At 41.8% G+C, this 288,358-nt stretch overlaps 1 protein-coding gene and 1 pseudogene across 1 annotated transcript; both read left to right on the top strand.

The window, feature by feature from the left end:
* The first annotated feature begins 1,968 nt into the window (after positions 1 to 1,968).
* Positions 1,969 to 2,087, top strand: LOC145392019 (5S ribosomal RNA; annotated as a pseudogene).
* Positions 2,088 to 124,327: 122,240 nt separating this feature from the next.
* Positions 124,328 to 242,486, top strand: LOC145391909 (glutamate receptor 2-like). The gene is made up of 6 exons (XM_080266403.1): positions 124,328 to 124,619; positions 126,176 to 126,393; positions 239,738 to 239,915; positions 240,583 to 240,682; positions 241,007 to 241,136; positions 242,361 to 242,486. Exons 1-6 carry the CDS (start codon positions 124,328 to 124,330, stop codon positions 242,484 to 242,486), a joined length of 1,044 nt encoding a protein of 347 aa, XP_080122529.1.
* Positions 242,487 to 288,358: the final 45,872 nt, after the last annotated feature.

Raw genomic sequence — 288,358 nt, 5'->3', positions numbered from 1 at the left:
GTGTTTCTGTGTCTGTGTGGGAGTGTATGTGTGTGTTTCTATGTCTCTTCTTACCTAATTGTATCTTTACATGAATGAGTCAAGCTCGTACTGTCCCGTGTCTTAAACCATTTTCATCTTACATCTTAAATTTATGAATTGTTTTGGCACACACTGTTTCATTCGGTAGTGCATTCCACTGATCAATTGCCCTATTTGGGAAACTAAATTTCCTTACGTCTTTATCGCCTCTTTTTTTATGCAGGTTTTTGCAGTGTCCTCTTGTTGATGTTTCCCCATACGTTATATATTCATTTATGTCTATTTCCTCCTTCCCTGATATGCACATGTATAGCATGATCATGTCTCCTCTTTTCCTTCTCTCCTGTAGTGTTGGCAGATTCAGTTCTTCTAGTCTTTCTCCATAGCTTAGATCCCTTAAGCTTGATACCCATATTGTAGCGGCCCTTTGAACTTTTTCAATCTTATCTATGTTTCTTGAGATGAGGATTCCAGACTACTGATGCATACTCCAGGTCTGGTCTGATGAAAGACGTTATTATCTTCCTCAGCATGTCTTCATTTATGTATGTGAATGCTGTTCTCATATTTGCAAGCAGTATATACATGTTCCATACCTTCTCACTTACGTGGTCAGCCAGAGACAGTCTGTTATTGATAATCACACCCAAACCCTTCTCTCTTTATGATATGTGTAGGGTTTTACTTCCTAACTTATAATCCCAATCTGATCTTTTCTCACATTTACCAAACTTGATTACATGACATTTGTCCGCACTGAATTCCATTTGCCATGTATTACTCCATTCATGAAGTTTATTTAATTCTTCTTGTAGCCCTTGACAAGAGTCTGTGTTAGTAATTCTCCTTTGTATTTTTGCATCATCAGCAAACATATTTAAATAGCTTTCATTTCCACTGTCATTTATATACACTAAAAACATAATTGGCCCCAGCACTGAGCCCTGTGGATTTCCGCAAGTCACTTCCCTCCATGATGAGTAATTTCCCCTTAGTATTGTTCTCATTTCCCTTTTTCTGAGAAATTCTTGCATCCAACAGTACAGTTTGCCTCGGATTCCTCCTGGATGGTACAGTTCCCATAAAAGTCTTTGGTGCGATACTCTGTCAAATGTTTTAGATAGATACTGTCCACCCATCCTTCTTTTTTCTGTAATGTTTCTGCAACTCTGTCACAGTAGCTTAATAGATTAGTAACATGATTTTCCCTTTCTGAAACCAAATTGCCTTTCTGTTATCATACTGTGTTCTGGATGTTTACCGAAACTTTTCTTATCAGCTTTTCCAGTATCTTACTTACAACACTGGTTAGTGATACTGGTCGGCAGTTGAGTGGATTTTGTCTATTCCCTTTCTTGAATGAGGGAATAATGTTTGGTTTCTTCCAGATATCAGGTAGTTTACCTTGACCCAATTATTTCTTGAATATTAAAGATAATGGTCTACTTAATTCCTTTGCACATTCATGTAGCACCCAACATGAAATTTCGTCTGGACGATTTGCTTTTCCTTTGTCTAATTTACTGAACTCCTCCTGTATTTCTTTTTCTGATATTTGTATATCTGGTAATATGTTTGGGCATGAATGTACCATATAATCCCTCTCAAAATTATTTTCTTTTGTGAAAACTGATCGGAAATTCTTATTTAGTGCCTCGCAATTATCTTTCTCTTGTGTAGAGAGGATCCCTTCATCCGTAATGGATTGTATTTTATCTTTTACTTTGGTTTTGCTCCAGATATAGCTGTAAAATAACTTCGGTTGATCACTACATTTGTTTATGATGTCCTCCTCAAACTGTTTTTGGGCTTCTTTCCTTATTCTTGTGTTTTTTTTTTTTTTTCTTGCCTGTTTATATTTGTTCTAAGATGTTTAGTGGAGATGTATCTAGAGAAGGAAAGAAAGTGTATGCTGCCTTCAAAGACTTCGAGAAAGCTTATGACAGAATAGATAGGCAAGGTACGTTGAGTACACCGCTTCCCGTCCGATCAGCGAAGTTAAGCAACGTTGGGTCTGGTTAGTACTTGGATGGGTGACCGCCTGGGAACACCAGATGCTGTTGGCATCCCTACATGTCAAGTGGGGTTGGTGGAGGATTAGTGCCCCTCCCTGTAAAACAATTAACTCTAAGCCATTGGCCACCCCATCTGGGATACATGGCGTCTGGCAATGAATGAATGAATGATTAAGAATATATGCAGTGGATGGGAAATTGTTGAATGCTGTGAAGAGTATGCACTAAGGAGCTAGGGCTACGGTGCGAGTGGATGGTGAGCTGAGTGAGTTCTTTGATCTCAATGTGGGACTGAAACAGGGTTGTGTGATGTCTTCATGGCTGTTTAATATATACATGGATGGCGTTGTAAAGGAGGTGCAAGGTAGGGCAGTGGATGTGGGGGTGGCTCTAATGAATAAGGGTGAGATTTGGAAGATTCCGGTGTTCTGTTTGCTGATGATACAGTATTGTTGAGTGAAGATGAATGGGAGTTGCAAGGTTTGGTAAATGAATTTGGGACAGTGTGTAGGAGGAGGAAGCTGAAAGTTAATGTAAACAAAAGTAAAGTTATGGTGTTTGAGAGGAATGAAGTCACAGAATGTACAGTGAGGTTGGATGGTGAGGATATGGAGAATGTGAGTGCATTCAAGTACGTGGGTAGTGTGATGAGTAAGGATGGAACTTTGGGGGATGAAGTGCGTGAAAGGGTACAGCAGGGAAGGAAGGTTGTTGGTTCACTGAAAGCAGTGATGAGAAATAGAGAGGTGAGTATGGAAGTTAAGAAGTCACTGCATGATAGTATTGTGATCCCTTCCCTGACGTTTGATAGAGTGGCATGGACCTTGCAAGAAGGGAACAAGTCAAGAGTGAGAGCGGTGGAAATGAGTTACTTGAGAGGAGCATGTGGAGTGACATGGAGGGACAGGTTGACGAATGAAGAAGTGAAGGAACGTTGTGGGGTGGATGTGGATGTGGTTGAGAAGATTAGGAGAAATACACTGAGGTGGTTTGGACATGTGGAGAGAATGGAGAATGACTAAGAGGGTGTATGTAGGTGAGGTGGAGGGAGGGAGAGGGAGGGGTAGACCGAGGATGAGGTGGAGGGATGGAGTTGAGAGGTATATGCGGGGGGGGGGGTGAGTTGGGGGGAGGGTAGTCAAATGGTGGGTGACAGAGCGACTTGGAGCCGTTTTATCTGCGGCCACCCTTTGCGGGATTAGGGCGTCGGGCTATAGATAGATAGATTATATTTGTTATGTGCCCTCACACTATTTTGTCTTCTGTATCTATTCCACAACAAGTTTCTTTTTCTTTTGATTTTTTGCATTCTTTATTAAGCCATTTCTTTGTTTTCATTTCTGGTTCTTTGTGCTGAGGGATGTAATCTTGGACTCCTGTTTCATAAAGTTCACAGAATTTTCTATATCTAACATTTAAATCTTATCCTCTAAGCTCTTTTTCCCAATATTTTTCTAAGAAGTATTTCTTTAGGTAATGACAGTTGCCCTCTTTGTAGTTAAGGCTCCTTTTGTAACTTTCATTACTGTTAACTATGTCATATGCAATCCTGAAGTTGCAGTTTAATACTGAATGGTTGCTTTTGCCGATTGGAGGGTGATCCACAATATTGTCAATATTATTTTCTTGCCTAGTAAATATAAGATATAGTCCTCTTTTTCTGGTGCTTTCTTTTTCATGTCGCGTTAAGAAAAAATCCTGCACAAGGTCCAGGAGCTTTTGGTCCTAACAGCTTTCCTGGCTTTTTATATCTTGAGTATTCCAATTTATATTTGTACTGAAATATCCAGGAAGTATAATTCTTTCAGATTTCTCCTCCATTCTATGTAGTAATGCTCTTAAACTTTGAATTGTACTCTCTACCAGGTCATCATATTCGCCTTTTCCCCAAATGTTTGATCTGGGTGGCATGTATAAATTTGCCACAATTACATTTCCTTCAGACGTACTAATCTCTACGGCGATCAGTTCTGTCTCTGTAGGTACAGTCACGTTCTAAAGTCCTGTCCTGAGAGCGAACCTTGTAAACCCTGGAGCAGTGAATCTGAACCACCGATCATGAAGTCCCAGTTCTGGCAACAGTTGGTGGTCCGCGGTGTGAGCTGTAAGGAGGAAGGGTAGTGATGGTGGGGTGGGGGGGTAGGTGGGGGGGAGGTTGTTATTACCGAGTTAGCAGTGCGGTATAAATGTTAGGCATATTTCCTATAGATGTAAAACCAACACCAACATGTCACACGACTCGGGTGGTTACGTGCCACATGTGCTGTTATGTCACGCATATTCAGTTTCCTAATTCCAGTTGAAAATGGTGGTCAGTTACACTGTGACACAAACTACTCCTCAGCCCGGCCACCCTCCCTCTCCCACCGTGAATCGACTGATACGTAATATGGGTGGAATAGAAAACATTTCCTTTAGACTAGTTATCTATGCATAACAAATGGAAGTATAAAGGAAACCATGAGGGTGAGAAACCAGGTTGTTATAGCACGTCATTTGAAAAAAATAATATTAAAACATCGCATGGCAACAGTTTAGCTAGAGAGAGAGAGAGAGAGAGAGAGAGAGACCTGTATCTACTATAGATGAGAATAATAAATATCACCTGTGCAACATGTCTGATGCATTATTTGTCCCACCGTAATTTTTGTTTGGCACCATGCTAAAAGCTAGGAAACGGGCAGGTGGAAAAAAATATGTAGTGCATCGGCATGTATATGCCACCTACCCAAGGACTACGATGACATTTGGAGTTGCAAACATTTGCGCTTACCAAATACAAGCATATTAAACAGAGAAACAGCATCGTATTTCACGTCTCGCTTATATAATTATGGCAACGCACACTACATGGTTAGAGTAAGTTACACCGGCCGTCGGACACAGCATTCAGGACCAAACGGGTAAGGAGCGCGGTGGACTATTGTGGATACATCTCTCATTGCGACACCCTGACTAACTTAGTCCCTGTGTATACAGTATCATAATGCCCTAGATCACCACCGTGACGGTGTGAGCAGAGCCATTGCTAATATAGTTATAGATTGTTTAATATATGGTGACTGTACTCATAGCCTGTGTTATGACCGTTTTTGAGGTATCAATCGATAATATACAATAATATAAACGTGCGAACAGAAGACATACCGGCTAGCGTGACCCCCATGTGAAGACAATGCCATGTTTATGAATACACCACAGATTGCTTGTTAGCTTTTATTTTTTTTATTGTTTTGGTCAGGAACTAAAATGTGGTATTTTTACATGAGGAATCATTACTTTAGACAGTTTTGTGACTCTCGCTTTCTCTGGCTTTCTTCCGCAAATGACTGATTCACCGAAAACATCGCGAGAAAAAATTGGTGACAATAAGCATAATCGGTTTGATATTTTTGTCGCGTGTCACGAGTTAAGTGACATAGATCCTCGGTTCAGTGGCTTAGATGGGGTGTCCAGGGAGTGGTTATGGAATAGGTTAGGGTAGGATTCGTTTGGTCAGTTTCATTTGCCTACTTTAGCCCCCCAGTGTTGGATTGGTTAAACTTTCGAAGACAAATTATGTTCTTCGGATGGTCTTTGATGTTACTTGAATGTTTCTGACCTTAATTTCCATCGTAGATTTAGTGACACTTCCCCGCCAAACATCAAAAGCCATTGAAAAAACTTAATTTCGTCTTCGAAAGACATTTGTGACTGAAATGATTAATTCACCCATCAAAGTAAATGTAGTGTATCTACCTGGGTAACCGATCCACTGCAGTAATTACTCGCTGGGTTATAGAACGAACTCATTACAGCTTACAACACATGCCTCACAGTGACATATAGTGTGATAATTATTGCTATATCAGATACTATTATCCACCTGATGGTACTCGTTTTGTAATCCGGCCTGACATTCATGACCTGGCTATTTGTTTGATCACATTATAGTAAAGTTAGAAAAAGGCAAGTAACCCACGCCACTGCACCCGGTGGGTGGGTGTCGCGGGGGGTTGGACATACATTTACCAGACATAACCTGACCACCTAAAGTCCTAAACGTTAACAAGGACATGAACTCACATGACACAAGACACTAATAAGAAAATAAATAACCTCACACAATAAGTCTCTTCCGTGACCCTTCCTAATGTGATCAATACTCGTATGTTGGTTTACTGTACTAATTCATTCTGTCTATATTAGAGTCCTTTTTCAGTTTGGGTTTTTGTTTTTTCCGGTACCTTTTTTTTTTTTTTTTTTTTTTTTTTTCAATGTGGTGAGTGTTGTCTGGTAAGTTATTGTCCTGTAATTTTGTCTTTGTAGTGAGTTTTTGGCCGGTGTGATTTTGTTCTTTGTCATTTTTTTTTTTCGTTGAGTTTGTGCCCGTGGCCTATGCTTAACGCTGATGTGCGTTGGGGACGGGGTGTCAGGGATTTGTTGGTTGGGCAAATCAGGTGTGGTGATGAGGAGGGGGTTATGGGCACTTCCTGAGGGAGTAAGTGGACAGGGGCGACTGCTGCATCCCAAACAACAGGAGACGTGTCACTGGTATTACAACAGATAGCTCTAGTGCGAGGCATACCAGAGTATTTCCAACGGGAGCTGATTTTGCTAAATAGTGTGCGTAAGGCCCAGTGCCTTATATGTAACTGGATTCACCAGGCAGAGTGTTGTTCACACACAGACACACACACCTAGTGCCGTCAAAGAACGATAGGCTGTAAATGCGAAGACGAATACAGTTATATTTCGTTCACAGTAGATACAGGTATATCGCACCTTTACGATAGGATGGATATAGTTTAACCTATTAGTCACGTTTCATATCTCTGCGATAAAACATCCAATTTACTGCAGGTCAAATCTGATAAGATAAGCAAAGCACTGCCAGGGTCGTGTTTGTCAACAGATGTATCACTGCTATCGTTGTTCTCACCATGAACTATAAGGTTACCAAGTGTGGGTGGAAATGGCATCTTTATCTAAATCTATACATGTTCATACAGTCATTCCGCTTGGCCTAATATGGTCGTCAACACGCTAGTGGAAGTCTGGTGTGTGGAAGGGAACGGCCGTATGGAGGGAACATGAGTCCCGTCCTCGAAGTGGGGTGTGGAGGCATACAGATGAAGGCAAATAGTCAAGTGCATGATGGGTGTAGGTAAGCACGGGTGTACTGGAGAAAATGACTCACGAATGAACAATGAAAACATATTTGCCACTATTTAAAATACACCACCGTTTATTAGGGAACGGCAAATGGAACCTGACTCTGACCTCAAGCCATCTACCATCACCTACCCTTTCTTCTCCCAGCTGTCTTCTCATCATTCGCATAGCCCTCCCTTCCAGTGCTTTAGTGTAAACTATTTCCCATGTCTTAAATGTCGATGTGTCTCATGGGTGACGGCGAGGGGAGGCGGCACCACATTTTTCCGTGGGTGGACGTCATGCCTCATATACTGTATATATATCTATAACTTTCGAAAAATTTGACACTCAAGGTTTGCTGTCAGTACTGAGTATGATGTGTTGTATTTTACACATGACTGTAATAAAACTAAATATTCAGGTTAAGGAAAACGTGTAGAGGCCTGAGTGTTAACAACTGTCGGTGGTTTCTGTTATTAAATAGGTCAATGTAACTTCATACCTGACAAACACAGTGACTACAGACTTGTATGTTTGGAATGCTGATTTTTCATTGTCTTTAAAATTTGTTTATTTCGAACTGAACAGCCATTTTACTGTATTATAGGTGATAAGCACAGGTATAAATACTGCTTCACTCATGGCAACAGGTAGTGCAAATGCCCCCGATGTCATCACAACCAAGGGCAGAATTATTGGTATTTGGGAAGGAGGCTGGTTGCCATACCAAACAGCACATGAACTGGGTGTGAATACGCGAACTGTGAAGCGCTGGATTACCCGCTGGCAGGAAGATGGGTCACTTCGCATCCGACCCAGAAGTGGACGGCCCAGGGTTACTACAGACCAACAGGTTCAAGCAGTCTTACAGGTTGGCACGGAAGTAATGGATTATGTGAAATATAATTCTCTGATTTGCTAATACATTACCACCAGTAATAAGTAACCAAACTGCAATATTCCTAGTGACACACAGAAGACGGCTCTTATATCTTACATTAATCCATTCTCACCTACAGACAGGTAGATATAGACTAATAGACAGATCTGACAGATAAATGTCACCGTTACTTATAAGTTTAGTTTATCCTCCACTACAATTAACACACCAATGTAATTTCCGTTATATTCCCTTTAATAAAGATTTTTTGTAGCATAACCCGTCGATGCGTGTTCTGTTTTGGTTTCTTACTGTGACTGTGCCGTTAATGGCTCCCATTTCTTTTATCAGACTATCTTTAGACCTAAGGTCACCTATATCCGTACGGTTTCGTAAAAAGTGTAAAGCTTTTCATCATCTATCCCCATACAAACGGACATGATAATATGTATCGTTTTAGACACTCTCTCCGTAGCCTATACCTTACAGATCACGGGCTCTTACACTTTTCTTGCACATTGACCACTCGGAGTCATCCAGTGAGTATGTAAACTATTTCGAAAAACGAAACATTTATTCAAATGTAATGTGTCATTAATTACCATTTCAAGTATGTCGATACACGCATACTGAGATAAAGGTATAAGTAGATAGAAAATGTAGCATCGTCACATTACAGCTAGATCAATATAAACCAATAAGATTCACATCCAACACACAGGAACACCATATAATTCCATATGCGTGGACAGATGTTTGCTGTGTCATACAGATATGGGTTACAATTAGCAGCACCTTTTATGCGTTGTGTAACATGATTTATGTAATACCCGAAACCAACGTATACACAATGGGGTCATTACGGTAGGGTAGGCTGGTCACCATTTTCCCGGTGTTTGTATGTTTATAGTACAGCCATTTCAGTCACGTTGAATGTATTCTTTCCCCTCCTACGCCTTGTACTGCACCTCTTGCCCTGTTGTTTGTCCTCTATACACATTACTTTCTCTCCTCCGTGTCCTTGTCTTTGTAGTTACAACAGGTATTTTCACAAACGTGTCACATCATTATCCCCAACAATATGTCTACCACAGCAGATGTCATACTAGGCATGTACTGTATGCATTGCCTGACGTTATTTACACGTTCTCTCTGGCTGTTATATACTAATGGCATCTGCAGTAATAACTATCTACATCAGAATGCATACGGATAGCCCCAGTTCTGTTACACCAAAAAATAATAATAAAAATAATCGTGATGATGATCCTGATGATCATGATTATACTGTTTCTACCGCTTCTTCTTCTACTACTACTACTATTACGAATACTACTAATCATAATGAAGAACATGTCAATATTTTCCGCCAGCCTTTGCCTGTGTGTGTGTGTGTGTGTGTGTGTGTGTGTGTGTGTGTGTGTGTGTGTGTGTGTGTGTGTGTGTGTGTGTGTGTGTGTGTGTGCATTAGAGGGATATGTAGCACATGACTTTCGCAGTGTTGTAAAACTGTTCAGCAGTATCTACATTTTTCCACTCTTCAGTCCTTAAGGGGAGGTCGGATCCCACCCCTTACATATACAAGGTATTAAAACATTACATAAGGGAAGTTAGAAACACTTAAGGTAACTCAATATGTTGTAAAGCACAGTTTCAGGCACTGCTGTTAAACCGCATGGGTGTATGTGGGGGTAATGGCCCTACCAACCGTTAAACTCGCTACACATTGGTCAAGTACTGCAGATACGACATCGGCATAACAAAGTTGCTGAGTAAAATCTCATAATAAATGTATGTGTTGTTATACGCTGCTGGCCAGTTGTGGACGTTAAGGCCCTACTAATATTTACGTTAAGAATCACTGGGAAAATGAAGACCAATAGGACATGGGCACATAAGTGCAAAGTTGTAGACCAGGGTCTCATAATAAACGTATTCAACATACTGAGGCCCAGGGCCGTATCTGGTGTCAGGGCCACCAGTATTAATGGGTGAAAGTGGTTAGGGACAGAAACTACACAGCCAAATGTTATGGCATGGAATAACAGTAACGGTGGCAACGCATGGTCCATGTTTTACCCTAGGGGACGCTTTTTCTGTTGCCAGTACCATCCTCCGCACAACCTTATGTGGCTGTAAATGAGTGATGGACGGATAATTAATATGCCATCATTATATCACTGCACCGCTACACTTGCGGGCGTGGGTATGCAGTGGTCATAGCATTAGCAAACAAACTGCACATCTACTTTATTCTATGCATTCCTCTCTAACACGCCTTGTAGGTTATTCACAGGTACTTTGAACACAGTCATAGCCTAAAAAAAACATGCAATTTTATTGTTTCAGTACATATTAATAACGTTATTAAGAGACCCACCATGTATGACAAAATATTCGTATAAACGTTAATGTTCAGCGACAGAGGTTTGCAACTGGAGCTGCATTCGTTGTCATACATTGATAATTTGTGCGCTCTTTAGCTCAAGCTTTCAGTATACAGTTTAGCCAGATACTTAGTGAATCCTGTAATGGAGCTGCACACAAATCTGTGACATGTATAATAAACGACACATTAAATAATTTACATACCAGTAATATATGATACGAAAACTATACGTACTCTGGCCACTTTTAAAGGAAAGGGTGAAAACTCCGACTGGTAGGATATATAGAAACTCCAGCACATTATGAGAATATTAATTGCGTTTTGAATCTGTTCATTCTGGTAATTAAGGGTGATGGTGCGACGGTCGGATCTGTGGCGCGAGGCAGGCCGACGTTAATGTTGTTGGGGAAGGGGGATGGTAGGTTGGAATAACTTTAGCACCCGACGACACGCATATCTGCAGTGAACTAATTGGCATTATTAACATAAAATAATATCTTAATAATTCTTTCTTACGCCATGTGGTCTCATATTTCACAGGCCTGAGCCATGAATATTATACTTTTTCTCTTTAATGATAACAATATAGATAAACACTTTGCTAAACCTGTTCGAGATGGTGGCACTACGAAATTACTATGTCCGTATGTTATTTTTCTTTTTACTGCTTATGCGACTGTAAAGTGCATGATAATTAACTTTTGAACTGTATTAGGTAATGATGGGTGACTGACATCTACTGTACTGTATATGACTGGACCTATGTGAGTGGCTGAGTGACCCTCTCCATACCTCTCTCCCTCTTTATCTCACGCTACCACAGTTGTCTGACCTCTATTGGATACTTTCTAATAATCACTGTGTAACAGTACCTATATAACTGGTTCTCCAAAACATCCGCACCCACTACGTCTTTCTCGTAGCCGCCTCCTTCATCTACTGTATTGTCCTGTGACAATGTATGATACCGTGATGTCTTGTGTAACGTAGTGGGCAGAGGGTAAAGATGAACAAGCCGGTTTTGGAAAGGCAGCAACAGGGAGGAAAATTGTAACCTAACAAGGAAGCCCCACTGTTAGGGCTTGTTTACACAAAATTACCAAGTGTGATGGTCGAGCACACTAGAATATGCATCGTTTATTCTTTTTCACTGTCTCCGCTATTTAAAAATGATACTAATGACAAAATACGTGCAGCCAATATACAGTGCTCTGTCATTATCGGTCCCTCATGATTTAAGACATACTACAGTAAACATATTCCTATGTGCAATTCCGTTTCTGTGAGTTAAATTATTCCATAGTTCTAACTAATTACGTTTGCAGGATGGTGTTGATGTGAAACTACAAATCATTTAATAATGTACAGTGTTACATGTATATGAACACAATTATACATACTTTTATCATTATATCATAAATAAAATTTATATAAGATGGCCAAATCTAGTTTTAAAAATATTTAAAGAACCACCTTCCGGTAGTTAATGTCGCCAAGTTTTATACTTTATCCCGGGAATTCCCGAGATACAAGAGAATATCCGGGGATTTTTTACATCCTGAACATTGTCTGCCGCTAGGCGAGGGACGGTACCATAGATGTGGTTAGCCAGTTGATTAGAAAGTATAGTGGTTTTAGAATAGAAAAGTGCCATGTCGACTGGCTGACAATTAGTGGGGAAAATGTTTTGTATTATTACATATGATCACCATCCAATGTGAATATCATCACAGTGCACAGACAGAATACTGCTGCAATTGCACATACGGCCAGGCACACCACCAGCCCTGCTAAATGGCGCCGCCAAGCTTATATGGTGGCCCACCACTTCCACACATGGCGCCTCTTACATCAAACTCATTCGTGTATTACGCTGGCGTTAAATAGTTTACAGATAATAAGTCCTGTTGTCGTATCATAGTTAATGGTGAAGGAGGAAATGCCTCGTGACACCAGTCGTAAGTTGATGTAACGATTCAAGGGAATAACTGTCTGACCTCTATAAACACTGTCACATTTACTACTTAAAAGAAAGATAACACGTTTCTGTGGAACCTAGTCAAAACAGCCGTTTGTTAGCACTTCCATGCGATGCTATCACAACGTCAGGTTGCAAATGGATAGCACTGTATAACAAAAACAGATGATTAAACATGATTCAAGACAGAATAAAGAGACAAGACTCACAGCAGGAAACATCAATTATTCCCTCACGCACTAAAAACACAAGCGACTGGACTCTGACTCTCTCTCTCTCTCTCTCTCTCTAGCTAAACTGTTGTCATGCGATGTTTTAATATTATTTTTTTCAAATGACGTGCTATAACAACCTGGTTTCTCACCCTCATGGTTTCCTTTATACTTCCATTTGTTATGCATAGATAACTAGTCTAGAGGAAATGTTTTCTATTCCACCCATATTACGTATCAGTCGATTCACGGTGGGAGAGGGAGGGTGGCCGGGCTGAGGAGTAGTTTGTGTCACAGTGTAACTGACCACCATTTTCAACTGGAATTAGGAAACTGAATATGCGTGACATAACAGCACATGTGGCACGTAACCACCCGAGTCGTGTGACATGTTGGTGTTGGTTTTACATCTATAGGAAATATGCCTAACATTTATACCGCACTGCTAACTCGGTAATAACAACCTCCCCCCCACCTACCCCCCCACCCCACCATCACTACCCTTCCTCCTTACAGCTCACACCGCGGACCACCAACTGTTGCCAGAACTGGGACTTCATGATCGGTGGTTCAGATTCACTGCTCCAGGGTTTACAAGTTTCGCTCTCAGGACAGGACTTTACAACGTGACTATACATCTAGTTCTATTTCTTTGACTTGCAGATTTTTCTTTAATATTATAATTTCTCCTCCTTTTTTAAAGTTCCTATCTCTTCTCCATATATTGTATTCCCCTCGGTTTAGGGTATCGTTTGATATCCTTGATGTTAATTTTGTTTCAGTTAGACAAACAATATGTGGTTCCTTTTCTTTAATATAATCATTCATCTTTAGTAATTTAGATACCATTCCATCTACATTAGAGTACATCAACTTAATCATCTCCTTTACATGCTTGTCATGACTTGGGTCTATTACCTTCTACCTTTTTATTCCCTCCTTTTTATGTACCACCTTCGTACCTGCAATCCAATTACTTTGTAAAAATAATGTGTCTCTCTTCCTCTGACTTTCCCTCGTTCTTTGTTTTTGCCTCCTCCCTCTTCTCTTTTAGTAATTCCTCTTGAGTTAGGCATCTTTTTATCCATACATTTTTGAAGTCCTCTTTCTCCATAAGTTTGTTTGCATTTTTTAGTATTTCCTCCACAGTGTTTACACTCCGGAAGGCTACCTTCAGAGGCCTTGATTGATTTCTCTCATATTTCCCTAGCCTTTTGTTCCTCTATGGCATTACTACAGATATCCTCTGATACTTCCTTCAATATGCTCATTACGTTTGCCATCTCCATTTTGTCTCTCGAAATCTGTGTGTGTGTGTGTGTGTGTGTGTGTGTGTGTGTGTGTGTGTATTTCTGTTTGTGTGTGAGTGTAAGAGAATGTCTTTTGTTCCAGTATATAATTTTGTTTTGTTTAGCTACCATCATGAAGAAGTACTATATCAAAGGGAAACTGAGATCATGGCGCTCGCTCACTCGCTCATCACGTGCTTACAAACTGCACTTTACTTGTTCCTTAATCGTGGCAACATTCTTCCTTCAAGGCGACTGGGATGATGTGCAGTATCCCATTCACTAAGGAGTGGCTTTCACGTTGAAATATTCAGTCTGGTACACTGATCTTGCCGCAAAATTTAGTAACTTCTTTCCGAGGGAAGGACTCGACCATAGTCCGCGAGAAACGTGGCGAGGTTCCCTAGGTTTTGTAGCTAACGTCGCAAGTAAGTCAGCCTGTTCATTGCCGCAAATATGATAATGATCAGCCACCCAGATCAGCGTGAAGGACTTGTTGCATGAATGCAGTTTATTAATGATGCCATTCTGGATCTCATGGGAATACATGGTGCAAGAAGCAATTGCCTGAAGGGCTGACTGAGTGTCAATTGACTTGGAGCCATCGGTGTACAACTGGTGGTACCCAAAATGATGCCTGTTGATGTTAACAAACAAGTGGTTGACCTCCAGCTCCTGCACGTTGGTCTTCTGAGCTGGGTGCCATGATACATCAGCAATAACCCGCTGTGTCCCGGAGACGTGAATTCACATCCTCACATGATGTGCACTCATATCCCGGAGACGTGAATTAACGCGGCAACATTCCAAGGTCCCTAATTTGCACAATTTTCAATTTTCGCGAGTCTGGTTAGTACTTGGATGGGTGACCGCCTGGGAACACCAGATTCTGTTGGCATCCCTACGTGTCAAGTGGGGTTGGTGGAGGATTAGTGCCCCTCCCTGTAAAACAATTAACTCTAAGCCGTTGGCCACCCCGTTTGGGATACATGGCGTCTGGCAATGAATGAATGAATGATTTCGCGAGTGATTTTTGGCACTTATACATGGGACACCTTCCTCTATTCCTCTACAAGATGCCAAGCAGGGACAATGCCTTACACCACATAACCTCTCCCTCCCCCCTGCACGCCATTGTCTCGGCAATTCACCTGTTACCAGTGACCTGGCCAGTAAAGACATTCAGGGCCAGAGTGATTCCCCAATCGATGACAATGTGGAGGACAAAGTTTACATAGCATTAGAGGAAGAAACAAGTCAGAAATGATGATCAGGTAATGTGGGAAAAAAAGGTCATGAATGGTGATGAGTTAGTGAGTGAAACAATGCTTATAATGCCTATATTACTGTTTGAAAACCAATATACTCTTGTACTACATATAAATTCGTACCAAGTAAATAAATAAATACTGTTTATGAGTGGATAAAATAGTTACCCTCCCATAGGACTCGTTTTCTTTGGTGCCAGCCTGTTAGAAAACCCAGTCAGGTAAGGAGGTACTCGTACCTAGATCGAGTATTTTAAACCTCAGGTGAGCGATTTCTCTATGAATTTTCGATGTTTCTCACCAAAAACAGATGTTTGAGCCCCCTCAAAAAAAGGTCCAAAAATGTCGGGACTGGGGCATACCACTGCCCAGAAAACGTCGGGATGGGGCAGGTTAAAGATGGGTGTGTCCAAAGGCGCTATATTTTCAAGGACCAACTCGTCACTTTCATTGAGGTCAACACCAAATTCCTGAGTCAGTAAGTGGAGGCAAATGGCAAGTGATTGGTGAATTCCCCACAGAAGATGATGGTGCTGCAGGGGAATACAGGCCACATCCGATATCAGGTTTCCTAATGGTCTTAAGCTATACTACAAAAGCTGGCGATCACAACAAATACAGAGAAGAGGTACAGCCACCTTCACTTCCGTATGACCTGCTCACATACACCTCAGGACTGCAAGAAATATTCACAAGCCTATCTGCGACATATCCAACCTCATCAAAATGATATCAGATGCTGACCCATACACCTGTGAGCCATAGTCAAGCTTAGTTCTAATAAGGAACTTATATACTAATAATAAAGATTTTCTGTTGGCTCCCTAAGTAGTACCTGGTATGTACTTAGGGACATTTAATGGTTTATGAAAACGAACAATTAAATTGTTAACAAGATACTTAACCCCAAACACTGGGGTACTTTTAACACAGTCATCACCTCATTATAGGCAATTTCCTTGAAACTGCTGAAAAATGCTTGTTTTCAAACCTGAATAATTCGTAAACTATAGCATTTAGGAAACGAATTAACAACTCTTATTCTCAACAGCTCTTCCTCTTGCGAATGAAGGTATCCCCAGGTCCCTGGGTCGTTGCGTTGATGAGTAACGATGCGAGGAAGAGTACACATTTTCGGGAAAGAGCAGGACATGTTCGTCCGTCATCCCACGGCGGTGACTATGGCTTTGCTTTTAATGTGATAACTTTTCCACTACCAGATAAACTAGACACTGTTGCACCCACGGCATGCCTTATGTCACTATCACTGAGCCCTTTTCTAGAGTCCTTGGAAAGGGGCTTGGGAGGGGTTGATGATGCAATTGGCTACAGGCGGCGTGGATGGAATCAAGCAAATAGGAACCTGAAGATATCGTTATAGACCTGGCAAAATCATAAGACAGACTGACTTTCACCTGTTCACTGTGGAGGGACTCCCTCCCTGACCTTTGGTGCCGAGATGAACTGGCCACCAGTTCAAATGGTGGTGGGAAGACACTTGAGTGTTTACCGCGATCTGGCAGGCATGTAACACCCTGACTGTGACGTTTATAGATGTTACCCGAGGGATAGGGGTTAAAGTTAAACTCTGATACTGTACAATTACAAAAACTTCAACGAACTCTGAAATGGGACCGGTGCTTACCCAAAGTAAAATGCAAGTCAGGGATGGTACGGGTGGTTAAAACAACAGCAGTACACTTACGGATGGAAAATGTAAATCCTCACTGCAAGGCCCACTAGTGGACAGAATCAAGGGTGACTTGAATCTGACCAGCTGAAAATATTGCATTATGGGAACGAGTGCCCTTTTGCACAATCATCGGCATAGAGTAAGTTTTTATGATTCCTCAGGATGGGAGCTGATAACAGAATATTATTGATCCTAGTGCTAAAATAACATGAGAATATGCATCCTGTCCTGAGAAACCCTGTTATCTTCAGAAAAAAAAATCCGATGTTAAGCAATGTGGCAGTATGACAGAAAGCTCAGTCCCCCTAAAAAATGGAAATAAAATAGGCAGATTACCTATCAAACCATTAGCTTAGAGCTTCATTGGTATACCACATTGCCACTTTTTTTTATGTGCCCAACTCTGGGCAAAGGCTTCAGGGGTCGTCTCAAGGCCCAGTACTCCTCCTACAGACAACCACATGTCATAACTTTGGCGCTAACACCCGCCGTCCATAGTCAATACAAGCTAGGGCTGTTTCGAAAAGGACAGGTGTACTGATATTAGCAGGGGTGTTTTTACATGTCGGTGGGTCTTCTAGTAGATCAGTAATATCTGCTTTTATGAAATTCAAATCCTTAAACTTTTCCCTGTCCCAGCCGGGATTCGAACCCGGGTCCATTACGACTGCAGGAAGCCTCTCTACAAATTAAGCCACTGCCTCCCCCATAGGCTTTATGGATCTCCATAAACACCCCTGTCATAAAGTCTTTGTTAGCAAATGCCTCAGAAATGCAATGCTCTAAATTTGTTAAATAATTTAGTACTCTTATGATTTTAAGGAACCCACACTGTCAATCAGTTAATAATTTTTTTTACTCTGAAACAAAAGGCCTATTATTAACCATTTGCTCCAAAATTTTTGAGCACAAGAAATGAACACAATGGGAGGGAATGAAGTGGGATTTATAAGACGACCAGCCTGTTTGGGTATTGAAATGACGTCTGCAAAGTGCCATGAGTTTGGGAACGTTTGGGATGCCCAAAGCTCACTGTACAATGCTAACATCTTAATCAATTTGTCCTGGTTAAGTTGCTGGATCGTACCGTACGTGATGGTGTTTGGTGTCGTTACAGGATTTTAGGTCAAGGAGAAGTTCATCTATCGTAAATTCCTGGTTGTATGGGGAGTCTGAGTCTTCTGCGACAAAGTCTGTTATCTGTAGCTCAACCATGCGTTTATGATGTTCAAAACACTGGTCTTAATTGACTGAGCTACTTAGATGAGAGAAACTCCAGGCAAGGATGTCAGTTACGTCCACAGAATCGGCATAAATGAAATTGTCCACGTGTTGAGTGGTCAAAGGGAAATAATGGCATTTATTATGTCATACTTTAATAGTGGACCAGACTTTATTGAATGGGGGATATCAATTCACTGTGGACAAAAATAATGTCAGAAGTCACGTTTCGCCCGGCTGATTGTTCTCTTTGTCTCAGCCCGGCCTGTTTGTAAATCAATAAAGATTTCCTCCGGAGGACGTCTGTAAAAAAAATCTGGTATCTCCTATTGTGTTTCCTTAATGCTTGTCGGCAGTCCGGCGTGTACCAGTGAGCTCAATGCCTTGCATGAATTGGAGAAATCTTGAGAACAGCAGCCTCAGTCGTGTGCAAGGTGTAATCAGTAAAATTTTGGACTTTTACAACTATGGTCTCCCTAGATATAATTAAATCTGATCCTTTAAAAGGATCAGCAGTCTGCTATCTTAATGTTAAATTTTGGAAGTGGAGAGCTCAAAAAATAGTCACAAGTATAAGAAACATATATATGCAAATGATCATTTCCAAACGAGTTGACATAAGGATCCCACAAGAAATTTTGATGTATACCTGGGAAAGCCATATATAAGTCAGTGGCCGAAATATTACCAGTACAATCATTTACACGAGTTCGTCTACCGTCGTTCAGAAGACAGTTGTATTAGGTCAGCTACTTGTTCCCCATGACCGTCAGTTATCTAGCTACCCCATCGATAGTGATGAGCATTAAGGAAACGAGGTCCGTTTAAGAGGAGGTTCTCATGTACTTTGCTGAACACATTAATGTCCAGTGCCTCCAGAGAGGACAGTGTGAGACTTACACAGGTAACCTAAACAGGATTATCCTAATCGTAGAACAAATGATGAGTGTGACCCAGCCTGTAATCAGAGCATGTTATACTGAACAGATTCCCTGACAAATTGCACATGGAACAACTCATGGCATTAAAGGCTCAACTGCTAGTAAAATACAGCAGATCAGAGTAAAATACATATTACATGGTCGTTTTGTTTGGAAATGAGAATGACAATTTGTATTCCCTAATCTGTTGCCTTTGAGGATAAAGGAAAATAAAATACTACAAACCCATATCCTTTTTAACAGAGAAAACCATTTATTGGCTTTGGGGATGAAATTACAATGGGAAACTCCTTCAACACTCTCCTTGTTAGTTGCAATATCATTTGTGAATTAAATGGAGAAGACAGGTCAGAGCAAATGTCATCCGTGAGAACTCAAAATGGTGTGCTTTAATGTGAAAGGATGATATAATGATAGGAAGAATTGTAAGACAGGCAAGCTTTGGAAGAAAAACAAAGAAATGGATATATGATTTGGAAATAAAGTATGGAAGAAGTTCAAAGTAAAAAGACTGGAACATAACGGCAAGAAAAAAAAAAATGTTTTACTATTAATGAGCGAAGAACTACGAGACTGAATATACAAAGGAGAGTGTTAGATTCTCGTATTTTGCATTAAATGTAAAGTATTACGGGTTTGTGTCCGTATGTACTGCCCAGTCATTGTGAGGAGTGGAAAGGAGAGGAGGGAATATCTCAAGGCGAATTATGAAAGTGTGTGGGATGTTTTGAAGAAAGGGTGAAGAGTGAATACTGGAAGAGACTTTGATTTTAAATACTGAAGACAGAAGACTGGAAGAAATACTTGCGTATATTGATGCAGATGAGAGTGATGAACATATTATAGAGTTGGGTAAACTCATACAATAAGGTGGTTTTTCTTCTTCTTCTTCTTATTATTATTATTATTGTTATTATTATTATATGTGGGATGTTTTATAGTGTTTTTCAATATTCTTATCTTTTCTTCTAACCCCCTCACACTAGATGACACAATGTGAGTCATAAGCCTTGCAATCTGAAGAGTAACCGATGATGCAACGTGACACAACTTCCTTATAAATGGTCATAGAAAATTTTCCTGTGGATGGATTTGCATCAAATTTGGTTGAGTCAAAGCTGAGGGTAGCCACATCTAAGGGAATTATATGGCAACAGCCAGGAGCTTATCAGAGGGGCAAGCAGACTATGTTTAGCTCAGTATTTTCCCGACAGTCAAGCTCGAAGGGTGTGTGAGCGTGTGGCCGGGCATTTAAACCTGCATTTCCTCCTACCGCACTGTCCATACCTTACGTGTGTATAGTGATACTGTGTTATATATAGTGCAGTGTACTTGTGAAGAAAGCATATAAGTGTTTCTTATATATTTTCAGAGAAAGCCAGATTTGAAAATTCCTAACTAATTTATACCATTCCCTTCCTATTTTACACTAAACCTACACTGTCTTGCAAGGGCTTATCAGAGAAAGAATACATGACAACTGACACCACTGCCATCACTCCTATGACACCTGACACCACTGCCATCACTCCTATGACAACTGACACCACTGCCATCACTCCTATGACAACTGACACCACTGCCATCACTCCTATGACAACTGACACCACTGCCATCACTCCTATGACAACTGACACCACTGCCATCACTCTTATGACAACTGACACCACTGCCATCACTCCTATGACAACTGGCACCACTGCCATCACTCCAAGCATACACACACACACACACACACACACACACACACACACAAACACAGCCATCTCCCCTCAAGAAACACTACAACAATGCTAGAGGACGTGAGTAACCAGCTTATTTGTCTAGTTTTATACTATTGTATTGTAAGGTATAAAATGTGTGTTTCCTACATATTTCTCATAGGAAAAACATGGTGGATTTCATTGCTATTCTCTCAGTCATTATACTCGTAAAGTATAGGTCGCATCAAATTCTGAAGAAAGCTTGATCAAGCTGATGATTTCTTTTACATCCTTTTGTAAAGCAAAGTAACTTATGTATGAAAATAAGTGGGGAAAAGTTACGAAAGACAAACATACTCAGTCTAGAGGCCAGAGGGAAGTTGCTGCCACTGCACGCAACCGATCATAACTTTTCAAAAGTCATTTTCTCCACAACAATAAGGGTTATAACAATGTGAATTATATCATGGGCTTCTTTAACCTTTGGGCTACAAAACTGGAAAGAATTTATATACATGTCTGTTACAGTGTCACTAACAACATATGAAATAATATACAAATCAGATGTTTTCAAGCAATATTCATATTTTTTTTCGATTTCCTCAAAAACTATTGGACGTATCAACTTGAATCTATCACACATGAAAGATCATGAAATTGTGCATATAGACACGTCCTTTGCAACTGCGCGTCACGGAAAAAAATTTTCACGGTGATGTTGGAAAGTTATGAAAAGCTAGTTTTCATGTAAATTAGGTTTATTCAGGCTTCATTTCTGTACATTTATTCATCTGTTTTATGTTCTTTTTTTTTCTTCTCTGATAGTATAAACATCAACAAAGATGATGGGAAGCAATTTATAACAATACAAGCACTTTCCTAGGGTAAATTGGGCCATTGAAGTTTTTCCCTTGCTGCGCGAGCGGAGCCAGCCTGAGCGAGGTTTTGGTTCTGTGCATGGAATCAAAATTTGCTGAAAATTTACGGTGAGCGAGAGAGTTAACCCACCCCGTCCCAACCGGTTTTCCACCACTGACTCCCCCCAGTCCCTACTAATTTTAGATTTTTTTTTTTTCTTTGCTCAAACCTCCGCTTTTGGTGAGAAACATCGAAAATTCATAGAGAAATCGTTCACCTGAGCTTTAAAATATTGGATACAGTTAGCAGTTCCCTTTACCTTACTGAGTTTTCTATCAGGCTGGCTCCAAAGAAAACTAGTTCTATGGGAGGGTAACTATTCCACACCACTCATAAATGGTACTTGATTATTTATTTGGTACAAATTTATATGTAGTATGAGAGTATATTGGTTTTCACACAGTAATATAGGCAATATAAGCATTGTTTCACTCACCAAACACATCAACATACCTGACCTTTTTTGGCGACATTACCTGATCATTATTTCTGATTGTTTCTTGCTCTAATGCTACATAAACTTTGTCCTCCACATTGTCATCGATTGGGGAATCACTCTGGCCTTGAATTTCGTACCGTGGCACGACATGTCTTTATTGGCCAGGTCACTGGTAACAGTTGAATTGCCGAGACAATGGCGTGCGAGGGGGGGGGGTCATGTGGGGTAAGGAATTGTCCCTGCCTGGCATCTTGTAGAGGAAGGTTTCCCGTGTATAAATACCAAAAATCATGCACGAAATTTGAAAAACGTGCAAATGATGGACCTTGCAATTGCAGCATGTTCATATATGTCAACAGGAGTCACAGCAACAAAACGTGTGGACTTTTATACACGTCAACGAGAGTTGGCGGGTTAAAAAGTAGATGGCCATTACTCGAAGGTTGTTTAGCCAAGAGCCTTCAAACTTTGTCAGGTGAGTCATTGAGCCAAGTTCATTTGCAATACAAAGGTCTTAATTAGTTCCAGATGTCACCTAACTTTCCATGAAGGATTAAAGCTAGAGCCACCAAACTTGATGGACTTGTAAACTGTGATGACCTAAGGTGACAGGCACATGATCAATAACGTAGACTTCAAGGTCCCTTTAGAGCTCGGCTTCAAATAGTCAATGACATATGAAATAATATACAAATCAGATGTTATCAAGCAATATTCATATTTTTTTTCGATTTCCTCAAAAACTATTGGACGTATCAACTTGAATCTATCACACATGAAAGATCATGAAATTGTGCATATAGACACGTCCTTTGCAACTGCGCGTCACGGAAAAAAATTTTCACGGTGATGTTGGAAAGTTATGAAAAGCTAGTTTTCATGTAAATTAGGTTTATTCAGGCTTCATTTCTGTACATTTATTCATCTGTTTTATGTTCTTTTTTTTTCTTCTCTGATAGTATAAACATCAACAAAGATGATGGGAAGCAATTTATAACAATACAAGCACTTTCCTAGGGTAAATTGGGCCATTGAAGTTTTTCCCTTGCTGCTTGCTTGGCGGAGCCAGCCTGAGCGAGGTTTTGGTTCTGTGCATGGAATCAAAATTTGCTGAAAATTTACGGTGAGCGAGAGAGTTAACCCACCCCGTCCCAACCGGTTTTCCACCACTGACTCCCCCCAGTCCCTACTAATTTTAGATTTTTTTTCTTTGCTCAAACCTCCGCTTTTGGTGAGAAACATCGAAAATTCATAGAGAAATCGTTCACCTGAGCTTTAAAATATTGGATACAGTTAGCAGTTCCCTTTACCTTACTGAGTTTTCTATCAGGCTGGCTCCAAAGAAAACTAGTTCTATGGGAGGGTAACTATTCCACACCACTCATAAATGGTACTTGATTATTTATTTGGTACAAATTTATATGTAGTATGAGAGTATATTGGTTTTCACACAGTAATATAGGCAATATAAGCATTGTTTCACTCACCAAACACATCAACATACCTGACCTTTTTTGGCGACATTACCTGATCATTATTTCTGATTGTTTCTTGCTCTAATGCTACATAAACTTTGTCCTCCACATTGTCATCGATTGGGGAATCACTCTGGCCTTGAATTTCGTACCGTGGCACGACATGTCTTTATTGGCCAGGTCACTGGTAACAGTTGAATTGCCGAGACAATGGCGTGCGAGGGGGGGGGGGTCATGTGGGGTAAGGAATTGTCCCTGCCTGGCATCTTGTAGAGGAAGGTTTCCCGTGTATAAATACCAAAAATCATGCACGAAATTTGAAAAACGTGCAAATGATGGACCTTGCAATTGCAGCATGTTCATATATGTCAACAGGAGTCACAGCAACAAAACGTGTGGACTTTTATACACGTCAACGAGAGTTGGCGGGTTAAAAAGTAGATGGCCATTACTCGAAATTTGTTTAGCCAAGAGCCTTCAAACTTTGTCAGGTGAGTCATTGAGCCAAGTTCATTTGCAATACAAAGGTCTTAATTAGTTCCAGATGTCACCTAACTTTCCATGAAGGATTAAAGCTAGAGCCACCAAACTTGATGGACTTGTAAACTGTGATGACCTAAGGTGACAGGCACATGATCAATAACGTAGACTTCAAGGTCCCTTTAGAGCTCGGCTTCAAATAGTCAATGACTGCAAGAAATTTTTCTTCGTCAAAACTGACTTTGAGCTAGTTTAACCCCTAGGTGCCAGTCCACGTCATATGATGTGTTGGTAGAGGCCTACAGTCCACGACATACGACATTTTAATTTTTTGCCGGCGTGTTTGAACATCGTAGCATGCCATATGGACTCAGAGTATTGTCCCGGCATGGCTGGTGCGTGGGATCATGCTGGCTGGCCGGGGGATGGGGCGGGGGTGGGGGTGGGGGAGGGGTGGGAGGGCAGCCCAGTGGGGAGGAGGGCTGTGGTGGAGGGTGGTGGGAGGCCTCCATAGGGAGAGTGTGTCCCTGGAAGCAGCTGATACTGGTTCGGGGTAGGGGTAGGGGTCGGGAGGGGTGGGGTCGGGTGGGGTGGTGGGGATTGCTACTAAGGGGCCGTGAGGGGTGTGGGGGAGAGTGTGTGGGTGCTTGAGTACACTTGTACTGACCATAGCCAGCCTTTAGGGAGTGTCACATTGTCAAGAAGTACTAAAAACAGTGAAATAATGTTTAAATAGTGTGTAAATAATTGTGAATACCTAAAGAGACATTAGTTTGTTAGAAAATAAATATCATGGAAAACATAAAATAAGCCAGTTTTTATTACTTTATTGTGTTTTTTGGCTATTGTAGTTGTAATATTGTATTGATACGGCATTGTGAATTGGTAAGAGAAAGAAAGACACATTCAACACTTTTTTTGGCGTGAGATATCATCCTTCCTCTCTCCACCACCACACCATCGCGACCTTGAACACAGCCCAGCCGCCACACACCTGCTCCCTCACACCAGACCACCACCTCCAAATCGCCAACAGAGAGTAAGTACGCACTTTTTATGTGTTTTTTGTCATTTGTGATTGATTTGTAATTAAAAAATATATATTTCGGGGAAAATCGATTTTCCTGAAAATAACCCGGTTCTGGGACGTGGATGGCGAAACCCATGCCCGGCACCTAAGGGTTAAGGTTTTCTAGTCTTCATGCTATTATTATTCCTTCTTCTTAAAAAGTAGATGGCCATTACTCAGAGGCTATTTAGCCTAGCCTTCAAACTTCGTCAACTGAGTTCCCCAGCTAGCCAATTCATCTGGCAACATTGGAAGGAAATCAGTTAACTGAATCTCTGGATATTATCAGGAATATAGAAAACCATATGTTGGACACTAACTCAGAAACCCATTAAGCTGCAATGCTGAAATTTTTGTAGCATATGCCCCTTGCCAGGGAGCAGTTCTGAAATGAGTATGATCTTAAGTGGATGAATATCCTCCAAAATCACATATGGTCAATTATTGGGATTTTCCTGGATATTCCGAATGTCGCCTAATTTTCTATGAGAAAATAATCCTACAGCCACCAAACTCGGTGGACATGTAGATTGTGATGACCTAAGGTGACATGCACAACATCAGTGACCTTCACCTTGTCTGAGGTCAAAAACTGGGACTTCCTGCTATTATAGATATTGCCTAATTTTCCATGATACATTAGAGCTAGAGCCACCAAACTTGGTGGACTCAGACTATGATGACCTAATGTGACATGTACAAGATTAGTGACCCTGATCACACCTGGAGTCAAAAATTGAGACTTTTCCGGATATTCCAGATGTCACCTAATTTTCAATGAAAAATTAAATCCAGAGCCACCGAACTTGGTGGGGTTACAGGCTGTGATGGCCTAAGGTGACATGCACAAGATCAGTGACCTTGACCTCAAGGTCCCTTTATTGCTCGGCTTCAAGTAGGCAATGGTTGTGGGAACTTTTTTGTCCTTGGAGATTTTTATGGTGTCCTAATTATTATTATTATTATTATTATTTTAATCATCATCATCATTATAATAACAATAATAATAATAATAATTATTATTATTATTATTATTACTATTATTATTTTATTACTATTACTATTACAAGCATCTGATTCTTTGACTGAGCCAAGGGGACGTATACAGATGGGGATAGTTTAAGATAAATTTCATTAACCTTTTCATTTCTAAAATGAAGAAAAAAGAAATCATTGTAGCAAAGGGGTTCCACATGGACAGTTTTAAATTATGTGTCCAGAAATATACATCTGTGAGTGGAGAGAATGGCCAGCACTTACGATATATCCAGGAATTTCACTTGGCCGCAGATTTTCGTCCTTTTGCACCTTCTTTCGCAGAGATTAGTAGCAGAAAATTACAATATCACGGCCCTATTTTCTTTCTACAACACGTCTTTGTGACTAGCGCTATACTCAATACATATGTGAGTGGAGAGAATGGCCAGCATTTCCTGTATTTCTTTCACCTTAAGTAAGCCCTTGATTTATGTCCTTTTGCAGCTTATCCAGAATTGTAAAGTAACAAAGTAAATTTACTTGGGTACTTTATTCAAGTAACTTTTGTGGGTATCGACTTTTTAAAAACTACACATTTCTGTTACCACTTTTACTTCTACTTCTCTACAGTTTTCAAATACTTTGACAAGAATACATGTGGAAAAAGAAAAAAAGTATTCGCTATATTAAGTAATGGAGGACTGTAGTCACTGGACAATGACAGAACACAGAACAGTGCAAACACAGATAATAGCTAATCGCAGTAAGTTCTTCATGTTTGGACCTATATATATATATAAACTTTAATTTTTGTACCAGTCACCACACTTTCTTCCCGCAGTGACATTGCCATCACGTGTCTCTCGCTTCATCATTTTCTTCCTGACTCTTTTTCCCCCTCTAAGGATGGGGTAAAGTAGGGTCCACAAAGCATGAAAGAAGAATAAGACAGAGGGAGAACTAATGAGCAGCATCTTCAGCGAAATGGGCTACACACCCATTCATTTGCCATTGAAGCTACTGGAGCCCTGATTCTACCTCAAAGGCATAAAGATCGGCAATAAAAAAATAATAATAAAAATATAGATTCCCACTACCTATCAGGCAAGGTCAGTCCGACAACTCACTCAACTCTCGTCAATTCACTTACCTTGACTTCATACCTCGCTTTTTCACATGCTAATTTACCATATCGATCCACTATCTTTTTGGCCTAACGCTCGCACACAGATACCCATCTCATCATCCTACTTATATCTTTTCTTAGCCTACTATACCATCCGAATACACTCTCTCTAGCTCTACGCCATGATACTTCTTAACTCTACATCTTTCACTGATCACATCTTATACAGTAACTTATGCACTTCACATATGTTCCTCAATAACCCAGTTTCCACTGCTCTTTACTCATTACTTTTCTCTCTCATGGAAACTAAAATTTCAGACCAATATCTTAACGTTGGCACCCAATCAGCTTTATGTAATCCTCTGTTTAGTATGAAGGTCCTAAAACCACCACACTTTCATCATTGTGCTACTTAACTTTCCACTTTATTTGCTCATTTTCCTCTCTTTTCAGTTATTGTACCAAGGAAAATGCAGACTTCCTTGCCAGCTTAAGTCACCATTACATCACAGTGGGAATCAGCTCCTCCTCCGTGGCCGAAGGCTCGGAATATTCCGTGTACACCAGGCTGACGCCAGGGCCATTTTTTTAAGTTTCGAAAATTGATTTTTTTTCTTGCCATATTGAAGAGAAAATTCAGATGCACCTAACAGTGCAAATCCCAGCTTCCTAGACGTATTTTATTGCTTGCAATGGAGGGCGGAAGTTGCAGAAATATCGGCAACCGATATCGCCGCCCAGGGGCATGGCGCAACGCAATTGGGCAAGTGTTGTTGTTTTTTTTTACCTCCCAAAACAATGCGAATGGTGCTGAAAAGTTGTGCATATATGAGATATGATGATATCGAATGATTTCAGTACATAATCTGTTAGGAATGGCTGGAAAGAAAATTGTTATGAATACTTTTTCACCTTTTTTGATATAAAACACGTTTATGGTAGTTTCGAGTTATTTTTTAAGTTATCGTTGTGCCCATGCTTGGAAAACGGAGCGAAAGAGTTGAATTTTCGGTCCTAAATGAGAAAACTGCACGTCCTCCAAGGTTAGACTGCCACAGGAGAATAAAGTGGAGGGTCAGATCCGATTAGCAATGCGGGAGTTGAGTCGCAACTTCGAGCTCCCACACCACGAGCATGGCTAAAAATTTAATCGTAATGCAGTTTCAGAAGTCTAATTATTACGAATACAGATACAAAGCAGAAATAAATAAGTTTACAGACAGGGGAAAACGTATTTTTTCCGTAGTAACATGTTCATCTTTCTCTATCATTTTACGTTCTTTATCATTGTACCTTGTTATTTTCGCAATATATATTGCTGTCTCGTAAACGGGGTGGTTGTATGTGTTTTGCAAGGGAGGAAAAAGATTGTATTTTCTGTCTGGGTCGAGATAATGGGTGTAACTATGTGTTTTTAGGCATGGCCATGAGCGAAAAAATCATACATCAACTCGTCACGACAGCAGGTGGTGAACTGACAGATGATATGTGAGAGGGTGAAGTCAAGGTCAGTCTCATGTCCTAGATTTTCGTTCACTTCCCGAAGGTTTTCACAGTTTTCTACAAGTTGCGCTGCATCAAATGATCCAAACCATTACAACAAACCTGAGCAAATAGGTAAAGATACCAAGACAAAAATGTATTTTTCACTTATTATCATGTCTTTTTTGTATGTGCCTGTATTACTTCATAATCGTAAGCAGGTGGTTGTGTGTGTTTTGCAAGAGAGGACAAAGATGATATGTTCTGCCTGGGTCGAGATAATGGGTGTAGTTGTGCTTGCTTAGGCATGGCTAGGAGCGAAAAAATAGAAAATCCACTCATCACAGCAGCAGGCTTTGAACTGCTTGTTGAGGTGTATGGAAGTGTAGTGTAGGTCAGTGTGAAGACGTTCAGAACGTTCGTTCACTTCCCAAAAATTTTTGCAATGTTACATAGGCCGCGCTCAAACGACGCCTGCGGCCATTGATCAGCTAAACGTCATTCAACGCCGGCGGCCATGGAGGGATTAAACAGACATCACTTTTCTCTTATCAACAGTTATGAAAGCATGACAATCACAGACCTAAACAATTCTGCAACAGTCCAGAAACCTTGTGTTTATTACCAGCAAGCATCACTCATCTGCACGCATCAGATATTAGTTAATCTGTCATGTGCATTCACCTGCAGGAGTCATTACCCCCTTGCCATCCCGCTGTCACTCATGTAACAATGGTGCACCGCTCATGTGGGTAGGAGCCACACAGCAGAGATTTTTAGTAACAAGTATTGTGTTTTGCATTCCACAACACGAATGCTTTCTCCCCTCCCCCCTACAACCAGCTGGCACTCCAAAAAAGTGTATTCTCGGCTTATTTTCACCACTGAATCATAGTTATTTTGCCACAAAACCTACATATTCCTATTCGTCGATGTTTGTTCTACATGATAACAAAACAAAAAAAACTATGTGTACATTAGGGCAGTGTGAATAAACATTCTGGAACATTCATCTCACATCCCAACATCATAGCCCGAATGTTTCCTGCCATATCTCTAATATTATACCATCATTTGAAAGAGAATTTTATTAGCTTTCGAATGTGGCACTTGTCATTTTGATATGAGGTATGGTTTTCGAGTAACAGGCAAAGAAGTAAAAACTTTTTTTGCAAGACAACAGAGTTTTTAATAGGGGAGCTCTAGTGAAAAACTTTTCTCGGCAGTGTTATGTTTTTCTTTCATCATCTTGTGCATAAATTCATGGGCTTTCTCATGATATAATCAAATTTCTCCTATGTCTCATAGTTTCCAAGAAAAATGCAACAAATTACGGTGTACCCATGCCGTGTAGTGACTGTAGGGTGGTTTCCCGCTTCCCCCTAAGCTGCTGCATGTGTTTCACTATTTCCTTGCACAGTAGGCATTGCACACCATATTCACATGATTCACTGCCAATATTTTTATAGCTGAATACTCTCATTTGGTGCAGGGTAGAGGCAGTGTAGTTCTGGGGCCAGGGGTAGAAACAATAACACAATCTACATTGGCCCAATGGCTGATAACGGTCACAAACGCTTCACAAACACCTAATTCCCTATTGCAAACACCAAATCTAATCACAATAGTGCCCAAAAACTATACATAAGCACTATTGGTATTGTGAAATACTGTATGTCGCGCAGCCAGGACGGGGGTAATAGAGGAGTTTCAAAGGGACAAGGGACCTTGCACTACCTTCACCACTGACAGCTTGTGTGGTACTGAAAAACCTTTATGCACTGTCACGGGTATCAGGACTCACTGTTGTCAACTCATTACTTTTGATGTGAGCCAGGCATGCTATGATGCCTCCAAAAAATTACACAAATTGACTAAAAGCTTTTTTTTTGGTAATTTTTTTTTAATGGCTTTATGACGCTAAAAGTGTCACTGTGCATTTACAGGGAAAGACCCTAATGATGACAATGCATCATCGTGTAAGAAAGGATTAACATGGATCTCTATGAGAGTACGTGTGTAATGGGGTCTATAAATGCCCGTGTTGCCCAGGGGCAAAGTGGGGATCCTCTGTTTGGCTCAGTGGTAATGTCCAAGCATGTGAAGCGCAAGGGCCTGAGACTGAATCTCGGTCAGACCAGTGATTAATTTGTTAAGTTTCATTTTGGTTATTTCATTGGTTGGCAGCAGTGTGGGATGTGAGGCGAGGCTTGGTTAGCAATTTGATGTTGTTCCTTGGTTAGCTGGTAGCGTCCGTGTCCTTACATCCCGAGGATGAGCTGTTTGTTGTGGTCCACAGTTTCCTCAATGGTGGCCTCCAATGCTATGCTACCTCGTGTGTTCAAAACTCACAAAATTTATCAAGAAGGGGAGAAAAGAGGAGTGTAATGAGGTTTATAAATGCCTGGATTGCCCAGAGGCAAAATGGGGATCCTCTGTTTGACTCAATGGTACTGTGGGCGCATGTGGATCATAAAAGCCTAATATCGAATTTCGGTCAAACCAGTGATTAATTTGTTAATTTTCATTCGGTTATTACATATGGTGTTACATACAGTAAGGGAAGGGAGGCAGGGAGGGAGGAAAGACAGGAGAATGGGAATGCCAAAGTGAGAATGAAGCAGCAAAACAACTTGTGAACCACAAGGATACCAACACCCTACAATTTATGACTACTAAGGCCTTTTGAGACTTTAGGGCCTGGATGTCCCCATAAGCTCCTACTCTCCCCCCCCCCCCCGAGGCATGTGAGACAATGACCGAAGGGAGATGGGATGATATTATTACCCATAACAACTCAGTTGAAACGTGGGACAACTTCCCTCCCTTTCCCCTCACCCCTTTGTCTCCCATTCATGGTGCTTCGTTGCTTCACCATCTCCTCCATTCACCTTCCCATTCTCCTGACTTTCCCCCCTACTCTCTCTCCCTTCACTTACCTCATCCCTTCCATCACCCTACCTCTACCACATCTCCACTACTTTGTTCTTCAGAGGCAGCATTATACACTGTAACACCATATACCCTCCTAGAGATTCCATATTATATTCTGTCCTCTGTGGATCATTCAGCCACATCGTATTATGTTGATTTACCGTATTCAGGCATGAGAAAAAATCTCTGCTGTCTGCTTCCTACCCACACGAGTAGTGCGCCGTTGCCACATGACCGAGAGCAGGGAGGCAGGGGGCAACAAGGCTCTTGGAGCCAACTGTGCCATTCATCACCATCTCTCTCTCTCTCTCTCTCTCTCTCTCTCTCTCTCTCTCTCTCATGACTTATTCTTAAGTCTCAATACTCCTTGTGTGTGTGTGTGTGTGTGTGTGTGTGTGTGTGTGTGTGTGTGTGTGTTCTCATGACTTATTCTTACTTCTCAGTATGCTCTGTGTGTTTATATATATATATATATATATATATATATATATATATATATATATTTGTGTGTGTGTGTGTGTGTGTGTGTGTGTGTGTGTGTGTGCTCATGACTTATTCTTTTGTTTCAGTACCCCTTGCTGTGTGTGTGTGTGTGTGTGTGTGTGTGTGACATTCTTACTTCTCAATTCCCCTTGCTCTCTCTCTCTCCACACACAGACACACACACACACAGACACACACACACACACAGACACACACCTGTATTCTGTACAACCACGCAGACATCACACTTCTTGTCTCACTCCAGCACTGACATGAACCATTCAATGCTCACCATTCCTAACACAGGTGTCATCCCTGTCATCAAAACTCTTGGCAGCATTCACATGATATGTCAATGCCCCAAATACCTTACAGTCCTTTTCACAAGCTTTCTCTACTGTGTGTTTCATTTCACATACTAGTTCCGTACATTCCCTACCACTCCTAAAGCCACGCTCTTCATAATTCATCAGATATGCCGGTGCATTCATCACCTTCTCTCGCATGATTATTCCAGATGTCTTTCGTACAGCCATCTGCAGCCATACAGTGTGATATTATCCCACGTATTATTTTCACCGTTGTTTCTGTACCAAGGATAATTACAGCCTTCTTCCACTCTACAGGTGTACAATGGCGGTCATCCAATCTTCCCTACATATTTCCAACGAACTCTTCAATGTTCTCTTTTTACTCTCATCATACACATCATCAACATCTAATGCCTTCATATTTTTCAGCCTCTACACAGTATTCCCCACTTCTCAGTACGTCACATTTCCGGGGCCAATTAGCAAGTCTTTAGCTTGGAACTGACTGAGAAGTTAGTGGTTACTTTTTATTTTCTGTACTTGAGTACTTCATGAACAAAGCACTTTTATACATATACTCAGCGACGTTTGCTTCATGATACTTCGAATCTGACGACTGTGCAATAGTAAATATAATAAGATGTAATATAGGCAGCAGGATGGAGGTAGTGGATGCAATGAAGAAGGTCAAAATGAGGAAAGCCCCAGGAACTGATGGAGTGTGTGGTGAAATGCTGAAGTATAGGGGAGATTGACTGATTCAGTATAATTAAAATTTTCCGGCGCAACTGCGAGGGTCATATGCCGCCTGACAACAAGGTCAAAGACGCAGCAAATAAGGAGTGCATATTCAATATAAAGTTAATACCTGTTAGTAGAAATAAAACACTGAAAATAACAAAAGTACAAAATATCAATTACTTCTAAAAGTGTAAGAAGACCCGCCTCCTGAAGATAACTAAAAACATCAGTAATATCGCCGGAGGCCCCCCAAAGTATTGAGTACAGACAGTTGGCACCATCTGCCGCCTTATGCCTACAGATGAATCTCTGACGTAAGTCCTCCAGACTTGGACACTCGACCAGCAAGTGACGGGCAGTAAGGGGAACAAGGCAATCATCACAGTACGGTTGAGTCCCACCACTCATCAAGAATCCATGCATAAGCCAAGAGTGGCCAATGCGAAGCCTGGTAAGAGCTATTCTCCAATCGCCGAGGCATGGAGTGGAGAACCCTTGGCACAACCACTCTCTGAAAGATTTCCTTTAGTTTAATAAGGGCAACACCATCCCAGTGTCTCTGCCAACACATACGAATCGTGTACCTCAAGTATGGTGTTACATCAGAAGCAGGAAGTGGGTAGTCTGTTGGGGGCTGTTGAGAAGACGCAGCTTTAGCTACTCGTACAGTAATGTATCAGCCCTCTTGTTACCCACCACACCAACATGTGAAGGAATCCAACAGAAGCTCACATGACGGCCATGATGGCCAAGAAGAAAAAGCCACTCTAAATTTGATAAAACCAATAGATGGGATGCATTACAAGACTCCAGTGCAGAGAGAGCACTACGGGAGTCACTATAATCACAAAAACAGATTGGGGAAGAGTAAAAATTATTTTGAGAACATATTAAATCGCAGTCAATTCCGGCATATACAATGACGTAATACCAGGAAGGCTACCGCCCCTACTAAAGGTAGGGAAGATAGCACCAAACGCTACTCCAGTATCAGTCTTAGACCCGTCATTATAGACAGGGAAAGAACCCTCATGAGTGGAGGCATGTTTTATACAGAGAGACAGGGACACCTGAGAGCAAAGTGCGCCCTTTTTACGAACAACTGACCTACAAAATGTCATATATGAGGGAGTTGCCAAATACCCACCCCTGGGATTCCATGTGGACAAACTGCCAGTCTCCGAACTGAGAGGGCTAACACAACAGACTGGACCCTGTAACCAAAGGACTGTGGGAAACTAGGACGGGTGTCATAAACAGAAGATCAGGAATCTTGGGAGATGATGGCACAAGAAATTGAGTCTGGAATGCAGCGAAGACGATACCAATACCTCATCATCAACGACTGGCATCACAGATCCAAGGGGAGTATACCAGGATCCACCAACAAACTTGAAATCGGGGATGACCTGAATGCCCCGGTTGCCAGATGTACACCAACATGATGCACAGGATGTAACAACTGGAGACGGGCATCTGTTGCAGAGGAGTAGATCTCACATCCATATTCAAGTTTAGGAAGAAAATCTGACCTATGGAAGAGGATGAGGGTCTGACATTCAGCACCCCAAGAGGTACAGTCTGAGCCAAAACCCTCAAAAGACTCAAAGCTTAAAGACAAGCCGCCTTAACAAATAGAATATGAAGAACCCAGGTTAGTCGCCTATCAAAGAGAAGACCCAGAAACCGCGTCTCTTCCTCACAGGATATTCTCCAACCATAGAGATACCAATCAGGGTCTGGGAGAACCCCCCAGAGATGACAAAAATGCTTAGCCACTGTCTTTGTTAAAGAAAAACGGAAGCCACGAGACTGCGCAGTCAGAAATTCCATTGAGAGCCAGCTGCAACTTCCTCTCTACCAGAGACATTCTAGATGCGGTGAAGGAAATTGAGAGGTCAATGACATATAGTGAGCCTCGTACACAAGCAGGAAGTACACTGATATACTATTAATGGCTACAGCAAAGAGAGTAACACTAAGGATACTCATTTAAGGTACTCCAACTTCTATAAAAGGGCATTAGACAGCACTCCTCCCACTCGGACCCTTAAAAAACGAATAGATAAAAATAGGCAAGCCCCCACGAATACCAAATTAATGAAGTGAAAGTAAAATGCCACAACGCCAGGCAGTATCATATGCCTACTCCAGATCGAAGAAGACCGTGGCCTGGTGTTGGTTAGTGGAGAAAGCCTCACAGACAGAAGATTCCAAGGACAGTAGTGCATCAGAGGTAGATCGCAATATTCGAAAATCATATTGGGCAGGGGATAAGAAGTCACTTCTCTCCAAAAGCCACACAAGCCTAACATTGACCATCTTTTCCAGAACATTACATATACAAGAAGTCAGAGAAATTGGCCAATAATTCATTGCCTCTAGGTGGTCCTTACCTGGTTTGGGGATGGGGATAACCACAGCAACACCCAAACAAGCAGGAAACTCACCAGAACACCAGATCTTATTTAATAAAGAAAGCAAAAACGAAAAAGACTCATCAGACTGATGACAATAAAAGGCATAAGGAATATCATCACAACCAGGAGAGGAATCATGGCACTGCGACAGAGCCGCCTGCAGTTCAGAAGCAGAAAATGGAACATTGTAAGACTCTCTCCCAGAAAGGGCAAAACTGAGACCACGAGATTCTAGGCACCGATGGTGGCAAGCCGAAGGCGTATATGCATCCTTCTGTGACACACTGGCAAAATGATCAACAAGCAATTCTGCAACAGTGAAAGGATCAGCCACAGTTCAAACTACTGCAGATGAAACAGGAGGGGAGGGAACAATAAATTTTCCTGAAAATTTCCTTACCTGGTTCCACACCTGAGTGATGGAAGTCCTTGAGTTCATAGAGGAAACATAACCCTTCCAGGATGAACTCCTGACCTCCTTTAAAACCTACCTCATATGAGGTCGTGCCCTCTAATAAGCCACCAAATACTGAGGATCTCCACAATCATGACGAAGTCCAGAGAAGGTGACTGTACTCAGAGTACAGGATCCGTACTCAGAGTTCCACCAAGGAACCGGATGTTAAGGAATTTGACCCCTCGTTCTTGGAATAGATAAAAAGGCTGCTGAGTGTAGCAAGTCATTGAAATATGACACTGCCTCAGTAAGACAGCCAAACTCATTGACAGAAAGGGAAGTGGAACTTAACCCTTTAACCGCGGGCATTGTTTTGCCCTGACTGGCCTCTCCCGTGGGGGTTTCGACCAAAATGTAAACAAACTTTAAACCTTTATAACTGCACAGAATAAATCTAGAGCGAAAAATGAGGTACCATTAGAAAGTACTAACCTTCGGCTTTGCAATGATGTAGGTTTCATGATTTCGTTGACTATCACTGGATGGGCAGTGCCATTAGAAGTGAGCGATCTAAAATCACTATTTTTCGCTCACACACCATTACCTTCGCTCATACACCATTACCAAATGCCAACCTCATTCTGATAATAATACTATAAACATATATGAACACTGTACATACGATAAACACCCACTCTGTGTTCACTGAGGCAGGTAAAAGGCACTGTAATTACCCGCACTTCACTGCCACATCAGCGGTGTTGTAATCACTATTTTTCGCTCACACACCATTACCAAATGCCAACCTCATTCTGATAATAATACTATAAACATATATGAACACTGCACATACGATAAACACCCACTCTGTGTTCACTGAGGCAGGTAAAAGGCACTGTAATTGCCTGCACTTCACTGCCACATCAGCAGTGTTCTCACTCACACAGCTGGACAGATACTGATGCGTGTTTGGTCCGGGGTGGGGTGGGGGACCCAGGGGGTGGGAGGTGGGGCCCCAGGGGGGGGAGGAGGGAGGTGGGGGTCGGCTGGAGTGAAAGAACTTAATAGCTACTCTCCCTTGAAACAATTGGCGCACGGAAAAAACGCGGGGTATTCAAAATATTCACAAACATTCGAGAATGACACCTGCGGTTTGGTCCAGTTTTTGCAATGTCATTCTGGAATGACACCCGCGGTTAAAAGGTTAATTTCCTGAATCATGGTCAGTCAGCCTAACCCAGAAGCTAGCAAGGAAGACATGGCTGAGGTTCACCTGCACTAGCAGTTAAGAGTAGAGAAAAATTATCACTGCCATAAAGGTCTGGCAACACATCCCAGGTATAATCTAAAACAGCATCGGCTGAGCATAAGGACAAATCAACTGCAGTAAACGTTCTTGTCTGGCTATGGAAATAAGTCATTTTACTGGAGTTGAAAATGCCCAACTCCTGATCTTCCGCTAAAGTGGCCAGCATGACACCCCCAGGGTTGGCCTCACTGTTTCCCCATTGTGGAAGCTGACCATTTATATCTCCTAGTAACAGAAAGGGAGACGGAAGGCCATGAACACAGCATACCAGATCTGCCTTTTCAACAGTAGCACTAGGAGGAAGATAAAGACTGCAAACTGTATACTGCCGACTTAAAAACATCTGGACAGCAACAGCCTGCAGGGGAGTGAAGATGTCCAATCGACTGTATGGAATATCCTGATGAAGAAAGAGTGCTTCACCTCCATGATGACCTTGGCCTGGCACAGGATCAGAATAAAAGGCATGGTAGCCAGAAGCACTGGAAGGAACAGCATCGCCTACCATGGTCTCCTGGATGCACATGCATAGAGGAGTGAAATGAGAAACAAGATGACACAGTTCCTCATAGTTAGCACGTAAACCCCGACAATTCCACTGGATGATAGAACCCATAGTGAAGGGATGATGATGACTGAGTGCGGGATTGTACACCTCCTGACAAGCGAGAGGATTTGGATTGATGCTTAGGAAGACCCTCTGGAGGAGCCTGCCTAGCACAAGAAATCTGCATGCTATGTTGAACATCTGAAGGCAAACGTGAGGACGAGGAAGTAAGTTTTACAACACTCCTTCTTGGAGTGGCCATACCAGTTTGTTTGGAAGGGGGCTTGGGGGCCACCTTTGGAGATGTAAGATAGCCAGTCCCACCACCAGAATCCCCAGAAGCGGAAGTAGAGTCTAGAGGTCTCGAATCATTTGAGGAGGACATCCTATGCTTCAAATCTGAAGCACTAATAAGCTGTTCAACAACATCCTCAGGTGGGAACCAGGTCAAGGGTGAACCATCAGCTTCAGGTGCCACCTGGTTAGATCCCTCTGCCTCTTGGACAGAGGGAACAGAGAGGGGTCGACACACGGGTCAACAACAGAGATCTTAGGTGGCTGGTCTTCAGTCTCAGAGGACTCTGATGAACAACAGTGACGTTTGCCAGGTACAGATGGAGAGGCTCGGGCATAGTGGGTAAGACGAGAGAAGGAGTCCGGTCAACGTGGACATCTGCCACCATCACAGAAGTGTGCAAGCCGTCAGCCACCAAAGTGGGGTAGGAAACAGTTGGAGTAGCGGTCAGACAGACATAATTCTCACAAACACTACTAACCATGGGGACAGCATTCTGCAAATCACGAGTTGAAGAAGTGGGTACTGGAATGGGTCGAGGCTGCCTCTGTGATACAGGGCAGCTGGCAATCCAGAAAGGACAGAATCATAAGTAACTCTGGGCTGAAAGAAGAGAGTTTGGGCTCTCCTTTTTGCTTCAGGAAATGAAACCCTTTCACGTGTATGAATGGACTAAATTTCCTTTTCCAGGCAATATCTTGGGCAATTTTTAGAAGAAACAGCATGAAGACCTCCACAGTGATAGCATTCAAGGGGTCCTGTACAGTCGCTGGTATGGTTTGGTCTGCCACAGGAGACATAGACAGCAGGAAGGCCAGCCTGTGCACAATGGCAAAATCGGCTATCATGACCATACCCCTGACAGTGGAAACATCGTTTTGGGGCAGCACATATGGCTTAACAGGAAGTGACAGCCAAGCTAGTTTAACAGACGTAGGCAATATTAGCCTCTCAAATGTCAGGAACAAGGTCATTGTCAGTGTCAAGATACCCTCTATTTTCTTGTGCAGGCACTCAACAGTTACCACACTAGAAGACAGCAGTTCCTCCAACAACTGTGCCTCTGAGTATCGAAGGAGGTCATGGGAATAGATGACACCTTTACATCGATTAAAAGTTTTGTGAGGAACACAGATAACCGCTGCACAAGAGACAGAGGTCAAATTCAGTAATCGTGAGCTCTCTTCTGGAGAGGACACCTCAACAAGGAGGCTTCCATCCCCCTGGGAGCAGATTTTGGGTTCCCAACCACGGGCCGAAAAAATGGCACGGTGCAAATAAAAAATGTCAATATCTAGTACTGACCCAACCACAGTGGATTATAGTACCAGCTACTTGGCGTATGATGCCAGCACTGTTTCGTCTGGGGCCAACCCCAGAGCCACACTAACCTGACGGAAACGCCTCCCAGATCCAGCAGAACACTGGGGCAGAGGAGGATACTCCCCAGAGGCGTGAAGAAGAGTCTAAAGAATGGTCAGGGCCAGATGCAGCGTTGTCAACAGATTTAATAACATTTTCTTCCGTATACCAACAAATCAACTTCATTCCCCCACTCCTCCACCCACAGTGGAGCCCAATAAAGGGAGGTCTTATGCCAGGGACAGCACCATTGATGGCCCCAGAGGTAGCAGGAGAGTATACGCGGGTAACCACCGGGGGACCTGGGCAAGGGTGACTCCAGGACGATAGGAGCCACCAGGCCCTCTGGTGGCCACTTGACCCTAGCCAATGCATGACCAGCTGATTGACCTGGTTGGTCCCAACCAGGCCACCCATCTAGCCAGAATAAGAGACAAGAGAGGTGTATTGGTAGCTGCAGGGCGCATTGTGCAGCATCGCTCAACCCCCAGGACTCCCGTCTCCCAGCATTACAGAATGCCACACATGGCAAACACGTGGGGAAGCAACAGTCCCATCCTAGATGGCAGATGGACAGGGACTAACATCACCAGCAGACCTCCTCCACCAGTGATGCAGAGGGTGCTTGGTCCACGAGGCCAATAGATACCGAACCCTACAACGGTAGGCATGCCTCCAGAGTAGGTGGCACTGCCAGTCACTCTTCAATCCCTGCCACCGGGTCAAGGTGACTCCCCCCTCAGCGGGGGCATGGGAGAGAGATAGTAGTAGAATGGATATGGAGGATGTGAAGATTGGCCTGGGAGGAAGGTAGAGTCCTGGATGATTGAAAATCGGTTGTAATTATTGCCCTGTACAAAGGAAAGGGGGAAAAAGAAGTGTATGGTAATCATAGGGACATTTGTCTTCTTACTGTAATGGAAAAAGTATATGGTTGGACAGTTATTGATAGAGTTAGGAAAAATAAAAGAGGAATTAGCTGGAGTAGTAAAGGGAGGGTTAAGGAAGGGAATAAGTTGTGTATATCAGATATTCATCCTTAGGTCTTTAGTGGAAAAGTTTCTAGAGAAGGGAAAGATGTTGTATGCGGCCTTCATGGATTTGGAGAAAGCATGTAACAGGGTAGCTAGACAAGGAATGTGGATAATATTAAGCATATGTGGAATTAATGGGAAGTTGTTGAATGCCGTGAAGAGTAAGCATGAAGGTGCAATGCGTGTGTATAGTGAACTGAGTGATTGTTTTCTGTCTAACTGTTGGACTGAAATAGGGATGTGTCAGCTGTACATGGTTGTGCAATCTCTATATGGGTGGGGTTATAAAAGAGGTACAAGGCAGGGCAGTGGATGTTGGAGCGGCCCTAACGTGTGAGGGCAGCGCTTGGAAACTTCCTGTACTGTATTATTAAGTGAAGATGAAGGGGAACTGCGAGACTTATTGAATTAGTTTGAGAGAGTGTGCAAGAAACGGATTCGAAAGGTGAATGTAGGGAAGAGTAGAGTTCTGGTCTTCGAGAGAAATGAAGTCACTGATTGAACAATGAGGTTGGATGCTGAAATGAAAAATGTGAGTGTATTTAAGTACCAGGGTAGCGTGATGAGTAAGGATGGAAGCTTGGAGGATAAAGTGCTTGAAAGGGTGCAACAAGGAAGAAACGTTGTTGGTTCTTTGAAAGCAGTGATAAGAAATAGGGAAGTGATCATGAAAGTAAAAAGTTCGTTGCATGATATTGTGATACCAACTCTTACGCGTGGAAATGAAGCTTTGACCTTGCTGGAAGGACACAAGTCAAGAGTGAGAGCAGTGAAAATGAGTTATCTGAGAGGAGTGTGGAGTTACATGGAGAGATAGACTGACAAATGACGATGTGAAGGAGCATTATGATGTGGATGTGGATGGGGTAGAAAGCATTAGGAGGAATACAGTGATGTGGTTTGTCCATGTGGAGAGGATGGAGGGCAAGATACTAACGAGGAAAGTATATGTGAGTGAGGTGGAGAGGGGGAGATGGAGGGTGAGACCGAGGATGAAATGGAGGGATGGATTGGAGAGGCATATGGCAGAGGGGGATGTGAGCTTGGGGGAGGACAGTGAAATGGTGGGAGACATGGCGACATGGAGGCGATTTCCTTGTGGCCACCCTTGACAGTACTGAGGCGTCTAGCAAAAGACAGATAGACTAGCTTAAGTACCGAAGTTGGGTACCTTTGACAACTCTGCTTAATTCACATAAGAGTGGCAGAAAAAGACAATATAACATCCTTTCCACAGCACCTCCCCATGACTAGCACCAATCTATACATCTGAGTGGGAGAATTGGCCAGCAGGAGCTGTATTTCCTTCACTTGGCCCTAGATTTTCGGCCTCCTGTCGTTATTTCATATAGCTCAGTGGTAAAAAAAGACAATACCACGGCACTACATCCTTTCCACCGCGCTGCTTCGTGACTACTGTTAATTTTCTATTATAGTTCAGCATCCAAGTTAGAGAGACGGCAATTTTACGCCTAGTTAAAGTAAACAGCGTATAGTGGATCAAGACTGTGTGTAGAGGAATGTGGAGAAATAGTGTTGTTTACACTAGAAAGTTCTTCTGGCACACGGAAAAATGCGTTGGCTGAACTGCGTCATGTTGCATTCACCGTCAGCTGGTGTTATTATGTTGCATTCACTGACAGCTGGTATTATCTTGTTGAATTCGCTGTCAGCTGTTATTATTGTGTTGGATTAGCCGTCAGATGGTATTATCGTGTTGGATCGAATATCAGCTGATATAATCATGTTGGATTCAAAGTCAGTTGTTATTATCGTGTTGGATTCACCATCAGCTGGTATTATCGTGTTGGATTTACCTTCAGCAGGTATTATTGTGTTGGAATCGCCGTCAGCTGGTATTATCGTGTTGGATTTAACTTCAGATGGTATTTTCATGTTCGATTCACTGACGGCTGGTACAATTTTAACACTAGACCTCCTTTTGAGAAGGGGCAAAGATTTCCTTTAAGATGACTGTAACTGTGTACATAAGCAAGAATAATACTAAAAGCACTGATTTATTATCTCTTCTTTCACTGGCCCATGAAGACAGTGGGATTCTCAGGCTAATGTAGATTACTTGGTCCAGAAGCTGACGGTGAGGGCGACCAGTCGCTATCTCCAGGCTGAGATAATTTGAGGCAACAAGTTTGTACTACCGGTTATTTTATGCATGCTTTTCCTCACAGATAATACATTATCAGGGGCAGTGTGTACGTGCAGCTGCCATACGCCAGCCTTGGTGGTTACCAGGAGCGAGTCGCGTCTTGGAATTCAGTGTCTGGTTTAGTCAGCAAATCCTACCTCCCGTTGTTCCCTGAAAAGTTTAAAACGTAAGTGTATCAGACTAATTTTATAGGTAAATATACGCTTTATTTTAAGTAGAAGAAGCACCTTACCTGATCATTTCTTCTTCATGACAGTCTTTTATATTTTTCTGGTTTTTATCAGGGTGGTAAATGGACGTTTCATGTTAAATTTCTTTTCTTATTGTTTTTAGCTCTGTCCCTTCTGCAGTATCATCTGTTTCTCAAGGGTAATGGCGGTCACGTCGAACATACGTCCAGGCCGCTTTCTAGTACCTCTTCCTAACGTTACATTTTAACCTTACCTTATCTAACAAAACCTAACCTAACATATCCTAGCATTTTAACCTAACCTAACCAAGCAGTTCGTAGAAGTTCGCACTACAAACGTCAGTGAGGCATAAGGAACATGATGACAAAAATATGAAAATAAAAAGAAGTCAATAGAAAACATTTGTTTACCACCCTGAAAACAGTCAGAAAAATCCAGAAAACAAACTGGAATAATAGCAACTAACTTGATAAGGTCCTCCTGCCTAAAGTAAAACGTACTACTGATTTACGCAATACAGGGGAAAAAACGAATAACTTTTTTTTTTATGCGAGGAAGAAGGAACCAGACGCCATGAGCCCGCAATAACAGTTCCTTCCAACAGAAAAACAAAATACAATAGAGAGCCAAATTCAAGATCCGATCATTTCGAGATGCCTGGACACACTGCGTTTGAAAGACTGGAGATCATAGGCAGCAGGAAATACAGACAGAGGGAGACAGTTCCAAAGTTGACCTGTTGCATAAATGAAGGACTGGGAGTAACGGTTAACTCTTGCATTAGAGAGTTGAACAGAAGAGAGATGAGAGTTTGGTGCTAGACGGTGCTACGCACCCGTCATAGAGGTGGAGGAATGCATGCAGACAGTTCAGAGGAGCAGTGACCATTGAAGTAGCGATAGAAAAGAGATAAAGATGCAACTGTGCAGCGAAGATACAGAGTTTGAAGGGAGTCAGTAAGAGGAGGAGAGTCAATGAGACGAAAAGCCTTTGACTCCACCCTATTAAGAAGAGCTGTATGTGGGGAGCCTCCCCACACATGAGAGTTGTACTCCACACAGGGGCGGATAAAACCCCTGTATAGAGTCAACAATTATGCAGGGGTAAAGAAAGTACGGAGTCGGCTTAGCACATCCAGTCTCTTGGAAGCAGATTTTTACAAGAAGTGTAATATGATCTTTCCAAGATAAGTCCCGAGTAAATGAAACCCCAAGCATGTTCAAGGATGATGCAGGATTAAACAGAATATTATTAAACATTAGAGGGTATAACTGTGGAAGATTTAGTTGGGTTGATAGGTGTAAGAACTGAGTCTTAGATGCATTAAAAACAACCAGATTATTTTTACCCCAGTCAGTGATACGAGCCAAGTCAAACGTTAGGTGTGCCATAGCCTCATCCTTTGTTTGTTGAAGTAACTGCTGAGATGGGCTTTGCGGGAACCCAATGGAAAGGTGAAGGGTGGAGTCATCAACGTATGAGTGGATAGGGTTAGATGTACAGCTTAGAATGTCATTGATGAATAAAAGGAAGAGAGTTGGTGATAGGACAGAGCCCTGAGGAACACCGCTGTTGATAGATCTAGGAGAAGAAAGATGACCGTCTACAACAGCGGCTATAGAACGACCAGAAAGGAAGCTAGTGATGAAGGCACAGGTAGAAGGATAGAAACCGTAAGAGGGCAGTTTGTAAATTAAAGATTTATGCCAGACTCGATCGAGAGCCTTTGAGATGTCAAGTGCAATGGCAAAGCTTTCACCAAAGTCCCGAAAGGAGGATGACCACGAGTCTGAAAGGTAGGTGAGATGATCGGCAGTGAAGCGTCCCTGACGTAACCCGTACTGACGATCAGAAAGAAGATTGTGGTAAGAAAAGATGCCTTAAAATTTTTCTATTGAGAACTGACTCGAAAACTTTTGAAATACAGGACGTTAAAGCAATTGGACGATAGTTGGAGGGTTGGGAGTGGTCACCCTTCTTTGGGACTGGCTGAATGATAGCAAACTTCCAGCAAGAAGGAAAGGTACAAGTTGACAGACAAAGGCGAAGGAGTCTGCCTATGCAGGGTGTAAGCACAGAAGCACAGTTCTTGAGAACAACAGGAGGGACTCCATCAGGCCCATATGCCTTGTTAGTATTGAGGCCAGTGATGGTAGAAAATACATCAGCTGAAGAAATTTTAATGTCAGCCATGAGGAAATCAGAGGGGGGAAGTGATGGAGGAACAGCACCGGAATCGTCTAAGGTGGAATTGGAGGAGAAACTGTGTGTGAAGAGATCTGCTTTATCAATAGAAGAAATAGCTACAGAATCATCACAGTAGAAAAGAGGAGGGAAGGATGATGGGATAAAGTCGTTTGAAAGGTTTTTGGCAAGGTGCCAGAAGGAGCAGGAAGAATTCAAGTTGGAGAGTTGAGAGCTTTTAGTATGGGTGAAATTATTTTTAGCAGAGCAAAGAACAGACTTCGCACGATTCCGGGCAGAAACGTAAAGATGATGTGATTCAGGGGTGGGTTGGCTCCGGTATCTTTTGTATGCCCTCTCCTTGTTGCAGACAGCATTAGAACAAGCGTGATTAGAACAAACGTGATATGAGAAAGGAATGTATGCTTCCATGCCCGAGAGAATAACCTCCGTGATACTCAAGGCACACTCAGAGGGTTCCCGGCCATGGAAGCAATAATCATTCCAGGGAAAATCAAAGAAGTACTGCCTGAGGGCCTCCCAGTCTGTGGCTCCAAAATGCCACAGACAACGTATCCTTGGAGGGTCCACAATCTGTACCGGAGTGATAGGACAGGTTAAGGTGATGAGGTTGTGATCGGAGGAGCCCAAAGGAGAGAAAAGGTTAACAGTGTAAGCAGAAGGATTAGTTGTAAGGAAGAGGTCAAGTATGTTGGAGCTCTCTCCAAGGCGGTCTGGGATACGAGTAGGGTGCTGTACAAGCTGCTCTAGGTCATTAAGGATAGAAAAGATGTAGGCTTGTTCACAAGGTGGATCAGTGAAAGGAGAGGAGAGCCAAAGGTGGTGGTGAACATTGAAATCTCTTAGAATGGAGATTTCAGAGAAAGGAGAAATGGATAGAATGTGTTCCATCGTAGAAGTAAGATAGTCGAAGAATTTTTGATGGTCAGTAGAATTAGGGGATAAGTAAACAGCACAGATATATTTAGTCAGAGAATGACAGGAAAGCCGAAGCCAGAGTGTAGAGAATTCAGCAGAATCGAGTTCAGGAACACGAGAGCAAGACAAGTCGTTGCCTATATAGACACAACAGCCACCTTTGGCTTTGAAATGAGTATAGAGAAAATAGAAGGATACAGAAAAGGGTTTGCTGTCAGTTGCCTCAGATAGCTGAGTCTCAGTTAGAAAAAGAAAGTGAGGTGTAGAGGAGGAGAGGTGGTGCTCAACAGAGCGAAAGTTAGAGGAAAGGCCGCGAATGTTGCAGAAGTGAAGAAGAGAGTCAGACAGTGGTTCCAGGCATCTCGAGTCATCACCAGGAGAGGGGCGGAAGGTGGGGCCATTCATGGTCCCCCCCCAGGGGACTCCGAGGCTGGGTGATGAGACGCCATGATTTTTTTGGATATTGGTAAAGGAAGTGTAGTGTGTGCATGTAGTTTGGTGTAGATAGAGAAATTTGTGGTGGAGAGCACGCTGGCCTACTCACTATGTAACTGAGACACTGAAAAAGTTCAGTAAAGGGGGATGGTCAGGATCTAGTCATGAGGGCTGATGAAACGGGAGCTCCAGCACTCTCTGTCATCAGCTATCCGTCCATCTCGGGAGTACTGCCCTGCTCGACTGGTGCTACTTTGATCTATCATATTCATCTAACAAAGCACGATACTCAGTTTGGGAAGAACCATTGTATTGAGGAGGTTAGAAAGTATGTTTTAACACATTAATGGCCAGAGTTCCTGTGAGGGGAATTTTGCTGGACGGGTACTGAGCCTACCGCCCTCCGCCTGTCGGCTCATGGTCGTGAAGCTCATAGGTCCCTACCCCGGGGTTCCCTTCTTTATAAAATTTTGAAAATTCCCTGTTCTGTCCATTGTATTGGACGCTGGCCACTAATGGGTTAAGCATCCTATCCATATACAAATAGACAGCTATTCTATCTATCTATCTATTTATTGCCAGACGCCTCAATCCCGTTTGGGGTGGCCACAAACAAATCGCCTCCACGTCGCCCTGTCCCCCACCATTTCACTGCCCTGCTCCCAACTCACACCCCCCTCTCTTATATACCTCTCCACCACATCCCTCCATCTCATCCTCGGCCTCCCCCTCCTTCTTCCCCCCTCCACCTCACTCACATACACTCTCTTCGTCAGTCTTTCACCCTCCATCCTCTCCACATGGCCAAATCACCTCAGTGTGTTCCTCATAACGCTTCCTATCACATCCACATCCACACCACAACGATCCTTTATATCCTCATTCGTCAGCCTCTCTCTCCATGTGATTCCACAGGCTCCTCTTAAATAACTCATTTCCACTGCTCTCACTCTTGACTTGTGTCCTTCCAACAACATCCAAGCTTCACTTCCATACGTTAGAGTTGGTATCACAATACTGTCATGTAGTAACTTTTTCACTTCCATGCTCACTTCCCTGTTTCTTATCACTGCTTTCAAAGAACCAGCAACCTTTCTTCCCTGCTGTACCCTGTCGAGCACTTCACCCTCCAAACCTCCATCGTTACTCATCACACTACCCAAGTCCTTAAACGTACTCACATTTTCCAATTCCTCACCATCCAACCTCGCTGTACATTCACTGACTTGACCTCTCTCAATGACCATCACTTTACTCTTCCCTACATTCACCTTTAGATTCCGTTTCTTACACTAAAGGTGAATGTAGGGAAGAGTAAAGTGATGGTCTTTGAGAGAGGTGAAGTCAGCTATTCGTAGGTAGAAAAACATGCTATCCCTATTTTATTTTATCCACCTTAAGGTTAGATACAGCATCTATTAATACCCATAGGTGTTCTAAAGATGTCCATAAAAAAAAAAACAGGGCTTGCTTTCTTTCCAACTGAAGGCTTTGCCTGTTCACTCCGATGATGTATTTTTTTTTCTTTTTCCTCCATATGATAATGCTGAGATTGGAAGAACACCCTTGTACAGACAGAATTATTGGAGGCTCTAACCAAATCCTGTAGTACATAATTATAAAAAAGTCTCTGCTGGTGTGAACGTAATAGTAGGTAAGTAGGAGGCATTATGTGCCAACTAGTCCGGGCCCTGTTGTAGAGACTCGTATACATGTCTTAGGAAGAGGCTTTGACTGGTGTTTTGAGTAAAGGATACCGCCAGCTTCAAAACAGTATTATGTTGAATTGCTAGAATCATGGTATTAGTGAGAAAATGGTGGTTTTCAAAATGGCCACCACCAGGGTCTTCCAGGACTAAAGTCTTACAATTTCTAATAGAAATGTAGTACCTGGAAGACTATTAAGGGGTTTTCAGGCACGGCCGACACGATGGTGCCTATAGGAAATCAGTATGACCTTGCGTAGTGCCCGAAATCCAAGATGGATGCCATCCAGACTGTCCTCAAACGAAAAAGTTGTGTATCTTTTGAAAGAAACATCGTGACTGGATGATTTTTATGCTAATTATGAGGTTTTCAGGCACTGCCGACACGATAGTACCTTTACTGATTCAATATCACATTTGATACTCAAAATTCAAGATGGGCACTTTCAAATTCCGTAGCTAACAAGAAAGTTGTCAAATTTTCGATATAGCTGGAATATAGCAGTACTCTCTGGATATTACAATATCATTTTTTTTTTTTTTTTGTAAATGTCTGCTTGAACTCAGTTTTGGAAGGAAGTCATTACATATGTTCCTTCCATGGAATCATGATGGCATCAGATCTTCTCAACTCCTTGGCATGGGAGGCATTCTGGGAGTGGTTGGTGCAGAATGATCGTAATATCAATGACGAATTCACTGAACGTGTACACGAAGTACAGAGAGCCGTATGTGCAAAGGAAAGACCCACTGAGAAATTCGCAATACTATTCGACCAGTCATCAAGTCTCCATGAACAATTTGAGTGTTTTCCGGAAGAATGCTGTGCAAAATCGGTGTATCAGTACCAGAAAGTGTTTCAACAGATGGCTGCTACTATCAAGCATGCGGTTGCATTGGATCGAGAAGGAAATTTCCCTCTACACAAAGCTTCCGTGGAAGCTTCTCTGCCAATCTTGTACGAGAGCGATGCACCGGATATGAAGCTAGAACAATCCATCAACAGGGCATCAAAAAGTGATGGTGGCATTGTTGGCCAAACATGATGTCTGGGGGTCGTGATCGAGTGGCAATTCATTTTCACAAAATTCTCATCTCAGAGAACTTCAGGGATATTATGAATGATGTGTCGATGAATTATAGTGAATTGGAGAGGGTTCTTCATGAACTTACTGGACGCAAAGCTCATCAGCCGAATGAAAACTTTTCAAAGCTCCTGGGCTTTGTGTGAGAAAGGGGTAACCCTTACATCATCAAATCTCCTGCCTTCAAACTGCACAATCTAATCACTAAGCAACTGGCACTGGATGAATGGGCCGCCTGGCTGCTCCAAGTGCAGGTGAACGGGGATCAACTGGTAAGAGTATTCCGGAGAGAGAGGTTTGTTGACAAGACCAAAAAACTCTCGAAACTATCGAAGAGGAAATTATCTCAACAACAAACCATCCACTGATGTGAGTGCACCTTCAGCTGTGACATCGCAAATGATAGCAGTGGCTCAGTGCGACATCGAAATTGTGAAAAAGTAAGGCATGGAACTTTAATCTACCTATGCCCAAATCCTGCCTGTTTCATCTCTATTTGAAGGCGATCTTCCTTCCAAGACTGACAAAAGTGTGCTCATTGCAGACTTGGAGAAGAGATTAACAGGTGATGAGTTCCACTTTCCTGCCTTTAGATGCATCCGTTATACTGGACCTCATGTCGAAAATACATTCCTTTTCAAACTTGGCTTCATTTTGAACATTCGAAAATGCAATCAATTGTGTGCTATCAGAGGGCCACTCTATTTGTTCCAGGTCCAGCCTCTATAATTATCGTGTTTGGCAGCAACTTAGTGTCATCTGTTCAGGGTGGAGAAAGGCTACGTCTCGTCGGTGGAGTTAAATCAGTTGACCTCACTGAGCTCACTGCAGGTGTCCCAATACCCCAACAAATGAACAAGTTGTGGACCTCCTCAGTAAACAAAACTATACTACAGTGTCTCGTTCACGATCTCGTCTCGACTCCTGAGATGGTGAAGTTGAATGTTGTGCGTGGTGGATGCGTCACAGATGATGGTGTTGTGTCAGCAGAGTTTCTCCACTCTGGAAGGCCGTCCAACCAACCGCCTTCTTAAACTACAGAAGATATTGACATGCTGACATGTGATGTGGAAGAAGCCACTGACCAAACAGTGTTGCACTGTGCATGGGAGTTGGATCGTGGAAGTAGCCGGCTGCTAGTAGTTTCCAATGACACAGACACAGTAGCACGTCTGCTTCATTATGTTTAATATTTTCGAAAGTGAGGGCCCCCAAGAATTGTGGGTAGAGATCAGCACCGGTGAGCGACGGCGTCGTTATACCACTACACACTCTTGCAGATAAGCTGAGAGTAGGACTATCTAAAGTCATTGTGAAGGCACATATATTGACTGGAGGTGATGCAGTGAGTAAGATAGGTCCCAAATACGCCTATCTGTCGTGATCCACAGCATTACTTGGCTGATTTTGCAGTATGATACACTCACTGACGAGATCTTGATGAAAACTGAGGAGTATCTCGTTCGGGTGTGGGCTGGCATGAAGAGCAAACCCGAATCTCGAACATTCGACAAGCTCTGGGTGGAAGTCCAACTGCAAGCTCCAACACCAAATTCGTTGGAAGCCTTGCCACCAACTTCAAGCGCAATTCGTGGCCACATCAGTAGACCATATTACTATCTCTGTAAAGTTCTGTGCCTTCTTGATGTTACCCACCCTGCCACAGACTCTACCAAATACAGATGGGTGAAAGGGAATGACACACTACTATCTGAAAAATGCCTGAATCCATTACCCCAAACAATGCTAGTCGTTTGTAAGTGTGACTTGATGCGATGTTTGTGCAAAAAGGAGGGTGTCAAATGTGTAATTTTTTGTCGTAAACAGGATTCAGTTTGTCAAAATAAGTGAAAACGCCATCTTTCAGTCATGATTAAGTCATATGTTCGTGAAATGAGCTTCAAATGGTACTGTTATCTGTATGACTAGGAAATGTCTTTGAATAAATATTTTTCCATGCTTATGTTTTCATTACTTATTTGTGGCCATCTTGAATTTTAGGTATCAAATGTGGTTATATCGGATCACTAAAGGTACTCTCTCTTTGGCAGTGCCAGAAAACCTCATAATTAACATAAACATCATCCAGTCACGATGTTTCTTTCACAAGACACATGACTTTTTTGTTTGGGGAGGGTCTGGATGGTGGCCATCTTGGATTTCGGGTACTATGCAAGGTCATATTGATTTCCTATAGGTACCATCGTGTTGGCCGTGCCAGAAAACCCTTTAATAATCTTTCAGGTACTACATTTCCATTAGAAATTGTAAGCCTTTGTAGTCCTGAAAGACGCTGGTGGTGCCCATTTTGAAAACCACCATTTTCCCACTTATGCTATGATTCTAGCAATTCCATTTAGTACTGTTTTGAAGCTGGCAGTATCCTACTCAAATCCCCAGTCAAAGTCTCTTCCTAAGAAGATGTACAGTATACGACTCTCTACAGCAGGGACAGGATTAAGTAGACCATACGTCATCGGAGTTAAGGGCATTAAGCATACCACCGCCAGTCCAGAAACATATTATAGCGCATTTATTTCAACCTGACAAACATCTCTGACCTCTTTCACCTCGGTTGTTGGCGGCCATGTGCAGTCAGACTGAATGGTTAACTTGACATGTAACCAAGGAGACTTGCTCTTACTGCATAAATAGCACTCAGTGAATTTCATGCCAGCATGACGTAGTTCTCAAGTTGTAGGAGTGGCGCAGTCCAATTAGGTAAAGACAAACCATTCATAATCAAAGTCTTCTTCAAACCAGCCATAATCTCAGTCTTCCGCAAACCAACCATAATCTCAGTCTTTGTCTCTCTCCTCCCAGAATGCCACACAGGCCACATTTGCGGGTGTCCAACGTGGAGCTGCCCACATTTGTCCGATTGGTTGACGACCCTAACTCGCCTGGTGGGAAGCGGACCATTGTAGAAAATCCCATGCTGACCCTGATGGAGATCATCGCTGAGTACATCAACTTTACGTGGGTAAAATGTACTTGCACTCCTATTATAATCACGTAGTTCTCACTGTGCGATACATTTTCTGGACTGAGATACAAAATGCGCTTACGATCACCCATGTCGTAGGTCAGGTTTTGATTTGCAGGAAGGACAAGCAGGCTGTCGAATCTTATGTCCCCTTTCTTAGCTTTGTAACTAATTCTTTGTTACAAGGCGAAAATTACTGCATCTTATAACCATTTTTTTTTTTTTCAGGGAGTTAAGGAAAAGGAGTGCAAAAGCGCCCCTTGTGTAGTTCTTTTCATTAGAAAAAAAAAATCTAAATTACGACAGGGAATCGATGTTTACACTCAGTTAAGTTTGGAAACGAGCGGCTCGGCCCCACCCGGCCAGACCTGGCCTCACCGTCACATTAAGTAGAAGCCAATAACTTTACTCCTGTGTGAAGTAGTTAAAATTCTGCATGTGATACCTTCATTCAGTAAATTTTATCAGCTAAAATCTCACCCACTTAGATACAAGAACCCCTTAGAATCTCGAGTTTTCGAAGGGGGTGTTCACTATACTCGGTGAACTCCTTAATAAAGAAATCAAATTAAGAAAGATTTTCTGCCGTAACGCTGTGTTTTTGGCATTAACTCTTGCGATTAAATATCAGAGATTCCACCTATAATTTTATTTCAAGAGGGAAACTGTGATAACATGACGCTTCCTCGCTCATCAAGCGCACAGAAAGCGCACTTTACTGGTAAATATGGTTGAGGGTACAGGCCTAGTGTCTAATCGCGTCAGTATCAGATCTTTGCCTTACACTAAATATAGTCATGTGACTGTAGCAGGAACTAAACTGAACAAAAAAAAATCCTCATATAAGAGGGGTTAATATACACTTTTTTCTAATCAACAGTGCACACTTTTCTTTGACCGCTTGAACATGATCACCTCTTTTTTTAATTTTTCCCTTATTTATGCGTTCGACTATGGGCATATGCTTAATAACACGTTCCCTGAGACCCAGGAGTCCTCCTACTATCATACATCTCTACATGTCACCACTTCGGTGCTAACACATGCCAACCGTACTGAACGCATGCTACGGCTGTTTCATGGGGGACTGGTGTAGTAGTATTAGCGGGGATGTTTTTACATGTTGGCAGGTCTTATGCTGGATCAGTATAGTCTGCTTTAAACAATTCAGATAACATCTAGCCAACTTTATTCAGGATAACGCTCGTGACCCCAGAAGATGGTGCCTTTGGATCAAGGCTGCCAAATGGAACGTGGAACGGCATGATCGCTGCGTTGTTACATGAGGCAAGTAAACATCCAAGATCTCATTCAGTGTTTCATACGGTGAGGGAAAATAAATATCAGTAATTCAATGGGGGCTATCTGGCTCACAAGACCCTATCAGTTCTTTACCCATTCAAGATGCTGTAGTGAAACTATTTATCTATCTGCCTATATACCTAGGCTGCTTCCCTCAAGGAAGGGGAGGTAGCCGAGACAGGACGACACACTCCCAATTTACTCATCCACTCAAACACATTCATTCGCATCTTAGCCCCAAAGGGAAGAAGGGACAGATCCTCACCGCACCACACCGCACGAGGGTCAACTGCGCAGTGCAATCAGTGACATCCGCAGCAGGGCCCGACAGCAGGTTTACCCCTGCTGCATCATGATAGACCCATCCCATTACTTGCACCCGGCCTGATCAGCTGATCGGACAAAATGCGGGAGAATATCCCCTCAGGGCTGCGTCATCATTTATTCATTCACTATTTTCCTCCATTCATTTCTATCACGCACAGCCACTCTTCCTAGCTCAACAGACATCCCTGCATCCAATGCTCTTTTCACACTGTCCATCCATCGTATTCGTGGTCTTCCTCCCAACCTTACATCTCTCACATCAGATCTAGTTATCTGTTTTCACCAATCGCTCAGTATCCATTCTCTCCATATGCCTAAACCATCGCAACACCCTCTGCTCAACTCGATCAGGCATCCCCCGAACAACTCCAGTTCTCCTTCGCACTTCATCATTTCACACTCGATCCAAACGTGTCACTCCACACATACTCATCAGACACCTCATCTCCATTACATTCAAACTTTTCCTCTCTGCTACACCCATATTCTATGTTTCAGCCCCATATAACGCAGTTGGTACCACAGCACCCTCATACAGCTTTCTCTTTACAGCCATTTTAAGCGAACAACATCTAAACACTTTATTCATTCCTCCCAGCACCTTTCCTACTTCATTCATTCTAAACTTCACTTCTGCATCTATTCTTCCATCCACAGCAACAAGTGACCCTAAATACTTAAAACACTCTACCTCCTCAAGCAACTCACCATTCAAAACTATATTCATCCTCCTACCATCTACCAACCTTGTACAATTCATCACTTGTATTCTCATTTACTTTCAATTTCCTCCTTTCACACACCCTTCCAAACTCCTCTACCAACTGTCTCAATCTCTCCTCTGAATCAGTCACTAGTGCAGTATCATCCACAAACAGCAGCTGCTTCAGATTCCACTCTACCATCAACATTCACCAAACTCAGACCTCCACCTAAAACTCTTGCATTTACCTCCCTTATAACGCCATCCATATAAATATTAAACAACCAAGGCGACATCGCATATCTCTGCCACGGGAAACCAATCACTCACAGTATTTCCCACTCTTACACACGTTCTACTATTTACACAAAAACTTTTCACTCCATTTATTAATCTTCCATCAAGTCCATGCAATCTTAAAACAGTCCACAAAGACCCCCTATCAGTTCTATCATACGCTTTCTCTAAATCCATGAACGCCCAAAACACATCCTTACCTTTCGCTAAATCCTTTTCACACACCTGTCTCACAGCAAACACCTGATTCACGCATCCCTTCCCTCTCCTAAAGCCACACTGCTCATCACCAATCACTCCCTCCGTACCCTCTCTAATTCTCTTATTTAACACTCTACCATACACCTTACCTACAACACTCAACAGACTTACACCCCTAAAGCTAGTACATTCATACTTATCACCTTTACCCTTATACAACGGGACCACACAAGCACTTGCCCAGTCAATTGGCACCATACCTTGCACAGAGCACACATTCAACAATCTTACTAACCATTCCACAATAGTCGCTCCATCATCTTTCAGACGTTCCATAGCACACACATCCATACCTGGAGCTTTCCCTGCTTTCATCTCCTTTACTGCCTCCTACACTTCCTCCTTCATGATCAAAGAATCATTCAACTCTCCCAACACATTTATTCCTTGCACCCTTCCATCCGCCACAATCTCAGGCACCCTTTCCACCTCTACATTTAACAATCTTTCAAAATACTGCGCCCATCTCTTCCTTACTGCATTCTTATCATTTAACATCCTTCCATCCTCTGCTTTTACTCACTCCTCCTTCTCAGACTCTCCCATTCGCACCCTTTTGACCTGTTTGCAAAACATTTTCTTATTCTGCTGAAAATTCTCAGTCAACCGCCTACCCCACCTCTCATCTGCTCCCACTTTAGCATCACGCACAGCCCTTCTCGTCCTATTCCTCTTTTCCTTATACCTCCTTATACCTCTCATATGACATCTCATCCTTCCTGTGCAGCCACAGTTCATATGCACGTCTCTTCTCAGCCACAGCTATACGTACTTCCTCACACCACCATTCACTTCCTTTTCTTATACCACCACCCACTCGTCTCACATCACACACCTCTTCCGCATGCTCCACCACAGCATTCTTAAACAACTGCCATTCCTTTTCCACACTGCCATTTTCCTGATCTTTCACTGCGACCAATAATGGATTCTCTACACTGCCAAGTCGTGTAGTTCATCATCGAAGCAAGAACTTTTATGCCATGTTTTGGTTGTTGTTGGAAGCTTTGTTGGAGTAGATAAGAAACAGTTTATGATGACACTTATTATTCCAGTCTAACAGAGCATCTATCAACCTGCTCAGCACCAGACAATATAATCTCTTCTTTTGGGCAACGTCCTCACTCCAGCCACTGTACGGGCTAAGATCAAGTGTTACCAGATACTGTGGTTCAGAAGTGTACATTTCATTGGAAGAATTATACACGGATATTGAAGTTGTGTTTATTGTGAAGATGCTGAATATAGAATGGCAATGTATTAAGAATAATTCAATATACAACGGTATTACAATGGATATTATCAAATATTTGAAACCGAAATGACTTTATTAAGGAGTTCAGCATTAACTTCGTACTCGACATATAATGATAGGACACAGGAGTGAAACTGTAATTACTTCATGAACAAAATAAACATTAGCACCAATACATTGTACAGTGGTACTATACCGGCTGTTGTTAGACAAGCGAAATTACAATTACTTCACTTAGCAAACAAGCAGAAACACCATGTTTTAAATATGACAACCAGTCTTAAACTTCAATGTGAAGGCTGTGTCTGTTTCGTGCAAACAAGTTTTATCAATTTCAGAAGTACTGGACAGACATATTCGAAGGTCATGTTTCACATTAAGCTATGCTCGGCGTTTAGATTTCATGTTCAACAGCTCTGACAATCCTCGCTCACATAAGTAAGTACTAGAGAACATCAGAAAAGACCACCACAACACCAGCTACAGCAGAGTAAAGTTCATTATTTTAGACCAGAACTTGGTCAGAGAAAGTGTTTCAAATGCATCTTTGGAACAAAGTCATTCACCAACACTTGCAAATCTTATTGCATGCCATCTGGGAGAAGGTGGACATTAACGATGACTAGGTTTCTAATCAGGTTTTGATTTCAACTCGCTCAGTTCAGGGAGATAATACTGATACTCCATTCACAGGGAAGGAAGATGTGTAATTATAGGAGTAGTTGCAAGGAGAGTGAAAAGGTTACAAGAGGATGAGAAAAAGGCAGAGTATAAGAGAGAAGTGGAGGAACGATTGGGCAAATATGAATTGGAGCAGATGGGAGACGTGGAAGGTGTGTGTAGGATATTTACAGAAGAAATATGTGCAGCATGTGATGTGGTGTGTGGAAGGAAGAGAAGACGGAGGGGGGTGCAAGGAACAGCGTGGTGGACTGAAGAGGTGAGACAGGCTGTGGCACAAAAGAAGAAAGCATACAATGAATGGATGAGAAATAGGGGCGTGGAAGAAGTTGAGAGGCGGAAGAGAGAGTTATATGTAGAAAGAAAGAGAGAGGTGAAAAGATTAATAAGAGAGAGTAAGAAGAGAGTGGATGAGGAATTTGGAAGGAATTTGAGTGTAAAGTGGAGGGACTGTAAGAAAATGTTCTGGAAAGATGTGAAAAGAGTAAGACAGGGTGGAAGTGAAGTTAGCAGGGGAGTGAAAGATAAAAATGGTAGATTACTAGTGGAGAAGGGAGAAAAAGTGAGCAGATGGAGAGAGCACTTTAAGGAATTGTTGAACATAGAGGATGAAAGTAATGCGAGTATAAGTGGCTGGGGAATGGCTGGGAGAAGGAGGGAGGTGAGAAGAGAGGAAGAAATCAGTAGGATAGAAGTTGTGGAAGCAATGAAGAAAGTTAAATTGGGGAAAGCCCCAGGAATTGATGGAGTGTGTGGCGTAATGCTGAAGCATGGGGGAGAGATAGTAGTAGAATGGATGTGGAAGATGTGCAGATTAGCCTGGGAGGAAGGTAGAGTCCCGGAGGATTGGAAGTCAGGTATAATTATTCCCTTGTACAAAGGAAAAGGGGAAAAAGAAGTGTGTGGTAATCATAGAGCCATTTGTCTTCTTAGTATAATAGGAAAAGTGTATGGTAGGATACTTATTGACAGAGTTAGAGAAAGAACAGAGAAATTAGTTGGAGAAGAACAGGGAGGCTTTAGGAAGGGAAGAGGTTGTGTAGATCAGATATTCATTCTTAGATCTTTAGTGGAAAAGTTTCTAGAGAAGGGAAAGAAGTTGTATGCGGCTTTCATGGATTTGGAGACAGCATATGACAGGGTGGATAGACATGGATTGTAGAAAGTGTTAAAAATATATGGAGTAGATGGGAAGTTGTTGAATGCTGTGAAGAGTATGAACGATGGTGCGAAGGCTGCGGTGCGTGTGGATGGTGAACTAAGTGAATTTTTCTCTTTGAAAGTTGGGTTGAAACAGGGATGTGTCATGTCTCCATGGTTGTTCAATCTGTACATGGATGGGGTAATAAAAGAGGTACAAGGTAGGGTAGTGGATGTTGGAGTGGCCCTGGTGAGAGAGGATAGTGTTTGGAAACTCCCTGTACTGTTGTTTGCAGATGATACTGTGTTGTTGAAAGAAGAAGAAGGGGAGCTGCAAGGCTTGGTGGATGAATTTGGGAGAGTGTGTAAGAAACGGAATCTAAATGTGAATGTAGGGAAGAGTAAAGTGATGGTTTTTGAGAGAAGTGAAGTCAGTGAATGTACGGCGAGGTTGGATGATGAGGAATTGGAAAATGTGAGTACGTTTAAGTACTTGGGTAGTGTGATGAGTAAGGATGGAGGTTTGGAGGGTGAAGTGCTTGAAAGGGTACAGCAGGGAAGAAAGGTTGCTAGTTCTTTGAACGCAGTGATAAGAAACAGGAAAGTGAGCATGGAAGTGAAAAAGTTACTACATGACAGTATTGTGATACCAACACTAACGTATGGAAGTGAAGCTTGGACGTTGTTGGAAGGACACAAGTCAAGAGTGAGAGCAGTGGAAATGAGTTATTTAAGAGGAGCCTGTGGAGTCACATGGAGAGACAGGCTGACGAATGAGGATATAAAGGAGCGTTGTGGTGTGGATGTGGATGTGATAGGAAGCGTTATGAGGAACACACTGAGGTGGTTTGGCCATGTGGAGAGGATGGAGGGTGAAAGACTGACGAAGAGAGTGTATATGAGTGAGGTGGAGGGGGGAAAAGGGAGGGGGAAGCCGAGAATGAGATGGAGGGATGGGGTGGAGAGGTATATGAGGGAGAGGGGTGTGAGTTGGGAGCAGGACAGTGAAATGGTGGGGGACAGGGCGACTTGGAGGCGATTTGTTTGTGGCCACCTCAAACGGGATTGAGGCGTCTGGCAATAGATAGATAGAGAAGTTTCTTTTGCTTTTATGAAATATTTCTCTAAGGAGTTCAGTCATGTTAATAATTTTATCAATGGCCTTCCCTTTCCACAGTTCCAGCTTAATGTTGAATGATCTTAGTTTGTCCATAAAATCCGTCACTGTGGTAAAACGGTCTTGGAGGAATAAGTTTAACGAGTTTTGACGTAAGAAGATGTTCATTAAGTAGGCCAGCTTCTGGAGCCTCTGTTGTTTGACAGTTTCTTGGTGAACTCGGGGGACTTTGTGTTGTTGTCACGTTTGAAGAATTCAAGAAGCTCCTTTTTCAGTGACTCTACTCCTGATACCACATTCCCTCGTGACAAGTAGCTAACCTCAATGTGACAATTGTTCATCTGCTTCAGGCTCATCGGAAAGTAGGTGAAAGAGTCGGGTATTTCAGACGCTTGATAGTATTTACCATGTGCACATCAAGTTCTAATCTAAACTCTGGTGGGAGAGTTTTAGATACCTTGAGCATACAGTATATAGGAAGCAAACAACAAAAATGCCTTGTTTCAGGATTCGCTTCATTCACTCTTCCTCGAAATACCAATCGATGGCCATGCTTTGCTGATGCTTATATACCGGTATCTTATTCCAAGAAACACCTCCTGTCTCTAAGGACTTTGTGTCTACATGAAAAATGACCTCACTTTTAGTCGACACATAACAGAAAAAGAAATCCTTGAAATCTCCACCACTGATGTTTCGTACACACACCAGGAGTTGGGCACAAGCAGCCATTTAACTGGGTTGCAAATTTGACTAAAGATGCCTCTTTTAGTTCATCAATCACATGTTTGATACCTTCAGACATACCTAGTATTCGCCAATGAACAATATCATTTTAGAGGGGTCCTGACGTGGCTTTGTCCTTGGCATCACATTCAATAACACAACGGACCATAACAGTAAGGGACGATTTTCCGTAATGCTGAGCTTTTTTGTGTGTGTGTGTGTATTTCTTGGTGATACTATGTACGATGTACGTAACGCAGATTCATTTTGTTGACTGAACTGCCCCAAACGATCAAAGCGTGCCCACTTCAATCCTTCTTCCTTTTGCCTGAAGAAGGCGACATTCTTAATTTTCAGATTCAGATGACAACTATTGAAACGTCGCTTGAGAAAGCTTGGTTTCATGCACTCCAATGATTAAATTTTTTGCCATATAACACACTGTTGAAGTTCACACACGTTTTTGGCCACAGTACTGAATCCACAGTGAATGTAGCTTTCGTCATACTGACGTTTCTTCGCTGATGAGGCCATAATGGTATCTGGAATTGTAATAAAACCACTTGTAAACCAAAGCCATACATAAAGTCATTGACACTGACACGTAGTTGTCATATCACGACCGTCATTAGCCTGCAGAATCAAAACACCATCAAGCATTTATAATATCATCACCGTCGTTAGATCACACAGCAGAAGCACCTCCAGGCAGTCATAATGTCAAAACACGTAAGTCAAAACACCATCAGGAAGTCACATTATCAACACCGTCGTAAGATCACACTGTACAGACAACTTAAAGCATTCATCACAGAGTAAAAACAATTTCAGCCAGTTATAATAACAAAAGACCGAACACCATGAAGCAGTCATAATAACAAAAGACCAAATACCATCAGGCAGTCTTAATAACAAAAGACCAAACACCATCAACCAATCTATCCATTTATCTACTCCCAGACGCCTCAATCCCGTTCGGGGTGGCCACAAACAAATCGCCTCCACGTCGCCTTGTCCCCAGCCATTTCACTGCCCCGCTCCCAACTCACACACCCCTCTTTCATATACCTCTCCACCCCATCCCTCCATCTCATCCTCGGCCTCCCCTTCCCCCTTTCCCCCTCCACCTCACTCACATACTCTCTTCGTCAGTCTTTCACCCTCCATCTCATCCTCGGCCTCCCCCTCCCCCTATCCCCCTCCACCTCACTCACATACTCTCTTCGTCAGTCTTTCACCCTCCATCCTCTCCACATGGCCAAACCACCTCAGTGTATTCCTCCTAACTCTTCCTATCACATCCACATCCACACCACAACGCTCCTTTATATCCTCATTTGCCAGCCTGTCTCTCCATGTGACTCCACAGGCTCCTCTTAAATAACTCATTTCCACTGCTCTCACTCTTGTTTTGTGTCCTTCCAACAACGTCCAAGCTTCACTTCCATACGTTAGAGTTGGTATCACAATACTGTCATGTAGTAACATTTTCACTTCCATGGTCACTTCCCTGTTTCTTATCACTGCTTTCAAGGAACCAGCAACTTTTCTTCCCTGCTGTACCCTTTCAAGCACTTCACCCTCCAAACCTCCATCCTTACTTATCACACTACCCAAGTACTTAAATGTACTCACATTTTCCAATTCCTCACCATCCAACCTCGCCGTACATTCACTGACTTGACCTCTCTCAAAGACCATCACTTTACTCTTCCCTACATTCACCTTTAGACTCCGTTTCTTACACACTCTCCCAAACTCATCCACCACGCTTTGCAGCTCTCCTTCGTCTTCACTCAACAATTCAGTATCATCTGCAAACAACAGTACAGGGAGTTTCCAAACACTACCCTCTCTCACCAGGGCCACTCCAACATCCACTACCCTACCTTGTACCTCTTTTATTACCCCATCCATGTACAGATTGAACAACCATGGAAACATGACACATCCCTGTTTCAACCCAACCTACAAAGAGAAAAATTCACTCAGTTCACCATCCACACGCACTGCAGCCTTAGCACCATCATACATACTCTTCACAGCATTCAACAACTTCCCATCTACTCCATATATTCTTAATACTTTCCACAATCCTTGTCTATCCACCCTGTCATATGCTTTCTCCAAATCCATGAAAGCCGCATACAACTTCTTTCCCTTCTCTAGAAACTTTTCCACTAAAGATCTAAGAATGAATATCTGATCTACACAACCTCTTCCCTTCCTAAAGCCTCCCTGTTCTTCTCTAACTAATTTCTCTGTTCTTTCTCTAACTCTGTCAATAAGTATCCTGCCATACACTTTTCCTATTATACTAAGAAGACAGATGCCCCTATGATTACCACACACTTCTTTTTCCCCTTTTCCTTTGTACAAGGGAATAATTATACCTGACTTCCTATCCTCCGGGACTCTACCTTCCTCCCAGGCCAATCTGCACATTTTCCACATCCATTCTACTACTATCTCTCCCCCATACCTCAGCATTTCACCACACGCTCCATCAATTCCTGGGGCTTTCCCCAATTTAACTTTCTTCATTGCTTCCACAACTTCTATCCTACTGATTTCTTCCTCTCTTCTCACCTCCCTCCTTCTCCCTGCCGTTCCCCACTTATATTCCCAGCCACTTATACTCACATTACTTCCATCCTCTATGTTCAACAATTCCTTAAAGTGTTCTCTCCATCTGCTCACTTTTTCTCCCTTCTCCACTAGCAATCTACCATTTTTATCTTTCACTCCCCTGCTAACTTCACTTCCACCCTGTCTTACTCTTTTCACCTCTTTCCAGAACATTTTCTTACAGTCCATCCACTTAACACTCAAGTTCCTTCCAAATTCCTCATCCACTCTCTTCTTAATCTCTCTTACTAATCTTTTCACCTCTCTCTTTCAACATATAACTCTCTCTTCTGCTTCTCAACTTCTTCCACGCCCCTATTTCTCATCCATTCATTGTATGCTTTCTTCTTTTGTGCCACAGCCTGTCTCACTTCTTCATTCCACCACGCTGTTCCTTGCACACCCCTCCGTCTTCTCTTCATCCCACACACCACATCACTTGCTGCACGTATTTCTTCTGTAAATATCCTGCACACACCTTCCACGTCTCCCATCTGCTCCAGTTCATATTTGCCCAATCGTTCCTCCACTTCTCTCTTATACTCTGCCTTTTTCTCATCCTCTTGTAACCTTTCCACTCTACTTACAAATACTCCTTCTTCCCATCCCTCCCTTCTTCTATTTCTCCATCCTAATTGGATCTTAATTCTGGCCACCACCAAGTAGTGGTCAGTAAGTCCACTCCCCCAAGCTCTATAAGCTTTTGCATCCATTACACATTTTCGCATCCTTTCATCCACACATACATAATCAATTATTGCCTTCCTTTCATTCCCGTTCACCACCTACCCTTCTCATCACTCACCATGTATACCTGTGGATCATTTTGTGCCTGAAGAGGGTATTGGCTATCACCAACCCCCTCCCAGCACAAATGTCCACTAACGCACTGCCATTCTCATCTATCTCACCAGGCACACCCCACTCACCAACTCTTCCATCCACCTTCAGATTCCCTACTTTACCATTCATATCACCGATCAAAAACACTCTCTCATTCCTTCCAAACTTTTCCATGCACACTTCCACATTTGTCCAGAACTCTTCTCTCACTCTGCTTGCACGATCTTGTGTTGGCGCATACACACACACAATCGCCCCCATTTGTATTCCAACTTTCAATCATACCCACACAATCCTTGACCCAACTGATCCATACTCTCTTATGCTCCTCTTCCATTTTTTATGCACAACCAGTCTTAATAACAAAAGACCTAACACCATCAGCCAGTCATAATAAGAAGACCAAACACCATCGGGCAGTTATAATAACAAAAGACCAAACACCATCAGGTAGTTATAATAACAAAAGACCAAACACCATCAGCCAGTCATAATAACAAAAGACCAAACACCATCAGCCAGTCATAGTAACAAGAGACCAAACACCATCAGGTAGTTATAATAACAAAAGACCAAATACCATCAGCCAGTCATAGTAACAAAAGACCAAACACCATCAGCCAGTCATAATAACAAAAGATCAAACACCATCAGCCAGTCATAATAACAAAACCAAACACCATCAGCCAGTCATAATAACAAAAGACCAAACATCATCAGCCAGTCATAGTAACAAGAGACCAAACACCATCATGTAGACATAATAACAAAGACCAAACACCATCAGCCAGTCATAGCAACAAAAGACCAAACACCATCAGCCAGTCATAATAACAAAAGACCAAACACCATCAGCCAGTCATAATAACAAAAGACCAAACACCATCGGCCAGTCATAATAACAAAAGACCAAACACCATCAGCCAGTCATAACAACAAGACCAAACACCATCAGCCAGTCATAATAACAAAACCAAACACCATCAGCCAGTCATAATAACAAAACCAAACACCATCAGCCAGTCATAATAATAAAAGACCAAACACCATCAGCCAGTCATAACAACAAGACCAAACACCATCAGCCAGACATAATAACAAAGACCAAACACCATCAGCCAGTCATAATAATAAAAGACCAAACACCATCAGCCAGTCATAACAACAAGAACAAACACCATCAGGCAGTCATAATAACAAGACCAAACACCATCAGGCAGTCATGTTATGATCACCGTCATAAGATCACACATTAGTAACAACCCCAGGCAGTCAAATTAACCACCAACGTCAAAAGAAGAACCAGAACTTAGAGTGCGACACCTGCCAACACCAATAAAAATCAGAGAGCTGCTGATATGTATCCACACATACGATCACATTCATAAACACGATTTTTTTTTTAAGACGATGAGTGGATGAATGAAAAACAAAGGAAATAATAAAAAAAAAAAGGTCCATGTGCCTAAAGGCATCCTTCATTCATAAAATATTTATAACACCTGGATTTAAATAAAGGTGGATTAAATGTTTGTTGGAAGCAACTCCCAGGAAGTGAATTCCAGAGTAGTAGCTCTGTGGATAAATGAATTTCGATAAGCAGAGGTTCTGCATTCCGGAGGAGAGAGTGTGAGTTCATGGGCATTCCCGCTGCCCGAGTATTTCGGGAGAAAATGTGAATGGGAGGCGCAATTGAAGCAAGTTCGTCAGAGCACTTACGGTAAAAATATCAGTAAAATAATGCTTAAAATGCAACATCTCTATGTACTGATAATGGTGGAAGGTCTTGCTTAATGGCAGGATTATTGATTAATCTAATGGCTTCATTTTGAATTTTGTCCAACTGCCTCAATGCAACCGCTCCACATCCACTCCACAGTGGCGAACAGTACTCAATCTGAGAACGCACATTACTTTTGTATATTGTGGCCAACTGCTCGTCGGTGACGAATTCATGAACTCTGTATAGAAGTCCCAATTTTTTAGAAGCATTTTTAGCAAGGGATTTATTATCAGCTGTCCAGCTTAGGTTGGAGTTTAGTGTGACACCTAGGATATCAATTGTAGTGGATATGGGAATACTGACATCATTTAAAACTATGTGGGAGTCTGAGGGATTCTTTCTGTTGGAGAGAATGTATTTAGTTTTCTGAGCATTAAATGAGACTAGATTTGTTTGTCCCCACTTATAAATTTTAGAAAGGTCCTGGTTCGGAGAAAATGTTGTGTTTATTTGGAAATTTATAATATCAGATTGTGTAAAGGAGGTACTAAATGTGAATGAACTATGAAGTGTCGAGCCATCAGCATAAGAGTGACAGATAGAGGTTGTGAGTGACAGATAGGAGGTCATTTATGTGAATGAGAAAGAGGGTTGGGGCCAAAACTGATCCCTGAGTTATCCCAGCATTTATGGAATGGAATTGGGAAAAAATTCCATCTTCCATGACGCGTATTTTTCTATTATGAAGGTAAGAAGAAATTAGAAGAACTAGTGATGCAAGACCATAGTGTGACATCTCTCAGGTGCGGGTAAGGGGATGGGTCTATTATGATGTGGCAGGGATAAACCAGCTCTGCTGTCGGGCCCTGCTGCGGATGTCACTGATTGCACTGCGCAGTTGACCCTTGTGTGATGTGGTGCAGTGAGGATCTGTCCCTTCTCCCTTTTGGGGCTAAGATGCGAATGAATGGGTTTGAATGGATGAGTAAATGGGGAGTGTGTCGTCCTGTCTCGGCTACCTCCCTTTCCTTGGGGGAAGCAGCCTAGGTATATACATAGATAGATAGACCACACTGTGCCAAATGTTTCTGAAGCATCAAGTGCTATTGTGCATGTTTCACAATGTTGGTCTATTGATTTGTTAATCTGATGGATAAGAAGGCAAAGAATGTCTACAGTTGAACCTTCTTGTCTAAATCCGTACTGCCGATCACTGATTAATTTATTGATTTCTAGATGCTTGATTATTTGTTTCTTAGTGTCTCAAAAACTTAACCAAGAACGGAAGTTATAGCGATTGGTCTATGGTTTCATGGATCAGATGTGGCCCCCTTCTTAGGAACAAGATGGAAATATGCTTCATTCCAAGAGGCTGGAATACTTGAGGTACAGATGCATAAGCGGAAAAATTTTGCCAATACGAGAGCCAACGCTGGGGAGCAATTTTTAAGTAGTATTGAAGAAATTTCGTCTGGACCAGTAGCTTTGTCTACTGAGAGATTCTGTAATACAGCTTGTACGTATCTTGTGTGAATATTGAAAGAGGGTATTTGAGGGGAATCAAAATCAAGTACAGGAATATTGTGATTTTCTGTATTTAGGGTTGACTTTGTTGAAAAAATATCAACAAGAAGGTTGGCTTTTCCACACGGATCATTTACTAAATTTCCATCAGGGGACCGTAATGGTGGAATGGAAGTTAGATTTGAATGAATTAAGGGTAGACGAAAATATTTTATCATTTGGGTTGTTTACTATTTTGTTAGCTTGTCTACGAAGAAGATTTGATTCAGAAAGACTAATAATAGTTTTGGCATGGTTTCTGATAGTTTTATAATAGTTAAGGGCTTCTTTAGTTTTGGTCTTTGTATAAGTATTATAGGCTATTGTTTTATGTTTTGTTATTCTAGCACAGTTGTAGTCAAACCATTTAGGTGAATTACATTTTTTTATGTAACTATGATGGGGAATGAATGTTTCCATGCCGACTTTAATGAAATCCTGTATGTGGCCCAACGTGGAGTTTGCATCTTGACGGAAAGAGGAGGTCCCAGGAAAATCCATGAAAAAATTTTAGAGACCCTCCCAGTCTGCCCTGTCGTAGTGCCATTTAGTCACCACGACAGGCTCAGAGCAGGAGGGTGTGGTAGGTGTTGAACTTGTGGCTTGAATCAGACAATGATCCGAGGATCCGAGGGGGGACTTCACGTCGACATTATAATTATCTGAATTGGTTGTTAAAAACAAGTCCAATAGGTGAGGTTTTGATCAGGGTTGTCTGGTACATGGGTGGGTTGACTGACTAACTGGGTGAGATTAAATGAGTCTGCAAATAGCTCACATTCAAGACCAGAATCATCAGTTTTGGCTGAATAAGTGAGCCATTCAACAATATGGACATTAAAACCACCCATGATAGCAATTTCTGATGCAGTATTAATGTTGAGAATACTTAGTTGCGAAGAGGGAGAGTCAAATAAACTCGGCTTTGGAGGGGCATTAGGGGACCGTTAAACACAACAGAAATACTTAATTTTAACAAAAGAATTTGTTTATGGAATAGTCAAAATAATGACAATTAAATTCAGTAATCTCCTCCAGGGCAATTTCTGATTTAGCAAGGCAACATACGCCTCCTTTGGGTCTGAAATTTTGAATCAAAATATAACCAGGAAAATTAAATCTAGCTAAATAGGAGGTGGAGCTTACTAGAGTCTTTGTCAAAAATAGCAGATCTGGGGACTCAACCTGGAGGAAATTGTGAACAGAGTTGATGTTGGAGTGAAGTCCCCTAATACTGCAGGAGAAAATTTTACTGCACTGACTAGCAGTTCTGGGGCGCTGCAACACTGAAGGTGGCAGAGTCGCTTGATGACGACCGGGAGGGCCGTGTGCAGACGACCCAGCTTTGCCGGTAGTGGTCGCCCGAGAAACCACCGAACTAATTCCCGGTATAGCAGCAGCCATGGTTCTCTTTTTGGTTGTGGGGGGGAGCAGCGATGTGTTGTGGAATGTGTATGATATATAATGACAAGATCGGTGTTTTATGGAGAAAGGAGAGCTGCTTTAAGGCAATGTGTACTGGTATTCTGTTTTAGGAATGCTCTACATTGAGTGGCATGCCAAATGATTTCCTGTAAACCAGGAAATCATTGACAGCGCTGGGTGGTAACCTTATAACCAACCAACAAGTGTACCCTACATGACAATAAGTGGGTTGGCTGAGGGTTAGTGCCCCACCACGGGAAACAACTAACTAAAAATACGAACAAGAAGCCTTGGATCAGGACTGACCAACAGTTGATGACTAAGGACCAAATAAAAGACTTGGTACGGATTGGGACATGGAATGTAAGGGGTGCAAATGATGAGGTGAGAGACTGACCAGGTGCTTGAAAGTGCAAAAATGGATGTATATGGAATCACCGAGACTAAATGGAGAGGTGAGAGTGTGAGAAAATGGAAGTTTGGATGGGGTATATGCAAGGGAGTGTGTGAGAATTAGAGGGGAAAAAAAAAAGAGTGTGTATTGTTGTGTGCAAGAGATGGAAGGAGAATATAAGAGAATATGGACCAATTGGCTCAAGGATTGTGTGGGTAAGATTGAAAGTTGTACTACAAATGTGGGCGATTGTGTGTGTGTAAGTGCCAATTCAAGATCATGCAAGTAGAGTGAAGAAAGAGTTCTAGGCCAATGTGGAAGAGAGCATGGAAAAGTTTGAAAGAAATGAAAGAGTGTTTTTTTATTGGAAATACGAATGGAACAGTAAGGAATGTGAAGGTGGATGGAGTAGTTGGTGAGTAGGGTATGCCTGCAGAAGTGGATCAGGCAGTGCTCTAGTGGACATTTGTGCTGGGAGGGATTTGTGATAGCCAATACCCTCTTTCGACACAAAATAATCCACAGGTATTCGTAGGGAGTGATGAGAAGACTGGGCGGTGAACTGAATGAACGGGAGGCAATGAATGATTATATGTGTGTGAATGATAGAATGAGAGGTGTGTAATGGATGGAAGAGCATATAGAGGTTGGAGGAGTGGACTTTCTGATCATCACATGCTGGTATTGAAAGTCAAGGTTCAAATGAAAAGGACGAATAGAAGAAGGGAAGAACAGGAGGAAGTAGTTCATGCCAGGAGGGTAGAAAGGTTGCAAGAGGATGGAAAAAAGTCAGAATATAAGACAGACGTGGAGGAGCGATTGGGTAAATATGATTTGGAGCAAACGGTCAATGTGGAAGGTATTTGCAAGATATTCAAAAAAAAAAATCTGTGCAAAGAACAGCATGGAGTAATGAAGAGGTGAGACAGGTTGTGACATAAATGAAGAAAGCATGTAATGAGTGGATGAGAATCAGGGGGGAGGAGGAAGTTGAGAGATGGAAGAGAGAGTTATATGCAGATAGGAAGAGAGAAGTGAAAAGATCAATAAGAGAAAGCAAGAAGATAATGGATGAGGAATTTGGAAGGAATTTGAGTGTAAAGTGTAGGGAATGTAAGAAAATGTTCTGGAAAGAGATAAAGAGAGTTAAAGAGGGTGATAAAGAACTTAGTCGGGGAGTGAAGGACAAATATGGTGGATTGTTAGTGGAGAAGGGAGAATAAGTATGCAGATGGAGAGAACACTTTAGGGAACTGTTGAACATAGAAAATGAAAGTAGTGCGAGTATAAGTGGCTGGGGAATGGCTGGGAGAAGGAGGGATATGAGAGGAGACGAGGAAATCAGTAGGATAGAAGTTGTGGAGGTAATGAAGAAAGTCAAAATGGAGGAAGCCCCAGGAGTTGATGACGTGTGTGATGAAATGGTGAAGTATGGGGCAGAACCAGTAGTAGAATGATGTGGAAGATTTGTGGATTTGCCTGGGAGGAAGGTAGAATCCCGGAGGATTGGAGATCTGATATAACAATTCCCCTGTACAAAGGAAGTGGGGCAAAAAAAGTGTTTGGTAATCATAGGGGCATTTGTCTTCTTAGTGTCATAGGAAACGTATATGACACGATAGGCCTACTTATTAACAGAATTAGGGAAATAACAGAGAAATTAGTTGGAGAAGAACAGGGAGGTTTTATTAAGGGATGAGGTTCTGTAGATCATATATTCATTCTTAGGTCTTTAGTCGAAAAGTTTCTACAGAAGGGAGAGAAGGTGTATGCAGCCTTCTTGGATATGGAGAAAGCATTTGACAGGGTGGATAGGCAAGGAATATGGAAAGTATTAAGAATATATGGAGTAAATTAGAAGTTGTTGAATACCGTAAAGAGTATGTATGAGGGTGCTAAGGCTGCAGTGCGTGTGGACAGTGAATTGAGTGAATTTTTCTATTTGGAGGTTGGATTGAAACAGAGATGTGTCATGTCTCCATGGTTGTTCAGTCTGTATATGGATGGTGTTATAAAGAAGATACAAAGTATGGCAGTGGATTTTTTTTTTTTTTCTTTACGTGTCCGACTCTGGGCAAAGGCTCAGGGCCTATTTCTCGGGGGCAGTCACCTATCCCAAGGCCCAGTAGTTCTCCAACACCTCCACATGTCACCACTTCGGCGCTAACACCCACCGTCCATACTGAATACATGATAGGGCTGTCTCATACAGGACTGGTGTACTGGTATTAGCGGGGGTACTTTTACATGTCGGCGGGTCATCTGGTAGATCAGGAAAGTCTGCTTTTTAGGAAATTCAAATCCTTAAATTGTTCCCTGCCCCAGCCGGGATTCGATCCTGAGTCCATTAGGACTGAAGGCCGCCTCTCTACCGATTCAGCCACCGCCTCTAATGAGAGAGGGCAGTGTTTGCAAATTCCCTGTATTGTTGTCTGCAGATGATACTGTGTTAAGTGAAGACGTAGGGAAGCTGAATGAGTTTAGGAGTAGTATGTGTAAGAAACGGAATCTAAAGGTGATTGTAGAGAAGAGTAAAGTTACGGTCTTCGAGAGAAATGAAGTCTCTGAGTGTACAGTGAGGTTGGATGAGGAGGATATGGAAAATGTGAGTGCATTTAAGTACTTGGGTAATATGATGAGTAAAAATGGAAGTTTAGAGGGTGAAGTGCTTGAAAGGGTACAACAAGGAAGTGAGGTTGCTGGTTCTTTGAATGCAGTGATGATAAAAACAGGGAGGTGAACATGGAAGTAATAAAGTCGCTGAGAGACAGTATTGTGATACCATCTCTAACTTATGGAAGTGAAGCTTGGACCGTGTTGGAGGGACACAATTCTAGAGTGAGAGCAGTGGAAATGAGTTATTTGAGAGGAACATGTAGAGTCATATGGAGAGACAGACTGACAAATGAGGAGGTCAAGGAGCGTTGTGGTGTGGATGTGGATGCGATAGAAAGCGTTAGGAGAAATACATTGAGGTGGTTTGACCATAAGGATAGTATGGAAAGCGAAAGACTGACGAGGAGAGTGCATGTGAGTGAGGTGGAGGGTGGGAGAGCAAGGGGGAGGCCAAGGATGAGATGAAGGGATGGAGTGGGGAGGTATATGAGAGAGGGGAGTGTGAGCTGGGAGCAGGGTATTGAAATGGCAGTGGACCGTGTATACGGTATTATTTATCTATCTGTCCATGTGTTTATGTACACACACACACACACACACACACACACACACACACACACACACACACACACACACACACAAGTACCAAATTGCAAACCTTGTATGTACAGCGTAGTAATGAAGAAGCCTTGGCAAGATCCATATGTAACTTTTTCCATCAAGTATTGTTTCACTGTTTACGCTGAGCTTCAACAAAGTTGCCAGATGTCTTTCACCCCATGTTGTAGAGTCACTGTCCTCTTATTGCCACAGTCTACTGTCTTCTTCCTTATTATATGCAGCAAATAACTTCTTGTTTAGGCATCCAGTGAAAAAATTATTACTAGATAGAGAATTCAGTAACAAGTAGGTGCGGGCATTTCGCTCTTATTTCACCAGCGAGTGTACACTGTGTATGTACATAAACCCACACGGTCATCACACACACCACCAGTACACGTACACAGCATACCTCACTCTCAACTTGCTGCGGTTCGGTCTTCAATTCTTGTTTTTCTCTCTCTCCATTCCCACTCGCCCATTTATTATGAACATTTAATGATTCTGAGTAAGACTATTAGGCTGCATAACAGTGTCAAGGTAACAACACTCTTTCACAGAATCAGGCAAAACAATGACCGAAACACTCAATAAAAGTCAGGTTAACGTTTCTTCCGTCCATATCCAGTATCCTGATATCAGCAGTAAATTTCGGTATCGGTTCTGAATCGGAAGAATGCAAATATCAGCATTATATGGTTTCGGCAAATTGTATCGGTTACAGCTCTGCTGGTGATAGCAAAAATGAGAGAGAGAGACAGACAGACAGACAGACAGAGAAACTGTTAACCAACTCCACCTCCGCCTGTCATCAATTTACTGTTGTACTCAGTCGACGAAAACCCTCATCTACCATCTCGCCGTTCTTTGCCCGTCTTCAGTAATTTAACGTATCCCATATCTCTTCTTTAACGACTGAAAATGCTGCATAGTTCAACTGCACATCATCATCATCATCGCATCGCCATCACCACCCTACCTCTCTCGCCTCTGCCCTTCACCAATAACTTACTACATACACGACAACTTGTCATCATTACCATCAACATCACCATTTCCATATCCTCCAATCTCACTTTTTACTTTTTTTTTTTCTTTCTTGCTTTCTACGTTACTTTTTCGAACGTTATTATCATCACCATTACCGGGAACCTCTCATCATTTTAGGTCATATCATAGATGGCACTGGAAGATTCGCACAATGTTCTCAGCGATCTAGTTTGCTATAACATCTTACAATGCTCGTGTATACTGTCTGTATAGTTATTACCTCGACGGTATATGCATAAGTAAAATACAGACGATACTGAAATGTTATGTTCAGCATAAATCGCTAGACAAGAGGCGTTACGATATCTCCTGAGCTACTCAGCATATATCCTTTATCCAATCCATACTATGTTACCCTTTTACAGCCATTGTGTCATAAAAAAATCATCATTTGTAAATATCTGTTAATATCTTTTACCTATCATACCAGCTCTCTGTAAACATAACCTAATCAAGCCACTAAAGTGTAAATAAAATACCTCTGACCTGTCTCACCAGTTCTCCGTAAACAACAAGTAATCAAGACAAAATTATTTTATCTTCTTACTCAATAAACAAAATCACTTCTGCAAGCACCGCAAATGTGACCTTTTGTTCAGTGTTTCTCCACATTATAAGTATTAAGGCAGATACACAGCACTAGGCAATTTATGAACAAGTTTATGATGTGTGTGTGTGTGTGTGTGTGTGTGTGTGTGTGTGTGTGTGTGTGTGTGTGTGTGTGTTCTTTAACTTTGTTCTTGCTCTGCCCAAGTTCAAGAAAGATGGTGACGACGCATAGTTCAGAACAAAACCTTTTTTAATTTGTCCTGTATAATTGTGAAAAGACGTTTCTGAAATCAAGTAATAGTGGTGGTGGTGTTCATTGTAGTTACCGGTACTGTAGCTATAAAATGAATGTAACTGTTGAGAGTAAGAAGAAATTAGAAAACAGAATGAAGAAAGAGAGTACATTCGCCTTGGTGAAAGTATCCTACCACGGTCAAGGTCAGGTAAATCATCCTGGAAACGAATGTTTGTTTATTTCGGTAGGTGAAAACTACCCGGGAATGAAAGTTAGTCAATCACTCACCTTGGTCTCTCCTTCCTTTCGTCATTTGGCCAGTTGCTACTGTACAAGGTGGACGTGTGTGCTCTCGTGATTAAACATCTTCAGCCCGTGTAGATTTGGACGGGGGGGCGGGAGAGGTGTGGCTTGCGTGGCTATGGACAGGAGGATGTGGCCTAAAATTTGAGTGGGAGAGGGGGGAAGGTTGGGGGATTGCTTGCGGGCAGGGGGAGGAGGAAGAAGGAGGGGGATGGGGAAGGAGAGGAGTGAGGGGAGAGGGACGAAATCCTCAATAAAAGTCATGTTCAAATTTCTCCCGTCCATACCCGATATCCTGATATCGACACTAAATATCGCTATCGGCCTCTGCATCGGAAAAATGAAAAAATCGATACTATCTCGGTTTGGCAAAATGATATCGTTTGCAACACGAGAGAGAGAGAGAGAGAGAGAGAGAGAATGTTACTCGCATATGAAAGTTGGTCAAGGCCACTCACTGGAGCTTTCCCTCGGTCATTTACCCACCACCCACCGTAGAAGGTTGATGTGTGAGTTGAGCTTCCATGATTAAAACATCTTCAACCCGGCATAGATTTGGACAGGAGATATATGACCTAATAATGGGAAGGTGAGGGGGGGTGCCCAGTACAACCCCTGCCCCAGGACCACGCGTGCGTGGACCTGGACAGGGGGTTGAAGTTGGGGTTTGCCTGAAGGCATGCCCAGCCCTACGCAAAGGGGGCATGGGGTGGATGCCCATTACAAAGTGCCCAGCACTACGCGTGCGTAGTGCTGGGGGAGGCTTGAAGTGGGGTTTGCCTGAAGGCATGCCTAGTACTACCCAGGGGTGGGGGATGCCTATTACACAGTGCAGTACGCGTGCGTACTCCTGGGCTCCGTTGTACTACGGGCGACGTTTCGATTTTATGCATAAACCATTTTTAGACCTAAAAGAAGGAAAAAAAATAGGAAATAAAACCAGTATATAATTATCTTATCTTCAACTAAAAATAATAGAAAATAACAGGGAATTGAGTAAGTTACATGAAATAAAATAAATACAATTTACTAGTTAAAAACAGAGCAACTGTGTAGAGGAGCCGTGCGAGCCAAGAGATGGTCGTAGCTCAGGTGTGAGTTGAGACTCCGTCGCCAATATAACATATATATCATCACGCTGGTTTTGCTGGCCATCATTAGATTTCGCTTCCCACAGCACGAAAGTGTCGCTACTATATATATATATATAGATAGATAGATAGATAGATAGATAGATATATACCTAGGCTGCTTCCCCCAAGGAAAGGGAGGTAGCCGGGACAGGACGACACACTCCCCATTTACTCATCCATTCAAACACATTCATTCGCATCTTGGCCCCAAAGGGGAAAACGGACAGATCCTCACCGCACCACACCGCACAAGGGTCAACTGCGCAATGCAATCAGTGACCTCCGCAGCAGGGCTAGAAAGCAGAGCTGGTTTACCCCTGCCACATCATAACAGACTCATCCCCTTACCCGCACCTGACCTGAAATTGCTGATCAGACCAAATGCGGGAGAATATCCCCTCAGGGCTGCGTCATCACTTATTCATTCACAATTTCTCTCCATTTATTTCTGTCACGCACAGCCACTCTTCCTTGCTCAACAGACATCCCTCTCGCATCCAGCGCTCTCTTCACACTGTCCATCCATCCTATTCGTAGTCTTCCTCTCAGCCTTACACCTCTCACATCAGATCTAGTTATCTTTTTCACCAATCGCTCATTATCCATTCTCTCCATATGCCCAAACCATCGCAACACCCTCTGTTCAACTCTACCAGCCATCTCCCGAACAACTCCAGTTCTCCTTCGCACTTCATCATTCCGCACTCGATCCATACGCGTCACTCCACACATACTCCTCAGACACCTCATCTCCATTACATTCAAACTTTTCCTCACTGCTACACCCATATTCCATGTTTCAGCGCCATACAATGCAGTCGGTACCACAACACCCTCATACAGCCTTCTCTTTACATCCATTCTAAGCGAACGACATCTAAACACTTTTTTCATTCCTCCCAGCACCTTTCCTGCTTCATTTATTCTAAACTTCACTTCTGCATCTATTCTTCCATCCACAGCAACATGTGACCCTAGATATTTAAAACACTCTACCTCCTCAAGCAACTCGCCATTCAAAACTATATTCATCCCCCTACCATCTACCAACCTAGTACACTTCATCACTTTACTCTTATTCTCGTGTACTTTCAATTTCCTCCTTTCACACACCCTTCCAAACTCCTCTACCAACTGTCTCAATCTCTTCTCTGAATTAGCCACCAGTGCAGTATCATCTGCAAACAGCAGCTGCTTCAGATTCCACTCTCCACCATCAACATTCACCAGACTCAGACCTCCACCTAAAACTCTTGCATTCACCTCCCTTACAACACCATCCATGTAAATATTAAACAACCAAGGTGACATCACACATCCCTGTCGCAGCCCCACTCACAGGAAACCAATCACTCACAGCATTTCCCACTCTTACACACGCTCTACTATTTACATAAAAACTTTTCACCCCTTTTAATAACCTACCATCAAGTCCATACAATCTAAAAACAGTCCACATAGCCTCCCTATCAATTCTATCATACATTCATTCATTCATTCATTCATTGCCAGACGCCATGTATCCCAAACGGGGTGGCCAAGGGCTTAGAGTTAATTGTTTTACAGGGAGGGGCACTAATCCTCCATCAACCGCACTTGACACGTAGGGATGCCAACAGCATCTGGTGTTCCCAGGCGGTCACCCATCCAAGTACTAACCAGAACCTTTAGGTGGAGGTCTGTGTCTGGTGAATGTTGATGGTGGAGAGTGGAATCTGAAGCAGCTGCTGTTTGCACATGATACTGCACTGGTGGCTGATTCAGAGAAGAGATTGAGACAGTTGGTAGAGGAGTTTGGAAGGGTGTGTGAAAGGAGGAAATTGAAAGTACATGAGAAAAAGAGTAAAGTGATGAAGTGTACGAGGTTGGTAGATGGTAGGGGGATGAATATAGTTTTGAATGGCCAGTTGCTTGAGGAGGTAGAGTGTTTTAAATATCTAGGGTCACATGTTGCTGTGGATGGAAGAATAGATGCAGAAGTGAAGTTTAGAATAAATGAAGTAGGAAAGGTGCTGGGAGGAATGAAAAAAGTGTTTAGATGTCGTTCGCTTAGAATGGATGTAAAGAGAAGGCTGTATGAGGGTGTTGTGGTACCGACTGCATTGTATGGGGCTGAAACTTTCTCTAAATCCATAAATGCCCAAAACACATCCTTGCCTTTCGCTAAATACTTTTCACACACTTGTCTCACCGCAAACACCTGATCCACGCATCCCCTCCCTCTCCTAAAGCCACACTGCTCATCACCAGTCACTCCCTCTGTACCTTCTCTAACTCTCATAATTAACACTCTACCATACATCTTACCTACAACACTCAACAGACTTATACCCCTAAAGCTAGTATATTCATACTTATCACCCTTGCCTTTATACAACGGGACCACACAAGCACTTGCCTAGTCAACTGGCACCATACCTTTCACAAAGCACACATTCAACACTCTTACTAACCAGTCAACAATAGTCACTCCACCACCCTTCAGGCATTCCACAGCACACCGATCCATACCTGCAGCTTTCCCTGTTTTCATCTCCTTTACTGCCTTCTCCACTTCCTCCATCGTGATCAAAGAATCTTTCAACTCTCCCAACACATTTATTCCTTGCACCCTTCCATCCACCACAAGCTCAGCCACCCTTTCCTCCTCTACATTTAACAATCTTTCAAAATACTCTTCCCATCTCTTCCTTACTGCATCCATCTCAATTAACATCCTTCCATCCTTTGCTTTTACTCGTTCTTCCTTCCCAGACTCTCCCTTTCGCACCCTTTTCACCTCCTTCCAAAACATTTTCTTATTCTGTTGAAAATTCTCTGTCAGCTGCCTACCCCACCTCTCATCTGCTGCCACTTTAGCATCACACACAGCCCTTCTCGCCTTATTCCTCTTTTCCTTATACCTCTCATATGACATCTCATCCTTCCTCTGCAGCCACACTTCATATGCACGTCTCTTCTCAGCCACAGCCATACTTACTTCCTCGCACCACCATTCACTTCCTTTTCTTACACCACCACACACGTCTCACACCACACACCTCTTCTGCATGCCCCACCACAGCACTCTTAAATAACTGCCATTCCTCCCCCACACTGCCATTTTCTCGATCTTTCACTGCGTTCCACTCATCTTTCTATTTCTCCTGATACTCTATCTTTTTCTCTCTTTTATCCAACTCACTCACTTTCAAAACCTCCCTGCCACACCTAACCCTCCTAGCTCTCACCCATCTCTTACCTACTCTTAACTTTCCCTCCACCAGGTAGTGGTCAGACATACCTCCACCCTCCCCTCTCAGAACTCTCACATCCAACAATCTTCCTATTACATTCCTAGACAAAACCACATAGTCCATCAAAGCTCTATCAACAACCCTTCCACCCTCCTGTCTCACCCATGTATAATTATAAATATCTTTCTTCTCAAACAGCGTATTTCCAATCACCATCTCTCGCTCAACACACATCGCTATCATTCGCTCCCCATTTTCATTTCTTCCAGGCACACCATGCATACCAACTACACCTTCAACTGCTACATTTCCCACTCTAGCATTCAGATCTCCCATCATTACCACATTCACATTCGCTCCAAAACTCTGCAGACACTCATCAACATCATTCCGGAAAGACTCCCTCTCTTCTTCATCCCTTTCACTACCAGGCCCATATGCACTCACAAACACCCACAACTCATGTTCAAATATCGCCTTCACCCACATCAGTCTCGATGACACCTCCTTCCATTCAATCACACACTGCTGTACTTCCGGACTCACTAACAAGGCCACACCTTCTCTTGCCCTTCCTCTATCAACACCTGACAATCTTCCATTCACACTTCCAAACATAGACTCACCGTTCCCTTTCATCTTCGTTTCACTCAAAGCTAACACATCCAACTTTCTTTTCACAAACATTCTCCCAATCTCCTCCCTTTTAGCCTCAATCGTACTACATCCACGCACATTCATAGACCCAATCTTCAGGGTACGGGGATAACTCCATCCCCCATCCCTTTCTCTGGCCTGTCTCTTTTTAGGAACTAAAAAACAGAGGAGGGGGTCCCTAGTCCCCTCACCCTGCCCCTTTTAGTCGCCTTTTACGACACGCAGGGAATACGGTGGCAGTATTCTTCCTAACACAACCTGGCCGCAGAGTAGTAGTACCACCCCATAGTGCGGCCAGATTGTCCCCCCCCCCGCCACAGGGGGGGACAGTTTATATATATATATATATATATATATATATATATATATATATATATATATATGTAAACTTGGGAATAACCACAATTATTACTAAATTTCCGATAAAACAAAAACAGGATGCACCATTAACTCAGCTTATGACTGTGTTAAACTCCAAAAACACCTCGATATAGTGTCCAAATGGTCTAATAATTGGTAAATGGAATCTAACATGGGAAAGTGGAAAAGCTTAATGTGGATACAACCATCGGAGATATGAGGTACTACTTAAATAAAGAAATTAATCAATCGGAATGCGAGAGTTGTATCAGTCATGCTCAGTAAAGACCTTAAACCAAGACAACAGTGTACTAAAGCAAGAAATAAGCCAAATTGGGTTCTAGGTTGTACTTCTCAAAGCGTGAGAAATAAAATATTCAAAGCAACACTGCACTTTTATTTAACATTAGTAAGGCCACATTTAGATTATGCCGTGCAATTTTTGTGTCCGTAATACAGAACAGATATAAATTCGTTAGAGAATGTACAGAAATATGAAAAAAAAAAAAAAAAGATACTTGGTATTTGAAACCTTTCATATGAAGACAGATTATAAAAAAATAAAGCACACAAAATCTGCACTCACTAGAAAGCAGTAGAGTAAGGAGATACATAATCGATTTGTTGAAGTGAAGATTGGTAATAAAATGGGAGATAATAACAATGTATTACAAGTGACCATGCAGGGTAGCCCTAGAACTCATTGTTTCAGCCTAGATAAATACAGTTTTAGGGATGAGAAAGAAACTGGTTTGGCAATAGAGTAAAAGATGATTGGAATAACTTACCTAGTGATATAGTCACCGTCCCTTCCGTTTAGAGTTTGAAGCTTAGGTCAGATAAGCATATGAGAGGTAAGAGTTGGATATAAAGAAAATCACCTTGTCACTAAAAAGTTCTTGTTCCTTTTCAGGTTTTACTACGAGTCTCTTTTCTCTTTTCGTACTTTCCTATAAAATTTCCACGTCAGATTTCTAATACTGTGATGGTGTTCTTTCTCACCTTTTCCTATTGGTTTCAACGGGAGGGTTTGGTGGGCGGGGGAGAGCATTCTTCTTAGCCAAACTTTTCTTATTCAAGCAGTTTAGTCACACTTCTGTTAGAGCTGCTGAGCATGGGCCAATAAGACCTACTGCAGTCGTTCTTTCTTAATAATAAAATCAAGCTGTGTGTGTGTGTGTGTGTGTGTGTGTGTGTGTGTGTGTGTGTGTGTGTGTGTGTGTGTGTGTGTGTGTAAATAATAAAGTCAAGCTGTGTGGGTGGGTGGGTGGGTGGGTGTGGGCGTGTGTAAATAATAAAATCAAGCTGTGTGTGTGTGTGTGTGGGTGGGTGTGGGTGTGGGTGTGTGTGTGTGTGCGTTTGTTCATTTATTTAACGAGAACCGTAACAGATATCGACCTCACTCTTATTGCACTATGCCGGGGTCATGCCCGGAAGTGTCAGAAAAATGTGAAATAAATCTGTTGGCGATCGCATACGACACGATGGCACAAAGTTATCTGCGGAGTAGATTGTAGCACCAGTCGAGCAGGGCAGTACTCCCAAGGTGGATGGAAAGCTGATGACACGGAGAGCTGGAGCTCCCGTTTCATCAGCCCTCGGAACTAGGTCCCGACCATCCCCCTTTGCTGAACTTTTTCAGTGTCTCGGTAACACAGAGAGTAGGCCAGCATGCTCTCCAATACAAGTTTCTCAAACTATCAACACCAAACTACATGCACAGTACACACTACACTTCCTTTTCCAAAATTTAAAAAAAAAGCCATGGCAGCACTACACGTGGCCTCGGAGTTCCCAGGGGGGGGGGGCCATAAATGCCCCCACCTTCCGCCCCTCTCCCGGTGACGACTCGAGATGACTGGAACCAGTGTCTGACTCTCTTCTTCTTCATTTCTGCAACATTCGCGGCCTTTCCTCTAACTTTCGCTCTGTTGAGCGCCACCTCTCCTTCTCTAAACCCCACCTTCTTTTTCTAACTGAGACTCAGCTGCCTGAGGCAACTGACAGCAAACCCTTTTCTGTATCCTCCTACTTTCTCTATACTCATTTAAAAGCCAAAGGTGGATATTGCGTATATGTACGCAACGACCTATCTTGTTCTCGTGTTCCTGAACTCGATTCTTCTGAATTCTCTACACTCTGGCTTCGGCTTTCTTGTCATTCTCTGACTAAATATATCTGCGCTGTTTACTTATCTCCTAATTCTACTGACCATCAAAAATTCTTTGACTATCTTACTTCTACGATGGAACACATTCTATCCATTTCTCCTTTCTCTGAAATCTCCATTCTAGGAGATTTCAATGTTCACCACCACCTTTGGCTCTCCTCTCCTTTCACTGATCCACCTGGTGAACTAGCCTACACCTTTTCTATCCTTAATGACCTAGAGCAGCTTGTACAGCACCCTACCCGTATCCCTGACCGCCTTGGTGAGAGTTCTAACATACTTGACCTCTTCATTACTACTAATCCTTCTGCTTACACTGTTAATATTTTCTCTCTGTTGAGCTCCTCTGATCACAACCTTATCACCTTAACCTGTCCTGTCGCTCCGGTATGGCCTGTGGACCCTCCAAAGAATCAACGTCTCTGGCACTTTGGAACGGTGGATTGGGAGGCCCTCAGGCGGTACTTCTTTGATTTTCCATGGAATGATTATTGCTTTCATGGCCGGGAGCCATCTGGGCGTGCCTTGCGCATTATGGAGGTTATTCTCTCAGGCATGGAAGCATACATTACTTTCTCATATCCTCTGACTAATGCAAGAAAGCCTTGGTTTAATCATGCTTGTTCTAATGCTGTCCGCAACAAGGAGAGGGCCTATAACAGGTACTAGAGCCAACCCACCCCTGAATCACATCTTTTATACATTTCTGCCCGGAATCGTGCTAAGTCTGTTCTTCGCTCTGCTACAAATAATTTCATCCGTACTAAATGCTCTCAACTCTCCAACTGGAATTCTTCCCACTCCTTCTGGCACCTTGCCAAAAACCTTTCTAACAACTTTACCTGATCATCCTTCCATCCTCTTTTCTACTCTGATGGCTCTGTACTATTTCTTCTACTGATAAAGCAGATGTCTTCACTCAGACTTTTTCCTCCAATTCCACCTTAGACGATTCCGGTGTTGTTCCTCCATCACTTCCCCCCCTCTGACTCCCTCATGGCTGACATTAAAATTTCTTCAGCTGTTGTATTTTCTGCCATCACTGGCCTCAACACTAACAAGGCATATGGGCCTGATGGACTCCCTCCTGTTGTTCTGAAGAACTGTGCTTCTGTACTTACACCCTGCCTAGGCAAACTCTTTCGCCTTTGTCTATCACCTTATACCTTTCCTTCTTGCTGGAAGTTTGCTCTCATTCAGCCAGTCCCAAAGAAGGGTGAATATTCCCAACCCTCTAACTATCGTCCAATTGCTTTAACATCCTGTATCTCAAAAGTTCTCGAGTCTGTTCTTAATAGAATAATTTTAAAGCATATTTCCTATCACAACCTTCTTTCTGATCGTCAGTATGGGTTCCGTCAGGGACGCTCCACTGGCGATCTTCTCACCTACCTTTCAGACTCGTGGTCATCCTCCTTTCGGGACTTTGGCGAAAGCTTTGCCATTGCACTTGACATCTCAAAGGCTTTCGATCGAGTCTGCCATAAATCTTTAATTTCCAAACTGCTCCCTTACGGTTTCTATCCTTCTATCTGTGCCTTCATCTCTAGCTTCCTTTCTGGTCGTTCTATAGCCGCTGTTGTAGACGGCCATCGTTCTTCTTCTAGATCTATCAACAGTGGTGTTCCTCAGGGCTCTGTCCTATCACCAACTCTCTTCCTTTTATTCATCAATGACCTTCTAAGCTGTACATCTAACCCTATCCACTCATATGCTGATGACTCCATCCTTCACCTATGTATTCAGTTCCTGCAACGTCCATCTCAGCAGTTACTTCAACAAACAAGGGACGAGGCTATGGCACACCTAATGTCTGACTTGGCTCGTATCTCTGACTGGGGTAAAAATAATCTTGTTGTTTTTAATGCATCATAGACTTAGTTTTTACACCTATCAACCCAACAAAATATTCCGCAGGTATACCCACTAATGTTTAATAATATTCAGCTTAATCCTGCATCATCCTTGAACATGTTCGGGTTTCATTTACCCGGGACTTATCTTGGAAAGATCATATTACATCTCTTGTAAAATCTGCTTCGAAGAGATTAGGTGTGCTAAGCCGCCTCCATTCCTTCTTTACCCCTGAACAATTGTTGACTCTCTACAGGGGTTTTATCCGCCCCTGTGTGGTGTACAACTCTCATGTATTGGGAGGCTCCCTACATACAGCTCTTCTTAATAGGGTGGAGTCAAAGGTTTTTCGTCTCATTAACTTTCCTCCTCTTACTGATTCCCTTCAACCTCTGTCTCTCCGTTGCACTGTTGCATCTTTATCTCTTTTCTATCGCTACTTCAATGGTCACTGCTCCTCTGAACTGTCTGCATGCATTCCTCCACCTCTACAACGGTCACGTAGCACCCGTCTAGCAGCAAACTCTCATCCCTTCTCAGTCCAACTCTCTAATGCAAGAGTTAACCGTTACTCCCAGTCTTTCATTTATGCAACAGGTCAACTCTGGAACTGTCTCCCTCTGTCTGTATTTCCTGCTTCCTATGATCTCCAGTCTTTCAAACGCAGTGTGTCCAGATATCTCGAAATGATCGGATCTTGAATTTGGCTCTTTCTTGTATTTTGTTTCTCTCTTGGAAGGAACAATAATTGCGGGCTCGCGGCCTTTGGTTCCTTCTTCCTCGCTTAAAAAAAGAAAAAGACATCGCGATGCGCGAAAATATGCGATTTGTAAATTTTTGCAGTCATTCACAAGTATATATCTATCTATCTACCTATCTCTCTCTCTCTCTCTCTCTCTCTCTCTCTCTCTCTCTCTCTCTCTATATATATATATATATATATATATATATATATATATATATATATAAGAGTGAGAGCAGTGGAAATGAGTTATTTAAGAGGAGCCTGTGACGAATGAGGATATAAAGAAGCGTTGTGGTGTGGATGTGGATTTGATAGGAAGTGTTATGAGGAACACACTGAGGTGGTTTGGCCATGTGGAGAGAATGGAGGGTGAGAGACTGACGAAGAGAGTGTATGTGAGTGAGGTGGAGGGGGGGAAGAGGGAGGGGGAGGCCGAGGATGAGATGGAGGGATGGGGTGGAGAGGTATATGAGAGAGGGGGCTGTGAGTTAGGAGCAGGGCAGGGAAATGGCGGGGAACAGGGAGACGTGGAGGCGATTTGTTTGTGGCCACCCCAAATGGGATTGAGGCGTCTGGCAATAGATACATATATATATATATATATATATATATATATATATATATATATATATATATATATATATATACCTGTATAAAATAAACTATAGCACCAGTCAAACAGGGCAAGGCGAACAGGTAGGTACTGCTGAGGTGGATGGTAAGCTGGTGACAGGAAGAGCTGGAGCTCAGGTTTCACCAGCCCTCAGGACATGATTCTGACCATGTCCCTTTGCAAGGCTGAACATTTTCAGTGTTTTCGTTTACACAAACAGGAAATCACTATACTCTCTTAATCTGTGGACTACGAGCCACAGCTCAGGCTGGGTAGCATCACTTTGCAAGCCGCAGCTCAGGCTGTGCTGGTCGTGCTTCACTGCTAACTATTCCACTCCTACCAAAACTTACACATGTCGCTACATGAAGACGGAGAAAGTGATAGAGATTTTTTTCTATTCACCAGATGATGCCCTGGATGTTTATCTCCAAGTTTATGATAAACAAAAACAAAAAAAATTGTTTTTTGTTAATTTTTTAACTACTCCCCTTCATAAACTTATGCATGGCCCTACTCAAAGACAGAGAGAGAGAGAGATTTTTTCACCAGATGATGCCCTGGATGTTTATCTTCAAGTCTATAATAAACAAAAACTAAAAAAAAAAAAAATCTTCATTTTTGCGCACCACGGGGTGGGAAAAAAAGGGTAATTGCCTCTGCCTTCAACTGTCTACACCACACCAAATGCACATAAGATATCACCCCTTCTATTTCCATTCCCTTTAGCAATGGCCACTGCATTAATATCAGAAAACGAGGTGGTATCTCGGATTGCCACCACTAGCAAGGTAGGGCTGGCAGCACAGGGTCCTCCCGGTCGCCATCAAGCAACTGCAGCAATGACTTTCGCAAATTCCGTTTATGCTCATGAACGGAGAAGTGCAGGTGCGACACAATTCTTCACCAATATCCGTGGTCTCAGTACCAAATCGAATTCATTCATTTTTCCTACAATCTGTATCTCCTCTAGCCATGTTCCTCACACAACCCCAAATCTCACCCTCTACTGAAATTCCTCAATTTTGGTTTTACTGGTTACAATCTCCTCACAGACTTCCATAACAAGGGTGGCATCTGTTGTTATATCAAATTTGAATTTGCATCTGACACTGTTTAAACTTTCCTTCAACACTAATTTTGATTACTCTCTGTACAAACTAAATAATTTAAAAATTACCAAATACATCTGTGCAGTCTATTGCACCCCCACTGCTTCTTCAGAACCCAGTGTATTTGACTCCATATCTACACAACTGAGTAACCTTAACCTTACTTTAAGCACCAAAATTACCATTTTGGGTGATTTTAATGTACATAATGTTGAATGGTTATTGCATTCTGCCAGGACTGACGATACTGGTCTAGAGTGTGAGCTGTTTGCAGAATCTTTTAACCCTTCCGAGGCCATGGGTCCTGAATTTTCTGTGCACCCCTGGTCGATGCTTGGGTCATTTTCTGAAGTTTTGAACACTGATTTTTTTTTTTTTTTTTGGCATATTGAAGAGAAAGGTCAGATGCACCTAAGACTGCAAATCCCAGCTTCCTGGACCCATTCTGTGGCTTGCAATGGAACATGAAAGTTGCAGAAATATCTGAGAGGTGCTGCTGCATGGCAATGTCGCATGTATTGTTATCATTTTTTTACCCCCCAAAACTATGTGAATGGTGCTGAAAAGTTGCGTAAATATTAGATATGATGATATCGAATGATATGAGTACATAATATGATAAGATTGGTTCAAAAAAAATAATTATGAATATTTTTTCACCTTATTGATATAAAATACAGTATGTTTATGGTAATGTTGAGTTATTTTTTACATTATTGTTTTGCCCATGCTTGGAAGACAGAGTGAAAGAGTTGAATTTTTAGTCCTAAATGAGAAAATTGTCCGTCTCCCGAGGCTAGCCTCTCCCACGGGAGATGAAAGTGGAGGGTCAGATCCGATTAGCAATATGGAAGTTCAGTCGCAACTTGCAGCTCCCACACCACGTGCATGGCTAAAAATCAAAACTACGAAAAAGTCTAATTATTACGAATACAGAGACAAAGCAGAAATAAATATTTTTACAAACAGGGGAAAACATATTTTTTCTGTAATAACAAGTTCACCTTTCTTTTTCATTTTACCTTGTTATTTTCGCAATAAATGTTGCTGTCTCGTAAACAGGGTGGGTGGGTGTGTTTTGCAAGGGAGGAAAAAGATGATATTTTCTGTCTGGGTCGGGATAATTGGTGTAACTATGTGTGTTTAGGCATGGACACAAGCAAAAAATCGTACATCCACTCGTCACAGCAGCTGACTCCGAACTGCTTGATGGGGTGTATAGCAGTGTAGTGTAGGTCAGCCTGAAGACGTTCAGAACATTCGTTCACATCCCAGAAATTTTTGCAGTTTTTTATAGGCCGTGCTCAAATGACGCCTGTGGCCATTTATTGGCTAAACACCATTCGACGCCGGCAGCCACAGAGGGGTTATTCTCACACAGTTGGTAAGGCAGCCAACCAGAATAACAGATAATCCTGATGATAACACCCATCTCTTGGATCTATTCCTGACAAATAATCCGGATCTATACAGGATAGAAGTACTATCACCACTTGGATCCTCTGACCACAATCTCATCAAAGCCTCATTAGTCGGCTTCCCCAAACCTCCCCGTTCTGAACCCGTCAGGGTGACCCGAGGGCACTTTGATAGGGAAAACTGGGATGGATTTAGAAATTATCTTGCTGACATTCCATATCAGTCTTTCTTCTCTAGTGATATCAATTCTTTCCAGTCCCACATTAATAACTTAATACAAGCTGGTATGGAACAGTTCATAGCAAGTCGGCAGTTCACTAAAAGACTGAACTCTCCAAAATGGTTTGATAGCAATTGTGCCAGAGCAATGGCCCAAAAGTCATCAGCATATAACTCTTGTTTAAAAAACATCTGAATCACTGTCAATTTAAAATTGCTAGAAACCATGCAAAAGCTGAAAGAAATCTCGCCAAACGAAACTTTCTGCAAAATCAAGCATCAAAACTACTTAACATTCCTTATGACAATAAAATATTCTGGTCAGCTCTCCATCCATCCATCCATTGCCAGACGCCTCAATCCCGTTTGGGGTGGCCACAAACAAATCGCCTCCAAGTCGCCCTGTCCCCCGCCATTTCACTGCCCTGCTCCCAACTCACACCCCCCTCTCAATTCTTTCAATAATAACTTTAACAAGTCATCACCTATTCCCCCACTAAAATCTTCAGATGGCATCATTACAAACGACCTGCGTGGGAAAGCAAATATCCTTGCAAGTACATTTGCCAGAAATTCTACCATAGAGGAGTCAGAATGTCCTAGTACTAAAACATGACTCTCGCAGAATTATTCCACTTATAATACAGACTACATAAGTAAAATCCATCCTAGACAATTTACCAACCAAGAAAACTCCAGGCGCACATAGAATTCCTTCAATTGTTCTGAAGAAGTGCTCCCCAGAGCTTGCCTCTGTTCCAGCTAAAGTACTCAAATTATGCATACGTACTTCTTCATTCCCTAATTCATGGGAAGAAGCCAATATCCACCCAGTTCCAAAGAAAGGAAGTTCCTCTGACCCTTCTGATTACAAACCAATAGCTATCACGTATTCTCTTCGTAAAGTATTTGAAATTGTAATTAATATGCACATAGCTAAACACCTTGAATCCAACAACTTAATTAGGGATAGAGATTATGGTTTTCGCCACGAAAGATCCACCATTGACATACTCAATCTCATGACTCATACAATCCATCAATCAATTGATCAACATGGAGAAACTTATGCAGTAGTCCTTAATATTTCTAAAGCTTTCGACAGAGTGTGGCACCGTTCCCTGCTACCGTATCCAAACTCCCTTGCTATGGACTAACTTCTTTTGTTTTCTCTGCTTTCCTCATATCTCAGTGACAGAAAATTAAGAGTACAAGTAGATGATGTATATTCTAATTTCCACTCAGTTAATGCTAGTGTGCCACAAGGATCAGTTTTGTTGCCAGCCCTATTTCCAGTTCATATTAATGATGTCTCATCTGTCACCCACAATCCCATCCATTCATATGCAGATTACTCAACACTTCACATATCATTTATACTCAAACACTCATTTACAAAGTTTAAGATCTCTAACTCTCAACTCAATGCAGCCATCTCCATAAATCAAAACTTATCTAAGATCATTGAATGGGGACAAAATAACCTTGTCTCATTTAATGCTAGTAAAACCAAATATATATAATTTGCTAATAAACAGATATTGCCAGTTTCGAATATTACCTTCAATGGTACTAATATTTCCATCTCCAAAAGTACTGAAATTCTCGGTGTTTCACTTAACAGTGCCCTCAGTTAAACCTCTCATATTAGATCACTTGCTAAAACCGCCTCAAAGAAACACGGATTATTGTACAGTCCGTAACTTTTTCACTGATGAGCAGTTAGCTATAATTTATAAGAGTCATGTGTGCTCTCGGCTAGAATATTGCTCACCCCTGTGGAATGGATGTGGAAAGGTTGCATTAAACAACTAGACAAAATTCAGAGCAAAGCTGTTGGAATTATTAATAACCCTGCTATTATAAATAAACTACCTCCCCTACAAGCAAGAAGGAATGTTGCCTCCCTTGCATTATTATATAGAAACTTCTATAGCAAATGCTTAAAGTTGCGTCCATTTTGCCGCCTCTCCATGCCTTCCCTCGTGCTACACGGGCATCTGGTAGTGCTCATGACTAGCATGACACACAGCCATCATGCAGAACTTCTGCCTACCATAATTATTTAATTCACCGAACTGCGTCTCTCTGGAACTCGCCTCCCTGGAGTTGTTTCCCCCCAAACTTCAACCTACAGCTGTTCAAATCCAACTGTTACAGATTTTTTATGAATGGAGGAGGCCAGTAACCTGCCGTATGGATTATTCTCTGTATTAACTTGTTTCTCCTCCCTCTGTTCTCTCATTTAATACACACACACACACACACACACACACACACACACATATATATATATATATATATATATATATATATATATATATATATATATATAGGCCGAAAAAGAAGATTTGGATATAATTCTTGCATTATACAGTTGATTCGATCAGCAAATCAATAATTTCCCTGTTATGTACAAAGAATATTACAAGAACAAGGAAATATACAATAGTTTCAAGTGAAATACACATACCTTAGCTGATAAATTTCCCGCAACATATTCACCAAACCGTAGGAAGATAGTAGGCCTAAATGCCCGGATATGACGTAACCTTTGTGTCATTGTTATGGACGTGCACGTGGGGGGTGGGGTGCTTGAGCCCCTGCCTTTTTTTTTTTTTTTCATCATATCAAGTGTCCTTTTAATCAAAATAATAGAAAGAAAAGAGCCCTTTTTGTAAAAATCAGGGACTTTATGCTCGCACTGTATTTTAAATGCTTTTGCACTAATTCGCGCTATCTTATCGTAAACTCATGCTTATTATGTATTTTTGTATTCAAAAATACACACTGAGTTTTGAAATTTTAGCGTACAAATCAGTTTATGATGAATACCAGCCGTCGAGCTGAGTCTCCCCAAGATACTGTTACGTCCCCGTCCCATACTGCCACAGGCTCCTACTGCAGTCGATCACCTTAGGAAGGACGTTACCCAGTGAGTTGTTCTTCCTAGAGGCAGCCTTTCGGTGTACAGTACACATGATCAGCTCAGGCATCGTAAATAACACTGGCTTAAGTCCACTGGCTTAATTTTCCAAATAATTACACTTAAGTCTTTATACCTCACTATTTTCGCATTTACCGAAAGATACACAAACTGCAGTAACACTTCACTGTTTGCAGACAACACTTCACTATTTTCACAAATACAAACTGCACTGCAGACACTGAACTACACTCAAACTGAACTGAAACGGACTGAAACTGCTCTAGTCTCTCCCCCATCCTTATATAAGCTTCCTATATTCTAGAGTGTTCTACACTTCTCCACAGGTCTCGTGTAATCCCGAGAGAGCGCGGTTACAACAGTTACCAACTCGGAGACATGCAAAAACATGCCAGAGTTTTCTTACACTGCATAACACTCTAAATCATTTAGCATACTGCTTGATTGATTGATTGTATTAAACTCCGGCAGTGCAACTGCCAGGGTCATATGCCGCCGGGCAGCAAGGTCAAAGACGCAGCAGATAGAAAGTGCATATTCAAAATAAAGTTAGTATCTGTTAGTGGAAATAGAACACTGATAATAATAAAATATTATGTTACATCAATTACTTATAAAAATCGAAGGAGGCCCGCCTCCTGAAGAAAACTAAAAACGTCAGTAAAATCGCTAGAGGCTCCACAAAACATCGAAGAGAGGCAGTAGGCACCATCTGCCCCCTTATGCCTATGGAGGAATCTCTGATGTAGGTCCCCCAAACTCGGACATTCGACCAGCAAGTGATGGACAGTAAGGGGAACAAGGCAATCATCACTGTACAGTTGAGTCTCACCATTCATGAGGAACCCATGTGTAAGCCAAGAGTGCCCAATGCAAAGCCTAGCTAGAGCCACCTCCAAGCGCTGAGACATGGAAGGAAGAACCTTTGGCACAACCACTCTCTGAAAGATCTCTTTTAGGTTATTACGAGCAACACCATCCCAGTGTCTCTGCCAACATGTAAGAACTGTGAACTACAAGTCAGGTGTTACATCAGAAGCAGGAAGTGAGTAGTCGGTTGGGGGCTGTTGAGAAGACGCAGCTTTAACTAATGTACAGTCAGGGAAAGTTCCACATTACCCACTGTTCGGAGCATTGGTGGTCGACGTATAGTCACGAAGCAGCAGCCAGACCCACTTGTCTGGTAACTGTGAGTTGGAGGCAGGGTGGCCGGGGGTGGGAGGGTTTGGAGAGTTGCTCATGTCACAGTATCAATGCATGTTTGTTAAAAGTATGCTTCTATGCCTTCGTTTTGTAATGTTCGATAGGAACGATAGTTAGAGACCGATCTTATAATTAGGACTTCCCATGTCATTCTGTCTAAAGGAAAACGAAAAACATGTTAATCGCTCATATAGATTTTTTATAATTATTTATTTATTTATTATTATTATTATTATTATTTATTATTATTATTATTATTATTATTCTCTAAGTTCGAGATGAATAGTTACCAGAATAACACAGGAAATGTTTGCAGGCCACTGTTTATAGTCGGATAACAAAGGATAAATAAGTAAACAAATTTATAAGAATTTACATATAGATAGATAGATCGATAGATTGACTGATAGATAGATAATGTAGAGGTTTTGTTTTCGAATCAACATATAATAAAAATGTTATACCGTTACGAATGTCACTTGGGGAAACTTCTCATGTTAAAGTCGAGAGGAGCTGAAAGCATTTAAACCTCTGTCCGCACCCAGCAAACTTCCATAACTTTCCTGACAACACTACAGATATCTACGTGATCTTTTTCATAAAATGCTAGCATTATATTATCAACTATCCTTAATAAAGTACGGAAAACTCAAACACACAGTCCAGGTCATACATTGCTGACATACACGTGATTCCCAGTCACCAAACCCTCCTCTGCCCCCAATCCCGCGCCTCTCCCTCCTTCAAACTCACAGTTACCAGACACATGAGGTCTGGCTACCGCTTCACATCCACATGTCTCACACTAGTGCTTCAGGAGGTGGGTAATGCGGAACATTCCCAGACTGTACCTGTCCTCTCATTGCCCACCACACCAACATGTGCAGGAACCCAGCAGAAGTCCACATGGCAGCCACGATGGCCAAGAAGAAAAAGCCACTCTAAAATTGATAAAACCAATGGATGGGATGCATTAAAAGACTCCATTGCAGACAGAGCACTACGTGAATCACTAAAAATCACAAAAACGGATTGGAGGAGAGTAAAAATGATTGAGAGCATATAAAATCGCAGTCACTTCCACCAATTATACTATAGTAATACCAGGAAGGCTACCGCCCCTATTAAAGGCAGGGAAGATAACATCAAATCCTACTCCAGTATCAGTCTTAGACCCGTCAGTATAGACGGGGACAGAACCCTCATGAATGGAGGCATGTTCTAAAGAGAGAGAGAGGGAAACCTGAGAAGGAGGTGAGCCCTTTTTTTCAGCAACGGACCTACAAAATGTCACATGAGGGAGTAGCCAAGAACCCACCCTTGGGATCTGATGTGGACAAACTGCCAGTCTCGGAACAGAGAGGGCTAACATAACAAACTGAATCCTATAACCAAAGGGCTTCGGGAAAGTAGGACGGGTGTCATAAACAGAAGATTGTGAATTCTGGGATACTATGGCACAAGAAATTGAGTCTAGAATGCGGTGAAGACGATACCAACACCTAATCATCAACGACTAGCGTCGCAAATCCAAGGGAAGTACAAGAGCATCCACCAACAAACTTGAAATCGGGGATGACCTGAATGTCCCAGTTGCCAGACGTACACCAGTATGATGCACAGAATTTAACAATCAGAGACAGGCATCTGTTACAGAGGAGTAGACTTCACATCCATATTCAAGTTTAGGAAGAATAAGAGATCTATGCAAGAGGAGCAGGGTCTGACAGTCAGCACCCCAAGAGGTATGAGCCAAAACCCTCAAAAGACTCAAAGCTTTTAGACATGCTGCCTTAATAGAACAAATATGAGGAACCCAGGTTAGTCGTCTATCAAACAAAAGACCCAGAAACCGCGTCTCTTCCACACAGGCTATTTTCCAACCATACAGTTACAAGTCAGTGTCTGGGTGAACCCCTTGAAGATGAAAAAAATGTACAGCCACTGTCTTTGTTAAAGAAAAATGGAAACCGTGAGACTCTGTTCAGTCAGAAATTCTATTAAGAGCCAGCTGCAACTTCTTCTTTACCAGAGACATTCTAGATGCAGTGAAGGAAACTGAGAGGTCATCGACATATAGTGAGCCTCGTACACCATCTGGAAACACTGGTTATGCTGTTAATGGCTACAGCAGAGAGAGTAACACAAAGGATACTCCCCTGTGGTACTCCATCTTCTATAACGGGCATTAGAAATCACTCCTCCCACTCGGACCCTTAAAAAATAGATAAGAACTGCTGAATAAAAATAGGCAAGTGCCCACGAAGACAAAACTCATGAAGAGAAAGTAAAATGCCATGACGCCAGGCAGTGTATATGCCTTCTCCAGATCGAAGAAGACCATGACCTGATGTTGGTTAGTGAAGAAAGCCTCACAGACAGAAGATTCCAAGGACAGTAGTGAATCAGAGGTAAATCGCATTTTTTGAAAACCATACCGGGCAGGGGATAAGAAGTCACCTCTCTCCAAAAACCATACAAGCCTAACATTGACCATCTTTTCCAAAATTTTACATATACAAGACGTCAGAGATATAGGCTGATGATTTGTCGCCTGTAGGTGGTCCTTACCTGGTTTGGGGATGGGGATAACTACAGCAACACCCCTACAAGCCGAAAACTGACCAGAAAACCGGATCTTATTAAATAGTGAAAGCAAAAACGAGACTTATCAGACAGGTGACGTAAAAAGGCATAAGTAATATCATCATAACCAGGATAGGAATCATGGCACTGCGACAGAGCTGCCTGGAGTTCAGAAATAGAAAAGGAAACATTATAGGACTCTCTCCCAGAAGAGAACACCGACACCATCAGACTCTAGGCATTGAAGCTGACAAGTGAAAGATTAATCTGTATCCTTCTGTGACACACTGGTAAAATGATCAACAACTCTGTAAGAGTGAATGGATCAGCCACAGTTCCACCTGCTGTAGATTGAACAGGAGGGGAGGGAAGAGTAAATTTTCCTGAAATTTTCCTTACCCGGTTCCACACCTAAGTGAGGGAAGTCCTTGAGCTGATGGAGGAAACATAACCTTTCCAGGACGAATGCCTGGCCTCCTTTCAAACCCGCCTCATATGTTTGTAACCATTTGTAATAATATGTAGTATGTAGGTATAGCATGTAAGTATTGTAAGTATGATCCAAGTAGGGCACCACTGATCGCTTACTAATGTCTGGCCTGATTCAAATTTTCTGAACCATGAGTTTGAGGCCGCACCACTGCCTACCCGGTGAGAGTCGAGCAGTTAGCAACAGTCTGGGGATGGATAAGGGTGGTGTTCACATCTGCTGTGTGGAGATATAAAGCAGTGCTTAATATATTATCAGAAAATTACTCCGAGACTTTGAATTCACCTACGACTGACATCAAGGGGGATTAACATTCTTGACATTTGTGGGCGATCTTGGCTGTCCATTTTCCCACGCTGCTGTTCTTCCCACGACGACACACAGTCTATCTCCGCTCCAGCCTCCAGCCTCCAGCCCCTTTTGCAGTCTTGGTGTGGTTCTTCCATGGTTACGGAATCATCCTTGCAGCTTTGGTGTTATTTTGGGACTTTCCTCCACACCAACATCCCACCTACCACCACACCACCACAGCCACGTAAGCCTCCACCAGTACTCTCATTACCTGCCTTCGCCTGCCAGACCTGTGTGACCTTTACATTATCACACTGTATGGGGTTAGTTTTAGCCCCCACAAACTCCAACACAGACCCCACTCCAGGAAGTAGCCCCCAACCGCCGCCCGATGCAGTTACGTCATCGTCCCCCCACCTACCACACACATCGACGTCACCCAGGGAGTGTGGCCACTCACAACGAGCTATGGCACAGCCTCCTGCTCCAAACAGCTTCTTGTTCTGCCCAGTGGCTGCCGCCCAGTTACGTCACGAACATCTCCTCCCAATCAGCGCTGGCGGGGGGAGGAGCCACTACTGCACGAGAGCTTCACTCGACACCAACCTACCACATGGAACACATCTTACTAAAAGTTTTTCTATCTGCGTTTTCATGCATTCTCTCATCCCTTCACATTATCGATTCCTTTCTACAGAAATGGCGAGCTATCTCTATAGATTGTGATATTTTCATCATTTACTCTTATCCCTTCATTACTTTTTTCGCCCCTCATTTTTCATTCATTCAGAATTATTCGTTCTCTGACTCCTGCTTCATCTCATTTCTCCCAATTATACTCGTACTCAGCTGTAAATAACGCATTCATTTTCACTCATATTCATTGTATATAAATAATTTCTTCATATAAATATTTTCATTTATTCATCCATTTGTTCATTTATTTTCATTTACTTGCTTCCTATTCTATTAATTCCTTTTTTAAAAGGGTAAATCTCTGCCCTAGTTAATCTGATACAGAAAGAGATGATCCTGTGCGTGATGATAGCGTAATGTATCTTCGTAGTGGCAGATCTTATAGTATACAAACCGTAAGTTCCCTATCTGCTTCTACTACGACTACTCTTGTTACTCTTACCACACCTACTACTCGTGCCACCTATAATGACCCTACTACTCCTACCCTCAATCCAGATATATCGACGCCAGTTACTCTATCATCTTCCCCAACTGATTCTCTTGAAGTCATTCAGCCTTCTCCACGGCCTTTGTCCTTACCTTCTATTACACATTCACCAACACTAACCACAATACACACCACTAACCGCCACGACACTTCCTCCTCACACACCGTCTCAGTTTACTACTGTGCCTACTTCCTCAGCTTTGCAGTCTCACCCTATTCCTACGATGGTGAATCAGAACCCCCCACCTCCCCAGTCCATATACTTGGACGACGACAACCCAAATTTACAGGAGAGGATAGTACAGTTTCCATTTACGACTTCCTCAGAGAGGTCGAAAATGACATTCGTAATCGGCAAATCACAAGTGAACCCTTGAAAGTTTCTTATTTGATGGGTCAGCTACATCAAGGCAGGTCACTAACAGGAGCCGCTATTCGTGTGGAGCACTTTGAAGATTGCCAAACATTTGATGCCTGTTGCTAACAGTTAATTCAACTTTGTCAACATTCTAATGCTGCATCTCTTATAGGCTTGACAAACCTTCTTAAGCAAATAGAGGAGGGCATGAAGGTACAGTCACTCATAAAAGAAAAGACCCCCCCTGCTTTAGAGGCAATATAACTCGGGGTATTCAGTGTTGGTAACAGTGTATTTGACGTCAGCCATATGGGGGGATGAGGAGGGGTGTTTGAGAGGAGGGCGGAGTTAATCTGCACGAAACACTGCTTCAATCCACATTTCGAATCAAACATACATTATATCTGATTTGTTATGTTGTCCTTCACACGAAATTAACTTTATGCTACAAGAACAAAGAACTTTCAGGTGATAACACAATCCCATACCCGAAACATTTATGCATTAATGCCGCACACTTTCATAAATCCCTCCCTCTCATTCTCACCCTCACCCACTCTCACCTTACTCTCACCTTCACTCTCTCTCTCACTCTCACACTTTCAGCCTCACTCGCACTCTCACCCTAACTGTCACTGTCACTACCACTATCAACGTCACTCTCTCTCTCTCTCTCTCTCTCTCTCTCTCTCTCTCTCTCTGGTCCGTTTAGCCGACGAAGCACAGTACTGCCATCACACACATGATCACACATTAATGAGGTGTGTGGCCACCGCAGATGTGCAGTAAAACTGTCAATCATATAAAGATAAACCTGGTTCTTAATAAGATGATAAGGTATCACTTTAATCTATCCCAGACATTGTTTGAAACCAGATATTGGGAAGGGAGGATTAGAAGGCACGGAGTGGTTCGTGGCAACCATGTCTGTTATCAGATTCTAGGTTGTCGGATTCTGGGTTTTCAGATTCAAGGTTTTATTTATAATGGCAGGCTACCTTGGTTATAGATATACCATTATAATGTATAACCACATAATACTCAGTGTAATCTATAATTGTGTGTGTGTGTGTGTGTGTGTGTGTGTGTGTGTGTGTGTGTGTGTGTGTGTGTGTACTGGGGGGGGGGATTTCCGAGCCGTGGAGGAATGTTGAGGAATACAGGAATGCAGTATACTCTCGACTTAAGTCATCCCTTTTACTGTATTGGTAAAGTCGTTCATTCTTTATAATTAATAGTTCACTGTTCCGCATAGCATACTATATGGTGCAATTTATGGCTATATAACACTTGTCATAATTTTTATTTCATTATTTCCTCATAGTGTATTATTACTGGACTTGTGTATAAATAACCAAGTAATACCTACCATATAAAGAGTGCCACACACACACACACACACACACACACACACACACACACACACACACAATTATAGATTACACTGAGTATTATGTGGTTATACATTATAATGGTATATCTATAACCAAGGTAGCCTGCCATTATAAATAAAACCTTGAATCTGAAAACCCAGAATCTAACAACCTAGAATCTGATAACAGACATGGTTGCCACGAACCACTCCGTGCCTTCTAATCCTCCCTTCCCAATATCTGGTTTCAAACAATGTCTGGGATAGATTAAAGTGATACCTTATCAACTTATTAAGAACCAGGTTTATCTTTATATGACTGACAGTTTTACTGCACATCTGCGGTGGCCACACACCTCATTAATGTGTGATCATGTGTGTGATGGCAGTACTGTGCTTCGTCGGCTAAACGGACCAGAGAGAGAGAGAGAGAGAGTGACGTTGATAGTGGTAGTGACAGTGACAGTTAGGGTGAGAGTGCGAGTGAGGCTGAAAGTGTGAGAGTGTGAGAGAGAGTGAAGGTGAGAGTAAGGTAAGAGTGGGTGAGGGTGAGAATGAGAGGGTGAGATTTATGAAGGTGTGCGGCATTAATGCAAAAATTTTTCGGGTATGGGATTGTGTTATCACCTGAAAGTTCTTTGTTCTTGTAGCATAAAGTTAATTTCGTGTGAAGGACAACATAACAAATCAGATATAATGTATGTTTGACTAGAAATGTGAATTGAAGCAGTGTTTCGTGCAGATTAACTCCGCCCTCCTCTCAAACACCCCTCCTCATCCCCCCATATGGCTGACCTCAAATACACTGTTACCAACACTGAATACCCCGAGTTATATTGCCTCTAACGCAGGGGGGGTCTTTTCTTCTATGAGTGACTGTACCTCCCCAACATGCAAAGGTAACTGGGGCAGCCGCTACCATGAGGGCAACGAGTTCAGAGATGCGCCAATTGTTCCATTGTACTCAATGGGTAGCCGAAGTTAATGGAGAGCTTATGGTTTCACTAAACGATTTTGCAGATTTGCGGGGTTACTTTAGATTTGTTAATTGGATTACAGACCACCAAAAACAAATAGCACTACAACTTGGCTTTAACCCCAGAGACAAAAGAGTTAACATCTCAAAGGCCATAGTAGAAAGGTCGGGATCAGACTTCACTCGCCAGGCCAGTTCTCACACCTCAGCCTCTCACTCTGCGGGCAGTACTGCGAGAGTACTACACACCAACATTACTTCATCTGATTCCTCTCGCTCATGGCCAACTACAAAAACCAAACCTAGTAATCGGTCTCATTCACGCTACCGTTCACCATCTAGCGGTCGTGACAAATCTACGGTGCGACAAAGCAAACAATCCTCAATTGTAGGCTGGCACTGTGGTAATGTAGGTCATCGAGAGTCTAGTTGTCCACGCAAACAAAGACGATTTTGCTCACAGGAATGACAGCACACACCTTCGAGATCCCGTCGTCTTACATGCAAATATCACAAGAATAGCACAACTCACTCCACTGACAAGTGTTGTTACCTTAAGAGCAGTAAGTCAGGGGAAAAAGGAGCACTCAGATTGGAAAACGTAACCTAATAGCGAAAGATCCACCGGTGTCTGAAAATAAGGTAACAGAAAATCAACTCCCCATTCACCAGGTGGGACCCATAACATCTTTAGGCCAAGTCATTCTAGGATGGAGCTAAGGGGTACAAAGCTCTTTCTTTATGGACACCGGATCTGTGGTAAACCTGGTCTCAGATACCTCTCTATACAACATTAGGGAAACAACTAAAAGAGTCGGGCTCCTCAAACCACCTGACGTTCGCCTATGCGGCGTGGATGGCTCAGAATTTTAGGTCAAAGGAAAATCACACGAAGTCCAACTTGATAAAGCTTTAAGACCGTTTGATGTGGAATTTCACATCACCAATGATCTTAAATAGCCAGCAGATACTCTCCATTGGCTTCCGACAATGGCTTAACAAGCAATTACTCTCCTACTGGCCTCTCATAGCATAGATATCAATGGATTCCCGATATCTAGCATGGAATATCCACACCCGGTACTTTCCAAACAAACTCAATTATTCACTATCACGTGATTTCACCATTACTCGAGAGTAAACAGGCAAACCCACTGTTACCTGAACAACCAAATTCACTAACATCTAGTACTACACCCTCTGAACATTTACCAGTGGATGTACCCTCTGAGCATTCAACTGTGGATTGTATCAACCCCTCTAACAGTGGCACATTTGCCGACTCAGACACGTCTTATTTAACTACCTCACATAGTGTGAATGATGTTTTACAACACGCAGAGACAAGGCATGCAGTAACAAATCAGTGCACAATTTTGTTGCCGCACAAATTTACCAAGGTCTCTGTTCGTGTTGTGGTTGTGAAAGCAGGAGTGGATGTACTAACCTTACCTGAGACGTGTTGTGTAAATGGCTTAGCTTATGAGTCAGCATTGTGTATGGTGCTGGAGGATGGTTTATGATACTTGTACTTAGCCAGCACTACTAATGTCCCACTTAAGTTACGAACGGCAACACAGATTGGTGACTTCTTGATATACCCAGCGGCCGTACATGTGTGCGAAGATTTCCCACTCTGATGCAGATGTGGCTCAGTTACTCAGTCCACCGACATTCCATCTAATCTTGAATCTCATGTGAAACAGAGTGATTACCCAGAATAGAGAAGTCACTTAATCTCTTGCGAGACTATCATGAAGTCATAGCGCTACCCAGTGAAAATATGGGTAAGACGCACATAGTACAGTATCAGATTATGTTACAGACCAGAGCTCAGCCAGTATATATACCTGCCTACCATTTACCACACAGCCAATGTCAACAAGCTGATCGTCTTATTCTTTGACATGTTGGATAATGAGGTCACTGAACACACTGATAGTCCGTGGAACAGCCCACTATTTCTGGTTCCAAAGAAAGGCGGTGAGTTACGTCCGGTGATAGATTACAGACGCGTGAATGCACTAACTGTCCCGGACAGATTTCCAATTCCTGTACTCACTAATCTGCTGGAATCCTTAGGCAAAAACAATTGTGTTTTCTCCTCCCAAGATCTTTTGAGTGGCTACTGGCAAGTAGAAATAGAGGAATCATCTCGTCCTATCACTGCCTTCAGTACCCCATCCGGGCATTACCAATTCCGTAGACTTCCATTCGGTTTGGGAAATGCATCATCAGCGTTCATGTGGCATACAGTTTTTGCCGGCATGACTGGTCACTCAGTTTTTGCTTATCTAGACGATGTCATAATCGCTAGTCACTCGGTACAGGAACACTTAGAAAAATTGACTGAAGCGTTCACTAGGCTCAAACAAGCTGGACTTAAAATCAAACTATCGAAGTGTGACTTTCTACATAAGAAACTCCAATTCCTAGGACACGTTGTTGACGCTCATGGAATTCATACATCAGATGACGAGGTCAGAGCTGTAACAAAGATCCCTACTCCAACCAACACCGATGCAGTACGCAATTTCCTCGGTCTTAGTGGCTATTATCGCCGATTTATTAAAGGGTACGCCCAGATAGCAGCACCGTTAACAAAACTACTAAAGAAGGATGCATCTTTTGTCTGGGCTGATGAACAAGCAACCGCATTTACAACACTGAAAAATGCCCTAGCACAATACCCGGTTTTGGCATTCCCTGATTATTCAAAACCATTTCTTCTTTGTACTGATGCTTCTGGAGTAGGCCTAGGTGCCATTCTCATGCAAAATGACTCCGAAGGAAGGAAATGTGTCATTGCCTATGCCAGCCGTATGTTAAACTCCCCAGAAAAGAATTACAGTGTAACTCACTGGGAAGCTCTAGCCGTGGTCTGGTCTCTAAAACATTTCTGCGACATCATCTACAGTTATCCTGTTCACATCCAAACAGACTATTTTCATACCTGTTTCTGGGACATAACCTTACCGGTCGACTTGCATGTTGGGCAGTCACTGTGAATGACTGTAATCCGACATTTGAATATGTTCCTGGGAAGTCCAATGTCGTAGCCGATGCCCTCTCGCAGCATGTAGCCACAGTGTCAACCAGTTGCAATGTAAACTTGGCGTTCAGTTATGACACACTACATGGGTTCCAGTGTGTGGACCCTATATGGTCACAGGTCATATATTTTCTAGAGGCAGGCAATGATTCTTCCTTCCCAAAGTTACCAGTCCCTGTATCTGATTTCTTCCTCAACAATGAATTGCTCTATAAACACTCAGTACTGAAAGGTAACAACGTACCTCATCGCGAAGTTGAGCAACTAGTCATTCCAACAGACTTAATTCCTGCTGCCGTTCATTTAATCCACAACACCCTATACTGGCAGAGAAAGAAGCTTATGGCAAGCACGTCTATCATATTACTGGCCTACTATGCGAAAGGATATAGAAGTGCACTACGATGCATGTTTATCACTCGCCCATCATAAGGGGACAACCTGTTAACCTGCTCCTATATTGCAGTACCCAGTACCATCAAAGCCTTGGCAAACTGTCTCTCTTGATCTTCTGAAGCGCCTCGTACAGAATCTGGCTTCATCTATCTATTAGTGGTAGTCGATCATTTCTCTAGATTTATCTTAACTCTGTTGCGTGACAAAACTGCTAATGCAGTGGCACGTGCCTTTCTGTATTTAGTAATTTGCCCTTTCACAACACCAGAAGTAATTTTAACTGATAACGGGTCAGAGTTCAATAATTCAGTACTGGAAGAAGTTTCTCTTCGATACGGAATTAAGTTGCCCATCATCCAGCCTCGAATGGCCAAGTAGAGCACCAGAATAGGAAGATATTGGAGAGTCTGCATCACATAGTGGTAGATCAGACTTCCACTTGGGATGAGTGGATTCCGCAGGTAGCTACTTCAATTAATTCATCCATCAATAAGTCAATTGGTGAAACACCATTCTTTGTCATCTATGGCTTTGACAAAAGACTACCTTATTCATTGTTGCAATCCAAACCTGATCCAATCTACAACTACGATGACTATGTGCAAGTCCACTTGTCCAACTTCCAGAAAATTCATAAATACATTCAGGATAATCTGGCCCTTACAAATGAGGAGATGGTACGTAACCAACATGCCGCTGCCACAGATGTTACCATCCAAGCAAGTGACTTAGTTTTTGCCCTAGATCATGACAGCAATTCAAAACTAGATAATAAATTCTTGGGTCCCTTCCTTGTCGTATCTTGTAAAGGTAATAAATTCGAATTAAGTGATCCTTACAAGGCAGAGACAACATGGGAGCATGCAGATGATCTCAAACGTGCATCAGTGTGCATAGTCTTCCAGGAGCCACTGGGAGAGACCACATCTCCCTAACAAACTCTTACTCAACCTTCTTCCTCTTCTCAAAGTCCTTCTACTAACACCACTACTCAACCTTCCCCTACTGTTAATAACTATCGTGCCAAATTACATTCTGCCACTAAGTCTCTTGCATAACACTATCATCTCACACTCTCGTCACCATCTGCATTAACATCACCTATAACATCAACTCATTTTATAGGAAAGATGCTGTGTGTCTACGTGCTGGCAGTGCTGACTCTGGTCGGGTCTGGATCGGGTGAGGACGATGGTGCCGTACGGCCCGGGGCCTTGGTTGGCGCAGGAGGTGAGGTAATGGTGGTGAAGGATGTAGTCTCCTTGTGCCATGACCTAGAGCCACTGGCCGCTGTGGCCATTGCCCTGCCTGATTTTGCACGTCAGCTAGAGGACCTGCAGGGACTCCTGTCAGATATTAAAGATCAACATCCCACAGACACATTTTGGTACCCACTCTACCTTCCCATCTGGTGGAAGTTGGACTATATTCGTTATCAGTTCAACCATCTCCAAGATTCCTTCCCTATCCAAACGCCTGAGGGCCGCTCATGAGTGAAACGTGGACTCTTTGATCTTGGAGGAGAAATTCTGAGCGGATTATTTGGTGCAGCGACTGCCCATGACCTTTCTGGATTTAAGGAAGATTTGTTTCAATTAGCAAATGCTCTAGAGTCCCAGGAAAAGGTATTACGTGTTCAAAATTCTATGCTACAAGAGATCACACACCATTTAAATGATGTTACAAACATTTTAAATAATTTTACAGCAATTCTTAAGCACGAAAGTATCGAAGGTAAATAATGTATCAGAACTCATGTATGTCGAAATACATGTAGATAATTTCCAGGTTTCTCTGGACTCTCTTGTCCCCCAAGTTTCTAGACTAATTCGTATTTTAGACAATGCTGTCGATGGTCGTGTCACCCTAGATTTAGTACCTATCTCTAACCTTCGCTCTGCCTTGGAATGGGCTCACTCAACCTTCGCCTTGTCTCCTGTGATTTCATTTTCCTCTTTAGAACACTACTACCCAATCCTAGAGGCCACATTCCTTACTAAAGATATAATTGTTCATATCCCTTTTCTTTCTTCTATCACATTCGACCTCTTTCACATCGTTCCCTTTCCTTTCTGGTACAATAATTCCCTGGTATAAGCCTCTGTCTCTTCAGAGTACTTCCTCCTTTCCCAAGATTATCTCTATATTGCTTTCACCTCCCCAGTGACCTCGACAGATGTGCCTTTCTCGCACCCAACTCTCGAGTTTGTGCTGCATACCTCCTAACAATTTTTCCTGGCAGCGTTGCCCCTTGCGAATCTGCCTTAGCCCGTAACTTCTCAGTACAACCTGTCTGTACCTTTGTTCCGGTCCCCAAGCGCTGGTGAAGGCAGGAGCTGAAGAGTAAGATAGGATCCAGCAGCTGAGGAATCCACTAGGAGGACCATGACAGCCAAGGTTGTGGGGCAGGTCAAGTGGTTCCACATCTGGAAGGGCTATGGCTTCATCACACGCCGGGATGTGGGGGAGGATGTGTTTCTCCACCGCTCCTCCATCGTGGCCCCCAAACCCTGCCCACCCTGTGCCATCTGTTGCTGCTGGCGAGGAGGTAGAATTTGTTGTACGGGAGGATGCTAAGGGCCCCACAGCTGCCTTTGTCACCGGCCCTGCAAGCCAGGCAGTTCGGGGCTCGCCCCATGCCCTCCCCCGTCGTCGGCGGCGGCGGCGGCGGCCACCATCTGATGTTCCTGCCTCCTCTGCCTTTACCATCATCACCATGTGTGTGGAGGTTGCTAAGGCCTTTTCGGGGGGAGATATGGCGGTTTTTGCTCTGCGCCTGCCCGTCATTTTCCAGGCCAACGGGCTCCCTGCCATATCCATCCCAGAGTCTTTCTCTTCCACACCCATGGCACAGAGGAGGCCTGGGAGGGGAGCTCCTTGTCCTCGTCCTCTTCGTCATTACCGTCAGCCCTCTTCGACTCCCACCTCCTTAGTACCGCGGGTGCTGCAGCTGCAGCCTTCCACTCCGACGACGATTCAGTTGTCGGGGCGTGCTGTCTCCCACCAGTCTGCCTCTCAGCCCGTACCTGAGGGTCCCATGGAGGTTGGGGATGCTGAACCCTCGCCTCCACCTAAGGCTGCTCCTGACGCCCCTATATCTGAAGAGATGACTCCTGCTGTGCCTCCTCCATCATCAACGGACCAGGGAGCGAAGAGTGCCAGGTCCTCTAGTTCGGTCCGGCAACTCTCTTGGGGAGATTTTTCCTCCCTCCCCCCTCTTGGCCTCAAGATACTGGAGAACCAGCTGCTCCACTATGAAGACACAGCACCAGTGGAGTCTGGCGAGCGGGAGTTTTCCAAGGGGGACTACTGGCAAGCGTTGCTCTCCTTCACCGAGCTGCGCCGGGGGTCCCTCAAGACTGTTACCGACCCCGAGGAGTGTCGTATCCTTTCCTACACCCTCGGGGTCGTGCAGTCTAATCTCGCCGCAGGTTCCGACTCAGACTCAGACTCTGTTGCCTCTACGGTTTAGTCCCAGCCGTCACTTTTGCTGCCCATGCCTTCCTGCCCTACTGCTCCTGATTTTGTCTTCTGTGCTGTGGACTGTCTGGATAATGTGTTTCCATATATGTACAAGTGTGTATATGTATATATGTGCAGTGTATGACATCTTGGCTTATACAGTGTACAGTGTATGACATTTGGGCTTAATGGCCAACGTTCTGGCCGATAGCCATTAAATCGGAAAAAAAAAAAAAAAAAAACACATGCGCCAAGTGCACCATGCTCGTCTAAATCACATCCGTTACTTCTTTATTGTCTCAACTCCTGTCAGTCTTATTTGTCCAGGAACCCGTGTCTGCTCACTATCCACAGTTGGTTTGGATAAGACCCCTGATTATTGTACCGCAAAGTCTGAGTCTGTCATAGCCCATGCTACACATTATCACTTCGCACTTCGCTCCCACAAATATGACATCTTCAAACCTATTAATACTACCTTTCATCTCCCTAACAGAAATCTTTCCATTACACCAGAACCTACTTATGTAGAACTTTCTGAATCAGTCTAATTTCCTCATGAACCAGTTTTCTTCAGCCTTCAACCGCTCCTGGGTACATCCAGTCTTTGTATTTCCTCCAGTGGTATTTTGTCTTCTAGGTTTTCTTGCAACTGAATGTATCCTATACTGTTGTGTCAAGCGAATGGACAAAAGACTGCATGAAATCCGTGTAGTAACAAGGTTAGTGCAACAACTAAAAGACCTGGAAACTGGTAGTTCTAAGTAACACTCGTTATGATTGGTGAAGATGTGAAGACCATACTGACGAAAAAAAAAAAAAAAAAAAAAAAAGAGAGATCCCTGTGCAAAATTGAAAGTTCAGCTACTTGAAATAAAATGTAATAATATCCCTATTATTACTACACAGTGAGTCAAGGACATGAAAATTAGTGAAATACAAATGAGATAAGGGAAGTGAATATCTGAGCAGAATCAAACAGTGCCTTCTATGTAAGATAAACTGGAGTGTATAAAGTGGTGCATTCCGTTGCTCTATATCTCATAGAGGTATCATTGTGATTACTAGTACTTACCATTATATATATATATATATATATATATATATATATATATATATATATATATATATATATACACACACTAAGACATCCATTTGTAAATTTGACCAAACCTTTATATGTATGCTATCACTACACTGGTCATATTTTTTTTTATGCGAGAAAGAAGGAACCAAAGGCCATGAGCTCGCAATAACAGTTCCCTCCAAGAAAAAACAAAAACAAAATACAGTAAAGAGCCAAATTCAACACCCATTCATTTCGAGATGCCTGGACATACTGCGTTTGAACGACTGAATATCATAAGCAGCAGGAAATACAGACAGAGGGAGACAGTTCCAGAGTTGACCTGTTGCGTAAATGAAGGACTGGGAGTAACGGTTAACTCTTGCATTAGAGAGTTGGACAGAAAAGGAATGAGAGTTTGCTGCTAGACGGGTGCTACGCGCCCGTCATAGAGGTGGAGGAATGCATTCAGACAGTTCAGAGGAGCAGTGACCATTAAAGTAGCGATAGAAAAGAGATAAAGATGCAACAGTGCGGCGAAGAGACAGAGGTTGAAGGGAGTCAGTAAGAGGAGGAGAGTTAATGAGACGAAAAGCCTTTGACTCCACCTTATTGAGAAGAGCTGTATGTGGGGAGCGTCCCCACACATGAGAGTTATACTCCACACAGGGGCGGATAAAACCCCTGTATAGAGTCAACAATTGTGCAGGGGTAAAGAAAGAACAGAGTCGGCTTAGCACACCTAATCTCTTGGAAGCAGATTTTACAAGAGATGTAATATGATCTTTCCAAGATAAGTCCCGAGTAAATGAAACCCCAAGCATGTTCAAGGATGATGCAGGATTAAGCTGAATACTATTAAACATTAGTGGGTATACCCGTGGAAGATTTTGTCAGGTTGACAGGTGTAAGAACTGAGTCTTAGATGCATTAAAAACAACCAGATTATTTTTACCCCAGTCAGAGATACAAACCAAGTCAGACATTAGGTGTCCCATAGCCTCATCCCTTGTTTGTTGAAGTAACTGCTGAGATGGGCTTTGCGGGAACCGAATGGAAAGGTGAAGGGTGGAGTCATCAGCGTATGAGTGGATAGGGTTAGATGTACAGCTTAGAAGGTCATTGATGAATAAAAGGAAGAGAGTTGGTGATAGGACAGAGCCCTGAGGAATACCACTGTTGATAGATCTAGGAGAAGAACGATGGCAATCTAAAACAGCGGCTATAGAACGACCAGAAAGGAAGCTAGCGACGAAGGCACAGATAGAAGGATAGAAACCGTAAGATGGCAGTTTGTTAAATAAAAGATTTATGCCAGACTCGATCGAAAGCCTTTGAGATGTCAAGTGCAATGGCAAAGCTTTCGCCAAAGTCCCGAAAGAAGGACAACCAGGACTCTGAAAGGTAGGTGAGAAGATCGCCAGTGGAGCGTCCCTGACGGAACCGGTACTGACGATCAGAAAGAAGGTTGTGATAGGAAAGATGCCTTAAAATCTTTCTATTCAGAAATGACTCGAAAACTTGAAATACAGGACGTTAAAGCAATTGGACGATAGTTGGAGGGTTGGGAATGGTCACACTTCTCTGGGACTGGCTGAATGAGAGCAAACTTCCAGCAAGAAGGAAAGGTACAAGTTGACAGACAAAGGCGAAAGAGTTTGCCTAGGCAGGGTGTAAGCACAGAAGCACAATTCTTGAGAACAACAGGAGGGACTCCATCAGGCCCATATTCCTTGTTAGTATTGAGGCCAGTGATGGCAGAAAATACATCAGCTGAAGAAATTTTAATGTCAGCCATGAGGAAGTCAGAGGGGGGAAGTGATGGAGGAACAGCACCGGAATCGTCTAAGGTGGAATTGGAGAAAGCCTGTGCGAAGAGATCTGCTTTATCAGTAGAAGAAATAGCTACAGAACCATCAGAGTAGAAAAGAGGAGGGAAGGACGATGAGGTAAAGTTGTTAGAAAGGTTTTTGGCAAGGTGCCAAAAGGAGCGGGAAGAATTCGAGTTGGGGAGTTGAGAGCATTTGGTATGGATGAAATTTTTTTTAGCAGACCGAAGAACAGACTTAGCACGATTCCGGGCAGAAACGTAAAGATGATGTGATTCAGGGGTGGGTTGGCTCCTGTACCTTTTGTAGGCCCTCTCCTTGTTGCAGACAGCATTAGAACAAGCTTGATTAAACCAAGGCTTTCTTGCGTTAGAGAAAGGATACGAGAATGGAATGTATGCTTCCATGCCCGAGAGAATAACCTCCGTAATGCGCAAGGCACACTGAGATGGCTCCTGGCCATGGAAGCAATAATCATTCCAGGGAAAATCAAAGAAGTACTGCCTGAGGGCCTCCCAATCCGCGGCTCCAAAATGCCACAGACGACGTTTCCCTGGAGGGTCCAGAGGCCGCATTGGAGTGATAGGACAGGTTAAGGTGATATATACCTAGTTAATTCGTGGCCTATACCACGATAGTGCATAATTTACACTCTGCTTTTGCATTTATTAGTACTTATAGCCTTCCCTACCTTTCCAACATGGCTGTGTACTGTAAATATATTTCTCCCTTACTGCATCCAACTTCTTGCATTATATTATAATATCCCTTTTATTATTATACTCCCATGTAGTCCCCAGTTGACTGTATATTCTGTCCAGTTGCATTCTTGCCACATAATGACATAATGCCTCCACCGCTGTGTTAGGAGACACACTTTTTAACGAAAGAGAAAATTGTTTGTAACCATTTGTGATAATATGTAGTATGTAGGTATAGCATGTACGTATTGTGTGATCCAAGCAGGGCACCATTAATCGCTTACTAATGTCTGGCCTGATTCAAATTTTGCTGAACCATGAGTTTGAGGCTGCACCACCACCTAGCCAGTGAGAGTCGAGCAGTTAGCAACGGTCTGGGGATGGATAAGGGTGGTGTTCACATCTGCTGTGTGGAGATATAAGGCAGTGCTTGATATCTTATCAGTAAACTTCTCCAAGACTTTGAATTCACCTACGACTGACGTCAAGGGGGCTTAACATTCTTAACACATTATGAACTCGTGCCCTCTGATCGGCCACCAAATATTGAGGATCCCTACGATGACGACGAAGTCAAGAGAAGGCAATTCATTTGCCTTTCACTGCGGAACAGCAGTCAGAGTTCCAGCAAGGAACCGGACATTGACCCCTTGTTTTTGGAATAGATAATAGGGCTGCTGAGTGCAACATGTCAGTGAAAATTGACATTGCCTCAGTAAGACAGCCAAACTCATCAACAGAAAGGGCACTGAAAATTAATTCTGTGAAACGTGGCCAGTCAGCCTTATCCAGACGCCGGCGAAGAAAACGAGGCTCAAGTACACCTGCACTAGCAGTTAAAAGTAGAGGAAAATGGTCACTGGCATACAAGTCTGGCAACATATCCCAGTTATAATCTAAAACAGCATCAACTGAACATAGGACAAATCAACTGTAGTAATAGTTCCAGTCTGGCTATGGAAATAAGTCATGTTATTGGAGTTTAAAATGCCCAACTCCACAAAGAGGCCAGCATAACACCCTGAGGGTTGGTTTCACTGTTACCCCATAGTGGATGGTGACCATTCATATCTCCCAGTAACAGCAAGAGAGAGAAGGAAGGCCATGAACAAAGCATTCCAGATCCTCCCGTTCAACAGTAACACTAGGAGGAAGATAAAGGCTGCAAACTGTGTACTGCTAATGTAAAAACATCTGAACAGCAACAGCCTGCAGGGGCGTGGAGATATCCAGATGACTGTATGGAATATCCTGGTGAAAGAGGAGAGCAGCACCTCCATGACGACTTCGGCCCAGCACAGGATCAGAAAAAAAACGCATGGTAACCAGAAGGACTGGAAGGAAGAGCATCACCTACCATGGTCTCCTGGATGCACATGCACAGAGGACTGAATTGAGAAACAAGGTGACACAGTTCCTCATAGTTTACAAGTAAACCTCAACAATTCCACTGGATAATGGAGGGATGATGATTAAGTGTTGGACTGTACACCTCCTGACAAGCAAGTGGGTTTGGAATGATGCTTAGGAAGGCCCTTGGGAAGAGACTGCTCAGCACCAGGAACCTGCACCCTGTCGAACATCTGTAGGCAAACGTGAGGATGAGGAAGAGGAAAGTCTTACAACACTCTTCCTTCGAGGTGGAACAACACTCACTTGGCTTGGAACTGTTATGGTGCACAGTGTGTCGCCCAGCTGGAGATAACCTGGGGAAGAAGAAAAGGGCTGGACAATGGTCTTCTGTGGTGGAGCAAGATATAGCTTGGTAGGGGGACCACAAGCTCCCCTAGCCGGAGTAAAGCAGGCAGTACCACCTTGAGAAGGAGCATGATCGATAGCACCCCCCACAGTACTGGAACATAGGGCAAGGCCTCATGCAGCTGAACAGGCATACCAACGAGCTGTGTACCACCACTGTCTGGTGGTGGTTGGGCCATCAGCAAAATGGCAGCCTCAGCCTGCACTCACGCCGACCCCTGAGCATCCCGAGTAGGAGGAGTAGTGGACTCCACAGTAGAGATCTTTGGTAGTAGTGCTTCAACCTCTGAGGACTCTGAGGAGCCACGGCGATGCTTACCATACACAGGACAAAACAGGATGGGGGAGGAACTTCCAGAGGGGACACCCCATGAGACAGAAGGCACCTCCCTATTGGAAGCACAGCCGCTTTCGGGCTGCACCCCCTCAGTGGAAGCCCCCGGATGAAAAGGCAGGAAAGTAGAACCCTGAGAATTTGATGGGGTATTGTGTGATGGCAGTTGCACCCGCTGGGTACCTTCAGGGCAAGGCAAGGCAGCAGCAAAGGTAACCCCTGGGCGAATGAACCTCTCCCTAGCCTTTGCCTCAAAGGAAATTTTCTGCATCATTTGGACAGAAACAATCTCATACTCAAACTTGTACACATCACAGTCCCATGAGGAGGCTACATGCACTCCTCCATAGTTTAGACATTTAGAGAGTGGAGAACAATCCACTATACCATTGGAAATATCACCTCAATTTCCACAGACCTCAGGAAGACCAGACGCTTCCCATCAGCATGAACGGCAAACATTACCGAACCTTTGACAATAATAGCACCTTCTACATCGGGGAACATAAGGTTTAACCTTAAGCTTCCACCACACAGCAGCGACAACCTCTGGCAAAATAAGATCAAACATCAAGATAAGAGTGGGTGTGGGTGTTATAACCAGATCAACTTTCTTCAGAATTCTCTGTACTGCAACAACTCCCTGAGGAGCCAGCCCCTCCAGGAGGGAAGAATCAGAATACGAGATCAAGTCATGAGAATACACAACCCCACGGGACTGATTAACCCTTTAACCGTGGGCATTGTTTTGGCCTGACTGTCCTCTCCCGTGGGGGTTTCAGCCAAATGTAAACAAACCTTTAAACCTTAATAACTCTGCACATAATAAAGCTAGAGAAAAAAATAAGGTACCATTAGAAAGTACTAACCTTCAGCTTTCCATTGATGTAGGTTTCATGACTTTGTTGACTTTCACAGGACGGGCAGTGCCGTTAGAAGTAAGGGGTGTAAAATCACTATTTTACGCCCCACACACCAGTACCAAATGCCAACCACTCTCTGATAATAGTAATATAAACATATATGAACACTGCACATACGATAAACACCCACTCTGTGTTCACTGCGGCTGCGCCCGCACTTCACTGCGGCTGCGCCCCACTTCACTGCGGCTTCACCCGCTCACTGACGTTTGGGGCGATCTTTTCATTATTTCTAACTTCTAATTTTATTTTACATATAATCTGGGCAATATACATTATATTTACACTGCACTTATTACTATATTGCGTCACTGTCGCATCACAGAATTACACAAGTGCTGCAGAATTACACAAGTGCTGCAGATTCTCTTATTACAATATCACTTATTATACTGGCCAATATTTACATTTTTTTCTAGGCAAAATATCCCTTATTACTACATTATCCATTATACAATTATTGGTAAAGCACGCCACTGTCGCATCACTGTCTATCACTGTCACTTTCAGTATTCACTCAGAGAGTGGTACTCGGCAAAGCACGGAGTCACACAGAGAGTGACTTGGCATTCCTGGCACTGGTGTGTGCTCATTTTTCTCGTCCGAGGCCTTCGTGTGGTGTTATGACATACTCTGCAGCGGCCCTGTGACAACCTGCCGCCTGCTGTAAGAGGCAATTTCACAAGCTGGTGCCGGCTCATGTAATTGCGGCACTCAAGACGGTCAGGTTGTGTGTCAGAGTGTCGCCTCGGGATCAATGCCGTCACCTGACCAAATTGTGCAAGCAGCTGCTGCACGACAGTCTTGGAGAACTGTCTCAGGGATGGTTGCCTTATGCCCCCGACTTGTGTCTTGTAGAGGATGAAGGCGTTGAGCATGCACATATCGAGCATGTGCAGGCAAGCCTTCCTGTACCATCGGGTGTTTCTCCTGAGACAGTCTATTTCGCCAATCATCATATCAGACTTATCAACAAGTCTCATGTTCACATTGTAATCAATGACGGCATCAGGCTTCATGATTGGCTCTCCCGTCCTGTAGCTGACCTTCCCAGTTCTCTGCAATTCCCCCTTGTGGATGGTGCTGATCATATTCACGACCTTCTTGTCATGCCAACTGATCACCAGAAGCTTGTCTGACTTCTTCAGGTGCACATCTCCCTTGGATGAGGATGATGCTTCTGGGAAACTTGGCCACTCTTTCCTATAGCTCCGTACAGTGCCAACAGTGCCAATGCCGTGTTCAGCCAGGTATTTGGAGAGTTTCGGTGCTGTGTAATAATTGTCTGTGTACAGCACATGATTCTCTCCAAAATACCTCTCCATCAGCACTTTTACAACGGAGCCAGAGAAGCCAAGGGGGTCATTCCTGTTCACGTCCATTGTGCTTGCAGAGTAGATGACGAAATCAAGGATATACCCCGTCTCACAGTCACACAGCACAAAGAACTTTATCCCAAAGCGGTGGCATTTGCTGGGGATGTACTGCACGAATTTGAGACGTCCTCTGAACAATACCAGGGATTCGTCTATGACGACTTTCAGCATAGGACGGAAAAATCGCATAAATCGATCCCTAATCGTGTTGAGAAAATCCCTCACTTTCCACAAAGGGTCAGTTTGGGACGGGTTTCCATTGTCAGCGAAGTGCAGGTATCCTAGCAGCTGTCGGAACTGATCCCGTGACATATACTTCCCGAATGTTGGGATAGAAGTAATGTCATCCACGAGCCAGTACTCCTCCAACTCATGTCTCTTGATATGGGGCATCAAGAACATCAGTGCAAAGAACACATACAGCTCTCTGATCCCGACAGGCAACCACGACACTTGCTTTGGTGAGCCAATAGGTCCCAGCCCTTCTGCTGCACACTGAGCTGCATACCTATTGGTCTCATCGCTGACATGCTGCACGATTTCGTCATCCATGAAGGCCAGGAAGTAGTCAACAAAATCGTCTCCTGCGTTGCATAGAAAGGCAGGCTGTATTCCAGCATTTGTCATATCAAACGGCGGATTGTGTGGCTGAAAATCTGCACCGTCAGACCAAACAAATGCATCAACTTTCCCTGTGCGTGGTTCAGTGGAAGTGGCAGGTCGCATTGCACTCGTTTCCCCGTGAGAGGGAGCTGAGGTGGAGGCAATGGGTGAGGCAATGGGTGAGGCAAGAGGTGAGGCAGGAGGCGAGCGGGAGGGGGGTGAGGCAGGAGGCGAGCGGGAGGGGGGTGAGGCAGGAGGCGAGCGGGAGGGGGGTGAGTGCGGGGGGCGGTGAGTGGGGGGGTGGCGAGGGTGAGGGAGCTGAGCGGGAGGCAGGCGGGGGGGTTACTGACCTGGTGCGTGGTGAAATTTGACCTTTTCTTCCTCGCTTATCACCTCGCTTATCGCCCAGCTTTGCCCTCCAACTGCCATGCATCCCCTTTGTTCTAGGCCGGCCTGCCCTGCTTACCCTGCCTGCACGGCCTGCACGGCCTGCCTTCCCTCGCTGTGCAGGCTCTGGGAATTCATATTCCTCAGATGATGTAGACTGAGGAAAGGGCACGGCAGAAGATGAAGATGATGTGAGGGCAATAGGGCTAGGGGAACGGGAAAGTGGTGGGAAATGCTTACTAGGGCCTGGTGTAGGAGACGTAAGTCTGCGCTTCACTCCCTTCCCACGTGCAACATCAATTTTCCCCATAGGCGCCTTCCCTTTCCCAGAGTAAGTTGGGGGTGGTGGGGGGAAAACTACACGCTCACTTTCATCACTGTCACTGTCAATGGTAAAGGGTTCACCACCAATCACTGCAAAATCGTCACTACTTGCTGTAAGTGTATCACTCTCACTGCCACAATCCAGAGTAGTACTTACAGTTTTGTCCAGCTCTGTTCTAAATTCTGGAGTGCTCAACCCCTTCTGCCTCGCCGTCGGCAGTTCCTTCACCGGTGTAGAGGTCAAAGGCACACTAGCACTGATCATTTGCGAGGAGGAAGCGAGCGACGATGAGTCGGGACGAAGCACCATTATTACGCACAGAGCTGGACAGATACTGACTGATGCGTGTCAGGGCAGGGGTGGGGGGGGCCCCCTCGGGGTGGGAGGAGGGAGGTGTGGGATGGCTGGCATGAAAGAACTCGACAGCTACTCTTGCGTGAGACAATTTGCGCACAGGAAAAATGCGCGGTGTTCAAAATATTCACGAACATTCCAGAATGACACCCGCGGTTTGGTCCAGTTTTGTCGATGTCATTCTGGAATGACACCCGCAGTTAAAAGGTTAAAGGCCAAGTGACGAGAGGCAGACACTGGATAACCGGCTACCATAGTAAGGGAGTGGATGTGTGAACTCTCCTCTTCATTCCTGGCCTCTAGCAACAGAGAAACATTGCCCTGCAAGGAGACCTTGGGGGTAAATCCACATGCTGTAACTAGACCATTGTGAATCTAAAAACAGTTCAGGTTCTGGAAGGAAGTACTATCAGCCATTTTAAGTACTATGTATTTTGTACAACAGTGTTTCACAAAGACGTCAGGTAACAGCTCGATAGAAGGGACATCTGGATTAACAGTTTTAGCAGATGACCCAGAGGGTAAATTGTCACCAGCCAGAGAGTGACCAGGTGATGGCGACTCATGTGGCTGGTCACCGACCACACGAGTGGTTAAAGAAGTGTTTAATATATCCACATGTACATTTGTGACAGGTAAAATGGCACCAGGAGCCAAGGGAAACCGCCTACTAGGGGGCCGAGCATGGTTCGATGGGAGTGGGGCACCTCGTTCCCAGAGGGTGACCCAAAAAGGACACCCTGTGATGTGATAGTTTGCTCGCACCAGTGCAAAGACCCCTTTCCCCAACACCCCCCAGCCCAGACACCCAACCAACCAACTCAGGACAGAACCAAGCAACCCCTCTGAAGGGCAGCACCGATGACCCATACAGGTAATCTATGTTTCGGGCAGTGCTTAGTCAGACCCCTTGCCCACAACCTGACCTGCAAGGGAGACCCTGCCAGATGTCGTTACATCCGTGGGTAGGCTTCTGGGCTCACGGGCATGCAAGCCTCACCACAAAGACAAGGTGGCTGCCCATGTGAGGGGGGTTAAGCATACAGCCTGAGCTATAATTATATAATCTAACAATCACATAAATAAAACATCATAGAGATAAAAAACATAATATTTGATGCACCACTTAGAAAATAACCATGCTCAAAAACAGCAGGCTAACTGGCAACTCTGACATGTAGCAGAACTACAACAAACATTGGGAATTCTCCAGAACAATCTAGCTAGCAATCCAGCTTCTCAACAATTTGTATAAAAGAAAACTGGTCGCTTCGTTAGCTGGCCTGGTCCAAGCCACCTGGATGTATTTATCTAGTTAAGCCACCTGGATGTATTTATCTAGTTGTGATAAACAGGAAATGAGCTATGCTCGTTGGGTCCCATCCCCGTGGCTCAACCAGTCAAACTTTGCTCTAAACTCAGGTAAACTTTTGGACTAGACAATCTCTTTGTCCAGGTTATTCCACAGATCAAGGCATCTGTATGGAAAATTGTATTTCTTGACATCATCAAAGTAACTTGTCATATTCAATTTCATTCCATGTCCTCTTGTTGCTCCCCAATCCCATACAAACAGATCTCTGTCAATTTTGTATACTCACATCATGGCCATGAACAATGCAATCATGTCACCCTTAGCTCTTCTTTCTACTAGGGAAGGTAGATCTAGCTTTTCTAGTCTTTCCTTGTGCAATAGATCTGCAAGGCTGGGCACCATATTGGTTGCTGCTCTTTGTATTTTCTTAATCTTGGTTATATCTTAATTATTATGTGGGGACCACACCACTGCCGCATATTCTAACCTGGGTTGGATCAGAGCCACTATAAATTTTTTCATCACTTCATCCATGTACTGGAAGACCACTTATGTTTGTCAGCAGCTTGAATGTCTGACAGTTTTGTTAATGTGATTTTCCGGTGACAAATTATCCTGGACCAACACTCCCAGGTCCTCTTCTCTCGCTTTGGTGATTGGTTCCTTTCCCATCGAGTAATTGAGTGATGGACTCTTCGTACTTTTAACAAATTTCAATATCTCGCATTGAATTTCATTTCCCTTACCCAGCTGCAATCGTAGGTCTAAATCCTTTCCAGATCTCCCTGTAGCATTTTACAGTCTTCTTCATCATCTACTCTCCTCATGATCTTTGCAGCGTCTGCAAACAGACTTGCATAACTGTTCATTCCATCCATCATATTGTCTATGTGCACCAGGAACATTACGGGCGCCAGCACCGAGCCCTGCAAGACTAGCATAACTTCATTCCATCCACCATATTGTTTATGTAAACCAGAAACATTACGGGCGCCAGCACCGAGCCCTGCAAGACTCGCATAACTATTCATTCCATCCACCATATTGTTTATGTAAACCAGGAACATTACGGGCGCCAGCACCGAGCCCTGCAAGACTCCACTTGTTACTTGCCTCCACCCTGATATCCTGTCCTTCATTACTGTTCTCATCTGTTGGTCTCTCATGAAGTCTTTCATCTATTCCAAGAGGTTCCCATGCAGTCCTACTATGTGCTCCAGTTTCTACATTAGTCACTTATGGGACTTTCTCCAGATCTAAGTACACACAATCCACACAACAGTTTCTCTCCTGTAGCATGTCAATTGCCCTTGAGTTCTAGAAGCTCACGGCCTTCCATTTCTGAATCCAAACAGACTTTCGGCCAAAATGTCCATCGCCTCCACATCTATCCACCTGTCTTTCAAGATTCTCTTGCACAATTTTGGGACCATGCTGGTCAGGGACACAGGCCTATAACTGGTATCACGGCGCTACTCATTTAAGGTTAGAAAATCATATTTTTTTGTCTCCAGTATAAGTTTTGGGCCTACTTCTATTGACCAAATCATTATTTTGTATTGACAGATCAGTATAATGAGGTAAGCCCAATTAATTACTATTTATTTGTGGTGAAATATGCATAAAACAAAGTGGTAAACAGTAAACACCCTCCTCGACCATGAAATGACTATGCCACATGTGGATGTGAAGTGCAACTCTAAAGAAATATGTGCAAGTGGTATTGCTTGTGAAGTCAAAACAGCATTTCGAAGGCTTGAATGAATCATTGCTAATTATTCGACTGACCCATATCAATGGTGGATGCTGGTCTACTGGCATATGCTTTTTTTTTTTTCTTCTTGTTGGCAACGGACTTCCTCTTTTAGGAGGGCATTAGAGCTGGCATGATGATGATGATGATGTTGATGATGATGATGATGATGATGGTGGTGGTGGTGGTGATGGTGATGATATATAAGCCAGTACGAAACTGGGATTTGACGGGATACTCTTGGTTCCTCGTGTCAGGCATTAAACACTAGGTTGTGTCACCTGTAATGGCTTGTAAGTTAGGGCTTTCCGGTCATCAGTGACATTTGGAGCTCTCCCACAGAAGAAAGTGAGCTCAGCTTAATTCCTGTGGAGTGCTTTAGAAGCAGTCGTCCCAGGAATATTTGGTGACCAAGTTGTTATTGCTGTATGCCCAGGCTTACACGAATGTAAACCAGGCGGACTGCAGGCTGAAGATTCTCTTTTTTTTGCATTTCATCATCCGTCTTCGGTGGACAGGGAGGGAGCTGACTGACGTTTGTATAAATAGCCAGTGGAGCCAGTCAGTTATATCGGTGCCACCACGGGAAGGTAGCCCTCTTCAGCCAGTATCATAACCATGTGGGACCTCCCAGTAAGACCCTTGCTCCCAGCCAAAAAAAATGTCACATTAATTAACATGTGCATAGTGTAGAACAGTGGGCCTCCTCAGAATAGGACATGCCCCCATTTTCTCCCCCACTCCTATTTGTGGATTGGCTATGCTACTGTGTCCAGCACTTGTTGGCCAAATATAAACAGTATTCTTACAGTAAGTCACATCTGGGCAAATTTCACAGTTATTTTAGAGCAACGTACCATACCATAACAAATGTGTGTGTGTGTGTATGTGTGTGTGTGTGTGTGTGTGTGTTCTTACCTTACCTAATTGTATCTTTACAGGAATGAGTCAAGCTCGTACTGTCCCGTGTCTTAAACCACATTTATCGTACATATCCTTAAATTTCTGAATTGTTTTGGCACACACTATTTCATTCGGTAGTGCATTCCATTGATCAATTGCTCTGTTTGGGAAACTGAATTTCCTTACGTCTTTATCACCTCTCTTCTTATGCAGTTTTTTGCAGTGTCCTCTTGCTGATGCTTCTCCATATGTTAAGTAATCATTTATGTCTATTTTCTCCTTCCCTGATATGCACTTATATAGCATTATCATGTCACCTCTTTTCCTTCGCTCCTGTAGTGTTGGTAGATTCAGTTTATTTAGTCTTTCTTCGTAGCTTAGGTTCCTTAAGCTTGGTATCCATCTTGTAGCGGCCCTTTGAACTTTTTCAATCTTGTCTATGTGCTTTTTGAGATAAGGATTCCAGACTACTGATGCATATTCCAGGGTTGGACTAATGAATGATGTTATTATCATTCTTAGCATGTCTTCATTTATGTATGTGAATGCTATTCTCATATTTGCAAGCAGTGTATACATGTTCCGTACCTTCTCGCTGATGTGGTCAGCCGGAGATAGTCTGTTATTGATAATCACACCTAGGTCTTTCTCTCTTTCTGATGTGTATAGGGTTTTATTTCCCAACTTATAATCCCAATCAGGTCTTTTTCCACTTTTACCAAACTTGATTACATGACACTTGTCCACATTGAATTCCATTTGCCATGTACTACTCCATTCATGAAGTTTATTTAATTCTTCTTGTAGCTCTTGACAAGAGTCTGTGTTAGTAATTCTCCTTTGTATTTTTGCATCATCTGCAAACATATTCAGGTAGCTCTCATTTCCAGTGTTACTGTTTATATCATTTATATACACTAAAAACATGATTGGTGCCAGCACTGAACCCTGTGGTACTCCACTAGTCACTTCTTTCCATGGTGAGTAGTTTCCTCTTAGTACTGTTCTCATTTCTCTTTTTATGAGAAAGTGTTGCATCCAACAAAACAGTTTGCCTCGAATTCCTCCTTGATGGTACAGTTTCCATAAAAGTCTTTGGTGTGGTACTGTGTCAAAAGCTTTCTTGAAATCTAAATAGATACTGTCCACCCATCCTTCCTTTTCCTGTATTGTGTTTGTTACTCTGTCATAGTAGCTGAACATATTAGTAACACATGATTTTCCTTTTCTGAAACCAAACTGTCTTTCTGTTATCATACTGTGTTCTTCTAGATGATTTACCCAAGCTTTTCTTATAAGCTTTTCTAATACCTTGCTTACAACACTGGTCAGTGATACTGGTCGGTAGTTGAGTGGATTTTGTCTATTTCCTTTCTTGAATAAGGGGACAATATTTGCTTTTTTCCAAATATCAGGTAGTTTACCTTGACTCAAGGATTTCTTGAAAATTAAAAATAATGGTTCACTTAACTCCTTTGCACATTCTCGTAGTACCCAACATGAAATTTCATCAGGACCACTTGCTTTTCCTCTGTCTAATCTACTTAACTCACTCCTGTATTACTTTTTCTGCTATTTGTATATCTGGTAGCATGTGTGGACATCCATGTTCCACATAGTCCCTCTCAAAATGTTTTTCTTCTGTAAAAACTAATCGGAAATTCTTATTTAGTGCTTCACAAATATCTTTCTCTTGTGTATAAGTGATTCCCTCGTCCGTAATTGATTGTATTATATCTTTTACTTTGGTTTTGCTTCTGATATAGCTGTAAAACAGCTTTGGTTGATCACTACTTTTATTTATTATATCCTCCTCAAACTGTTTTTGGGCTTCCCTCCTTATTCTTGTGTAATCGTTTCTTGCCTGTTTGTAATTATTATACGCCCTTTCACTATTATGTCATCTGTATCTATTTCACAACAAATCTCTTCTTTCTTTTGATTTTTTACATTCTGTATTGAACCATTTCTGCATTTCTTATTTGCTTCTTCGTGCTGTGGGATGTACTTCGGGACTCCTATTTCATAAAATTCACAGAATTTTTTATAAACAGCATTCAGATCTTGTCCTCTAAGCTCATTATCCCAATCAACTTCTAAGAAATACTTCTTTAGGTCTTGATAATTTCCCTTTTTATAGTTTAGGCTCTTTTTGTAACTGTCATTTTTGTTTACTATGTCATATGCTATCCTGAAGTTATAATTTAATACTGCATGATCGCTTTTGCCGAGTGGAGGATGATATATTAAACTGTCAATATCATTTTCTTGCCTAGTAAATATTAGATCTAGCACTGAAGGTACATCAAGTCCTCTTTTTCTGGTGGTTTCCCTCACATGTTGCGTTAGGAAGACTTCTTGTACGAGATCCAGGAGCTTTTGGTCCCAACAGCTTTCTTGGCTAATTATATCTAGAGTATTCCAATTTATATTTGTATTGAAATCCCCAGTTAGTATAATTCTTTCTGATTTCTCTTCCATTTTATGTAGTAATGATCTTAAACTCTGAATTGTACTCTCTGCCAGGTCCTCATATTCATCTCTTTCCCATGTGTTTGATCTGGGTGGCATGTACAAATTGGCTACAATTATTTTACCCTCAGATGTGTTGATCTCTGCTGCAATCAGTACTACTTGTGATGGTATATCTAGTTTTATTTCATTGACTTTAAGATTTTTCTTAGTTAATATTATAATTCCTCCTCCTTTTTTAAATTTCTGTCTCTTCTCCATATATTGTATTCCTCTAAGTTTAGTATGTCATTGGATATCCTTGGTGTTAATTTTGTTTCAGTTAGGCATATTATTTGTGGTTCATTATCTCTGACATAATCATTCATCTCTTGTAATTTAGATACCATTCCATCCACATTTGAGTACATCAACTTTATCATCTTGTTTATATACTTGTCATGACATGGTTCTACTACCTTCCTCCTTTTTATTCCATTCTGTTTGTGTACCACTTTCGTACCTGCAATCCTATTACTTTGTAAAAAATTTCTTCTTCTCCTCTTCTGATCTTCCCTCATTTTTTGTTTTTGCTTCCTCCCTTTTCTCTTTCAGTAATTCCAGTTCCTCTTGTATTAGGCATCTTTTTATCCATACATTTTTGAACTCCTCTTTTTCCATAAGATTCTTTGCATTTTTTAGTATCTCTTCCACAGTGTTTACACTCTGGAAAGTCACCTTTAAAGGTCTTGTCTTGCTTTTCTCATATTTCCCTAACCTTTTGTGTTCCTCTATGTCTTTACTACAGATTTCCTCTGATACTTCCTTCAGTAAGCTCATTACATTTGCCATCTCCTTTTTGTCCCTTGTGATCTTGTTTTTTAATTCTTCCTCTTCTATACCAGTGATTACTATAGATTTGTTTATATCTACTGAATCTCTGACTAACTTTGGATTGTTTTGGATTATTCTTTTCACTTCCTTTTTAATGCTTTTTTCCTCCACCCTTGTTTCTAAGTCTTTCTTTACTGTCACCATTTCAGCATACGGGGTTTCCACATCATTTTTGTAGCTTTGCACAGCTTCATTTACCTGTGTTATTTTTCCTCAATATCACTGCTCTGGTTTGTAAGACTGCTTACTTGCCTAATTGTCTCTGTGTCATTTTTGAACTCTTCCATAACACTCTCGTGATTGACTACTGTACTTGCCATTTCACTCATTTTCTTCCTTAGTGTACTCAGTTCCACTGTTAGTTCACTGATGGTTGTGTCTTTCTTTTTGGCCTCCCTTCCTAGTTTTTCTATTTCTTCCTTTTGCAAGTGCATCTGCTTCTTTATTTCATCAATTTCAATTTTGAAAGCCATTTCTGGTTTGTTTACACGTTCAACCAGTCTATTGTGGGTCTCCACTTCAATTAGTTCTTGGTAGAAATCATCATTTTGCTTTTTACCTTTATCCTTTTTCTTTTCCAAATTTGCTTTACTAAGGTATGTATCCATTTTGCAATACTAAAAGTTCAAAGTATGTACTTACAATCCCCGTGTTGTTGTAGTCTAAACAAACCTCAGATGACTCAGCATATTCTTTCGTTTTGTTTCTCTTTCCTGTTTGAACAAGTCTTGTTTAAACTTATTTTTTTTCCTTTTAATAATGAAAAATCATTTAGTCTAACCTAGTACAGAGCTTGACTCATACAAAGATACTAATTTAGGTAATGCCACTGGCCGTGTTGGTTCGGTACAGAGCGCCGATGTCGCACGTCCGCCTCGGACGTGTGTGTGTGTGTGTGTGTGTGTTCTTCCCTACTTGAATTTTTACAGGACTTTGTCAATCTCTTACTGTACTGTCCCATTTTCTAAGCTGCATTTATCATACATATCTTTAAATTTGTGAATGGTGCTGACACAGAATTTCAGTTGGGTTTGGTAGTGCTTTCTACTGGTCAATTTCTCTAGTAGGGAAAGTAAACTTTTTTATATCCTCGTTGCGCCTACTTTTGTACAGTTTTTTGCTTTGCATTCATAATAATGAATCGCCAAAATACCATGATTTGTATGATGAGACAGATGAAAGTCAGCCTAAGTAAAATTGAATAATTGTAAACACATTCCAATATTTCAGTATCTTCATATCTTTTCAAAATCTTACAAAAAAAATTGCCTTTTTGTAACAAATTCTCATGTACTTAATTTAATCAGCTTTATATTTAACAATAATGCATTGAATTTAATGGAATTCAAGAATATTTACCACATGGAATTTTAATTTTTTTCTTTGTGTGTATACATATATATAGACTATATGTAACTGCGGATCTCATTAAAAAAAAAAAAAAAAGTTCAGGGGAGTGCCCTTGTTTCAACTGAGCCCCTGCCCCTCTGAAAGATTGTGCACATCACTGGTTATAACCTAACCAACAGGAAACAGACATGGCCCTGGGTTTTCTCGCCTACACTGGGCCTCGTGCTGAAGTGGTGGACTTCGCTTACCCTGCCAGCATTGGGTATGCATTCATCATTGCAGGTCGTGGTCGTCCTGAAGTGGACCCCTGGAGCTTCTTACTGCCCTTCGCACCGCTGGTCTGGCTGGGGGTTATGGCGGCACTGGTGGGGGTGCTGGGTGTTACACTATTGACATCTTGCTTCAACTACCGTACGCAGAGTCGAACGTCTAAATCGCTGACCAACAAACTCAACAGCCTTCGTGTGTTGCTGCAGCAAGGTAAGCCCAACTAGGACTGTTCATTTTCCCAAAGCTTACTCCCACCATCTGTCATTCATTGAGAATTATAATATCGGGATGGTCGGAAGAAGCAATCAAGTTCTGTACTTATCTAATGCTTCGGATTACAAAACAGCCGATCTTCCTAGAATTTTCTTCCACATATCATATTGTTTGGTTAAATTAAGTGGGATTGTTCTCGGTCTGAGGTATCTCACGATATGGTTTAGTCTTCCTTTTAACTATTAGCATTGGATTTATCATTTATGGTAGAATTTGGTCTTTCATTGGTACCAGACAGGAGCGGGCTAGGAACACCAACGGAAAGCGAAAGAAAATCGTGAATAAACTAGGTCCTAGAACGGAATCTAGATGAAAAAAGACTATGTGAGAGTAAGAAATGAGTAGTGAGTTATGTGAAAACAACCTAAAGTCCTGATAGTGCAAAAGAGGGTGCGCACTTATTCAACAAAGTAATTACCGTATCCATTTTAGGAAAATACCGGTCGATTCTGACAATTTCTGAAAACTGAGGATGTGAAATAGCATTCGGTATCTGACCCTGTTGTGATAACTGAAATGAAACTGAACAAATTAATTACTGGTCTGGCCTAGATTCAATCTCAGGCCCTCACTCTTCAAAAGCGCGCACATTACCACTGAGCGAAAGAGTACATCTCCACTTTGTTCCTTTGCAATGCCGGATTTTATAGACCCCATTAGATCACTCTTTTCTCCCCTAATCAGTGGTCTGGCCGAGACTGGATCTGAGGCCCTCGCACCCCAAACGCACGCAGGGTACCACTGAACCAAAGAGAGGATCTTCGATTTGCGTCTTTGCAGTGCGGGTTTTTATAAACCCCATTACACTTTGACTCATTTATCAAAGTGGTGTACTTGCCATATCATAAGTGTACTAAGCAGCCAGGCTGAAAAGCCAAACATGCTTTATTCTCATCGTGGGTTTCATGAACAACTAACTGAAATTCAAGATTTCTTGCGCCTTTGAAATCTTTATTATGAATATTGCCGTGAGATGAATGGGAAAGAGTTAAGTGAAACAGACAAAGCAGGTTGTAAGAGGAAGGTGGTGGCTTAGGAAAATAACTTTTTTTTTCTTTATTCGTGAGGCACTTGCTTAGTTTCTTTTTGTTATTAATCTATAGAGAGAAAAGTATTAGTAAAAGCTTCACACTCTCTATACCATTTAACCTACCCTGTCCATCTTCACTTTGCATATACCAACTATCCCTATACCATTAACCTACCCTGCCCATCTTCACTGTGCACTTCAAGCAATCCCTGTGCCATTTAATGTAGCCTACCCATCTTCATTGTGATATACCAACTAAACCCTATACCATTAACTTACCCTACCCATCTTCACTGTGCATATACTAACTATCTCTATATCATTTAACTTACACTGCCCATCTTCACTGTGCATACATCAATGCCGTGTCCCACTATCTTAGCTATTTCTTGGTATGAAATGACCATAATTCTGTAAGTCTCAGCTGCCTGATATCCTTAAGGCTACTGTGCCCGTGTTTCAGATATATCCACTGGTGCTGACTGGCTATGGTGGGAGCGTGTTGTGCTTGGTGTGTGGATGCTGACGACTGTGGTACTGACTCGGGGCTACTCAGGCATCCTTATTTCCCTCCTGGCCGTCAGACACATACCCATGCCCATACAGTCGCTTCAGGATATTATGGACAATCCTGTTATTCTCATTGTACAGAAAGGCACAAATATGGTGCGTGAGTTCAAGGTAGGTTTGTACTTGATACCTAAACAGTTACTGGTATTATTATTATTATTATTATTATTATTATTATTAACCTTCGTAATAAAAACAGCGAAGCTTATCGTTTTCGTAAGTATTTTTAGTATTAATTTTCTTTGCACTTTTTTCCTTAGATCTTGATGATAAACAGGAAGTTACCCTAGGATAACTCAAGTAGTTGTGCCAAACATAAATGACCTTTGCCTAATTTTTGAAGGTCATACTGACTTTTGGTGCAAAGATTCCATATTTGAAACTGAAGTATCTCAGAAACTAACTGACATACAGCTATTTGGTTGAAATCCTATGATAAAAAAAACTTTGATGAGAAATTTGGCTATTTTGCTAGTTAGCCTAGTGGAAAGTACTGAAGTCAAATCTGCTCCATGTTTTCTTTGTCGCACATTACAAAGAAATCCACAAAAGCTGTAAAGCCGTAACATCACAGAAATATAGCCGTGGTCCCTTTTATTATCTGAAGGGAATAAGGTTGCAGTTAAGCATAAAGTTAGTCAGTTATTGAGACAAGCGTAAAATGTACTCATGCGTTCTTCCACAACTTTGTCTTCAGATCTTGTTGATATTGCACAAGAAGCTACATTAGGTTAATATACGTATGTTCCAAACATAAATGACCTTGAACTACTTTTAAAGGTCACAGACTTGTTTATGATGCCAAAATTTCAAACCTTGTATACCAAAAATATTTATGGCGAAGCTTCCTTGTTGTGACTACCAATAAGTATTTTTCTTTTTAAATAACAGAACGGAGGAAGGAAATACAAATGAATAAAAAAAAACAATCCATACACCAGATTACTGGTGTCCTCTCTTCATAAAATATCTATAACAGTTAGACTTGAACAGCTGTGGGTTGAATTTTGGAGGGAAACAACTCTGTGGAAGCAAGTTCCAGAGAGATGCAGTTCAGGGGAATTAAAGAATTCTGATAGGCAGAAGTTCTGCAATATGGCTGAGTGACATTCCAGTTATGAGCGCTACCAGATGCCCGAGTAGCACGAGGGAAGGTATGGAGAGGTGGCACCATAGATGCAACTTCGTCTAAGCATTTGCCAAAAAAATATCTGTAAAATAAGGCAATGGAGGCAACATTCCTTCTTACTTGCAGGGGAGGTAGTTTATTTGTAATTGTAGAGTTGTTAATTATTCTAACAGCTTTGTTCTGAATTTTATCGAGTTGTTTTAATGCAACCTCTCCACATCCATTCCACAAGGGTGAGCAATATTCATGCTGAGGGCATATATGACTTATAAATTATAGCTAACCGCTCATCAGCGAAGAAGTTACGGACTCTAGTTATTATTATTATTATTATTATTATTATTATTATTATATTATTATTATCACCATCATCAATCCTGCGAGGTTGCCTGTCATTATTTTCGGCAAAGTGCCTTATACTGTTGCACTACACTCAGGCTGTTGTTAAGCCCCTTACATCCAATGCAGGTAAATCCAAAGTCCGGTGTAGGTTTTCGGATATATATATATTTACACAGGTATGCACAAATGTTGCTTCCACCATGCAACCTCTGGATCTAGCCCACAGAGGCCTGCGAACATCACTCCTTGAAGACGACACAAGCTAAGCAGAATTCAAAGGAATGGCTAGACCTGGCTAAAGTAAAAATGTTATGTAGCCCTTCAACACACTTATGTACTACTACAGATGTACATTGATTCTCGTTTCGTTAACAAGTATAGGAAATACTCATGGTAACAATTTTCCCCTCCACTATAGAAATTTTGTCTCCTGACGCAGTGGTGCAGTTTGTATAATTATAAGGAGCTTAGTTATACTGTGGGTGGAGAAATAAATGAATAATATAGTAAGGATTTAATGGGACACGGAATATAGTTAGCTTCTCACTACAGGGAATTATAATAATTAAAGGGCAGAATGCTACTATGCAAGCAGCTGCATCCAACAGTAAGAAGGAAAACTGTTTACAGTACAAGACCATGTTAAAATTCAGTAAAAAGATACAATTGTTACTGGGTGTAAAAATTAGAGGGCAATTAATTAATGATTCAAGTAGCATGTGATAATTATAATAATTCTAGGAACATTATAACCAATTCGCAGCTGAAGTCCATTTTATAGGATTAGTATTGAAAACTTTAATGATACATGGAATGATGAACATAATTGATTACACAATAGCTGATTTCACAGGGACTGTCTTTGAGAGTGACGTCTCATAGTCACTAAATAACGTCTAAACTCTTGTTATTCTTTCATGATATCTTCGTTTCTTTATGTTATTTACTCACAATTCACTATTTATTTCTACATCACCATTTACTTTTTTCCTTTGTTACTATTTTCCATACAACTTGTTCATACAATATCCTTGTATCATCATATTAATTTTCATTTTATTTTTCTGAATTGGTCTAATGTTTTTTTGCATTTATCGTTCTTTCGGTACCAAATTACATTATCTTTACACATTCAGCAGTTACACAGAGTGTCACTAAGAACTGCCAGTTTCAAGGTCCTTTGGGTGTCCCGCTAATCTTGTCATGATTCTTATTTCATGCAGTTTTTTGTCCATTTCTTTAACAAAGCAGTGAAATACCCAAATAGTAACAACAGTCCAAAAAGAGAAATAGCCACAGGGGGAAACACAAAGACCGGACGTACCCACGAAAGGTTAAAGACCAAAGAAAACTGAATCATGACAAAATCACTCTTATTCAGAAAATCCAACAAGCGTCGATTGTCAGACGTGATGGATAGGTTGTCAAAAGGGAGAGGGAATGTTCATTTAATGAGTTGAAAGATTTCGTATGTGTGGAGCGAAGTGCAAATTCATGGTGTGTAGCATACGTAACCCTAGATTTTGATTTTACTGTACAATAATCTGGGCCCTTTTATAAACCAGTCGCAGACACCGAACAAACAGGAGTTCCAGGACAAATGACACTAACAGAGATTGGGACACTGAAGAAGAAATACTTGATATGGTTCAGATGAGCGTGGTGCACTGGGAGCTTTGAGGCCAGAATGAAGGAACAGACGGATTGTATAGAAACATTACGAACCCAGGCAGATTCGCAAGGAGCAGCGCTACTAGGAACGATTGTCAGAAGATGGGCAGCACAAAGTCAAGAAGTAGGTGTAAGATGTGAAACCGACAGAGACTTTATCATGGTATAGAAAGAGCTACTACAAGGAAACAGAGGCCTGCAATAAGGAATTATTGTTCAAGAAAGGAAAAGGAATGATGTGGAAGAGATCGAATCTGATAGAAGAATGAAGAGGGATATGAACAACAATTTCTTTGGTGAGGAAAATGGCCTTAAGTACTGGGAAGTAGAATTTTAAATACGAGAAGGAAAACACTGGAGATAAGACAAAAGTAGAGTAAGCTCATTCCATTACATAGCGGAGGTCAGAGATAGTACTCGACAAGAGTTCCACCTGGACCACCTAGTCGCGGGATATGGCTAACGTGACAACAGCGCCCGTTTGGGTGTTCGTGTGTACATGCCCGAGAATTTTTCAAATCGCCAAGCTTTATCCTCTGAGCCGTATTACATTATTATGTTGTCATTGTATTATGCTGTGATATTGGCTAATAAATATTGTGTGATTGAGATAATGAGCTGTGCACTATGCTATTTGTAAAGTCTGATTAATATAAATTAATTATTTTCTTATCGTGTAGAGTGAACCACAATACAGGTTGAGTTGTGGTTCAGAAACAGTGAGCAAGTTCACCCACAAATGGGACAATGTAGGGGGAAGGGGAAAGTATGGGAGTGAGCGGGAGCTTGGCAGGTGAAGGGAAGGGGGATGAATTGGGGTCACGTTGTTTACTCTAACAGTTATACATTCTTTGCCATTACAGTATATTAATTAAGGCGTCAGTGATATCCTGTATCCCAAATAATAATATACCTATTTGTTTTTATTATTATAGACAACTGATTATACACTTTAAATTACACCAAACATAGGATACCCTGTCTCTTGTTAACCCGCCTCGTGCCAGTGCCATTTTAAAATGTCATTTTTTTCCAAAAATCATGGAGAGCTCAATTTTCAAACTAGGTGCATAAAAATTGGTAAGGATGTACGTCAACTCTTCCACCACCTTGCCTCAGGCGCTTAGGCCTATATACCCACACGCTGAGTCATTGCCCTCACTCTGCCTAACTCTGCTTGTACCATTCATACCGTACAGTCATGTCTCATCGCGGTCTCCCTGACGAGGAGATTCAGGAGCTCCTGAAGGTGCCCTACACTGGCGAAAGTAACGCTGATGACGACGTGCAAGATAAGGATTATGTGCAACCGGAAGATGAAAGTACTAGTGAGGAGGAAATACCCGCAGCAAGGAAATCCAGGTATGTGGGGTATGCTAGTACCCAAGGGATGAGGCCATCAGCACGTCGTTGCCTAGCCCTACACGATGATGATGAGGATTCAGAGGAGGAAGGTGAGGCTTCGAGTATTCCTGGGTGGCTGGGGAAGCCGAGGATTTCCCCACGTGGGGTTGGAAGTGTTAGGTGGAAGAAAAGGAGATTTGGGAACATCCACTGGCTGGGGATGCAGGTGAGTCATCTCGCCTGCACTATCCCTTGCACCCACGTGACCCAGCCCGCCCTAGCACCCCAGGACAAAATGCTCCCCCATCCACAGAAAGTGTTCCCCAATTTTCCACACCCAGCACATCTCGTGAAAGTGTTCCTCCTTTTGCTACATTTCCCAGCACATCGAGGGAAAGTGTTCCCCTATCCCCCACATTTCCCCGCACCTTCAGTGAGACTTTTCCTTCCTTCCCCACATTTCACCATGCTTCCCCACGGCCCTTGGATGAGGGAAGTGATGATGGTGATGAGGAGTAACTGACGTGGGAGTGGGAGGATGGGAGTGACTTTGTGCCAGAAATACACCCGTTCACATACGAGCATGTTGCTGGTTGTACTGTACCTGAACTAACCCCAACTTCAAGTAAGCTGGATTTCTTCAGAAATTTCTTTACTGTGTACTCTGTGTTGAGAACTGTTGCCCTAACTAACGCCTTTGCTGCCTTTGAGCGTGCAAAGGCAACACAGACGCCACATAGCCGGTTGTTTGAGGTGGACGTGAGCCTAAACGAGATGAATGTATTCATAGGCCTGGTACTTTTGATGGGGATTTTGAAAAAGAACCAGTTCCCCTCATACTGGACAGTAGATCCACTAATGGAAACACCTATCTTTGGGAAAATAATGAGGAGGAATCGGTTCCAATACATACTGAGCTGACTGCATTTCTTTGACCAACTTGACCCTGCAAACACAAACAACACGGACAGGATGAGGAGATACATGTGGTTTTTGATCACCTACGTGAGAAATTTCGTACCTCCATTTCTCCCTACAGAGACCTCGTGGTAGACAAGAGTCTTGTGCTATGGAGAGGTAATATTTCCTTTAGGCACTATATCCCCAGCAAAAGGAACAGGTTTGGTTTCAAAATCTTCATGATGTGCGACTGTAAGACTGGGTATGTGCAGGAAATAGTCCTGTACACAAGTGTTCAGACAGACATATTCGAAGATCGAACCTTGGGACTGTCTGGGGCTGTGGTGAAGATGATGATCAATGAGTACCTTCATCGTGGGCACATCCTGTACCTGGACAACTGGTACACAAGCCCCCTTCTGGCCAGGTACCTTCACCTTCAGGAGACAGGTCTGTGTGGCACTGTGAAAGAGCTGCAAGCACATGGTGAAAGTGGGGAGGAAGCTGCAAAGGAACGAAGTTGTATTTTACAGGGCCAATAACATCCTTGCAACAGCCTGGCATCACGACAGAGAAGTCTTCCTCCTCTCGTCTGTACACAAGCCACTCGTACACCGCAACGACAGCATTGACTACAGGACAGATGGGCGGTGCCACATCTGGAAACCAGAACCTGTCCTGGCCTACATTGTGAATATGCAACAGGTAGATCAGTCAGACACAATGAATTCCAGCTGGATTGTGCCAGGCCTATGATGAAGTGGTAAAAGAAACTGTTCTTCCACCTCCTCGACATCACAGTCCTAAATGCTCACCTGCTCCACGCTCAGGTAACCGGCGTAAAGGAGACCTTTGAGGGCTATATTCGTGAGCTGGTGCGGGAAATACTGGGAGAATACTCAGAGGAAAGGACTGCCGCTCGCCACTGCCACACCGCTGCAACACCTATCTGCCCCACCGGTCGCCACTTCCCCACGATCATCCCTCGTACTGAGACTCGTCAGAATCCGCAGCGAAGGTGTTATGTGTATGAAAATAGTACCGCAAGGCCGCGTACTCAGTGGAAGGACTCTAGGTATATGTGTGCACAATGCAGCCTTGGTCTGTGCATCTATCCTTGCTTTAAGGAGTACCACACTCTTCAAAACTATTGAGTAAGACAGTGAAAGACTCTTGTAAATATTTTCTCATAAGTGTAAGGACTGTATGTAGTGAAGTAATGTTGTTATCGTAAGTGTAAGACGATGGATTCACAGTGAGACACTCAGAAATACTCTTACAGTGTTTGTGTATACTGAAGGCATGTTGTAAATCATTTACAGTAAGTGCAGTACATAGTGAAGTAAAGTTGTACATAAGTTACCGTAAATGTAAGACAAAGGATGCACAATGAGAGATACGTGACAGGTGACAGGTGTTGCAGTACTAAGTGATTTATTTGGGAAAAAAAGATGCTTTCTGTATGAAATCCAATGAAAAAAAAAAATATGCGCATGATGTGAACTGAAAAGTGTAAATAACATTCCTAGACCTTCCCAGAGTAACGCTGGCCAGAATACCTGAGATTACCTTCATAGAAAACGAGGTTTTCTCTCACCTTTGCTGCAGTTCTCCTTGGAAATCACACCTGAGGGGCGGACCGGGGACTTTCAGAAAACGTACTTATAGCCTCCGGTGAGTCTTTTAATGGTTATAATGTTTTTTTTTTTTTTTCCACATCAAAATCTATCATTTTAGCCTTTAAAAAAAATGAAAATTGGCCAGCACTGGCGTGCCATTTTATGTCTGGGGTGTCCGGCACGCGGCGGGTGAACGGACAACATGCAGCCTGCTCCAAGACTTTCTCTCTCTCTCTCTCTCTCAGCTTGCCTGCTGCCTGTCAGTAAATACACACATATTATCAGTTTGTGCTAATGAGCAATGACATTGCATATAATATGTTTACCTACAATTTAATAGTGTATAAAAATACAAGTGCAATACATTATCAGCTCACTTTTCGGATTACGTTAGCCAATAAATAATACTTATGTGCATAGCCTACATTTCAGTAATAGTCATGGGGTAGCCATACTCACAATGATGTTTTCGTAAATGTTTTAGGTAATCATATGTTCAGTGGCGGATACCAGTTAGAGAGGAGGTGGCCACTGAAACCCCCAATTCCGATAGCTATTCTGGTGCATTACGGTGTCACTGTAGAGTTTCCTGTTCCTCCAGTTATGTCAACTGTTAAAATTAACATACTGGACAGCCATTTCTTTTGAAAAATACAAACAGCCTATTATGAATTCTCATAATATATTATAAAGCATATTGTGGGAGCGTTGCAGCTCTCACGCACCAGTCCTAGTGTCAGGACTCCATATTATAATAATACAACTCATAGAATGATAGATAGATAGATAGACAGTGTAATAGATAGGAACATCAGCCAAGGTGTGGGAATAGGAAATGTGTCAGCGAGAGTCGACCAAAGGAAATGTGTTTGCGATTTCAGTGGGAAAGGAAATGTGTCTGCAATTCTGTAAGGAACGCCAGGCGTGCACTATGTCACAGGAATCGCTACATGCGCACAGACACACGGGCTTCTCGAACATTCACATGTGTGTTGCACACGTGATACTAGCCCTCCTAGGGAAGGATGGAAGAATTAGAGAGGCACCAGTCCTAGTCCTGGTCCGTTTGTTTCAGTATTGTCAGCTTGTCAGTGTGATGTTTAATGAACATGATATTAATGTTACAACTCTTTATGCTTATTTTCATTTGGAACAACAGAATTCATAAAAGGATTTCATTCAGTACATAGTGTCAAATACAGTATGTTTGTATGTGGGAGGGGGGGGGGGAATACGTGTTGTGGGGGTTGGGGAGTGTAGCAAATATGTGATGTGGGTGTGTCATAATTGTAATGTGGCTGTGTTCATACGTGGCTAAGGACGTCCACGACAGATATACGTAATCTGTGACTTTCACACGATGACAGACCCCTCAGTAGTAATTAGGTTCTATTTATAAGTTTGCAGCATATTACATAATTATATTAGTTAGCATATTGCATAATTATATTAGTCAATGGCCACCCCTTACGGGATTATGACGTTTGGCAATAGATAGATATATAGATAGGTATTATATATAATTATATTTTCCAGGTGGAGCGTGAAACATCGTAAAAAGACAAACACTGAAATATTAGAAATATGCATTATGAGTGGCATAATACATGAATAAAAAATACTTCTGGAAGAAGCATCACCGTATTATAACATCCATTAAACAAATAACGTTGTAGGTGAAGCGTTTCTTAAGCTTAGCTTATCGGAGTTCCTTTGATCTGTATATTACTTTATACTGTACTAAAGCTTTGAGTTCAGTAATACATATGTTATATATTGTACAATAAGTGATGTCACGGTGGCTCACCAAGTGTATGTTCACTTAAAGCTACATCGAACAGACAGCAAGAGCAGATGTTAGTAGTTTACCAGTAGGCCTATTTGTTATTGATCACACACTGACCAACTTATTCCTCAGCAGTTTTATTAAATCTTTATCACGATTGGGAAACAGCACCTTAGGCATGTCAGAAGATGGCAAGATGTCTAGCGAGTTGGCGAGATGTCTAAAGTTGTCACTGTGCCACTCAAGGAAGCAACATATTTTAGTGGAAAAAAACGTGCCATTGTAACTGTAAAGTTACGATATGAAATGCACATGAACGTGCCTCACTCCTGTATAAGTGCCCCCATATACAAATCATGTCTGTGAGCAAAATATATAATATAGTGTTGTATCTGTTATATTCTCAGGTAAGTTATATTAAGCTATTAAAGTCACTGTTAGGTTGTTATACTGTATGGAGTAATATTCATTATAATCAGAGGATAATCGAAACACACTTAAGATTTGTATGGGACCCATTTATTAGTAGGAATTCCACCCACCTTCTCCTCGATCACCTTCCGCAGTCTGTTTGGCATAGAGGCGACCTGGGTTCCGAATGAGCTGCTGCTGATTTGTGATGTGAGCATGGATGTGGGCCAGTAGTTCATCTGGTGTTCGTTCACTCTCAGGCTCCCAACAGATAACCATAATTCCCTACATTTTCGATGAAGTTCATATCTGCTCCATTACTGAGGCAGTCGACCAGCTGCAGGTCCTGTCGACCTCTAAACCATTCCGAGCCTCTTCTCGCCGTGTGGATGGGGCAGCGGTCCTGAATAAAAATTATAGGGCCGAGAGGAAACGGATAGTTCCGCTCCTGGACTGAGGAAAGGGAAAAATCCAGGAAAATTTCAATGAATTTTTCAGCAGTGAACCTCCCCTCTATCCTGGTGACGTCACCCATGCCGTGGATGCACTCCCATCCCGAGACATTGACGGTGACTTCTATCCTCCTCGCAGATGTTCCTACGGTCATATCTGTACGTGAATAGAGTATTAACACATCGTTCAGATAGTTTCGTTTCTAATGTCTTTGACGTTTCGGGAAAAGCCGCCGTTTTTCATATTACAGTTCATTATGAACCATTTCTGTGGTATATTTTATTGGGACTGTAAGGTTTAAAAAACAGTGGTGCAAGTGTTGGTAATATGCGTTCATCTAGACGTACTATTACTATGAATAGCATTTCATCTGCATCATCATCATCATTATCATCATCATCATCATCATCCGGACCTCCTTTCCCACCCTAGGGCAGGGTGAAGAGTAGCAAAGTCCTGACATCCCAAATCTGCCCAATCCAATGGGCCAAGCTTCCATTCACTCATCATTCAAGCCCCCGGAATCCTGGCTCTATCAGATACGCCAAAAATGTTCATGACGTTTTGTAGCTTCACGTAAACGTATCCGATAGAGTCAATCCGGACGCTGCCAGGTTAAAAAGGGGTGCCAAATCCCTGATCATGCACTTCTCACAACATTCATCCAGCCAGCTCGATCTCTTGCCAGTTACCTAGCCTCACCGACTTCCAAACCTCTCTTCCTCACACCCTCATTCATCATATCTCTCCACCTTCTCCTTGGCCTACCTCGCCTCCTCCCTCCTTCAAATTCGCTCAGATATACCTTTTTCACGACTCTATCGTGAACCGTTCTCTCCACATAACCATACCATCTCAGTACACTCTCCTCGATTCATATGTCCACCGACTTCTTCACTCCACATTTTTCACGAATCACATTATATCGTATCCTACCCACCCTCTGTACTCCACATACATTCCTCAGCAGTCCCATCTCCACTCCTCTTACTCTTGACTTTTCATTTTCATGCCACACCATAGTCTCACATCCATATGTTAAAGTTGGCACTAACACTCCTTCATGTACGCCTCGTGAACCTGCAACACTCAAGCCTCTATCTCATCAAGGCCTTCATTGCACCATCTACCTTCCTTCCTTGAGTCATTCTACTTTCCACTTCGTTTGCACATTTTCCTCCCTTTTCTGTCACTGTACCCAGATATTTGAACTCTTTCACCAATTCCAGTCTCTCTCCATTCACTGTAACATTGCACTGGGAGTCACCTTGTCTCTCAATAACCATCACTTTTCTAAATTTACTCTCAAGGTATGACGTTTACAGACATCAGCAAAACTCTGCACTAGCCTGCCAAGTTCTTGTCTGGTATTTGCAAGCAGTACTGCATCATCAGCATACAATATAATTGAGATATTCCATCCATCACCATTCATTACCAACGCCATCCCTCTTCCATTACTCGTGTTTTTATTTCTCTTATCACCCCATCCTTATACTGCATCATTAAACACACACACACACACACACACACACACACACACACACACACACACACACACACACACACACAGAACTGATTGGAGAATTTGGAAGAACAGTAGCTAGATAAAGGCCGGAGAACAGAGCTGCATTGAGAGTATGCATGAAACTTCTCTTTATGACTTTTACCAGGTATTTTGTATTCATACAATTTAATGATAGATAAAAGATTTCTGGAGGCGACAGTACTCAAACGCATATGTAATAATTTACTGATGATATGTATAACATAAACATCCTTTTATACTGTATCACTAAACAATTTTAATATTAAACATTTCCAGATCAATTGATATTCATAGTAATAGTACGTCTAGATGAACGCATATTACCAACACTTGCACCACTGTTTTTTAAACCTTACAGTCCCAATAAAATATACCACAGAAATAGTGCATAATGAACCATAACATGAAAAACGGCGGCTTTTCCCGGAATGTCAAAGACATTAGAAACGAAACTATCTGAACGATGTGTTAATACTCTATTCACGTACAGATATGACCGTAGGAACATCTGCGAGGAGGATAGAAGTCACCGTCAATGTCTCGGGATGGGAGTGCATCCACGGCATGGGTGACGTCACCAGGATAGAGGGGAGGTTCACTGCTGAAAAATTCATTGAAATTTTCCTGGATTTTTCCCTTTCCTCAGTCCAGGAGCGGAACTATCCGTTTCCTCTCGGCCCTATAATTTTTATTCAGGACCGCTGCCCCATCCACACGGCGAGAAGAGGCTCGGAATGGTTTAGAGGTCGACAGGACCTGCAGCTGGTCGACTGGCTCAGTAATGGAGCAGATATGAACTTCATCGAAAATGTAGGGAATTATGGTTATCTGTTGGGAGCCTGAGAGTGAACGAACACCAGATGAACTACTGGCCCACATCCATGCTCACATCACAAATCAGCAGCAGCTCATTCGGAACCCAGGTCGCCTCTATGCCAAACAGACTGCGGGAGGTGATCGAGGAGAAGGTGGGTGGAATTCCTACTAATAAATGGGTCCCATACAAATCTTAAGTGTGTTTCGATTATCCTCTGATTATAATGAATATTACTCCATACAGTATAACAACCTAACAGTGACTTTAATAGCTTAATATAACTTACCTGAGAATATAACAGATACAACACTATATTATATATTTTGCTCACAGACATGATTTGTATATGGGGGCACTTATACAGGAGTGAGGCACGTTCATGTGCATTTCATATCGTAACTTTACAGTTACAATGGCACGTTTTTTTCCACTAAAATATGTTGCTTCCTTGAGTGGCACAGTGACAACTTTAGACATCTCGCCAACTCGCTAGACATCTTGCCATCTTCTGACATGCCTAAGGTGCTGTTTCCCAATCGTGATAAAGATTTAATAAAACTGCTGAGGAATAAGTTGGTCAGTGTGTGATCAATAACAAATAGGCCTACTGGTAAACTACTAACATCTGCTCTTGCTGTCTGTTCGATGTAGCTTTAAGTGAACATACACTTGGTGAGCCACCGTGACATCACTTATTGTACAATATATAACATATGTATTACTGAACTCAAAGCTTTAGTACAGTATAAAGTAATATACAGATCAAAGGAACTCCGATAAGCTAAGCTTAAGAAACGCTGCACGTACAACGTTATTTGTTAAATGGATGTTATAATACGGTGATGCTTCTTCCAGAAATATTGTTATTCATGTATTATGCCACTCATAATGCATTTTAATATTTCAGTGTTTCTCTTTATACAATGTTTCAGGTTCCACCTCAAAAACATAATTATATATTATAATTATGTAATATCCTACAAATTTATGAATAGAACCTAATTACTATTGGAAGTGTATGTCATCAAGTGTGAAAGTCACAGATTACGTATATCAGTCGTGGACGTCCCTAGCCACGTATGAACACAGCCACATTAGCAATATGAGACACCCACATCACATACTTACTGCACTCCCCCCACCTCCTCTTCTGCCCTTCTCCCGGTGACAACTTGAGCTGCCTGGAACCACTATCTGACTCCTTCTTCATTTCTGCAACATTCATGGCCTTTCCTCTAATTTTCGCTCTGTTGAGCACCACCTCTCCTCCTCTAAACCTCACCTTCTTTTTTTTAACTGAGACTCAGCTGTCTGAGGCAACTGACAGGAAACTCTTCTCTGTACCCTCCTGCTTTCTCTATACTCATTTCAAAGCCAAAGGTGGCTGTTGTGTATATATATGCAACGACTTATCTTGCTCTCGTGTTCCTGAACTTGATTCTTCTGAATTCTCTACACTCTGGCTTCGGCTTTCCTGTCATTCTCTGACTAAATATATCTGCGCTATTTACTTATCCCCTAATTCCACTGACTATCAAAAATTCTTCGACTATCTTACTTCTTTGATGGAACACATTCTATCCATTAATCCTTTCTCTGAAAACTCCATTCTAGGAGATTTCAATGTTCACCACCACCTTTGGCTCTCCTCTCCTTTCACCGATCCACCTGGTGAACAAGCCTACATCTTTTCTCTCCTTAATGACCTAGAGCAGCTTGTACAACACCTTACCCGTATCCCTGACCACCTTGGAGAGAGCTCCAACATACTTGACCTTTTCCTTACAACTAATCCTTCTGCTTACACTGTTAATCTTTTCTCTCCGTTGGGCTCCTCCGATCACAACCTTATCATCTTAACCTGTCCTATCGCTCCGGTACGACCTGTGGACCCTCCAGAGAAAAATCGTCTGTGGCACTTTGGAGGTGCAAATTGGGATGCCCTCAGGCAGTACTTCTTTGATTTTCCCTGGAGTGATTATTGCTTCCATGGCCAGAAGCCATCTCAGTGTGCCTTGCGCATTACGGAGGTTATTCTCTCGGGCATGGAAGCATGCATTCCTTTCTCATATCCTTTGACTAATGCAAGAAAGCCTTGGTTTAATCACGCTTGTTCTAATGCTGTCCGCAACAAGGAGAGGGCCAATAAAAGGTACAGGAGCCAACCCATCCCTGAATCACATCATTTTTACGTTTCTGTCCGGAATCATGCTAAGTCTGTTCTTCGCTCTGCTAAAAATAATTTCATCTGTACTAAATGCTCTCAACTCTCCAACTCGAATTCTTCCTGCTCCTTCTGGCACCTTGCCAAAAACCTTTCTAACAACTTTACCTAATCAACCTTTCCTCCTATTTTCTACTCTGATGGTTCTGTAGCTATTTCTTCTACTGATAAAGCAGATCTCTTCGCTCAGACCTTCACCTCCAATTCCACCTTAGATGATTCTGGTGCTGTTCCTCCATCACTTCCCCCCTCTGACTTCCTCATGGCTGACCTTAAAATTTCTTCAGCTGATATATTTTCTGCCATCACTGGCCTTATTACTAACAAGGCATATGGGCCTCCTGTTGTTCTCAAGAACTGTGCTTCTGTGCTTACACCCATCCTAGGCAAACTCTTTTGCCTTTGTCTGTCAACTTGTACCTTTTCTTCTTGCTGGAAGTTTCCTCTCATTCAGCCGGTCCCAAAGAAGGGTGACCATTCTCAACCCTCTAACTATCGTCAAATTGCTTTAACATCCTGTATCTCAAAAGTTTTCGAGTCAATTCTTAATTAGAAAATTTTTACGTATCTTTCCAATCACAACCTTCTTTCTGATCGTTAGTATGGGTTCCGTCAGGGACGCTTCACTGGCAATCTTCTCACCTACCTTTCAGACATCTGGTCATCCTCCTTTCGGGAATTTGGCGAAAGCTTTGCCATTGCACTTGACATCTCAGAGGCTTTCGATCGAGTCTGGCATAAATCTTTACTTTCCAAACTGCCCTCTTACGATTTCTATCCTTTTATTTGTGCCTTCATCTCTAGCTTCCTTTCTGGTCGTTCTATAGCTGCTGTTGTAGACGGCCATCGTTCTCCTCCTAGATCTATTAATAGTGGTGTTCCTCAGGGCTCTGTCCTATCACCAACTCTCTTCCTTTTATTCATCAATGACCTTCTAAGCTGTACATCCAACCCTATCCACTCATATGCTGATCACTCCACTCATCACCTTTCCATTCGGTGCCCGCAATGTCCATCTCAACAATTACTTCAACAAACAAGGGATGAGGCTATGGCACACCTAATGTCTGACTTGGCTTGTATCTCCGAGTGGGGTAAAAATAATCTTGTTGTTTTTAATGCATCAAAGACTCAGTTTTTACACTTATCAACCCAACAAAATCTTCTGCAGGTGTACCCACTAGTGTTTAATAATAGTCAGCTTAATCCCACATCATCCTTGAACATGCCTGGGGTTTCATTCACTCGGGACTTATCTTGGAAAGATCATATTGCATCTCTTGTAAAATCTGCTTCCAAGAGATTAGGTGTGCTAAGCCGACTCTGGTCCATCTTTACCCCTGCACAATTGTTGACTCTATACACGGGTTTTATCCGCCCCTGTGTGCAGTACAACTCGCACGTGTGGGGATGTTCCCCACACGCAGCTCTTCGCAATAGGGTGGAGTCAAAGGCTTTTCGTCTCATTAACTCTCCTCCTCTTACTGGCTCCCTTCAACCTCTGTCTCTTCGCCGCACTGTTGCATCTTTATCTCTTTTCTATCGCTACTTCAATGGTCACTGCTCCTCTGAACTGTCTGCTTGCATTCCTCCACCTCTACGACGGGCACCTAGCACCTGTCTAGCAGCAAACTCTCATCCCTTTTCTGTCCAACTCTTTATTGCAAGAGTTAACCGTTACTCCCAGTCCTTTATGTATGCAATAAGTCAACTCTTGAAGTGTCTCCCTCTGTCTGTATTTCCTGCTTTCTACGATCTCAAGTCTTTCAAACGCAGCGTGTCCAGGCATCTCGAAATGATCGGACCTTGAATTTGGCTCTCTCTTGTATTTTGTTTTTTCTCTTGGAAGGAACAGTTATTGCGGGCTCATGACCTTTGGTTCCTTCTTCCTAGTATAAAAAAAAAAAACTCCACCACACATATTGCCCCCCCTCCCTTCACGTACCACTGTATTTGACATTCTAAGTACTGAATGAAATCCTTTTATGAATTCTGTTGTTCCAAATGAAAATAAGCATAAAGAGTTGTAACATTAATATCATGTTCATTAAACATCACACTGACAAGCTGACAATACTGAAACAAACGGACCAGGACTAGGACTGGTGCCTCTCTAATTCTTCCATCCTTCCCTAGGAGGGCTAGTATCACGTGTGCAACACACATGTGAATGTTCGAGAAGCCCGTGTGTCTGTGCGCATGTAGCGATTCCTGTGACATAGTGCACGCCTGGCGTTCCTTACAGAATTGCAGACACATTTCCTTTCCCACTGAAATCGCAAACACATTTCCTTTGGTCGACTCTCGCTGACACATTTCCTATTCCCACACCTTGGCTGATGTTCCTATCTATTACACTGTCTATCTATCTATCTATCATTCTATGAGTTGTATTATTATAATATGGAGTCCTGACACTAGGACTGGTGCGTGAGAGCTGCAACGCTCCCACAATATGCTTTATAATATATTATGAGAATTCATAATAGGCTGTTTGTATTTTTCAAAAGAAATGGCTGTCCAGTATGTTAATTTTAACAGTTGACATAACTGGAGGAACAGGAAACTCTACAGTGACACTGTAATGCACCAGAATAGCTATCGGAATTGGGGATTTCAGTGGCCACCTCCTCTCTAACTGGTATCCGCCACTGAACATATGATTACCTAAAACATTTACGAAAACATCATTGTGAGTATGGCTACCCCATGACTATTACTGAAATGTAGGCTATGCACATAAGTATTATTTATTGGCTAACGTAATCCGAAAAGTGAGCTGATAATGTATTGCACTTGTATTTTTATACACTATTAAATTGTAGGTAAACATATTATATGCAATGTCATTGCTCATTAGCACAAACTGATAATGTGTGTGTATCTACTAACAGGCAGCAGGCAAGCTGAGAGAGAGAGAGAGAGAGAGAGAGAGAGAGACGAGGTGGTGGAGCAGGCTGCATCCAACTGTGTAATCAGTTGTCTATAATAATAAATAATATAAAACAAATGGGTATATTATTAATTAGGATACAGGATATCATTGACGCTCTTAATAAATATACTATAATGGCAAAGAATGTATAACTGTTGGAGTAAACGACGTGACCCGACTTCATCCCCCTTCCCTTCACCTGCCAAGCTCCTGCTCACTCCCATACATTCCCCTTCGCCCTACATCGCCCCATTTGTGGGTGAACTTGCTCACTGTTTTTGAACTACAACTGAATCTGTATCGTGGTTCACGCCACAAGATAAGAGAAGAATTATTTTATATAACTCAGACTTTACAAATAGCATAATGCACAACTCATTATCCCAAACAATCACACAATATTTATTAGCCAATATCACAGCATAATACAATGACAACATAATAATGTAATACGGCTCAGAGGATAAAGCTTGGCGATTTGAAAAATTCTCGGGCAAGTACACACGAACACCCAAACGGGCGCTGTTGTCACGTTAGCCATATCCCGCGATTAGGTTGTCCAGGTGGAACTGTTGCTGACTGAACCAGGTCGACAGTGACACGGCCACCGCCATCAACTAGAATACTAACTAAGGTAATAACCTGGGACAGAAGAGAGTCCAGGGAGACTTGTAGGATGTCCATGTGTGGTTAAAGAGTCCAGGGAGACTTGTAGGATGTCCATGTCTGGTTTGACATATAGCATCTCTGTGACAATACTAAATTTTTATATTTGTTTTTGTAAAATAGTTGTTTAAGAACTGTGTGACGTCATTTAATTGGGCCGTGATCTTCTGTTGCATAAAGTGTCGAACGTGGATGACTGTTTTGAGACTTAAGGGCACTGTCGGATTTAAATCCAGAGACGTTATGAGTGGTCGCTACACCAAATACGCCACTTAGAATTTCTCCTCCAAGATCAAAGAGCCCACGCTTCACCTTTGAACGAAGTGCAGGTGTTTGGTTAGAGAAAGTGTCATTTAAGAGGGAGAATTTCATCTTAACATACTGTAGTGACCAGTGGATGGGTAAGTAAAGTGGGTGCCAGAAAGTATCTTTGTCATGTTTCTCCTTGATGGCTGACAGAAAGGCCTCTATCTCCCCCAGCTGGTGTGCGAAATGAGGCAGGGCAATGGCCACTGTGGCCAGTGGCTCAAGGTCGTAGTGCAAGGAGACTACATCTTCCACCACCATTACCTCGCCTCCCACGCCAACCGAGGCCACGGGCACAACGGCACCTTGTACTTACCCAACCCGGACCCTATTGGGGACAGCACTGCCAGCAGGTGGACCCACAACATCTTACCTAAAAAATAAGTTTGAGTTAAAGATGATCATGAAGATGATTATGACGAGAGTCTAGGGTGACAACTTTTATGTATGAGGCTTGTGTGCAGAGTGCAATTTTGAACGATAGTCATTAACAGTAGGGGAGGGTGGCAGTGTCCCACAATGAGAAGAGGAATCTGAAGGAGTGTCAGAATAAAGAATGGGAGAGGAATCTGAAGGAGCGTCAGAGGAAAGAATGGGAGACGAAGGATAATGTCCAGGTTGAGAAGAAGATGAGGCATTTCCTAGTGATATCACCAACACTATTTCGCTCAGTGCATACTTAACATCACCGGCATACACCCATTTGGTTTCGACTTTAAACAGATCCCTTATTTCAAATTGGTTGTCCTTATGAGGCCACTGTCGTGGCCCAAGGCAAAAACTAAATCACCTACTTGGATGGTAACATTGGAGCCAGCTGCGTGTTGAATACATACCAGTTCTGCGCTTGAGAAGGCCAACTTATCCTCAGTGTATGTATAAATTTTCTAAAAATTTGACAGGCGAACTCTGACATTATCATCGTGATTGTAGACCAGATCAGGCATAAATAGCAACAAAGATAAAGGTAGCCTATTGCCAAAGCTGTAGATGACAAGGAACGGAGTTTCAGCAGTTTATTTATTCAGTCACCCATTAATGGATGCAGCCACCTGCGAAATCCACTCGTCCCACGTGAAACTCTGATTTCCCACCATGTGACGAAGGCCGTCCAAGATTTTCCTATTCTGGCACTCCACAAGGCCGTTAGAGGCTTCATGATGGGCGACAATGTTACACATACTAATTCTATAGTGACGACAAATTTTTTCCAGCACTGAAATATCTGAGCACTGACCCATTATCTGTTAAATTGACTTCTGGAGTTGTGAAAGGACAAATGACTGTATTAATGAAGGCATGAACAACAGAAGTAGCAGATTTGTCACGCAGTGCAACTAATATCATGAATCGGGGGAAATGATCGACTGCCACTAGTAGATAGATGAAGCCAGACTCCATACGTGATAATTTCAGAAGATCAAGGGAGACAGTTTGCCAAGGCCTTGACGGTACAGATTATTGTAATATAGGTGCAGGCCTTCCAGCAGTTCCTTTATTGCGAGCACAAGATAGACATGCAACACAATGCTCTTCTACATCCATTCGCATAGTGGGCCAATAATACTTCGCAACAAAGCACATCGCTACTTGAGAGCACTGTCTTTTTTTTAGATTAAGTTATGAGGAAGAAAGCAGACACAGGAACAGGTAACTTTGGCAAGGAAGAATCATCACCAGACTGAAGAAAGTGTATTTCCTGAGACCACAGAGGGCCAACACGTTGGAACCCAGGAAGTGTGTCATAACTGAACGCCAAATCTGCTTCACAGCCACTCGAATTTGTGGCAACACAACGAGAGAGCATTACCTACAATATCTGGCTTACCAGGAACGTATTCGAATGTTGGATTATAGCCATTAACAATAACTTCCCAACATGTAAGGCGACCAGTAAGAGTACGTCCTCGAAACACTTCGCACAGAGGAAGATGGTCTGTCTGGATATGAACAGCGTAACTCTAGATGATGTCGTGAAAATGTTTCAGGGACCTAATCATGGCAAGGATTTCCCAATGAGTTACACTGTAATTCTTTTCTGCGGAGTCTAATATTCGACTGGCATAAACAATGACACATTTCTTGCCTTTGGAGCCATCTTGCATGAGAACTGCACCAAGGCCCACTCTAGAAGCATCAGTGCATAGTAGGAATGGTTTGGAATAATCATAGAATGCCAAGACAGGGGCTTGTGCAAGAGCAGTTTTCAGGGTGGTAAATATAGCAGCTACGTTCATCTGACCACACAAAAGGCTTGTTTTTCTTCAACAGTCTAGTACATGGTAAAGCAATTTGGGTGTACCCCTTGATGAAACGACGATAGTAGCTGCTAAGACCAACGAAACTACGTACTACACTTGTGTTGGTAAGAGTAGGGAAGTTTGTCACTGCATTAACCTTTTTGTTCGATGCATGTATGCCGTGAGCATCGATGATATGTCCTAGGATTTTCAGCTTCTTATGCAAGAAATGACACTTTGACAGCTTCATTATAAGTCAAGCTAGTCTGAGTCTAGTGAATACCTCTGCCAGTTTCTCTAAATGTTCCAAGACAGAGTGACTAGCGATAATGACATCATTAAAATAAGCAAAGACTGAGTGACCTATTATGTCAGCGAAGACTATGAATTAACAGCATGAATCCTGGCAGTGCATTTCACAACCCAAATGGAAGTCTGCGAAACTGGTAATGACCAGATGGGGTGCTGAATGCTGAAGGCGGTGATTGGGAGAGACGATTCCTCCATTTCTACTTGCCAATAGCTACTCAACAAATCTATCGAGGAAAAGAGACAATTATTTTCCCCTAGTGATTCTAATAGATCAGTGAGCACCATAAATGGTAACCTATCTGGAACAATCAAGGCATTTACAAGGAGTCGATGACAGGGCGTAACTCTCCACCTTTCTTTGGAACGAGGAATAACTGGCAGTTCCATGGACTGTCAGAGCATTTGATAAGTTGGATTCCATCATTTCGTTAGTAAGATGATTGGCTTCTTTACGTTGACTATGAGGCAAGCAAAATGTGGAGACATAATTGGATTGAGCACAGGTTGTAATGTATAACAATGTTTGAGTAAACTTGTCTTCCCCATATTCTCACCCAGCAGAGCTACAACTTCACAATAGTCTTGCTAAAGATCAAGCAACTGACTTCTGTACTCAGGATAATCGCCTCATTTCACATGAGATTCAATATTAGTTGGGGCGGTATTGTCAGAAAAATGAACAACTGAGCACACATCTGCGACAGAGAGTGGGAAGTCCTGGCATACACGTACAGCCGCTGGGTATACCAAAATATCACCAATCTGTGTCTCAGTATGCAGCTTAAATGGGGCATTAGTAGTGTTGGCGAGGTAAAATGGCATAAGCTATCATCTGACACAGAGCACATCATAGACTCGTTATTCAAGCCATTAACACGACAGGTCTCAGGCTAAGAAATGGCAGTGACACTGCTGGGTGACTCAACAATGCTCAAAGCAACCTTATTTTATATATTGGAGGGGGGGGGTAAAACCATGCGCTGATTTACCGCCACTCGTTTGGTCGCTGAGGACTGAATGGGGTCTTCTAATGTCAATGAGGTAGGTAACGACGAGTCCGGAAATGCATCAGTGCCACAGGATGGCTCACTGGGATGATCTATTCCAACTGGGATGAGTATTTATGAGTACAGTTCATCAGTAAGGGGATCAGGTAGGTGAGTAACTGGATCAGGCAGGACAGAGGATGATGAATTAGTAGGAGGGACGGTAACTGTAACAACTCCAGACTGTGCAACTGGGTCTGTGGTACCCAGCACAAACAAATCTTGAATAGTAATGCCACCTCATGTCGGTAACGCACTGAGATATTCGTCTGCCATGGTTTGTACACCTATTAGAACGTCAGCAGGAAAGCTAATCTAGGGTGTAACATAGAAATCAGCAATGAATGGATCCATCGAATCATGTACAGAAATTCGAAGCTGAGTTTTGCCTTTAATGTTTAAATATGATCCATCCACTATGCATAGATTGCGATCCAGCGGCTCAGGGAAGCTAACATGTTTTGATGTGTTACACGGAAGTTTTGCTAACGCCTTTTCAGAACGTAAGTTGACAGCAGAACCTGAATCGATAAAAGGTGAGACGTCCACCTGACCACAGTTTCCAAGCATAATTACCCCTAAGTAGTCTAAAACACGAACAGTACTGAGGGGCAGTTCTCTGTGTTGGATAACTTTTATGTTAGGTGATTTCAAATGTCGAGATGCTCTTCCCCCGACTGACGATGTGCAAGGTAACGACACTTCTCGGTGGTATGAATTATTGAGTCCTTATGATACTTGCAATAAGTACAATGCAGTCATGAAGGTGTACCTTCACGGCTCCTAGATATTTCGTCCACGTTTGTGAGAACAGCTCGATTTGTGGTGAGCGCGCTATCACAGTGCCAGCATATGATCGATAACTGTTGGCCCCGATGTATAGTTGGTTGGTAAGACTGCTCTGCCCAAAGCATACTTGACTGGTCACTGTTATTTGCAGGTGAGCGGCATCACAAAAGAAAACAAGCATTATTAGTGGCACTCCTGGTAGTTGCCCGCCGTGAAAAATCAGGTGAGATGTGAGTGGTTGGTACAATCTTTGCAGCAGCATTTGTAGAGTGAGTGGATATGGTGCAACTGCTCACTTGACAAGAGACGTGTGAGCCTAGTCGTATTGTCTCTGGAAAGCTCAAACAATTCATCTCCAGGTTGGAAACCACTTTGTAAGGCAGTTTTCAACCGTTTGGGAATTAACCAGTTAATAAAATTAGGTATCCCAACAAACGACTGAAGTCTTTTATTTTGATGACTTCATCTCCATTGACACAAGTAATCCTCAGCGTTTGTCGCAACAGGTGACTTATCTCTGATGTGGCTGCGTTCTCTGCCGCGGTTGCCTTGTATAATGTAGGTTATTTGGTTGGTATGAGCATGTCATTGCGCATGTGTTTTAGGAGAGGAGAGAAGGCAGTGAGGGAATTCTTCCTTTAACCCGCCCCGTCCCGTCAACGTATGGGTACGTTGCAACGATTTGCATTTGCCAGTCCCGGCGACGTACTGGTACGTCGTGCAATTGCAAAGTGCATAATTTCGACAATTTTCAAATTTCGTGCTTGATTTGCGGTACGTATCCTCGCATGACCTTCCCCTACCTGCCACCAGGTGGGGACACTCGGCGACCCCGCACGACCCACGCTAACCCGCCACTCGTCCACTCACCTGGTAGCAACGGTCCTGCTCAGACATGGCTAAGAGAGGTCTCTCAGAGGGCGAAATTCAAGCCGCCCTGGATGCCTTTACAGGCGACGGTGATTCCCCACTGGACGACGAGGTTGTGGATAAAGATTATGTGCAGCCAGAGGAGGAAGAAACCACCAGCAGTGATGAAGAAGTCCCATCTCCCAGGAAGCGGCAGTACGTGACTTACCGTGCTGCTAGAGAGGGGCAGCCAGCCAAGAAACCATGTGGAACATCCTATGCCTATCCCCAACGTGATTTGGAACCAGATTTTGATGACGAGGATGAGGACGGAGTCGTGGGACGTGCTGCCACGTGGTATGAACGTGAGGTAATCACTCATCGTGGCCCACAGCGCACACCACTTCGGACGAGCAGGTATGGGCCTAGTATCCTGTTTGGGGAGTTAGGAAGTGCCGTGGAGGGAGTGGGGAGTGAAAGGGAAAGTACAGGGAGGATTAGGGAAAGTGAGAGTGATGTGAGTGAGTCATTGCTCTCCCTAGGTAGTGTGAGGCGGCGTAGTGTATCACGTGGGCGAGTGTGGGTGCGTTCAGTATCATGTGGGGTTGTGATGGAGGGGGAAGGTGGGGAGGAACCACTCCCAAGCACGTCTTATGCTCCCCAATATCCTCTAACACGTGGTCGAGCTAGGGTGCGTGAGAAAGCACATGGTGTTGTCATGGAGGGGGAAGGTAGGGAGGAACCACTCCCCAGCACGTCTTCTGCTCCCCAATATTCCACTACTTCATCCCCACAGCCCCCTAATGTTCCTCAAGGCCGTAAGGGTAAGGGAAAGGGAAAGGTTAAAGGCAGAGGGAAGAGGAGTGACAGTGGGGAAGCCCTCCGCACTCCTTCTCCCCCACCTCCCCTACCAGGATCTCCTCCCCACCCAGATGAAGGCGGTGATGGGGATGACGGGGACGAGGGATTTGTGGGATGGAATTGGGAGGATGGAAGTGATTTTTCTCCCCTCATTCACCCCTTCACTGAGCAGGGGCGCTCTGGCTGCATTGCTTCCGGAATTCACCGTAATTCCACCAGGTTGGATTTTTTCCACCTGTTTTTTGGTGAGGCATTTGTGGAGCAGATTGTATACCAAACCAACCTTTTTGCAAGCACCCAGCGCCTTGAGAGTGAAAGATTGGGAACAAGGAGTAAGCATTCTATCATATATGATTACCCTGTCTCCCTTTCAGAAATATTCTTATTTTTTGCCCTGATCCTTTTGATGGGTATTATACGAAAGAACAGAATTCCTGCTTACTGGACAAGGGACCCTGTTATGTTTACCCCAATATTTGGGCAAGTGATGATCCGTAATCGGTTTCAACAAATTCTAAGTCACCTCCATTTCTATGATGCTCATGATCCTGCAAATGTGAACGACACTGATAAAATGAGGCGAATTAGGTTGGTCTTTGATCACCTGAGGCAAACCTTTCGTTCCTCATTCTATCCCTATAAAGACCTCGTCACAGACGAGAGTCTCGTGTTGTGGAGAGGCAATATTTCATTTAGGTAGTATATACCCAGCAAAAGGCACCGTTTTGGGTTCAAGATCTTTGTTATGTGCGACTGTAGGACTGGATACGTGCAAGACATAGTCTTGTACACCTGTGCACAGACAGACATAATAGTATTGGACTGTCGGGAGCAGTGGTAAAGACGATGATAGAAGACTACCTTCATCGTGGTCACGTCCTCTACCTGGACAACTGGTACACTAGCCCTCTTCTCGCTTGTTATCTTCACACGCATGAAACGGGAGTCTGTGGAACCGTGAAGGTGAACCGGCGTCACATGGCCAAGGTAGGGCGGAAACTTGCAAGGAATGAGGTTGTCTTCTTCAAAGCCAACAACATCCTTGCAACTGTGTGGAACCACAATAGAGAAGTAAGCCTCTTGTCAACGGTTCGTCGTCCCTTGATGCACCGTACTGATTCCGTAGATTACCATAGCGAGAACAGGCGTCACATTTGGAAACCTGAGTGTGTCATGGACTATAACATAAACATGCGCCTCGTGGACCAGTCAGACTCCATGATATCGACGGTAGAGTGTGTCAGGACCACGATGAAGTGGTATAAGAAACTGTTCTTTCACTTGCTAGACATCACTGCTCTGAATTGCCACCACCTTCACGCCATGACAACAGGAGTTCAGGAAACCTTTGAAGGGTTTGTGAGGGACCTCACAAGAGAGATGTTTGCACGTTATGCTGTAGAAAGGCCCCAACATCGCACCCGCACTGCCCCTATTGCCCAAACTCCCCTGAGAATATCCAGCCGCCATTTCCCCACTCCTATCCCTCCCCAGCCAAACAGACCTAGGCCCCAACGCAGGTGTCACGTGTGTAGCAATTCAAGGGTGATACTCACGACACAGAGGAAGGACATCCGCTATGAGTGCGTGGAGTGTGACGTGGGTCTCTGTATTCACCCATGTTTCAGCGAATATCACACGTTGATGCAATTCTGATATGGTATGAATGCGACAGGACGCTGAAACTATGAAGTAAATGCGACAGACAGACGCTCAGTGAAATTATGTCATGTTGATCTCCAAATATTAGTATAAAGTGCATACGGGTATAACATAAGTGCAAAAATTGTATGTAAGTGTATAAATATGCTGTAAGTGGAAACATACATAGCGAGGGTTTTATGATGCGATATTCTGTCGCTCAGTGCAATAAATACAGCCCGTAATTATATAATTATTATTATTGGAAATGCTTACGGGTATAATATAAGTTCAAATTATTGTAAGTGCTGAAATATATTCTAAGTCAAATATTCATAGCGATATCCTGACGCTCAGTTGAATGAATAAGGCCCGTAATAATGAAAATAGAAGTCAACAAGTGGGAAAGTGTGTAATATATGTGAAGAATTAGTATATAAGTGTGTGAGTATTATGTTGGTCGAAACATTCATTGCGAGGGTATTTTCATGCGATATTCTGACGCTCACTTGAATAAATAATGCCAGTAAGTATGTACAGTGCAGTATAGGGGTGTAAAAGTGTGTAATGTAAATGGGAAAGTATAACTGGAGTGAATAAATAAAGTAGAAGATGAAACACGAGTGTTTGAGATCGTGGTTGCTACGTGAACATGCGCTAGCATATCGCTAAATGCCCTTGTAATGAATGTAAATAATTGAAAACATTTACAGTGGTGAAGGACAGGTTCTATGTAAAGGGAAAAATAATAGGAAGTGATAAAACAATTGGGTATGTTGAAATACGAGTCATAGCGAGTGGGCTTACTAAGCTGATGTGCGCTAAACTTATGCTGCATGTCATCATAATGAATGAAAACATCTGAAATCACTTACAAACAGTTGTAATTGGTAAAATGTCACTGAAACAGAAGTATACAAGTAGAAAAAATGATAGGTTGACTCATACCAGAAACTTAGCATATACAGCATGTTACGACTCGGACCAAACTCGCTATGCTCGCGCGATGGTACAATGCTTATTTTTCATATATATGTGTCTGAAATCCATTATATTGTTACTGTTATTGTTTATTAGTTCAAATTCAATAAATATAGAGGTGTTGTGTGTTGTTTCTCCCAGTATTCCTTACCAAGGAAAACGTGAGCGCCTGACACGTCAATGAAAGAATACGATACCTGGCGCGGGGGACCTAACCTGTTCTGACCACTTATAGACCACGGTAAGCCCTTTCTGATGATTTTCCTTCATTTCTCAACCTAAGCGGAAGTTTGAGGCAAAAAATAAATTTTCCTAAAAGGCTCGGGACTGGGGGATGTCGGAGGTGCGGAAAACCTCGGGACGTGACGGGTTAATGAGCACAACAGAATTGTATTAACTTCTTGCGAGATTCATTGACTGTTGTACAAAGATCAAAGTACCCTGATTGCAATCCAGCACCCATGCACAGTTTGCCTTGATCTAATCTGCTTTTAAGATAAGAGATCGTCAGTGATCTGTTGTTGTACTGCTTGTTTGCAGTGTACAGTAATTTTCAACTTAGCGGAGAAATACATATATAGAAATAGAAGAATCCTCATGAGTGAACTTTGGGTAATGTCATCCAAGAAAAATTATTGCGAGGTGGGGACTTGAAAGCGCGGTGTAAGTTGACGTGGTAAACGTGTGGAAAAATTGTCTGTATTAAGTTGCGATTGTGAATGGGAAGAGGCTGTTGTAGTAGTAGTGGTGTGTGACAGGGTTGGTGGTGGTGTAGTTGTAGCAGAAAATAAAGAGGCAATGGTGAAAGTGGTTGAAGTTCTAGTGAATCAGTAGGGGAAGAAGGAGTAAGAGTATCTGGATTAGAATTATCTGGGTTTTCTTCAGTGGTTGTAGGATTTGTATTAATGTTGGTAGATGTGCTAGGAGTAGTAGCAATAACAGCTGATGTAGTCAAAGTAGTTGCTTGAGATTTAGAGTATGATTTCCCACTACGGAGGAGTGTTACACCATTATCACTAACATCATCGTCATCTTCAATATCATGTGCAGTAGTATGTCCAGTGGAAGAGAGATCGACTCTCTGAAAATATCTCATTAACAGAGGGAGAAAGAAAATATATAAATAAAAATTAAATCTATGACTTATAGGCAATGAGCAGTATATGAAGAAATATTATGTATGATCACCCAAACAAGTGATGACTCACATTCTTTTAGTTTCGGACAAAACTCCCTGAACCTGGCAATCTTTCTTTAATATTTTCCATAACTTGCCTGCCCTCCAAACTTAACCCCTAAAGACCTCAAATTTCTCAGAGCACGTATCCCCCGAACCGCAATTAGGGTCCGATTTTTTTTTACTTTCTCCTATTGTAATTTTTTTCTTACAGTTTTCAAGAGCTTGAATTTACACACCCGAAAATGTACATCTCACGTTCATATGTCCAATGGTTACCGTACGAGCCACCATAAGAAAAAAATAATCCTACCTTTGAATCTGCCAGAGAATGGGGAAAAAAATGGAAAACAATTCCCGCCAAAAAATACAGAAATCATTAAAAACAATATGATTTATGTGCTTATGCATAAAACAAGTCGTTTGAGAGTGCATGAACGTAAAAGTAAATGATACGTAGTGTACAACAGCAGTGGGTTCGGCATATAAATATTTAAAAAAAATGCATGTATGTAACATTTACAAAGCTGAACACATTTACTGATATGTGTAAATGGTCATAAAACAATATATATATATATATATATATATATATATATATATATATATATATATATATATATATATATATATATATATATATGCAGGGTGTAACTCGACGTATGACAATAACTTACACCAATGATCGGTCATGTAATTTTGAGTGTATCTTGTTCTATAAACATATACGCTCTGCGGCCCCAGTTCAGTACTCAGCATTCGGCTATTTAAGCGATAAAGTTTTGTCCCGACAAGCGATCTACTGCCACCGCCTACGACCCGTTGAGGGGGGCATCCAGCAGTAGTTCTAAGCCGCCGGGAGTCACGAAGATCACAGGTGCGGTGGTGTGGTTCAACGTGAAGTCTGGGTACGGCTTCATCAAGCGCCGGGACACCAGTGCTGATGTTTTCGTGCACAGACTCGGGATCGTTGCACCTAACCCCCGACACTTTCGGCGCTCTCTTGGCGAGGGTGAGGCTGTGGAGTTTCGGCTCCATCAGTCACCCAAGGGTCCCGAGGCTACGGATGTCACTGGGCCGGGAGATGCTGCTGTGCAGGGCTCTGCCCATGCACGGCGGCGCCCCACGGCCAAGAGACGCCAGTCTCGTGATCCTGGGTGTTCTGGGGAGACTAATCTCCTGGTCTCGATGTGCATCGCTACGGCACAGGCTTTTTGTGGGGGTGATAAGGCTCTGTTGCACGTTCTCCTCCCTCAGATCTTTGAGGAGAACGGGCTACCAAGACTTGTCATCCCCCAGACCTTTGTCGGAGACGCATATTCAGCCCCTCGTCCAGATCGTCATCCTCGGTGGCCTCCTGCACAGCCCAAGTCCCGGCCACCTCCACCTCGGCCCCGCTGTACACCGCGCAAACAGCTGTGCCTGGACGGACCCCTCAACAGGGCGACTGGCTCGTCTGTTTCTCCTCCTACCGACCCGGCACCGATCACGGCCATGGAGCTTGACACCATCACCACCGTTGCTGAGATCCACTCCTTGCCGTCTGCAGCCGAGGGGGAAAGGGCTGCCGTCCCCGTTTCGCCCGACCACCGCGACGTCGAGGGCCTTTCCCCCCCCCTGTTTCTCCACCTGCTGCTGAGGGAGTGGATCTCACAACTTCCGCCACCGATCTACCGCCTGCAAGCCCCTCACCTGCCCTTGTTCTGCCATCCTCTGCTGAGTCCGACGATGCTGCGTGTACTCGTGAGCTCCTCGCCGCCAGGCTCGAACGCGGCATAACTCTAGCTCTTAGCCGGGTCCTTCAAGACTCCCCATTAGGCGTTCCACCTCGCCTTAGGGACTCAGGGGAGCTAGAGTTGTATGAGGATATAGATCGCGACTTCGAGTACACCGACATCTCGGACTCTGATGGGCAGACTTGAGGTGCTTTTTTTTGCCCAGCAGCTCTTCTGCTTTCTTCCGCCTGCTGCCCCGTCGTGCTCGTCGATCATCGGGCAGCCGTTTTTCACCACCGACCATCGCACCTTCCCCTGCCCCTGCCGACTTCCCCTCGTCCTTCAGCCTGCTGTTCCCGCTTTGCTCTGAATCGAGAGCTTGATTCCGCCTTTTCCCTGACGGGCTCTCTGTTTGCCCGTGCCCATACAAGTGCGGGGCGAATATCAACACACACACACACACTGTCTTGGATGTGTCGTCGGGTGTGAGCTTCGCAGGGTGATGGGAGACGAGTATTATTAGCGTATACTATATTGTCCATAAATATCCCATATCCTGTCAGTACAACGGAGTTTTAAGAAGAAACTTTACGTTGTTTATTCATTCTTTAACATGGTCATGCATTCCTGCAGTTCTTTTGCACAAATCGACTGTAATTAAGGATTAAATTCAAATCTCAAGGATTGCAAAGGAGTAGGGAGGGAGGAGAGGCTGGTGTGGTGTTGCCAGTTATGTAATGTTTGGGTTCTAGGATAATATTACCAGCATTATCATAACACCCAGAGCTCATTCAGTGAAGAAACATTACTGTAATGCGTGATTAGCGTCATTTTAACTCAGGAGTTATATTATTATTTATTACAATTTTTGCTGCAAGTAAACGTAGCACCATTCCCTTCATCTGATGGTGACGAGGGAACAGCCACACTTATTCAGTGAGGAAACATTATTATGTATTTGTTTAAAAAATTGGAATTGGTCTTTTTTTTTTTTTTTTACCGAACTCTATGTTTATCTTGTTCCATTATTCAGTTTTTCTGTTACTTAGTGATTCTCTCACTAGATAAAACAACTCAGCCACACAACCTACGAAAGGTGTACTAATATTAGGTAGTGAAAGTTTTTTTATCTTATTTTTTTATGTTTTGCATCAACTGTTGATTATTTAGTGATAAAGTAAGCAGTATACAGTAAATTTGGAACAAGTTCTCTCTCTCTCTCTCTCTCTCTCTCAATGGTACGGTTTACAGCGGTTTAGCTGATTATTTACAGTATTCATACATTGTTTATTGTATAAACTTGATGAATTCGTAGATGTAGCCTTTCTCCCGGCGCCCTTTGGCTCTCATTATTCTCTGATTTGGGTGGTCTTGAGTCCTACATCAGATGCTCAAAGTGCCCGCCACCACTTTGAACACAATCTTGCACGCTTCATCACTGATTGGGTCATCTTTCTCATAACTGCTGGGTTCTTCTTGATCACTTGTGCTGCTTCCATTACTCTTGCAAGAAGTTCTTGTTTGGTGTTGCCTTTCCTTTGTACACAAGTGTCTTCATGTGGCCCCAGAGGTAAAAATCAAGTGGTGTCAGGTCAGGTGATCTAGCAGGCCATGGGTAAGGTCCTCCTCGACCGATTCAGTTATTGGGAAATGCTTGATCAGGTGCTCCCTAACCTGTCTGCTGTAATGTGGAGGTGCACCGTCATGTTGGAAGATCATTAGTCGTCGTTTAGCCAGAGGAACATCTTCTAAGAGTACAGGAAGGTCATTCAACAGAAAACTTACATAGGCATCCCCAGTCAGTCTATCCTCAAAGATGTAGGGTCCAATCAGATGTTCATCCATGATGCCACACCAAACATTAAGAGAAAATCGATGGTCGAAGCTGGCTTCTGCTGTTTTGTGAGGATTTTCTTCTGACCACCAGTGTTCACTATGTGTATTACGCAGTCCAGCACGGGTAAATATGGCTTCGTCTGTATACAAGATGCATTTCACGATCTGGGGATTATTTTCTAGCCACGTACAGTACACAAGGCGTCTATCAAAATCTTCAGGGTTAAGATATTGACCATTCTGTAAATTATATGGTTTCAGACCTTGCCTTTTGAATGTCCTCCAGACTGTTGTGTGAGAAACACGGCGACGTGAGGAAAGTCTTCTTGTACTTACGTCAGGGCTCTTTAACACGGCATGCATTATCTGTCTTTCTTTATCTTGTGCGTCTATGCGTTCTGACCTCAGATTAATTCCAGGGACACTACCTGTGTCGCGAAGATGCTGGTAGACACTGCAGAAAACTCGAGCATCTGGACATCTTCTGTTTGGGTATCTCCTCCTGTATTGCCTAGCTGCGGCACTGGCATTACCATCGCAGAATCCGTAAAAATAAATTATATCTGCATATTCTTCATTGCTGTATGCACGTAGCATGCTGTCTGATGAACAAGTAAAGCTGAACAATTGAACCTGGAGCACAGCATTTTAAGTGTGCCTCGTCTCCAAATTTTCCTGCTCAAATGACACCATGGACGCAGGGTTGCCAAGTCCGTATCACCAATCTCGCTAGTTTAGTCCTCAAAACTTGCTAGAATTGCGATAGATAGTAAACACTGCAAAATTGCGCTAGAAAATACGATTAAATCTCTAGAATATCACCTAAAATGGCCAAAATATCCAGAATGAGGCTGGATATCATATTGCCAGATTTTAAATAGTGGCGCTAGGTAGAAGCAAAAAATAGATCTAGCTGCAAAGTCGTTAAATTGACACCCCTGCATACATTTCTCATGTCACCATCAGATGAAGGGAATGTGCCACATTTACTTGCAGCAAAAAATTGTAATAAATAATAATATTACTCCTGAGTTAAAATGACGCTAATCACGCATTACAGTAATGTTTCTTCATTGAATGAGCTCTGGGTGTTACGATAATGCTGGTAATATTATCCTAGAACCCAAACATTATATAACTGGCAACACCATACCAGCCTCTCCTCCCTCCCTACTTCTTTGCAATCCTTGAGATTTGAATTTAATCCTTAATTACAGTCGATTTGTGCAAAAGAACTGCAGGAATGCATGACCATGTTAAAGAATGAATAAACAACATAAAGTTTCTTCTTAAAACTCCGTTGTACTGACAGGATATGGGGTTTTTATGTACAATATAGTATACGCTAATAATACTCGTCTCCCATCACCCTGCGAAGCCCACACCCGACGACATCTAAGACAAAACTTTATCACAAATAGCTGAATGCTGAGTACTGAACTGGGGCCGCAGAGCGTAATTGTTTGTAGAACAAAATACACTCAAAATTACATGACAGATCATTGGTGTAAGTTATTGTCATACGTCGAGTTACACCCTGTATATATATATATATATATATATATATATATATATATATATATATATATATATATATATATATATATATTGTTACGGAACAGAGAAAGATAATGTACACTTTAAGTGAGAATACTAAAAATCACTACTGTCCCGTAAAGTTCCAGGTTCAAAACAAAAGAGTTAGGTAAAATTACAAGTTAAAGTTTAATGCTCAAACTAACAACAAAACATTCAGGACTCCTAAGGATAATGTAATGGCAAAAAACAGGTTAACCCGCCCCGTCCCGGCAACTTTTCGACCACTGGTACCCCCCAATCCCGGGCAATTTTTGACCTTTTTTTTTTTTGCTTAAACTTTCGCTTTTGGTGAGAAACATCGAAAATTCATAGAGAAATCGCTCACCTGAGGTTTAAAATACTCATTACAGGTAGGAGAGCCTCCTTACTTTACTGGGTTTTCTATCAGGCAGGCACCAATGAAAACGAGTTCTATGGGAGGATAACTATTTCACACCAATCATAAACGGTATTTATTTATTTACTGTTACGAATTTATATGTAGTACAAAAGTATATTGGTTTTCAAGCAGTAATATAGGCATTATAAGCATTGTTTCACTCACTAATACCTGACCTGTTTTTGCCACATTACCTGATCATCATTTCTAACTGTTTCTTCCTCTAATGCTATGTAAAGTTTGTCCTCCACATTGTCATTGATTGGGGAATCACTCTGGCCCTGAATTTCGTACCGTGGCATGACATGGCTATACTGGCCAGGTCACTGATAACAGGTGAATTGCTGAGAAAAGGGCATGCAGGGGGGGGGAGGAGGTCATGCTGGGTAAGGCATTGTCTCTGCCTGGCATCTTGTTGAGGCAGGTGTCCCGTGTATACGCACCAAAAATGACTTGCGAAAATTGGAAATTGTGGAAATTATGAACCTTGCAATTGCAGGACGTTGAAGTACGTCCTCGGGATTAGCTGTGACAAAACGTGAGGACGTGGAAGTACGTCCTCGGGACGGCGCGGGTTAAATATATGGTTAACTGCAATAGCCTCTATTAACACGAAATTAGCAAGAGAAAATTTACTTAAGTCAGCCCTGATAAAATGAAAATACACTGGGTAATGCTCAGTTAATGCAAGATAAATTATTACAGATATAAACTATTATTAATGATGACTGACATAAAGAACCTTTACATAAATTACAAAAACCTCAATAGGCCTAAGAATTAACCTTATGCTACACAGTACAAGAAAAAATGCAACAACAGTTATACTCAAATTACACACAGCTGCTAGATGTTTGGAGATTTCTTGAGCACTCACAATAATAATAACTGTACAGGGGAGGACAGAGATGTGAACAAAATGAGGAGCAGATCTAAGTGGCAATGATGCAGAGACTGAGCTCATTATATAGGGGCCAGCAGAGCTTGATACAACTTGTAAGAAGGACGCGCAAATGAAGCCATGGGGACAAAGAGTTGACAATCCCGCACTGAATAACAGAAAGGACGACTTTACTATAACGGTAGAAGGGGGGGACTGAGGCAGAACATGCTCGTGATCAAACAGGCAGCACACTGTACGTTAAAATTACACAAAGGATAATGAAATCATAGGCTATGTAACACCTCCCCACAAAGAAAAAAGAAATTTACAAAGGAAATTTCTTATTACTCTAAAAAAAATCTGTATATGGCATTACAGAACATGCAAAAGTCTTTCCTAATGTTACAAAACATGAGATCTCCCTAGCACATTCAGTCATAGGTACTTGCCAGTATCCCTTTAACAAATCAAACTTACTTATATACCTAGCCTTTCCGATCTTGTCTATGCAATCTTCCACGCGAGGGAGAGGGTAAGTGTCTGTTTTGGTTATCTGATTAACACGTCTGTAGTCAATGCAAAGCCGCTGTGACCCACCTGGCTTAGGGACCAAAGTGACAGGAGAACTCCACTCGCTCTGACAGGGCTCAATCATCTTGTGGTCCAACAGGTAGCCAAGCTCCTTCTGGATGAGAGGAACTTTCACTGGGTTCACACGGTAAGGAGGCAATTTAATTGGCTTTGCGTCTCCAACATCGACATCATGCATCAACACAGTGGTTCTTCCTGGAGTGGCACGGAACACTTGCGGGTACTCCTGCAGTAATGCCGAAAACTCCTGCAGTAATGCCGAAAACTCCTGCCTTTCCTCGGGAGGTAGATGAGAAAGCTTAGTCTGGAGATCATTCATGATATCAGGATTCTTCCCCAAACTATCACTCAGGCTCATACTGCATGGGAGAGCTTCACTTGCAGACTCGGGTGGAACAGCTACAGTGCAGACTGGATTATTTTCGTCCCGCCTGTGATATAACTTTAGCATGTTGATGTGACATAGTTGCTTGTTCTTTCTACGATCTGGTGTGGCGATGACATAGTTGATATCACTGAGTTTCTTCTCCACGAAATAAGGACCACTAAACTTTGCTTGAAGAGGTTGCCCATGCACTGGTAGCAGAATCAAAACCTGATCTCCTGGCTGAAAGTGACGTAACCTGGACTTCTTATCATACCAAGTTTCATCTTCTCCTGAGCAGCTCCTAAATTCTCTCTTGCCAGCTGTAAAGCAGTGGACAGCCGTTCTTTGAACTTCATCACATACTCCAGCAGGTTGACGTCATCTTCCTCCGACAGCCAGCATTCCTTGAGTAACTTAAGGGGTCCTCTTACTTCATGGCCAAACAGTAGTTCAAAAGGTGAGAAGCCCAGTGATTCATTTGGAGATTTTCTTGCGGCAAATACAACAAATGGAAGACCTTTATCCCAGTCTTTCTGATGTTCCAAACAGTATTTCTTGAGCATCGATTTGAGTGTTTGATGATATCTCTCCAACGCTCCTTGGGTCTGGGGATGGTAAGCTGAAGACGTGATCTGGGTGATGCCCAACTCTTTCAGAGACTGCTTGAAAACATTTGACATGAAATTACTTCCCCGGTCTGACTGTACCTCCTTGGGCAGACCAAACTTTGTGAAGACCCCTAGCATTTCCTTAACCACGTTCTTTGCTGAGATATTTCTAAGTGGAATGGCTTCAGGATAACGAGTAGCCATATCAATCAGGGTCAACACATAAGAAAATCCTGAAGAAGTCTTAGGAAGAGGGCCCACAATATCCACCAACACACGGGTGAAAGGCGCCTCAAAAGGAGGAATGGGAACTAGAGGTGCAACCTTTTCGGTCTGATTACACTTCCCCACAACTTGACAGGTGTGACAAGACTTACAATACCAGGAAACATCCCTGAAGATACCTGGCCAGTAGAAGTGTTTCAAAATGCGTGCCACAGTCTTCCTAACTCCAAGGTGTCCTGCCAAACTGGAATCATGAGCCACTCTAATGATATCCTGCCTACAAACACGAGGGATGACAACTTGATGTACAACCTCCCATTCACAGTCGGCTGATGCTGTTGGGGGTCTCCACTTCCTCATAAGTACTCCTGACTTTATATAATAACAAGTAGAAGCACCAGTTGACTCTTCCTCACTGCAAGCAGAGTTAGCAAGACCTTTCAACTCAGGGTCAGCAACCTGCAACTCAACCAACTCTTGACGAGACAAATTATCAGCACTACGGGGTACTGCCTCATCTGGTGAGTGGTCCAAATTAGCAAGAAAAGTGTCAGCTAGGATAACATCATCATCATCATTATCCTCTAAATCACCAGCAACTTTAGACTTAGCCCTAGTGACAGCACATGCAGGGAACACATCAGGGACATCACAATCCTGGGACGCAGCCACTGGCTCACTAGACAACTGAGGAACTGGACACACTTGACTTCCACCAATATCATTTCCAAGTAAGAAAGTTACACCTGACATTGGGAGTGTCTCAACCAACCCAACCATAACGGAACCATTAACAAAACCAGACTCTAAATTCACTCTGCACAGAGGGACAGAGAAGTAATTTTTCCCTACACCTTGTAAGATTACAGTTTCATCAGAGGAATTAACATTAGAGCCTAGAACACTGGTCAGCATAAGGGATTGGCAAGCACCTGTATCACGATATATTTTAACTGATTTCCTGTCATTACTGTCCAGAGGACTGACAAAACCATCAGACAGGAAATTAGCACATGAACTCTTGAGAGTGTCACCCACGTTACTGCTCAAAAGAGGAGCTCCATCATGAGAATTTAAGTTACCCCTCAAAGCAGGTTCAGTTAACTCAGTTAAAGAATTCTGGGAACTCTCAAGAGTGGACACTATACCAATTGACTGAATATTTAAAGACTCCTTTTTGTTCACATCACGCTGTCTCCTGAAACATCTCTCCGTAGTATGACCAAGCTTACTACAATAAGTACATTTACTTTTCTGAAATCTAGAGGTGAAGCTGGTATTTACTTCCTGAGAAACATCATCTTTATTCTCTTTCCTGTTACCTGTACTCTGAGTAGAGGCAACGTACTTACTCTCAGCTTTCCCTTTTTCTTTAGAATATCTCTTGTGAGTGAGAACATATTCATCAGCTAAAACTGCAGCATCAGACAAATTATCTATCCTTCTCTCATCAAGATATAGGCTTACATCTTTACTAATACACCTCTTGAAGTCCTCCAGCAAAATCATCTGCTTAAATTTACCAAAATCAGAATCCACATTCTTAGAATTTAACCACTGCTCTAACAGATCTTCTTTGATTTTTGCATACTCAACATGGGATTGCTTATCTTGCTTGTAAGTTGTCCTAAATTTTACTCTATAGGCTTCAGGAACAAGCTCATAGGCCTTAAGAATCAAGCTCTTAACTACATCATAATTATCAGATTGATCCTGAGGCAAAGATGCATAAGTTACTTGAGCTTTACCGGTGAGAACAGTTTGAAGGAGTACTGGCCAATACTCCTTGGGCCAACTAAAACCTGTAGCTACCCTCTCAAACAACTGAAAATACTTTGTTAAATCAGATTCATTAAAAGGAGGGACAAGTTTAACATTTTTAGCCACATCAAAATCATCAGAGCTAGATGATCCAGTTCCACCTTGTTTCATGCGATACTCATGGTCTGCCTGAATCCTGGCAAGTTCAATTTGTGCCTGAGCCTGTACCTGTGCCTCTTGAATACGAGCATTTGCTTCATTAACACGAGCCTCCTGCAGGGCTAGCTGTAACTTAGCTAATTCAATCTGCGTTTGCTCATTTCGAGGAGTTACATTAAACAAGCTTTCATTAATCATATCAACAATTTGATCTTTAGAATGATGAGAGCGAACAGCAATTCCCAATTGTTGAGCAACAAGCTTAAGTTCATTCTTTGTTCTGTTTTCTACATCACACACTGTTTGCACATTTGACAAAAAATCCTTGGCTTCATCAAGTGTAGTAATAGTAGACATCATGAATAAGTAACAGTCACAAAATATCAAGCAATATCCTTATGATAATATCCTGAATATCCTGATAAGAGGTCGCCAAATTTATGTTACGGAACAGAGAAAGATACTGTACACTTTAAGTGAGAATACTAAAAATCACTACTGTCCCGTAAAGTTCCAGGTTCAAAGCAAAAGAGTTAGGTAAAATTACAAGTTAAAGTTTAATGCTCAAACTAACAACAAAACATTCAGGACTCATAAGGATAATGTAATGGCAAAAACAGGTTAAATATATGGTTAACTGCAATAGCCTCTATTAACGCGAAATTAGCAAGAGAAAATTTACTTAAGTCAGCCCTGATAAAATGAAAATACACTGGGTAATGCTCAGTTAATGCAAGATAAATTATTACAGATATAAACTATTATTAATGATGACTGACATAAAGAACCTTTACATAAATTACAAAAACCTCACTAGGCCTAAGAATTAACCTTATGCTACACAGTACAAGAAAAAATGCAACAACAGTTATACTCAAATTACACACAGCTGCTAGATGTTTGGAGATTTCTTGAACACTCACAATAATAATAACTGTACAGGGGAGGACAGAGATGTGAACAAAATGAGGAGCAGATCTAAGTGGCAATGATGCAGAGACTGAGCTCATTATATAGGGGCCAGCAGAGCTTGATACAACTTGTAAGAAGGACGCGCAAATGAAGCCATGGGGACAAAGAGTTGACAATCCCGCACTGAATAACAGAAAGGACGACTTACTCTACTATATCGGTAGAAGGGGGGGACTGAGGCAGAACACGCTCGTGATCAAACAGCCAGCACACTGTACGTTAAAATTACACAAAGGATGATGAAATCATAGGCTATGTAACAATATATATATATATATATATATATATATATATATATATATATATATGGCGTGCAGTGAGGCGAGGTACCGTAACATCAAGAATCTCACCCTTCGTAAATGATGAAACGTACTTTTTTTTTTTTTTTTTTGCTAATTACAATATAGGCATATCTGTAAGCAATATATTAGAGTTCGAGCGAGCGAAGCGAGCGAGAACACCACATTTATTCACAGTTTGACATACAGTATGTACCCGAGGGAAAGATTTATCGCATCAGCAAGAAATGGGGGCAAGGGTCGGGAGGAAAACTGAAGTACAGGACTGAACTTTTTTGTATATCTCGGCCAATTCTGAAGTTACAAGAAAGATAGACATCAATTTGGAAATCGCATAAAAATCCTCAATTACAGTATTTTGATTTCGTGGACAGCCCGTAATTCCCAATTCTGTTTCCTTAAATTGAGGAAATTATTTTTTATAAGGCAGATTAGCATAGGAGCCGGCCGCGAAAGAAGTAACGGTCTAAGGTTGCGTGAGAAGCACAGCAGTATTTTCCGACGATTGCTGAAAGGGTTTGTTTTAGGAAGTGTGAGGGAATATTTTTGGAGTAAAACCATTTTTTATAAGGCAGATTAGCGTAACAGCCGGCTGCGCAAGAGGTAACGGTCTATGGTTGCGTGAGTAGTGCAGCAGTATTTTCCGATGATGGCTGACAGTTGGTTATAGGAAGTGTGAGGGAATATTTTTGGTGCAATCTAATAAGTTCTTTGTTGTATTATCAGGTCAGGAAACTAGAGGAAGTTGATGAGCCACTTGAGACAATATTCAGCACTGCCTGACTTGCTCGCTCGTTCGCTCAAACACGTTCCACACTTTCAGTGTTGACTATTACACGTTAATTATATTGTTAAGAAGCAGGATTTGCCAGTTAGGTGCTCGAGAAGCTTCTTGGCGTATCCCATACGGTAGTTCCGGTGCTGGTACGAGTTAAGAGTTGCCAGTTTGCCTGCTGGTTGTGACCGTAGTTATTTAGTTTAATTTTTGTGTTATTTTTTTTTATAACGTTTTATTTACCAGTAGATGATTGTTAAATTATGTAATTGAAATTAAGTTTGTATGCTGAATTATTTAGTGTTATGTAATGTAAGAAAATTCTTGCATGTTTTGGTTGTCTCCGAGTTGATAACTGTGCTCTCTCTCTCTCTCTCTCTCTCTCTGGAATACACCAGAACTGTGGAAAAATTTAGATAATTCTAGAACAATGCAAGCTTATATAAGGATGAGGAGGAGACTAGAGCGAGTTTAGTCAGTTTTTAGTTCAGTTTGAGTGTAGTGCAGTGTCAGTGCAATGATGTTTGTATATTTTCGGTCCTTGTGAAAACAGTGAAGTGTTGGCAAACAGTGAAGTGTTATTGAAGTTCGTATATCATCAGTACTCTTGAAAATAGTGAAGTGTTGTCAAGCATTAAGTGTAACTGCAGTTAATAAAGTCTGTATAGCTCCAGTGCTTGTGAGAATGAAGTCAAGCTGGAAAGCATTAAGTGCAATTAAAATGAAAATAAAGACAGTGAACCTATGAAGCCAGCGTTTATTTACAACACTGAGCTGATCTTGTGTACTGTGCACCTAAAGGCTGACCATAGGAAAAACAACTCACTGGGCAACATCCTTCCTGTACAGGACTACTGCTGTTGGAGCGTGTGGCAGTATAGGGACGTGGACGTAACAATATTCCTAAGCATAAAACAAGGTGAAATAATGATCATGAAGGGAAATTAAGCTTATAGTGGTGTGTAGCAAGCGAAAAACCCATGTCTTGAAACACAGGGAGAGGATGAAGGAGGAGGGAGTATGGTGGTGGATGGAGGGAGGGAGATGTTCGGTGTCAAGGGAAGTGAAGGAAGTATGCTTGCTATGCTCACCAGCTGTGGTATCCATGGGGTAAATGGGGGTATGGGTGGTTGGGAGGCCATAATGAGAGGGCCCAGTGGGACAGAAGTAGGTGGAGCGATGGCGGCGAGGGGTCACCTTCCCTCTATACAGCCAATCTAGTCATACCCCACCAGACACTACGGTTCCCACAGGCTTGGTCCCATATACATCATAAAAGAGGCGGTGCTACCTACCACCAGTTTTTGATAGGCTCTGTACCATCGACAGAGAGTGGACTTTATGCAACATTTTCTGAAACTGTCACTCGGCAGACATAGGTCTTTAGGGGTTACTTTATGATGCTGAAGAAATAAAAGACATTTGATCTTGTGAAAATATAATGTAAGATTCGTGTTCAGTATTTTAGAAAAATAACAATAATTAAACAATAAGCGATATCTGGCATGTTTCATCACACCCAAGCATCCCGCTGCCCCCAGTGGCCCATATGTATGATCACGCAATGAGGGGTGATGTATCTCTACGTCCTTCATGGTCACACGCTCCCCTCCTTTTTCTTTCCACCAATTTGATCTTTAGTTCACTTAATTGTCACTCTTTTGACCACCACCCTTTCCATCTTCTTTCATGAGACTGCCCTATAGATTATATTACAAGTTGTAATTTTATCGCCTGCAGAAATGACTACCCTTCTTACTTGGTCTAAATTGCCATATCTCCATCTTAGATGCCTATTTCTAAAAATATTTTAATAAACTTTATGACACTAGCCTGAAAGAATTGCATTGGAAATACTGTGGAGCCGTAGTATTATCTTCCCTCCACTGGACTACTTGAGATAAGCTGCAAGAGGACGAAAATTTGGACCAGGTTAAGGTAAAAGAGTATAGTCATTCTCCAATAATTTCACATTTTCACCAACTTCAGTGGACAGGCTTCTTTGCTGCCTTTAATCACTCGACTGTTTGCTCACAGGGCTCACGGTTTTGCACTTATGGCTTTGTTTTCCCGCCTGAATTTCATCCCACATAGAGATTTAAATGTGGACAAGAATAAACTTTTAGATGTCTATTTCGTGATTTGATTTGGACATTACTTTTAACTATAGATTTCATTTTAAAGACCTTTTCCCCTCAGTATTGTTGATTTAGGGTGTTAATCAAGTATTACGAGAGTTTCACTGCATTTTATCCCAGAACCCATTGAGCGAAAGGCTGCCCATTTCATATTCTTTTCGTACGGTTACAGCCTCAACTTTAGTATATTGTGGTTTCCTTTCACGTAATGTGAGAAGTACACATTAACAACGCTAATATACTGATTTTTGGTGTTCTTAACCTAAATGTTGTTCTTTCTGGTGTACAATAAACGAAATATAACTAGGCTGTGGCAATTGTCATATGTCACTTTGTCAATGACAGGCACTGGGAATCGGGTCATCACTTCCCTGGGCGTTTGTACATGCAATGAATGTAAATGGAAGTAGAAGAGCCTGAAGAAGATGGAATAAAGTGAGAGTGGTAATGAAAATAAATAATGTAAAGTAATGGACAAAATAAATGAATAATATATTCACGATCTGTAGACAAAGCTACACGATCTCTATAGAGACTGATGAAATGGTTAGATGAAATAATACATGGATGTTTACATAACAGAATATTTGGATATTCACTATATATAGTGGATAGAAAACGGGAGTTTACTTGAAGGCAGACTGGAGTAGAATGTGGTAGTGAACTCCTCCCATGGAAGGCGTCGATTGGGCAGAGTAGGATGTGACGTTGCCGGGAGGCACTGGTGGACCAGGCAAGGCAATTGAGTTGACTGGGGAAAGAAGACTGACACAGAGCACCGCGACTGGCTACGCTTCCGCCTCAGTGACGTCAGTACGGTAGTGGGTATGGCTTGGTGGCAATGACTCACCGGGAGTGGCAGGGTGGAGGTGGCTTACTGTGGTGGGGACGGTTGGGGATGTGATGGGGCTACATCACCAAGCCATGGTAAAGTGTGGTAGCGTGGTGGTTGGTGATGGTTGGTTATGCAGGACTGGCGGTTAGGGCGGGTAGTGGTTTTAGGTTGGTGAAGAAGGACACGGGGGTTGTGTTCTAACCTAAATATATCTTTACTATAATGAGTCAAGCTCGCACTGTCCCGTGTTTTGAACCAACTTTATCATACATATCCGTAACTTTATTAATACTTTTGGCACACACTGTTTCATTCGGTAGTGCATTCCACTGATCAGTTGCTCTGTTTAGGGAACTGAATTTCCTTACGTCTTTATCCCATCGCTTTTTATTCCTTTTTTGGCGGTGTTCTCTTGCTGTTGCTTCCCCGTAGGTTAAATACATATTTATATCTATTTTCTTTTTTCCTGTGATGCATTCATATAGTATAATCATGTCTCCTCATTTCCTTCTCTCCTGCAGTGTTAGTAGGTTTAGTTTTTCTTGTCTTTCTTCATAGCTTACATCCCTTAAGCTTGCTGCCCATTAGGCGGCCCTTTGTCCATCCATCATCCAATCCTACGTTGCCCCATGAGGAGCGTAGGAGCCCGGGGCTAGGCAGTTGGTCCTGACATTTAAGATGAGAGTGACCAGCCTCACTCATCCCTGAGTGGCATTACGTGAGCAATAAACCCCAACCATCCCTTGGATATAAACCTTCACAGGCTCAATCCGACTGGAGCATACTAATTACCCACTAAACCACCAGGTGCCAAAATTTGGTTTTATGGTTACCACCCAGCATAGTAAATGGTTTCCTAGTGTACAGGAAACCATTTGGCTTGTCACTCAGTGTAGAGTCACCCACAGGCAGAAGGAGGAGGAAAGAATGAAGGAAAGACGGAAGAGAGAGTGTAAAGTCACCCGTAGGCAGAAGGGCGAGGAAAGACTGAAGGAAAGAAAGACAGAAGAGGATGGAAGGAAAGAAGTGTGGAGGAGAGGAAAGGGCACACACCCGAGAGCATCACTACATCGAGTGAGTGGATGGTGAGTGCCCCCACCTACCACAAGCTTTTCAATCTTATCTATGTATTTTTTAAGATGTGGATTCCAGACTACAGATGCATACTCCAGGGCTGGTCTAATGAATAGCATTATTATCTTTCTTAGCATGTCTTCATTTTTATATGTGAATGCTATGTCATAAAAGATTTTGTAGTAACTTGTAGAGAAGTTTTGTTGTTTAGTTGTCACTCTCGATTTCTTGTAGTAGGAATTAAAGATGAATACAGTGAGTTGATCTTAATTTATTATCTTCAGAGAAATCTAAGTTGAGCAGGGTGTCTTACAGAGACAATATAATAAGTAAGTCTAGTTGAGCCCCTCTTTCTTGTTCACTCTCTCCACTACCTGTCGGTTCTAATGCTAGCCTCCTTCCGCCTCTCTGCTTGCTAAATTCTGGTGAAACAGGGGTCGTGTCACGTGTGTTACACTGTGGTTGGAAAGTTCCAGAAGCCTGTGTGTGAGTATGTGTGTATGTCACTAGGCTTTGTTCGCCTGCTATCTCGCTGACACACTACCTACATCATCCCATGACTTTGCTACGTCATATGTATTGTCAACATTTCCTCAGTTAACTTGCAAGATCATTTCCCTTTCCCAGGCTTGCATGGAGCTGTCTATCTATCTATTTATCTATCTATCTATTATGATTTGTAATTATAATATGGACTCATAACATTCTCGGCCACGCTGCTGAAGGTCCTCCGACAGCAATCATCATTGACATATGCTAATCTATTAATACATATTATTGATTATAATATTGTATACATATAATATTCATAGTAAATTGCAATGATTCAGTAATATTACATTTTAAACATAAAAGACTTTGTAGTTACTTGTAGAGAAGTTATATATATATATTAGACTTGTGGACGAGCGGTTGTTATACTTAAGTAGTTTTGTAAGTAGATAATCTTGGTTCCCTTTTTGTCATGCAATGACAGGAGAGGTTGAGAATAGTATGGGACTTTTTTTATTTGTCTTGGAAATATTAACAAAGTCTCTCACACAGAGCAAAGTATAAAGTAGAGTCCCGCTAGCTACCTCCCTGTCTCGCTCTTGCTCTCTCTCTCTCTTCCATGTTGCTAAGCCCTTCTCCCTACTACTTGCCGGTTCTATGGCCTGTCTCCTTCTGCCGCTCTGCTTCCTAAATTCTGGTGTAGCAGGGGTCGTGTCACGTGTGTTACACTGTTGTTGGAAAGTTCTAGAAGCCTCTGTGTGAGTATGTGTGTATGTGTGTGTATGGTCACGAGGCGCTGTCGTGTGCCTATAAAGTATTCCTTGAGTTAAGAGTGTGTAAGCATGTTTAGCATTGCTCGATTCTCGCAGACACAATACCTTCTCATCATCTGACTTCCCGCTTCTATCTGTCTCTCTATCTACCTATTTATCTATTTATCTATTATGATTTGTAATTATAATATGGAGTCCTAACATATGCCGCTGGAGGTCCTCCGACAGCAATCATCATTGACATATGCTAATCTATTAGTACATAATATTGGTTATAATATTGTATACATATAATATTCATAGTAAATTGCAATGATCTAGGAATATTACATTTTAACCAAGTTGTATACATATTTGAATAAATGCCATGGTTGTTGTATGACAATTTGTAAGATGTGTATGTATAACAGACATACACATGTAATTGTGCAATGGTAATACTGCAAGGTTATTACATTACATATTGAGTTATCCCTTTAGTAATGTCTAATAATTCACCTAACTTTTAAGATGATTCTGGTAATACAAAATTGTGGTAATACATAATTGTAACATTGTGAATTGTTACATAATTGTATTGTAATTGTTACATTGTAGTAACATTGTAGTAATACATAATTGTAACATTATATGAATTGTTACATAATATTGTGGTAATGCATAATTGTGTTGGCCTTATAATTGTAGTTACATTTTGTTAATGCAACTGTTACATAACTGTGTTGGCCTTAGAATTGTAGTTAAGGTTATATAAAAGTTACATCTTGTTAATGCAACTGTTACATAATTGTTACATATTGTTTGTAGTTACATAATTGTAGTTAAAGTTACATAAAAGTTACATCTTGTTAATGCAACTGTTACATGACTGTTACATATTGTTTGTAGTTAAATAATTGTAGTTAAAGTTACATAAAAGTTACATCTTGTTAATGCAACTGTTACATAATTGTTACATATTGTTTGTAGTTACATAATTGTAGTTAAAGTTACATAAAAGGTACATCTTGTTAATGCAACTGTTACATAATTGTTACATATTGTTTGTAGTTACATAATTGTAGTTAAAGTTACATAAAAGTCACATCTTGTTAATGCAACTGTTACATAATTGTAATAATTGCAGTCCTGACATTGAATCCGGTCATGCTGCGGTCGATGATAGTGATGATGTGCCATGCCACTTGCTTGTGGAGACAACCGTTTGCTTTTTGTTTCACTTATAGAAGGAGTTTATGTGGTATTTTGGCATTTGTAGTAACACTTACACTTATTTTCATTTGTTTGTTATGTGATCTTACTCGATTTCTTTTTCTTTCTTTTTTTTTTTTTTTGTATGTACTGATTTTCTATAGTTTGTTTTTCTTCGTTTGTCTACGCTTTTTCTGCGTTGTTCATTGTTGCATAATTGCTGGCTAATTTCCTTGGGACCCTTTTTTCAGGTTTAGTTTATATTGCACAGATATTACTGAAAATGATATTATATAGTCCCATATTTTGTTATTTTATATAAAAAATATATATACACTATATACAGTATTCAACTATATACACTGACTTGTTCTTCACTTGTACCTATCGTGGGCAATCATTGTCTTCACGATTGTGTTGAAGATGTTCATTCTTGCTAACGTCATTTGTGTTGGCCATTTTTTTTTCTGGTTTTCCTTATAACTTAATTTATCTGTTTCCACTATGTAGCTTTAATTAATAAATGTTTATTACAGTTCTTTTAATTGCTCACTGAATAACTGTGATGGTATATTTTCTTTATTACTTTGTAGATGTAATAATGTACAGCTGTATGTATGCAACACGTATTTTATGTAGGTATAAATGGTAACACTCGTTGGTAGTAAGTAAATGCTATAATAAATGAATGAATATACACAGTGTAGAATATTTATTGTTGGTGCAAGTATTGAATGACTGAATTATGAAGATAACTGAAGTAGGTATATGTATTCAAGCTGTAATTATACAGCAGGTTTTTATGTTTGTGCAAAATGTGTTGTCTATCACTGTGTATCGTATAGATGAAGTAACTACGTAACTCACTAATTTTTACCGTGGTGGAAATGGTGTGAGTGGTGTTGCACGTGGTGATAGCGTTGTTCTTCACGGGTTGATTGACGTGTTGTGGGGTGTCAGACACACGGCTTGGCGTCGTTTCAGCACACATATGGTGACGTCGACTTCCCACACTGGTAGCTGCGGTGAGTAAATGAGTAGCGATGAGTAACTTGAGTGAAGATGAGTAAGTAAGATGAGTTGTGAATATGGGCTTGGTATTTGCTTCATTGTCTTGACCTCTTGACTCCTGCATCAGCGGTGGAGGTTGGGTGGATATAGCAGAGAGAGGAGGGTGAGGTCTGATGGTTGTGAGTTGTGAGTCGTATCTAACTCTTCGTTTGTTTGTTTAGTTTTTTCTTTCTTGATGTATTCTCGGTCCTTTTTTCTTGTGATTTACTCGTTGTGGGATAAAGACTGCCGCTACTTGTAGGTGCGTGTAGAAGATTATACAGACGACTCGTAGAGTTGTTACTTGTAGTTGATTGTAGATGGTTGTAGTTCGTTGGTTCGTCGTAGAAATTGCAAGATTGTTTGTATCAGTATTTAGTTAAACTATTGGTAAGACGTCGTGTGATCACTTCTAAATCAGCGTGATGATCGTGGAGGCGGAGGGGGGGTTGGAGAGAATACTGTCAGGAGCTGGTTTTGAGTTGTTGGTTGTAAGAGGTATTATTTGTTTTCAATCTTGATATTTTGTAGGAATTCACTGTTGATTCGTAGACGAGGTTTGTATACGTTCGCTGCTACCAAATAATGTCATCAAAGATTTTGTAGTAACTTGTAGAGAGGTTTTGTTGTTTAGTTGTCACTCTTGATTTCTTGTAGTAGGAATTAAAGATGAATACAGTGAGTTGATCTTAATTTATTATCTTCAGAGAAATCTAAGTTGAGCAGGGTATGTCTTACAGAGACAATATAATAAGTAAGTCTAGTTGAGCCCCTCTTTCTTGTTCACTCTCTCCACTACCTGTCGGTTCTAATGCTAGCCTCCTTCCGCCTCTCTGCTTCCTAAACTCTGGTGAAACAGGGGTCGTGTCACGTGTGTTACACTGTGGTTGGAAAGTTCCAGAAACCTGTGTGTGAGTATGTGTGTATGTCACTAGGCTTTGTTCGCCTGCTATCTCGCTGACACACTACCTACATCATCCCATGACTTTGCTACTTCGTATGTATCGTCAACATTTCCTCAGTTAACTTGCAAGATCATTTCCCTTTCCCAGGCTTGCATGGAGCTGTCTATCTATCTATTTATCTATCTGTCTATTATGATTTGTAATTATAATATGGACTCATAACAGCTACTCTTATAAGCAAGCAGTGTGCACATGTTCCGTACTTTTTCACTTATGTGGTCAGCTGGAGATAGTCTGTTATTCACTTCTAGGTCCTTCTCTTTTTCTGATTTGTGTACGGTTGAACTTCCTAGGTTATAGTCCCCGTCTGGTCTTTTTTCACTGTTACCAAACTTCATTACATAGCATTTGTCCACAGTGAATTCCATTTGCCATCTTTTGCTCCATTCATGAAGATTATGTGATACTTCTTGTGGCTATCTGCAAGAGTCTGTGTTTGTAATTCTCCTTTGTATTTTTGCATCATCGGCAAAAATATCTAGATAGCTTCCATTTCCAATGTTGCTGCCAGTGTCATTTATATCTACTAAAAATATAATTGGTGCCAGGACTGAGCCCCATGGGACTCCACTAGTCACTTTTCTCCATAATGAGTAATATCCCCTTAGTACTGTTCTTATTTCCCTTTTTCTGAGACAATCTTGCATCCAACAGTGAAGATTACATTGGATTCCTCCTTTATGGTATAGTTTCAATAAAAGCCTTTTGTGTGGTACTCTGTCAAATGCCGTTTTGTTCTCCAAATAGATACTCTCTACCCATCCTTCTCTTTTATCTAGTGTTTTTTGTAACGATATGGTAGTTGCTTAAATGGATTAGTTATACATGATCTTCCCTTTCTAAAACCCAACTGTCTTTCTGTTACCATATGTTTTTCCTAATGATTTACCCAAATTTTTCTCATCAGCTTTCCTAATATCTTACGGGCTACAACGCTGGTCAATGATACTGGTCGGTAGTTAAGTGGATTTTGTCTATATCCCTTCTTGATGAGGGGAACAGTGTTTACCTTCTTCCAGATATTAGGTAGTTTTCCTTAAATTAAGGATTCCTTGAATATTAAATATATTGGTTTGCTTAAGTCTTCTGCACATTCATGTGATATTCATCTTGAAATCTCGTCAGGACCATTTGCTTTTCCTTTATCTAATTTGCCCAGTTCTTCCTGGACCTCTTGTTCCGATATGCCTATTTTTGTTAATATGTGTGGGCATGCATATTTCTTTTCATCGCTCTCAAATCTTATCACTTCTGTAAAAATTTATTGGGATTTTTTGTTCAGTACTTCACAAACATCTTCACTGAAACAGATTTCCCTCCATCCATGGTGGACTGTATTTTATCTTTGACTTTAGTTTTGCTTCGCATGTAGCTAAAAAACAGCATCGGTTAATCAGTACTTTTATTACCTCCGCCAAGGAGGTTATGTTTTCACCCATATCCGTTTGTTTGCTTGTTTGTTTTTTGGGTGGTTTGTGAACAAGATTACACAAAAACTACTGGACGGATTTCCATGAAACTTGGCAGAATGGGCCTTGGCTCAGAATAGCCTCCATTAAATTTTGGTGCGGATCCGGATAAAGGTGCGGATCCAGGATTTTATTTCTCACTTTAACATTGCGACATAGGGCGTTTTTCGACATTTTCGTAAATTTTTCAGTGAATATTACATGGATGTTGATGGCGGAGGTATGCGTTCTACTAAGTGCCATTCTAGTTTATAATGTCTTCTTCAAACTGCCTTTGCGCTTCATTCCTTATCCTTGTATAATCATTTTTTGCCTGTTTATAATGATATATATATCCTATCTCACTATTATGTTGTCTGTATCTATTCCACAGCAAATGACATTAAGGTGGTTTGGCCATGTGGAGAGGATAGAGAGTGGGAGACAGACGAGGAGAATGTATGTGAGTGAGGTGGAGGGGGGGAGAGGGAGAGGGAGGCCAAGGATGAGATGGAGGGATGAAGTGGAGAGGTATATGAGAGAGGGGGGTGAGAGCTGGGAGCAGGGCAGTGAAATGGCATGGGGCAGAGCGACATGGAGGCCATTTGTTTGTGGCCATCCCTTACGGGATTAAGGCGTTTGGCAATCGACAGGTAGATAGCTTCTTTTACATTCGATATTAAACCATTTCTTTATTTTTAATATTTCTGTTTCTTTGTGTTGAGGGATATAATTTTGGACTCCTGTTTCGTATAATTTTCTACATATAACGTTTATATCTTGTCCTCTAAGCTCCTTTTCCCATTTAGTTTCTGTCCCCCTTTTTGTAGTTTAGGCTCTTTTCGTAACTTTCATTACCGGTATCGCTAACTATATCATATACCTTCATGATATTGCAGTTTAATAGTGCATGGTCGGTTTTACCGAAAGGAGGTGTCACGGGGTTTTAAAAATAAATGCTAATATTATTTAATTGATAATGATATTCAATAATATTGAACAACAGGGACAATGATTGTCTTACTAAATCAAGCAACGATTACTTTATGCTAGCTTGCTTCGCACGATTCTCTAAGAACGGGAATTTATAAACTTTCTCAACAGTACACAGCAGAGACTAATTACTCAATTGCTGTTTATTAGTACTGTAGCCTCTGGGGAAAGTTACTTCACCCCTGACAATAATTAACTAATACTAACAATAGTATCAGGTTCTTGCTGATGCTTAACTCCTAGGAGGCACAACAGATTTTAAGTTTAATACACAAGACTGGCCTAAGTACCAGTTATGAATGGCAAACGTTTATGCAAGCTAGGAGCTATAAGAGAAATAAGCTTAATTGCAGAAAAATGAAACAAGAGTTTACATTACATTAAGCTCAAGAAAAAGAACTGTTAAATTTATTGATTACAAAATAAATTTAACGTTACATTTCAAAATCAAATTAATGAGATCGCACTCACTCATTCACTCAAGAGCTAAATTCTTACTCCTAGAAAAAAAAAAAAAAATAAACTCTTAAGACTAAAGTCTCACCAATCTAAAACCAAGGTTTGGGTGGAGTCTGGCGCTGGGTGCAGCCATGCCATACTTCCTAAACGAGCGATGAGTAGATTCTGTTATATATGTAATAGGCATCACAGATAGGTACACACATACTAATACAATATAAACGTAAGTATTCTAGCATATCAAAGGAATGTAAACTTGTAATGCATATGGCTCTTGTACGTCAATAAAGAAACGTGGCATACATATTTTACAGTGGTGCTAAAAAAAAATTAGTTACTTTTACCGACTTTCACGGTAGTTCTAAGTTGGATAAGTAATGTAACAATTACGTTTATAATATAATTTGAAGGAATCAGTAGAACATACGCTATTTTCTCAATAGAAATAAATAAGTTAAAACACTCACGAGCGGCAACATTCAGATCTATTGGAGGGAGATTTAAGCTTCTGTCACGTGCTTCCACTGTTCACTTTGTTATATATATAACTTGAATTATATTTATAACTTAAATTAGTTTGTCTTTACACACCCACCCACACACACACACACACATACACACACACACACAGAAGTGGGTGAAGTCATGTCAGGCCAGGTGGCGAGGTGTGAGCAGACGAGCTCTAACGGTGTCAGGTCAGCCACTAGCCAATCAGAGTATAGAAAACAAGGCAACGCTGTATGCCAGGAAATCCCCGGCTGGACTCCACCAAAACCTTGGTTTTAGATTGGTGAGACTATAGGAAAATGAAAAGAAATACTGGTCAATGAATGCTGTGTATCACCCAAAGAAGGGTGGGAGCGTGGAGAACTGTAGTCTAGTGGAGCTTGGGTTGACCTCTCACTTCTGGAGCACAGAACCTCTCTCTGTCAAAGCAAACACTGGACTCCTCAGCTCGTGGGAAAGAAAGAAGGCTATCGCCGCATTTTTTAACGGCAAAGTGAGCTAAACGTGCCCAAAACAAATCACTCAGCGGAAGCGCTAATGTCTCACACAAAGACGATCACGTATGACAATGAAAAATTGATTTGACAAAGCTTCCGTCCGAATGAGCGGTTAACTGAACGATAAACTGGGATTCCACTTGAGTTTGTGGTTTCCCACAAAAGCCAATGTCACTAGCCGACTTGTGACATTACGCCCCATCAAAATCAAATCTTTTTTCCTTCAGAAAAAAGATTTCAATATGCATACATATAAATCCTAGCTCAGTCACACAAGATTCACACTGTGGTGTGTGTGCTATCCTGCTACAGGAGAAAGTCGCAGTCGCCAGTGAGAGAAAAAAACTCGTATTTACGATAATAGAAGCAAGCTTGAGGGAAAAAACTCCGTGACAATGGTGAAAATCCTGTACTCAGGTCAAACTGAGCAAAAAGTCGCTACATTTACACTGACAACTAATTGTTGTGTAGCGTGATGTATGCAATACATGGTGTAGGTGTGACAGTTGTAGTGTAACTGTACCTACGTGTAAAATGACACAGTAAATATTAATAATATGGCGACAACGAAGGCAGAGGAGAAGAGGCGGCAGCGTGCGGCAGACGATCAGCTGGCCCGCACAACAAAACTGCTACGCCCATTGCTGTACCTGCAAAATCAATTGAGGTGGAGCATCAAAAATGTCAATGAGACAAAAATTTTATTATGTTACAATTACTCTCTCTGCCTAGCAGTCAGTGCTACGACGTACATTCGAGGTCGCCATTATCCCCCTTAACCTACAGTACTTATATTAGTATCGGGGAGCTGAGAATCCTTGTGCAAACTCGGGTCTTCCATAGCCTTGAGTCGCCTCTGCGGAGTTCTCTCTCGAACTTCTCCCTTAACCTACAGTACTTATATTAGTATCGAGGAGCTGAGAATCCTTGTGCAAACTCGGGTCTTCCATAGCCTCGAGTCGCCTCTGCGGAGTTCTCTCTCGAACTTCCCCCTTAACCTACGGTACATAATATGTATGTACAGGCCCTGGACATACTGTGTCCTGTGGGACCAACAAGTGAGACGTCAGGTCTACACTCACTTCACCACTGTCCTGTCTCTCAACTGACTCAGAGATTACAGGTGTGGTTACGAACAGCACAGGAAGGGCATGTCCCTGATTAGTGGTGTTACTTTGACACACACTGCAGGAATGGACAAAGCTATCTATGTCTCGTCCCATCCCTGGCCAGAAAAAGTCAGCTCGGATACTGCCCTGGGTCTTCCTTTTGCCCATGTGACCTCCTGAGGCTGAACAATGACCCCATTGTAACACTGCTAGGCGGTACTTGGCGGGAGTGACAAACTGCAGTCGAACCTCGCCCTCGGGTGTTCGTGACTCACGGTAGAGCCGTCCTTGTTTGCGAAGGAACTTGACTCGACCTCCCTGTGAATACTTAATCACTCGACCCTTTTGTTTGTTCCACATGGCAGCAAGTGTCGGGTCAGATTGTTGTTCTTGAACAACAAGTTGACTACACATCAGATCTTGCGGTGATTCAATGATCACTGGGGTGACACAGTCTGGAGCCTCAGCCATGGCTCGTGTTACCGCATCAGCTGAAGTCTGAGTAGCGTCATGTTCAGTGCAACTATCCTTGACACCATAAATGTTTCCTATGATGAGGTCAAATAAGGGTTCTGGCATGACAACTGCGAGTGTCGTACCAGTATAAAATGAAGATGCCACCTGGATACATGCCTCAGGGAACAATCTCAATGATCCATCAATAAGGTTTGCATGGATCTATCGACCTGTGCACTGCTCAGGCCGAACTAAACTCTGCTTGACAGAGCAACCTGAGGAACCATTATCTCTCAGGACCTTCACAGGAATGCCTCCCACAAACCCTGGCTGAACAAGGAAGGTACTGTCACCTGTGGGAGGGCCTGTGGAGGAAGCAGCTAGCCACTCATGAGGCTGCTGAATTGATGCGGCGAACATTGTGCCTTGAGAATTATATTGGGAAGATGGAACATTGGCCATCTGTGGAGGGGGGTTCACTGTCACTGTGGGACTAGTGGACTGTGGGGGAGTACCCATACTGGTAGGGACGTGACCACCGTGCTGCTGCTGAGGAATGAAGGCTGCTTTCGCTTCCTGCCTCTTTTGAGCTGGTGGTGAAAAAGTTTGTCCTGACGGTCGGTTGCGTGGCTGATACTGCTGCTGGTTAGCGTACTTGTTGTACCTCTTCCACTCAGGTTTCTGAGTGTTTTGCCCCTGGTCCTTCCACTGCGGTTTTGGACCTTGGCCATTATTCTGAGAATGGCCTTGGTGCTGGGATTCAGTCTGAGACGATTTCCCAGATTTATCAGGTTTTCTGTTCCAGGTGTTTTGCTTACGAGTTTGGTACCCGTATGCAGTAAAGAATGCGTCAGCCTTTTCTGCCATTTGGCTGGCATCTTTCACCTGGCAGATCTTAAGCTGTGCTATGAGCTCAGCAGGCCACGACCTCTCTAGCTGTGTACGCAGCATAAGGTCAATTATCCCCTCACGCGTGGAAGGAGTTTCATCTTTCTCCATCCACTCATTTAAGTAAGCAGTGAGACGATCAAGGAACTGAACAGCTGTCTCCTTGTCTTGGAGACGAGCTCACATGAACTGAACTTTGGCGTCGTCTACTGTGAGACCATACACCTTAATGAGTGCAGCTTTCATCATCTCATACGTGAGATTGTCTCCACGAATTCTGTGGAGAATATCGAGGGCAGGGCCCTCAAATAAACAAAGAAATTGGATCCGCTTAGCTGCCTCATCCAGTTGATCCATGTCTGCCATGTCCTCAAAACGAGCTATGTACAGCTCGATTCGCTTGCTTTCCTTGTATGAAGGAAGCTTGATGCGTGGGGTCGCCAGGACATGTGTAGGAAGAGCGCTAGTGGAGCTTGGATTAACTGCACCAGATGTGTCTGAAGCCAAGGAATCTCGCTTGAGCTTCAGCACTTCAAGTTCATGTTTTTCGCGTGCTTCTCGCTCGGCACGTTCGTGTTCTCATTCTCTCTCGCGTTGTTGTAACTCGTATTGACGTTCTCTCTCTCGTTCCTCACGCTGTTCTCGCTCATGTTCTAAGTCGAGTTCGCGCTGTTTTCGCTCGTGTTCGCGCTGTTCTCGCTCGTATTCGCGCTCCTTTTTGCGTTCCTTACGCTGTTCTCGCTCGTGTTCGCGTTGGATTCTACGCTCTTCACGAGCATCTTTCTCACGTTCTTGCTCGTAATTAAACCGTGAGTGAACGTAACTCTGAATTTTCTCTGGGTCAGTGAGACCCATTTCTTTAGCTTCCTGTACATAGACACTGGCTGCCATAGCGCTAATTTATTAAGCAAACCGAACTGAGTACTGACTGTTTCGCAAACGAATGCTAATAACACAAGTAAAGAATACAGACACAAGCCAGTTGTGACCAGTCTTATCTAGTTAACTGGAAAAGAATAAAGCAAAAATGAAAATAACTGAGAAGACTCAATAATTAACACAATGGGTACGGCGGCTACCCAGGAGCGAATAAAATCGTCTGGCGTTACCAACAATAAAGTACTAAATAGAGTTAAGTACTCAATGGATTAATAAAGCAAACATTCACTTCCTAAATTAACGGTAAACACCAGTAAACTTGTGCCTATAAACTTTAATGATAAATACCTAAATATGAACGAGTGAGTATTATCTCATGAATAGCTTTAGAGCTAGGAGTTAATATCCTGGAATGAGGTCGCCAATTGTCACGGGGTTTTTAAAATAAATGCTAATATTATTTAACTGATAATGATATTCAATAATATTGAACAACAGGGACAATGATTGTCTTACTAAATCAAGCAACGATTACTTTACGCTAGCTTGCTTCACACGATTCTCTAAGAACGAGAATTTATAAACTTTCTCAATAGTACACAGCAGAGACTAATTACTCAATTGCTGTTTATTAGTACTGTTAGCCTCTGGAGAAAGTTACTTCACCCCTGACAATAATTAACTAATACTAATAATAGTATTAGGTTCTTGCTGATGCTTAACTCCTAGGAGGCACAACGGATTTTAAGCTTAATACACAAGACTGGCCTAAGTACCAGTTATGAATGGCAAACGTTTATGCAAGCTAGGAGCTATAAGAGAAATAAGCTTAATTGCAGAAAAATGAAACAAGAGTTTACATTACATTAAGCTCAAGAAAAAGAACTGTTAAATTTATTGATTACAAAATAAATTTAACGTTACATTTCAAAATCAAATTAATGAGATCGCACTCACTCACTCACTCAAGAGCTAAATTCTTACACCTAGGAAAAACACCTTAACTAAACTCTTAAGACTAGGAAAACGAAAAGAAATACTGGTCAATGAATGCTGTGTATCACCCAAAGAAGGGTGGGAGCGTGGAGATCTGTAGTCTAGTGGAGCTTGGGTTCCTCAGCTCGTGGGAAAGAAAGAAGGCTATCGCCGCATTTTTTAACGGCTAAGTGAGCGAAACGCGCCCAAAACAAATCGCTCAGCGGAAGCGCTAATATCTCACACAAAGACGATCACGTATGACAATGAAAAATTGATTTTACAAATCTTCCGTCCGAATGAGCAGTTAACTGAACGATAAACTGGGATTCCACTTGAGTTCGCGGTTTCCCACAAAAGCCAATGTCACTAGCCGACTCGTGACAGGAGGGTGATACATTATGTTGTCAGTTTCATTTTCTTGCCTAGTAAATATAAGGTCTAAAAATGATGTTCTTCTTGTCCTCTTTTTCTGGCATTAAACTTTACATGTTGTGATAGGAAAAAGCTCTTGTATAAGATTCAGAAGCTTTTGATCCCAACAGCTTTCATAGCTGCTTACATCTAGAGTATTCCCATTTATATTTGTGCTGAACTCTATAGTTAATAAAATTCTTTCATATTTTTCTGCCGTGCTTTGTAGTACGGTTCTTAAACTCTGTTTTGTACTTTTTGCCAAGTCTTCATATTCACCTATATCTCAAGTGTTTGTCTTGTGTGGCATGTATAAATTTCCCACCATTATTATCACTTCAGATGTATTGATCTCTACTGTAATCAATTCTACTTTTGAGGGAATATCTAGTTCTGTCCCTTTGACTTGGATTTTTTTTTCATTGTTAATAACTTCTTCAAATTTCTGTCTCTTTTCCATATATTGTTTTCATAAAAATTTAGGGTGCTGTTGCCTATCCTTGGGGTTAATTATGTTTCAGTTAGGCAAATAATATAAGTTTCTTTCTTTGGTATAGTCTTTTATCGCTGATAATTTGGATACCATTCTATCTATATCTGAGTACATCAACTTGGTCATGTTATTTACCTCTTTGGCATAGGCTGAGTCTGGTGCATTTCTTTTCTTTTTTTTTTTTAGTCCCTGTTGTTTATGTGCCATTTTCTTACGTCTAACCCTGCTCTTTGTAATATATATATATATATATATATATATATACACTGCATATATTATACAGTATATACCTAGGCTGCCTCCCCCAAGGAAAGGGAGATAGCCGAGACAGGACATCACACTCCCAACTTACTCATCCACTCAAAACACACTCATTCACATCTTAGCCCCAAAGGAGAGAAGGGACAGATCCTCACTGCACCACACCACACGAGGGTCAACTGCGCAGTGCAATCAGTGACATCCGCAGTAGGGCCCGACAGTACAGCTGGTTTACGCCTGCCACATCATAATGGACACGTCATCTTACAAGCACCTGACCTGATCAGCTGATCAGGCAAAAAGCGGGAGAATATCCCTTCAGGGCTGCATCATCATTTATTCATTCACAATTTCTCTCCAATTCTATCACGCACAGCCACTCCTCCTTGCTGAAAAGACATCTCTCTCGCATCGAAAGCTCTCTTCACACAGTCCATCCATCCTATTCGTGGTGTTTCTCTCAGCCTTAAACTATCTCACATCAGATCTAGTTATCTTTTTCACCAATCACTCGTTGTCCATTCTATATATATGCCCAAACCATTGCAACATGCTCTGCTCAACTCGATCAGCCATCTCCCCAACAACTCCAGTTCTTCTTCGCACTTCATCAATTCTAACTTGATCCATATGCGTCACAACACACATACCCCTCAGATACCTCATCTCCATTACATTCAAAGTTTTCCTCTCTGCTACACCCATATTCCATGTTTCAGCCCCATTTTTTTTTTTAAATAACAGAACGGAGGAAGGAAAAACAAATGAATAAAAAAAAATAATCCATACACCAGGTTACTGGTGTCCTCTGTTCATAAAATATCTGTAACAGTTAGACTTGAACAGCTGTGGGTTGAATTTGGAGGGAAACAACTCTGAGGAAGCGAGTTCCAGAGAGATGCAGTTCAGGAAATGAGAGAATTCTGATAGACAGAAGTTCTGCAATATGGCTGAGTGACATTCCAGTCATGAGCGCTTCCAGATGCTCATGTAGCACAAGGGAAGGCATGGAGAGGTGGCACCATGGGCGCAACTTCGTCTGAGCATTTGCCATTAAATTATCTGTAAAATAATGCAAGGGAGACAACATTCCTTCTTATTTGCAGGGGAGGTAGCTTATTTGTAATGGCAGAGTTGTTAATAATTCTAACAGCTTTGTTCTGAATTTTATCTGGATGCTTTAATGCAACCTCTCCCCATCCATTCCACGACGGTGAGCAATATTCAAGCTGAGAGCACACATAACTTTTATAAATTATGGCTAACTGCTCATCAGTGAAGAAGTTACGGACTTTGTACAATAATCCAAGTTTTTTTTAAGCGGTTTTAGCAAGTGATCTATCATGAGAGGTCCAGCTGAAGGCATTGTTAAGTGAGACGGCAAGAATTTCAATACTTTTGGAAATGGGAATATTAGTAGCACTGAAGGTAATGTACGAATTTGGCAATATCTGTCTATTAGTAAATTCTATGTATTTAGTTTTACTAGCATTAAATGAGACAAGGTTGTTGTCCCCATTCACTGATCATAGATAGGTCTTGATTTTTGGACATGGCTGTACCGTGTTGAGAGGTAGAGATATTAGAATTTGTAAATGGATGTCTGAGCGTGAATGAAGTATGTAGTGTTGAGTCATCTGCGTATGAGTGGATGGGATTGTGGGTGACAGATAAGAGATCATTAATATGAACTAGGAATAGGGTTGGCGGCAGACCTGACCCCTGCGACACGCCGGCGTTAATTGAGTGAATATTGGAATATACATCATCTACTTTTACTCTTATTTTTCTGACACTGAGATATGAAGAAATTCAATCAATCAATCAATCAATCATTTCCTGTGGCACCCCACGGGATGCATAGGGTCTCAATTAACTCTCTCCACCAATATTTGTCTCTTGCCATCTCCTTCAGGTCCCACCAACACTCCTCTCCTGCTTCTTTTTTCATTGTCCTCAACCAGGTTTCCCTCGGCCTACCTCTACCTCTTCTTCCTCTAGCAATCCACTCTGGCACATCCTATATTAAACAACCTTCTTTTCTGTATATGTGCCCCAGCCACTTCCAGCGAGACAGTTTCACATATTCATTAACTGGTTCCACTCTCGTAATATCCCTTACTCTTTCATTTGTAACTCTGTCTTGCCACTTTACCCCAAGAATCCTTCTCAGTATTTTATTCTCAAATCCTAATACTTTCTGATCTGTTGCAATTGCACTGTACCATGACTCATGCCCGTAAATTAAAATGGGTCTAACCATGGACTTGTAAATTTTCACTTTAGTATGTACCGAAAGCATATTATTATTCCAAACAGATTTCAACATTCCAACAGCTCGCCAAGCCTGTCTAATCCTCTCCTCAATTTCATTGTTTAATGATCCATTAGATGATACAATCGTTCCCAGATATTTAAAGTTTTCTACATTCTTCACCATATTATTCCCAATTACACAATCGATTTGGTTCTCCACGTTCATATTAATAATTTCAGTCTTTCCACAATTTATTACCAATCCCACTTTTTCTCCTTCCTCCACCAGACAATCGAGCACCCTCTGCATCTCGTAAATACTTCCGCAAATCAGTACAATATCATCAGCATAGTCCAAATCCATCAGCTTCTTATTTTCTTTCCAGTTAATTCCTGCACCTGTTCTCCTTACAAACTTTTTCATAACATAATCCATAACCAAAACAAACAACAATGGCTAAAGAACTCCTCCTTGAATCACTCCTGACCTAACTTGAAATGGATCACTCAAAGAACCACCCACCATTACCTTACAAAAAGTACCTTCATGCAGGCTTCTAATAATATTTACAAACTTTTCTGGTATACCATAGAATCTCATAATTTTCAACATAGCTCCACGTGAAACACTATCAAACGCCTTTTCAAAATCCACAAAACACATGTTAAGTGGCATTTTCATCTCATTAGCTTGTTGCATTAGATGCCTTACAATACAAATCTGATCATTACAACCTCGACCCTTTCTAAATCCCGCTTGTTCTTCTCTTAAAATTTTATCAATTACTGGCTCTTTTCTGTTCAACAAGATTTTGGAAAAGACTTTTGCAACTACAGGTGTCAAAGTTATCCCCCTCCAATTGCCACACACACTTAAATCTCCCTTTTTTGGTATTTTTATAATCACTCCATTTATCCACTCTTCTGGAATTCCACCATTATCCCAAGCCACATTAAAAAGTTTCAAAAGCGCATTCATCAACTCGTCATTTTCCACCTTAAGCATTTCAGGGAATATTCCATCCTCACGTGGAGCCTTAAAATTCTTTAACTCCTTTATAGATTTTGCTACCTCTTCCGAAGTTATATCCCCTGTTTCTATCTGCAAATCTCTCTCGGCTGGCAAAATGTCCTCTTCAGCTGGGATTGGTCTATTTAGAACAGATTCAAAGTGCTCTTTCCATCTTCCTTTATATCCAAATCTTTAGTCATCAAATTACCATTTCTATCTCGTACAGGTATTTCCTTCCTTCTCTTTTCAGTCCCAGTTAACTCCTTTATGGCCTGATACGCTGCTCTTGTGCTCTGACCGTCATTTTTACTTAATTTAATTTCTGTCTCTGTCGCCTTTTCATCATATAGCCTCCTCTTATCACGTCTAACGAGTCTTTTTACTTCAGAATGTAAACCCCAGTACTTTGCTCTAAGTACTTCAACTACCTGGCAATCAACATGTTGTTCTTCACTTCTTAACTTAGCCTCTTTCCTTTCTGAATTACATTCCATGTTTCATCTGACATCCACTTTTTCCTTCTCGCTTTTCCCTTTTTCTTAATAGTAACCTTAGCACTCTCATGCAAAACCTCTTTTACCTCTCTCCACATTTGATTAATATCATTGTCTTCAGATTCCATCAAAGTCTGCAGGACTAGAAACTTGTTTCTACATTCGCACCGAAACTTTTCCCTCGTGCTCTCATCACTTCTCAGCTCATCAAAATCATAATTATTACCTCCTGTACAATTACCATTAACGTTTCTCTTAAGTTTTATTTTAATCTTTGACACAACAAGTTCATGATCACTACCTATATCTGCCCCCCTCCTTACGCAAACATCTAATTAAAGGAACAAAAGACGTTAGTCCTTAGCAAGGGAGTTTGACAGCAGGGAACGGTGTCATACTCTGTCGAAAGCTTTAGAAATATCAAGAGCTACTGCATGATGGTATGAGTTGGGAGACTGAGTATGTCAATGGTGGATCTTTCGTGGCGAAAACCATATTGTCTGTCACTAATTAAGTTGTTGGATTGAAGATGTTTAACAATGTGCTTATTAATTAAAGTTTCAAATACCTTACCAAGAGAAGATGTGACAGCTATTGGTCTATAATCAGAGGGGTCAGAGGAACTTCCTTTATTCGGAATTGGGTGGATATAGGCTTCTTTCCATGAATTTGGGAAAAAAGAAGTCTGAATAATTTAGCTAGAACAGAGGCAAGTTCAGGGGAACACTTTTTCAAAACAATCGGCGGAATTCCATCTGGGCCTGGAGCTTTGTTGGTAGGTAAATTGTCTAGGATGGATTTTACGTATCTTGTCTGTAATTGAAGTGGGGCAATTTCGGGAGAGTCAAGTTCTACTCGTAGTACTGGGACATTCTGGCTGGTATCTTCTATTGCAGAGTTTCTGGCAAATATACTGGCAAAACACAGTCGGTACCACAGCATCCTCATACAGCTTTCTCTTTACATCCATTCGAAGCAAACGACATCTAAACACTTTTTTCATTCCTCCCAGCACATTTCCTACTTCATTCATTCTAAACTTCACTTCTTCATCTATTCATCTAAACTTCACTTCTTCATCTATTCATCTAAACTTCACTTCTTCATCACTTCTTCACTTCTTCATCTGTTTGTCTGTCTATCTATTGCCAGACGTCTCGATCCCGTAACGGGTGGCCACAAACATATTGCGTAAATGTCACTCTGTCCCCCGCCATTTTACTGCCCTGCTCGCAGTTCACACCCCCCTCTCTCATATACCTCTCCATCTCATCCTTGGCCTCCCCCTCCCTCTACCCCCCTCCATCTCACTCACATATACTCTTCTCGTCAGTCTCTCACTCTCCATCCTCTCCACATGGCCAAACTACCTCAGTGTGTTTCTCCTAACGCTTCCTATCACATCCACATCCACACCACAACGCTCCTTCACTTCGTCATTTGTCATTCTGTTTCTCCATGTGACTCCACATGCTCCTCTCAAATAACTCATTTCTACTACTCTCACTCTTGACTTCTGTCCCTCCAACAAAGTCCAAGCTTCACTTCCTTAAGTTAGAGTTGGTATCACAATACTATCATGTAGTAGCTTTTTCACTTCCATGCTCACTTCCTTGTTTCTGATCACTGCTTTAAAGGAACAAGCAATCTTTCTTCCCTGCTGCACCCTATCAAGCACTTCACCCTCTAAACTTCCATCCTTACTCATCACACTACCGAAGTACTTAAACGCACTCACATTCTCCATCTCCTCCCCATCCATCTCAGTGTACATTCACTGACTTCATGTCTCTCAAAGACCATAACTTTACTCTTCCCTACGTTCACCTTTAGATTCCGTTTCTTACACACTCTTCTAAACTCATCCACCAAGCCTTTCTGCACCCCTTCGTCTTCACTTAACAGCAAAGTATCATCTGCAAACAACAGTATAGGGAGTTTCCAAACACTGCCCTCTCTCACTAGGACCGCTCCAACATCCTCTCCCCTACCTCTGTTATAACCCCATCCATGTACAGATTGAACAACCATGGATACATGACACATCCTTGTTCAATCCATCCTTCGGATAGAAAAATTCACTCAGTTCACTATCCACACGCACTGCAGCCTTAGCACCCTCATACATACTCTTCACGGCCTTCAACAACTTCCCATCTACTCCATATATTCTTATTACTTTCCAGAATCCTTGTCTATCCACCATGTCATATGCCTTCTCCAAATCCATGAAGGCTGCATACAACTTCTTCCTCTTCTCTAGAAACATTTCCACTAAAGATCTAAGAATGAATATCTGATCTGCACAACCTCTTCCCTTCCTAAAACCTTCCTGTTCTTCTCCAACTAATTCCATTGTTACATCCTTAACTCTGTCAATAAGTATCCTACTATATACATTTCCTATTACACTAAAAAGACAAATGCCTCTATGATTACCACACACTTCTTTTTCCCCTTTACCTTTGTACAGGGGAATGATTATACCTGACTTCCAATCCTCCGGGACTCTACCTTAGTTCCATGCCAATCTGGACATCTTCCACATCCATTCAATTACTATCTCTCCCCCATGCTTCAGCATTTCGCCATACACTCCATCAATTCGAGGGGCTTTCCCCATTTTAACTTTCTTCATTGATTCCATAACTTCCATCCTACTGTTTTCTTCCATCCTACTGTTTTCTTCCTCGCTTCCCACATCCCTCCTTCTCCCAGCCATTTCCCAGCCACTTATACTTGCATTTCTTGCATTACATTCACAGCAACATGTGACCCTAAATACTTAAAACACTGTACCTCCTCAAACAGCTCATCATTCAAAACTATATTCATCCTCCTACCATCCACCAACCTCGTACAGTTCATCACTTTACTCTTATTCTCATTGACTTTCAATTTCCTCCTTTCACACACCCTTCCAAACTCCTCTACCAACTGTCTCAATCTTTCCTCTGAATCAGACACCAGTGCAGTATTATCCGCAAACAGCAGCTGCTTCAGATTCCACTCTCTACCATCAACATTCACCAGACTCAGACCTCCACCTAACACTTTTGCATTCATCTCCCTTACAACACAATCCATATAAGTATTAAACAGCCAAGGCGACATCACACGTCCCTGCCACAGCCCCACTCTCACGGGAAACAATCACTCACAGTATTCCCCACTCTTACACACGTTCTACTATTTATATAAAAACTTTTCACTCCCTTTAGTAATCTACTAACAAGTCCATACAATCTTACAACAGCCCACACAGCCTCCCTATCAGTTCTATCATACGCTTTCTCTAAATCCATGAACGCCCAATACACATCCTTACCTTTCGCTAAATACTTTTCACACACTTGTCTCACAGCAAACACCTGATTCACGCATCCCCTCCCTCTCCTAAAGCCACACTGCTCGTCACCAATCACACCCTCTGTACCCTCTCTAACTCTCTTAATTAACACTCTACGATACACCTTTCCTACAACATTCAACAGACTTATACCGCTAAATCTAGTACATTCATACTTATCACCCTTACCTTTATACAACGGGACCAAATAAGCACTTGTCCAGTCAACTGGCACCATACCTTTCACAAAGCACACATTCAACAACGTTACTAACCAGTCAAAAACAGTCGCTCCACCACCTTTCAGATATTTCACCGCACACCCATCCATAACTGCAGATTTCCCTGTTTTCATCTCCTTTACTGCCTCCTGCACATCCTCCACCATGATCAAGGACTCATTCAAATCTCCAAACACATTTATTCCTTGCACCCTTCGATCTGCCACAATCTCAGCTTCCCTTTCCTCCTCTACATTTAACAAAATACTCAGCCTATCTCTTCCTTACTGCATCCATCCCAATTAACATCCTTCCATCCTCTGCTATTACTCGCTCTTCCTTTCCCGGCTCTCTCTTCTGCACCCTTTTCACCTCCTTCCAAAACATTTTCTTATTCTGTTGAAAATTCGCAGTCAACAACCTACCCCCCCTCTCATCTGCCACCACTTTAGCATCACGCACAGCCCTTCTTGCCCTATTCCTCTTTGCCTTATACCGTTCATATGACACCTCATCCTTCCTCTGCAGCCACACTTCATATGCATGCCTCTTCTCAGCAACATCCATACTTACTTCCTCGCACCACCATTCACTTCCCTTTCTTACAGCACCACCCACTCGTCTCACACCACACACCTCTTCTGCATGCTCCACCACAGCATTTTTAAACAACTGCCATACGTCTTCCACACTGCCGTTCTCCGATCTCTCACTGCATTCTACTGATCTTTCAATTTCTCCTGATACTGTATCATTTTCTCTCTTTTATCCAACTCACTTTCAGACCTTCCCTGCAAACCTAACTCACCTAGCTCTCATCCATTCCTTACCTACTCTCAACTTTCCCTTCACCAGGTAGTGGTCAGACATACCTCTATCCTCCCCTCTCAAAACTCTCACATCCAACAATCTTCCTATTACATTTTCTTCTTCACTCTTTTTTCTTAGTAATCCCCATTCCTCCTGAGCTAGGCATCCTTTTATCCATACCGGGTACTTTTTGGAATTTTCCTGATTCCTTGAGTTTCCTGGAATTTTTAATACTTCTTCTGGAGCGTTCACACTTTGGAAGGTTACTGTCAGGGGCCTTGACTTGCCTCTCTCATATTTCCCTAGTCTTTCATATTCCTCTATATCTTTCTCACAGATGTACTTTGATACTTCTTTTAAAATTTTTATTATATTTACCATCTTCTTTTAGTCTTTAGAGATTATGGTTATTTCTTCTTCGTCTTTACCAGTGATTACTATAGACCTGTTGATCTCAGCTGATTGTTTTATAAGCTTTGGGCTTCCTTTTTATTACTTCTTTTACTCCTTTATGCTTTTCTCTTCGACCTTGTTTTTAACTTTTTTTTTTTTTTTACTTACTGCAGGTATGGATGGGTGCTGTGGAATGCCTGAGAGACTACTGTTGACTGGTTAGTAAGATTGTTGAATGTGTGCTTTGTAAAAAGTATGGTGCCAGCTGACTGGACAAGTGCTTGTGTGGTCCCGTTGTACAAAGGTAAGGGTGATAAATATGAATGTACTAGTTTTAGGAGTATAAGTCTGTCGAGTATTGTAGTTAAGGTGTATGGTAGAGTGTTAATTAACAGAGTCAGACAGGGTACAGAGGGAGTGATTGGTGACGAGCAGTGTGGCTTTAGTAGAGGAAGGGGGTCCGTGAATCAGGTGTTTGCTGTGAGACAGATGTGTGAAAAGTATTTAGCAAAAGGTAAGGATGTGTTTTGGATGTTCATGGATTTAGAGAAAGCGTATGATAGAATTGATACGGAGGCTTTGTGGACTGTTTTAAGATTGTATGGACTTAATGTTAGGCTGCTAAAAGGAGTGAAAAATTTTTATGTAAATAGTAGAGCGTGTGTAAGAGTTAGAAATACTGTGAGTGATTGGTTTCCCGTGAGAGTGGGGCTGCGGCAGGGATGTGTGATGTCGCCTTGGTTGTTTTATATTTGTATGGATGGTGTTGTAAGGGAAGTGAATGCAAGGTGTTAGGTGGAGGTCTGAGTCTGGGGAATGTTGATGGTAGAGAGTGGAATCTGAAGCAGCTGCTGTTTGTGGATGATACTGCACTGTGGCTGATTCAGAGGAGAGACTTAGACGTTTGTAGAAGAGTTTGGAAGGGTGTGTGTAAGGAGGAAATTGAGAATAAATGAAAGTAAGAGTAAAGTAATGAACTGTACGAGGTTGGTGGGTGGTAGGAGGATGATATAGTTTTGAATGGTGAGCTGCTTGAGGTGGTAGTGTTTTAAGTATTTAGGGTCACATGTTGCTGTGGATGGAAGAATAGATGCAGAAGTGAAGTTTAGAATGAATGAAGTAGGAAAGATGCTGGGAGGAATGAAAAAAATGTTTAGAAGTCGTTTGCTTAGAATGGATGTAAAGAGAAGGCTGTATGTGGGTGTTGTGGTACTGACTGCATTATATGGTGCTGAAACATGGAATATGGGTGTAGCAGAGGAAAAGTTTGAATGTAATGGAGATGAGGTGTCTAAGGAGTATGTGTGGAGTGACACGTTTGGATCGAGTGAGAAATGAAGAAGTGCGAAGGAGAACTGGAGTTGTTCGGGAGATGACTGATTGAGTTGAGCAGTGGATGTTGCGATGGTTTGGGCATATGGAGAGAATGGATACTGAGCATTTGGCGAAAAAGATAACTAGGTCTGATGTGAGAGGTGTAAGGCTGAGAGGAAGACCACGAATAGGATGGATGGACAGTGTGAAGAGAGCGTTGGATGCGATAGGGATGTCTGTTGAGCATGGAAGAGTGGCTGTGTTTGATAGAAATGATTGGAGAGAAACTGTGACTGAATAAATGATCACACAGCCGTGAGAGGATATTGTCCCGCATTTGGTTTGATTAGCTGATTAGGTCAGGTGCGGTTAAGGAGATGGGTCCATCATGATGTGGCAGGGGTAAACCAGCTCTGCTGTTGGGCCCTGCTGTGGATGTCACTGATTGCTTTGCGCAGTGGACCCTCGTGCAGTGTGGTGAGGTGAGGATCTGTCCCTTCTTTTCTTGGGGCAGAGATGCGAATGAATGTGTTTGAGTGGATGGGTAAATTGGGAGTGTGTCATCCTGTCTTGGCTACCTCCCTTTCCTTGGGGGAAGCAGCCTAGGTATATAGACAGACACATGCTTTTACGACCTCAGCATATGTACTTTGTACTTCATCCATGCAGTTTCTCATTATTTCATTTGTCTGAGTTATCGTCTCTTCTGTGTCACTGCTTTGTTCTACCAGACTGCTTGCTTGCCCAATTATATTTGTATCATATTTGAACTCCTACAAATATCTCTCATGGTTGGCCACGGTACTCCCCATTTCACTTGTTTTCTTTCTCAGTGAGTCTACCTCACCTGACAACTCATCTATTGTTTTTTCTGTTAGTTTTCACTAGCAATTCCTCATTTTTCCTTCCGAGGCATTGTTCCTTTCTGAATGCCTCTATTTCCAGTTGAAAAGTTTTCTCCAGTTTGATCAGTTTCTCCACTGATTTATTATATATTTCCATTTCAACAGGTTCTCCGTATTAATAATTCTGTTTTCTACTTTTTTCCCTTCTCATAACTACTAGATCAGCTATTTCAGGTCAGGGGCGGGTAAGGGGATGAGTCTGTTATGAAGTGGCAGGGGTAAACCAGCTCAGCTCTCGGGCCCTGCTGCGCATGTCACTGATTGCATTGCACAGTTGACCCTTGTGCGGTGTGGTGCGGTGAGGATCTGTCCGTTCTCCCCTTTGGGGCTAAGATGCGAATGAATGTGTTTGAATGGATGAGTAAATGGGGAGTGTGTCGTCCTGTCTCGGCTACCTCCCTTTCCTTGGGGGAAGCAGCCTAGGTATATAGATAGACTACATCTTACAGAACGAAAATTTCTACTTACAATCTGGCACCTCCTTGATACCCGCCCTGGTGTAGTATGATAACACTCTGATGCTTGCCTTCTCTCAGTGAATACCCTCTTGCATTCATTTTTTATGTATGATTTCTTTGGATTGCGCTTTTTTGTTTACACTTGCTTTACTATATTAAATCATCATTTTAATTTAGCCAAGTACAAAGCTTGACTCATTATAGATACTCTTAGGTATGACCAGTAACTGGACGCGGCAATTGCGTCCATCCTTTCTCGCTGCCACTGTGTGTGTGTTCTTACCTACCTAATTGTTCTTACTTAATTTTATCTCTACAGGAATGAATCAGGCTCGTACTGTCCCGTGTCTTAAACCATTATTATCGTACATATCCTTAAATTTATGAATTATTTTCGCACACACAATTTCATTCGGTAGCGCATTCAACTGATCAATTGCCCTATTTGGAAAACTAACTTTCCTTACGTCTTTATCGTCTCTCTTTTTATGCAGTTTTTTGCAGTGTCCTCTTGCTGATGCTTCCCCATAGGTTATATATTCATTTGTGTCTATTTTCTCCTTCCCTGCTATGCATTTATATTGCATAATCATGTCTCCTCTTTTCCTTTTCTCTTGTAGTGTTGGCAGATTCAGTTTTTCTAGTCTTTCCTCGTAGCTTTGATCCCTTAAGCTTGGTATCCATCTCGTAGCGGCCCTTTGAACTTTTTCAATCTTATCTATGTGTTTCTTGAGATGAGGATTCCAGACTACTGATGCATACTCAAGGGTTGGTCTGATGAATGATATTATCTTTCTCAGCATGTCTTCATTTATGTATGTGAATGCTACTCTCATATTTGCAAGCTGTGAATGCTACTCTCATATTTGCAAGCAGTGTATACATGTTCTGTACCTTCACACTGATGTGGTCAGCCGGAGATAGTCTGTTATTGATAATCACACCTAGGTCCGTCTCTATTTCTGATAAGTGTCCGGTTTTACTTCTTAAATTATAATCCCAATCATGTCTTTTTTTCACTTTTACCAAACTTGATTACATGACACTTGTCTACATTGAATTCCATTTGGTATGTATTGCTCCATTCATGAAGTTTATTTAATTCTTCCTGTAGCTCTTTACAAGAGTCTGTGTTAGTAATTATATTCTCCTTTGTATTTTTGCATCATCAGCAAACATATTTCGATAGCTCTCATTTCCAATGTTGCTATCTGTGTCATTTATGTACACTAAAAACATAATTGGTGCCAACACTGAGCTCTTTGGAACTCCGCTAGCCACTTCCCTCCATGTTGAGTAAATTCCCCTTAGTACTGTTTTCATTTTCTGTTTTCTGAGAAAATCTTGCATCCAACAGTACAGTTTGTCTCGGATTCCACCTTGATGGTACAGTTTCCATAAAAGTCGTTGATGTGGTTCTCTGCCAAATGCTTTCTTGAAATGTAGATAGATACTGTCCACCCATCCTTCTCTTTTCTGTAATGTTTCTGCTACTCTGTCATAGTAGCTCAACCGATAAGTAACACAAGATTTTCCATTTCTGAAACCATGCTTCCGTTCTCGGTAAACTTTTTGAGACACTAATTAACTAGAAATCAATAAATTAATCAATGATCGGCAGTATGGATTTAGACCAGAACGTTCAACTGTAGACATTCTTTGCCTTCTTACCCATCAGATTAACAAAACAATTTACCAACACGGCGAAACACACACAATAGCACTTGATATTTCAAAAGCTTTAGACAGAGTATGGCACCGGGCCTTATTGTCTAAGATGTCACACTATGGCCTTGCATCACTGGTTCCTCTAATTTCTTCTTACCTTCATGAAAGAAAAATACGGGTCGTGGAAGATGGAATATAGTCTCAGTTTCATTCCATAAATGCTGGCATACCTCAGGAATCAGTTTTGGCACCAACCCTCTTTCTCATTCATATAAATGACCTCCTATCTGTCACACAACCCAATACACTCTTATGCTGATGACTCGACACTTCATAGTTCTTTCACATTTAGTACCTCCTATACACAACCTGATATTATAAATTCCCAAATAAACACAACAATTTCTCTGAACCAGGACCTTTCTAAAATTAATCAATGGGGACAAGCAAATCTGGTCTCATTTAACGCTCAGAAAACTAAATACATTAATTTCTCCAACAGAAAGAATCAGTCAGACTCTCACATAATTTTAAATTATCCCAATATTCCCATATCCACTACAATTGTTATCTAAACCCCAACCTAAGCTGGACAGCTTATGTTAAATCCCTTGCTAAAAATGCTTTAAAAAATTGGGACTTATATACAGAGTTCGTGAGTTCTTCACTGAAGAGCAGTTGGCCACAGTATACAAAAGTCATGTGCGTTCTCAGACTGAATACTGTACATCACCGTGGAGTGGATGTGGAGCGGTTGCATTGAGGCAGTTGGACAAAATTTAAAATAAAGCCATTAGATTAATCAATAATCCTGGCATTACCAGTACGGAGAGATGTTCCTCCATTACCAGTACGGAGAGATGTTGCTTCTTTAGCATTGTTATATCGATAATTTTACTGCAAGTGCTCTGACGAACTGGCTTCAGTTGTGCCTCCCCTTCACATTTTCTCCCGAAATACTCAGGCAGCTGGGAGAGCCCATGAACTCACACTGTCTCCCCCGCAATGCAGAACCTCTCATTATCAAAATTCATTTATCCCCAGAACTAATACTCTCCGGAATTCACTTCCTGGATGTTGCTTCCCACAAACATTTAAATCCAATTCAATTTAAATCCAGTTGTTATAAATATTTTATGAATGGAGGATGTCTTTAGGCACATGGACTTTTTTTTCCTTTGTTTTTCCTTCCTCCATTCATTATTTATAAAAATAAAACTGCCTTTCTTTATCATATTGTGTTCCTCTAGATGATTTACCCAAACTTTTCTTATCATCAGTGGCGTACCTGAGGGGAGCGGGGGGGGGGGGGGGGGGGGGGGGCGCAGTTTGAAACTGCCTCCCGGGCCCCCAAATGAGAAGGGTTCCCAAAAGGCTTTTTTATTAATATTTAAAAATATATATATTTATCATCCCGACAATCCCGGCTGAGATAATAGATAAGTTTTGAGAATTAGGGGGGCTGTGTTCTTTGCGGGGCCCCCCTCCAGGAGGGGGGCCCGCCCCCGAAAAGAACCTAGCCCCCCGGGCCCCCAAATCTCTAGGTATGCCCCTGCTTATCATCTTTTCTAATATCTTACTTACAACTCTGGTTAGTGATACTGGTCGGTAGTTGAGAGGATTTTGTCTATTCCGTTTCTTGAATAAGGGAACAATGTTTGCTTTCTTCCAAATATTGGGTAGTTTACCTTGACCCAAGGATTCCTTGAATATTAAAGAAAATGGTCTACTTAACTCCTTTGCATATTCATGTAGCACCCAACATGAAATTTCATCAGGATCATTTGCTATTCCTTTGTTTCTTTAGTTAACTCCTCCTATATTTCCTATTCTGAGATTGTATATCTGATTATATGTGTGGGCATGCATGTTCCATATTGTCCCTCTCAAAATTATTTTCCTCTGTAAAAACTGATTGAAAGTTCCTGTTTAGTGCTTCACAAATATCTTTCTCACGTGTATAGATGATCCCGTCATCCGTAATGGACTGTATTTTATCTTTTACTTTGGGTTTGCTTCGGATCTAGCTGTTAAATAGCTTCGGTTGATCACTACTTTTATTTATGATGTCTTCTTCAAACTGTCTTTGGACTTCTTTCCTTATTCTTGTATAATCATTTCTTGCCTGTTTATAGTTGTTATTTGCCCTCTCACTATTGTGTCTTCCGTATCTATTCCACAACAAGTCTCTTTTTTCTTATGATTTTTTACATTCTGTATTAAACCACTTCTTTATTTTCTTTTCTGCTTCTTCGTGCTATGGGATGTAATTCTGGACTCCTGTTTCATAAAGTTCACAGAATTTTTCATATATAACATTTAAATCTTGTCCTCTAAGGTCCTTTTCCCAATCTATTTCTAAGAAGTACTTCTTTAGGTCATGGTAGCTTCCTTTTCTATAGTTTAAGCTCTTTTTCTGAATTTCATTACTGTTAACTATGTCATATGCAATCCTGAAGTTGCAATTTAGTACTGCATGGTTGCTTTTGCCGAATGGAGGGTGATACATTGTATTGTCAATATTGCTTTCTTGCCTAGTAAATATAAGATCTAGTACTGATGGTGCATCAAGTCCTCTTTTTCTGGTGCTTTCCTTTACATGTTGCGTAAGGAAAAACTGCTGCACAAGGTTCAAGAGGTTTTTGTCCCAATAGCTTTTCTGGCTTGTTATATCTAGAGTATTCCAGTTCATATTTGTATTAAAATCTCCAGTTAATATTATTCTTTCAGATTTCTCCTCCATTCTGTGCAGTAATGCTTTTAAACTCTGGATATTACTCTCTGGCAGATCTTCATATTCGCCTCTTTTCCATGTGTTTGATCATGGTGGCATGTATAAATTTGCCACAATTACTTTCCCTTCAGATGTATTAATCTCTACTGCAATCACTTCTACTTGCGAGAGTATGTCTAGTCCTATTTCTTTGACTTTTAGATTTTTTTTTTTGTTAGTATTATAATTCCCCCTCCTCTTTTTTTTTTTTTTCCTTCCTCTATACCAGTGATTATTATAGATTTGTTGATACCTGCTGAATCTTTGACCAATTACGAATTGTTTTGGATTATTCTTTTCACTTCCTTTTTAATGCTTTTTTCTTGAACTCTTGTTTCTAAGTCTTTCTTTACTTTCACCATTTCAAGCATACGGAGTTTCCACATCCTTTTTGTAGCTTTGCATCGCTTCATTCACCTGGATTATCTTCTCCTAAATATCACTGTTCTGATCTATCAGATTCCTTACTTGCCAGAATTTCTCTGTATTATTTCAGGAACTCTTCCAAGATACTCTCGTGGTTGACAACTGTATTTGCCATTCCACTAATCTTCCTTCTAAGTCAGCGGTTCTCAAACTTCTAAGTGGGTGACCCTATTTGGAATATTTCAAGACTTTGCAGACCACAGGATAAAAAAGATCAGAGAGAGAGAGTGAGTAAACGGTATATAGCCTATCGTAGTTATTAAGAGAGAGAGAGAGAGAGAGAGAGAGAGAGAGAGAAAGTAACCCGTATATTACCTATCTTAGTTAAGAATATGCTAATTGTGTAATAACGATAATTACAATTTCAATTATGTAAATAAAATAGGCATACATTGAAAGCATTAGGCCTATTCTATCTCCCTGTGACCCATCAAAATTTTTCTCACGACCCACCTTTGGGTCGTGACCCATATTTTGAGAATCACTGTTCTAAGTGAACCCACCTCAACAATCAGCTCATCTATTGTTGTGTCTTTCTTGTTGACTTCCTTTACTAATTTTTCATTTTCCTCCTTCTGCATATGCAATTGCTTCTTAATTTCATCGATTTCACAAAGAAATGCCTTCTCCAATCTGTTTACCCGTTCTAACAGCTTATTGTACGTCTCCATTTCAACCAGTTCCTGGTAGAAATCATCATCCTGCTTTCTACCTTTATCCTTTCTCTTAGCTCCTTACAAATTTGCTTTACTAAAGTAGGTGGACATCTTGTGGTACTAAAATCAAAGATTCTGCTTACATTCTCTGGCGCGCAGATTAAACACAATCAGCCGACGAGCTTGTGGTGCACATTCCTGCTCTACTTTGTTTTATTCTGTTATTTAAACAACACTCTTGCTAAAAACTTCCCCTTTTATATTAGGACACCAATTAGTTTACCTGCCCTGTGGCCAGGTTGGCCAAGTGCGGAGTGATGTGTCATACGTCCTCCCTGCACGGCGTCTCTCGTATGTGTGTGTGTGTGTGTGTGTGTGTTCTTACCTAATTGTTCTTACCTAATTTTATCTTTACAGCAATGAGTCAAGCTCGTACTGTAAACCATATTTATCGTACATATCCTTAAATTTGTGAATTGTTTTGGCACACACTATTTCATTCGGTAGTGCATTCCATTGATCAATTGCTCTGTTTGGGAAACTGAATTTTCTTACGTCTTTATCACCTCTCTTCTTATGCAGTTTTTTGCAGTGTCCTCTTGCTGATGCTTCTCCATATGTTAAGTAATCATTCATGTCTATTTTCTCCTTTCCTGATATGCATTTATATAGCATTATCATGTCACCTCTTTTCCTTCTCTCCTGTAGTGTTGGTAGATTCAGTTTATTTAGTCTTTCTTCGTAGCTTAGGTCCCTTAAGCTTGGTATCCATCTTGTAGCGGCCCTTTGAACTTTTTCAATCTTGTCTATATGCTTTTTGAGATGAGGACTCCAGACTACTGATGCATATTCCAGGGTTGGTCTAATGAATGATGTTATTATCCTTCTTAGCATGTCTTCATTTATGTATGTGAATGCTATTCTCATATTTGCAAGCAGTGTATACATGTTCCGTACCTTCTCGCTGATGCGGTCAGCCGGAGATAGTCTGTTATTGATAATCACACCTAGATCTTTCTCTCTTTCTGATGTGTATAGGGTTTTATTTCCTAACTTATAATCCCAATCAGGTCTTTTTCCACTTTTACCAAACTTGATTACATGACACTTGTCCACATTGAATTCCATTTGCCATGTACTACTCCATTCATGAAGTTTATTTAATTCTTCTTGTAGCTCTTTACAAGAGTCTGTGTTAGTAATTCTCCTTTGTATTTTTGCATCATCTGCAAACATATTCAGATAGCTCTCATTTCCAGTGTTACTGTTTATATCATTTATATACACTAAAAACATGATTGGTGCCAGCACTGAACCCTGTGGTACTCCACTAGTCACTTCTTTCCGTAGTTTCCTCTTAGTACTGTCCTCATTTCTCTTTTTATGAGAAAGTCTTGCACCCAACAAAACAGTTTGCCTCGAATTCCTCCTTGATGGTACAGTTTCCATAAAAGTCTTTGGTGTGGTACTGTGTCAAAAGCTTTCTTGAAATCTAAATAGATACTGTCCACCCATCCTTCCCTTTCCTGTATTGTGTTTATTACTCTGTCATAGTAGCTTAACAGATTAGTAACACATGATTTTCCTTTTCTGAAACCAAACTGTCTTTCTGTTATCATACTGTGTTCTTCTAGATGATTTACCCAAGCTTTTCTTATAAGTTTTTCAAATACCTTGCTTACAACACTGGTCAGTGATACTGGTCGGTAGTTGAGTGGATTTTGTCTATTTCGTTTCTTGAATAAGGGGACAATATTTGCTTTTTTCCAAATATCAGGTAGTTTACCTTGACTCAAGGATTTCTTGAAAATGAGAAATAATGGTTTACTTAACTCCTTTGTACATTCTCGTAATACCCAACATGAAATTTCATCAGGACCACTTGCTTTTCCTCTGTCTAATCTACTTAACTCACTCCTGTATTACTTTTTCTGCTATTTGTATATCTGGTAGTATGTGTGGACATGCGTGTTCCACATAGTCCCTCTCAAAATTTTTTTCTTCTGTAAAAACTAATTGGAAAATCTTATTTAGTGCTTCACAAATATCTTTCTCTTGTGTATAAGTGATTCCCTCGTCCGTAATGGATTGTATTATATCTTTTACTTTAGTTTTGCTTCTGATATAGCTGTAAAACAGCTTTGGTTGATCACTACTTTTATTTATTATATCTTCCTCAAACAGTTTTTGGGCTTCCCTCCTTATTCTTGTATAGTCGTTTCTTACCTGTTTGTAATTATTATACGACCTTTCACTATTGTGTCTTCTGTATCTATTCCACAACAAATCTCTTCTTTCTTTTGATTTTTTACATTCTGTATTGAACCATTTCTGTATTTTCTTATCTGCTTCTTTGTGCTGTGGAATGTACTTTTGGACTCCTATTTCATAAAATTCACAAAAATTTTTATATACAGCATTTAAATCTTGTCCTATAAGCTCATTTTCCCAATCAACTTTTAAGAAATACTTCTTTAGGTCTTGATAATTTTTCTTTTTATAGGTTAGGCTCTTTTTGTAACTATCATTGCTGTTTACTATGTCATATGCTATCCTGAAGTTATAATTTAGTACTGCATGATCGCTTTTGCCGAGTGGAGGGTGATATATTAAACTGTCAATATCATTTTCTTGCCTTGTAAATATTAGATCTAGCACTGAAGGTACATCAAGTCCTCTTTTTCTGGTGGTTTCCCTCACATGTTGCGTTAAGAAAAACTCTTGTACGAGATCCAGGAGCTTTTGGTCCCAACAGCTTTCTTGGCTATTTATATCTAGAGTATTCCAATTTATATTTGTATTGAAGTCCCCAGTTAGTATAATTCTTTCCGATTTCTCTTCCATTTTATGTAGCAATAATCTTACACTCTGAATTGTACTTTCTGCCAGGTCCTCATATTCGTCTCTTTCCCATGTGTTTGATCTGGGTGGCATGTACAAATTGGCTACAATTACTTTACCTTCAGATGTGTCGATCTCTACTGCAATCAGTTCTACTTGTGATGGTATATCTAGTTTTATTTCCTTGACTTTTAGATTTTTCTTAGTTAATATTATAATTCCTCCTCCTTTTTTAAAATATCTGTCTCTTCTCCATATATTGTATTCCTCTAAGTTTAGTATGTCATTTGATATCCTTGGTATTAATTTTGTTTCAGTTAGGCATATTATTTGTGGTTCATTTTCTCTGACATAATCATTCATCTCTAGTAATTTAGATACCATTCCATCCACATTTGAGTACATCAACTTTATCATCTTGTTTATATACTTGTCATGACATGGTTCTACTACCTTCCTCCTTTTTATTCCATCCTGTTTGTGTACCACTTTCGTACCTGCAATCCTATTACTTTGTAAAAAAAAAAATTCTTCTCTTCTTCTGCTCTTCCCTCATTTTTTGTTTTTGCTTCCTCCCTATTCTCTTTCAGTAATTCCAGTTCCTCTTGTGTTAGGCATCTTTTTATCCATACATTTTTGAACTCCTCTTTTTCCTTAAGATTCTTTGCATTTTTTAGTATCTCTTCCACAGTGTTTACACTCTGGAAAGTCACCTTTAGAGGTCTTGTCTTGCTTTTCTCGTATTTCCCTAACCTTTTGTGTTCCTCTATGTCTTTACTACAGATTTCCTCTGATACTTCTTTCAGTAAGCTCATTACATTTGCCATCTCCTTTTTGTCTCTTGTGATCTTGTTTTTAACTTCTTCCTCTTCTATACCAGTGATTACTATTGATTTGTTTATCTCTACTGAATCTCTGACTAACTTTGGATTGTTTTGGATTATTCTTTTCACCTCCTTTTTAATGTTTGTGTGTGTGTGTGTGTGTGTGTGTGTGTGTGTGTGTGTGTGTGTGCCTTAACTCCTAAGTCAGTGATGGTCAACAAGGGTGCATGACGAACCCCAGGGTTCATTCTTTATTTCAATGGGTACAGTTTGCAGGGTTCATAGGGATCCATGACATAAATAGTGCATAGAGGGCCACAGTACGAAATGAGCATTTAGGAGGATATTGTAAATGTAATGGAAGAATTGCATTTAAATCATAGTTTAAATATTTATGACTGGTTAACAATAAATATTGTATTGTCACTAGGTAGTGTTAATAGAAAATTCATTTAGGTATAATTTTATGGTCATCGGTTAGGTAGGGTCTAGCCAATGAAGGCGAGCTTTCACTCGCTACCGAGTTTGATTTTAAGTTATAAGTATTCAAAGCATTAAACTTTTGTTTTCATTATATATGTTCATTATTTATATATATTTTTTCTAAACAAAAAATTTATATACTGTACATTATTTGCATTTGGGTAGTGTGATGAGTAAGGATGGAACTTTGGGGGATGAAGTACGTGAAAGGGTACAGCAGGGAAGGAAGGTTGTTGGCACACTGAAAGCAGTGATGAGAAATAGGGAGGTGAGTATGGAAGTTAAGAAGTCACTGCATGATGGTATTGTGATCCCTACCCTGACGTATGGAAGCGAGGCGTGGACCTTGCAAGAGGGGAACAAGTCAAGAGTGAGAGCAGTGGAAATGAGTTACTTGAGAGGAGCATGTGGAGTGACATGGAGGGACAGGTTGACGAATGAAGAAGTGAAGGAACGTTGTGGGGTAGATGTGGATGTGGTTGAAAAGATTAGGAGAAATACACTGAGGTGGTTTGGACATGTGGAGAGGATGGAGAATGAAAGACTGACTAAGAGGGTGTATGTAGGTGAGGTGGAGGGGGGGAGAGGGAGGGGTAGATCGAGGATGAGGTGGAGGGATGGAGTTGAGAGGTATATGAGGGAGGGGGGGGTGAGTTGGGGGGAGGGGAGTCAAATGGTGGGTGACAGAGTGACTTGGAGGCGTTTTGTCTGCGGCCACCCTTTGCGGGATTAGGGCGTCGGGCTATAGATAGATAGATAGACATTATTTGCATTGCCTCAGGTAATTGTCCAGCTGAGAGTCATATTTTACTTTATGTACAAAGAGGAGACATACTATTTGTATTTGTATGTAGATGGCTTTTAACTATAAAGAACTAAAGTGAAATACTCATGCATTTTTGTGGTAATTAGTCTTCCTAGTGGCTAGGGTTTCTCAAGGCCTCAGGTACTGTAAGGGTGCACAGACTTAGAAAAGGTTGAAGAACACTGTCCTAGGTTATTTCATATGTCTGAATGAAACCTCCCAGGTGGGTTCGTCGGGACACTGGGAAGGTCTTTCATTATATAGTTTTCCAATCTTGATTTTAGTGGGGTCAGCCCCCCCCCCTCCCCTAATTAAAAATTCTCAGAAATAGTGAAAGGAGGGCAGATATGTCTTTGAAATTTAATTAGATGTTGTACAATGGACTCACAACCATAATGCGAGATTTGGAGAGCGTGAAACCCCAATGACAAATGCAACCAAAAATAGGGAAAAGAAGCACATGGATTTTACCCATGGACTGCGAGCCACAGCTCAGGCTGGGTAGCGTCGCTTTGTGAGTCATCTCAGGTTGTGCTGGCTGTGCATCACTGCTAACTACACCACCCCTATGCAAACTTATGCATGGCACTATTCAAGGATGGAGAGAGATTTTTTTCTTTTCACTAGATGATGCCCCCTTTTCTTGGGGGAAGCAGCCTAGGTATATAGATAGATAGATAGAAAAACATTTTTTTTTTCATTTTTCACTACTACCCTATGCAAACTTACGCATGGTGATGATACTCAAAGACTGAGAGATTTTTTTTTTTTCCCACCAGATGATGCCCTGGGTGATTATCTGCAAGATTATATTAAAAACTAAAAAAAAAAATCTTCATTTTTTTGCACAGTATAGGGTGGGAAAAAAAGAAAAAAAGTAATTCGGCAATCCACGGGTTAAATGAAATCAGCATACACATCATATGATCAGGTATGCAGTTTCCATGTTTTCTCAGAATACACAAGAAGCTGCATATCTGTTTCTGGAGATCATGACTTCTCCCCCTCCCTCGATTTTGGCTGGTCAGCACCATAGCCTACCAAAAATTAAAAAAAAAATAGATATAGAACATTTGAATATAACATTCCAGATGAGCTCATCTGGCTACTTTGAAGGTCTCCTGCTATATACAATTTTCCAACCATGATATTTATAGGGGTCAGCCCACTCACCAAATTAAAAATTCTCAGAAACAGAGAAAGGAGGGCAGGTATGACTATGGTACCTTAGTACATGTTGTACAATGAAGACTCATTGGTAAGGTGATTTTTTTTTTTTTTTTCAGAGATTCCAGAAATGTTTAAATGACCTTTCCCAGGTGAGAGTGACTGGTTACTAGGAAGGTCTTGCACTGTATACAATCTTTCAACCATGACTTTTAAGGGGTTCAGCCCATCCCAGGAAATTAATATCTCTAACAATCTGTGAAAGGATTGGAGAGTTGATATTGATATTTTTGTACGAATGATACAATAGACTCTTATCTGTAATGCGTTATTTGGGGAGCGTGGCCCTCCCACTGATTTTTGGAGGAGCCAGGCTTCCCTCCCCAAAATAAAAGCGATCAGTAACAGCCAGGGGTGAGCACGTTGATACTGATTTCAACGAGATCAATGTACATATTGTTATATGTCCATTCCACACTGCCACAGGCTCCAACAGCAGTAGTACACTATAGGAAGGGCACTACTCAGTGAATTGTTCTTTCTGTGGTCAGTCTTTCAGTGTACAACACACTAGAGCAGCTCAGGGGTTGTAAATACTGTCTTCTTAAGTTTGCAGTCTTTATTCATCAAATAATTACACTAAGTGCTTGCCAATTACACTTCACTGTTTCTAAAAGTACCACAGCTATACAATCTGCACTGGCATTGAACAAAATTCAAACTGAGCTGAAAAACCTCTAGTCCCTTCCCCGTACTTATATAAGCTTCCTGTAAACTAGATTTATCGGCTACATTCTCGGCGGGGCAACAGTTACCAACTCAGAGACATCCAAAATATTCCAGAGTTTTCTTACATTACATAACACTCTAAATTATTTAGCATACAAACTGAGATAATATTACGTAATATAATAATCACATAAATAAAACATTATAGAGAAAAGGAGCACAAAAATTAATGTAAAACTTACAAAATACCTCTGCTTACAAATAGCAGGCTCACTGGCAACTCTGACACGGAACTGAAAAATACAAGAAATACTTAGAACATTCCAGTACTTCCTAACTAGCAAATCCCACTTCTCAGCAATATCATAGAACTGGGATGCAGTTTCCATGTTTTCTCTGAATGGACAGAAAGATACCGCTCACTGACTTTATTATCTATCTATCTTTCCATCTATAGCCAAATGCAATCATCTTGTAAGGGTTGGCCATTTTTCTATTGGTTAGTTGTTTTGCAGAGAGGGGCATTAACCCTACACCAACCCACATGTTGACATGCAGGAAACATGTATGGGTTGGTTACATGGCTACCATCCAGCACTGTAAATGGTTCCCTGGCTTACAGGAAACTGTCAGGCTTGTCACTCAATGTGAAGCCACCTGAAGCAGAAAGAAGAGTAAAAAAAAAGTAACAGAAAAGATGGAAGAAATAGAAAGAGATGAGGGCAGACACATACAAAGAATGATAAAGGTGAAGCAAGAAGTAGGCAGCACTACACTGAGTGGACGATGGTCGCCGCCGCCTATCACTATATTATTATTATTAGGCTTTGCCGTATATATGGCAAAGATTATTGTTTTGGTAAGTATTATTATTTTTCTTTGCACTTTTTTTTCTTAGAGCTTGATGATTTTATGTAGGAGGATACCCTAGGATAATCCAAGTACTTGTGCCAAATGTAAATGGCCTTGACCCATTGTTGAAGGTCATATACTCGTTTACTGTACAAAAATTGCATATTTGAAATTGAAATATCTCAGAAACTAACTGAGGTACAGCTATTTGGTAAACCCGAGGCGTCCCGTCGATGTATGACTACGTTGCAACATTATGTAATTGCCAGTCCCGTCGACGTACTGGTACGTCACTCAATTTCAGCGTGCATAATTTGCACAATTTTCAAATCTTCCACTTGATTTTTGGTACGTAGGGTCGCTCGACCTTCCTCTACCTGCCAACAGGCAGGGACACTCAGCGAAACCGCACAACCCATGCTCACCCTCGGCTTGGTCACTCATCTGTTGGCAGTGGCCCTGGTCAGACATGGCGCATAGAGGTCTCTCGGAGGAGGAAATCCAAGCTGCCCTGGATGCCTTCACAGGCGACAGTGATTCACCACTCGATGACGAGGTGGTGGACAAAGATTATGTCCAACCAGAGGAGGAGGAAACCAGCAGCAGTGATGAGGAGATCCCGTCCCCCAGGAAGCAGCGCTATGTGACTTATCGTGCTGCTAGAGAGGGCCAGCCCGCAAAAAAACATCATGAAACCACCTCACGGCAGCCCCTACATGATGTTGAGGCCGAATTCGAGGATGAAGACAAGGACGGAGCCATGGGACGTGCTGCCACATGGTACGGCTGCGAGATAATCACCCATTGCGGCCCCGAGCTCACAGCATGTCGTACAAGCAGGTATGGGCCTAGTGTTTTGTTTGGGGATGGCAGAAGTGGCGTGGAGGGAGTGGGGAGTGAAATGGAAAGTGCAGGGGCGAGTATAGAAAGTGAGAGTGGCGGGAGTGAGTCATCGCTCTCCTGTGGTGGTGTGAGGTGGCAGGGCGTATCACGTGGGGCAGTGAGGGTGTGCGATGAATCACGTGGTGTTGTGATGGAGGGGCAAACTGGGGAGAAACCACTCCCCAGCACGTCTTATGCTCCCCAATATTACCAGACATGTGGGCCAGGGAGGGTGCGTGATGAATCACGTGGTGTTGTGATGGAGGGGGGAGGTGAGGAGGAGCCACTCCCCAGCACGTCTTATGCTCCCCAATACTCCCAGACTTCATCCGAACAGCCCCCTAATGTTCCATAAGGCCGTAAGGGTAAGGGAAAGGGAAAGGGTAAAGGCCGAGGGAAGAGGAGTGCGAATGGGGAAGCTCTCCGCACTCCTCCTCCCCAACCTACCCCACCAGCATCTCCTCCCCACCCGACAAAGGCGACGATGGGGATGATGGGGGCGAGGGTTTTGTGACTTGGAATTGGGAGGATGGGAGTGATTTTTCTCCCATCATTCACTCCTTCACTGAGAATGGGGTGCTGGCTGCTCTGCTCCAGGAATTCACCCTAGTTTCACCAGGCTGGATTTTTTCCTCCTATTTTTCAGTAAGGGTCTTGTGGACCAAACAGTGGAACAAACAAACCGTTTCGCTAGCAGCCAGCACCGTGAGAATGAAAGACAGGGCACAAGGAGCAGGCATTCCATCATTTATGATTACCCTGTCTCCCTGGCAGAAATATTTTTATTTTTTGCCCTGGTACTTTTGATGGGTATTATACGAAAAAACAGAATTCCGGCATACTGGACAAGGGACCCTATCATGCAGACACCAATATTTGGCCAAATCATGAGCCGTAATCGCTTTCAGCAAACTCTAAGTCACCTCCACTTTTACAATGCTGATGATCCTGCAAATGCAAATGACACAGATAAGATGAGGTGAATTAGGTTGGTTTTTGATCACCTAAGGCAAACATTCCATTCCTCATTTTATCCCTATAGAGACCTTGTCATGGACGAGAGTCTCGTGTTGTGGAGAGGCAATATTTCCTTTCGGCAGTACATACCCAGCAAAATGCACCGTTTTGGGTTCAAGATCTTTGTTATGTGTGACTGTGGGACTGGGTCTGTGCAAGACATAGTCTTGTACACCGGTGCACAGACAGATATAATAGAAGATCGGAGTATTGGGCTGACTGGAGCAGTGGTAAAGACAATGATTGAAGACTACCTTCTTCGTGGTCACGTCCTTTACCTGGACAACTGGTACACTAGCCCTCTTCTCGCTCGTTATCTACACAGGCATGACACGGGAATCTGTGGTACCATCAAGGTGAACCGGCGTCACATGGTCAAGGTGGGGCAGAAACTTGAAAGAAATGAGGTGGTCTTCTTCCAGGCTAACAATATACTAGCAACAGTGTGGAACCACAACAGAGAAGTCAGCCTCTTGTCCACGGTTCACTGCCCCTTGATGCACCGTACAGAGTACGTGGATTACCGCAGTGAGAGGAGGCGCCACATATGGAAACCTGAGTGTGTCCTTGACTATAACATCAACATGCGCCTGGTGGACCATTCAGACTCCATGATATCCATTGTCAAATGTGCCAGGACCACGATGAAGTGGTACAAGAAGCTCTTCTTTCTATAACTGCCCTGAATTGCCACCACCTGCACGCCATGACAAAAGGAGTGCAGGAAACCTTTGAAGGGTTTGTGAGGGAGCTTACACGTGAAATTTTTGCCCGGTATGCGGTTGGGAGCCCCCAACACCGTACACGCACTGCCCCTATTGCCCAAACTCACCTGAGAATATCCGCCCGCCATTTCCCCACTCCTATACCTCCCCAGCCAAATAGACCTAGGCCCCAATGCAGGTGTCATGTGTGTAGCAATTCCCGTGTGAGACCCACCACTCAGAGAAAAGACACTCGCTACCAGTGCGTTGAGTGTGACATGGATCTCTGCATTCACCCTTGTTTTCGTATCATACCTTGATGCACTTCTGATATGACGTGAATACGATATGACGCTCATACTCAGAAAGAAATGTGACAAACAGACGCTCAGTGTAATTATAAGGCCCGTAGATCTGTTAATAGTAGTATGGAAGTGAAATCGGGTGTATTATAAGTGGAAAAATCTGTAAGGGCATAAATATATTCTAAGTGGAAACCTTCCTAGCAAATGTATGAAGATGCACTATTCTGACGCTCAGTGGAATAAACAGGGCCTGTAAATATGTAAATATTAGTATGAAGAGTGGAAACGGGTGTAATATAAATGGAAAGTTATGTAAGTGCATAAATTTATTCTAAGTCAAAATATTCCTAGCAAGTGTATATAGATGCGAAATTCTGAAACTCAGTGGAAGAAATAAGGCCCGTAAATATGTAAATAGTTGTATAAACTGGAAACGGGTGTAATGTAAGTGGAAAATTATTATGTAAGCGTATAAATATTAAGTTGAAACATTCATAGCGAGGATATTTTGGTGCGATATTCTGACGCTCAGTGAAATAAATAAGGCCTGTAAATATATAAATAGTAGTATAAGGTGGAAACGGGTGTAATGTAAGTGGGGAAGTATATTGGGCGTGAAGAAATAAAGTAGAAGTTGAAACACGAGTGGTAGCGAGTGTGCTTCTATGTGAATATGCGCTAGCATTTCGCTAAATGCCCTCATAATGAATGTAAATAATTGAAAACATTTATAGTGGTTGAGGAAAGGTTCAATGTAAAGAAAACAATACTATGAAATTGATAAAACAATATGATATGTTGAGATACAAGTCATAGCGAGTGCGCTGAGTAAGAAGATGTGCCCTATAGTTATGCTACATGTCATCATAATGAATGAAAACCGCTGAAAACATTTACATACAGTAAAAAATGATAAAATGGCATTGAAACAGTATTATACAAGTAGAAAAAAAATGATATTTTTACTGAAACAAGAAACTTAGTACATAGTGTGTGACCACTCTGACCAAACTCGCAATTCTCGCGCGATGGAACAATGCTTATTTTTCATATATATATCATTGAAAACCATTATATTGTTATTGTTTATTAGTTCAAATTCAATAAATGTGGAGGTGTTCTTGGTTGTTTCTCCCAAAATGACGTACCATAGAAAACGTGAGAGCCTCACACGTCAGTGACAGAATACGATACCTTGCGCAGGCGACCTCACCTGTTCGACCACTTATGGACCCCGATAAGCCCTTTCTTGGTGATTTTCCTTTGTTTCTCAACAAAAGCGGATGTTTTAGCCAAAAAAAAAAAATCAAAAATAGCTTGGGATTGGGGGGTATCAGAGGTGCGAAATCGGTCGGGACGTGACGGTTTAAAAATCCTATTATAAAAAGGATGCTAAGAATTTTGGCCGAATATTTTGCCAATTAGCCTAATAGAAAGTACCAAATTTAAATCTGCTCAGAGTTTCCTTTGTAACATATTTTAGAGATAACCACAAAGCTGTAAATCTGTAACTTTACATAAATATAGCTGTGGTTCCTCTTGTTATCTGAGAGGAATCTGGTTAAAGTTAAGCATACACAGCCAGTTATTGATGTACAGGTTGAAATTAAATGTCAATATTATTTTTGCAACTTGCACTGTAATATCCCATGTTTTTTTATATTTTTTCATCGTGATGTCAAGTATTCTCTACATAGATTCAGTATGTTTTTTTTTTTTTTTTCTGTTGAACGATGACACTTGAGGCTAATACGTGACCAGTGAGTTCCTATATATTTTGTGATATTTATCAACACTAATAAAGTGAAATAGCCTAGGTAATTTGAATTTTACCATTCAGGTCCCTAATAGGAGAATGAGCGCTTGGTTTACTGAGAGGAGCTGCTGTCTCTGTGTTTTGTTTTCTCGGGAGCAAAATCATGGCCTCATGCCTGTACCTCTTCTTCTCTTGGCCCCATTATGAGTTAGTACATTGATTTTCTAATCGCTTAAAAGTTAATTTGATTGTTAGTAATGTTTAGAATGTATTATCTGCCCTGAAAATTGTGATATATGAGATGAGTGCAGAGCAGCTGTATGGTGTGGAGTCGCAGAACTGCTGCGTTGACAATTTGACGCCCTGGGATAAGGCCAGCCAGTCACGTACACCACCGTGATACTAAAAACTGTTTTGTAATTGCGAGATAAGGTGATGAATTCTTATCCTGTGTAGTATCACCCTAACGACAAAAGTTTAGGGTGGTAAGGGCAGCTGCATCTTCTAATTTTTGAAATATTCCTATGATTTTTTTTTTACCTTAAAATATCATACATTCAACTTATTAATTTCCCCGAAACTACAGTACATGAAAGTCTTAACACTTTCAGGGGACCAAGTCTTGGAGCAAGGCTTGGTGCAAATCTAGGTGCAAGTCTTGATATAAGTCTGGGAGTGAACTTAATCAACTTCTGGCAGAGTATTTTACTTGTGACACTGAGGGGCGATTCCACAATAGTTTTCGTTTGTTTGCTTCCTCCCCAACCACACTTATAACTACATTTTTTTTCCAAAAAGTTCAGTATCCACTTTCACTACCCCTGTCAAATGGTTAGATAATTAAGATTGCTACATAGTTTAGTCACCAAAATCATCATATAATTCAGTCATAAGTCATTTACACAGTTCACTTTCTTTCGTTTGGGTGCTTGCAAACCACTACAAACAACTGTGGAATCGGCCCTGAGTCCTTCATGTCCATTGTCTGGTTTTCAAGTATTTTTCAAGTCTTGCCCAGACTTGGAACAAGTTCAATCTCCCTGTTGTCATCTAGCATGTATGGAGAGGCACTACATCAACAAAGGACCAACATCAACTTCCAGGTGTTTCGTCGATCTCCTGCATGACCCTACTTTCATTCCTAGAAAGTACAATTGAAATTCTCAGAAGCCAAGAATTTGGAGATCAGTAAATTGAAGGGTCAATGCTACCATGTATACCTTATACCCTTCTTTAAGTTATAGTCTGGACACCTCTTTATATTAAGTCCATTTATTATTCTTTTTGAGGTGTACTACTAATAACAGTTCCTCAAACATTTCATATATTCATAAACTCCTCAAATTTAAATGTACTGGTCACTCATGATTTGTAAGTGGTTGTTTTTTCATCAGTATATAATGGTGGCAGCAGTGGGGTGATTTAAGCCTATCTTTATACATGTTGTGTGAATTTTTCCTCTCTTTTAAGGTTTAAGTATTCCTGCCAAACCCTTGTGTTAACCTAACCATGTGATGCCTGCCTGCTGCAGTACCAGATACCCTTTACACTTTTGGGCCTCACATGTTTCATCTGTGCCATTATTTTTAGCTTATTAAGTGAAAATGGCAAATGGAGCTGAGGACAGTGAGTCTAGGGGCGCCGAGGATGACCGGGACATTAAGGCTGATGCTCAGCATGCTTTAATGACAAATGTGATGTAGATTTTAAATTAGCACACTGAAGGATGAAATGTTACAATTATAAGGCGTATCACAGAACCACGCACATTCAGCCCCTGATCCTAATGAAACTAATCCTAATCCATTCCTTACATCAGTTACATCAGCTCCCTCTGTCCTATATCAATTCCTACACCATGCAACAATTTTTTGAACAAATATGGCAAGGGACATTCTGGGGCTGTGGGTAGCCTTGTCACTCTTCCACATCTTATTAAGAGTGACAAACGTGGCTACCGACAATCAAGAAATCACTTTTGTAGCACTTCAGAACCAACAACATACAACCAGCATGCTGAAACAATCAAGAATTTGGCTGAAAATAAAACCTATGCTGAACATGGCTATAAACTTTGAAAGATGTTTAAAAAGCAATTACATGGGGTTTCTGGCAGGGCAGGTCTACTTAGACTCACTATTTCTGCTGCACCTTTATGTTCATTGAACCCAACGCCGGACCTATCTTGAAACAAAATTCATTTTGAACATATAGTCTTGTCCAGAAGTAACAATGATGACGTCAGAGGCGATTTCAGTCAAGAACAAAATTATCCGGAGATGACAGCTGTGGACAACTACAACAATAACAACAAAACAGTGGAATAGGCTGGTTCTAGGCGAGATCTTCGACCGGTACACCTCTGCCGAATGTGTAATCACACGCAGAGCCACAAAGTCAAGATGTTCCATCATTCAAAGAGGTTTCAAAACTAGAAGCAGGAATAAACAGTGTTCAAAATGCCAAGAAATGGTTCATGAGACGTGCGTGAAAAATGGTGATCTGGAGGGAGACATCTGGGGCAATAACAATGCAACACTTTCGCGCATGAATGGCCCCGGGTCACAGAAAATAGAAATCAAGGAATGACTTAAGTAAGTTGTTATATCTGTTCCTTACATATCACAACACACAAGAGTTGGATTAAATGCTAAAGCTGCAGAAATGTAACACATAAACACAGTACACAAAATGTCTATCTATTTATCTATAGCCCGACGCCCTAATCTCGCAAACGGGTGACCGCAGACGAAACGCCTCCAAGTTGCTCTGTCACCCACCATTTGACTGCCCTCCCCCCCAACTCACTCCCCCCTCCCATATATACCTCTCAACTCCGTCCCTCCACCTCATCCTTGGTCTTCCCCTCCCTCTCCCTCCCTCCGCATCTCCTACATACACCCTCTTAGTCAGTCTTTCATTCGCCATTCTTTCCACATATCCAAACCATCTCAGTATATTTCTCCTAATTTTCTCAACCACATCCACGTCCACCCCACAACGTTCCTTCACTTCACCATTCGTCAACCTGTCTCTCCATGACACTCCACATGCTCCTCTCAGGTAACTCATTTCCACTGCTCTCACTCTTGACTTGTTCCCCTCTAGAAAGGTCTGGTCTCGCTTCCATACGTCAGGGTAGGGATCACGATACTGTCATGCAGTGACTTCTTAACTTCCATACTCACCTCCCTATTTCTCATCACTGCTTTCAGTGAACCAACAACCTTCCTTTCCTGTTGTACCCTTTCAATCACTTCATCCCCCAAACTTCCATCCTTACTCATCACACTACCCATGTACTTGAAGGCACTCACATTCTCCATATCCTCACCATCCAACCACACTGTGCATTCTGTGAATTCATTCCTCTCAAACACCATAACTGTACCCTTTTTTAAATTAACTTTCGGATTCCTCTTCCTACACACTGTCCCAAATTCATTCCCCAAACCTTGCAACTCCCATTCATCTTCACTCAACAATACTGTATCGTCAGCACACAGCAACACCGGAATCTTCTACATCTCACCCTCATTCATTAGAGCCAAATGCATATCCACTGCCCTAAGTTGCACCTCCTTTAAAGCCCCATCCATTTACATATTAAACAGCCATGGAGACATCACACAACCCTGTTTCAGTCCCACACTGAGATCAAAGAACTCAGCTCACCATCCACTCGCACCGTAGCCCTAGCTCCTTCGTTATATTCTCAATACCTTCCACATACCTTGTCTATCTATTCTGTCATAAGCTTTCTCTAAGTCCATGAAGGCAGCATACACTTTCTTTCCCTTCCCTAGATACTTCTCCACTAAACACCTTCGAACAAATATCTGATCTACACACCCTTTTCCCTTCCTAAATCCCCCTTGTTCTTCTTCAAGTAGCTCCTCTGTTATATGCTTAACCCTATCAATGTGTATTCTACCATATATTTTTCCAGTCACACTAAGAAGGCAAATATCCTTATAGCTACCACATACTTCTCTCTACCCTTTTCCTTTGTATAGAGGAACAGTTATACCCGATTTCCAGTCCTCTGGAACCGTTCCTTCTTCCCAAGCCAATCTACACAATTTCCACATCCACTCCACAACAGTTTCACCCTCATACCATACTTCAGCATTTCACCACACACTCCATCAATTCCTGAGGCCTTTCCCATCTTGGTCTTCTTCATTGTTTCCACTACTTCCGATCTACTGATCTCTTCCTCCCTCCTCTCATCTCTTCTTCTCCCGGCCATTCCCCAACCACTTATACTCGCACTGCTCTCGTTCTCTACACTCAACAAATCCTCAAAGTGCTCCTTCCATCTCCCCAGTTTCCCTCTCTTCTCCATCAACAATCTATTTTTTTATCTTTCACTCCCCTACTAGTTCCCCTTTCACCCTATCTAACTTTCTTTATCTCCTTCCAAAACAATTTCTTACTTTCCCACCATTTACACTCAGATTCCTCCCAAACTCTTCATCCACTTTCTTCTTACTCTGATTCACCAATCTCTTCACCCCCTCCTCTCCTGCTCACATATACTTCTATCTTCTCTCTCTCATCTTCTCCCCTACCTCTATTCGCTAGCCATTCACTACATGCCTTCTTTTTTTGTTTCACAGCTCGTTTCACCTCATCATTCCACCATGCTGTCCCTTGCACACCCTTGCATCTCCCCTCACTCCATAAACCACCTCACACGCTGCGCCTATCTCTTCCGTGAATATCTTACATACATCTTCCACCCCTTCCATCTGCTCTAACTCATTCAAAACACAAAACGTAAGCCCACAAAAGTGTGGCAAAGAAATTAAAGAAATATGTAATGTGTGTTCTCTTAAGGCACTACCAGGCCACATTGAATATTATATATTTCGATACCAGATAGTCCACATGTAAATGAGACAAGCCAGACTGAGCAGATTAATCCATTTGAATGGTTCAAGCAAAAAGGGCTTAATATAATTCACGCAAATGCCAGATCACTCCTTCTAAGACTGTCAGCAGTGAAATTACTCACTTCTAAATGTAATGCAGATATTGTGTGTAACTGCGACCTGGCTTGATCTACAGTACTGTAGGAAATGCTGAAGTTGGTAAAGAAAATTATTCCATAGTTTGGAACGACAGTAACAGGCAATGGGGATGCGTATGTATCTATGTAAACAACAAATTGCCTTATAAGGTCCGTGAAGATTTAGGGCAAGATAACCTTGAAAGCAAATGGATAGAGATACACTTACTAAGAACAAGGCACTATCGGCCATAGAACCCGACAGAGAGACTAACATATGCCACAAGAACCAGACTGTAGGCCAATGCAGGGAATACAAACAAATACTAACCATTAACAGTTACAAACAACAGAAATAACAGAAAATATGGCCACCAGTATAGTTCACATTCTGCAACAGGGAAGACATATCACAATCTGGGGTCACAGAGTCAGGACTTACTGATTGCTTCATCACATACTGCACAAGAAGGCTTATAAAAACTTTATTGGTTAAAAAAAAAAAAAAAGGGCAAAATAAAATCATATCACTCAGAAATTACGACCTTCAAACATACCTAGCTAAACTAAGAAATGCAGACTGGTCGCTACTATAAATGAGTAAGAATGTAAATAAAGCCTGGGCAAGTCTTAAAAGCATCATTACAAAGATAATTGGTGAGGTAGCCCCTTCGAAGGAAAAAAAAAAAAAAAAAAAGGACGGAACCATAGATCGATAGGGAATTGCTCCAACATATAGACTACTGAAACAAACTTTTGCATAGACTCTCAAAACACAAGCATGATAACGAACTAAGACGTCATCAACACAGTAAAAAGCAAACTAAGCAAACATATTAAAGCAGCTAAAGCAGAGTATCTTTACAATAAAGCTAAAGAACACAAGTGCCACCCCAAAAAACTCTGGAAATATTTAAAATCGACAGGGTACAGCGTGGTAACATCAGAACGCTCAAATACAATACTGAACATTGAAGGAGAAACATGTGACAAAGTCAGAATAGCCAACCATTTTATTTTTATTTTATTTATTTTTTTTTTTTTACTACAGTTCCAGCTACACTCCCATAACCTTTCAGAAATTTCAGTACAGACACCAATACCTTCAAGAATTTGTACATAAGGAAAGAGGTTGCCTTAAACAGCCTCTTCCTTCGTAATGTTACAATTCAATATACGTATCAGGAACTACGTAATCATAACACAAGAAAGAGCACCAGACCAGATAAAATACCAGCTAGGTTTCTGAAAGAGGGATCGACCCATCTATAGGCACTAACTCAGTACCAGACTAGCTCAAAGAAGCAGTAGTAATAGCTCTTAATGGAGAGGGAGAAAACAAGACGCCTTTGTCTGTCAACTTGTAACTTTCCATCTTGCTGGAAGTTTGCTCTCCTTCAGCCTGTTCCAAAGAAGGGTCCAATCCCTCTAACTATCATCTAATTGTTTTAACATCCTGTGTTTCAAAAGTTTTCGAGTCTTTCTTAACAGAAAAATTTTAAAGTATGTTTCCTATCACAGCCTTCTCTCTGATTGCCAGTGTGGCTTCTGCCACGGATGTTCCACTGGCGATCTTCTCATCTACCTTTCAGACTCCTGGTTATCCTCCTTTCGGGACTTTGACGAAAGCTTTGCCGTCGCACTTGACATCACAAAGGTTTTCGATCGTGTCTTGCATAAATCTTTAATTTCCAAACTGCCCTCTTATGATTTCTATCCTTCTATCTGTCCCTTCACCTCTAGCTTCCTTTCTGGTCGTTCTACTGTATAGCGTTTGTTTTAGACAGCCACTATTCTTCTTCTTGAGCTATCAATAGTGAAGTTCCTCAGGGCTCTATTCTATCACCAATTCTCTTCTTTGTATTCATCAATGATCGCCCAAGCTGTACATCTAACCCTATCAACTCATACGCTTATGACTCCACCCTTTACCTTTCTATTCACTTCCTGCAGCGTCCATCTGAACAGTACCCCAACAAACAAGGGATGAAGCTATGGCATATCTAATGTCCGACTTGGCTTATATCTCTGACTGAGATAAAACTAATCTTATTGTTTTTAACCCATCGCATCCGGCATATATTCTTGCCAACCCTTCCCACAACTGGGCATTCCTGAGAAAATCATTAATTTATAAACTGTCATATGTCAGCTAATACAAAAAAAAAAAAAAAAAAAAAAAAAAAAAAAAAAGTGTCAATACTCACCAATCCTTAGACTTTAAGCTGATTGCATCAGATGATCCGTGAAGTGTGTGTAGGGAGAGTGTGTGAGTGGGAAAAGGGGCAATTTTTGTTGCTTTTTTGCCCGTGTCCATGTGCGTGGCAGAGGTGCGGTGACACAACTAAGGGTTAGACTAGCCTTCCACAATAATAACACTCCCAGAAGATCCCAGTCCACCACAAACACTATTTACATGAAAATTTTCCATAATTGTGACATACTTGCTGCTGGGAGTCCGATAACCATAGCAACAACCTTGAGGCAGGCTGCCTGCCTGCCTCAGCACCGTCCCAACACCACCACCACCTTACACACACACACACACACACACACACACACACACACTATAAACTGGCAAGAAACAATTATACAAGAATAAGGAGGGAAACCCCAAAACAGTTTGAGGAGGACATCGTAAATAAAAGTAGTGATCAACCGAAGCTATTTTACAGCTACATCCGAAGCAAAACCAAAATAAAAGATAAAATGCAGTCCATTACAGATGAGGGGATCACCTACACACAAGAGAAGGATATTTGTGAAACTAAATAAGAATTTCCAATCAGTTTTTACAGAAGAAAATAATTTTCAGAGGGATTAAATAGAACACACATGCCCACACATACTACCAGACATACAAATATCAGCATAAGAAATACAGGAGGAGCTAAGTAAATTAGACAAAGGAAAAGCAAATGGTCCTGATGAAATTTCATATTGGGTGCTACATGAATGTGCAAAGGAGTCAAGTAAACCTTTATTTTTAATTTTTCAAGGAATCCTTGGGACAAGGTAAATTACCTGATAATTGGAAGAAAGCAAACATTGTTCCCTTATTCAAGAAAGGGACAAATCCACTCAACTACCGACCAGCATCACTATGCAGTGTTGTAAACAAGGTAGTAGATATGCTGATAAGAAAAGTTTGGGTAAATCATCTAGAAGAGCACAGTATGATAACAGAATGACAGTTTGGTTTCAGAAAGGGAAAATCATGTGTTACTAATTTGTTGAGCTACTACGATTGAGTAACAGAAACATTACAGAACAGAGAAGGATGGGTGGACAGTATCTATTTAGATTTCAAGAAAGCATTTGACAGAGTACCGCACCAAAGACTTTTATGGAAACTGTACCAGCAAGGAGGAATCCGAGGCAAACTGTACTGTTGGATGCAAGAATTTCTCAAAAAAAGGGAAATGAGAACAGTACTAAGGGGAAATTACTCATCATCGAAAGAAGTGACTAGCGGAGATCCACAGGGCTCAGTGCTGGCACCAATTATGTTTTTAGTGTATATAAATGATATAGACAGTAACACTGGAAATGAAAGATATCTAAATATGTTTGCCGATGATCCAAAAACACAAAGGAGAATTACTAACACAGACTCATATAAAGAGCTACAAGAAGAATTAAATAAACTTCATGAATGGAGCAATACATGGCAAATGGAATTCAATATGGACAAGTGTCAGATAATCAAGTTTGGTAAAAGTAGAAAAAGACCTGATTGGGATTATACGTTAGGAAGCAAAACCCTACACACATCAGAAAAAGAGAAGGACCTAGGTGTGATTATCAATAACGGTCTATCTCCAGCTGACAACATTAGTGAGAAGGTATGGAACATGTATACACTGCTTGCATTATATGAGAATAGCATTCACATACATAAATGAAGACATGCTAAGAAAGATAATAACATCATTCATCAGACCAACCCTGGAGTATGCATCAGTAGTCTGGAGTCCTCATCTCAAAAAACACATAGATAAGATTGAAAAAGTTCAAAGGGCTGCTCAAGATGGATACCAAGCTTAAGGGATCTAAGCTACGAAGAAAGACTAGAAAAATTGAATCTACCAACACTACAGGAGAGACGGAAAAGAGGAGACATAATCACTCTATACAAATGCATATCAGGGAAGGAGAAAGTAGACATAAATGATTACATAACCTATGGGGATGCATCAGCAAGAGGACACTGCAAAAAACTGCATAAAAAGAGAGGCGATAAAGACGTAAGGAAATTTAGTTTCCCAAATAGGGCAATCGATCAATGGAATACACTACCGAATGAAATAGTGTGTAGGAAAATAATTCATAATTTCAAGGATATGCACGATAATAATGGTTTAAGACACGGGACAGTACGACCTTGACTTATTCCTGTAAAGATACAATTAGGTAAGTACAATTAGGTAAGTACACACACACATGGATATGTATGTTTGGCATGCATTGTCACTCGATTCTAGCCCCGCTGTTCCCCTAGAAGTCTGGGTATTACAACAACTACTACTAATACTAAAATCATTACTACCACTGCTACAACTACTACTTCAACTACAACTACCTCAACTACAACTACTACTACCACTACAACTGCCAGTACTACAACTACTACTTTTACTACCACTACTACTACACATACTACCACTACTATTGAAACTATTACCACTACTACAACAACTACTACTACCACAAAAAAGAAAAATGTGACCAAAGTAGTTATTCACGTACTGTCCATAACCGAAAATATTTACCAATATGACAGATTTCTATTCATGTGATTTGTACTTTTTCATCATAAGAAGTATGTATACACACGAAAACTTCCAATAAAAAATAAGGCACTGATTTCATTATGAAAAAAACATTCTGCTTCCATTATTCACATAAATATACACAGAGCAGTAAAACCATTTTTTCTAATTACACAAAAGCCAACATTCCGCCATGTACTAAGCTAATACTAACTTATACATACGACCCAGACGTCTACCACTCGGACTTTGGGTGAAAGTCAAAGAAACAGGCAGGGCACAATGCCACTTCACACTACCATCTCGTCATACTTGCTATGGTCAGCATGATGAATCTGCACAAACATACCAACGCCGGAAGACATCTTTGCCTGCAGGTGTTCGAGGCAGTGCTTCCATGTAATGCCTAGTAAGACAGTCCCTGCACTGTAGCCTCTCAGGCAGTTGCTGTACACTGTGCCTCCGTTTCACAACAGGCACTAGACTACTTGGCCATATCTCTCCAGGATGCCATAAAGTACATCCTTCTTAAACTGTCTGAGGGATGTGCTTGTCTGTGTTATGTCATTGTACAGAATGAAGGCATTCAGTACACAAATGTCAAGTACTTGTAAGAATGCCTTCTTGTACCACTTACAGCACCGCCTCAGACAGTCGATGGTGCCGATCTGCATATCTGATTTATCGACGAGTCACATGTTGACGTTATAGTTGATAACTGCATCAGGCTTGAAGTCTGGCTTCCTCGTTCTTTTATCGACTTTGCCTGAATCTACAACTTACCTTCATAGACCACGGAGAGGACATTTACCTTTCGCTTATTGTGCTAGTGAATAGCAAGGATACCTGATTTCAAGGTCCTGCACTCCCCATTCTCGGTGCCATTGGGAAAGGATGGCCAGTGTTTCCTCTTTGCAAGGACAGTGCCACACGATCCAATTTTGTATTATTGCAGGTGCTTTGCAAGACTTGGTGCCGTGTAATAATTAGCTGTAAACAGGATATGGTTGCCACCGAAGCACCTGTCCATGAGCTTCTTCATGACTGAGCCAGAGAAACCATGGGGTCATCCTTCAATAATTGCACATCACTTGATGTATACACAGTAAATCTATCACATAGCTGGCCCTGCAATCACACAAAACAAAAAAACTTAATTCCAAAATGATGTCTTTTTGATGGAATGTGCTGTATGAAGGCAAGATATCCCCTGAATAGAACAAGTGACTCGTTGATAAAAACCTTCTGGCATTGCCTGAAATATGATTTAAATTTTTCCTTCATGATTTCCCGAATTGAGCGAATATTCCATAGCCTATCATTTGGATGTGGGCCCATGTTGGATGAGAAGTGCAGGTACCTGAGGATGTTGAGGTACCTGTTCCGTGGCATATACTTACCGAATATTTATGTCGTAGCAATATCATACAGTAGCCAGTAATCATGAATATTGTGTTTTTTGATGTGAGGCATCAACATAGTCAGTGTAATCCAAGCATACATCTCACTAACATCCCTCATTCTCGCACTTCCTCGAATGTGCAAAGTTTCACCCCAGTTACAGCAGTAATCCCTGAATGCATTTATTTCCTTTACAATGAAATCCATCACTGTTTAACCCGCCCCATCCCGACCACTTTTCCACCACTGACTACCCCCAATCCCGACCATTTTAGGAAATTTTTTTTTGGCTCAAACCTTCGCTTTTGGTGAGAAACATCGAAAATTCATAGAGAAATCGCTCACCTGAGGTTTAAAATACTCGATACAGGTAGGAGTACCTCCTTACCTTATTGGGTTTTCTATCAGGCTGGCACCAAAGAAAACGAGTTCTATGGGAGGATAACTATTTCACACCACTCATAAACGGTATTTATTTATTTACTTGGTGCGAATTTATATGTAGTACGAGAGTATATTGGTTTTCAAGCAGTAATATAGGCATTATAAGCATTATTTCACTCACTAATACCTGACCTTTTTTTGCCACATTACCTGATCATCATTTCTAACTGTTTCTTCCTCTAATGCTATGTAAAGTTTGTCCTCCACATTGTCATTGATTGGGGAATCACTCTGGCCCTGAATTTCGTACCGTGGCATGACATGGCTATACTGGCCAGGTCACTGATAACGGGTGAATTGCTGAGACAATGGCATGTGGGGGGGGGGAGGAGGTCATGCTGGGAAAGGCATTGTCCCTGCCTGGCATCTTGTAGAGGAAGGTGTCACGTGTATATGTACCAAAAATCACTCGCGAAAATTGAAAATTGTGCAAATTAGGGACCTTGCAATTTTTTCGCGTTTATGTACGTCGACGGGATTGGCAGTGACAAAGCGTGTGGACGTTAAAGAACGTCAACGGGACGCCGCGGGTTAAAAAAAAATGAAAAAAATGAACAGGAGTGGATGAGGCATTGCAGGGGATTTCTGGCTGCATACCTGCATTTGTGTCATCAAACACAGGTACATCGGGCTGAAACCCCATCCCTTTCTCCCAGATAAATGTTTCTGACATACCTTTTTTTATGCGAGGAAGAAGGAACCAAAGGCTGAGCCCGCAAAATGTTCCTTCCAAGAAAGAAACAATAACAATATAGAAGAGAGCCAAATTCAAGATCCATTCATTTTGAGATGCCTGGACACACTGCATTTGAAAGACTGGAGATCACAGGAAGAAGGAAATACAGACAGAGGGAGACAGTTCCTGAGTTGACCTGTTGCATAAATGAAGGACTGAGTAACGGTTAACTCTTGCATTAGAGAGTTGAACAGCAAAGGGATGAGAGTTTGTTGCTAGACGGGTGCTACACGCCCATTGTAGAGGTGAAGGGATGCAAGCGGACAGCCCAGAGGAGCAGTGACCACTAAAGTAGCGACAGAAAAGAGATAAAGAGGCAACAGTGAAGCAAAGAGACAAAGGATGAAGGGAGCCAGTAAGAGGGGGAGAGTTGATGAGACAAATATCCTTTGACTCCACCCTATTGAGAAAAGCTGTATGTGGGGAGCCTGCCCACACATGAGAGTTGTACTCTAAACAGGGGCGAATAAAACCCGTGTATAAAGTCAACGACTGTGCGGGAGTAAAGAAGGCATGGAGTCAGCTTAGTACACCCAATCTCTTGGAAGCAGATTTTACAAGAGATGGTCCATGCCTTGCCTGCAGTGCACATGGCCTACCCTGTGCCCTGCCCCACCCCATAGCATGGCGCCGTCGTGACGAGTCCAGCAAATACTCACTTGATGAGGCAGATGATGGTAGTGGTGATGGTGAGGATGCTGGTAATGGTGAGGATGCTGGTAATGGTGATCCCGTTGGTGATGGCGTTGGTTAAATCTGGTGACAGGCACTTGCCAGCCAGCCATAAAATAATGGTGGCTATGCACCTGCACCTGCAAATCCCGATGTACATGGCTGTGGTGATGAGACAGGGTCGTGTTGCAAGGCAGGTGGTGAAGCAGGCTGGCGTTGCGAGGCACATGGTGAGGCAGGCCAGCATGGTGAGGCTCGTGGTGAGGCAGGCTGGTGTGGCGATGCATGTAGTGAGGCTACATGGTGAGGTAGGCCAGCATGGCGAAGCATTTGGTGAGGCAGGCTGGCATGGCGAGGCACATGGTGAGGCCTGTAAGGATGCAGGATGAATGGGAGAGGCTAGTGTAGTGGTAAGTTGTGTGGAAATTTCCATGGTAGGCCTGGAGTCACGCGCTGGTGCGAGGCTCAGCCTGCAGCGTTTCCTCTTCCGTCCGTCCTCCACCTCCTCCATTTCTCCACTCCCTACCTCCTCTTCCATCTTCACTGTGTAAATATTCCCCTCTGCAGGATCATCAATATCATCTGAACTATTCTCATTATCAGAAAAGGCGGATGAATGTAGAGAGGAAAAAGATCGCCACACATTGGAGAACTTACAGGCACCCTCCTCATCTGATGAGTACTTTTCCACACTCAGCATGGCGAGGTTGCTTTTGTCAGAGGAAGTCACTTTCCCCACTCACAATTGGCCTTTCCTTTTCAGGCCTTTAGACTTCATTGGTGTTGAAGTTAACAGGTGCAGGCATTCAGCTGAGGGTCTGGACAAAGGGAAAAATTTTTGTGTAGGTCTATCCATGATGGAGGTATGCAGGCAACTGGAGTGTGACTGGGATGCATGACAGAGGGTTGCCAGTGGCTGTGAGTGGTGGAAATAACCTGCTGAACATTTAAACAATGGCACGAATTGCTAGATCATGTATACATGTCACCCAGATGGCCCTGGGTCAACATGTATACATGACACCCAGACACAATGGGTTAATGCATGAAAAACTCAGTTCTTACATCTGTTAACCTGACAAATTCTTTCGCAGGAGTACCCTCTGATTTTTTCCAATTTTCAGCTTAATCCTGCATCATATTTAACCTGTACAATCCCGCTGTCGGCATGGTGCCGACAGTACAAAACGTCTCAAGTAATCCCAGTGACATGATGGTGCTTACAGCAAAATTTGAGCGTTGTAGCTCGTCTCTAACTGCTTTAATCTAGCTAATTTTTTGCTAAAGAATAGCTTAATGTATTGGCAACATTGTGTACAAGCACTTGTAGCACTGATTTGGTTCTGCATGGCAGGATAACATCAGTGTGCCACTGTTCGTCACAGTGTTAGAATGTCGCGGAAGTCACGCCATTTTCCGCCTCCCTGGGCTGGAGGAGGCAGTTGAAACTGTCACATGGACCCTCTGTACCTTCATTTAGTGATTATATAGAAGAGGAAGACCTGGATGACTCTTCTGGGGAGGAATATAAGCCAGTGGAGAAGGATATTGAGAATGGGGATTCCCCCATTCTCTCCATTCTCTCTCATCCCGCCCAGCTGGGTGGGAAAACGTAGCTCATGGCTTGGGAATCTGGGCTAGAAACATGATGGACGGCCATCCTGCACTTATTTCTCCTAAAAGGAGTACTTTTTTTTTGCTTTTCCTTGATTTATATGTCCTTTTGGATTGTTTTATGCAATAAAATTTTTTTCTGTTTTTGGTCTGGGATTGGGTGGGTATAAAATTGCAAAAATGCCTGTTATGGTATGGGTTAAACATACTTGGAGAATTTCATTCCCTGAGGACTTATCTTGGAAAGAACATATTACCTCTTGAAAAATCTTCTTCCAAGAGATTAGGTGTGCTAAGCCAACTCCGTGCCCTCTTTGTTGTCTTCCTGCAAGGGTTTTATTTATCCCTGTGTAGAGTGCAAGTCTCATGTGTGGGAAGGCTCCCCATATACAGCTCTTCTAAACAAGGTGGAGTCAAAGGCTTTTCATCTCATTAAAGCTCCCCCCTTTACTGGCTCCCTTCAGCCTCTGTTTCTTTCCCGCAGTGTTGGATCTTTATCTCTTTTCTATCACTACTTCAGTAGTCACTGCTCCCCCAAACTGTCTGCTTGCATCCCTCCACCCCTGCGGCTTGTGCGTAGCACCCGTCTAGCAACAAACTCATATCCCTTTTCTCTCCAACTCTATAAAGAGTTAACCATTACTCCCAGTCCTTCATGAATGCAATATATCAGCTCTGGAACTGGAACTGTCTCCCTATGTCTGCATTTCCTACTGTCCATGATCTCCAGTCTTTCACACGCATCTTGCCATCTCAAAATGAATGGCTATTGAATCTGGCTCTTTGTTATCTTGTTTTTGTTTTTTCTTTGAAGGTTGAATTTGCGGGCTCCTGGCCTGTGGTTCCTTCTTCCCTACATTTAAAAAAAAAAAAAAAAGCCTGGTTAGTATACTCTGCATAGTGCTGATGATTCTGAAAAGGAATTCATATACCCAAATCATACCCTAAATGAAAACATTTTGTACAATTCCAGCAAAGCGTCAGAGGGACATACTCTACAGAAACATGCCTCATTCACCTTACAGTCTTTATAGGATCAAACATGTCTAGACGTGAATACACAGGTGTGGTTCTGTTAGATCTTCAGAAAACATTCAACACGGTTGATCATGGCATACCGTGTGACAAACTACATGTAATGGGCATAGGTTCTGTTGATTGGTTCAGGTCATACCTCAGCAACAGAAAACAAAGAGTAAAAGTTGATGAAGTAGAATCAGAATCGATGAATATAACTTAAGGGATGCCATTGGGAAGCATTCTTGACCCATTACTATTTTTATGCCATGTCAATGACATGATTTTGAGTGTCAACTGTAAATTTATATGTGGATGACAGTGTACTTCTTTTATCCGAACAGGATCCTAAAGTAGTAATGTATCAGACAGTTTATCCAAAAACCTTGAATCCTGTCAAAAGTTGCTTGTAGACAATAGATTACTACTACTGTACATCTGGGGAAAATATATGTAATCCATATTATTTGGTTCAAAAAAGAAATTACAAGAAGCAGAGGATTTCCAAACAAAGTGTAATTAAATTAACATTTCGGCGCACCTGCTGTGAAATATTTAGGACTCAGACTGGATGCTACAATGCCTGGGGATGAAATAATGAAATAAACACATCTACCAGTAAATTAAAATTCCTTTAGAAAGGCAGCTTGCCAATAGGAAGAAGACACTGCGTCATGCGCTTGTACAATGTCATACAGAGTATGCAATATCACCATGGTACACTGCCCTCAGCAAAAGGCAAAAACAGAAGCTCTTAGCCCTTCAAAACAAAGTAAAAAGATATATACTGTATCTAGAACCAAGATCACATGTAGGTTGTCATGAACTAAATGAACTTGGAATGTTATGGGTAGCAGATAGGGCTAAACAACTGAGACTACACAATACCCATAAATCTATCATAGTGTTGCACCTGAATATCTAAGGCAAAATTTTGTAAAATGTAGGGCTTGTGCTCGCCGTAATACGAGAGACAGCGTGTTAAATTTTGACATAACTAGCATTAGAAGTCAGTAAGGATGTTCATTCTTCTATGCAGTAACCAAAGACTGGAACAGTTGGCCTCACAGTATAAAAGCAAACAGAAGCGTTTATTCTCTCAGGAAAAATCTGGAAAGATACCTTTAGCAGGCAGCCTCTATCTAAGATGATGACGTATTTATGTACTACTAGACACTTCAAAGTCAATGTTAGTTTTAAGTAGGTTACCAACAACCTAATATTCTTGAATTATTAAATTCTTGTGTTTGCAGATTAATATAACTTAAGCTAAGATTACGTTTAGAATAAGACTAACACCTCCCCCTTGCCCCCAGTTAAACCTGATTCCAAAAGGACCCTAGTGGAAATACCCCGCATAGGTTGGGTTATCCTTGATTGGTTTCAGGCATGGCTGATACTTATAAACACATGTTCAGTCTGATTGTATGAGCCAAACTGGATAAACTTATTATTATTATTATTATTATTATTATTATTATTATTACCATTATTATTATTATGATTATTATTATTAATATTATTATTAATGTTATTATTATTATTATTACCATTATTATTATTATTATTATTATTATTATTATTCTTTTTGTTAGTGATATTATTTTAATCTTTATTAATAATTTTTCTTTGTCGTTATTGTGTCAGGCACACTGTTCATATTTTGACTTTTGGATTTAGCGGTTAAATACTTGAGTCGGTGTGACGGTCATACTGAATTCGTCTGGTTAACATTATTCCCACTAATTTGTTCTTATGATAATTGCTACCTTCATACCATGCATTCAGCTTAGAAAGACCTTGTTTTAATTAAAGGATTTAGTCACTCCAGTAAGTAAGTAAATCAATCAATAAATAAAATCCCAATCTGTAGGAGTACACAACAGGACACACAGAAAATTCAGTTGGTCTAAAGGCCAAATATTTGACTTTGTCCTGTCACCTTGGTATTCAGTCGATGGTCTGCAAAATTGCATTACCTCATTCATGCCTGAGTCTCAACCCTTCCCTCATTTTGGTTCAGGTCATAGAAAATCTGTTCGAGTTGTCCTTGTCCTGTGGTCTTGACCTTGACAATGTATTCATAATCAAATTGCATCTTCCATCGTCAAAGTTCAGTCTTTCCATCTTCCTTGATCGGCCCTCAGTGTTTCCGTCTAGTTTATCCAAATGAGAATAAAAATTGACTGAGTTATAAGGCCGAACATTTGGCCTTGCTCTGAGACTTGACCATTGATGGATTAATCTCAGAATCAAATCCCTTCATCCATGCTTCACCTTGAACTCTCCCACAACGACTGGTTTAAATAGGACAATAAATGTTTCAGCGGACCTTGCCGTGTTACTCTGAGTGCTGGTCTCTTGCTCTTAAAAAATAATAGGTTAGCCCACTGGTTCACCCCCAACCCTTGAACCAAGTTGGGTCGAAATAAAATCAAAATTGCTTTAGTTATTTTGTCTACACACAGACACACATGGGCCAATTCTTGACCTTGCTCTGTGACTTTGACATTTGACTTCTTTTTTTTTTTTTTTTTCAAATATTTTGTTCTTGCAGTAATTACAACTCTTTGCACCAAATTTCGTCTAGACCACATAGCAATGTTTTAAGTGGACTTTGCATTGTGACTTCGAATGTTGAACTGTTGTTCTCAGTATCAGTAGGTCAACCCCTTCCCTGACACATAACATTTTCACAAGTTTGGTCTAATGCAGAGTAAAATGGTTTTAGTTATTTTTTTCACACACTTCAAAATTTTACCTAGATTTGTGACCTTGACCTTTGACTTCATGTTCTCATAATGGAATCCGTTCATTCTCGACCTATTTTCAGTCATTCCACCGAGTTTGGTTTAAATCGGATCAAAACCTTTATGTTGCCTTACAGTGTGACCTTGATCTCAGACCCATGGTTCTCAAAAACAACACTTCAACCAAGTTCGACCAAAGCTGAGTTATTTTGTTTACACACTGTTACATAGCCTATGATTTCATCATCCTTTGTGTAATTCTAACGTACAGTATGCTGCATGTTTGATCACGAGCGTGTTCTACCTCACTCCCCCCGTCCTCCCTTATAGTAGAGTAAGTCGTTCTTTCTGTTGTTCAGAGCAGGATTGTCAACTCTTTGTCCCCATGGCTTCATTTGCGCGTCCTTCTTACAAGTTGTATCAAGCTCTACCGGCCCCTATATAATGAGCTCTGTCTCTGCATTATTGCCACTTAGATCTACTCCTCATTTTGCTCACATCTCTGTCCTCCCCTGTACAGTTGTTATTATTGTGAGTGCTCAGGAAGTCTCCAACCATCTAGCAGCTGTGTAATTTGAGTATAAGTGTTGTTGCATTTTTTTCTTGTACTGTGTAGCATAAGGTGTTAATTCTTAGGCCTAGTAAGGTTTTTGTGATTAATGTAAGGTTATGTCAGCCAATTGTTAATAATAGTTTGTATCTGTAATAATTTATCTTGCATTAACTGAGCATTATCCAGTGTATTGTCATTTTATCAGGGCTGACTTAGATAAATTTGCACTTGCTAATTTCGTGTTAATAGAGGCTATTGCAGTTAACCATATATTTAACCTGTTTTTTGCCATTACATTATCCTTATGAGTCCTGAATGCTTTGTTGCTAGTTTGAGCATTAAACTTTAACTTGTAATTTTACCTAACTCTTTGTTTTGAACCTGGAACTTCACGGGACTGTAGTGATTTTTAGTATTCTCACTTAAAGTGTTCATTATCTTTCTCTGTTCCGTAACATAAATTTGGCGACCTCTTATCAGGATATTCAGGATATTATCATAAGGATATTGCTTGATATTTTGTGACTGTGATTTATTCATGATGTCTACTATTACTACGCTTGATGAAGCCAAAGATTTTTTGTCAAATGTGCAAACAGTGTGTGACGTAGAAAACAGAACAAAGAATGAACTTAAGCTTGTTGCTCAACAGTTGGGAATTGCTGTTCGCTCTCATCATTCTAAAGATCAAATTGTTGACATGATTAATGAAAGCTTGTTTAATGTAACTCCTCGAAATGAGCAAACGCAGATTGAATTAGCTAAGTTACAGCTAGCCCTGCAGGAGGCTCGTGTTAAGGAGGCTGAATTTCAGGCAAATGCTAGGGAGGCTGAGTTTCAGGCACGTGCTAAGGAGGCTGAGTCTCAGGCTCGTATTCAGGAGGCACAAATTGAACTTGCTAGGATTCAGGCAGACCATGAGTATCGCATGAAACAAGGTGGAACTGGATCATCTACCTCTGATGATTTTGATGTGGCTAAAAATGTTAAACTTGTCCCTCCTTTTAATGAATCTGATTTAACAAAGTATTTTCAGTTGTTTGAGAGGGTAGATACAGGTTTTAATTGGCCCAAAATGTATTGGCCAGTACTCCTTCAAACTGTTCTCACCGGTAAAGCTCAAGTAACTTATGCATCTTTGCCTCAGGATCAATCTGATAATTATGATGTAGTTAAGAGCTTGATTCTTAAGGCCTATGAGCTTGTTCCTGAAGCCTATAGAGTAAAATTTACTACAACTTATAAGCAAGATAAACAATCCCATGTTGAGTAGGCAAAAATCAAAGAAGATCTGATAGAGCAGTGGTTAAATTCTAAGAATGTGGATTCTGATTTTGACAAATTTAAGCAGATGATTTTGCTGGAGGACTTCAAAAGGTGTATTAGTAAAGATGTAAGCCTATATCTTGATGAGAGAAGAATAGATAATTTGTCTGATGCTGCAGTTTTAGCTGATCAATATGTTCTCACTCACAAGAGATATTCTAGAGAAAAAAAGGAAATCTGAGAGTAAGTATGTTGCCTCTACTCAGAGTACAGGTAACAGGAAAGAGAATAAAGATGATGTTTCTCAGGAAGTAAATACCTGCTTCACCTCTAGATTTCAGAAAAGTAAATGTACTTATTGTAGTAAGCTTGGTCATACTACGGAGAAATGTTTCAGGAGACAGCGTGATGTGAACAAAAAGGAGTCTCTAAATATTCAGTCAATTGGTCTAGTGTCCACCCTTGAGAGTTCCCAGAATTCTTTAACTGAGTTAACTGAACCTGCTTTGAGGGGTAAATTAAATTCTCATCATGAAGCTCCTCTTTTGAGCAGTAAAGTGGGTGACACTCTCAAGAGTTCATGTGCTAATTTCCTGTCTGATGGTTTTGTCAGTCCTCTGGACAGTAATGACAGGAAATCAGTTAAAATATATCGTGATACAGGTGCTTGCCAATCCCTTATGCTGACCAGTGTTCTAGGCTCTACTGTTAATTCCTCTGATGAAACTGTAATCTTACAAGGTGTAGGGAATAATTACTTCTCTGTCCCTCTGTGCAGAGTGAATTTAGAGTTTGGTTTTGTTAATGGTTCCGTTATGGTTGGGTTGGTTGAGACACTCCCAATGTCAGGTGTAACTTTCTTACTTGGAAATGATATTGGTGGAAGTCAAATGTGTCCAGCTCCTCAGTTGTCTAGTGAGCCAGTGGCTGCGACCCAGGATTGCGATGTCCCTGATGTGTTCCCTGCATGTGCTGTCACTAGGGCTAAGTCTAAAGTTACTGGTGATTTAGAGGATAATGATGATGATGATGTTATCCTAGCTGACACTTTTCTTGCTAATTTGGACCACTCACCAGATGAGGCAGTACCGCGTAGTGTTGATAATTTGTCTCATCAAAAGTTGGTTGAGTTGCAGGTTGCTGACCCTGAGTTGAAAGGTCTAGCTAACTCTGCTTGCAGTGAGGATGAGTCAGCTGGTGCTTCTACTTTTTATTATATAAAGTCAGGAGTACTTATGAGGAAGTGGAGACCCCCAACAACATCAGCCGACTGTGAATGGGAGGTTGTACATCAAGTTGTCATCCCTCGTGTTTGTAGGCAGGATATCATTAGAGTGGCTCATGATTCCAGTTTGGCAGGACACCTTGGAGTGAGGAAGACTGTGGCACGCATTTTGAAACACTTCTACTGGCCAGGTATCTTCAGGGATGTTTCCTGGTATTGTAAGTCTTGTCACCCCCGTCAAGTTGTGGGGAAGTGTAATCAGACCGAAAAGGTTGCACCTCTAGTTCCCATTCCTCCTTTTGAGGCGCCTTTCACCCGTGTGTTGGTGGATATTGTGGGCCCTCTTCCTAAGACTTCTTCAGGATTTTCTTATGTGTTGACCATGATTGATATGGCTACTCGTTATCCTGAAGCCATTCCACTTAGAAATAACTCAGCAAAGAATGTGGTTAAGGAAATGCTAGGGTTCTTCACAAAGTTTGGTCTGCCCAAGGAGGTACAGTCCGACCGGGGAAGTAATTTCATGTCAAATGTTTTCAAGCAGTCTCTGAAAGAGTTGGGCATCACCCAGATCACGTCTTCAGCTTACCATCCCCAGACCCAAGGAGCGTTGGAGAGATATCATCAAACACTCAAATCGATGCTCAAGAAGTACTGTTTGGAACATCAGAAAGACTGGGATAAAGGTCTTCCATTTGTTGTATTTGCCGCAAGAGAATCTCCAAATGAATCACTGGGCTTCTCACCTTTTGAACTACTGTTTGGCCATGAAGTAAGAGGACCCCTTAAGCTACTCAAGGAATGCTGCCTGTTGGAGGAAGATGACGTCAACCTGCTGGAGTATGTGATGAAGTTCAAAGAACGGCTGTCCACTGCTTTAGAGCTGGCGAGAGAGAATTTAGGAGTTGCACAGGAGAAGATGAAGACTTGGTATGACAAGAAGTCCAGGTTACGCCACTTTCAGCCAGGAGATCAGGTTTTGATTCTGCTACCGGTGCATGGGCAACCTCTTCAAGTCAAGTTTAGTGGTCCTTATTTCGTGGAGAAGAAACTCAGTGATGTCAATTATGTCATCGGCACACCAGATCGTAGAAAGAACAAGCAACTTTGTCACATCAACATGCTAAAGTTATATCACAGGCGGGACGAAAATAACCCAGTCTGCACTGTAGCTGTTCCACCCGAGTCTGCAAGTGAATTTCTCCCATGCAGCATGAGCCTGAGTGATAGTTTGGGGAAGAATCCTGATATCATGAATGATCTCCAGACTAAGCTTTCTCATCTAGCTCCCGAGGAAAGGCAGGAGTTTTTGGCATTGCTGCAGGAGTACCCGCAAGTGTTCCGTGCCACTCCAGGAAGAACCACTGTGTTGATGCATGATGTCGATGTTGGAGACGCAAAGCCAATTAAACTGCCTCCTTACTGTGTGAACCCAGTGAAAGTTCCTCTCATCCAGAAGGAGCTTGGTTACCTGTTGGACCACAAGATGATTGAGCCCTGTCAGTGCGAGTGGAGTTCTCCTGTCGCTCTAGTCCCTAAGCCAGGTGGGTCACAGCGGCTTTGCATCAACTACAGACGTGTTAATCAGATAACCAAAACAGACACTTACCCTCTCCCTCGTGTGGAAGATTGCATAGACAAGATCGGAAAGGCTAGGTACATAAGTAAGTTTGATTTGTTAAAGGGATACTGGCAAGTACCTATGACTGAACGTGCTAGGGAGATCTCATGTTTTGTAACACTAGGAAAGACTTTTGCATGTTCTGTAATGCCATATGGTATGAAGAATGCACCAGCCACATTTCAGAAGCTCATGAATGTTGTAACAGAGGGTTTGGCAGGGTGTGTTGTTTATATTGATGATGTATTAATCTTCAGTGACAACTGGAAAGATCACCTATGCCATGTCAGTAAATTTCTTGAGCGTTTGGTTCAGGCTAATCTTGTAGCTAATTTATCAAAGTGTGAGTTTGGTCAAGCTAAAGTTCAGTACCTTGGGTACGTAATTGGTGATGGACATGTTGCACCACCAGGAGCTAAGGTTCAGGTTATAAGTGATCTTCCCAGACCTAAAAGTAGGAAAGAGCTACAAAGATTTTTGGGAATGGTAGGTTATTACAGGAGATTTGTTCTTAACTTTTCTATTCTTGTATCACCACTTACAGACCTACTGAAAAAGGGAGTTAAATTTGTCTGGACCGATAACTGTGAATCCTCTTTCAGCAAACTTAAAGCTATCCTATTAAGTCAGCCAGTGCTCGCTACTCCAAATTTTGCTAAGCCTTTTAAGATGGCTGTTGATGCAAGTGATACAGGAGCTGGGGCTGTTTTGCTGCAAGAGGATGATCAGGGTATTGAACATCCTGTATCTTATTACAGTAAGAAGTTCACTCCACCTGAAAAGAACTACTCAACTATTGAGAAAGGGCTTTTGGTCTTGATTTTGGGTTTACAGCATTTTTCATTTTATTTGTGTTCTGATTTTGACCCCATAGTCATTTATACCGATCATAACCCACTGAAAGTCCTTAGTAAGTTTAAAGATAAAAATCAGAGATTGACAAGATGGAGTCTACTTCTTCAGGAGTATTCATTAGACATACAACATGTCAAGGGGAAAGAAAATGTTATTGCAGATTGCTTATCTAGACTTTAGACAGATTGTTTTAGAGTAATAAGAAATTTCCTTTGTAAATTTCTTTTTTCTTTGTGGGGAGGTGTTACATAGCCTGTGATTTCATCATCCTTTGTGTAATTCTAACGTACAGTATGCTGCATGTTTGATCACGAGCGTGTTCTACCTCACTCCCCCCCTCCTCCCTTATAGTAGAGTAAGTCGTTCTTTCTGTTGTTCAGAGCAGGATTGTCAACTCTTTGTCCCCTTGGCTTCATTTGCGCGTCCTTCTTACAAGTTGTATCAAGCTCTACCGGCCCCTATATAATGAGCTCTGTCTCTGCATTATTGCCACTTAGATCTACTCCTCATTTTGCTCACATCTCTGTCCTCCCCTGTACAGTTGTTATTATTGTGAGTGCTCAGGAAGTCTCCAACCATCTAGCAGCTGTGTAATTTGAGTATAAGTGTTGTTGCATTTTTTCTTGTACTGTGTAGCATAAGGTGTTAATTCTTAGGCCTAGTAAGGTTTTTGTGATTAATGTAAGGTTATGTCAGCCAATTGTTAATAATAGTTTGTATCTGTAATAATTTATCTTGCATTAACTGAGCATTATCCAGTGTATTGTCATTTTATCAGGGCTGACTTAGATAAATTTGCACTTGCTAATTTCGTGTTAATAGAGGCTATTGCAGTTAACCGTATATTTAACCTGTTTTTTGCCATTACATTATCCTTATGAGTCCTGAATGTTTTGTTGTTAGTTTGAGCATTAAACTTTAACTTGTAATTTTACCTAACTCTTTTGTTTTGAACCTGGAACTTTACGGGACAGTAGTGATTTTTAGTATTCTCACTTAAAGTGTACATTATCTTTCTCTGTTCCGTAACAACACACACACACACACACACACACACACACACACATGATGAGCAAAATATACCACCTGCCTTGCTATCGTGAGCACGAGTGTAAAAGTAGAAATATAAGGTATTTGAGTAAAGGGGTTAACTCTCTGAATAAATCAGTGATTATGCAGGACTTGAGACTTATGAACAGAATTCTCTCAACTGCTCCCCCCCTACACACACACAGATTACATACCGTCTCTCTCTCTCTCTCTCTCTCTCTCTCTCTCTCTCTCTCTAAGTATGATTTTATTATATATATATATATATATATATATATATATATATATATATATATATATATATATATATATATATATATATATATATATAAGCATTTTGTTAGCATAATTAACCCTACACCACCACCCCTGGTAAAGATCTTGAATTGCGGTACGCAGGGCGCCTGCTCTGGCGAACGCGCAGGCGTACGGCTTCCTCCCAGCAGTGTTCAGTGCTAGATGTCTTCTACCAGTGTGAGTTGAGTTCGTCCGGCTCCATTCATTACCGTCTATTTCTAGTGCTAAAGTGCAACATACTGACCAAGGGTGGTGTTCCTGTTAGATAATTATACGTACGATTGTTATACAATAGTTTCTTGATTTTTATTCCAAAAATAAACTAATTTTTCAGGTGTGAAAGAGACATTAAGTTATCAATAGTCGCGTCCCGTATGAATCAGTTTAGGTTAGACGACAGAGAGAGAGAGAGAGAGAGAGAGAGAGGAATACTTTTTTTCTTAGCATTTTACACATTTTACAAATATTTTCTTCTATTTTTCACATTTTTTAAATTTTTTGGTCAACTATCTCATTAATCTTTAAAGAAAAGATTGCATTTTTTGTTAAAAATATAATCAAGATTGTTTCAACGTATATATTTTTATTTATATTTCCTAAAGTGTATACAAGATCATTACGAAGGCTGGTGGTATGGTATTGTTATCTAGAGTTAAAGGAGAAGGTTCAGAATGACACGAGTATATAGATCTTCTATTCAATTAATAACGCGTTATTGCTATAACTATTACTCTGCAGCCAATGAGTGTATTGTGTACTGTAGGTTGTGAACTTTTTTCGAATATGCTTCCGGGACATCATAGTTTAATTTGGAATAAGTGGCTACGATTATACCTCCAAAGTATACCCCGCATCTCAGAGTTATTTGGTATGCATTGTATGTATGAATAACTTAACCTAACCCAACATTAAGATTATGTCATGCATTACGTTCATGAATGACGTATGTTGCAGGAGGCTGAGGGTGGTATCCTGCGTGAGCTGGGCAACTTGGAGAATGTAGGTCGGTTTAGGAGAGTGCCTGGGGAGGACATTATGGCTGCCTTCAACACACTGGTGAGGCGGGGAGACCACGTATATATATTCAGCGATATTCTAATCAGGATGATGGCGCTGGACTTCTCAAATACAGGTTAGTTGGGAGTTTTACTTTGAGTGTTCTGAACTGTTCATATGGGAAAATTATATACACACATTACAGTTGTATTTACTGCTGGACCATCCCAGGGACCAGCCTAGAAACGCCGGTGTCATTGAGTTAGTTACTGAATTACTGAAGGACTGATCTGAAATTAGCTCTTCAGCTGCGCTGGAACCTTCAGGACAGTTACAGAGGCCTTTGTAGGACAACCCTGGATGAAACCCAGTGGTTCCTTCGTTTGGTGTCCCTTTGGGGTCCCTTCTGGTCCAAGAGATCCGTGAAACACGAGTAGACGTTCCTGCTGAATTCAACCAGTACTTATTTTACTCGTATGTATCATTTTCCGTTATCTTTTCCTAGTGGGTCCAGCAGCAAACAGGAAGGGCATTCTAGTTGTAAAGATACAATAGTTTCGGCCTGACATCAAACATCTTGAACCATTAATGGGAGTCAAGTTGGGGCTGAAATTGATAAATTTTCACAATAAATCAGGTTCATTAAGCATTTTTCATTCTTCAGGTACACATTATTTCAGTTTGTGGGGACCCTGTATGAAACGTATACAGTATGTGATGTATACATTACCTTTCCTAAAATAAGATTAAATTCTCACTATAATTATTGTATGTTCTTCCTGATGTGTCGATTTGGCCAACAGGTCGATGTGATTTTTACTTGGCTAGAGAAGTGTTCCTGTCCACGATGATCTCCATGGTGGGACCCAAGGACAGCCCTCTGGTGCCGTCACTCAGCCACAGGTGAACAAACAAGAAAAACTATAACGAACTGTCACTTATCTCATACCAGGAATTCTGTTTTGTTATAATCACCTTCTATGTGCATCATATACTAAATAATTTTGTGGTTTTCAGGTAACTGAGCATGGAAATATAATTAAGGACCTGAATCCAACATCAACTGTTTTGGGTAGAGTTCTAGGGGGATACTGAGTCCTAATAAAATTGGTGGTCTATCTTACTGGCCCTCGTACTGTTGACAGTCATAGATTTAACCCCATATCTGCTTAATTTTCATTATAGTTGATACAATATTAGCTAATAAAGTGACTCCTTCCTCTATAGAATTTTACTGGCAACAGAGGCTGGTCTTTACGATTTTTGGTCCAAGACTTACACCCCCAACATGACCTCCTGCCTCAGACCACAGACCAAAGTGGCCATAAAGTCTGCACTTGGTATTACCAATATATGGGTGAGTACTACCTAACCCCTTCAGTACAAAGACCTGTTTTATTGGCTTAGTCTTAATATTTATCGCCCGCCTTTAGCAAGGTGAGGCAATATAGTTTTTGTCGGCATGTGTTTTTGTGTATGTATGCAACTGTTGCCAAAATATCTAGAAAAGTTGTGGACGAATTTTCACTAAATCTTCAGGAAATGGCGACTATATGGATGTGCAGAAGCCTATAGCTTTTGCTAACGGTGAAATCAAAGACGACCGAACGCTAGCTGCCATATATTTTTAATATGGATTGGCTTTTTGTGAAACGCGATGACTGAATTTCGTAGTTTTGCGACTCTCTTCAAATTTGGTTTGTTGGTAACTTATACCTTTGCCAGGATATTTTGGTAGGTCATTAATATTCAGCCCCCGAATGCCCCTTTCCTCATTACATATTGTTTTATTAAACACAGCAAAACCTTCTGTTACTGAAGAGATTAATGAAGGACATATACAACCACTCCATTTCGAAAACTCATTCCTGTGCTGAGTAAACTTGTCTAACAGAAACTAAAATAACAATAGGAAAGACGTTTGGGAAGTGGTTAATAAAAAAGTATACAGAAAACTCTTCAGAAGTAACTCATAAATCAGTTTAAAGAACTTGAAATAATAAGAATGACTAGTCCAGGAGGCGGTGGCTGAATCGGTAGAGAGGCGGCCTGCAGTCCTGATGGACCCAGGTTCGAATCCCGGCTGGGGCAGGGAACAGTTTAAGGATTTGAATTTCATAAAAAAGCAGACTTTCCTGATCTACCAGATAACCCGCCGACATGTCATAAAAGTACCCCCGCTAATACCAGTACACCAGTCCTGTATGAGACAGCCCTAGCATGTATTCAATATGGACGGTGGGTGTAGAGAGGTGTATGGTTTGTAGGAGGACTACTGGGCCTTGAGAGCAGGCTGTGAAGCCTATGCCCAGAAGTCGGACCAAAAAAAAAAAAAAAAAAAAAGTAATTTCGATATGAGCAAAATTCATTTTAAAAATGCATATTAAAATTCAAACAATATAAACTATCACATGAGTCGTACCTGAACACATACCTCTGAACTCCTTTGACATGGTGGTATGTCACTGACACAATTATTTTTTTCTTTCCTTGTCAATTGTGCTTGGATTTGATATTGATTCACAACTCAGGGAATGACCTGTAGTATTGGAGGTGTTAAAAATATGTTCATGCATTTCAGGGAATGCTGGTGGTAGTGGCGGGGGGAGCGGTCACCAGTCTCCTTGTGTTCTGCCTCGAGCTTCTGTTTCCGCCTCCATCACCAGCAGGAGTCATGAAGACACACGCGGGAATACCAGCAGATTAATGAACACTGGGGCTTATTACAACTGCACACGCGCTATTTAATGATAATCTTTCAGTACCTACACTCCTAGGAGAATAGATAATTGTATACCTTGGAGCCTTTTTTCCCCAGTGTAAGAGCTGTTACCTATTTACAGTACTGGCATTTAAAACATCCTCTCCCTTAGAAAACTCGTTTATGGACACCGATAATCATTCCGTTTAACACATATATCGTCACATTAAGTTAGGATCATTACAGACTTAAGCGTTACTAAACCTCAGCTGAAAATATTTCTGTTCATTTAGTGGGGAATTAGGTTACATTCCACATTTATGGATCGTATCCCTCAAACAATCCATTATAACCAGAAATTTATTTTACACCTAACGTGCATTTTTCTTTTTTCAATGTTCAGCCAGTGTAAAATCCGTTTAATCAAAGAAGTTTTTGCTGGGAATTTTTTATTCTGTTTCAATTTCCTTTGTTTTACACAGTGTATCAATCAGAGTCAGGAAAATAAACATGACGGAAAATAAAACCTTTCTATATCTGCCTGTTTAAGAGAGTCTACCACTGTGTTGCTCATCATTAATACCAAGGATAAAAAAATCTACGCAGACGCCGCTCTAACAGAGCTTGTGTCTCAGCAGGAACTGGGCCCGGATTCAAAAACAATATACGACCCATTCTCTTTTCTACCTGTGATTTGCTCTCCCAGGAAGGACAGAATTAGGGGAGTGCAAAGCCATCTCATGTCCCACGTTCCTCCGACAAAAACAAATGTTGTTACGAGAGGTTTATGTACTTGTTTTAACAGGAAGGACAAGGGTAGGGACATAATATTTCCCCGTACCTCTAGTTCTTCCTGCAAGAACAAATCTCAGTTGCGACAGGGAATCGATGGCAGTTATGTGTGACAAACCCAGCGCTGGCCTTTTGAAGGTACAGTACGTTTGCATGTCATGATGTGGTTGATGCCTTGCCTGCCATGGGTATAAATATGATGGTCGTTGTATGGTTGTTCATTTACCCCTAAACACTGCACCTACATGGTTGGGTTAAGTTTGTTCCTTCACCTGTTATTCTCTTCATCACCATGTAAACCTTCCTCTATTCCTCTCCTATTATCCGAGTTTGTGGTAATATTCTGGCCTGGGAGTCTCGGACAGTTTTACCATGTATTCCGTGTCCTAACTTAGATATGTTTTTACAGAGGGACTAGACAAGGAAAAAATTTTGCACAACTTTCCCTGCAGTTCCTACAGAAAACAGTTATAACCTGCGGTAATTTTTGTCTCTTGACTAAGATTTATTTGTGAAGTTAGACCAGGAGACAGGAAGAATCGATGGCCTCTGTGTCCTTCCTCCCTATCAAAACCTGAATTACGACACGGCATTGATCGTAAGGGTTTTTGTGCGTCCTGGTCCCGTTGTTTTCCTTGTAAGTCAAGCAAGGCTGGTAAGAAGCGAGGTGGAGGTGGCACAACATTCCTCCCTCAAGTCTCAAACCCATAGTCATTACCAAGCTTAGTCCTCTTGAATCTGTGTGAAGTCTCATTGAGTTTATGCATGCTTGCTGTATCAGGCGGTTTTGGAAAAGCTTCTCTCATTGATCCAGTTCCAAAAACTGAAGAAAACTGTCAAGAGATGGCAAGAGGAATTTAAAAAGCTTCTGCATTCCATAAGCATAAATTTGTTTCATCTAACTTTGAAATGATCCACAGTGCGTATAAACCTTGCAATTCTTTGGCACTCCATAACAATGATTCTGTTACACCTAAAAAGGAAAAGAGGATGATCATACTTAATTAATTTTAACCAGAAGCAGAACTTAATCCTTTTGCAACTTATTTCACGTAGATCAGTGGCAAGATAAGACAGAACTCATCTTCGTGACTCGCACCAAACTCCAGTGTCCATCTCTTCTTACAGTTCAGCCTTCAAGACAGACAAGCCAATTTTATGCCTTCTAAAACTGAACAGATTATAATGTAACTGGAAGCACGTTCAGCCCGCGGTTTACAGGTCCTGGGTTCGGTTTCCGGGCTAATGACGAAACCTGTGACCAGGATCTCGGTACCTCAGTAGGCTATGTCCACACCTGGAGCTGATATAGGGACCAGGACACGCAATTCGACGGTTGCGTTATCCAGTCCGGGGAAATGTCTGAAGGTAGTTTCCTTGTCAGTTACGCATGTATATGTTTGTGATTTTCAGTTAGTCACAAAATATCGCTGAGTATGTTGTGCCAAGTTCCGACGTTTGTTCCTTGTGATGATATTCATTTCTTCATCGTGTAATTCTTCCTCTGTTCTCCTCCTTCCTTCCCAGGTTGTGGCAAGCCTCGTTATTTTATTTACTATACTAGGCAGGAAAATTTGTTAGCGCGTACCTGCGAATAGCATTTGAGAGAGAGAGAGAGAGAGAGCAGAGTAATTAGTGCCTATAAATGCAATATATGGATGCACATATAGAGAGTGCTTCCAGGCACGTTGGTTCGGTTTCTCAATTTAAAAAAGAAAAAGGTATCAAAATTGAAGAAGCATATAAATTACCAGAAAATTCAAGGAGTTAGAAGTCGTAATTAAGCCTTCCAAACTGGCTATGCCTAAAAGGATATATACTTTAAGTGGGCATCAAAAAGAGCTTTGGTAAGCAGCAGTTGTGTTGTGTTGCGGTGATGCAGAAGCTACTATAGTAAATTTCCCTTCATATATTACCTTGTTATATAATTATATATTAAATTGCCTTATGTACAAATTGACACCTATCTCACAGAAAATATAGAGCGAAAGCCCTACCCAACTGTCATCGAGCCCATCTAACAATTTTCCCTATCGGACCTGCTTATCTCAATCATGACGTATATAGAAGCACAGAGCCAAAGGTTCTTATATATCAAAAGAGAACAGGTGCTTATGTGGTATTGTCCATGCGATCTATGGAAGGGGGTGCGGCTGTGCCTGTGGACCCCTTCACACCTGCTGCCAACGGCAGTGTTCCCGGGGTGCACAGGAGCCGTACCTCGGGATCGTGCCCATCTTCCATCATCTACAATGGATCTTATGCCACCTATAGTGACCTACACACGGGAGGTCTGACACAAGTCTCTCCGATGAATACATAGTCCCTCTTTATTAAAGAGATTAGTGGATTAGAAAGATACGGTAAATTAATTTTTGGTTGGTTTATCTTGCTTATGAAAAATTGTACCTCACTGTTGTTGTTGTTAAAGCTGATCAAGCCCCTAACGCTCTCCCTTTTGAGCTCGTCGGGAAAAAAAAAAATGTATTTATCACAACTAAAAAAAATGAAAAGGTGTGAAAAATATTTTATGGAAAATAATTTTATCCAAAACGAAAATACAATTTTTTTTTCTCGTGATATATTAACTTATATTACAAAAAAATAAACTTCATGTAATTTAGTACAGTACGATAATATATGATGCAAGATACAATGAAATACTTTCCATTTGTTCATGCAACACAACTTCTGTGAGTTATTTATCATGTCTTGCGTGTGTGTGTGTGTGTGTGTGTGTGTGTGTGTGTGTGTGTGTGTGTGTGTTCGCAATAAATTCCCCCTCCCGGCCTGTCCGCCTCACTGTCCGTCTGATCCTGCGCCGCCGACTGCCTCACCCGCCTCTGCCTGATCATCACCCCTCTGCTGGTATGTCTCGAGAGTGTGGCGCCGTGCTGGTGTGGCTGACGGTGTTAGTGTGGTGGTGGTGTGGCTGACGGAGTTAGTGTGGTGTTGGTGTGGCTGACGATGTTAGTGTGGTGGTGGTGTGGCTGACGGTGTTAGTGTAGTGGTGGTGTGGCTGACGATGTTAGTGTGGTGGTTGGCTGACGGTGTTAGTGTGGTGGTGGTGTGGCTGACGGTGTTAGTGTGGTGGTGGTGTGGCTGACGGTGTTAGTGTGGTGGTGGTGTGGCTGACGATGTTAGTGTGGTGGTGGTGTGGCTGACTGTGTTAGTGTGGTGGTGGTGTGGCTGACGGTGGTGGTGTGGTGGTGGTGTGGCTGACGGTGTTAGTGTGATGGTGGTGTGGCTGACTGTGTTAGTGTGGTGGTGGTGTGGCTGACGGTATTAGTGTGGTGATGGTGTGGCTGACGGTGTTAGTGTGGTGGTGGTGTGGCTGACTGTGTTAGTGTGGTGGTGGTGTGGCTGACGGTGGTGGTGTGGTGATGGTGTGGCTGACGGTGTTAGTGTGGTGGTGGTGTGGCTGACAGTGTTAGTGTGGAGTTGGTGTGGCTGACAGTGTTAGTGTGGTGGTGGTGTGGCTGACTGTGTTAGTGTGGTGGTGGTGTGGCTGACGGTGTTAGTGTGGTGGTGGTGTGGCTGACTGTGTTAGTGTGGTGGTGGTGTGGCTGACAGTATTAGTGTGGTGCTGATGTGGCTGACGGTGTTAGTGTGGTGGTGGTGTGGCTGACGGTGTTAGTGTGGTGGTGTGGCTGACGGTGCTAGTGTGGTGGTGGTGTGGCTGACGGTGTTAGTGTGGTGGTGGTGTGGCTGACGGTGTTAGTGTGGTGGTGTGGCTGACGGTGTTAGTGTGGTGGTGTGGCTGACGGTGCTAGTGTGGTGGTGGTGTGGCTGACGGTGCTAGTGTGGTGGTGGTGTGGCTGACGGTGTTAGTGTGGTGGTGCTTTGGGTGAAGTTGTTAGTGTGGTGGTGGTGTGGCTGACGGTGTTAGTGTGGTGGTGGTGTGGCTGACGGTGCTAGTGTGGTGGTGGTGTGGCTGACGGTGCTAGTGTGGTGGTGGTGTGGCTGACGGTGTTAGTGTGGTGGTGCTGTGGGTGACGTTGTTAGTGTGGTGGTGGTGTGGCTGACGGTGTTAGTGTGGTTGTGAGTGTTGTGTGGTGGTGGTGTGGCTGACGGTGTTAATGTGGTTGTGGGTGTTGTGTGGTGGTGGTGTGGCTGACGCTATTAGTGAGGTGGTGGTGTGGCTGACGGTGTTAGTGTGGTGCTGGTGTGGCTGACAGTGTTAGTGTGGTGGTGTGGGTGACGGTGTTAGTGTGGTGGTGGTGTGGGTGACGGTGTTAGTGTGGTGGTGTGGGTGACGGTGTTAGTGTGGTGGTGGTGTGGGTGACGGTGTTAGTGTGGTGGTGGTGTGGCTGACGGTGTTAGTGTGGTGGTGTGGCTGACGGTGTTAGTGTGGTGGTGGTGTGGGTGACGGTGTTAGTGTGGTGGTGTGGCTGACGGTGTTAGTGTGGTGCTGGTGTGGGTGACGGTGTTAGTGTGGTGGTGTGGGTGACGGTGTTAGTGTGGTGGTGGTGTGGCTGACGGTGTTAGTGTGGTGGTGGTGTGGCTGATGGTGTTAGTGTGGTGCTGGTGTGGCTGACGGTGGTACACCTGGATGCGCCACTGCAAATCCTAAGGAACTTTTAAGTTAAATCGGACGCAAGAAGGTATTAACGCCAAGTATAGGCCGCTGGATTTACAAACTAGAGAGCATACGAAAGACGAATCTGAGATGACTGAAGTTCTTAATGCTTTATTTTTTTTTTCTTGCATCCGTTTTTTACCACAGATTTTGAGGCTTCAATTCTCTTATCTTCTCTCGTAGGCTTAAATGAAAGAGTAAAATCAAGGAAATACTAATGAGAGGGATGTATTGAATAGGATAAACAAACTTAGGATCAACAAAACAACAGAACCGGATCAGATATCCCAAAGGAGTATTAAATGAGGTAAAGAATTAAGTACTGAGACTTTTACATCAAAGTTTCAACACGTCATTAACGAATGGCAATGTGCTAAACGAATGGAAACTGGCTAAGACAACTCCCATTTATATAAAAAACGTAATAAATCCCATCCACGAAATTACCGTCTACTCGCTTAACATCAGTAGCATGCAAGTAGTAGGAAACCATAATTAGAGAAAAAGAATGTCATCATTTACTACAAAATAATTTCATCAAAGACTCACAGCTTCGTGTCCGGAATAATCACTCATGTACCAATGTCCACGATTTTTTCAATGGTATTATTGATATGTACCGTTTAACAGAATCTGTCGAAGTTATCTTTCCACATTTCCCCATAAAAGGCTTCTTTAGAAGCTTAGTGTCCATGGCGTTACTGGCCGTGTTCTTAGGTAGACTGAAAACTGGCTTACTGGATGTAAACAAATAACTGTAATTAAGAGGGAGTCAGGCTGAATGAATGTTACAGGCGGAAAGCCACAAGTTCAGTCTGAATTACCAGTTAGTTTTTAAAACATGTAATAGGCGCTGACACTGAATGTGTGGAACGTGTTCGAGCAAGCAAGCGAGCAAGTCAGGCAGTGCTGAATATTGTCTCATGTGGCTCATAATCTTCCTCTGATTTCCTGACCTGAAAATACTAAAAAGAACTTACTAGATTATACGCAAAATATGCCCTCCCACTTCCTAAAACCAACTGTCTCAGGAATTGTCAGAAAATACTGCTGCGCTACTCACGCAAGCATAGACCGTTACTTCTTGCGCAGCCGGCTGTTATGCTAATCTCCCTTATAAAAAACCGTTTCCTCGATTTACGAAAAACTTTTGGGAATTACGGATTTTCTATGAAATAAAAATAACTAAGAATTTTTATGCGATTTCCAAATCGGTGTCTATCTTTCTTGTAACTTCAAAATTGGCTGAGATATCCAAAAAAAAGTTCACTATTGTACTACAGAGTTTTCCTCCCGCCCCTGCCCCAATCTTGCTGATGCAGTGTATATTTCACTCGGGTATTTATGTTGGGGGTCCAAACTGACTAAATCTGGTGTTCGAGAGAGTAAATTATATTAACAATATTGATAGCCAAGTTTACTGATGAGCCCCTCTCCCGGTGACGACTCAACGAGCTGAATGGAACCACTGTCTGACTCACATCTTCATTTCTGCAATATTCGCGGCCTTTCCTCTAACTTTCTCTCTATTGAGCACCACCTCTCCTTCTCTAAACCTCATCTTCTCTTCTTAATTGAGACTCAGTTGTCTGATACAACTGATACCAAACCCTTTTCTGTATCTTCCTACTTTCTCTACAGTATACTCATTTCAAAGCCAAAGGTGGCTGTTGTGTATATGTACGCAACGACTTATCTCGTGTTCCTGAACTTGATTCTTCCGAATTCTCTACTCTTTGACTTCGGCTTTCCTGTCATTCTCTGACTATGCTGTTTAAAACCCCCCTAATTCTACTGACTATGAAAAAATCTTAGACTATGTTACGTCTACAATGGAACACACCTTATCCGTTTCCCATTTCTCTGAAAAATCCGTTCTAGGAAACTTCAGTGTTCACCACCACCTTTGGCTCTCCTGTCCTTTCACTGACCAACCTGGTGAACAAGCACACATCTTTTCTATCCTTAATGACCTTGAGCAGCTTGTACAGCACCCTACCCATATCCCTGACCGCCTTGGAGAGAGTCCCAACATACCTGACCTCTTCCTTACAATTAATCCTTCTGCTTTCACTATAAATCTTTTCTTTCCGTTTAGTTCCTCCAATTACAACCTTATTAACTCAACCTGTCCTATCGCTCCAGTAGAGCCTGTGGACCTTCCAAAGAAACGTCAGTGTGGCACTTTGAAGCTTCTGATTGGGAGGTCATCAGGCAGTACTTCTTTGAATTTCGCTGGAATGGTTATTGCTTCCATGGCCGGGAGCCATCTGAGTGTGCCTTGCGCATTATGGAGGTTATTCTCTCGGGCATGGAAGCATACATTCCTTTCTCATATCCTTTGACTAATGCACGAAAGCCTTGGTTTAATCACGCTTGTTCTAATGCTGCCCACAACAAGGAGAGGGCCTATTAAAGGTACCGGAGCCAACCTACCCCTGAATCGCATCTTTTTTATGTTTCTGCCCAGAATCGTGCTAAGTCTGTTCTTCGTTCTGCTAAAAATATTTTCATCCGTACTCAAAATTCTCAATTCTCCAACTCGAATTCTTCCTGCTCCTTCTGGCACCTTGCCAAAAACCTTTCTAACAAGTTTACTTCATCATCCTTCTCTCCTCTTTTCTACTCTGATGGTTCTATAGCTATTTCTTCTACTGATAAAGCAGATCTCTTCGCTCAGACTTTCTCCTCCAATTCCACCTTAGACGATTCCGGTGCTGTTCTTCCATCACTTCCCCCCCTCTGACTTTCTCATGGCTGATATTATAAATTCTGCAGCTGATGTATATTCTGCCATCACTGGCCTCAATATTAATAAGGCATATGGGCCTGGTGGGGTCCCTCCTGTTGTCTTCAGGAGCTGTGCTTCTGTGCTTACACCCTGCCTAGGTAAACTTTTTCGCGTATGTCTATCAACTTGTACCTTTCCTTCTTGCTGGAAGTTTGCTTTCATTCAGCCAGTCCCAAAGAAGAGTGACCATTCCCAAACCTTTAACTATGGCCCAATTGCATTAACATCCTGTGTTTAAAAAATTTTCGAGTCTATTCTCAACAGAAAAATTTAAATCATCCTTCCTATCACAAAATTCTTTCTGATCGTCAGTATAAGTTCCGTCAGGAATGCTCCATTGCCAATCTTCTCAACTACCTTTCAGACTCTTGGTCATCCTCATTTTGGAATTTTGGCGAAAGCTTTGCCATTGCACTTGACATCTCAAAGGCTTTCGTCTGGCATAAATCTTTAATTTCCAAACTTCCCTCTTATTGTTTAGATTCTTTCTGTCCGTGCCTTCATCTCTAGCTTCCTTTCTTGTCGTTCTATAGCTGCTGTTGTAGACGGCCATCGTTCTTCTTCTAGATAATGGTGTTCCTCAGGGTTCTGTCCTATTACCAACTCTCTTCCTTTTATTCATCAGTGACCTTCTAAGCTATAAATCTAACCCTATCCACTCATGTGCTGATGATTCCACCCTTGACCTTTCCATTTGGTTCCTGCAACGTCCATCTCAGCAGTTACTTCAACAAACAAGGGATGAAGGTATGGCACACCTAATGTCTGACTTGGCTCGTATCTCCAACTAGGGTGAAAATAATCTTGTTTTTTTAATGCATTGAAGACTAAGTTCTTACACCAATTAACCTGACAAAATCTTCCACAGGAATACCCACTAATGTTTTATAATATCCAGCTTAATCCTGCATCATCCTTGAACATGCTTGGGGTTTCATTCTCTCGGCACTTATCTTGGAAAGATCATACTACATCTTTTGTAAAATCTGCATCCAAGAGATTAGGTGTGCTAAGCTGACTCCGTACTTTCTTTATCTCCGCATGGTTGTTGACTTTCTACACGGGTTTTGTTTGCCCCTGTGTAGAGTACAACTCTCATGTGTGGGGAGGCTCCCCACATACAGTCCTTCTCAACAGCGTGTAGTCAAAGGCTTTTTCTCTCATTAACTCTCCTCCTCTTAATAGCTCCCTTCAACCTCTGTGGGGACGTGGAAGGTGTGTGTAGAATATTTACAGAAGAAATATGTGCAGCATGTGATGTGGTGTGTGGAAGGAAGAGAAGACGGAGGGGGGTGCAAGGAACAGCGTGGTGGACTGAAGAGATGAAATGGGCTGTGGCACAAAAGAAGAAAGCATACAATGAATGGATGAGAAATAGGGGCGTTGAAGAAGTTGAGAGGCGGAAGAGAGAGTTATATGTAGAAAGAAAGAGAGAGGTGAAAAGATTAGTAAGAGAGAGTAAGAAGAGAGTGGATGAGGAATTTGGAAGGAATTTGAGTGTAAAGTGGAGGGACTGTAAGAAAATGTTCTGGAAAGAGGTGAAAAGAGTAAGACAGAGTGGAAGTGAAGTTAGCAGGGGAGTGAAAGATAAAAATGGTAGATTACTAGTGGAGAAGGGAGAAAAAGTGAGCAGATGGAGAGAACACTTTAAGGAATTGTTGAACGTGGAGGATGGAAGAAATGCGAGTATAAGTGGCTGGGGAATGGCTGGGAGAAGGAGGGAGGTGAGAAGACAGGAAGAAATCAGTAGGATAGAAGTTGTGGAAGAAATGAAGAAAGTTAAATCAGGGAAAGCCCCAGGAATTGATGGAGTGTGTGGTGAAATGCTGAAGCATGGGGGAGAGATAGTAGTAGAATGGATGTGGAAGATGTGCAGATTGGCCTGGGAGGAAGGTAGAGTCCCGGAGGATTGGAAGTCAGGTATAATTATTCCCTTGTACAAAGGAAAAGGGGAAAAAGAAGTGTGTGGTAATCATAGGGGCATTTGTCTTCTTAGTATAATAGGAAAAGTGTATGGTAGGATACTTATCGACAGAGTTAGAGAAAGAACAGAGAAATTAGTTGGAGAAGAACAGGGAGGCTTTAGGAAGGGAAGAGGTTGTGTAGATCAGATATTCATTCTCAGATCTTTAGTGGAAAAGTTTCTAGAGAAAGGAAAGAAGTTGTATGCGGCTTTCATGGATTTGGAGAAAGCATATGACAGGGTGGATAGACTAGGATTGTGGAAAGTGTTAAGAATATATGGAGTCGATGGGAAGTTGTTGAATGCTGTGAAGAGTATGTACGATGGTGCGAAGGCTGCAGTGCGTGTGGATTGTGAACTAAGTGAATTTTTCTCTTTGAAAGTTGGGTTGAAACAGGGATGTGTCATGTCTCCATGGTTGTTCAATCTGTACATGGATGGGGTAATAAAAGAGGTACAAGGTAGGGTAGTGGATGTTGGAGTGGCCCTGGTGAGAGAGGATAGTGTTTGGAAACTCCCTGTACTGTTGTTTGCAGATGATACTGTGTTGTTGAGTGAAGACGAAGGGGAGCTGCAAGGCTTGGTGGATGAGATTGAGAGAGTGTGTAAGAAACGGAATCTAAAGGTGAATGTAGGGAAGAGTAAAGTGATGGTCTTTGAGAGAGGTGAAGTCAGTGAATGTACAGCGAGGTTGGATGGTGAGGAATTGGAAAATGTGAGTACGTTTAAGTACTTGGGTAGTGTGATGAGTAAGGATGGAGGTTTGGAGGGTGAAGTGCTTGAAAGGGTACAGCAGGGAAGAAAGGTTGCTGGTTCTTTGAAAGCAGTGATAAGAAACAGGGAAGTGAGCATGGAAGTGAAAAAGTTACTACATGACAGTATTGTGATACCAACTCTAACGTACGGAAGTGAAGCTTGGACGTTGTTGGAAGGACACAAGTCAAGAGTGAGAGCCGTGGAAATGAGTTATTTAAGAGGAGCCTGTGGAGTCACATGGAGAGACAGGCTGACGAATGAGGATATAAAGGAGCGTTGTGGTGTTGATGTGGATGTGATAGGAAGCGTTATGAGGAACACACTGAGGTGGTTTGGCCATGTGGAGAGGATGGAGGGTGAAAGACTGACGAAGAGAGTGTATGTGAGTGAGGTGGAGGGAGAAAGAGGGAGGGGGAGGCCGAGGATGAGATGGAGAGATGGGGTGGAGAGGTATATGAGAGAGGGGGGTGTGGGTTGGGAGCAGGGGAGTGAAATGGCGGGGGACAGGGCGACTTGGAGGCGATTTGTTTGTGGCCACCCCAAACGAGATTGAGGCGTCTGGCAATAGATAGATAGATAGAACCTCTGTCTCTCCTCCACACTGTTGCATCATCATCTCTTTTCTATCACTACTTCAGTGGTCACTGCTCCTCTGAACTGTCTGTTTGCATCCCTTCACCTGTACGATGGGCACGTTGCACCCGTCTAGCAAAAAACTCTCATCCCTTTTCTGTCCAACTCTCTAATGCAAGAGATAACCGTTACTCCCAGTCCTTCGTGTATAGTACAGGTCAACCATGGAACTCTCTCTCTCTGTCTGTATTTGCTCCTTCCTACGTTCTCCAATCTTTCAAACGCAGTGAGTCCAGGCATCTCGAAATGAACGGACCTTGAATTTGGCTTTTTTTTTTTTCCTTGGAAGGAACGGTTTGTAGGCTCTTAGCCTTTGATTCTTCTTTCCTGCATAAAAAAAGATACGGCAGAAGAAAAGGAGATAATTCAAGGAGATCTTGATATAATGTTCAGATGGAGGACCAACCTGCCTAGCCCCGGGCTCCTACACTTCTCATGGGGCAACGTAAGATTGGATGATGGATGGATGGATGGAAAAATACTGATTATTGGGAATAAAAACGCATTTGTTAACTACACAAGGAATGATACTCAACTTAATAATGAAACCAAGAAAAATATTTAGCAGCTGAATTTAATCATCAACCACTGTCCGTTTGACTGAGCAAACCCGTCGACCACAGGCATGCAATTGCTCTATGGAGTTGTCTCATAGGTTTCCTACACCGTTAAAGCTGCGTCTGCTTATAAGAGTGGCATATACTGTGCAGTGCTTCGTTATGTGTGTTATGTTGGGTGGGTGTATTATACAAGAGGAGCACGTGTCATATGTGATTCCACCCAACCCAAATCTAAGCTGGTAGCTGAGGAAGGCTGGGTGATGTCTTGATCTAGGCTAGCTGGGTGAACTCGATCATCTCTGTTTAACCCTTTCAGGTCTCCTGGCCACTATAGTGGCTTTCTCGGTAGGAGTCTCCTAGCCACTCCCGTGGCAGCATATTTAGGCATGAATGAAAACTGTTGCGTGAGGCTGGTGAATGAAATAAGGATACAAGCCGCTCCCCAGACCCCTCTGCTTCTACCAGGCATGTGTAGATCACAATATTTTAGTTTACACAGTCTGAGAAGAGCTAATCATGGTAGGGGGTTGGGTTGCAGGTATTGTTCTATTATACTGTTGATCTGGCAATATTTTTTACTATTTTGGTATCAGACAGTTCATTTAGCAAAAGAATATTGTTTGCAATATATTTTTCTGCTCTGGAGGATACATAGCTTTCACCTCCCTCCTCCCTTTCATATCCCCCTTCCTCCACCCCCCCTACCTCCAACTGATCCCCCACCCCTCTACCTCCCACCCTTCCCCCCTCCACTCTCCCTCCAATCCCCCACCCCCTACATCCTCCACCCTCCTGCCTCCCACCGAACCCCCGCCCATCTACCTCCCACCCTCCACTCTTCCTTCAATCCCCTACTCCCTGCCTCCCGCTTACGCACATAGCTACCGCGTCACAGGCAAGCAAGAGATTTCTGCGTTGTATATCTCAATATTTATTCATTTCCTGGGTGTTAGAGTGTCTGATTGAGGGAAAATATATACAGATTTAAGATTTTAGGTTTCTAAGGTTGTTTCTGTAGCCTTTTATACACGTACCCTGCATTTATTTGTTACCAGGTGGACATACACGTTCAGCGAGTGTTGCCTTTTTCACTGACAAATTATTGTTCATATCTCCTTACTCATTTCTGATTTATATTTCATGACTTTCTCACATTTCCTGGTTATACTTATAACACCGTCAATTTTGAGAATAATAAGTACTTGATCACTGTCTCTACTGTTGCCTGTAAGTACACAGGATGATATAGTTAGCAACAATGAAATAAACATCTGTACATACAAAAGGCAAGCTTGTAGGCTTATCCTCATCTCCTCACCCCCACAGCTTTGGACAGTACTAAGTAAAATAAGAGCAAAGTAAAATAAATAGGTAGTAACTAGTAAGTGATAGTTTTATACAGGATCTTGTAACTGTTTAGTTTGTTGTTTGTAAAGAAAACATCTCAAGAATCATGCACAAATCACGTGAGATATAATGTACAGTACATATATATCAGTGCACTGTTTTTATGGAAAAACATGGAAACAAACACTGCAATCATGTCGCCTACGCACCAAGAAATCACTTGCCAACCGAGACGGCAATACTCACAGGCTACCACATACCCCTTGCTATGCAACTTCCCATCATTTTTGCAGCACTTGTATGGCGACTAGAGCTCTAATGTTCTATAGACAGATGTGTACTACTTCCTTGTGCATGAATATGATATTTTTTTCTTTATTTGCAAGCCTTGACTTTTTTCCAAAAAATGCGTCTGTCAAACGAGACCTTAGGACCTATTTGAGACCTGAAAGGGTTAAGGACACCTGCGATGAGTGGACGTCAGGAGGGGAGTGGGGGCTTGTAATGTGTTGTGATCGAAGTGTTGCATTGCCCTGCACGTGAAGTGAGTATGTAGGTGCTTCTTCTTTGCTAGCATTCGAATATCTGGAAGTGGGATTGTAATGACCGGAGTGAAACTTAACAAATTAATCACTGGTCTGGCCCTCGTATTTCAAACGCGCTTTCTTCACCCCTGAGCCAAAGAGAGAATCCCCGCATTGGACACTACTGATCTAATGTGTTGTTTGTAAAAGAAAATGAGTGTTTCTTTTTGATGCCCAAAGTCTGGCCATGTAGTTGCCCTGAGTGCATTGAGTCTGGGGGTGCAATGCCTCTTGATGTCTTGAAAGTGGTCCTTGAAGGTAGATTGGATGTCATTTATCATTCCAAGGACCCACACACACACACACACACACACACACACACACACACACACACACACACACATACAGACACACACACACACACACATATCAGAAAAAAAAAACACCAGTAGTTAAGTAAAACAGACAACGGAAAAGCAAGTGGTCCTGACGAAATTTCATGTTGGGTGCTTACATGAATGTGCAAAGGAGTTCAGTTGACCATATTCTTTAATATTCAAGGAATCCTTGGGTCAAGGTAAACTACCTGATATTTGGAAGAAAGCAATCATTGTTCCCTTATTCAAGAAAGGGAATAGACAAAATTCACTCAACTACCGACCAGTATCACTAACCAGTGTTGTAAGTAAGATACTGTAAAAGTTGATAAGAAAATTTTGGGTAAACCATCTAGAAGAACACAATATGATAACAGAATGGAAGTTCGGTCTCAGAAAGTGAAAATCGTGTGTTACTAATGTATTAAGCTACTATGACAGAGTTGCACCAACATTACAGAAAAGAGAAGGATGGGTGGACAGTATCTATCTAGATTTCAAGAAAGCATTTGACTCAGTACCGCACCAAAGACTTTATGGAAACTGTACCATCAAGGAGGAACCCGAGGCATACTGTGCTGTTGGATGCAAGATTCTCTCAGAAAAAGGAAAATGAGAACAGTAGTAAGGTAAGTTACTCATCATGGAAGGAAGTGACTAGTGGAATTCCACAGGGCTCAATGCTGCACCAATTATGTTTTTAGGGTATATAAATGACGTAGATAGTAATACGAGAAATGAAAGCTATCTAAATATGTTTGCTGATGATCAAAATACAAAGGAGAGTTACTAACACAGACTCTTGTACAAAGCTACAAGAGGAATTCAATAAACTTCATGAATGGAGTAATTCATGGCAAATGGAATTCGATGTAGACAAGTGTCATGAAATCAAGTTTGGTAAAAGTGGGAAAAGACCAGATTGGGATTATAAGTTAGGAAGTAAAACCCTACACATATCAGAAACAGAGAAGGACCTCGGTGTGATTATCAGTAACAGACTACTGTTTCTCCGGTTGACCACATCAGTGAGAAGGTACGGAACATGTATACACTGATTGCAAATATAAGAAAAGCATTCACATACATAAATGATGGCATGCTGAGAAAGATAATATCATGCACCAGACCAACCCTGGAGTATGCATCAGTAACTTGGAATCCTCATCTCAAGAAACACATGGATAAGATTGACAAAGTTCAAAGGGCCGCTACAAGATGCGAACCAAGCCTAAAGGATCTAAGTTCCGAAGAAAGACTAGAAATTCTGAATCTGCCAACACTATAGGAGAGAAAAAAAAAGGAGACATGATTATGCTATATAAATGTATATCAGGGAGGGAGAAAATAGACATAAATCAATATATATCCTATGGGGAAGCATCAGCAAGGGAGCACTGCAAAAAACTGCATAAAGAGAGAGAGGCGATAAAGACGTAACGAAATTTAATTTCCCAAATAGGGCAAATGATCAATGGAATGCACTACCGAATGAAATAGTGTGTTCCAAAACAATTCATAAATTTAAGATGTATGACGAAAATGGTATAAGACACGGGACAGTACGAGCTTGACTCATTCCTGTAAAGATACAATTAGGTAAGAACACACACACACACACACACACACACACACACACACACACACACACACACACATATATATATATATATATATATATATATATATATATATATATATATATATATAATGTAAACAAAGGCAAAATATATTCGGTGAGGATGTAAAGAAATATATTCACTTAAGAGGGACATAATAATAAAGCCGGCGTATGCATATGATGTATGGAACCCACTCAGAATAATACTGAGAAGAAACTGATGTGGTGATTTTTTTACTGATGCAATTTAGATTCTTGTTTTACTCACACACTGATACTCAATCGCTTGTATAAATCAACTGACCCTACTAACTGAGGGACTAGCCTAGGGAAGCAAGTGCCGTTATTAGCTGATTTTATTTTTTTACCTATATATTTATTCATTTTTGGTGTAGTTTCATCCAGACTAATATACTCCGTTTGAGAGATGCCTTTTTTAGTGGTGTGGACAAAAGTAGCTGAATTTGACCACACTAGCCAGTAAAAATAACTAAGTTTAATAAAATCGTCATGCGGCGCCAAACTGTAACGAAAACAACGTCCCGGTAATGAATTCAAAGTCAAACTGGCTCATGTATTAGTGGAAACAAGGATAGATAACGATGTTGAAATAATTTTGTATTTTGAAGGAGCAGATCACAATGAAGTCACGTTGTCTGCGTAAGAAGACCGATCCTAAATGATCACTGGTTTGTTGTATTGCTGGCACGAGGGATTGATAACGCTGATGTGTTGAAATAATTTAGTATTTTCAACGAGCAGGTCATAATGAAGTCACGTCGTCTGCATAAGAAGACCCAACCCATTGATCGCTGGAGAATCGTCAGCCTGTGGAGGACGGGCCTATGCTTCCAAGATATAGCTGACTGTACTGAAATGAGCTTGACGACAGTGCGTAGGTGGGTGCGCCGCTGGCAGAGGGAGGGAAACCCATCCTTGCTCGGTTCAAGGCGCAGAATATTCCTCCCAGTGGGTCTAAATACACCGCAACATTGTTCTAAAATCAATTACCTACTTTGGCATATAAAGAACTCTATGGATGTGTATTATACATACTTCCAAAAGAACTTTAGGAGTGAGTCCTACCCGCACATTATTTACGTCTAATTTAAATATAACGTTTGGTAGTCGTTATTGCTTTTGTTCAACCCAATCAAGTCTGGTCCAGCACATCCGTTGACCGCAGGTAGGCAACTGTCCCTAAATATCGTGCCAAGAATAACAGTAACAAAGACGTCACCCTATTGAAGAGGTTAAATAGCAGTATAGAGAGCAGCGGCCTGTGCCTGGCTAGTTCAACGGGCACAATATTCCTCTTCCTGGGTCTATAGACAGATGCACGTTTCCCCACTTAACCATTCGCTGTTGATTCCATACTGACATCAAACCGTAAGGGATTGCTTTGAATTTTTTTTTTTTTTGTAAATATATATATATTTTTATTTTACAGTACGGATGGCTAGTACACTTACATTTTGAACAACTTGAAAACTGAATCACGCCCTCAGTATTGCCTAAATCATCTTGCAGTTTTAAAGCTAGGAAGGGTGCTCTGAAAGGACAGCACCGCCTCACCCAAGTTTGACTTTCAATTGACCTGCACTCAAACCGAATCACTTCTTCGCACTGCCACACACAATTTACGTTCCAAGCTTTCTCCAGATCGCATCAGCCATTCGTGAAATAACGCTAATACATGAACACTGACTTTGGCTCCTGACCCTGTATGTTAATGATCCTGTACCAAAACAAAATCACTTTTTTTTTTTCTTCCACATCAACGCAAATGTATTTGTCATTTTTTTTTTTACCCAAATATGATCAGACAGTCATGAGGTAGTTTTCTAAATAACATACATAAGAACACAAATATTCACTTATACTGTAATCTGACTGATCATGGCAGGTGGCCTTTGGTGTTGTTACCAGTACAATGAGTAGGCTAAAGAAGCAGATAGATGCAGCCATCATTAATCTCGCCACTCGCCAAACCCCCCACTCGCCAAACCCACCACTTGCAAAACTCTCCACTTGCCAAACCCGCCAGTCACCTAACCCGCCACTCATCTAACCCGCCACTCGCCAATCCTAACGCTCGCCTATCCCGCCACTCGTCCAGTCCCGCCATTCGAAAATCTTGCAGCCCGCCAATCGCGCCACTAGCTATACCCGACATTCGCCCACTTCTCTTCAGTCCTGCTACTCGCCAATCTCGCCACTCACCTACTCTGAGGAAAATATCTGAGTGTTGCAATAATAAATTATCAATAGACGCCACCATGTCTAAGAGCTAAAAGAAATATTTTGTGAGCCATCCGTGTTGGACCAGTGCCGGAGGCAGAAGTCCTCACAGTTAGGTCGGTGCCATAAAATTAACGGCAGTTGTGGTGAAGGTGAGCGTGTGGGCTTGCCTTTGTTGCCACCTTGATTACCTTCCTTGTTCCCCCCAGGCGTTCCTCAGTTGGACTTGACGTGAAATAGTATTGGGGATAAACGTCAGCATAGACCCCTCCTCCCCCCAGTTAAACTTTTTTTTAATAAATATGCATTGGATAATAAAGGAATAATATTTTGCTCAACAGGGTAAATATGTATTAGAAATAAAATGTTATTTGGAAAAATTTAGGCTAAACATACCTGTTAACGAATGTGAATTAACAGAACACCCGTGGTGGTGAAAACCTAAGATTACACAAGTTTTTCGCTTAAATAGTCTCAAGAGAAGCAGAGAACCGCTGCTAATGTGTATTCATCTTATCAAAAAAACTTCAAACAATATCTGGGTGTATTGGTTATAATCTGCAGACCACTGCATTTTGCTAAAGTGAACCACCAACATGGTTACATAGCAACAACCTTAAACTAAATGTGATAATTAACCTGACACTATATGTATATATTTGGCATTTTCTTTCACAATCAAACAAGTGTGACGCATAGTATTAATAACAATGCCGTAGGATCTCTGACGTCCTGTGAGTTCTTCAAGTGTGTTTCAATTGAATTATTTTTCATTTTTTTGCCCTTGTCAAAGAACTTAGAAGAAAGAGAATAATATTTATGGCACCTGATTCTAAAAAATTCAATATACCTATAAGTAGTGGAAAATGGCAAGGTATTCTGTTATTAATGTAACAGCTTTTGATAAGCTCTGCGACTTTCCGTGTCTGAGTGCATTTTCTCATTGTTCACTTTTTCAAGAATAAATAATATATATTTTACTCAATTTGTAATATTTCGATTAAGGTCAATATGAATGATATAAGCAGCAATAATTTTTTATTAAACGTACTATAATATTCTTTAACCATTTACTATGTACTTGTAACAGTGAGATATTTTAAGTACTTCATCAAGAATAATAATTTTTTGTGCAATAAATGCATTATAATTAAAATGGTTTGGTTCTGACTGGAATTATTTATATAGCCAACTACTTAAAGATGGTGCATCTTTAAGTAGTTGGCTACGTAAATAGAATAAGAACAAGACTGGCTGGATTTTGAAAAGGAAATCCATATTAGATTACTCCCAAATAGAATGCGAGTCAGAGAGGTATTTTGAATGGTATAGGCCTACACTATGTAATAACTCAATAGGTAAGATAGAGAGAATTATGTCAAGTGGTTGTGAACAGGAGCCCTGTAGGGTGGTTGGGACGTGGGTATCGCCTGCTTATACTAACACTGATGGTGGAGTAGGCATGTGAAAAGACTGACAAATATGTCTTGCTTTTTGGAATTATTGACTATATTACAAAGTCATCAGGAATGGGCAATAGAAGTTAAATGGTGTGGAAGGAAGACTGGTGGATGGAGGTTTGAGTAATCCTGTAATGAGAGGCTCATGTGAAACAAATCTTTATGAGGCACTGAAGAACGCAGTGACATTAGCACTAAAACGTTGTTTTAGATAACCATGCTTAAACAGTCGATAAGTTATATAATTAAGAACAGCTCATGCTCTATTGATTTAGGGAAAAAAAAAAGGAAATGTCTTTTGTGCTGCTTTATGGACAATATATTATGATATCTCGGTGCTTGTTCACTGAAAACATGTTGAAATTATGGGAAAAAGCAAACTGGGATGCAGGCGATAAGATTTACAAACTTCACATAGCCTATGCAGATGATAGTGTTGCAAGGCAATAGTGCACTGGAGCTCTGTAAATCTCCTACTGTGCGTTAAGGAATCTTTAGACACAGTTACAGAACAGTAAAAGAGAATATATATATATAATCTTCCCTAGCATGGCAATATTTCACATAAAATCTGAGAAATACTGGAATATAAAACAGCTTTTTTTTTTTTTTTTTTTAATGCGAGGAAGAAGGAACCAAAGGCCATGAGCCCGCAGTAACAGTTCCCTCCAAGAGAAAAACAAAATACAATAGAGAGCCAAATTCAAGATCCGATCATTTTGAGATGCCTGGACACACTGCGTTTGAAAGACTGGAGATCATAGGCAGCAGGAAATACAGATAGAGGGAGACAGTTCCAGAGCTGACCTGTTGCATAAATGAAAGACTGGGAGTAACGGTTAACTCTTGCATTAGAGAGTTGGACAGAAAAGGGATGAGAGTTTGCTGCCAGACGGGTGCTACGCGCCCGTCGTAGAGGTGGAGGAATGCAAGCAGACAGTTCAGAGGAGCAGTGACCATTAAAGTAGCGATAGAAAAGAGATAAAGATGCAACAGTGCGGCGAAAAGACAGAGGTTGAAGGGAGTCAGTAAGAGGAGGAGAGTTAATGAGACGAAAAGCCTTTTACTCCACCCTATTGAGAAGAGCTGTATGTGGGGAGCCTCCCCACACAGGAGAGTTGTACTCCACACAGGGGCAGATAAAACCCCTGTATAGAGTCAACAATTGTGCAGGGGTAAAGAAAGAGCGGAGTCGGCTTAGCACACCCAATCTCTTGGAAGCAGATTTTACAAGAGATGTAATGTGATCTTTCCAAGATAAGTCCCGAGTAAATGAAACCCCAAGCATGTTCAAGGATGATGCAGGATTAAGCTGAATATTATTAAACATTAATGGGTATACCTGTGGAAGATTTTGTCGGGTTGATAGGTGTAAGAACTGAGTCTTAGATGCATTAAAGACAACCATATTATTTTTACCCCAGTCAGAGATACGAGCCAAGTCAGACATTAGGTGTGCCATAGCTTCATCCCTTGTTTCTTGAAGTAACTGTTGAGATGGGCGTTGTGGGAACCGAATGGAAAGGTGAAGGGTGGAGTCATCAGCGTATGAGTGGATAGGGTTAGATGTACAGCTTAGAAGATCATTGATGAATAAAAGGAAGAGAGTTGGTGATAGGACAGAGCCCTGAGGAACACCACTGTTGATAGATCTAGGAGAAGAACGATGGCCGTCTACAACAGCGGCTATAGAACGACCAGAAAGGAAGCTAGCGATGAAGGCACAGATAGAAGGATAGAAACCGTAGGAGGGCAGTTTGGAAATTAAAGATTTATGCCAGACTCGATCGAAAGCCTTTGAGATGTCAAATGCAATGGCAAAACTTTCGCCAAAGTCCCGAAAGGAGGATGACCAGGAGTCTGAAAGGTAGGTGAGAAGATCGCCAGTGGAGCGTCCCTGACGGAACCCATACTGACGATCGGAAAGAAGGTTGTGATAGGAAAGATGCCTTAAAATTTTTCTATTAAGAATTGACTCGAAAACTTTTGAAATACAGGACGTTAAAGCAATTGGACGATAGTTGGAGGGTTGGGAGTGGTCACCCTTCTTTGGGACTGGCTGAATGAGAGCAGACTTCCAGCAAGAAGGAAAGGTACAAGTTGACAGACAAAGGCGAAAGAGTTTGCCTAGGCAGGGTGTAAGCACAGAAGCACAGTTCTTGAGAACAACAGGAGGGACCCCATCAGGCCCATATGCCTTGTTAGTACTGAGGCCAGTGATGGCAGAAAATACATCAACTGAAGAAATTTTAATGTCAGCCATGAGGAAGTCAGAGGGGAGAAGTGATGGAGGAACAGCACCGGAATCGTCTAAGGTGGAATTGGAGGAGAAAGTCTGTGCAAAGAGATCTGCTTTATCAGTAGAAGAAATAGCTACAGAACCATCAGAGTAGAAAAGAGGAGGGAAGGATGATGAGGTAAAGTTGTTAGAAAGATTTTTGGCAAGGTGCCAGAAGGAGCGGGAAGAATTCGAGTTGGAGAGTTGAGAGCATTTAGTATGGATGAAATTATTTTTAGAAAAGCGAAGAACAGACTTAGCACGATTCCGGGCAGAAACGTAAAGATGATGTGATTCAGGGGTGGGTTGGCTCCGGTACCTTTTGTAGGCCTTCTCCTTGTTGCGGACAGCATTAGAACAAACGTGATTAAACCAAGGCTTTCTTGCGTTAGTCAAAGGATATGAGAAAGGAATGTATGCTTCCATGCCCGAGAGAATAACCTCCGTAATGCGCAAGGCACACTCAGATGGCTCACGGCCATGGAAGCAATAATCATTCCAGGGAAAATCAAAGAAGTACTGCCTGAGGGCCTCCCAGTTCGCGGCTCCAAAATGCCACAGACGACATTTCCCTGGAGGGTCCACAGGCCGTACCGGAGTGATAGGACAGGTTAAGGTAATAAGGTTGTGATCGGAGGAGCCCAACGGAGAGAAAAGATTAACAGAGTAAGCAGAAGGATTAGTTGTGAGGAAGAGGTCAAGTATGTTGGAGCTCTCTCCAAGGCGGTCAGGGATACGGGTAGGGTGCTGTACAAGCTGCTCTAGGTCATTAAGGATAGAATAGATGTAGGCTAGTTCACCAGGTGGATCCGTGAAAGGAGAGGAGAGCCAAAGGTGGTGGTGAACATTGAAATCTCCAAGAATGGAGATTTCAGAGAAAGGAGAAATGGACAGAATGTGTTCCATCGTAGAAGGAAGATAGTCGAAGAATTTTTGATAGTCAGTAGAATTAGGGGATAAGTAAACAGCACAGATATATTTAGTCAGAGAATGACAGGAAAGCCGAAGCCAGAGTGTGGAGAATTCAGAAGAATCAAGTTCAGGAACACGAGAGCAAGATAAGTCGTTGCGTATGTATACACAACAGCCACCTTTGGCTTTGAAATGAGTATAGAGAAAGTAGGAGGATACAGAAAAGGGTTTGCTGTCGGTTGCCTCAGACAGCTGAGTCTCCGTCAGAAAAAGAAGGTGAGGTTTAGAGGAGAGGTGGTGCTCAACAGAGCGAAAGTTAGATGAAAGGCCGCGAATGTTGCAGAAATGAAGAAGAAGAGAGTCAGACAGTGGTTCCAGGCACCTCGAGTCGTCACCGGGAGAGGGGCAGATGGCGGGGGCATTTATGGTCCCCCCCCCTGGGGACTCCGAGGCTTGATTAATCGACGCCATTTTTTGTTGAATTTTGAATAGGAAGTGTAGTGTGTACTGTGCATGTAGTTTGGTGAAGATAGTTAGAGAAATTTGTACTGGAGAGCATGCTGGCCTACTCTCTGTGTAACTGAGACACTGAAAAAGTTCAGCAAAGGGGGATGGTCAGCAACTAGTCCTGAGGGCTGATGAAACGGGAGCTCCAGCACTCCCTGTCATCAGCTTTCCATCCACCTCGGGAGTACTGCCCTGCTCGACTGGTGCTACAGTCTACTCCTCTAGCTATTAAACAAGGAGTAAAATATTCAAATGCTCAATCTCTCCTTGTCCTCCACCACCACTATCAATGACCAAAAGAGAAGCTGTACCTGGAAATTTACACTGAACAACGATCTGTTGTTAGTGGTTCGAATCTTTTTCTAGACTGCACCAGAAAGTGTCATCGCAGAAACGTGCAATCAGGAATAAATCCAAACTATCATTTAACCAGTGACAACAAGTATTCTTTCTCTGTTAAGCCCTGAACGTCTCTCTAGTTCGGGAGCAGCAATACTTATTCAAAAAATATGAATGACAAAATGAACCAAAGCACCAGGTCAGAATCACTTCAATATTCGAATTGGGCCTCGTTTCCTCTTGTCTGTCACAGGTTAGGAACAAGTTAGCACAAGGTGAGTCTCATGCATGAATGTCTATAATTGACAAGTTTCCGGTTCTGGAGAAACACGGCAAGTGCACCGTGCCATGTACTTAGAAGCTTAATGTATATGTATCCTTTAATTTATCCTTTCAGTTGCACTGACCAATCCGTGACAAATTTAATTCTTTTTGGCTGGAAGGAAGCAGCCACCATATTGCCGATGACATCAGTATGTTTTGGTGCTGACATCATTTCCATGATAAGTCTCACACTATTTTTACATATTACATACAGGAGTGTTTATTCGTAACTGAAGAGTATGTAATATAGTGATGAGATCAATAACCAAACACAACTTCACTGTGAGTGTGGCGAGGGAACAAGATGAGAGCTCAGACATGCAAAGGCTAGCATTTTCAGACGTAAATAGAGAGGGTGAAAGAGGGTGATAGAAGGATGTAAAGTATGCATATGTTTAAGTCTTGGGGGTATATATATATATATATATATATATATATATATATATATATATATATATATATATATATATATATATATATATATATATATATATATATATAAGTGTGTGTGTGTGTGTGTGTGTGTTTTAATATACCTTATACGATTAATAATGTCTTATTGAGATTTATGATGTGTATGGTAGAGTTGTAACTCACGCCTACTCATGTACATATCTCTCTATTTCTGAGAGATATGGCATCTCTAAATTTGCTGACCTATGCCTAGTTCCCAGGGTGGCAGAAAGGCAGATCAGATCACTCTTAGCTTTCGCTAGAGGGGGACGCTCTACTCCATAGCTCTCTCTCTTGTCACAGATGTATCTTAACCTGTGGCATAATAAAGAGAAACGCATCTGCTCCAGTTTTCTTCTGATTCACCTGCACGCTACCTCTGATCCTGACTCACAGGCTTATCACCACCGATCTCGGCAGCACGTGGCAGCAGATACTCAGCCGCGAAAGTTAGTGACCAGTTGTGGATTTCAGTGGAGTCTACACCAGCGGGTACATTAAAATTGGTGGTCCAGTGCTGGGATACGAATGGTGCCGAAGGGATTCTAATTTGTGAAGTTGGTAACCCTTGGAACGGCTCATGTTGAATCTTAGTCACAGGAGAATAACAGAAAATCCTAATTCCACTTATGCAAAGGGACTAATTGTGGAGTGAGATAAAGGATAGAACAGTGAGAGCAGAAAAATCGGAGTAGTGAACTCATTCTCTTAAGATTATCTCTGTCTCTATGTGAAAACTTGGCGATCTCTCTGTGTGAGGCAGAGACCGAAGTCAGTGACAGAGGGGTGGCATCATCCGAGGGCATCTGGCAACCCTGGTGAGCGCGCGCGCGAGAGAGAGAGAGAGAGAGAGAGAGAGAGAGAGAGAGAGAGAGAGAGAGAGAGAGAGAGAGAGAGAGAGAGGCGAGCCGCTGCACTTGACTCGAGGCGAGAGTGGAAGCATCATCTCCGTGTGGTTGGGGGGACGAAACCTGATGGGTGTGTGGAGTTGCAGTACAGATCTACCTGGATTTTCAGCGTCATCTGAATACACTATGTTAGTGTACATTCATATCATTCCACAAGACATACACTCTTCGATCTGCACATGGTAGTGTTGTTTTCTACGAACCTTGTCTGTCCTGTTGTCTATTGCCAAGCCTATCATTAATCCATTTTTAGTCAGTCCCATATCCTGTGACTGGGAAAGGAATAGTTGCTGGCAAGGATTAGATGGAGAAACTGAAAGGGGTGAGGCGAAAGATTAAAAACGGTAGGAAAGAACAAAAAACTGAGGAAACAGCAGTCTCTGGGACAGGAACAATTGGAATTGGAGTCTAGTGAATCAGACTTATCCAAATCAGACTTGGAATTACGTGAATGGATAGAGAAACTGGACAAAAGTATTCAAGTTTTAGATGATATGAGTGAAGGGAATTTGGGGAATTTTGAAGCTAGCCAGGACACTTCTAGGCAACTGGATAGTGAAGAGGACTTGAACACTTCGCACTTGCGTTCTGGTCGTACCTATCAGACAGTGCCTGAGTGTCAAATTACGTCCGAAATGGCCACTAGTCTTACTGATGAAGGCATACCTCGTGCAGAGGAGACTGTGAACATTGACGAACAGGTTGCAACAACACCCTTGGACCCTCTAACTAATCCACAAGGTCCACTAATCTCTGATATTAATTCAACCACTAACGTACCCACTTATACCTCAAACATGTTTAGTACCCCACAAACTTTTGGACAGCAAGGGCAATACCATTTATTTCCTAATTCTTCTTATGCTAATCCCTGGGGACTGAATACTAACTGTGTTGGCATGCAAACCCAGGTTAATCCTCCTCCTTCTGTGTGGCATGTACCTAATATGGCAACCACTAATTTTACCACTGCTATACCTCAAACCTTACCTCCTGTAGTGCCGGTTAGGCAATCACAAGGACCTTTCACTGCTCAGTCACCCTTAAATTCAGACTGTATAAAGGTGTTACCAACAGCACAGCCAACTATGCAGTTTACTGGGGAGGATGAGTATGACATATTTATATAGGTTCCTAAGAGATTGTGAGACTCAGATACATAGGATGAACCTTGCTAGTGATGGGGAGAAGACTTGGCATGGTACACCACACATTAAGCCTAATTTCCAAAGGACTGAAATGACTGAGGCCTCTCTTTTCTAAACCGGTCCCACAGCTCAGGAATATGAGAAGTTTAAGGAGGCCCTAACCAACACTTTTGAAAGTGACTGTTATGTATCAGATGCTTGGGTGTTTAGGTTAGTAAATAGGGTGCAGCAGTATCCAAAGTTTACCGAAGGCCAAGCTCTCGCGAAAGCAGGCAGGTGTTATGCAGAAGCTAACAAAGCTTTGCTAACTTCAGGCTGGGGAGACATGGTTGGGGGACTGTCTTATGAGATAGTAGCACAACTCCTAGAGTACCTCCAGTACTTGCTTCGTTTGGCCCCTGCTAGGCGGGATAAGGTACTTAGCAGATGAAAAGACCTCCTGAAATAGCCCTGCATGACTTGAACTTCAAGTTAAAGGTGAAGGCAGAAGGAGAGGGCAGTGGAACTGTCCTAGCTGTGCACACAGATAGACAAAACACTGCTGGTAAATTCTGTACTGTGTGCAAGAAGGCTGGTCATATAGATAAAAAGTGTTGGGAGCTGAAAAGGCGGCAAGCCAGGCAGCCAAGGCCAACCTGACTGCCACATCTGGGCCTAGTCCTGAAAAGCAGTCAGGCAACAAACAACCAAGTACTAGTCCACTGCAGCATAACCAAGCCAAGGCTACAAAGCCAAAGGCACAAAGATGGTGTGTCATACATGGGCAGTGTCCTCATTCATCGAACTATTGCCCCATTGTTTTTGCCAATATGGAACAACTGAGTAACATGGCTAATTCGGGGGAAGCTCAGAGCCGCACACAGAAGTAACCTGAAGAATCATGCGGTCCACAAATGCGTGTGTGGCAACTGTAAAAAGGTGGATCTACTGTCAATTCCCTGGATTGCAGGGAAAAGCCAGGTGTCTTTGATAGTGGACACCGGGGCATGTGCAAACATTATTTCTAGTAAAGCACTAGAAAGACTAAGACATCTGATGCCTCAAGCACATTGGACATTATCAGCACCCGATGTGGTTTTGACAGGTGTGACAGGGAGTAAAATGAAGATCATAAGCCAGGAACCATTGACACTGAGGACAGCTAAGTGATCTCCTGTATTATGTGCTACATTCTATGTCATTGAGGACTTTCCTCTGCTAGCTAATGGGTTATTAGGCCTTGAGTCCATGGAGGAGTATAATGTGATTATACATCCTCAGAGACATTCCATTTCCTTTAATGGGAAGGAGTTTGTGGGCCTTGTTCCCTCAGCAACCAAAGCTGGAGATAGTGGCATCCAACAAGGAGCCATGTAACCAGTTGTTACCCCAACAGGTGAAGTGTCAAGGGAATCACCAGACGAACACGAAATGGAGGATATGGGCTGGAAGCAGGTCAAGGCTATAATGAGTGGGAATCACCACTTGCCCAGTTGGACTGTCTGCAAAATTCCAGTCCATGTACCTGACATGTTGGCGGGAACTGATGTGGCATGCTTATCTGAGACTGTAAAACATAAGGTATTGTCGCTGGGGTCCACCCTGTACAGTGTCAGACAACACCAGAAGACGCCCCTCTTCATTGCAAATATGAGTGGTGGTGCAGTTAAGCTCAGAGATTATTGTTATGTAGGCGACTTAGTATGCAATGATGCCCTCGTAAAGGAAGTCGACGATGTACTGGTGATCTCTCCAGTAGTTACGTCACAAACAAAGACTCAGTCAGAACCTACACGTCTAGGGAGAGGAAGTTTGCTAGGACAATGCGTGAAGCTAACAGACAATGTTAACCATAAAGTGCGATTGCTAGCACTTCTTTAAAAAATTCTCTGACCTAGTAGTACTTCCAGGAGAACTGCTAGGTAGGACGGGCAAGGTGAAACATCATATTAGTTTGTGCCCTGGTACAAATCCGATATGTGTGCCTGCATCCGTCTACCACACAGCCAAAGGAAAGCAACGGAAGAGAAAGTTGAAAAGATGCTTCATGACGGAGTCATTCAGCCTTCTTCCTAACCTTGGAACACACGGTTCTTTCTGGTGCCTAAAAAGAACGGTGGTGTGAGACCTGTTGTGGAGTTCCAGCAGGTGAACAAGGTAACCATACTGGATCGTTTTCCGATTCCACATCACAGAGACTTACTACAGTCCCTGGGTAAAGGAAATACTGTTTTCACCTGCCAGGATCTAGCATCAGGGTACTGGCAGTTGGAGCTGACTAAAGAGCCTCGTCCTATCACTGCCTTTAGTGCTCACCATGGGCACTTTGAATTTCTCCAGATGCCTTTTGGATTGAGTTATGCTCATTTGACAATTCAGAGGATGATAAATCAGTTGTTTGGTGACGTGTTAGGGTAGGACGTCTTGGCGTATCTAGATGACTTGATAATTGTGAGCAAGGACATGGACACTCACTTTAACCCACCCCGTCCCGTTGACGTATGGGTACGTTGCAACATTTTGCATTTGCCAGTCCCGGCGACGTACTGGTATGTCATGCAATTGTAAGGTCCCTAATTAGCACAATTTTCAATTTTCGTGCATGATTTTTCATACGTATACACGGGACCCTTCCTCTATTCCTCTACAAGATGCCAAGCAGGGACAATGCCTTACACCGCATAACCTCCCCCCTCCCCCCCTCACGCCATTGTCTCGGCAATTCACCTGTTACCAGTGACCTGGCCAGTAAAGATATTCAGGGCCAGAGTGATTCCTCAATCAATGACAATGTGGAGGACAAAGTTTACATAGCATTAGAAGAAGAAACAGTCAGAAATAATGATCAGGTAATGTAGCAAAAAAAGGTCAGGTATGGTGATTAGTTAGTGAGTGAAACAATGCTTATAATGCCTATATTACTGCTTGAAAACCAATATACTCTCATACTACATATAAATTCATACCAAGTAAATAAATAAATACCGTTTATGAGTTGTGTGAAATAGTTACCCTCCCACAGAACTCGTTTTCTTTGGTGCCAGCATGTTAGAAAACCCAGTCAGGTAAAGAGGAACTCCTACCTGGATCGAGTATTTTAAACCTCAGGTGAGCGATTTCTCTATGAATTTTCGATGTTTCTCACCAAAAGCGGAGGTTTTTGCCAAAAAAAAAAAATTTGAAAATACCTCGGGAATGGGGGATGTCAGAGGTGCGGAAAACCTTAGGACATGACGGGTTAATAAGTTAAAACGAGTTATAGAAACCTTAAGGTCCGTGGGTCTGAAAATCAAGCTGTCAAAGTGTGAATTCCTGAAGTCATGTGTTAGATATCTGTGGCACTTAGTCAACTGTGATGGCATTAAGGCTCTTCCAGATAAGGTTACTGCCATGATAAACTTCCTTACACCCAAGTCCAAGAATTATGTTTGCTTGTTTCTAGGGCTCACTGACTTCTAGAGGACCTTTGTCCACAGATATGCTGCTATTGCATAATGGAAATGGGGACCATTGAAAGAGAAAAGCTTCAGCGACCTCAATAAAGCCATGATTGAAGCACCTGTGTTAGCATTTCCTAATTATACTCAACTTTTTTACCTGTGCACGGATGCCTCAGGTCCGGGTCTGGGAGCAGTGTTACAGTAGAAGGATGAGCAAGGCAAAGCACACACCATTGCATATGCCAGTAGGGCACTATGACCCCCAGAAAAGAATTACTCAGCAACACACTTGGAGACAATAGCAGTCGTGTGGGCGTTAGGACATTTCTGGGATATCATCTTCAGCTACCGGATAATTGTTTTAACTGACCATGTACCCATACGCGACTTGTTCAAAGGGAAGAACCTGCATGGTAAGGTCGTGCACTGGTACAGCAAGGTAAGGGAGTTTGACCCTGAAGTCAGATATTTACCGGGCCATAAAAATGTCGTTGCCAACACGCTTAGTAGAAACACTGCTGCTGCCATATCTGAGGATATCGCTCTCACTGGGTATTCCCTGGACACGGTAAAGGCAGAACAATGTAAGGATCCAATGTGGTCTCAAGTCATCTATGCCTTGGAGTCTGGCAACGAGACTTGTCTACCTGAACTTCCGGTATTGATGACTCACTTCCACCTTCAACAAGGTCTCTTGTATAAGAAACCACTGGGGAAGTGCACTGTGTATCAGTTGGTTGTTGCTGCTATTCTACAGCAAGTCATGTTCCAGTTCGTCCATGAATTACCTCAAGTGGGTCATCCTGGACGCGACAGATGCATATGTGAGACAAGAAAGAAGCATTATTGGCCGACCATGAGGAAGGACATAGAAGCCCACGTTAGTCAATGTGTCAAGTGTGCGGAAAAATGAGGAATGACTGGACCTCTGACTCCCATCTTGGAGTATCCCCTGCCGGAAAAACCATGGGATATAGTCTCCATTGATCTATTAGCATTGTCAAGAAGTCATCAAGGCTCAAACTACGTGTTTGTGGCAGTGGACCATTTTTCACGATTCACTGTTTTAGCACCTTTACAGATGAAAACTGCAGAGGTGGCGCACGCTTTTGTAACCTCAGTGATTTGTCCATACTCTACACCCAAGGTATTGCTCAGTGATAATGGCAGTCAATTTCGTAACCAGATGTTACAGGAAATCTGTCGTACATATGGGGTAATGCAAGTCTTTGTTTCACCTTACAGTCCCAAGACCAGTGGCCTTGTGGAGAGGACAAACAGGAAGATATTGGAAGTCTTGAGACCAGCGATCAACTTGATGGAGAATGACCGGCAAGACTGGTTACTACAGGTAGCAGCAGCCATAAACTCCTTAGACAATTCGTTGACTGGGAAATCTCAGTATATCCTTTACAGAAAAGAGAAAGTGTTACCTACGATTTGCTAGCAGGACCTCCTACTCCGGTAAACAATGCCGAGGACTACAAAAAGGTCCAACTTGCAAAATTTCAGTGCATACATAGTGCAGTACATAAGAGATGAAAAGCCTCACGAGCGGAGATGATGGCGAAACAACACGAAGGTACCGTAGTCAAGAAAAGACATTGGAAATAGGCCAGAAGGTGATGATACACAATCCTGAGAGAACTTCCAAGCTCAACCCTAAGTTCCTCAGACCATATACCACTATGGAAAGAGTGCGTGGACATACCTATAGAATAAGGAATGATGCGAGGAGAACTCAAGCAATAGTACATGCTGACAGGATCAAACCTGTAAGTCAAGAGCTAGGCGTGACTAACCAATCGTCTGATGTGTTGTCCCCTCTGTCTTTGTCGCAGGCTGTCGTTGTCTGTACCTGTCCCTAATGAAGAATATCACAGCAAGATACGATCCCACTGCAAGAGCGATTAAGCGAGTATCTTCTCTTGCAGAAATGTGGCTGTGGCTTGTACTCCTCTCGCATTGCTTGGGGTGGACTTATGGAATGACAACGGACATGACTGTACTGATGCCAGGAGCACTAAAGAGCCCATTAGGAGAAGTCGTGGTGGTAGAGGATGCAATCTGTGTGCACTACCCGATGGATGACTATCTTTGAGCTCCGGACACTGTTAAAGGTGCTTTTGAGGGATTGCTTCGCCTAAAACAACATGTGTTGGAGATGGGGAAGTCACACAACTTGAAAAAGCAGCTAATGGAAACAGGGAAATCACCTGACCTGAAACACCAGCTGATGGACTTGAACAATGAAGCTTTCCTACAAGCCTTACATGGTTTACTCAGACTTCAAACTGAACATACAGATAGGCTCTTAACCTGGATTACTAAATTGCATGTTGCTTTACCTAATGCAGATTCTGATCTTTCCCAGCATGTCCATGCACTTACTAGGAGAGGACTTGTGGACTACCTAGGTATCCTGTCTCAAAAGTTCTTTGGTACGGCGCTAGACAAGGACGTAGTGCAATTGGGCAGAGAGATGCATGATTTGGGATTGGCGGCTAAAGCAAATAACATGCTAATTGTACACACGTATGAACAATTATATGAGTTCACTAACAGGGCTAACGAGATAATTGTGACTACCAGCCATCTCATAGGAATTGTGAACAAGATCCAAACTAACTTACCAACCCTAACTAACTTAATGTTAATATCAGAGTACTTACATGCTCTCGATGAGTCAGTCACTGCTGTGGAGTCGCATGCAGCCAATATAATGGACGGCTTAGTCGATGCAAGTTTGAATAGGGTTAATGCTTTATTGATTCCAACTCATGTTTTAATCAATGCTCTTGACACAGCTATGGTGAAGCATGGACTTATGCCACTTTTTGGTATGGATCACCTGGAGTATTATTACCCACTATTGGAGGCCCAGTTGACCCATGATGGCATCCTGACGTTGGTACCTATGAGGAATGCTATAACATACCATGCATGGCGGTTCATTCCTTTCCCTTTTGCTACTACTAACAACACACTTGTCATTCTGAACTAGGGTCCAGAGGTGTTAGTTGTGTCTGATGACAAAAGGTATATAGAAGAAACGACTGTGGGTGAGTTTGAGAAGTGTAAGGCTTCCTTTCTTGATCTCTATGTATGTCCTGCTTTCCATTTTGTCTTTATACTGTTAGAGGTAGAGAAGTGTAAGATGGCCTTTTGGACATGAACACTTCCTCCACACTGCAGCGATGCACTTTCCAACCCATCCAACTCAAGTCAGTTTTCCATGTTCATGTACAGTCTAAGACAAAAGTCGAGTCGCTGCTTTGTCCAATGATTTAATGTCAGTCACGAAACAATCTGAGAGTCCTACCCCAGTAATGCATTCGAGACTGGCATGCCCTAAAGGTTAGCCTTTTATCATATGTCTTCACCAAAAATCGCGACACAACTTTTGCCTTAGACTGTACATGCAAAGCAGTACTTCTTTCCTGAGACAGAGGACGTAACATTGACGTGTGCATCACAACATCAGTTCCTTACAGTAATCGGATACTATGTTGCACTCGATTTTTGTAAGCTGCACAGTAAAGAGATGGTAATTCTACCTAACAAGCAACATCTAGCTTTATCAGTGAATTTCTCGTCCTGGTTACGACCACTTCTACCTTCATTCAGTGTTTCTTCATTGAATGCGAACAGGCTGTCTCATGTGTTAAACAGAGTAGAGTTTGTCACCTACCTGAATAAGACTGATTTAAAATTATATGTACTGTTCTATCTTCCATCATACCTTTCTCCTTCCTATTTTGGTCCTGGCATTGGTCTTCTACTTCTTGTGGTCTTGTCCTGTGTCTGTGTTTGGGGCTATTATCTGAAAGGCCTTAAAGTGGGAAACCCACTAAAACCATGGGTCTGTTCTCGCGGATTGCAAGTAGACTTCCCTGAATAGTTAGCTACCCTACACACTCATTAGGTTACACAGTAATAAGGACTACAGTGTCGACGGGGACGTTGAAAAGGTGTGACCAACCAATGTTCTGGTGCTGACATCATTTCCACGATGAGTTAAGTCTCACACTATTTTTACATATTACATACAGGAGTGTTTATTCGTAACTGAAGAGTATGTAATATAGTGATGAGATCAATAACCAAATACAACTTCACTGTGAGTGTGGCGAGGGAACAAGATGAGAGCCCAGACATGCAAAGGCTAACATTTTCAGACGTAAATAGAGAGGGTGAAAGAGGGTGATAGAAGGATGTAAAGTATGCATATGTTTAAGTCTTGGGGATATATATATATATATATATATATATATATATATATATATATATATATATATATATATATATATATATATATATATATATATATATATATATATATATATAGATATATATATATATATATATATATATATATATATATACAATATATATATATATATATATATATATATATATATATATATATATATATATACAATATATATATATATATATATATATATATATATATATATATATATATATATACAATATATATATATATATATATATATATATATATATATATATATATATACAATATATATATATATATATATATATATATATATATATATATATATATATATATATATATATATATATATATATATATATATATATATATATATATATATATATATATATATATATATATATATATATATATATATATATATATATATATATATATATATATATATATATATATATATATATATATATATATATATATATATATATATATATATATATATATATATATATATATATATATATATATACAATATATATATATATATATATATATATATATATATATATATATATATATGTGTGTGTGTGTGTGTGTGTGTGTGTGTAAATAGACATTATGCAATTAATACTGCCTTACTGAGATGTATGATGTGCATGGTAGAGTTGTAACTCATGTCTAATCTCTCTGTCTGAGAGATATGGCATCTCTAAATTTGCTGACCTATGCCTGGTTCCCAAGGTGGCAGAGAGGCAGATCAGATCACTCTTAGCTTTCGCTAGAGGGGGACGCTCTACTCCGTTACTATCTCTCTCTTGTCGCAGCTGTATCTTATGCTGTGGCATAATAAAGAGAGAGAAACACATCTGCTCCAGTTTTCTTCTGATTCACCTGCACACTACCTCTGATCCTGACTCACAGGCTTATCACCACCAATCTCGGCGGCACGTGGCAGCAGAGACTAAGCCACGGGAACTTAGTGACCAGTTGTGGATTTCAGTGGAGTCTACACCAACTGGTGCAAGTATTCATACTGCAGATGACATTCCAATCCGTCACACAAGACTTTACAAGTAACAGGGATAATAGTTGCCAAGACATTTGTCAACATGGCCACCTTAGATCCAAACTACCTTTCTCAGGTATGTTGTGAAGGATTACTCTTCATGGTGTAAATGGGTGGTACCTGTTAGGTAAGTAAATTGCAGTGATATCGACTAGAAGTTGCTAGCAGCTACCATTGTTTACACCACTCCTGAGCTGCACTCGTATCTCATAAGTGGAAAGTGTTTAGCGTATGCCATACAGTATCAGTTGTATGAGTTTATGTTGGTATTATGCCCATGAATGTTTAATATTTGACCTCTTCATAATAAATTTTCTGAAAGAACAGTTTCAGTGAGTGCTCTGAACTTGAAAGGAGTAGAAGTACCTTTAGGAGGGTGCAATGAAATACTGAATGGGTGGTCATTTACCGATTGGGCACTTTTAAATGGTATTATATATTTTTTCATCATATAGGTTTATACACACCGAATTATCTGAAATCCCATAAATTTCTTTTGTTTAATTTAACTATTCATAAAAAATCAGGATTCAGAGCAAAAACACGCTAAGGTTAGCAGAAGTGTTTCTCCTTTAGCTCAATAACTCGCCTTGGCAGACATCTACTTTGTATATTGATTTAACATGCAATAACATTTATTTACACTGTAAATCAATATTTGTGCGAAATAGAAGTCTGTCAAGGCGAGTTGGCGAGATTAACCCCCAAACGCTGGGCTATTTATGCTGTAGTCATCACCTTGGTATGGGCAATTTCCCAGAAATTGCTTGTTTTATAACCTTAGTATCTCGGAAAGTATAGCACTTAGGAGAAAAAAAAATAAAGACCATATTACTCATCAACCCTTCTTTTCACAAACTTAAGTTTCCCCAGCTCCATAGGTCATTGCGTTGATGGGTAATGACGTGAGGAACAGAACTAATTTTCAGTGCAAGAGCAGGACATGTTTATATGTCTACCCACAGCGCCAAGTATGGCTTTGCTCTCAACGTGGTAACTTCTCCATTACCAGATAAGCTAGACACTGTTGCATCCAAGACATGCCTTATGCACTATCACTGAACCCTTTTCTAGTATCCTTGGAAAGAGGCTTGGCAGAGGTGAATGATGCAATTGGCCACATGTGGCACAGAAGGAATCAAATAGGAACCTGAAGACATCGTTGTACACCTGGCAAAGGAACGGGACAGACTGATTCTCACCTGTGTGCTATGGAGGGACTCCCTTCCTGCCTTTCGGTGCTGAGATGAAATGGCGGCCAGTTCAAATGGTGGCAGGAAGAAACTTGCATTTATAGCTGCTACTCAGTGGCCCCTTGGAAGCGATATTGTGATGTGTATAGACATTACCCCATGGATAAGGGTTAAAAAGAAATACCCGTTAACATTAGGCTGTTTTCACTCTGAATCCTAATTTTCTACTAATAGATAAATCAAGCACTTTTTTTTTTTTTACTGGATTTCAGATAATTAGGTGTGCATGAACACATATGGTGAAGAAAGTTAAATTTTCCTACCAAAAGTGCCGATTTGGTAAATGGCTGCATTTCAGCACTGGGAACTTCTGACGAATAGCCAGCCATCACTGCTTTCGTTTATTCATATTTGCTGGTACACAGAGGAATAATTTTCCAGTTGTACTTTTGTCTGCTCTTACACACTGAGACGAAACACCCACGATTATTCCTCTTGTCACTGGACATTCTTGGAGGTCAGAAACAAGCACAGAGTAGGCAGGCAACACCTAAACAAAGTTGGCTATGCTGCCTCAGCATGAGTAGTGACGTCATAACCAATCAAGGGCCATTTCAGAGTCAGGTTATTTATCAGCACATTTATCTATTATTTTTTTTTTATGTATCTGCACTTTTAGGGGAGGGAGAGAAATTGTTGGCATAGTAATTTTCTGCATATTTTTTACCTACACAAATATCTTACTTTAATAAAATTTTGACTGGAAACTCGTCTAACCCCCAACAGGAAAGCGATCTTCCCTCTGGGCTGGCACCTGACCACATGCAAGAATGACTGAGGCTCTCAGAGGTCTTCTGTGTGGGTTGTTTATATCTCTCCTGGTTAATCCATCAGGATCATTGCATCCTCAAGGTTTGTACTCTGTGACTGTGCAGGCTCCACATGAATCCAAATCCTTTGAATAATAGTCTCTTTCATTCTGGGACTCGAATATAGTAAATACTCTTCACAGGCAATGTTTTCTAGTAACACACACACACACACACACACACACACACACACACACACACACACACACACACAAATGGTGGTAGCAGGCAGAGACTTGGGTAAAAAAAAATATCAAGTAAATGAAAGGATTAATGGAGATTGATGATAGCCCATTCATTGCCAGGAAGCACTGCTAAGATATTTAAAGCTAACTGTAGGTAGGGAGAATAAACTGATAATACCTTGACATAATACTAAATGGCTGCTTAGTTGCATATGGGCATAAGTCATTCAGAGGGAGAAATATAGGTGTGGCTCCTGGGCGGACCCAGGGGTGTGGCAATGGTGCCCGGCCAACACCCCTGTTTTGTCAAAGTACTGTGCAGATGTACAATGCATCTTTTATTAGTTATTATGTTTATTTCTCCTACGCACACCAACCTTACCAACAAATGTTACTTAATTTACTTTGAACAAGGGAATGTCCAGCCAACATTACTCTGAATAATGATAAGGGCAACACTCAAAAATATTCCTGACTCTGCCCCTTGAGCCTCATACAGTTATACTTTTGTGAAAATCAGGAAATTAACATGCAAGAGAAAATAGAACAGGTACGTTTTTTCGCTAGTCATAACAAGGAAAAACTAAACTCTATAACTTCCACGCAGATGTTAGAGGACAGACAGCAATGGATGTCAGAGCACTGAACTCCGTACTTGATGCAGCACAACATGAAGCCTTCATTATTTACATAACGGAGAAGAGCTCAGCGGTAAGTAACCTTTAATTCTGGAATTGTGAGGAAATTAATGTAACTTCAAAGTAAATATCGTTGACCAGGGAATAACTCATTTTTTCCCCCGTTTTCTATTATGTACAATTATCAACTTAACGCACCAAGGAACATAGCAATAAATGTGATGATACTTTACTGTAAAGAATTATCGACTTGGTGTCTGATTGTACCATTCTTCGGAAAGCCCGTGGTATCTTACTAATATTAACAAAAGTGATCAGATGAATGACGGATGAAAATTACTATAAAGAAAAGGACATTACCAGTACCTTATGTGGGTAAATTTATAGGAAGTAGTCAGTAAAATAAAAAAACAGCCATGCCCAGATCGATACATTAAACTGCTGGTGAGCTTTCTATAATAGAAGTCGGTCTCTCTAAAACAGCAGGATATTGGTGTAAGCAACAAACTGGGTCTTGTCCATAATTTCTAGGACTGAGAAACGTAAACCTTAAATTTAACTGTCTGTCTACCACCCAATCCTTTACTACCCTTGCTAAATGGTATGGGTGAGACTGAACACTTGGTTGACCCTAAGCAGTATTAGTTGAGTCGTAAATCTCAACGATCCCTCGGATATAAACCATTATGGTCCGCATCCGTTTGAAGTGTTTTAACAATCTTGATCACCAGGCGTCCATATAGTTATATGGTAACTTCCCACCTTGTAACTGGTTTAATGGGCTACAAGAAACCATTCAGCTTCCACTCAATGAAGAATCACCTGAATGTTGCACTTCCTCAAGTGAATGCTGGGCTCCCCTACTTCCCACAAAATTTGAACTACACATGAAATCTCACTTTGGTTAAATTACAATTGGGCTGTGCAGCGCATTTTTGTTTCTTTTTGCTTTTCAACTAGTACATGATGTTAAAAGAGTTAACAAAGGTGTGATTCAGAGTTTCACTGACCGTCTTAACCTGGAGAGATTAAAAAAAGCATTAAACTAAGAAAGCAAAAACATAAAAGTATTTTATCAAAGTGTCTAAGTGGATCAAGTATTTAAGAACAAAGTGCAAAGATAAGCTTATATAAATGACTAGGCAAGACATTTAAATTTCAAAAAATGATCAAAAGGTACTATTGCAGACACAAATATTATACCACACCCGTACAATAAATACCGAAACTGTGAGCAATGGCTTTCGAACTCTAGCCTTGTGATCATCAGAAAAAATTAAACTTTTCAGAATATTGTGCAAGAGTTTAATAACTGTTCTGACAAAAAGTGGATCTTTGTTGCTACTAGTATTAGCGAGTCTCTGTACTGACCTAGCGAGAAATAGTTCAGTGAACGTGACCTAGTGAAACGAATTATCTAGCTTTGTAGATGGGATTATATCAAGAGGAAGTTTCTTGAAAAGTGTAGACAAAAATATGATTCTAGAGAGTTTTTTTTAAAGGCATCCTACACGAATTGTCAGTCACCAAAGCATTCGCGAGGTAACATTATTTTTTTCCAGATTTCAATTAGACTGTATATTTTTCAATTCTCTCTTTCTGACAGCATTTTCGCACTATTTTTGCCATACGAACGAGCGAGGGGGGGGAGGGTCACAACCAGTTTGCGATCCTGTTTGGCTCACTCACTCACTGCACGATATTTAAAGTTGGGTCAAGGTCATTTAGGCTTGTGAGTATGGGCTGAGAGGTAGAGGGTATTGGTGGTGTGTCTGGTTTAAGTCTGGGCGGCTTCTTGGGTGTGTCTGTGCTGCGTGTGGTGTGCATCTATGGTCGTACCATTCTAAAGTGGCAGTTTGGGTGGGGCACGAACCTCTGTACAGTGTTGCCACGTTTTCCATACTCGCGATGCCTCTCTCTCTCTCTCTCTCTCTCTCTCTCTCTCTCTCTCTCCTGGGAGGATGTGCATCACCCTAGGGAATTTTGTTTCTTTTATGTCTTATAAACTTGTGCTTTCATTTCTTTATTATTTTTTTTAATTATATTATTGTTTTACATATGACGCCAGATGACCTCGGTGTTACGGCGCCTTTTCATTCAGTCATTCTCTCCCTCCTTCCTTCCCTCCCTTCATCTTTCCCTCAGCTTGACAATGCACTCAACACTGCCCCAGGCCTGCCTTCTCTCTCTCTCTCTCTCTCTCTCTCTCTCTCTCTCTCTCCTTGGGGAGATGTGCATCACCCTTGGGAATTTTGTTTCTTTTATGAGTGACTTATAAACTTGTGCTTTCATTTCTTTAGTTTGTTCTTATTATATCTAATTATGTTTAAAAATATTATTGTTTTACATATGGCGCCAGATGACCTCGTTGTTGTGGCGCCATGATTTGTTTTCATTCAATCAGTCTCTTCCTCCTTCCTTCCCTCCCTTCCTTCATCTCTCACTAAGCTGCACTCAACACTGCCCCTGGTCTGCCTTCCCCCCCCCCTCTCTCTCTCTCTCTCTCGTCTGTGGTATTTTTGGATACATTTTGGTTATTTTCTTTTACGTTATAATGTACACATTGTAAATTTGACTTTATTTCCACACCACCCAGGAGGTTAAAGTCTTGGCGCGTTTTTTTTAAGAGGTGTCCCCAAACAGGCCTATTCCTCTATCCCTCACAGATGACCAGGTCGGACTGGGTGTGTGTAAGTGTTGCCACTCACGAGGGTTTAATGTATATATTTTTTCACTAAGAAACTGGCATATTTTTGCTTATATTACTGCACATTATCTTATAATCATAATTGTGACATTATTACCAACCCCAGAAACACGGTAACAGCCAATAAAAGTGACTACTTTTTATTAAGCAACACTGTAAAATAATTATGCCACGTTTCTGTATTGCCGTATAAATATTTTACGCATAATCAGTTTACTGTTCTTTCATATATTATAATACACACGTTACCAGTATATTCTTATGTGTTTATCTTATTGTGATGCCTATTACATATATCAGAGCCGTTCACATAGCGGGTATGGAATACGTGGCAGCACTGTACAGAGGTTCGTGCCCCACCCAAACCGCCACTTAAGATTGGTACCACCATAGTCGACCGCGTACCTCCGTCTTCATATATATCATCATCATCCATTACAATTCCCCTGCTGAACAAACACTTCCCCCAACTTTCTTCACGAATTCCTCGACTGAGCAACCTTTGGCAGGTTTTTCCTGATAATTTCTCTATCTCAGTTCTCCACCTCCTTTGTGGCTTTTTCTGCTATGCTTACAATCTCTTGGAATTCGGTTAATCAGCCTCTTGTTTCATTGGTTATCCCTTCTTCTTGCTACATGGCTTGCCCATCTCCATTTCTGTTCTTTTATAACTTTTATAATATCTTTGACTTTAGTCTATCTCACCCAAGTTGATCTTTGTTTCTTAATGATATTCCCAACATTGACCTTTCCATTGCTCTCTAAGAGCGTTTTAATATATTTTCCATCGATTTTGTCCATTTCCAGGTCTCACAACCCTATGTCAGAGCTGGAAATATACATTCATTACATATTTTTCGTTTCATATAAACTGATAAGCTACTTTTCATAATATCTCTGTGTTTACAGAAACCTTTCCATCCAATTGTAATGCGTCTTTTTATTTCGCTGTCATAATCTTTTGTTAATATATATATATATATATATATATATATATATATATATATATATATACAGTATATATATATATATATATATATATATATATATATATATATATATAAGAAAAGAGGAAGGAATAACAAATGAATAAAAAAAATAATCCATACACAAGATAACTGGTATCTTTCATTCATAAAAAATTTGTAACAGTTGGTCTTGAACAGCTGTAGGTTGAAGTTTGGGGGGAAACAACTCCAGGGAAGCGAGTTCCAGGGATATGCAATTCGGGGAATAAAAGAATTCTGATAGCAGAAGTTCTGCAATATGGCTTTGTGACATTCCAGTCATAAGTGTTACCAGATGCCTGTATAGCACGAGGGAAGGCATGAAGAGGTGGCACAACAGACACTACTTCGTCTGAGCATTTGCCGTAAAAATATCTGTAAAATAATGCAAAGGTGGCAACATTTCTTCTTACTTGTAGGGGAGGTAGTTTATTTATAACTGCAGGGTTATTAACCCGCCCCGTCCCGGCAACTTTTCGACCACTGGTACCCCCCAATCCCGGGCAATTTTCGACCTTTTTTTTTTTTGCTTAAACTTTCGCTTTTGGTCAGAAACAATGGCCGGTGGCAAAGAAAGTGGTCCCTGGGGTCCCTAATTAGCTTAACCAGGTATGCGATGGTCCCACCTGGCCCCGTGTTCTCCCTATGCGGTGTGAGCATCAAACGTTTTCTATGGTATTATAAGTTTGGGAAACCAATGAAAGTAAGTAGAAATGAATTTATTACAAACATAAAAACATGTGATAAAAGAGTATATTGGATTTTATACAAAAATAGAGCAGAAATAACCATTGTACCATCGTGAGAAACGAGCAAAATCGGCCAACTTGGTTCCCATGAATCGCTAACATTCTAAAATCATGATACATATAATTTTTTTTACTACATAATACTTCTACAATAACATTATACCATTTTACATTATATTGAACTGTTTTTACGTATTCACAGGCCTTTTTTGATAACATTTAGCGTAATGCTAGCGCTAATTTACGTAGTGAGTGAACTCGCTGTGACTGATGTTTCAACTCGTATTGTGCTTTTTCTACTAACATAATACCTTTCTAATATTATTATACACTTTTCAACTTTATAGAACTGTTTTGAGATTATTTCAGGCCTTACGTAAATATATAGCGTAATAATAGCGCATAGTAACACACACGGTGAAGTCGCTATGACAACTAATTCAACTTACAACCTATTTTTTTACTTATATAATTATTCTACACTAACATTGCACATGTAAACACTTGATATAATTGATATTACATCATTTCTGAACGTAAGATGGAACTTAGCGTCATATTTGCGCGTACTTACACAGGGAGTGTTATCGCGATATCATTTGTTTCATCTTACACAATTAATCAACTTATAAAATACCTTACTACTAAAATTACAACATCATCCACTGGATATAATTCCTATCACATACTTACTGACCAGAATGTGGGTGTAATCGTGACATCAATTATGACAACTTAAAGTAATGTTCAACTTATACGTTTTATTCATGCTAACATTACACCCGTTTCCACTTTATTTCCTTGCTATCACATATTTACTGACCAGATTTACACAGTGGGTGTAGTTTTGATAACAATTCTTTCCACTTACACTAATTCTCATCTTATACATTACTTTTCTGAAAAAATAACACCCGTTTCAACTTTATATTTGACTTAGCACCTACTGACTGGCCTTACCATTATCATGAGCGTCATTTCGCCTTCCCACACAGTTTCAGAAGTGTACGAGATTATGGTATTCCTTGAAACAAGGCTGAAGGCACAACGCAACATTGCACTCGACACACTCGTATCTTGTGTCTTTTCTCTGCGTTGATGGTCTGACTGTCGAGTGCTTACATACATGGCAGCGACGCTGGGTTTACGACGGTTTGGTTCGGAAGGGATTGCGCTGGGGTAGAGTGGCGGGCTGCAAGACGTAGGGGGAGTCTGAGCAGCACGGGGGGCGCGGGGGCGGTGTGGGGGTCTTTCCTGGGCATGCTTGGCGATTATTTCACGTGCCAGCTCCCTCACAAACCCCTCAAAGGTCTCGGATACTCCGGTGGTCATTGCGTGCAGGTAGTGGGCGTTCAGGACCGTGATGTCGAGCAAGTGGAAAAAGAGTTTCTTGTACCACTTCATCGTTGTCCTGGCACAGTCAACACTTGAAATCATCGAGTCTGACTGATCAACTTGCCTCATGTTCAGATTATAGGCAAGTACAGACTCTGGTTTCCATACGTTGCGCCTCCTCTCGCTACGGTGATCCACGGAGTCTGTGCGGTGCATCAGGGGGCTGTGAACAGTTGATAGGAGGCAAACTTCCCTGTTGTGGTTGTACAGGGTGGCAAGGATGTTATTGGCCTGGAAGAAAACCACCTCATTCTTGTCAAGTTTCCTCCCTATCTTGACCATATGGCGACGGTTTCTCTTGACTGTACCACAGACTCCGGTGTCGTGTTGGTGGAGGAACCTAGCGAGAAGAGGGCTAGTGTACCAGTTGTCCAGGTACAAAACATGACCACGATGAAGGTACTCTTCTATCATTGTCTTCACCACGGCCCCAGAGAGTCCTATACTCCGATCTTCTATTATATCTGTCTGTGCGCCCGTGTACAAGACTATGTCTTGCACATAACCAGTCTTACAGTCACACATAACAAAGATCTTGAACCCGAAATGGTGTCTCTTGCTGGGTATATACTGCCTAAAGGAAATATTGCCTCTCCACAACACAAGACTCTCGTCTATGACGAGGTCTCTGTAGGATAAAATGAGGAGCGGAACATTTCCCGTAAATGATCAAATACCAGCCTAATTCTCCTCATTTTATCGGTGTTATTTGCATTGGCTGGATCATCTGCATCAAAAAAGTGGAGGCGGCCGAGAATAAACTGAAATCTATTACGACCCATCACCTTTCCAAAGAAAGGTGTTAGGATGATTGGGTCCGTTGTCCAATAGGCAGGAATTTGATTTTTCTTCACCACACCCATCAAGATTACCAGGGCCAAAAATAGGAACATCTCTGATATAGTCACGGGAAAGTCATACTGTTCTGCATGCTTGCTTGTGGTTCCTAGGCGTTCACTTTCAAGGCGCTGGGATTGTGAAAATATATTCGTCTGTTCTACTATGCACCCAACAAACGCCTCATCAAAAAACAAATTGAAAAAATCTAAACGTGACGACCCAGCATTTACACCTGGAGCTGTGCAACCTGACCGCCACTCCTCAGTGAACTGGTGAATGATGGGAGTAAAATTAATCCCATCCTCCCAGTTCCACGTGACTTTCCACCGTCTCCAGCCACGTCACCATCGTCCCCTTCGTCAGGGTGAGGTGAGGGTGGTAGGGGAGGTTGGGGAGGTGGAGAGGCACGCCTCTCATCACTCGCACTTCTCTTCCCTCTCCCTTTTCCTTTACCCTTTCCCTTCCCTTTCTTTCCTTTCCCCACATCCTGGGGCTGTGGGGAGGAAGTTTGGGCATATTCAGGGGCGAAAGAAGTGCTGGGGAGTGACTCAACCTCCTCTCCCCTAGGCCTATGAGCACCACGTGCTCGTGCTGCCTCCCTCCCACCACTGGCCCCTTCACCCCGCACTACCCCCACACCACTCTCACTTTCACCCCGCGCTGCCGCCACAACACTTTCCCTTTCTCTCAGCAATCCCACCACACCACTTGCTACTTCCTCAGACAAAGTACTTGAACCATACCTTATGTGTTGTCTCGCCCCACCTTCTGATCCACGTGGTGATATTTTTTCCTTTCCCAACCACTCGGCGATATCACGTCCTAGCCCTCCGTCATCCTCATCGTCCTCATCTTCGTCCTGATCAGAATCGTGATGGAGAGATAGCTGTGCACGTGGTTGGGAGCAGCCTGGCCTTCCCTTGCCTTACGGTATGTCACATACCGCGTTTTTCGGGGCGAAGGGACCTCCTCATCACTGCTACTTATTTCTTCCTCTGGCTGGACGTAATCGCGATCCACCACATCATCATCGAGTGGA

Source organism: Coenobita brevimanus, chromosome 20 (genome assembly GCF_032717465.1).
Source record: "Coenobita brevimanus isolate Jiangsu-jjx chromosome 20, ASM3271746v2, whole genome shotgun sequence".
NCBI classification, from domain to species: domain Eukaryota; kingdom Metazoa; phylum Arthropoda; class Malacostraca; order Decapoda; family Coenobitidae; genus Coenobita; species Coenobita brevimanus.
This window is presented reverse-complemented; position numbering and strand designations above follow the sequence as displayed.

What these genes read in the sequence shown, in the direction of transcription:
- LOC145391909 (XM_080266403.1), top strand. Translation starts at nt 124,328, where the DNA reads ATGGCCCTGGGTTTTCTCGCCTACACTGGGCCTCGTGCTGAAGTGGTG. An exon ending in ATATGGTGCGTGAGTTCAAG is followed by an intron (nt 126,394 to 239,737) that starts GTAGGTTTGTAC and finishes CGTATGTTGCAG; the next exon opens with GAGGCTGAGGGTGGTATCCT. An exon ending in TTGGTATTACCAATATATGG is followed by an intron (nt 241,137 to 242,360) that starts GTGAGTACTACC and finishes CATGCATTTCAG; the next exon opens with GGAATGCTGGTGGTAGTGGC.